The following is a 288,358-nucleotide window of genomic DNA, read 5'->3' on the forward strand; positions in this document are numbered from 1 at the left end:
TATTTGGTTCCCACAGATATACTTTTAGATACCCGGAACCCCTGCAGTACAATGAATTAATCGCACAAAATCAAGTTAATCATTATTGTACATGTGGTCCTATTAAATGTCACCAGCTTGGGCTTATAAATACAAATAACTTTTCTGTAATGCTTAATCTTATGTAACGATTTTATGTAAAGACCTGGTCAAATCTGAATTGCCATATTTATCCCAGTGCATTTGGGGGGCAGTCATTTCTGGTTACATACTGGTTTGACAAAATTATGTGTGCTTTAGCAATTCAGAATATCAAACCCCCCTACCTTTCTAGCAATGCCTACTGATCTTCTTTCTTATTTACTTGTGTCTGATTGCAGCAGAAAGCCAATTTCAAGCCTTGAGTACATCATGTAATATCTAAGCACTGAGATATTTTCTAATTAGAAATGTTGGGTATGATTAGTGATGGACAAATTTGGGGCGTTTCACTTTGCCGAAAAATTTGTGAATTTCCCGCAAAATGGCAAAAAATTAGCGAAATGCCGGGGTCCATTTTTTTTTACGCCGGCAAATTCTTGCAGGCGAATTTTCGAGGTGGTTTTGAAAATGTATTCGCCTGCGGCAAATCGGGGGAATTGACCGGGAATTTGCGCCAGGCGATTGAATTCGCCCATCACTAGGTATGATATATATTAGGCTCCATTTATAGAGGAACTAAAACCACAAAAAAGTAATGTAAACAGTTGTACCTTATTTATATGGCTGTTCAAGGCACAGAAACCCAACCAATGACAACAAAGATTGATGGGTGAAACCTTGTAGCCTTGAGCATCGAGCAATATTTTTTTATCAACCCTCTCTGTAACCTCAGGGCATGTGGTTATCTGGCATCTACTGTAGCTCAGTACACTCTGCCCTTTTTGTAACAACTCAATTTCAGGAGCTAGTTAAAAAAGGTAACTACTCTTGAGTGGCATATTTATCAAAATACAAGTTTATGAAAAAAAACTGATATTGGGGAAACTCTTACAAAAACGTGTGCAACTTTTTTTCCCAAATGCTAGTTTATGTAAGAAAAAATGCAACAAAATATTGCCACGCATTTTTTGCAGAATTAAAAAAAAAGTTGCATGCTAGCAGGGGCGCACCGCCAATGAGGCGAGTTGAGAAACTCGCCTCAGGCGGCACGCCGGAGAGGTTTCCAGGGGCGGCAAAAAGCCGCTCCTGGTACCTTTAAGAGCCGAATTTCCGGTTTTTAAACCGGAAATTCGGCTTTACTAATGCGAGAGAGCGCAATTGCGCTCTCCGCATTAGAGTTCCTGCCTCCCCTCCCGACTGGCAAACCGGGGAGGGGGGCGGCATTGCAGGAGCTGCCTCAGGCGGCGTTTTCCACAGAATCAGCGCTGCATGCTAGGAAGAATCTCAGTGTTCCCTTCATTTTCAATAAGGCTAAAAATCTTGAATGTTATAATAAACTTGGAAAATAAATCAAGATGTTAGGTAATCTTCCAATTGACTTGAAGATTCTTGCCAGCTTTTACTTGCAGTTTTTCTGGTGACTTTTCAAATTTCTGTGTTTCTGTGTTTTTCTTGAATCGAGAAAAAAAAACACATTGATTTTTGATAAATCAGTTCCTGAGTATTTAAAAGACCAATTTAGAGGTACCTGTTTTTACTCTCTCTGGTATATCTGCCCTTTGACTAAAGGGCAATATTTGCTAAGAAATTGTCAGATGTATTAGTTCTTTAACTTTTGAAGGACCGGTGTAGAATTTTTTTTTACTGTCTCATAATTCTTCTGTTATATCTACCCTATGAGTAAGGAACAATATAGTTTTAGTGCTTTATTTCCTTCTTTTTGAATCTGATTTAGATCTATGTAACATATCCCCATTCATAGATCTGTTATATTTGCCATAATGACAATGATACCACTATGCTTTCATTGAGGTTTGATTAGCAGTGGTTGAGAAGCAGTTAATGCACAGTTTTCAATACAATTTTTGCTGCAGATGCTCTAATTAATTTACTATATTTGCATATACATACGTAATTTAGTATATGTAAACAAGTTTTGGTTTGGTAGACATTTTTTGGTTTGGTAGACATTTTATCAGATGAATGTTTTGCTCTTTAACAAGAAAGTCTCCCATTCTACTACCCAGCACTTTTTCCCCTAGGAAAGTCATCAAGCTTTGTGTTTGCTTAATAACACCCATTTCATCCCAACTGAATCATTTGAAACATGTTCTGCATTTTTGTTAAATTAATCTGTCAGGAATATATTTTTAATTTAATATAAATGCAATTCAATAAAATATGGTACAAACTTTGCACAGTCTGTTACTGAGTCTTTCTGATAACTGGTGTTTTATGTTATACATATATGCAAATAATACAGCTAAAATAGACTATTAAATGACTTCATAGTAAGCAAAAAGAATAAAGAAAAGCTTCATCATTATCCAGACAAAGTCAAACAAATGTCGACAACAGACAGCCTTATAAAGAATCATCAAGGCTGGGGGTAAATTTAAAAAAACATAGAATATAAAGAATCTGAATTACAATTCAGTGAATGTTAAGGTCATAGTTCCCATAGTTTCTTCTTTGTACAGAAGGAGAGGGCACAGGTATCACTGATTACAATAATATCAGAGTGTTTCTAAAATAAGGCTGTTAAATTCAGCCCTTTTGGACATTATGCAGCTGTGGTTTTCAGTCTTTCTCTCTGATCAACATATAATACTGAAACTATATTTTGTTAATGAAAAACTTTATTCATTGCTAAGCTTGTTAATTCTAATTGAATAGGAGAACACATTTTAATTGGTACTGAGACTTAAGGAAATTGACCTCAGTGCAAGATCACTAGAGAATTTTCGTTAGGCACAAATGAATGCTAGCGCATCTTCGCTATGAAATGCTCGCACTGCCGAAGTATTGTTGCAGCAAATACATTACACTACACAAGCCCGGGAAACCTTAATAAAATAAAATAGAAGTGTTATATTGCCCTACACATGTGCCCACTGTATAGTTTATGTGCCATATGTAAGGAAATGTTGGGGGGAATCCGGGTAACCTAAAAAAAAATTATGTACGCACTTTTACAGGCTATCACCCTGAAAAAAGGAAAAGATGCCATCGTTTTTTGAAACGTTCAAGTAATTTCAAGTAAATCCTATCTACTCCAATGCACTTACCTGGTCTGAGTTGGTGAAGGCAAGTCTGGTGATAGAGGTAATGGTCAGTAAAATCAAAAACGTAGTGAATTTACGTAGTAACGCTCTTTCACCAGAGGGAAATTACAAAACAGTTGCAAATGTTAAAACTACTTTTTAAGTGTGTTTTTGTAATGTTTTTATTATTGAATTTTGAAATACTAAGTAATAATGTAAATATAGCAACACTATTGGAATTAGAGGATATGTATCTTTAAATGTATTCCTTTAAATATCCCTATCAGTGTTTTCATCTACCTCCCCCATATCACCTTCTAATTGACTTTCTAGGTTTTCAAAAATATCTCAAAATGCAAATGGGTGTTTATTCCAAATACCATCCTAACCAGTCTTTAGGGGCCCAGTCCTTGCTTCCACAGTTTGGAAACAATATCCCTAATATATATTTGTGCTGTATATATTCATTCTTCAAAATGCCATTGTCTTCAAGACAAAGTCCTCCAAATGTGCCATGCTAGATACAACTAATAGTCCACTACTGCAAAGGCTAAATTATTTTCTTTTAAACCAGATTGTAAAGGCTCATATAGTAACTGGTTGAATAAAAGCAAATATTCATACTTAAAATCCTACATCAATCTTGTCAAGGGAATCATATTCTATGCTATAAGCAACACCATACCTTTAATAACTAGTAGTAGCTAATCTGAGCAGTCCTGTGATCCACAGTGATTTATTATCGTTCAAATTTGAATTTTTGCCACCATTACATTTTCTGCACAAAAACCCAAAAATTCGCTTTATATTGCCAAAAATTCAAATGTTTGGTATTTATTAAGCACAAAAAACTCGAAAAACTTGAAAGTAAAACTTTGGTATTTGGAGTTGTCCTAGGGAAAAATCAATCAATTTTTCAAGATTTTCGAGTATTTCTGCAGTTCTGAACTGACAAATTCGAATTTTTCACGTTTTTTCACAATTAGTTTCAGTCAAGTTTTATATATTTGGATTTTTGAATAATTACACAAACATTCGAGCTCTTTAAAATGTGAGTTTATTCGAAGGAAAAAAAAACTCGAAAACCTCACAAATTAGATTTTTAGAAAAAAAACAGGTAATGTGGGGTTAGTATCCCAGGTAATAACCCACCAGCCTTTGGCAGATCCAGTGTTGAGGACATTCCATAATGATAACAACATAACTGAGATTATGAGGGGCTAGACACAGGTGTGTAAGTAGCAATCTTGAGGATTATTCTTTATTTGTGCCTAAACCTAGTGTACAAAACAGTTTTCATATTATCAAACCTCATAAATGAGGAAAGCAAAGTTAAAAACAAAGCAGTAAGATACCTAAAGAAGCTTTGTGTTCAAATAGATCCCTAATTGGGTTGTGTTTTAGAGCATGTCACTGCTAGGAATAAATAAAAAAACACAAGCAGAACCTGGAAAAGGTAGTAATTAGTTAAAACTCTGTGCTCCAGAAAGGGGAGGTGTTACCCAGACTAAGGTCCACCAGGGCAAATCTGTGTTCACAGGCTGGCTAGTCGCACACTGGCTAAATTACTAAATGTTTCCCAATGTTGATACTGCCTATGCTTTCCAATACTTCCTTCTATATATATATCCAACATCTACGGTCAACATTTTACAGGTTAATAGAATGAACTTTATCGTTGAGTACACTTATAGTTCACTGATTCTCCACCCCATCACTGTCTCAAATTAGCATTGTGGAAGCTATCACCATCAGCACATATGTACCTCATTTTCAGCTCTCTCTAATTTAGTACCCTGTACATTAAAGGGATACTGTCATTGGAAAACATGTTTTTTTTCAAAATGCATCAGTTAATAGTGCTGATCCAGCAGAATTCTGCACTGAAATACATTTTTCAAAAGAACAAACAGATTTTGTTATATTCAATTTTGAAATCTGACATGGGGCTATACATATTGTCAATTTCCCAGCTGCCTCCAGTCATGTGACTTGTGCTCTGATATCAAACCCCCCCCCAGCAGCTTAACAACAGAACAATGGGAAGGTAAAGAGATAGCAGCTCTCTAACAAGATAACAGCTCCCTGGAAGATGTAAGAACAGCACTAAATAGTAAAAGCCAAGTCCCACTGAGACTGATTCAGTTACATTAAGTAGGAGAAATAACAGCCTGCCAGAAAGTAATTCCATCCTAAAGTGCAGGCACAAGTCACATGAATGGGGCAGATGGGAAAATGACAAAATGTCTAGCCAGATGTCAATTGAATATAAAAAAAATCTGTTTGTTTTTTTGAGAAATGGATTTCAGTGCAGAAGTCTGCTGGAACAGCACTATTAACTGATGTGGTTTGTAAAAAACATGACAGTATCCCTTTAAGAACAGGGTGCATTTTAGGAAAAACCAAAGGCAAACAACACAACTTGAATTCACTGCAAGCTTTTAGTCTCAATTGTCCCTGTAAATCTCATACAGGCTGCAATAACAAGTACCTTAATATTAATTATCAATGTATTTACTGCCAAATGGTTAACCCAATTTAACAAAGGGACATTTACATATATATAACCTTGAAAAAATTAAATGTCATGTTTCTTTATCTGTTTGTACATGAAAGAGTATCTAAATGAACTAATGATTGCAATATAGGCAGTTAATTTGCTTAATGCTAAACAATTGGTGACAATACTACATTTACATTTGAATAGAATGTTCGGCTTAAGTGTTTATAACACTTAATAGCTGGCATGGGATGGGTGGCTGAAAATGAAAGGGTTAATTTTACGCTTACCTGTGGTAAAAAGGTTTTCTGCGTAGTCTCAGTTATGCCTGAAGGTCTCGAGTGGCAGCTGTGGAGAAAAGAAGTTGATTGGTCGAAGGAAGACACGTGAGCGCGACAAAAGGTGTATAAAAGCCGGTTTGCAGTAAACATGGTATATTATAAAAAAATTTGTTTATCAATAAATATTCTGCGGCCATTCTCCAACAAAGCAAGTTGTAAATTGTGTTATTGGGTTATGGGTTATTTTTCTTTAATACAGCTATACCAGTCCCATGATTTAAAGCTGACCATAAACGCAAATAAAAAGTCACATGAAAAATCGTTTCATATGATTTTTGGACTGTGTGTGGGATGGCCCTGACATTTTTCGTACCATGGTGATCGGTTGTTTAGGCAATCATACAGGTTAGAAGATTTCTGTTGACTACCAATAAATGTATTGCCTATCTATATCAATAGGTTCACAACTATTTGTCGAACATAACTTTCGTACGATCATCATCTATGTTATTTTACTACTGTATTTAATCTGAATGGTTAGTTGCAGGTCAGGAGATAGGGCTGTATGATCGTTTATATGATACAATACTAAAATCTGCACATCTATGGCCAGCTGAAGAGTCACATGAAGCAGAATGTCCGCAAATTTAAAATGAATTCCTAAGTGGATATGTATTGTTAAACTCCCACAGGATGATTTGCATAATTTATATGAGCCATTAGCCCAACATGAGTATTTTAATTTACCAATGTGGAACAGATTGTACATAGAGTACAACCTAACTGATTGGATAACTACTTCAATTTTTCTTCATTATTCCGAGCATGCCGGGACTCCTTTCTCTGCAGTGTATGCACATACAAAAGTCAGATATCACATCAATCATGTGAGGAAAATCACAATTATTTTCAGTGGCCAAGAAAACAAACTATAAGAATTGCAGCCATTCCATTATGTAGCCTAACGGGGATGATTTAGTATATATTTTTATGTGAAATATTTCTCATTAAATTTAAAATGGCTTATCCTATTGTTCCATTGATTTTCCAACCAGGCACGGGAAACATCTCAGTAGCACTGGTGGCCAGATGGAATTGAACTGAAGGTCGTGTTTGGGTCGTGATGAAGCTTCAGTTAGACAGCTCAGTCTTAAATGATAAGAGAAAAAGATTTACTTATAGCATTCCTGGAAATGAATCCTGTTCAGTTGTCTTTTACTGTCACATTCAGGCACCATGAGAAGAATGTGACATCGAATTCCTTTCCAAAATAAAACCCAGTGCACATTGAGATGCCATGAGAAATTTGAGTTTCATTTGTTCTCTGTCAGTTAGCATTAGTATTCATGCAAACTCTTTACATAAAACTATTATTGATTTCCTAAACTGAATTTAAGCCTATACAGCTGCCTTAAATGGTCTATGTTATGTTCTTATATGAAGTTGAAGCAAAGATTATGTTATTCCGCTTCTTGGATGATATGAAGGAGCTCTTGATTATACATGGCATAGGGGTCTATTTACTAACATTCAGTATAGCATGACATAAGTGAACAAAGCTATTGCACTGTGCTCATTATTCTCTATGTGAATATCTATGGAATTCAAGATACCATCTCCAAAGCCTGTTGTTGGCGTGCCAGTGCCTGGTCTGCTTTATAGCAAAAATGCAAACAAGCTGTACTGTACATTTAGAAATAAAAGCAGTTGCCATGGGTACAAAATTTGCTGTGGTCTTTGAGTGAATGGACAATATAAGGGTCACAGCAAATATTTGGTCCCACCCATAAATATAAGCCACACCTACCACTATTATAGGCCTCACCCACCAATGCTTTCTAGTTACAACCACTTTAATTCAAAAGCATATCCCTATTTCCATGTTTATTGAAAACACAACTTAGTCCAACAGCAATCAACAGGTCACAATGGCACTAACATGGCAACTTCATGTACAGTATAAATACCCCCAGAATTATTAGTACAATGGCAAAATGGCAATTCCATGTATAAATACCCTCAGAATTCATAGCACAATAGCAATTTAATTTATAAAATCCGAGAATTCATAGCACAATGGCCACTGTCAATTCCATGTATAAATACCTCCAGAATTTATAGCACAATGGCACAGTGGCAATTTCATGTATAAATAACCCCAGAACTCATTGCACCATTGACACAATAGCAATTTCATATATAAATACCACCAGAATTTATAGCACAATGGCACAATAGCAATTTCATGTATAAATACCTCCAGAACTCATAGTCAGTAACAAAGTAGTAAAGCAGCTATGCCTGCCAGACACAAACTTGGACACCGGCGTCAAAAACGGACGCTGGCGTCAAAAACGAGACGCCGTCGCTGTTTCGCAAATTTTTCCCCGTTTCAAGAATTTTGCAGGAAATTCGTGAATTTTTCGGCGAAGCGAAACGGCGCAAATTCACCCATCACTAGTTGCTGGCACTTCAAATGCAAAAGTCTCAGAAACCACTAACATGTCTTCATTAAGAAATCCAACTATGTTAGAACAAAAGAAATGTACTATTCACATAATTTTATACTTCCCACTATTTATTTTGTAGCAACATAAACTTAAATTAGCTTTGTGCACTGTTCATGAGTATTCTGATTTATTCTTTTCAGTTTTCATATTGAAAGTATTGTATGTCATATATATATATATATATATATATATATATATATATATATATATATATATATATATATATATATATATATATATATATATAGACGCACAGTTATGGAATCCATTACCCAGAGAGCAGGTAGCTCTAAATGATTATTATTATTATTATTTCTCTGTAATAATAAAACAGTACTTATTGGCAGCAAAACAATCCTTTTGGGTTTATTCAATCTTTAAATAATTTAGTAGTTGAAAGTTATTTGAAAGCCAAATTATGAAACAGGAAAACATGAAACCGTTCCGGAATTAATGGATTGTCCTTTATTGCTGGAGGGCATTGCAAAGAAATCACTGTAATAAAGTTTATAATCAAAGTGTGACTATAATGAATATGCTATGGTGTAGGTGTTTATATTAAAGCTCTGTCCACTTACCAGTTTCATTTTCATTGCAGTTGAATATTCACTTTTATACATGTCACAAGAGACGCTGGCCTATTCCAGTTCAGGTTTGTAATTGTCCAGGATTTCCACTTGCTTGTAGAGGACTGGCTGCACCCGACCATTTCTTTAACCTTTTAATGTTTTCATCTTGCAGCTTTTGCATTACAAAAAAATGGCTTGAGGTATCACATCAAGTACAGTTTACAGTGAGGGGTTAGTTTCAGATGCCAAGCATACAGAATTGCTGATGGTATGCTGTATTTTTTTTTTCTTTCTTGAGCTTTTTCAGCAATTCCACTTTCTAAAGTTTTTCTTCTGCAGAAAAGGTAACGAATATTAATATCTATTTAATTATGTAATAAAAAAATCAAGCAACTTAATATCATGAAGAAAAACAATTTATAAAAAAAAACTGTTGCTCTGCAGCGCAGATTCTTGGTTTGATTCCAGCCAGTAAACAATGTGCAAGGAGTTTGTATGCTCTCCCCTGGCTTGTGTGGTTTCCTTCAGGAATTCAACACTCCAGCAACAAACAGGTAGGTTAATTAGCTCCTGATAAAATTGGTCCTAGTGTGTGCGATGTGATAAGGACCTAAAATGGTAAACTCCTCTGGGCCCGGGACTGGTGGAAATCTTTGTAAAGGGTTGCAGAATATTTCAGCATGTTGTCAATAAAGAATGATAATAATAATATAGTTATTTATCTCCCCACAGGTGTTCCCAAACATAAACATCCAAACGGTAAGGGGCACAATTGTGACAACTGTGACACAATGGGTGTTCTAGGGGGTTGCAGATCGGTATGCACCAGAAAATCATTTACATTCATTTACATACATTTAAGAGATGGAAGAATGAAAATGATTTTCTGGTGCATACCGATCTGCAACCCCCTAGAACACCTAAACAAAGATTTTTGGGTAAGTCAGTAAGTAGTTGGAACTTTTCCATGCATTTCATGCCAAAATTGTAATGGAATCATAAAAGGAGACACAGTGCTGCACCCGACTCAGGGCAATAAAATTAGATTACAAGGTTACTTTTACATGTATGTCAAAAAATTTAATTTACTATCTAAAAATCTAGAAACTTTGTCCCCAAAGGGCTTAAATGAAAATTGGGGCCTGAACTGCTTTTTATAAATGTCTAATACTGCTTAGTAATACAGTAAGGCAGGTATAGCAAGACCCCCAATAAATACAGATTATACCGATCTCTGAAACACAGGTAGACTAATCCTAAAGGCCTCATTGTTCCAAATAAACAAGATAATCAGATAATTTAGCTGCTTAAAGAATTATTTATTGGGAAGTGTTCCTGAAGACATAAGAATTGGGGTAGGTACTTCATTTTATTTAGATTAATACAACCTATGAGTGATAACTGAAGTCTTTCCCAATGTGACAGTTTGTCAAATCTGTGATAATAGGGTCAATGTTGTTGTTTATCACATTCTACTTGTCCACCCTGGATAGGAGGGGGGAGGTAGTTCCTGGCTTCCTGACCACTAGCAAACAGGGTAGACTTTTGACAATTTATTGGAAGTCCAGAGTAGGATCCAAACTCTGTGATGGCATCCAATAGTCTCTGTAAGGCCACTCCTCGGTTATCTAGATATACAGGTATTGGACTTGTTATCCAGAATGCTCGGGACCTGGGGTTTTCCAGATAATGGATCTTTCACTAATTTGGATCTTCATAACTTAAGTCTACTTGAAAATCATGTAAACATTAAATAAACACAATAGTCTGGTTCTGCTTCCAGTAACATTGAATTATATCTTAGTTTGGATAAAGTACTAGGTACTGTTTTATTATTATAGAGAAAAAGGAAATAATTTTTAAAAAATTTGGATTATTTATATAAAAAGAAAGCAATCTGGCCAGGATAGTAACAAACATACAAAAAAGAAAAAAATTATCAATGCACATTCCCTGGTCCCCTGTAATTTAGTATCTAAGACAATGAATGTATTTTGCAAAACAGGGTTTTTTTAGTTACGAAATTATGATCATAAAATTGATAAGCCACCATAACATGTCAGAATAAATCCAATATGGTTGTCCTAACTATTTACCTCTTGTCAAGTTTTTTCTGTGTTGGCATCTCTCTGCAAATTAGTAAATCTTGGGATCAATGTCCAGACCAAGGCATCGGCTTAATCGGGCTTGCTCCTCCCCCATGCCCATAGCATTGTATAAGGGGAGAGGTTGCCAATACCAAAGCATTGATTTTTTTACAGGCTCCTTCATCCCCCACTTACAGCTTTTAAAAGAGAGTGATTGCCCAGACCAACATCAAAGTACCAACTAAAGTACCAATTAAGCTGGCCTTGATCCTCTCCCATGTGACTTCTAGGGACACTGATCATAGTAGCTTCTTATCCAGCCCAAAGTGAGAAGAGAGTTTGCTTCTGACTGTGCATGTGACCCAGAGACATAAGCATAGGTTTAACCCCAAGTAAAGACTAATGTAATTGTTAACTTCCAGCATGAATGTAGACAACAGAATAAATAGCTTCTTCACTTGTCGTCAAAGACTTGTCCTAGCATAAGAATGTTTACATAAAATTGTATTATCCCAGTACCCTGTCAACCTAGGATTTGGGCGATTTCTAATGGAATGCAACTGGTATTGTTGGTACACTCTAAATCATCTAGTTCACAGATTCCCAGAAGACAGTATTCATCCATTTTTATGTTGCTCTCAATGGCCTTAGAGCAGATGCTCATTTTTAAGTTTCTAGTTGGAGGCCCTTATCTCTGCGCTGTGCAACTTTTTACATGTATTTCTCATTCCGCTTGAGGGGTAGCTGGGTTATATTTAAATGATGACTTGACAGCCCATTTGCCTTGCAGCAATGGGGTCTGAGATTCGATTCTGTCTTGGGCACTATCTGCAAGGCGTAAGCACAGTAGGTATGACAGCAGGGTATGACACATGCAGAGTATGGCACATACACAGGCAGCATAGGTAAGTCATAATATGGCACACACAAGCAGAGTATGACATACACAGGCAGAGTAAAGCAGGATAGGAGACCAACAGGACCACTCCACTCTACTGTGCTGTGACACAATGCCAGTGCTGCTCCTACAATATGTATGAGGTTTGAACAGATCAACAATGTGGGCACTAACAATCTGAGGTGTGATCAATGCAGGGTTTTAGGTGTGTGAACAATACAGGTATACAGGTCTTTACATGTGTGAACAAAGCAGGCATTTACAGATGTGAACAATACAGGGTCCTAAAGGTGTGACCAATACATGGGATTACAAGTATGAACATTGCAGGGCTTTTGCAGCCTGAATCTGAGACGTGAACAATGCAGGGGACAGTTGTCACAGTGTGGTGGGCCACGCAGGAGGGGGCTACCAGTTCGACAGCACTGGTCTAATTGAAAAGGAAAATGATAACAATAGAAAAATAACTAGTTGATTGTAGTTATTTATAATCCCCTTTTCCGAGCGCTCTGTGTCACAAAACTGGTTAAATAAAATACATCTAGTATACAGTTAGACATGAAGAGATTACAGGAGCAGAACATATAATGCTCTGTTTTATAATGCCCTCCATAAGGTAGAAACATTAAATCCACAGATTGCTTGGTTATTCATTTATTTACTGATCTTTTCTCCTCCTGCCTAAAATATGTGCGCATTCCCGCAGTCAAGCTGTAATTGTACCTATTGACATTATAAATCACTTTCTTTAATACTGCGGTACAATGTGACAATGTGATTTCAGCAGTTCACTAAGCTGAAAGAAACATGATATTTCATGAACCTATTGCTCAGCATTATACTCTGACAATAGCACTGTAATTGCTTGCTTCCCTTCTGCACACCAGATGACCCCACTTCTGTATTCTAGAAGATAACCAAAGAGAGATAAAAGAGAAAGAATAAGAGAAAGGGAGGAGTGAGGATAAAGTAAAAAATAAATATAGATCAGTTTGAGGGTAAAACGCTTTAGTAAAAGAGGGATGAAACAGATAGCTAGTATGATTAATAGTTATATGTTTGGTGCATCTACATAATTGACCTTCATTTGGCAGTGTTGATTTTTCCCCTGTCCCTGATAGACTGAGACTACAGGCATCCTGGCCCCTTTGCCTCCTGTGGTGGCTTGCCGCTAACGCTCTCTGGGCGTTTTGGGGCTGGAGGGGGTCCAGGGGGGTCTGATGCAGAGAAGCCAAATTGTGCTCTCTGTGCTAGAAAATCAGAATTTCCAGGTTTAAAACCAGAAATTCTAGAAAAACTAATCAGGAGTTGAATAAACTCGCCTCTTTGAAACAGCGCCCCTGACAGAAATAATGTTAAAAAAAATGGAGATATAGTACAGAGGCAAGGTTAATTGGCTGTTTGCAGCTGACGCAGTAGAAGAACTGCACATACAGGTATGGGAACTATTATCCAGTATACAAAAGACCTGGGGGTCTGGATGAGGGATCTTTCCTAACCTAGATATCCATACATTTTGCTAAAAATCATGTAACCCTTCATCTACCAAGCACAAACTCTGTACGTACTGGTAGGCCAAGACTTACTCTGCCAATAACATACTATGCACGTTCCTCTGCAGATGAGCATTTCTCTCTACATTGGTGACTTCTGCCTCCTCCACAGAGAGTCAAGAGGTATGACAGCCCCCTGAGCAAAAAGGCCAGGGGGCTGTCACTGTCCTGTGTTGGTCCTGGGACTCTATTGTAGTGTGGCCAATCTCCAAGCAGCAGACGTGATTGGACTGTGCATCTGCTGCCCTGCTGGCTTCTTTCCCTCCCCCCAAGCACCGTCCACAGACTTCCTGCTGTGTAACACTCCAATGGACCTCCAGGACCCTCCAACTGTGACAGCATCCCTCCTGCTCCAAAAAAGGTAAATGGCCTCATTTACACACTTACATACTTTTACACACTTACACACACTTAGACAAACATTTTAGTGAAGATTGTTCTTTTATTTTTTATTTTGCTCACTTTTGCACACTTATTCAAATATATACACACACATACACACTTTTAGGAGGTTTTATGGCACATAATACACAGTCAGGGGCCTCCAATTGCAAAAAACTGATTTGGCAGGATTAGATTAGATTTGGGATCTATACATACCACATACTTTAGTATCTCAATGCATATCAAACTGTTCAGTAGACCTCTGGTGTTCTTATTTAAGGTGATTTGTCTTTGTATATAATACATTGTAAGAGAAATTCTGCAAACACAACTTTTTTAGGTGATTTTCAGAAATATCACAAAAACCACTATGTTTAGGAACGATTTGCAGTTTGATGGTTTGGTGTAGAAAGATGTATTTACCCATGTTGCTAAAATAACAGAAATTACTGAGCAAAGATAATTGGCTATATTCGAGTGTGGCACTACTTAAATTTCCATAATATAAAACAAAAAAAAAAAAACACTTCACCCACCCCAAAAGCCAGATAATTAGATATTAGTCAACCATGCCAACACATATGTATTAAAAACACATTAAGGCCCTATGGGGCATATTTATTAAGGGTCGAATTTAAAATTCAAATTATACATTTTTTTATGGTCAAAACTGTCAAATTCGACTAGGGAACTATCCAAACTTGACTTGAGTTTTTAAAAAAAATTCAAATTTGACTATTCGCGACCTAAAACCTGCCTCTCCAGTCAATGGGAGAGGTCCGGGGATCTGGTGATGTTTGTAGTCTTCCTGACTGTCATGTCTCCAGCATAAGCTGTCATCATGCTGTTACATTTCCTTACTCATCTTTGACGAACTCCCTCCGCTGGATGCTTGTTGTAATTCGTAAGTTCACTTTTTCAAGAGAAATGTGGTGAATTTTTACCTGGTGGAAACTCTCTGTGATAATTCACCATTATATTTCCCCATGGAATAATAGCAGGGAAAATTCAGCCTGCCCGATAGCCTGAAAATCACGAAGTAGACTTTAGTGAAAAGGGTAACAAATAGAAATGGTTGACGTAGCAGCACTTTAGAAAATTGAGTTTTTGACCTATACAAATAAAAAAATCTCCATAAAACTATACATATTTGGTATTGGCGTGTTCTGGAGACATGGGGCTTTTCACATCACTTGTAATTTTTATACATGAAATAAATTGATTCTACTATATCTGTTTATAGTATAGAAAATATTTTTTTTACGTTTGAAGCTTATAACTTAGTACAGAAGTGGAATTACACCAAAATTCTTGCATATTTTGAAAGCTTCGGTTGTTCTAAAAACAAAAACCAATAAATACATTTTCTGGAGAAATCTTTAGTCCCCTCCAGGAAAAGTCCCTAAAATTAAAGGACACAAAATGTTCAAAAACTGCCTGGTGATAAAAGTTTGCAAGTGACCAAATCAGCTGGCAATGAAAGGGTTAAGCATTAAATAAACCAATACGATTTTTTAGGTCCATTAAGGATTAATTACAGTATCGTATACTGTCTGTTAGATAGGGTCAGGTAATGATACAGTTTTATTATTATTGCAGAGTAAAAGGAAATCTTTTTTTTAAAAAAAAAATCAATTTATTTGGTTAAAATGGAGTCCTTGGGAGGTGGCATTCCTGTAATTCAGAGCTTTCTGGATAATAGGTTAATGGATAATGGATTCTACACCTGTATATGTATCTAGCACATCTACCAACACACTGTGCCCCCATGCATTGACCACCACTTTATATTACTACCCCCATGCCAGAAGTCTGATGAATACATGAAATCTCATCTATGGAACACAAGGGAATGACAATGTGCCATGATTGCACCAAAAATTAATTAACACACTGCTTATACTAATTAAAGAAGAATAAACTTTTATATAATGGCAAGAGATGTCTCAACTCCCTCTCTCATTGTATCACACATGACAGTAGAGCCATAGAATTAAGAGGTTAAAGTATGGAAAGTCATGAGAAACAGTAATCTAAGTCAGAGGTGAGAAGTGCACTGAGAAGGAAGGGGCTGAATTGAGAGTGAATGGAAAACAGCTGAATTCTGCAAGCATTAAAGCTTTCATTTCCAAAAGTGTCATCGCCCCAGCTAGGTGTGAAAAATAAATTTGCAAGCCAAACATTCATTTTTTATGGGGTAATACATAGATGGTGTGAGCAGAAGGACCGTATCATAAAATTCTATTGACCTTATATTAATCCGCTAGCACAGGAGTTGAGTGTTAATAGCTGGCGCTGTTTTTCCCTGTCAACGCTGAAAATTTCCTGACAACCTAGAAAAGAAAGAGAACCCTTTTTACATACCTCATTGCCTTGCATGAGCAATGATGAGTAAATTCATGTACGAAAATCATACCACATTGTTAGTGTTTACTGCACTGTGTATAATTATGCTCACCTGTCCCTTTTAAGAAAACATTGCAGTGATATTAGCTAGCATACCAACAGCTACAGAAATGGGCTAGCCTATTTATTCCTTTATGGTCAGCAAATCAGGGACCTTTCCAGTGCTCATCCCCCCAAACCATGTTTGAGACATTATTTATATGAAGGGGATGCCACTATTTAGCTTGTGCAATTGGCTATACACTTGGAACATAAGCTGTCCATAGCCTTTATACTTTAAAAGTAGGGGTATTTTATTCACAATATTAACACATATTTAAGACATAGTAAGTTAAAATCCATACTAACTGCCCCTGCCATTTACAAAATAAAGGTAAACCTTTGAAATAATGGTCAGTTTTCAGATGGTGATTTAGTCAGTTAAATATTTGAGAAGAAAGAAACAGATCTGTTATGGGTTTTATTATTTCAGCAAAGACATAACACGTTATCTGAGATTTCTGAAGTCTTTCCTTAAGAGAACAACTCCCAAACAGTTCTATTTCTTGTGTCACTTTCTCTTTCATTTTCTCCCATAGTACAATCAGAAAATTGACCAACAAGTTGTGTTGGTAGAAAATTCATTGTATTAGTTGAATGCATTTTTCTTCATATCTTGGAATATTCACAATATATATATATATATATATATATATATATATATATATATATATATATATATATATATATATATATATATATATATATATATATATATATATATATATATATAGATATATATATATAATGTAAACTGCAAAAGTTCTAAGAATAGCACTAAGATTTTTTTTCTTTTTATTTAAAATGTTTACATTTCCTTTAATGGGCCAGTTCATACAAGGGTGTAACAGAAAAGGAAGCAAGTTCTCTTTTGTAGGAGGCCTGGGGAGAAGACTGATGCTCTATTACAATGTAGAGATTGTTTCCAATGCAGAAAGAGCTATTTGCACTTACTGCAGATTCTAATCTGATCACGTTCTTGAAGGATTGCTTATGGTAGGTTTGTTTTTGTAAAGAGCTCATTTGAAACTAACTTTTGTGTTCTGCTCTGTACAACAAATTTTCCTTGATAAGTGAGCTCACTTGAATGGAACACAAAAAGTTTCAGATCAATGATCAAAAGAGGAGTTCCAGAGGCCATAATAAACTAGGGACCCCTGTACCTCCTACTTACATGAATGATTGGGCCTCAAAAAGTCTCCTTTACCAAGGGTCCTGACACAAATAAACATAGCCCTGACCCAAAATTATTATATCTCGTTATATTAAGTGGACTAATTAAAAATTCTAAAATGACTGTAAGTCCTTCAGGATGCCCATCTGAGAGTAGATTTCATTGAAAGAAATTATCCATCCCGGTTCTACATGGATTTTGAAAATTGGAATATTTTTTACCGGTGAATATGTTTTGATGCATTCCTTCACTATTTTGTATTTATTTTTTAATGCTGCTCCCAGTGTTCCACAATATTAATTTTACTGAAGAACAAGCAATTTGTCTTGGTCTCTGCATTAGGAACACATAAAATGAAATCTTCTAAATTACAATGGAAAGAACATAACAACAATTATTCAAACATTCATTAATGAAATTACAGCAATTAAATGCAAATGCATCCATTTATCTTAATTATTGTTGGAAAATGGCAGAGTCACTTTGTAGTGGCATCAAACACTGCCTTTACCAGTAATGTTCCTATAACCCTAAGGACTTGTAGATGAGCAGAATCACACTCCTTATTTATGTAGTGGCCAATAGTCACATTAAGCTCAGAAACTACTGGGTAAAAAACTGAATACTATATATCTCTTAAAAAAGAGGGGATGTAATTAAAATCACAAGTGTGCTTGCAATGTAAAATTATTTGCTGGTGAATATGACATCACTTGTTATTGTTAAGCAAAGGTTAGCATTAACAGCTGCTCTGGGGTTCCATTTTATATGTTGTCGCAAAAAAATGCTTTGCCTTTGCAAAATTTTATTAAATTCACTGCTCTCTAAAACTTAGAGAGGAAGTCACTGTGGTCTGAAATCGGTCAAAAAGGATGCAAACAATGAAAATATTGGTCCCTAGGACATTCATCCTAATGTTTTTAGCACTCAGTACATCCTAATAAAGAATTTCATCCTCCATCTTTATTGGCAATTGTTGAAGAAATGGAGTACTTGTGCAATAAACAGGATCGGACTGGGCTGGCAGGAAACCGGGAAAAGCCTGGTGGGCCCCCCGGTCTTGTGGCCCAGACCCGCTAATACCGCTGCTCACTGAACTTCCTTCCAGACCGTTTGCCACCAGGAGCAGGAAAAAAAGTAAGGTGCTGAGGGGCCGGAGAGGGGTTTCCGTGCACCTTAGGTGTCTTCTCTGCTAGGGCAGGGGGCCCCAAAGCAGCAGCCCTGGTGGGCCCTGGGACCCCCAGTCTGACCCTACCAATAAATAATGTATCTAAATATCCCTTGTATAAAAAAATGCAAGCTGTAGCAATAAAGACCTTAAAACAGTGACCCCAATTGAAAAGAGCTTTTCAATGATTAGGAACCATAAAATACCATAAATATACACACTGATGCCCCACAAAAAATGTAAGGCCCAGTGTTCATGAGATTTCATAAGATCAAACAGTCCATGCTTGTAATCAAGGAGCTCTATTACTACATCAATGGTAACCTGTTACTGGTTAAAGGAGAAGGAAAGCTATCAAAGCAGATTATTGCCAATAGATTACCATACCTGAGTAAACAGCTCTAGACACTGTCTGTGTTTGTTTATTATAACAGCTGCCATATTAGCTTGGTGTGACATCACTTCCTGCCTGAGTCTCTTCCTGCTCATTCATAGCTCTGGGCTCAGATTACAACAGGAAGTCTGATACAGAAGCCCATGTGTACACAATAAAAGGAAAGAAATGCTGTGTTTCTTTGACAGAGGAGAACAGCATTACTTTGAAGGTTTACTGGTGTATTTACTGTATGTAGACCTTTCTGATAAAACTTACTTAATTTTAGCCTTTCCTTCTCCTTTAAGGTTGTGCCTCCAAACATCAGTACACATGCATGTGGCCCTTCTATACTATTCAGGGCTCACAATGAGTCTCAAAATTGTAGAAACAACTTTTAAGTCTTCTATAGCATTCTAATTCAGTGTTATAAACATAATTTTCTAAATACCCAAGTTTGAAAACCTGCAAGTTTGGTTTATTGTGAGAACTGGATTTGAAACAACTTAGGGCAAATTTCAGAGATGTGATACTCATTGGGTATTTTATTAAAACAAAATGAAGGCTTTAAATATTGCAAAATATTGGTTATGGGCATTAACCAAATATACATTCATTCATTTTGGGAGAAAAATACTTTTGCAGCTCTTCTAATCTTTTTTTAAAGGAGAACTAAAAGTGAATGTGGCTATAAATTATATATTTCATATACTTTTATATTATATATTTTACATACTGAACTTTTTGCACCAGCTTGTCAATAGCAGCAATGATCCAAGACTTCAAACTTGTCACAGGGGGTCACCATTTTGGAAAGTGTCTGAGACACTCAGTGGGCACTGAGCAGCTGTTGAGAAGCTAAGTTTAGGGGTTCTTGCAAATTATCAAAATTGAAAATTAGGTTGGCCTGTAATATAAGCTGATACACTGGTTTCTGTGCTGCAGTAATTATCTGTATTAATTACTAGTCAGCCTTATATTGTGACATTTATATTCTATGTGTATTGGATATTTACAGTACAACACTTCCAGCCTACTTCTTTGGTTAAGCTTTAGTTCTCCTTTAAATGCACATGAATGCATATGGTGTAGGAACTGGTTGTGCCCTCTCATATGACAAACTCTGGATAACATACAGTAAATAAATAATTTTCACACATGCAAACTTGCTCTACATTATATTTGAATTCCTATTTGTCTGTAACAATTGTTCTTTCGTTTGAGCAGCTCTGTGTGCGCTTTGAAGGTGATCTGCAATGTTGAGGTGTTTTTCCAACTGTGCCACTGGAAATGCCCAGTCTGTAGGCATCACAAGACATAGCATGGCAGGGGGATGGCAACCTTTAACGAAGCAGAATAATGATAATAATCAATTATTTTACTTAACTACTAATAGTTCTACAATATGAAATGTGAGTAACAATTACATTTATCCAACATCTCCAAATTTCAGTGACAGTCCCCAAATTCGACTGTTTACCTGTTTTTATTGCCCTCCCCCACACACATACACTACAAGCATCAGAAAGAAAATGCTGGCAGTCTAGGGAAGAATGATTACAAATAGTTTAGAAAACCAATATAGGCATGCCCTTGTTAAAATATTAATATTTTACATCTGTGAATCTTAGTAGATGTTTGAGTTTTAGCTATAGCTGTTAAGGCATAGTCAATTATTCAACACTGAAGGTAATTTATGGATATAAAATGAAGCTTATATAGTTATAGATAATATTATGGGAACTACTCAAGAATAAATTTGCTCTCTGTAGTATCAATTTCCTTTCATTATTTCAAGTGAACCATCCTTCTAATGCATGGTGTGTGGCAGGAGTAGTCTGACTGCTGTGATACCTTGCATTTAAGTTAGCTTAATACAACAGAATGGCATGGAGTAGAGCATGCTGGGAGCTATAATCTAGCAACATTATGACTGGGCTTTTAAACAATAATGTTTGATAAGGCATTTCCTATGATCTTAGAGCTAATACTTTATGCAAAAAAAAGTCTCCATTTGAAATCCTGCCTGTATCTGGTCAGCTTCTGTGATCACAATTTCATTAAACACATATTTCTTATCACCACATTTCTAAACAGCCCTATCTCTATGCTTTTTGATTTTTGATTACAGAGTAATATTGGCAAACAAAAATCCCCTGTAGCCCTGGAAGGCAGGAGTCTTGATGGATAAACATTTTTCATTTGTAATTACATTTGAGTAATTTGAGCTGGTGAGTAAAATAGGAAAGATTTCTAGATGTTTTTATGTTACCTTTAAGCGCATCCTTGTGAAAATGGGGGCGTCATTTTCGAGGTGAAAAAATTTCACTTATCACTAGCTCCATTTCACTTTCTGTTGTTATAAACAATAGGCGGAACAAAAAAAAACCAGCAGGCCCTCTTGAATAAGCAAGAATTTATTGTCCAATAAATTATGTAATTTCAACAGATCCAAGTAATTGAGCTGAAGTCATGTTATGGATCTTTTTTCAGTCTAGGTAATACTCATCTCACTAGAAGGGCTTACAGTAAAACAAATCCACCAAAATGAATACTTACACAACAGATATAGTGGGGGTATAGTTTTCCTTTAAATAATTTAGCTCCCAAGTTGCCCTTATTGTTACCTTTTCAACTTTTTTTCTGGGCTTGTGTCATAGATTTTTCTTAAATTTGAATGTGTAGTTTAAAAATGATACTTCTTATTTCTAATAACATAGGCAAGAATGCAAATCTCATGTGATGTAGCCATTTTTCTTGTGGCGGGCCAGTTATGTTTACTTTATCTCATGATGTTAGTAAGTTCACATCTTGTATGACTTAAAATAAAAGCTACAGTATTTCGCAGATACTGAGGAGTTTAATATTTTAAAAAGAGTATCTGCCATTTAACTGGTACAGGTATAGGATCCCTTATCCGGAAACCCGATATCCAGAAAGCTCCGAATTACGGAATTGCTGTCTCCCATAGACTCCATTTTATCCAAATAATGCACATTTTTAAAAATGATTTCCTTTTTCTCTGTAATAATAAAACAGAAGTTTGTACTTGACCCTAACTAAGATATAATTAATTCTTATTGGAAGCAAAACTAGCCTATTGGGTTTATTTAATGTTTAAATGGATTTCTAGTAGATTTAAGGCATGAAGACCCAAATTACGCAAAGATCCAGGTCCTGAGCATTCTGGATAACAGGTCCCATACCTGTATATCTTTTTATGCATGATACAAAGCATAAAAAATTATTTTGTTACTACCATTTCAATACTGTGTTGGAGAAGATATCTTCATATTAGTAAAAAGTTATAATTCCAGAAGATCAAAATTAAAGGGAATTTTTATAAATACTATTTAATTATCTTATTTCCAGCATGATGTTGTAATCGATAGATGATTTTGAGATCTGGCAACCTTGAAGTGCCCTGCTAAAGCAGACTTTAATTTCTTACCTTCTCCTGGGAGATGACAACCTGCGAAACACATCAGCTGTATTTCTTTTCTTTGTGATACATTTAACAACTTCTGTCACATCTGAAAAGAAATAACAGGTTGATTTCATCAGTTGATTAGCCTGGGCTTGCAGTGTGGTGGGGCTGGGAACTCAAAAATATAAGACCAGACCATTCTTTGGCTGAGAAACACTGCATTTTGTCCTTTGTGAAAAAAAATGTCAGCAAAGAGCAAGGGCAACCATAAGAATACTTGCTCCTATGTCACATTTGTATGACAAATGTGGGCATTCTTAAGGCAATTGTTATACTTGCAGTTACTTTTTTTGTGGAAAACACAAAGCATATGACTGGTGTAGTCTAACTTAAGTCTGGCGTATACAACAATGTGTATAATTACTTGTAATATATGCAGTTAAAATGTGCTGATATATAAACTATTGATTCTTGCAGTTTTAATGATTATATACAGTTTATGCTAGTTGAACCTTGAGCTAAGATACTTTGGTGTGTTTGGGGCCAGAAATAACAATCTAATACTAGAAAAACATCTGATTTTTGTCTTACCTGGTACATGAACACTGCACTAACATCCTGTTACATTAACACTGTATAGCTACCAGACATGCTATATGACAAAAATTTATATGCAGACCCATTCACAGGGATGATAAAACACTCACTGCTCAGTTCCAAACTGTCTCTGTAAGCAAAGTCAGCACAAGAATTATTTCTCCAGATTCATGATATTTTTATGATAATTATGCTTAATTGCATATTACCTGAGCAAACCTGTTGTTAGGGCTCTTACTCACGCGCGTTTTTACCTGCGCTCCCCTGCGTTCCGTTTTTCGGCGTTCAGCCGCAGGGGAGTGCAGGAATAAACGCATTTCATTATTTCAAATGGGGCTGTACTCACACAGGCGCATGAAGGCGCGGAACGCAGGTTGAGACCCAACATGCTGCATTTTTCCTGTGTTCGGCGCCTACACGCGCCTGTGTGAGTACAGCCCCATTTGAAATAATGAAATGTGTCTATTCTTGCGCTCCCCTGCGACTGAACGCCGAAAAACGGAACGCAGGGGAGCGCAGGTAAAAACGCGCGTGAGTAAGAGCCCTTAGGGAGATTTGACTTCTTAGCAAACTCTTTGGTTTCACTAGCAAAAACAAAAAACTCTGACATTGTTCATAACAAGGAAACAATTTTCATACAGTTTCTTTTATCACAGTTTAAAATGCATCTTGTTGCAGAGTGAAACAAAATGAAATAAAATGAAATGAAAGGCTTTAAGTGAGACTGGGAAGGTCTTTTAGAAAACTGCAGTATGATGGGCATATAATATAAAAGCTCGACAAATGTTTGTAAACTCAGTAACTGGAATGGTTCTTTATGATATCCCACTGTTTACATACCAGATTTTTTTTTGGTGGAGACTGATTCTCTGTAGCCAGGCAGATAGTAATCCAGCTTCCAGTTAAATTCCCACCTGGATTTCTCATCCTGTGAATACAATTGAGATTTAGGATAATGATAATTATTGCTTGTTTAATTACAGGTTAAGAGTAAAGTAAAGCCAGTGTAAAGCTGTTTTAGTCCACTTCCACAAATGTTGCATAGCTACAGAACTATCTGCTCATCCCTTCCATTCTTATTCTGCAACACTGTGTGCTTCAACCGTCTTATAGAATCTTGGTTGGCTGCCTGGTAGCTTAGTAAATATCAAAACAATGACGTAGCATAGGAGAATTTCTAAATTTCTTACATCTTTTTCCACTCAGCCATATTAATAAAAGTTAAGTCCTTGGTAAGTAATCCCAAATATTTGCTCAGTGGAGTAGTCTAATACTCCTAGATATTTCTCCCTTTCTTTCTACCAGAACATGATTCAGATGGCAGAAGGAAAAAAAAGTCCAAGTTGTGTATAACAGTTACATACCAATAACAGTTTTGGACTTTCTTTGCCAAAAATCATGATCCAGAACTAGTGATGGGCGAATTTATTCGCCAGGCGCGAATTTGCGGCGAATTTGCGCGTTTCGCCACCAGCGAATAAATTCGCGAAACGCCCGCGAAAATTTGCGGCAAAAATTCGCCGGCGGCAAATTTTTTTTTGAAAAAATGGACGCCGGCGCCATTTCGCGAATTTTTCGCCGTTTCGCGAATTTTTCGCCATTTCGCGAATTTTGCGCGAAATTCGCTAATTTTTCGGCGAATCGAAACGGCGCAAATTCGCCCATCACTATCCAGAACAAGAAGGAGATCTATACCAGTAAAGTTCACAGAGAATAATATAATCCCGAGCAAAAGCTAGTATAATACTTGAATAACTCAGAATGTAGTAGGAAATATACTGAAGTTAATGAAGTTAATGAAGTTCTTTAGACTGAGTGTTCTAGCTAGACACACCATTGACAAATAATAATTAATGAGAAACACTGTTCACACAGGCAGGAAAGTTGCCATCAGACAGGCAGCAGTTCAGTAAGGATGAGACAAAGTCTGAGTTACAAACAGGAAGGATGAACAATTGGAGACCAAAAGTCTTTCATAAGATGTACACATTAACCAAGCAATTTCCAGAATGCTTTTAGCATAGAAATAGTCATCAGGAGGTAGTAAAAATTCGGAAAACTGTGATCAGATATTAACATTATCCCCTTTACCGAGAGTCCTCCTAATCTGCTATTTTAGCTTACGTTGATTCTTTAGATCAATTGGTCAGTCATGTGTTGGTTCCCACAATTTCTTTTCTGTACTAAAACTATATCTCTAATTTAGTATGTAAGCATTCCATGAATACAAGAGTCTAAAATGTAGCTCATTCTTGAATTTTTTTAGGAGGATGAATATATTACCCTAGGAGTTCTTCAAAAAAGTCTTTATTAGAGATATACAGTAACCACTTGATGTGCCCCAAGATTTATTGGAAGTTAAAGATGAATATCAATTATGTATATCAATAATTTAATTCTTTTAAATTTACTTTATTTTTTTTGGTGAAAACAAGCTGTCTAGATGTGTAATAAAAGAACTTACACAATGTTCATCAACAGTTTTGGATCAGATTTGGATTCAGTTTTGGGTACAAATGTAACCTAGATAGGAGACAACATTGTATTTTAAGGGGTTCAGTAAAATAATTGACAGAAGGTCATAGGGATCGATACTTTTTTCAAAGCTGGTTGTCTTATTGGGTGGGGATGGCTGAAGTTCTCATGCAGATATTCTTGCAAATATTGTAGTTTGGCTTCTAAAAAAAATCTCTGAATGGAAATCTGTTGGACAATTAAACTTCCTTTGTTGAGGCTAAAACATAAATTTAGCTTTTCACACAAATCAATTTTTTTATAAGGTTCTGCACAAAAGAACGATTCTTCTTGTTCTGTTTTCTTCAATTTTGGATGGGGAAGGCAATAGTACATGTAAGCCTATTAATAATCTGGTTTGATGAAGTTACCCAAAGTAGAGTCAGAATGACTAGCAATTAGTGATGGGTGAATCTGACTCATTTCACTTTACATAAAATTCACCGAAATGCTCCCATTACTGGGCCAGGTGGTGTCCAAATTTAAGCAATGGGCCTCACTTCCACTTACACTTCCACTTAAGGCAGAATAAGTTTGATAAAAATGACCATTCTCCCTAAGATCCTATATGTATTATCACACTCTCCTATAGCCATCCCTTCAAGTTATTTTCATGCTTTGGATAAGCTAATGGGACCTTTCATATGGGGAGCAGGACGACCCCGATTAAGACTTGGAATCCTAAAGAGATCAGCGTTGCATGGGGGTGCGGCTTTACCGGACTTTGAGCTTTACTTTTGAGCTACCCAACTTGCTCACATCAAACCTTGGATCACTGCGGACCCACGCTGCCTATCTGTAACTCTTTTGGAGTTGACCAGGAAACCAAGGATACCTACTATGCAAAGGTTGCTAAGGCACCAGACAGGCAGTGCTGCCTGCGAAGAACACCCCTTCATTCAACTAGGTCAGAAAATGTGGATATGCGCCCTATCTTTGTGCCTTACCCAAACGAAGCACCCTGACACCCCTATATGGAACAACCATCTACTCAAAGAGTTCCAAAACATAGAATCCGCAGGGCCATGGTCTAGCAAAGGAATAACAACCATTAAGCACATTATCTCTGATAATTCACTCAAGCCGTTTGTGGTACTTCAACAGGAGTTCGGAATTTCAGAATCTTCCTGGTTACTGTATGAGCAGGTCAAACATGCATTCCTTGCTGACCCCTTTAAGTTGGGTAAACCCCCCTTTTGTAGAATATTAGAGCTGCAAGATAACCAACACTTAATTTCCAATTTATATGATGTGCTGAGATTTTGTAAACATGATAGACTTAGTCCCAATCTACTTGCAATCTGGCAGAAAGATATTCCCACGTTAACAGCCGAGGAATGGCAGGATGCTCTAGAAGCCCCTAGATTTGTCTCGCCAAATGATGATCATAAAATGATTCAGAGATACATAATTCATAGAGCATACTTCACACCGGTGCGGCTGAACAGAATAAATCCACAACTTTCCCCAACTTGCACCCGCTGCAAGGTGAATACCAGCACTTTTATACACATGCTGTGGGAATGCCCCAACCTGAATCTTTATTGGCATGAGGTGTTCCGCACTATTTCAAATGCAGTTTCGGTGGAAATACGACCCACCCCAGAACTGGCTATACTTAACATAGGCGAAGGCTTCCAATTTAACAGGTATCAATTGACTACGATCAGGCAAAGTCTTTTCCAGGCCCGTAGACATATAACGATGAGATGGAAAAGTCCAGAGGCCCCGACTCACAAAAGTTGGTTGGAACAAATGAAGCTCTACATTGATAGGATGCAATATTTGTTCACTAGAAGAGCCTCCTCTGGAAAATTTGACTTAATATGGGGAAACTGGCCCTCTTCCTAGTAGTTTTGTAGACATATAATGGCTCTTTACCCTTTAAAGCCCCCCCTACAAGAGGTTACGTATCACAGACTCCCATTCTAGATGATTGATGATGGCCTATTTTGTTGTATCTGTTTCACAAGCTGTATGTATGATGATGTGAATATGACATGCGACGGATACCAGGCTAATTTGGTTTCGCAAACTGAATGTACTTTGCATAATGTTTAATACCACCATGAATACAATGCGGGTATGTTCAACTGTATGTCATGTTTTATCTTTACAATAAAGGTTATGATGTTAAAAAAAAAAAAATTCATCGAAATGCACTGGTCTATGGGCGACAACATTTTTTTGACATGTGACAAATTTCTTGACAAATTTCTGATGCGTGACAATTTTTTTTTTTACCCATTAGAGTCTATGGGCATCATTTTCACAGTAAACCTTGATGAAAAATTTTGCTCATCATTTCTGACAATTGATGGGATGCTGAGAACATTTCCATAGGCCTAAAATCTTTTCCTGAGGCAGGCAGTGAAGTTTATTCTAGAAAGTTCTCTACAATTAACCATGGCTTTGACTAGAAATATTCAACATTAACTTTTTATAATATTAACAAATTGTATATTAAGTAAAATATAATTAAGGCTGTGAGGCAAATTAAGAAGTTAGCAGAGAGACAACTTGATAAGTTTTTGAGCCTTTATAATTACCTCCTTTTATCTTCAAAGGGCAAAAAAATGATTAATGTCCTTTCTTGCCACAATAAGCCCTTACTAAGGGCCTTATAATAGCATCAGTCTGTGAGGTGTGAAGTTTTGGCCTGAACAGATGTTTTTAAAGGGGCTAGGCCTTAATTCTAACACACCACTTTTCATCATGAAATCAGTTTATAAAGACAAAAAGTAGCATCAGATATATGTAACCATGCAAAATCATCTCTAATCGGCTTCTGAGTCGATTGTTCTAGTTTGGGTGAGACATTGTGTACATTCAACTTTATATTTTTTTAAAGGCCTATCTTGTGTGCTTTAGCAGTCAGTTTTTGATTGGGGCCATCACATAATCACAAGCTATGCTGAGTGCTGGCACCCAGATAAAGGCTTTATCACTAAACAAGGAAATTATGAACCCCACTTGAACATTTCATCTGAAAATCATAGTGTATCATACACAGAGTATCTGGAAATGTAGACAACATTCTGCAGACAAAACTCCTCTCAGGCAATAGATAAGGGCAGCTGAAATATCTCCTAAAATACATGGCATTGGGCATTGAAGAGATCCTTGAAATGGTATAGACTTGTTCTTATATATGTTATACCAGGCCTTGTATCCATTTTTAAATTTGATTATTCTTTACAGTCCTGTAGTGTAGAACTCTTGGCAGAAAGCTTAGTCTAAGACATTGGTAATTAGGCAGAAACATGAAGAGCAATAGCAGTTCAGGACATAGTAGTCGCACAGTCCCTTTTCTTTTTCTCAGGCAGATATTAGAAAACCGATTATCAAACTGAGACCATAGTAAAATCCATTGTAAGTGTTTCCAAGAAAATTAACCAGTTAAGAGGATTTGTTTCATCTCCTAAATATATCACTCTCTCAAGATACCAGAGTGTGATTCACTTGGTGGCAATATGTGTATTACAGTAAAAGACTGTGCACAAATAACAGATCTAGCAGTTAACTTAGTTTTTCTGTTCCGTGAATACAGGTCCAGAAGGAAACAGTTATCATCATCATCCACGGAGATTAACAGTGGCCTGATTCCAGGAGAGTTCTTTTAACTGAGCACTGCAGATGCAGGAGAATTTAAATATGGAGTAGTTGAAACTGGAGCCTGGTTGTGCTATGAATTCTACTGAGTAAGTGGAGCCACACACACACTAGTGCAAAACATAAGAAGAGAAATGTGGTTGTTCAAGTGTATTAATGCATAGGAACCAGTCAGCAAACTACTACTGCGTGTAGTAGAAGGAGATTCCATCAAACATGCAGCAGCTCAGAAATGATGAGACAAAAGAGCTGATTTACTAAACAAAAGCAAACAGCAAAAAAGAAAGGAATTGGCCCAGTTTCTCATGTTTTTAGCCACACTGGAACTTCAAGAATCCAAAGGTAATTGCATCTCATGCACCAAAGTAGGAGCAACTGATGTAAAAGTTAGTCTCTTAAAGATCAGAGAAGATTTATTACACATATGGACACAATGGACACAATATTGTAAAATATATGGGCAAACCAATTTTTAGATATATTAATTACATTATAAACCATTTTCTTTAAATAACCAATCTAAAATATGTTTAAACAATCAGTGAATAAATACCAAAGTCTCCATGTGGTATAAAAGATCTTCTATGTCATTTTGTGTTTCTTGTTTGTTAGTTTCATCCAGTATAGGCTCTACTTTCTTGGGTGTATAACAGTGACATTTTACCTAAAATTAAAAAAAGATCACATTTAGCTAAAACAAAAAAATATGGCACCTTTATTCAGACAAAAAAAAAATGGGGTAAGGCATATGGGTGGGGGTTTAATTCAAAGCCAACTGTTCTCTTTTATTTAAAATGATGTTTCACTAATGCATTTTCAAAGGAAATGTATGGAACAATCTAAAAACTTTATAAATGACTTTTACATTTTATGTTCATACAATGACAAGCCCCCGCCCATTCACACACACAAACCACAGCAACAAAGAAACACTTTTCCATATCCACTTTAATTTAGAATTCAGCATAAAAATCATACATGATGAAACCATTTTTAACAGTAAACCAGACAGACATGTGCTATACAGTATAAGCCATAAACTATTTATACATAGAAAAATATTGTGCTCTTTTAGAATTAAAAGCAAAATAATATTGGAGATCTAATTTTCTAACAGTCTATTAGAGGGAATAGGTTGTTTCCAAGGTCACAAGAAGCTGGCACTACGATCTTAAATATGTTATTTTGCCACAAATCATGTTTTTAATACTTGTCCATGGAACAATCCCATTTGGCTTTTTTAAGTAGAAGAAAAAGATTTGCTCCAGGGCAAAGTCCTATTTAATATTGCATCAAGCATACAGTATCTGTTCATTTCAACATGATTAGGATGAATCATTAACAAATGCTAACACAAGAGCTGGTAAATTAAAATAAAATACGAGGTTACTGTTTTACATGGATACCCATTATATAAAGTGTTTGATTAAGGTGCACCAGTCAGCAAACGTTCATGTGCGGAGGGCATTTTGCTGGGGAAACCTCCTGAGCATAGAAATATATAGGAATACAGCTTGGTGTATTTTTTATAGAAATGCTTATTATGGGGTGTAAATAAACATATTTAAATATTTTTTTACTTTATCGTTCCACATGCTTTTCAATTGAAAGTAAATTTTATGTGGTGCACTTCTCTGATCTTATATTGGGTGTATAAGTCTGTAAAAAATTTAACAGTGTAACATTTTGTGGCACAAAACAGATACACTTTTAAAAATATTTTAATACTATTTGTATAGCAAAAAATATAAAAAGAGCTGGATTTTGCATTAGGCTGCATTCAGCGCCGGATTTAATTTCCGGCCACCCCTAGGCCGCGCAGTCCGACCAGGCGGCCGCGCGGTCCTAGCGCCCGCCTTCCCAGCGCGCCGGCGAAAAAACACCAGCGCAGCTGGTGTAGTTGAACGGGGACGCAAACGTCCCCATAATGCATCTGGGCGGCATGCGGCCCCTATTTTTTGCCGCCCTAGGCCCGGCCTATGCGGCCTTGCCGCAAATCCGGGCCTGAACATAATTTTAGCCATTTTTAACCTATTGCTTTATAACAGTTTATAATAAACAGGAGTTTACAATACTTTAACAAACATGGGTTACAAATGAAAAAAAAAAAAGATCGGAAGGCCTTACAATCATACCACAATAACCACAATTAGCCCAATGCAGCCAGCCCCGGATTTGCGGCAAGGCTGTACCGGCCTAGGCCAAGGGCGGCAAAAAATAGGGGCGCATTATGGGGACGTTCGCGTCCCCGTTCAACTACACCAGCTGCCTCTGCGTTTTTTCGCCGGCGCGCTGGGAAGGCGGGCGCTAGGACCGCGGGGCCGCCTGGTCGGACCATGCGGCCGCCTGGTTGGACCGTGCGGATTAGGGGTGGCCAGAAATGAAATCCGGCGCTGATTATGTTATAAAACAAAAAGAAGCTACAGTTTATATTTTCTTTGTTATTTCTTTACAATGTTAAAAAAAGTATTCATAATCCTATTTTATCACATCAGTCAAACAAAATGAACTTTAATTAGACTATATAAATTATTTTAATCTTGTTTCCTCCAGTCTGGGAATTCATAATTTTAGCAAGTAGGCAGGAGCCATTTTGTGGACAGTGTTATTAAGGCAAGTCTTGTATCATCTCAGAATCTTGTTTGTGCACCAGAATAGGGGACCCGATGTCCATCCCGATGCCCTGGCTACACAATTAAATGGTGAAGAGAACGGGGAATGTGGGGAGAGCAGCAATTTCTAGGAACTGCTGAATGTAAAGTGAAAGTAATTGTCTGCCCCGCCTCTATGCCCATGGCATAGAGGAGGGGCAGTCAATATTTGATTGACAGCTGAGATGTTTAAATGAGCTTACAACAGCTATGAATGCTTTAATAAAAAACAGAAATTGGATTTCATGTTTAATTTGGAAAGGACTTTTATTATACAGCTTTTTGTGTCTGGGTGACAGGTCCACTTTAAGATAGGAAGAACTGATTGTGTAAAATATACACTTTTTTTTTTTTTTTTTGCCGCAGTGAGCTTTATGACATTTACTTCATCTAAGGTTCAGCCCTTTGGCTCCACGAAATATTTTTAGTATTTTTTTGGTAAAGCAATGCAGTCATTCCACTTCCTATACCAACTGTATAACAAGTACTAAGAAGCACACACAAGCAACACGAAAGAAGCATTTGCATTCACCTTTTCAGCATTGTTTCCACTTACTTTTCATGCAAATAAAGCCCCCACCACTTTATTTCATCATTGACTTCAGCCTCTTCCTGTTCTCACTACTGTTTTAACATGTCTCCAATTCACTTACTAGTCACTGTACTATTATATTTAATTCTTATTACTGTATAATATCTCCGTAAGGCATTACATAATAACTGCACATGAGCCAAAACAGCTCATAATACGCAGTAATGTCCTTTGTAAAGATAATTGTAGAAGATTTCTTGCCTATTGCTTAATGTGTTATCTTGGGTTAGTTTGGCATTAGTATCCCTAATCGATCTGTTTCCTATTCTTGGTGCTTATAAAACTCAAGACAGCATTGTGACAGTGGTATGTCTCTGGTTCCACAATCCCTCAGTGGAATTAAGAGATATACTTTATTAACATCAGGCACTAAAAAGGAAAATTAATAACCTACATGGATACACAGTGGTTCAACCAGAAATGTGGCTGCATTAAGACGACGGCGGTAAAATGAAAACAAATAGCTGGTGTCACAGTCTGATTACTTGGCAGCCACTGTGGAAGCTCCAATTTGTCAAGCTACATTAGGAGCACAGTAGACTGGTGCAGCCAGACAATGCTATTTGCTTGCCCATTTCCAAAGCTTGATGAACAATTTAGGTGCTTTTAAAGCGTGCCCTCATTTCAGCTATACCAGAAGCATACTCATGTGGATTAAAGTTAGTGTCGCTTTGTAATGTATGTCCTGATATTTAATGTGTTTTTGGGTCATGTTGCCCTTTTTGGTAAATACAGATAAGTAGGCCTGTTATTCAGAATGTTCAGGACCTGGGGTTACCATAATTTGTATGTGTTAGGCTCTGCTGGGATTCGAGCCAGGGACCTTTGGGTTTCTGGCTCTGTGCCTTAACCTTTGGGCCAGGAGAGCAGGCGACAGAGTGGCTCACTATCTATTACCTGGCCTTTGCAGCCCTAGGTAAGCAGCAGCCTGATTGGTGGGTTGGGGTCAGCCCTGATTGGCTGCTGTCCTACATAAGGCCAGCCATCCTCACCTTCCTTGCCTGAGCATTGGCCTTCCTAAGCACTGTGGCATCCCCCTAGCTTTGTTCCTTGCCTTGTCCTGCCTTGACTTCCTTGCCTTGTCCTGCCTTGACCTTGCCTTGTCTGACATTGTTCCTGCTTCCAGTTCTATTCTGCCATATATCTTGTACCTTGCCTTGTATCTGTCCTTGTTCTGTCTGTCTGTTCTGTCTGAATTTTATCTGCCTTGTCCTCCTTCTCCAGTCTTCATGCTCTAGTCCTTGTTCCTGCTCCAGTCCTTGTTCCTACCCAATCTGCTCTGCAGAAACGTAAAATGTAAACGCAAAGCGGCGCGCGGACTGCCGGGGGGCCCTGAGGGAGTGCGGGCCCTGGCCCGCTTGCACCCCCTGCACCCCCGGTAGTTCCACCACTGCTGCTCTGGATCCTGGTCTACGTCCACTCCAACCTGTCCTATCCAGTCTTCTTCTGTTCCTGCTATGCCTGCTCTGTCCTGCTCCTGTTCCTACTATGCCTTCTTTGAAAATTGAGCACATTCAACAACGTATTTAGATATTAAACTGAGTTACATTTAGCACCCAAGACAAGGTTGGCAAGTTGATAAATGTTGTGTGTAATTTAACAATGTGGTTCTGGGAAAAGTTTTGTAAATCTTGGTGAAAGGATAAAAATGCTACCTTGTGATAACCATTCACAAGCAGGTTTTGCCAAGTATCATAAATATACTAAAATATATAAAATACAGGACTTGAATAGAAGAGTATGGTCAGATATCTTTGATTTATTCTGACAATCTGTGTAACACAGAAAGTTAGAAGTCAGGCAATAAAAATGGACATCATGCGCTCATATATCAACAATACTAGAAAAGACAAGGTTTAGGGGTTATTACTCACATGAGGCACAGGAGTTAGAAGTGTCCAGCTTTCCTCAGTTAAATTCGTCAGTGAAGCTTTGCTCTCTAACAGAGATAAACAGACCATATTACTATCCTAACATGGGATCAATTTTTTTTTATTCTAATTCTAGGATTAGAAAGATATCAAAAGCCTCAAATACCCTTTCCCATCTCCATCCTGAGCAGAGCAATATCAGAACACTTCTCTGTTTTCCTTCTGAAGGTATATCTCTTTGACTATCTTTTACTGTACAGTTACATGAACTGACCAATAGGCCATGCAGTGGTTATATAATACAGTACATTATATTGGCAGTTAATAAAAATGTAAATAGCTCTGAAACTGAAAAGTAAATAATTAATATAAACTGCAATAGTGCTTGTAAATGCAAAATGATCAATTTTCATATTTTTTACTTATCGATAAAGCAACTATTCTGATGGCCTTTATTATTTTTTATGAACTCATTTTAAGTTAAAGGAACAGTAACACCAAAAAAATGTTTTAAAGTAATAAAAATATCATGTAGTGTTGCCCTGCACCGGTAAAACTGGTCTGTTTGCTTCAGAAACACTACTATAGTTCATATAAACAAGCTGCTTGTGTAGCAATTAGTGATGGGTGAATTTATTTGCCAGGCGTGAATTTGCAGAGAATTCCCGCGATTCACCGCCAGTGAATAAATTTGCGAAACCGCTGCGAAAATTCGCCAGCGAAAAATTTTTGCCGTTTCGCGAAATTTGCGGATATTTCAGCGAAATGCCCCAAATTAGCCCATCACTAGTAGCAATGGCAGAAATTGAAAAAAGGCTATATGATACAGGTTAAATAGCGGATAACAGATAACACCATTATGTTCTACAGAGCTTATCTGCTATTAGATGTGTAACTTGAGCCTTATTAACCTTTAAATGGCTGCCCCCATTGTTACACAGCAGCTTATTTATATAAACAATAGTAGTGTTTCTGAAGCAAACACAGCAGTTTTACTAGTGCAGGGCAGCATTGCATTATGTTTTTATTACTTTCATTTTTTGATTTTACTGTTCCTTTAAACAACTCCTTTAGGCACAACCTAAGTTCATTGACTTTAAGTAGCATGGCAAGCATCCAAGCAGCAGTCAATAGTTCATAACTATCATTATTACTTTGCTTTGTCATCAATATAATAGGGATCTTCATGTTGTTTGTGTGGTGAGAAAGTATGAGAAAATATGGTGAGAAACAATTCAAAGAAACTTTCCAATAAACATTTGGATGCAGACTGTAATAAGTAACTCACTGTTGAGAAAAAAATAAGAACATTTGACATCTGCCTATTAAATAAATATTGAATAAACACTTCATAACCGATAATAGAATTCCAAACGTTCATGAAGAGAGAAATGCTTCAAATTATAATTCATGAGCAGGGTTGGCCCACGTGCCACTTATCTCATGACCCCTTTGAATACAGTTCCCAAATAAGTAATAGGTACTGCTAAACATTTTTTTAATGCATTCATAGTGCAGGCAAAGAAATACTACCAGTGACAAGTACAGATTGATTGAGTAATTAAATTGTAAATTAGCCAAATAGTTTGAGTTTCACAATCTGCAGTGTTTTCAGTGTCCATTGGGTTCCAATTATTTAAAGAAAATGATTGTTTAAACACTGGTTTCATTCTGCACTATTCCATCTTTCTTTTTGAAGAGAATGTCTTTAAGGAATGGTTCAACAAACAGTCAGTATTTTGTGCATTTTGATAAATGATCTCTATAGAATGACATGCTGACTTTTTGTTGATGAAATCCTAAGAGCAACACAAAATGGAGATATATCATCAGTGGCCCATTTCCAGAGTGAAAATCATGAGCTGCACCCAAGTGTGAGGAAATATTACTTCACAGAAAAGTACAAGATTCATTGAAGTATCACTAAGAGGAGGTGGTACAGGGAAAATAGTCATGAAAGGATAATGAATACAGAAGGCAGGCTAATAAAATCATTTAAAGAAGGATAAATGGCTTTCAAAATTGTCAGACACATAATCCCACTGGAAGGCGACATTATCATGTAGTCTTAAACACAGTCAGAGTACTTCACAAAATTGGATAATTATTCACATAAATCAGAGTAGATTTGTGATTTACTTAATCTTTCTGCCATGTGCTGATCAAAACTAATTTCTGAAAATGGGTCTTTTTTCACTAGGGATCTACAGTATATGTAACTATACTTCTTACAATCAGTATTGCTACTTATATTCTATTGTATAGTGTCTTTTCCTTTTCTGATAGTAATTGTTTCTATGTTGGTGACTTGTAGCACTAGTAAAACATTTGCAGTTCATCTGAATACATTTTTTTTGGTGATAAGAATAGGAAAATACCTGCTGCCATTTACAACCTTGGCTATACTGTGGACAACTATAGCTTCAACTATAGGTCATTTTGCAACTGAATTTTCTGAAATGCATGTTTTATCAGAACAAGGAAAGCCCAATTCACTTGGGGTACCAAGGTGTTGGACAGCCAAGAGTAAATAATGCTCAGTTTTTATGCCTGGGCCTTTTAGGACCAGTCCAGGGGAAAATACAGCACAGCATCGCCATTTTAATAGTCTGCCCAGGACAGACTTATACTTGCATATGCTTGGTAGATTAAAATGTAAAATAAATATACTCTACTGCATGTCATCTGAACAGAGAAAGATAAATTAGATGGCTACACTATGTTAGTTGTTTTTTTTCCCAGGCCAGAGCCCCAAGGAGAAAAGTTTGGGACCATAAATATTGTCTTTTAAGTAATATCTGTTTAACACTGCATTGTGATGTCTGATCTTTTTGGAAGCAGATTCCTTTGTTGTAATACAATTCATTATTATCTAGGGATTACATGTGAGAACCTTGCCTTATGCCCACAACCTCCCTGAGGGTCTCACTCTAAATAAGCCTTTTATGCTAGTGCTAATATCCCGTGGCATCATTTGGATCCTATAAACTCCACTTGGCACTTGGCTTTTAGAAAAGGTAATTTAAATGCATTTGCATAGTTTTATGGGGAATGAGCCAATTATGATCTTTTTGATCCATGATGGGCTCCCTATACCGCTTGCTTGCAACACTAGATTAGTGACATACTCTCTGCAGTAGACGTGGATGTCTACAAACAAGTTGCTTTTTGTAAAAATGTCCCAGTTGGAAAGTAATCTGAAGCATCTCTTGAACGTCTATTATAAATTTCAAGGTTTTATGAGCAACCAAAGCCAACTAACATTTAAGTACATTTGTTTATTTCCCCATCACTGAACGGAACAGAAAATAACACTCCTGGGGTATCAAATAAATTTTAATAATGTACAAAAAATTCTTGAAGTCTCCTCTCTTCGGCGTCGCTCCGAAGATGGCGGCTCCTATGGCCGCCATGTGGGTATCGGTGCCGGCACAATGACGACAGGGTGCCACGTCAGATGCTGCGCGCCGTGTCACGATGCCTGCGCCAAAGTGGCGCCAAATTTGTTAAAGTGCGCCCAGTTCAACAGATCCTTGCCCAAGTAAAGGTATCTATTGTAATTTAGTTCCTGGGTACATTTTGTGCTATTATAACTATTTCTTGGAACCTTGACCCCTGCCTGAACCTGTCTGTGTGAACCTACGCTGCCTGTCTTCTGAATTCCTGCCTGGACTTTGACCTTGAGATTGCCTTAACCCTTGCCTGTACCTTGTGCCTGAACTTTGACCCTAAGGGCTTCCTCCTTGGTCCTGACTCCCCCACTGGGAGCCGATAGGCCCCCTGACAAACAATGATGAAGGCTTCTCTTTTGTCTTTTCTCAAGGCCTGCCATAAAAGTACTGTTTAATTCTGACATTTGCTATCCCGAATAGCAGCAGCAAGATGAAAGTAGAAAAACACTGCTGGAGGACAGAATTTAACTTACTGCACTGCAGAGGTTGTGGCCTTGTTCCATTAAGGGCTCCAGTCTGCGGATGAAAGAAAAACATTTTACTCAGCATGGATAAAGGTAATTTCTTACATTATCTGGCACTTTTTGTAGAGTAACATAAAGGGTTATCTTTCTTGGGCAGATTTACCAAGATTATATAGTTCAAGGGAACCATTTAGAAGCATTTATAATAAGGCCATGAAGGGAGTTGCCAAGGTGTTTTAAGTAAGCTTCAGGATTTTTACAGTCCGGCTAGAATAACAGTGGCAAACAGATAAAGCAACCACTAAAAGCAACCTTGATGTAATGTCCTGGGGAACAAAGCACAGGTGACCAATATCCTACTCATTGAACAGGAAGTCTGCAAACAATGTGTAGAGCAAGATGATTGGCTGGATAGTTAAATTGTTTCATTCCAACATATATGACACTAACAGAAGTCATGTCAGAAATCCAGGTAAAGAGAATTATTTTTATGCTGTGCTTTTGTCTAAGGGTAGCGTAGCAGATGTCTAAATAAATACATAAAAATGAATAATATGAGATCTACAAAGTTTGCCTACACAACAACTTTTGACAAGGGGTTTAACCCAATGTGTAGCTAGACAATGTGAACATAATGTGGAAGACTTGATTATTACTGAAAGAGTATGCTTACGATATATAACTATATATTTTACTGGCACTGGAAGAATATGTTGGCACAGTAATAATACTGTCCATTCTCATTGTAAATGTATTCTTGGTAGGGATACAGATTAATCTAATATAGATTAGTGACATCATTAGATGTATAAATACAAAGTAGCTGTAAACTGAAAAGCATCCTATAACATTATTTGCATATCTATGTTACATTATAACTCTGATGAATTTCATACCAGCAGCACATTTTCTTTTATATACGTATATGTAGGCACTAGGGTCTACATATATAGGGTCTACTTAAAAGATATCCCGGATATCCTTTAAGTGTATCAAATCTATCTGGAAATGTCTTATGCACAATTATATGAGTCCATTAGTATAATAAGCCTCTAGCTCTTTCTCTTAGATCCTGTTTGTTAACAATGGTGTATATGTCTTTAGAGTCTAAGGAAGTCAGGCTTCAGTAGAAGATTAGAACCTACAATCTCTATGAAGAAGCGTAGTAGGGTATGGGGTAATACTTTTTTTTTTTAAAGGTTAATTTTTATTGAATTTTAACAACAGAAAAAATTAGAAGGAAGTAAAACTAGTTAGAAAGGAAAGAAAGAGGGGGAAAGTAGAGAAAAGAGGTACGGCTGAAAAAGTGACTATCATTGGTTGGTCGAGGTGGCTGGCGACTCAAGCCAAGGGTTCCAAATATTGTCAAATTTCTTCGGGCATCCGCGTGCTTGTACAGTTCCAGTTGCGAATTAATTAGTCCAATCCATCTAGTCAGAGTCGGTGGTGATGGGCCCATCCAGTGCAGGGCAACAACTTTTTTTGCGTAAAAGAAAAGCAACCTCATCAGGCATCTAGTGTTTACTCTAGGTAAAACGGAGTCAAGGAGACCCAGAAGACAAGTAGCAGGGTTAAGTATCTGGGGAAGATCCAGTTCGGCAGCCATGAAGTTCACAATTGCCCTCCAATATCTAAGTATCACTGGGCAATCCCACATTAAATGCATGAAATTAGCGACAGAAGCACCACATCTTGGACAGCTGGGTGAAGCTACTTTCCCCATCGTAAATAGTTTCTGAGGGGTGAGGTATGTTTGATGCATGATCTTAAACTGTATGAGCCTGTCTCTTACACTCACTAATGGGACATATAGGTTATCTATAATTTCTTCCCAATCATCTGGGTCGATATGAACCCCACTACTCTTCCACTTATACTTCACTCTGGGCCGGGGATCATATCTATTGGAAATTAAGTGCTTATATGCATTGGATAGGAGCTTGACCTTGGCGGGTTGAGATATCAATTTTTCTATCCTTGTGTACTGTAGGTGCAGAGGAGGGGTTGGGAATTGTGCTGAGCAAAGATGACTGATCTGGTTATATCGGAATTCGGATAGGTCAGGCAGAGAGAGGATCTGGCGAAATTTAGGCAGTGCGCGAAGAGTGACATCAGCATATACTTGAGACAGCCGCTTAAGACCAAATTTAGTCCATGTTCCCACCTCTGAGAATGTGGCTAAGTGTGGATAGTTACTATTACCCCATAAAGGTGAATCCAGAGATATAGTGGTATCAGCTTTAGTGATTTGCACAATTGCATCCCAGGCTCTCTTAGTGGCATCCATTACAGGCAATAAAGGGCCAAGATCCTTTCGAGTTCTATATAAAGCATTGTGCAGGCTTTCAACAGAAGTAAGATATAGTGCCTCTATTATGGATGCCGGGTTATCAGCGTCAAACACTTTCCAACCGGCAGCATGTGAGGCCTGGGAGGCAAAATAGTATAGCTCATAATTGGGAGAGGACAGTCCCATCTGATCTTGTGGAGCATTGAAAGTGGCTCTGGATAGTGTGGGCATTTTGTTCCCCCAAATAAATTCAGATTGCGTTCGGTCTATATCATGTAAGGCTTTCTTGGGTATGTGGCAGGGGGTATTACTCAGTATATAAGGAAATTTAGGAACATAAATAATTTTACATATATTAATTCTGATGGGGTAATACTTTAGTGGACCCACTAATACAGAAAAAAAGGCATTAGAATTACTAAACCCCAAAGAGAAGCCAGCACCTGTGATGTGGCACCACATTAACTCTGTGAGAACATACAGTATCCTATTACTACTTACACATTGAAGGGCAAAGAAAAGCAAATAGATACAAAGGTGAAAAGAGTTTCTCCATGAACTACAGTACTACCACACAGAATAAAATATATAGCCTTCAATTTATAGAACAGTAAAATACAGGCAGATTGAGGATTGTGGTAGCATCATCCTGTAGGAGTAGGCATTTTAGAAAAATAGAAGAAATAATAGAAAAACAAATTTCTAGGAGGGCCCACTTCATTCTGCTACAAAATTCAGCAGAACAATTGTACCAAACACAAGGCCACAGTAACACTAGTGGCTCAAGAGCAAGAAAGTGAATTTCCTCGAATGACACTGTCAATGCCCAAATCCAATTTGAAATACACAGAACTATTTCAAGAATAAAGTGTACAAGTGTCATCCAACTAATGTCATACAAATGTGTCAGGAAGAATGGATGAAAATAATTCTCAAACAATTCAGCAAAGCTGGTACATATGTACGCCAAAAGACTAAAATATGATTGATAATGTGTATGTATGTTATTTATTTGTGTTCAGGTTTCCTCTAAAATAAAACATTAAAGGACATGTCAACCAAAAAAATTTTGGTTTTTTTTGCCTAATAAAAGAAAACACAGTTATAAGCAACTTTCCAATATGAATCTTTTAAAAATGGTTAGTGCTTTTAAAGTTATTTGTACATGTAATTGCTATTGAAAGTTTGAAAGGTTGTTACTTTTTCAAAATTGTTGCAAAAGCCAGTCTCATCCAGCAATACAGGCTGTAGTGAATACTAGGCCAAATGTACCAGTAGTTTTATAACTCCCTCGCCATCCTATAGTCATTTCTCTGTGCCTAATGGGCCTACTTGTTATTAAATGATCACACCAGCGCTCACCACAAGAGCTTTATTAAATAATTCCTCTCTTGAGGTCTGTCTCTTCATGGATTTGTTCTGTTTAATAAAAACACCAGTATGTGGAAATTAGTACCCATGTAGTGTTCATAGACTGGTATGTAATATGAGAGGCTGCTGGCAGTAAAGCACTTGCTTAATTAGAATAGCTGGTTTCAGTTTTAACCAGTTCATCAGAAACAAAATCTAAATGTCTCATATAAGGGAAAAGGGGTCTGTGGAAAAACACCTATTAGAATATTTTGTTTGCTTAAAAAGCAATATTAATATTTCAGTTCTCTCTCTTTCGCTTACAGTATATATATATATATATATATATATATATATAGATAGATAGATAATTTTAGCATGATTTATGTTGAAGAAAAAATTCAGTACAGCCCTGCTTGATTGAGTCCATGGATGTTTTCTTGAATTAATGGAGACAACAATAACCACAGTTTGCCTGGACGCTGGGAAACTTCTATTCAAAGGGTTATGTGGCTGTGTACAGCTGAAAAATAGCAAAGTGCAGCAACAAAGTGGTACTGTGTTTAAAATTATAAGGTTGTATTTGTGCCCGAAACCATGTTACTTTGTATAATTTAGTGTACTTAGATTTTTTTTTTTTTATATCTCTTTTATTTTTCAAAAACAAATGCATTAACAAATGGTAAGCATATATATTTCCAATACAGAATTTTCAAAGGAAAAGAAACGTTAGTATAGGATAACATCGATAATGAATTGTTTTCACCAGTGCGATCTCTGTTACATTGGGTGACTGTCTATCTCTCACGATTGAACAAATATATTCCATGGTGCCCAAATTTGCGTATGTTTTTCCACTGTGTCTTGTGTAGTAAGATTTTAAGAAAACATGTTTACATGTAACAAAGACCTCATAGCCCATTCCACTATTAATCACAGCTAGCATCAGGCCTCTCCTTCATCCCATTAAAAAATATCAGGTTGAAGAGCTATCAAATGCATTTCTTTAGAAGTTGCCAATGTGGGGGCGGGGGGTAAAGGTTTTATCAGGCACTCAAGTGGTCAGGCTGGAATAGAGAAATTTCTGGAGTAAATACACCACTGTGGGCTTTACCTAGTGCTGGGAACCCTGCACCATCTGAATCAGCACCACTGGGTAATTGTGTATCATCTGTTCAATAAAGAGTTTCATTTGTTTTAAAGAATCACTGGTGTTCAAGTTATTGAAAGATATGTTTTGTGGTGGGATACAGTGTGGGTAATCCCATGTACAAAAACCTGTTACAACAAAACAAAACCATCTGAAAAAAATCTATAAATATCCAGTACTGTATGTGCCTTCAGCAGGGTCTGTGTTGGTTATGATTCTGTGTGTCACCGGGTTAAATTGTCTTAAGCCATTTCAAAGACATGTTAAGTCTGTAAAGCCATACTTTGCTCATAGGATGCTGTTCAATCACATACCCCTTAAGTGCAACAAGAGAACAAGGTGACTATGGCTTTCAGCTATAAGCAATATAATGTTAGCAAAAAGGGCCTGCACTCCAAATAAATAGATAGACCAAGTGGTATATAGTCATATATTTATATATTTAAAAAGAAATACTTGAATTCATGGATTCCCCTTGAGAAAGGCTAAAAGCCGAAACGTCGGGGTGATTCTCCTCTCAGGGCAGGTGTATCCGCTTTCTTTTTCATATTGGTGTTTGACCATATTTTAAGTGGTATGTATAATTGATTTTCTGTGATATCTTCTGGCATGTTTTTTGCCCTGTATTATGCATGTATTTCTTTTTAAATATATAAATATATGACTATTCAAATACCACTTGGTCTATCTATATATTTGGAGTGCAGGCCCTTTTCTTTGCTAACATTATTCTGTGTTTGGCCTTATATGGGGGCTTTTTTTTGGGCTTTATTTGCACCCATAAGTTAATAATATTGCAAATACTTTATATTAGAGTGCCCTCCATCTGAGAATATTTTCTTTCAGCTATAAGCAATATGACAGAATCTATGTGTGTATGCTACAAGACATTAGCATATAATTAAATCTTTCACAATAGATTCGAGGAATGGTGGTTATGACAACACAATAGACACTGATGGTAATCATGACAGTATATGTGCAGCAGGCTCTTAAAGGAATAGTAGGACCATAAGTGTGATTATTAAGGGCACAAAAACTTTCAAAGCAAGTATGCCCTTCTATGCAGTTTTGAACTGAATTTACAGTACCTGCTGTAATTTGGATTGCTAAAATCATTAAAACATTAAAACATTAAAACAACTATTTTAATACCAATATGGATTAATGCATGATGTACCTGGTACTATGTTATTATGACAGAGAAAAAAGGAAATGATTTTTAAAAAATGAAAATGATTTAGTTAAAATGAAGTTGGACTTCCCATACTTTAGAGCTTTTTGAAAATGGGTTTCTGGATAAGAGATCCTAAACCTGTACTCTGTACAAATGATCTAATACAGTATGTTATAATCCATTTGATTGCCTTGCAAAATGCCTGCATCCTTTTGTATACAGCAATGTGCTAATAAATGCATTAATAATAGTATTTCAATTTCAGGAATTGTGAGTGAAACCCTGAAACTGGAAGCAATGTATGGTACACTAAATAATTCTAGGGGTAATTGGGCTGAGTTTGCCATTTCCAATGTTTCCTTCAATGCTGAACTATATTAGAGGACAGTTTAGGCTTCCAATGCCGAGCAGTGTTCAGACTTATGTCTGTGTATGATAAATCACTCTCTGGTGGTTCTCCAGGCTCTCGGCCATTCTGGAACTTGGGAATTCAAGCAATGAATATTTCCACAACAGTTTCCAAGTGATCATAACATTTATGTGGGTTAACAGCGAGGGCAGTGGAGCTTAGGGAGAGGCAAATGTGCTTGTTGTCCTTGAGCATTACAGTGAAAGGCAAGTAGTCTATTATTACCTGATATATTTAACAGTACTGGCCTACTTAGGTTGCAAGAAGTAGTATGGAATCACTCATCTTTGGGATCATTTGTAATATCTCCCTGTCTGATGGTCTGTAGCTATATATAGTAACTATTTTCTTTAAACGAAAATATTTTGAACTCATGCGACTCTTTGATTGATATACTGTATAGAGCCATACTGAAGGCAGGAATAAATACAACTGGCCATACAACATAGCTTTGTTTTGAAATAGAGTTTTTTTATCAAATCTATCAGTGCATCAGTTGGGTATATTCCAAAACCTATGGAATTAATTGAATGTGGGAAAATACAAGTTCCAACTGTTTCCTTGTTTAAAAAAAAAAAGTTTGTACACAGTAACTCTTACTAATTTAATATTAAAATCTCAGCACATTTCCATAATTAGTAGCACCAAAATAAATCACCATTAAATCTCCATTCCAGCAACAGTATTAAATCTTGTACAAAGGAACATGATAAACTGATTTTACTTCTACCTGTGGAAAGTAATTGAATTATTGGAGGTGCTTTGAGTCTTAGAATTAAATGCTTTAACAATTTCAATAAAATAAAGTTATAAACTTAAAATGATGTTCTGTCCTTCTCCTTAATGCATTGATACTACAGGCACATGTACAATTTCAGTGGAAGTGCTTTTGTCAAAGTCCAAAACATCCTTAACAGTTTTCAGTGCAACCATAAATAAATGATTGTGACTGCATGCTATTGGCGCATGATCTAAACAATAGATATCAGATTGCAGTCTACAATGCTGAGTTAAAGTTGTTTTACAAAGACAGAGGTGCATGGAAGATTAATGATAAAAGTTTTACAATGAACTATAGGAAGTTACTCTGTACAGGGTTTTGCAAACTGTCATGTGCAGGGGGATCTGGGGGTTGCAATATGACTATGGTGCTTGCCATTTCTCTTCTCTAGTGGCAGGTATTAGATACCAGACTGGGGGTCTGGGGCCCCCAGGGTTGCTGCCTCAGTGACCCCTACACCCCTCTGACCACCCACACTGCCTCAGCTGCAACCCTCCACCCCTCCATCAGCTTCCCAGCATATACCTTGTTTTTTCTTCTTGAGGATGCAATCGGGGCCAGTAGGGGAGGTCAAGGAGCAGTGCCCAGGCTCTCAAATGAGGAGCCAGTCTTGGTCCACTGGTCCCAGGTATCCCTGGTGTCCTGCAGGCCCAGTCCGGCCCTGACTGCAAACAAGTCGTCGTCCATGCCAACAAATATTGGTCTACTACAAGATTAGCCGTGATAGCTTTTGGTCTACAACAGCCCACACACTCACATTGACACCATAATACCCTCACATAAACTATACATTCCAATATCTATACTAATTGTAAATTGTAGTATCACAATAACCTTGAATATTATGCTTGTCCAAGCAATCATCCAAGCCACTCTTAAAATAATTAACAGAATCAGCCATCACAACATCACCTGGCGGCCATCACTGTCCTCACTGTGAAGAACCACCTATGTTGCTTCAAATGAAAGTTCTGTTACTCTAGTCTGAAGGTGTGGCCTCTTTATGGGAAACAAAGGGCCCCTGCTATTTGTCTATAATGTCTTATGTACTTGTACAGTGTAATCACAAAATGTACAGTATTTTATATGATTACTGTAATAAAAAGTGCAAAATTATTGATCTATTTTGTGCCAGTATATCAGTTCAAATCAGACAGGAAAACCTGAACAAGATATTATCTGAGGGCATGATTTTTAAGGGCATGTATTCATAGAGTTCTTTTCTCCATGGCACTCAAAACACATTTTACTGTATAAACACAAGCCATTACAGTTGCACTACATATGGGCAACACCAATAAATAAACTGATTTTCCATGGTTTTCACCAGGATTCACACTACAGTCTCAATCATAGGATCCAGAATCCAGAACAGACAACAACTTCTAGTCTATAGCCCTGGCTCCAAGTAAAATACATTTCCTCAATGAGATTCCCAGAAGTTACTGTAAGAATATCGTAATTTTCTGAGGCAGCTTTAATATTATTTGCATTTCCCCATGCTCCATCTATAGCAACCCTTCGAATATATATTAGTTGTTGAATTCAACCCCCTGGATATACATATTCAACTGTCATATGTCTATAAAATGCCTCAGATAAGATGTTCCAGATTGGACTTGATCCCAAGGTAATATTATCCACATATATATTCCACATCCCTTACCAGTTGAGTTGGGTTGAGACACTGTAGTTTTGATAGTCTCATGGTGTCTTCAGGAAGCTGCCAACTGTCTATCTTCTGAAATCTCTGGTCAAGATGGCGAGCAATTTTCTCATCTGGGGTCACCATGAAGGGTCTCATATCATCAAGCTAGGTCCATCAAGAAAAGAATACGAAGGTCAGACAGGTGATATAAGGTTGGGCTATAGAAATAAAGTGTGGCCTTTATTTTTAATGGAATTTATTAATGCTACAATATTTTTGAGTGTTTTAAGTTAAAATTTTAAATTACAATATCGGTAAAGTGTTTGCACCTCATATTCCAAAAATGATATACTGAGCTATAGCATAAAAATGGGACTCTGGCCATGAAAATTACACCAATAATGATATATTGTAGTAGGGACTATTCAGGCTGTAGCTCACATAAAACTCTGTCTATTGCACTGTATCATAAATTGCTCTCTGATACAGATGACTTGAAGATAGATAAAACTGACCCAAGCCAATTGGCAAGGTACATGTATAGTCTGTTCACAGCGACATGTTTTAAAATGGGAATGAACAATCTTAGGGATAGATGACTGACCTTAAATCCTGGAGTTCTAGTTAAAAGAAAATTTTAGGCTTTCCTGGCTGGTTTATGAAATGTTCCTGCTTTCTGACTCAGAAATATCAGCTGAGGTGAAATTAAAACACAGATGTTTTACCAGTATTTTCCCATTTATATAACTCCCAAAACCCAGAGATCAGACAAATTAGATTTATTTGTGAAATGATCAACCACAGCTGAATAACCTTTAAAATTGCTGCAGATTTACCTGAAAAACTGTCCATTACCCGGTCACAGTAGTAGCATGAAATATAATTTTTCCTATTCCATTGCATGTATTTACAATTATAAATTTTCCTATATTTCATATATAATATTCTTGTTTAATGCAGGATGGCAAACATTGTATTGAAATATATAATGTATTACTCCAGTATTTAAAGAGATTCTATCATCTTTTAAAATGCTTCAGTTAATATTGCTGCTGCAGAAAAAAAAGTTCAAAAGAGCAAACATTTTTTATATATAATTTTGAAATCTGACATGGGGCTAGATATGTTGTTAGTTTCCCAGATACCCTCAGTCATGCGCTGATAAACTTTAGTCACTCTTTACTGCTGTGCTGTAAGTTAGAGTGATATCATCCCCTCCCTTCCTCCTAGCAGCCTATCAACCTATAATGTTTCAAAATGTTGAAATAAACATCAACCCTTTTTTGTAAAAAAACATACTCCTCAATGAGGAGATAATGCAAACAGGGCTGCTCAGAACCCATCCAGTCCTGACTCCCTAAAGCCTGTAGGCCTAAAAACCTAAAATACCGACTATTTAAAAGATCCCACCAGTATAAGATTCATTCTCTGTCCTAGACCTCTTCTGGTACAATTATCTTGACTGATGTAGGCCTTAACATTACCATAACCCTTACTGAAGACCATGTTATATTGTATGCATGTAAATAAAACAATAGCAGATGTATATGTATACAATAAAATGGAAAGCAGGTTCTCATGAAAGCTGAGGAAACCTTTTCCGATCATCTATTCAGGACTGGATTCAACCAGCAGATGTCCCTTGTGCAGAATAGTTTAAGGATCCCCATGGAATCATTTAGGGCCCATTTACTAACAATCATTTACATTTTTTCCATGAATCTCTAAAAATGTGTGGTTGTTCTATATTTCTTAAAAGCTCTAAAAAATTGAGATTTGTTAAGTTAAAAACCATGAAAACCTCTAATGCAAAAATTCGCCAAGTGAAAGTTGTCTACAAGAAATTTGCTAGGAATTGTCAGGCCTGGGTGCCAAGATTTTAGGGGCGACATGCCAACCAGCCTAAATCTAAGGATCAATGTGGATGCATACTTCTGTACGGCATTAAAATCACAAAAATGAGAATTTTGATAAATAAGCCTCCAAATTTTGTCAGACACCTGTGGATCACCCCTTCCTCACCCTGCACCACTGGTGCCACTCAAGTCTAAAGCTTGCTGGTGGGGAGCAGGCAAAGCCCTTAGTTGCCTAAGCAGATACAAATGTATTTTTATAGATTATATTTTCAATAATCATTGATATGCACTGCTGTGGGCTATATATCAAGCCTTGCATGTATTACTATAAATTGCCCTTTCTTTATTAAGTATTATTTCATTTATCACAAGAAAAGGTCATGCTATAGAACTGAGACTTCTTAACCAATGCTGATTAATACAATATGCAGGATTACTACTGTCCTTCACAAAACATCATTGCACAGAGTGTACAATCATCATATGGAGACAGACTGGTTGGTACTGCTCATGCATTCCTTTTTTTTTCTTGCATCATATCAATAGTAATTCATTAATACTGCCCATGTTAAATCATACCACACAATGCTATGACAAGGCAGTAACCAATGCTGTGCAATTAGGTAATTAGTAGTATATACTGTAGCAGCAGGTATAGATCACAAACAAATGCCATATCCCCTGTGAGATGTTAATAAAGTGCAATGTAAATACATGCCTTGTAAAAAGAAAGTCAGCTTAAAATGCTCACAAAGCTTACATTCGAAGGATCCTCATGCAACTTCAATCCAATATAAAAAATGGGAAGCAAAAACAAAAAAGCAAATGGACTTGCTACAGCAACTTAAAACCCAATACAAATCTGCTCCATTTAATAACACCCTTAGACGACTGATAGAGAAAGTGCAAACAGAAACAAATTGGCAATTAATAGAAAGGGAAATTCAGAAAATACAATGGATCAAACAGAGATACTTTCAAAAAGCCAGTAAGACTGATACAATGCTAACAAGACGTTTAAATAATAAATATTTGCAATCTCCCTTTAAAAGAGATAACGACACCAGAAATGAAACCTTTTTTTTACATTTATCATAATATTGTCTTTGCATGCTATTTATAATTTTGCCATAAAAAGTATTTACAGATGCTTTTACTGTACATTACCCATCTGATTCTGTTTTTAGGAATCAGTAACAATTGTTTTAATAATTGTAACAATTGTTTTCAAAATCAGCCCAATCAGTGAAAATGAAAAACGAACAACATGAGCTATAAGTAACTTTTGATGTACATTAATATTTTGAAGAATATTTTTTTAGTGTCAACACCACTTTATGCATATCAGAACTACAAAGGGCTCACTAACAGTAAATCCCACCCGAATAGTCATGCATGGGATCTCTAAATTTGACGCAGAAGCTCTCAGCACAAATTGCAGTTACACCAAAACCAGAGACAGAGATTGTAAACATTTTTTATCCATTTTCAGTCCTGAATATTGATGTGAAAGATCCTGGCAACAAGGTAAAAAAATTCCTTCATAATGTGGTGCATAAAGACCAAGAAGGGTTCATACTAGGCCAACAAGTAAAGGATAATATTTGTAGGGCACTTAACAATCAACATAGCAAAAATCTAAAATACTCTCTCCAGCTACTATCCATAGATCTGTAGAAAGCATTTGACTCTATAACCTGGAAATTCTGTTTGCTGTCCTTAACAAATATGGGTCCCCTCTCCCATTTCTGTATGATTCCCCGAAAGCGTGTGTCCATCATATGGGCTTCACGTGATCTACGTTCTCAATAGGCCGGGGGAAAAAGCAGGAGTGCCCCTTGTCCCCCTTGCTGATTGCCCTAGCCATAGAACCACTTGCTATAACTGTAAGGAGACATGAAAACATCTAAGGAGTTGGGCACCCAAAAGCCACCAGATTTTGCATATGAATATATGCTTTAATCACTTACGCTTCTGGTCTCTCATAAAAAAAGGACCCAGCAGAGGCCCCTTTAAATTAGCATGTGAGGGAACAAATTTATTTAAGGAAACTACTAATCCACATTTTCTCAGCAGCTAAACTAATGATCACAAAAGCATAGAAAACCCCTGCTCTAGATATACGGTTAGTTAAAGTCAGACTGTATAATGTTCTCATTTTGGAGAAAATCACTAGCAGGGAAACAGAAATAATACAATAAGGTCTGCAACGAGTGGATGACACAAAGAACATGCAAAATCATTAGCTCACTTAAGAGTATAATCACTCTTTATGTCTCCATGTATCTCGTACGTCTATCTCCACAATAAGATAGACGTACTAAAATAATATATTTTAATTTGACAGCATCCTAGAATATTTGGGGTTTATTTATTTTTTCTTTCTCTCATTCCCTTTTATAAGGATTACTTTCATTGTTATGATTACTGGTTATTGTTTCGACCTCAATGCAAATTTTTTTTATAAAACACAGGAACATATGGTAAACTCGAAAACGTATTGCTCATGCATGCTGGGAAATGCCGACCACATTTTCCTGTAATGTTCACTGTTGCAAAATTAAAAATAAAAATATATTTTAAAAAATGCCCCCCACCAGCGCTAGGACACTTCTGGTGCTAGCGCCCATGTTGGTCAGATGCATATGTTTAATGCACTTTTGATGTGACATAATGAGCAAGATGTGGTTTTCGCTCATTATGAGCATGCGTGTGCCCCAACATGGTGCTTGAACCAGGAGCTCCTTCTGGTGTGGGTAACCTAGACTAGCTGGGGGCATATAAATAAAACTAGCCTCTATTACCATTGGTTGGGGATTATATACTGTATGGTGGCAACAGGTGCCCTTTAAAGAAGCAGTGCTTCCTAAATAGCAAGTCAGCCCTGAATTAATGACATGACCTGACGTCACAATGCAGGGGGAATTTTCGGCAATTTAAGAGGAGCATACTAGACTGGGAAAATAGAAAAAATTAATACATTGCAAAAAATTTCAGTAATTTATATTTGTATATAATTGTATTTTAAGGGCCTATTTCTTCTTGATTTACAAATATTCTTTATAAATAACAGCATGGGATGCAGACTGCCTCTGGATTATTTTCCACTGGTGATATCCCTCCTAATCTGGAATAGTAGCATGTCTGCCCTATCAGAGAGTATACATTTTTGCTAGTTTTTCCAAGAAAGACAACATTATATACACTCCAGGTGTGTCAATAAATGGCTGGATAGTTTTGACAGATCTGACATTTTTCTGATGGATGTACCCAATCACTCCTGTCAGTTGACAGGGCTGTGGCTACTCTGGTGAAACAAGAGAATATTCTGTTTTAGCAGTGCTGACTGTCATAAAAGCTATTCCAAGCATGCCTTGTACCATTACTGGTTGGTTCTGTAAAACATATACAGGTATAGGATCTATCATCCAGAATACTTGGGACCTGGGTTTTTTTTGGATAATGGATCTCTCCATAATTTGGAACACCAGATCTTAAGTCTGTTAAAAATCATTCAAACATTTAATAACCCAGTAGGATTGTTTCACCTCCAATAAGGATTATTTATATTTTAGTTGGAATCAGGTACAAGATACTGTTTTATTACTACAGAGAAAAAGGAAATGATTTTCAGAAATGGGAATTGTTTAACTGAAATGGAATCTATAGGAGATGGCCCATTTTCTGGATAATGGGTTTCAGGATAACAGATGGAACCCATACCTGTACGCAGTTTCATTTTTCCACAGTATAAAATCATGAAATCATGATGATTTACCTACAAACACTCATTACCAGCAGGCCAGGATTTGTTGAAAGGCCACAAAGGCCCAGGCCTAGGGCAGCAAAAATGTAAGGGCAGCATGATGCCCAGTCGCATAGTAAGGGGCACTGGGCAGTGGCGTAACTAGTTGTTACTGGGCCCCATAGCAAATTAAATTTAGGGCCCCAAAATATTTATAAGTTGGCCTATTTTACCAAGATATATTAAAATTGCTAATTAATTAGGGTCTCACTGGGCCCCCTACACTCCTGGGCCCCCCTGCAATTCTCCTTCAAAATACTGCGCTGTCCGGGTCAAAACCAGACAGGTGGCAACCCTAGTATGGGGGCAATCACTGGCAAATTACTTCAGAATTAGAGGACATTGTTAAAGTTAAGACAAGGACAAAATTCATACTTTAGTAAATATGCCCCAATGTGTCACATTATCCATTCACCCTTTTGAAGCAAGGATCTAAACAAAGTTCAAGAAAAAGACTATGGTGGTACAGAAGTATCATATTCCACTTGTCTTCTTATAGCACATGTTCTGTACTTTTTTTTTTTGAAGGAAAGGGAATCAATATCAGATAACATTAAATCCAGCTACTATGAAAAAAATCTGTGTTAAAGTAGTATTTACCCAGAGGTTATAAATAATATAATAAGTTTATTTTGGTACAAAGCTGATGATGAAAATGTTTAGGTTCCACGGGTTTAACTAAGAATTTACCAAGCACCCTTCTGACATAACAGACATGGTTAGTTCCCAAAAACTGACCCGACATGTCATCAGTTAATCCACTCAATGTCAAACAAGCCAAATATAGGCACTGGCATAGAGGATTTATTAAGGAGAATTAGCCAGATATTTCTGTGGCAATGGAGTGAATGTTTGGATCCATATCCAGATTGACTGTATTGCTATTAGGAAATACCAGAATTAATAGGTGCAATTACATCTTCTCATATTATTGATTAATCACTATGTGTAATACAGCTCAACATTTAATGGGCAACAGAAGCTTGTTGCACCCAAAAAAATGTGATCAACTGTATCACTAAATCCAGTGAAAGTAAGCAGAGAGCAAAGGGAAATAGATACTTAACGGAAATAAATGGTATCACACCTGACTCAAGGGCAAATAGGGGGATATGTTAATTCTGACATGAATATACATTAGAATAAGGATTGCGCAAATGAAAGGTTAGCTCTCATTAAAAAGCACAAGGCCTGCATAATATTTTGAAGGCAAAAGAGGTTTTCTGTGATTAATGAAGTGAAGTATCAAGCAATCAATTAGATACAAATTAGTTTCTAATTTAATTCCAAATACTTTTAATGGCTGTTCTACATTTCAATTGTACAATGTGGATTGGTGCTTTGGGAATTACACTTTAAGGTAGTTCAATGTGTGAATTATTTAGAAAACCTGTTTGAACAATGGCTTTAGCAACAGACCATCTCACCTTGTATATGCCTCTTCTGGTTTTGTCAGTGCTTCCTACTCTTTCTTCTTTTATCGAAAATAAACTCCTTGGTTCACAGCTGGAAAGAAAGGGCAGCATCTTATATGTAATTGTTATAACATTTTATATTTTAATCTCAGACTTTGAACAATTTTACACGGAAGCCCCCAACTTGGAGCTAAATAGGTATAGTTGTGTGTCAGCTGTGTGTGCTTTGCCTTTTAAGAAAAGACAGCAACCTTTTTTAATATTGGAAACACGGTTTCTTTAAGCACTATCAGATGTAAAAATCGTCTTTTGTTGTCCAGGGTTTCTTTATGTGGACTTTCCCATATCAACAAGTGTTGTCTCTTCTCCTTTTAAGAGGAATATTTGTACACAATTAGCAAGAGTATGGCAACATAATAGGTTTTGTACAATACTTTATTTGTTCCCGCCATTACAAAATTATGGAGAAAATATACAAAGGCCTGTACACAACCTATAATGTTGACATACTCCTGTTAATTGTGTGGCATCTGATGAAAATACACCAAGGGGGTTATTTAATAAAACTCAACTTTTTCTCACTTTATTTAAAAAAAAAGAGTCAACCAAACGACCAAATCCTCTTAATATATACTAATACAACTTTTTGAAAAAAAAATTGGCGCGACAAGAAGTCATGACAAAATGAAGCATCAATGTGATTTGTGAGACTTTTTCAAATTGTTGCTCTGAAAACTTGAATGTATTGAATTAGCGAATAAAAACCAGTGCAAACAGCCGGAAACTCTTGAGAATTCTGAAGGTAAAAAACATCCAATTGGTAAATTGACCATCTGCCATGGACTTATACATGATTTCAACAGGTTTTAGCTGAAGTGTTTTCCGATTCGAAATTTTTAGCAGCTTCAGAGCATTTTTTCCTCCAGATATCTGTGTTTTTCCCCTTTAAAAAATGGACCAGAAAAATTTGAGGTTTAACAAATAGGCTGCCAATAGGTGACACTTTGCATGGCATGTAGGGGTATGCAGGATTATCTCCCCTGTTTGCAGCATCTGTCATTTAGTTGTTATGCTCTCATTTTCAATTTTTTAAAGTCATTTAGATCAATAAGATGGTGATCATTAACTGAACATCTCTACACACAGGAACTTACAGAGTAAGCAAATCCAGGAACTCATACAACTGAAGTCTTCCTTTTTCCACAAAATTCAATCGTTTTTTCTTCAAGTAATCTGATAACTTCTGTGGAGACATGACAAAGCCGCACATCTATAAGGGGAGATGAATATTGTTAGGTCAGACTTTGAGCACAGTTATAGGTATAGAATCTTTTATCTGGAGTCCTTGGGGCCTGAGGATAAGGATTTTATCCGTAATTTGGACCTCCATACCTTAGGACCTATAAGAACAAAAAAAAGAAAGTATTTTACAGGAATGACAATATAATGTATGGTTGCCCTGCACTGGTAAAACTGGTATGTTCTCTTAATAAACACAACTATAGTTTTTATGAACAAGCTGCTGTGTAACCATGGGGGCAGCCGTTTAAGCACAGGATACACAGTAGATAAATTCTCAAGAATCCCATTGTATACTACAGAGCTTATCTGTTGTCTACAATGTACCATGTGCCTTTTCTCCTTTTTTAGCATGGCTACACAGCAGCTTGTTTATATAAACATATAGCAGTTCTTTTGAAGCAAACACACCAAACTTAGCAGGGCAACACTACATTATATTTTCATTACTTTAACCTACTTTAATTTTTTGATGTTACTGTTCCTTTATGTCAATAAGTCTATTTTTGAAAGGGAATTTTTGCTATTTTAGCAAAATTCTAGTGCTGTTTCATAAAAATGTTTGGCATTTCTATCTATGACATTATAACATGTAATAGAATGGTAAATAACAAGATTCAGAATGAGTTCTTTATCAAGTATAAGAAAATGTAATCAAAAGAAATACCACTTTTTATTGTCTATTATTTGTTAAAAGGTATTGCTCAAGTAATATCCTTACAACACTCAGTTGATTTTATACCTATATACTTCAAGATCTATGATACAAGAAAGGAACTATTTGGGGTGTAGAGTTCTAGCATTTTATTGCACATTATTCTCCCTTAGATCCCCTTACTAGAGGCAGTTGTTAGTTACAACTGGACTTCTATATGAAAAGCTTAAGAAGTCCATTACTCACATTACTGGTGAAAGATAAAGCTAGACATTATTAGTAATGTTGCAGTTTTAGCATGGTATGGCTAGCAAATATAGTTAAGTAAGGATTTAACACTAAAAACTGAGTGTTGTAAAACCAACACTAATGTAAAATTCAAAGCTTTTTAATAAGGATTACATAACACTGTAATATAATGATTGTTTCCTTTTCTTGGAGATGCAGCATGTCTTGTCCCTGGGCCAAGGGATTAGTTTCATAGCATACGGTTTTACTGCCTATTGCACACAGAAAAAACAAACGATTTCCTGTGTAAGATGTGATCAGAGTATTACAGGCACCTGGCTAAATCTACACTCTATTTTTATGACTGTTACCAGCAAGACAATGTTTATATTGTAGAATTGGTTTAACCCTGTTGTGTACTTAAGGAGATGAGTGTGAAGCTCAAATCAAAGCTGATGTGCTGCAGGCGAGAGGGCTGCAGAAGAGAAAATAGTTCAGAGTGATCTCCTGAAGAGAAAAACATTGTATTGTGCAAGGAGTATACCTACAATTCATTGGAGAAAACCATCTAAAAACACAAGTATTAATTACAAGAGCTGGGAGATACATATTAACATTTCTTCTCCTAGGCTCATCTGAGACCCAGCTCTAGCAACTAGCAATAAATGCCGCTAGGCTAGAATGTATCTCCTGAGGAGTGAGACGAGGCAATACTCTTGAGGAGTCAGGACTTAAAGAGTACCTTAAAAAACCCAAGACTGGAATGACCAAAAGAAAAGAAGTTGATGGAGCTTATATACCAACAAATTCACAAAGTTTGACCAAAACTAAGATGTTGTTTGGCAAACCATGAACTTTTGGTAGTGCAGGTATGGGATCCATTATCCAGAAACCCATTATCCAGAAAGTTCCAAATTGTGGGAAGGCCATATCCCACAGAATGCATTTTATTTAAATAATTCACATTTTTAAACATAATTTCCCTTTTCCCTGTAATAAGAAGACAGACAACTAATATAATTAACTATAATTAATCCTTATTTTGAGCTTAAACAATCCTATTGACTTTATTTTATATTTAAATGAATATTTGTACACCTGGGGCAGATTTATCAAGGGTCGAATTCGAGGCTTAAAAAACCCTTGAATTAGACCCTCGAAGTAAAATCCTTCTAATTCGAAGGATTTTAGCGCAAAGGGTTTGATCGAACGATCAAATAAAAATCGCTTGATCAAATGATAAAATCCTTTGAATCGAACGATTCGAACGATTTTAAGCAATCGATCGAATGATTTAGAAAAAACTTAGAAAAGTGCTCTGGAAGATTTCCATAGGCTAACATTGCACTTCGGTAGCTTTAATGTATGAAGTCGAAGTTTTTTTTAAAGAGACAGTACTTCGATTATCGATTTTTACTTCGAATCATTCGATTAGATCGAATTCGATCGAATTTGACCAATTCAATGGTCGAATTACCCAAAAAAATACTTCGAAATTCGAATATTTTTGCATTCGAACTATTCAATCGAGCTTAGTAAATCTGCCCCCTAAAGTATGAAGATCCAAATTACAGAAAGATCCCATATTCAGAAATCCCCTGGACCCTAACATTCTGGATAACAGGTCCCATACCTGTATATGACCCCTTTATCACTAAAAAATGCCTTTGTGTGTTTTCATCTCTGACACATCCTGAGTCATGGGGCCTCTAGTTTTTATAAATATTTAATAAATGGAAAAATCCCAAGTTTGAATTATTGCCCTAAAGACACAAACAGGGAAATTCACAATGCAGAACTATATTCTTATTTTTTTAATAGTGACTATAGCAACCCTTACAGAAGAGATGAGCCTTCATTGTTTAATATTCTAAAATGACTTTTAGTTAAAAACCAGATTCATTTATCAAAATTCCTACAATTTCAGCTTTGCACAATGTATGTTTTTTTGTACTGAATATTTCTCTACTGTTACTGCATCCTCTCTGAAAGAAATCATTTTACTAACCCAGGGAACCCCTAGGGACAAACTTGGATTCAGATCATTTAGATAGCTATAGGCAATTAAATTCATTTTGACTTTGTCAGTATTTAGCATATGAAGCATAGCTGTTGGCCCAAAACAAAGCTTAGTGAACTATTGTGCTAGTCATAAAATAACCAATTCCTTACAACTGGTCCACAAGTAATTCAACTCAATATGGGCAGGTATGTAATAAAAATAATACAGGCACCAAATAATCAATTTAGTGCAGCAATGCAGAATTGTGCCAGCCACAAGCTAATCAAGCCAAGTGCCTAATTACATTTCCACTATGTGCCAACATGTCATCTGAGGCTCCTTTGCAGAGTAGAGTACAAGGGACACGTTTAGTGCACCTTGAAGGGATACAATTTGCAGGTCTTTGACGGTCTAAGTAAGAAATCTTGTTGTTTTTAGCCAAGCATTCCCTTTTTTTACACAAATCTGTGATATTTTATTCTTTTTTTGTATTCATAAATACTTTAAAAGTCATTTTATAGTTTCATTTATCCTTTCTGAATATGTTTTTTAAACTATTATGATAAAGCCTTTTAGGTATCCATAATACATTTAGATTTGTCATATGTAATTGGGAAACTGAAAAACAGTTTTTTTTTGCATATATCCAGTACTTAACGTGATTCATTATCCACTCTTCAGTTAGGATAATTTCAGTGTCCTCAAATGAAAATATATTTTGATATCTCTATATATAACAGTGTTAATATTATGTAGTGCCGTTCACAGTATTTTTCAAGTGTAATGAGTCCCTTGTTATTGGAAATTTTAAGAAAAATGTTATAGGCAGCAGGGAATCTCAGTCACACTCACAGCAGAATTATATTGAACACTCTTTTAAATCACTTTTTTTAAATCAAAGAATGGCATCACTCTGTCTTTCATTGCACCACACCTGTATTTCTTGCATGCAACACAACCACAGCTTTAAATTATACAAGGTTAAAATATGATACTAATGTTAATTGAACGGTAAAACCGGGGTGGTTTTGAAAAATCTAAAAACAAAAATCAACTTATAGGAATAAATGCACACAAAGAATAGAGGCATGGAATCTGCAGTATTATCTAAAAACTAGTGATGGGCGAATTTGGGGCGTTTCGCTTTGCCGAAACGGCGCCGACATCCATTTTTTTTTTACGCCGGCAGTTTTTGCAGCAGTTTCCCAAATCTATTCGCCGCGAATTCCCGCCTGGCGAATAAATTTGGCCCATCACTACTAAAAACAGATAATATTATACAGGAAGCCCCAAATTGTGGCAATTAGTGATGGGTGCATCTGTTTTCAATTCACCCATTTTGACGTGCGACAATTTTGACGAGCGTCAATTTTTTTGTTACATCGAATTTTCACGCCAGTTTTGCAAAAAAACATTCAGACTGCAAACTCCTTGAAAATTCACAGTGAATCCATCGCCCATCATTAATGGCAATGCTACCTCCCATAGTATCCTATTTAAAGAAAACAATTGAAAAAATTGGAATGTTACAATAGACGAGGTTAAAAAGTCTTATCCATTGATTTCAACTTTCCAGCTGACTAAATTGCTTTTCCTCTGAAAGCTATGATATTCTGTTTGAGGAAATCCGCATCTTCTGAAAACCTTAGATCCCCAGTACTCCTGAAAAAGATCTTGCATCCACCAAAAGTTAACCGTAAACAACAAAATGAAATGTTTTCAGGCGTCAAATCCGAAAAAAAATGTACAATTCTGATTCTTTTAGGATTTTATCAAGTCTCTTCCCGCACCAGATTTTTTTCGAGTACATTTATTGATAAATACAGTAAAAATGTGCACGTTAGTTTGGACAAAGTGGTTTTAAGAAATAGTAAGAAATATTCAGATTTTAGTAAATAACCACCTAAAAGTGAAGTAGAGCAATGGTGTGCAGTAGTGCTAGCCACTCAAGAGTTCTAAACTGCTGGTTAATGTGTCCGTTATGCTATTGTGGAAGAAAGAACATACCAGCTAAAATGAACATCTTCAGTCCACAATCTTTTTGTCATCAGTGGGATATACCATTAGCTGTAGTGTAATAATAATAATAATAATGCAACGCTGTATGATGTCCCTCAAACAATATACTGAGCCTCCCACAATTACGTACTTACTAAAAATTCACAAAATGGTGAATTCGAAGATTCACGAAAAGCAGTGACAATTTTTTTATGCGCCACTATTTCGTCCAAATGTATTTAAGTCAATGGGCGTCTGAAAAATTCTGACCCGTGACAATTTTTTTTTGTTTCTGCAAATTTTCCACCGACAAATTTTTACCACAGTGTTGTGAAAACATTCGCGGGCAGCAAAACACTGAAATTCACTGTGAATCCATGTCTGGTAAATAAATTCGCCCATCACTACACAACACATGCCGTGTGCTGAACACCCTTGGAGTCTCCAGTTTTCATACTAGCCTAGGGTAGCACACTCTGGGCTCTCAGTTTAAGCACTTGAACATAATAAAGCTATTTAAAACTACAAAAGGAGAACCAATGGCATATTCTCTTGAAATGCCACATTAAGCTAAAAGTTCATTCTAAAGTAAACTTTCCCTTGACCTTTCTTTTGACTCTCCTAGGCTCCATTTTTGTTTACGGTGCTAACACACTTTACCCTAGGAATAAAATATCTGTAATAAAAGTCTCCATGTGGAACCATTTCTACCTACTGTGAACATGCTTTAAGCTGTAGGAATACTTAATTTCTAGAGAACGTGCCTGGAATTTCTCCATGCAAACTGAGCCAAACCTCCATTTACTTACTCTAACCGGTAGATGCTTGCTAATGATTAATTGTATGTCTGTATCAGTGAAATGCAAACTGACCCAGTAACACTGCATTAAGGACTGACTTTGTAAAGGAGACAAGACAGCAGGACAAATTTGGAGGACATTTCTTATGTAAAATAGACAAAGTTTTCCTATTACTTTCAAATTGTCTGCAACCAGCATGTAATTGGCATTTAATAAATGAGCTATTAGTGGTTAATTCATTAGATGTTGGCTGTTACTAGAATGCAAACTAATATTTATTGCAATTTAATTAGCATGCCCTACCTAACATTAAATGCCTCTGGTTGCCATATAATTGGAATTGATGAAGTTGGTTAGGTCAATCTAATGGTGACAGTCTTGCTTGATTGCTAAATAACATACCCTCTCCAGCCTGCCTTGCTCTGACACATTTTTGCTAACCTGTATGTCTGTTTGAAGAATAAGACTAAAAAAAACAGACAGGGTTATATGTTTACTACGAAGTCCTGCTTACAAATGTTATGAATTAAAGGGAATGTAAAGGCAAAAAAATAAAATCCCATTTTTACTTTCTTTAATGAAAAAGGAATCTATTTTGAATACACTTTAATTTAAATAAGTGTACAGTTTTTATAAGAAACCTGACTGTATGCAGTGAAATTCCCCCTTCGTTTTACTTGCTTTGACTGCTGTGGACTCATACGGTCTCCCCACCACCTTACTTCCCAGAACTCCAGCAGCTTTGTCTGTTTCCCTGTAAAGCAGCAGGCGACTGTCTAGAGATTCGTATCCACAGACCCAGTGCAGTCTGCATAGTCTGATTATTAATCAGTCTTGCTGTATCAGCTTATATGGCAGAAATTATTTGACTTGTGCTGTTTTGATTCATGATGATCCCTAAGCTTAGCCTCCTAACAACAGCCCAGACCACACTGAGCATGTGCACGGTCTTGGTCTTGCAAAGATGTTTAACAAAGTTACAAGATAATGACTCCCTGCGGCCAACTTTGAAAACATAAATCATTTGTTTTATCAGATTTCTGGTGCAGTAAGTTCATGTTTATGTTTAGTATACAAAATAAAGCATTTCTAGCATTATTCTATATTAGACTTTAGATCCCATTTAACACTATTTAGCTTAAATATTGCTTTTGAGTACAGTACAACCTGTTTAGTTGTTACATTTACAGTCATGGGTATATGCTGCTTGCCATAGGGACAGGAGGTGGGTCGCCCACAAGCCTTGTCCTAAACACCCATCATAAATATAGTGCATTATTCATGAGGAAGAATCAGAGCTTTCTGCTATATTTGGGAGCTATACTATAAAATCAAATGCAACCATATATATAATCAAAAGGCATAAACTCAATTAGATAATTAAAAAAATACATTTAAGTAGATAAAACAAGTGATCACAGTTCTGCAGGTTCAGAACGGCCATGTTAACTGTGATTAGGAATACAGGTGAAGAGTCTTAAAAGGAAAAAAAGAGTTAAAAGAAAAGTGGATGCAAGGGGAGATTTCCTCTGCTGCAAGACCTCTACTGTAGGGAGTTCATTTCATTTATTTCGCAAGTCCAATCCATCACATCCCTCGTGGTGTCACCAAAGCCAGTCACTTTGTAATGAAGACCCAGCAGCTCTCCCATCTGTCTGTTAACTAATGTCTTTTGTAAAATATATGCCATCCTTAACCGAGGAGGGGCTAAGTTGCAGATTGCCTGCCACAGTGGCAAGGATTCCCTGTCGTGAGCATCTAAACAGTGGCGGCACATCCCAAGGACACCTTCAGACTGGGTGCGCTTGGTGATTTCTTGCTTTGCTAATGGGAACAGACAGTTAATTGATCATGGCAATACAGCTACAATGTAAATGGGTTTCTATGTCGCCCCCCCCACGGTGGGATAAAGTTGACTGTTTCCTTTCTTCATTTCCTGAGAGCTTGTTATGATTGTATGAAAGCCATTTAAAGGGAAGAATTAGCAATTTAACCACAAATAATATTTAGTGCTTGTTGGAATTTGTACTGTTCTTGTAGGTGGAAAAGCAGCAATAAAACCAGCCTATGCTAGCTCACATGAATGACTGCACATAATGTGTTGCTTCCTGTAGTTGCTCATTAACTACCATATATACTCGAGTATAAGCCGTCCCGAGTATAAGCCGAGGTACCTAATTTTACCTTCAAAAACTGGGAAAGCTTATTGACTCGACTATAAGCCTAGGGTGAGAAATGCAGCAGCTTCTGGTAAGTTTCAATCAAAAAATTGAGGGTTTCTGCTCCCATTGGAGATGCCGGCGACCATTCTTGGACGCCGGCGAATATTCTTGGAGACTATTCTTAGGCACTGGCGACTATTCTTAGACGCCGACTACTATTCTTAGGCGTGGGCGACTATTCTTAGATGCGGGCGACTATTCTTAGGCGCCGGCGACTGTTTTTGCGCTTGACCCGAATATAAGCCGAGGTAGAGTTTTTCAGCATATTTTGGGGGCTGAAAAACTCGGCTTGTACTCGAGTATATACGGTACATAAAATGCAACACAGTTGAAAATCCACATCGTTTTGGGGGAAGTAGCACTATCTTATCTAGTTGTATATGTGTCTTAGGGGCAAATGTATCAAGGGTCGAATATCGAGGGTTAATTAACCCTCAATATTCGACTGGGGAATGAAAATCCTTCGACTTCGAATATCGAAGTCGAAGGATTTTGCGCAAATAGCTTGATCGAACGATCGAAGGAATAATCGTTCGATCGAACGATTAAATCCTTCGAATCGGACGATTCGAAGGATTTTAATCCAACGATCGAAGGATTATCCTTCGACCAAAAAAAGATAGCCAAGCCTATGGCTAACATTGACTTCGGTAGCTTTTAGGTTGGCGAACTAGGGGGTCGAAGTTTTTTCTTAAAGAGACAGTACTTCGACTATCGAATGGACGAATAGTCGAACGATTTTTAGTTCGAATCCTTTGATTCCAAGTCGAAGTCGTAGTCGAAGGTCGAAGTAGCCCATTCGATGGTCGAAGTAGCCAAAAAAACACTTCGAATTTCGAAGTATTTTTTTTTCTATTCCTTCACGAACTTAATGAATGGGCCCCTAAGTGTTTAACCTTTCTTTTGTGGTAGGAAAGTGGAGATCCTTTTTGGATTAAGGACACAAGCGTAAGTATACAGTAAATTACTACTCACTTTCTTTTGTTAACTAGTGTCACAATGTTTATACATTCATGTGAATATACAGTTTAAGGGAACACTGCCAATAGCCACCACTTTATAGGTTCGCTTTATAAAGCATGTGTTGAAAAGATAATTAATGGAAACATCTGGTTGCTTGCACACGTTAAGTTACTAAACTGCGCCAAATTTTGCCCATGTCGCTACAGGAGTAGCAGTCAATAGTAGTGATGGGTGAAATTGTCCCAAAATTCGCAAAACGGGCGAAAAATTTATGAAACGCTGATTTTGATGCCGGCAGCAATTCGCCGGCACCAAAATGGGTGCTGTTGCCAAAGTTGACGCTGGTGCCCATTACAGTCAATGGCCATCCGTTAATCATCACAGGCATCTAAAAAACGTTTTGCGCCTGGCAAATAAATTCGCCCATCACTAGTCAATAGTGATATAACAATATGAAGTACCAGCTGGAATAGGGATTATTAAACTGAATTTAACCTTGGGGCAGATTTATGAGTGTAAAAATTAGAGCTCACCACAAGAAAACTTGCCCGCTTTCTATTTATTCCTATGGGATTTTAAGTGTGTTTTTCAATGGGTGAAATGTAGAGTTCACTATTTGATAAATATGCTTCTAAAAAATCCCATAGGAATGACTATAAGGTGGGTGGTGAACTCTGATTTTACACTTTGATAAATATGCCCCTACATGTCAGAGGTGAGAAAGGGTTTTGGGTTAGTTTCCCCAATGCCACCGACTCCCAGGGGTAAAACTCTGGAGGTACAAAACAAAGATCACAGGTTCTTAGAAGGCTCTGTCTGGCCTCCTAGGGGTCTGCATTGCACCCAACTATTTACAACACTGGTTGGAGCTATTGGTAAGAGTTACTTTATTGGGTAAAACTTTGCCCCTGTAGCTACAATACATTAGCCCCATAGTTTCCCACTTATTTAGTTTCTGTACAATGCATATAAATATACAGCATGAGTAAGACCCATTATATATTCAAGCAAGAAGAAGAATAATGTTAATTCCTCTCCTCCCTCACAAAGTATCAGATGGCATTATGCAAACTGTTACAGAAACCTGAACAGAATGAAGATTGGTTATTTGACAGATAAGGTATACATACTGTATGGTAAACAACCTATTAAAAATTGTAAGCCTATTAAGCACTGCAAAGGAATGTTATGGGAATAGCTAATTACTATGGGGTATAGCATCTGTCATTTGCAAATCAATAATAGACATATGGTTAGTACCGGACTCTGTTGCTCTTGTCAGTACTGGTGTTTCCTATATTCACTATATTCCTAGGGGAGGTGCAGATCTTTGCACTTCGTTTTGCAAAATTGCTTGCAAGGTACGAAAAAGCTGACAAGCAGCATACAATATTTGCAAGACCAAAGGGCCCAATCCAGGATCAATGCTGTTCAACTGCCCACTGGCCAATTAAAGTATAATCCAGACCAGATAGGTGCTAGATTTCATGAGTACTATAAACAGCTATATATTCTCACACCACAAATAGCTAGCTAACAAGAACAAACAACAAGTATAATGGACTTTCTTGAAGGCTTAGGGCTACCTAAATTTGCTAAGGAGGACGTGCAAATTCTAAATAAAGAAATTGATTCAGAAGAACTGACTTTCACCCTTCAAAAGCATGCCTAATGGCAAAACCCCAGGCCCAGATGGCCTCCCATATAAATACTACAAATTGTTTCAGCATATATTATCCCCGTACTTATTAAACTTGTTCAATCAGTACTTGCAAGGTTCACCAATCCCAACCACCTCTCTGATGTCTTATCTATCTTTATTATTAAAAGAGAATAAAGACCCTACCCAGTGCACAAACTACAGACCCATTGCACTTATAAACTCCAACTTAAAATAATTTTCCAAGATACTCGCAAATCGCCTGGCTCCGATATTACCAAAGCTTAAACATGGTGATCAGATGGGCTTCGTTCAAGGAAGACAAGTGTGAGATTACACTAGATGTGTTATTGATCTCATTGAAATAATAAACAAAGTACCCTGTCCTTAGTTTTAAGCTTAGATGCTGAGAAGGCTTTTGACAGGCTGAATTGGACTTATTTGTTCACCCTACTTGAACACTTGAATCTTACAGGCCCCTATTTGCTTGCCCTGTGAAATCTATACAGTGTCCCTATGACCTATTTAAAACTAATTTGGCAAGCCGATTACAGTTTCTATTGGAACACGCAAGTGCTGCCCCCCTATCACCCTTGTTATATGCTCTGAGTATTGAACCTCTGGCAGCAGCAATCAGAGCCCATCCAGACATATCAGGAGTCCAAGTACAGACAACTCAGCACAAGGTGGCTCTATTTACAGACAATATCTTACTCACCTTAACCAATCCTACAATTTCACTCCCAAATCTACATCAGATTTTATTTAACTATGGCAGGTTTTCGGGACACAAACTGAACTTGAACAAAACAGAAGCCCTACCTTTACATATACCTCAGAAGGCCTTAGATTCTCTGAAAGTGAATTTTAATTATAAATGGAAGACAGATTCATTCCCATACCTTGGAACTCAAATTCCAGCCAATAATACCCAAATATTAAATTTCAATTTTAAGCCTTTAATACAGAGAACTACCACACTTGCCCAATGGTCCAAAATCATGATCTCCTGGTTTGGGACAATTGCATCCCTGAAAATAAACATACTGCCAAAGTATATATACATATTCTCAACACTACCAGCTAAGGTGTTGAAAGATGTTCAAATGTTGTTTAATAATTTTATCTGGGACCACAGGAAACATAGAATCACTAAGTCAATAATTATGTCAGCAACTAGGCATGGCGGTCTGGGTGTACCTAGCATACAGAAATACTATGAAGCTACACAACTGAGACAGTTACTTGCATGGTCAAACTGTTCATCGCATTTCATTTGGGGCCAAATTGAAAATAGTGTAACCATAGACTTCCATCTCAACTCAGTAATCTGGTCTAATACTGGGACCAAATGAATCTTCACTTCCTTGCTACTAACAACACTAATCACATTGTCAATCTGGGAAAGGCTCAAACGTAAAAATAACTTGGCCTCAAAGTGGTCTAGAAATGCCATCTATCTTAGGAACCTGAGCTTCCCTCCGGGCATGGCCAACTCTTATTACACAAGATGGAGTGAGATTCATGCTCCTACTGTCAATGATATGTTGGACCCTCGTGCCCACACAGTGCTTCCGTTCCAAAAGCTAAAAGACAAGGCCCTGCATGTCAATCTAAGGCTCTATGAATACCTCCAGCTACGCCACCTTATACAGCCATTTGCAACATTTGCGAAATCTCACCCTCCAACAACATTTGAAATCCTAGCAAGAAAAGGTCTCCTACAAAAGGGCCTAATCTCAACCATCTATAATATACTTACCTCCCCTCTCAATAGCCCTCAGGGCAGACATAAGTATATGGACAAATGGAAGCTGTTCTCTCACACCCGCTATCTGAGGCAAACTGGTCTAAAATTTGGGAGAATGGCAGACGAATGAGCACATGTGTCAAGCAAAAGGAACACATATTTTTGGTACCACACTCTGGATAAAATTCACAGACTCTTTCCAGATTCGCCCTCGACCTGCTGGAGGCCCATATTTTTTGGGACTGCCAGATTATCCAGCCTCTATGGACAGAAATAACCAACTTTTTCAACTGGACCTTGCAACAATGTTATTGGTTAACAAGATACTCACAGCAACATAATTAGCTATTGCAAGCAAATGGAAAACTGCAATTGCACCTAGCCTAGTGGAAGTAATAAAAAGGGTAAATAGCAATAAGGTATTCGAATATGGCATTGCCACCCTATACAATAGACTGGAACAATATAAGGACGTATGGGACTTATGGAAGCTGCATTGTCCGGCTGTAGAATTATAGGTAGATAGGTACCACCCAGCCGCCATCCGCCTATTGGAGCCAAATGGCAACAAAAAGCGATTGTCTCACAGACTTAGACACCTGGTTGGCATAAGCATCCAATCTGTATGCATGTTAGTAACTTGCAATATTCCTGTTTATTTACTTTGTATTTGTATTACATTTTGCTTTTTTGATCCTTTTTATATTTATGTATAATTTAGCTCTCTCATTATATCGACTGCAGAAGGCTCACGACACAGCCACTTCTGCAACATTGATATTATGCACTGTTGTGTGTTCCATTTGCAATGCTAACTGCCTTATATGACCTCAAATAAAAAATAAAAGTTAACAGAAAAAAAAGTCGAAAAAAACATGTTATAGCTCATAATGGTTTATTGTACCCACTTAATGCAGATTTGTTCTGATTGTCATCATTTTAATTAGTCTTTTTGTGCTCTTGAGAGGGTGACACATAAGCCATCAGGTCAACTGATTATGTAATTTATGATTCAACTGGGAGACCATCTTCATCTTTCTGTGTGGGAGAACCAAACATGAAAAACCAGTTGATCATTTGCATATTTCCATTCTGCCAAATATTTAATTCAATGCATTAACCAAAATTAGCCATTGCTTGGTGAGTTTTAAATTCTTCTCTGTTGAGGATTCACTTGACATAGTCCTGTTTAGAGTTATAATAGTGTGCACAATTTTAAAGCACAAATGCATCATTTTACTTTTATCTACAGTAAACCATATTTGCTATTTTATACACAAATCTCTACAATGGAAAAAAAAGCAAATCATCTGGCATTTGTATTGGCATAGTAAATAATTAAATTAGAAAAACAGACAAAATTCACTATTATTTTTTCACCCATTAGCAAATGTGGCCGATGGCTTTGAATAGATGTCTGAAAGCTTCTAATTCCTTGATTAAACAATCTATTTAAACAGGAGCCAGTACAGAGCACAGCAGTAAACCGAAATCCTAGAGCAAGACTATATTAATGAAACATTTATAAAAGATCTCTCTTCTCTCGTTCTTTTGTTTATGTTCTCTCAAGTCCAATGCGCCTTATTTCAAACAGGCAATACTTATTTTGCAGTGTATTAAAAGCCTTTGTATTGTTCACACTCTTTCAAAAAGCTGGTAAATATGACAAGATTTGTGTCTGAGAATACTTTTCTTCAGAATCTAGAACATTATATTGATATATATAGGAACATATTTCCCAGCATACAGACCTGTAGTTCCTCACGTGGGTGGGCCAATTACAAAGAGGTGGGAAGTATCATATGTTTGTCCACAATACACCTTGCCATGCCTGAGTTTAGTAAGCTCAAATAGAAACTGATACTGACATGTAACATGACATAAAACATGCATTTGTCTAGATAAAATCCATTTTGAATGAGGGTTTTAATTTTAGCAGATCATTTTTAGACCCAAAAAGCCCATAATATGCCCTTTTTAACCCATGTAGAAAAGTTACAAACATATAATTATACTGCTGTTCAATCTGAAAAAGCTCTTCTTCTTCATGTGTCTGTGGGTCCCAATAGTCAAGCATGGGACTACATTAGTTATAGTGATGCTAACCAAATGGCACAATGTGTCTATTTAATGCTTATTAAATCAGCCACAAGATCTTTATCAATGTCAGCACTAGGATAAAGAACCTGACAGAACCTTTGTAAGTAACTATTGGACAGCAGATGGATGGGATTGCCACCTGCATTCCATAAGGTATTTCTGGTCACGTTACAGCAGGCATATTTTGCTATTTCTATTTATTACTGAATGGGTAAGGTAATGCAATATTGTGCATTTCCCAGTGGGTAGATTTTCAGCGTGTCATCTGTCTGCTAGACAGTTACCCCAGGACTCTTGCTCTCTACTATCAATATATGGAATAGCTCAGAATACAAGAAATTTCATTGAATCTGTGCCCTCTCCCTCTCTGATTCTCCTGCTAATAAAGTTACACAGAGACAAAACAGTCTATCTTCTAGGCATCTCTTGGCACCTTCAAAACAACCTACATAATGTAAATACCCAGTGGATGTATAATAAATGACTATTATCAGATGGGGCAATACAGCAATTTATGCTGCTTTAACCATGTCATTACAATTCATGCTTTGAGGCTTTCTGTTGAAGAAGAATGGTTAAGCAACATTATAAAAAAAAGAAAAACAAAAAAAAGGCTCTAAGTTTACCCAGGAGTAGTAACCCCATAGCAACCAATAAGAGGTTTGTTTTGTTCTGCCCAACTGCCTGACAGTCAGAGGAAAAGGGAGAAAAAGTATTTTGTTGTTAAAGGTTGTGCATTTGTTCTTCCTAATGCACCAAACAATGCAGATAAATATACACACCCCCTTAAGGTTAACAGTTAATGGCAATAATTATGAATATAATCAAGTACGGTTTTGGGTTTGCTGGCAACATGGTCTCAGGGTACGCCTCACAATGACGTTATGCTATGTTTAAAAAAAAGACAAAATTGGCTGCATGTCTCCAGGCATCGACAAGCAAAAAAAGTGTTTATCAAGTTTGTACTGATTTTCGGCGACTGCTTACAAATCTGGTGTAATTGTAAGCAGTCACATAAAAATGCTATGGGAAAATACATCAGTCGTTTAACATGGATTTTCCTAGAGTGACTTCCAGCAGAAATTACTTGACATTTGAATTTTACCTTCCGTTTATTTAACACAGCTCTTTTACACCATTTTTTTTAATGCCGTTTACACAGCATAATATTTAGGTCCCTACCAAACTTTCCTGAAGTTTACTGACTTTGTGGAAACTACTTCTACAGACATTTGCTATTCCTGTGGTATATTAACTAACAGTTTTTATACTTATTGTTGGATTATATTGCATTTGGAAGAATTTGTAATTCGTTTCTCTAAGCTGGGCTGGGGTATATTGTAACATTTACCCGGTCCTGGAATAAACGTTGTTGCTCTCTACATTTATCCTTCTGGAAACTCTTTGGGATATTTTTCGTAAACCAACAATTGCCCTAATGGTTCTTTCCCTGAAGTACATTTGAAAATGGGTAACTTTTTACACAAGCAAAGAAAAACTGGGTCTACCTAACTGCTGGCTTCCTGCCTTCAAGATGGGTGTTGGCTGCCATCCTAAAATGTGATGAATACCTCTTGTTTTAGTGCAGAGGCTGGCAGACCAGCCACCTGAAAGTAGATTAATTACTATTTTTAACAAGGTTTTGGAGGAAATTTTAATACAATACAAAAAGGCAATTTTTTAAGGACCATTCCATCTGTTTTTAGGTGTTTAATGCAACAATAAATACTTGTACTTCACACTAAATATGTCCAGCATACAGTGTTATAATACAGTGTATTAAAATATGCTTTTAAAGCATATTTTTGCTAAATTTTTATCATATGGATTCAGAGGTCTACCTGCTATGGTAACTTATTGACATCAAGGGTCAGTGCATTTTACAGTTAATTTAGCTTGGCTTCCTTTTATTTAGATTTTTTTGGCAATGGTGTGAATGAAAAACTTGGAAGATAAACAGGAGAAGGCCTAAATAGAAAGATAAGTAATACAAAGTAACAATAAACCGGCCTGAGTCAGTGCCTGCTTTTTAAAAGATGGAAAGAGGCAAAATTATATAAACTTTAAAAATGAAGACTATTGTAAAAAGTTGCTAAGAACAGGCCATTATATAATATACTATGCTAACTTAAAGGTTGGCGCAGCTCCAATGCCTCCCAACCTCCACACCCTCTACACAATGCCGGAGCCAAAGAGGGGGCCACATTGCTAATGCAGAGAATGCTATTGCACTCGCTGCACCAGCAGAGACAAATTTGGCTCTTAAAAATACAGAAGGTTGTTTTTTGCCACACCTGGTACCAAGTTGCTCGCTGCCACCCGAGCCAAGGTTCTCATCTTGCCTCATGGCAGGAGTCCTGCCCAGTTAAAACAATATTATTGATCAACTGCATTAACCAAAATATTACAAATATTAGAGAAAAGGCTTAAAAAATTGTTGCATGCTAGGATTATACCTACAGAATATGTTCCCCCAGATCTTTATGGCTAACTATCATTTTTAAAATGACCAAAAAAGAAAGCAGAATAAAATAGTTGTTCATGTTGTTTAGCAAGGGTTTTGTTTTCTAGAGGGCCTCAGATCTCTATTTGCTGCCTGAGCAAGTGATTACAATTATTTGCCAGATTACAGTATAAGATATGAAATGATTCCTACACCAATCACCCTTGGATTGCTAGTTTTCATAGCAACGCTCACTAGTAGGACTGAGGAGCACAAAAAATGTAAAAGGAGGTATTTTAATTAATTTCATTGTGAGTTTCCAGATACAGACAAGATTCCAATGTATAAAAAGAACAACCTTAAATTATTATTCATTTTACTATTCCATTGCCCATGCCCTAATTTATTCTTTATTTGCCCTTTTCTGCAGATACAGTATAATTCCAACTCACTCCAAGACAAAGCATGGTATCTGAAACCTTCTTACTTCTTTCTGACAACTGCATGCCTCTTTAATAAACCCAGCCTGCTTCAGGGCTGAATTGACTGGCAGTTGATTTTAATGAGCTTCAGAAGGATCACATATGTTCTCATGTTGGTATTTATGCAACACAACAGCTTTTTATTTATTTGTATATAATTTTTATAAGGTTTTATAAAATTAGTTTATATAGTACAGGATTGAAAATGTATTGCTGTGAAAAACATTTATAATATAGAAGCAACATTCAGGATAATGAGAAAGTGGTTATAATGCAGCTTATTTACAAGACGATACAAAGCAGCAGGCAAGTGGCCTCTAGGGAGGCTCAAGGGACAATGTAGATCAATGTGGAGAGAATTTATATAAGGGAAATAAAGACCACTGAAAGAATGAGAGATGCTAGTGAAGGAATTCAAATGATTTCATATACTAGATTGACTCCAGTTATTTAACCAGATATACTTTTCAAATTTCTGTTTTGACCTATGGATCGATTCTGTGCTAAAGCTATTGATATCTACAGCACAAATGGTGTAGGCATGGATTCAAATAAATTATTTATAATATGGAGATAGGACAGACTTTATTGAAAGCTCTGGCAAAAAGATCACCCATTTATTTTGGAGTGGGAAAAGGGCCAGATGTGCCAAGGTTTGTAACAGAATTTGTGTGTGATCATACATAGTTACTTAGTTAAATCGTGTTTAAAAAAAAAAAGACCAAAGTCCATCAAGTTCAACCCCCCCAAATGAAAACCCAGCATCCATACATACACACACTGACCCCTCCATGCACTCACATAAACTATATACTGGATACTGCATACACTAACTATAGATTTTTGTATCACAATAGCCTTGGATATTATGCTTGTCCAAGAAATCATCCAAGACATTCTTAAAGGCATTAACAGAATTGGCCATCACAACATCACCCGGCAGTACATTCCACAATCTCACTGTCCTCACTGTGAAGTACCACCTACACTGCCTCAAATGAAAGTTATTTTCCTCTAGTCTGAAGGGGTTGCTTCTGGTGTGGTGATTCTCTTTATGGGTAAAAAGGTCCCCTGCTATTTGTCTATAATGTCCTCTAATGTACTTGTAAAGTGTAATCATCTCCCCTCTCAAGCGTCTTTTTTCCAGAGAAAAAAAATCCCAACCTTGACAGTCTACCCTCATAATTTAAGTCTTCCATTCCTCTAACCAGTTTAGTTGCATGTCTCTGCACTCTCTCCAGCTCTTTTATATCCGTCTTAAGGACTGGAGTCCAAAACTGCACTGCATACTCCAGATGAGGCCTTACCAGGGACCTATAAAGAGGCATAATTATGTTTTCACCCCTTCATGCCCTTTTTTGTGCAAGACAGAACTTTATTTGCTTTAGTGGCCACAGAATGACACTTTCCAGAATTAGACAACTTGTTATCCACAAAAACCCCTAGATCCTTCTCAGTTAAGGAAACCCCCTACACACTGCCATTAAGTGTATAACTTACATTTATATTATCTTTGCCAAAGTGCATAACCTTGCATTTATCAACATTGAAGTTTGCTGCCCAGTTTTCCAATTTAGTCAAATCACTCTGCAAAATGGCAGCATCCTGCATGGAACCTATAGTTACACACAATTAAGTATCGTCAGCAAAAATAGAAACAGTACTTTCATTGCCCACCTCCAGGTCATTAATAAACAAGTTGAAAAGCAAAGGAACAAGTACAGAGCCCTGCAGTGCTCCACTAACAACAGTGGTCCTTGTACCTAATAAACATTTCAGCTGTCCCAGCTAACTTGAAAGTCTTAAAAGCACATCTTTTTTTACCAACCTCAACCCCAACACATTTATTAACCACAAGGGTTTTGATTTGCAATAATGTTCCTTGCTTACAAGGGGAATATACTGACATATATTTATTAAGCAGCATTTTAAAAACGTCCCATTTTTGTTCTGTGTTTAACCTTGTGAAAAGCATTTCCCACTTAATATGTTGCAGAAATGCCCTTATACTTTTAGTTTTCATGTCTAAAATTTTGTGTTTTAGTTGCTCCCTTATATAGTTGTTTCTGCAACATAATCTCAAAGGAGACCATGATTAATAAAAAGGACCAGGTTATCAATCAAAGTGCACAGTGCTCAAGACTCTGAAAAAAAGTTGAGGATACCAATCAGTTCTGTGACGACTATTAATGATTTCAATTGATAGACACCAATTCTTGAATCAATTAAGAACTGTCAAAATTACTTCAACTGACTTCTCAATTAATTATTCCGAAAGAAAAGGGTTCAATTAAAGAGTACCATTATTACATCAAATTATAGGAGAACATGTTATGATCGCTATTCCCAAAATGCTCACCCACATTAATGGTTGAGATAAATTTGGTATTATTAGTTATTACAAGATCCAAAAGAGACCAATTTATAGCTGGTTGCAGTTGCTATTACAAGTTAGTAGTGAGGAGCAGGTTCCCACAAAACTTATAGGATCCTTGGTTTTACCCACAGGATGGGTAGGATGGAGCCAAGAAAGAGCTTCCAAGATGCTTGTTGGGGTGGTTGGTGGGCAGAGCTCCTCCCCTATGGTGACATGGTAGCACCAACCCCCTCCCCTTTGGTGGATTATCTGCCCCTGTATCCAAGTTGGACTGCAGCCAAAAATTGAAAGAGGGCCTTGGCCTGGGTTGGGTGTGGGTTGGGAAGCAGCAGGTTCAGGTCAGGTTTGGGAGGAAAAATGTAAATTTTCTGTTACTCAAAGAGTTAAATAACTGTTGATTTTCCATTAATGTCTTATTTCTGAAACATCTCATACAGTTTAATGCTAATAAAGATAATGAATACATTTTCTAAAGCTTTACAATTAAACCTGACTGCACCTCAGCCACCTTGACAATGCAGCTAGGTATACGTCTGCCTAATTATCATATGAACTAAACAGGTTCCCTCCTTCTCCAGATGACAGAGATAAAGTATGAGAACAAGAGAAAACTCATAATAAAAGAAACCTAAACTACAGTGTAAAAATGGAAATCATTGTCTCCTCTTGACAATCAGAGATAAGCTCCACATACAAAAAGCCCATGGCAAAGCAAAGAACATTCATATAATTTACAATAAAAGAATATCTTAATTACAAAGAAAATAATTATGGCTTCCATTGGGGTGAATCAAGTTTTTTCCCATTGCAATTATTCTGACAGCCTTTTTGCCAAGTGGTAATTTAGTACAAATGCTAAATGACAGTTTGCGGCACTGTGTGAAATGGCCTTTATACGGCAAGCTTTATCCAGCTTGTATGTTCCACCTGCAAAGATCTTTGAGGTCTGGATAAAACAATTGTAGCATTTAAGTGCATGCTACCAACACCTGATATATTCATTTATACTCAGATAAAGGCAGATGTAGCAAATGAGAATGTTTTACTTAATACATTTTGAAAGCACTGTAGTAATGTAGCACTCTACAATTCTGTCCCATTGTTCTGTATTGCAGATGTCTGTATACAGCACTTCTTCAGAATCCTGTAATACAATTATTACCTCCTCTACCTGAACTTTGCTGAAATGGAGCCTACAATAAGAGACCTATAAATGTATCTTCCATTATACCTAGGAACAAATACAAAAGATCATTATTAAAACCTGCAGAACAACGAACCTCTTGAAGAGGAGTTTCTAAGTGTCACACACTCCCCTTCTTCTCTATGGCATAACGATCATCTGGCTCATTAACCTAATTCCTATCCCATGTTTTTATAGCGCATATTGCCTTTCTCTTGCAATTTTTGTCTATGGGCACTTGCTATATACAGGTGTCTTACATATTCATATAATTACTTTGAGAAGTTATAATACCTGCCAGACTTATGTAGGGATCCATAGGGTTAAGTTCCACTATGGTCTCAAAATCTTTTCTGGTTGGAAATACCCTGCTGTCACCAGCTAAGAGTTGGGCCTAAAATGTATATTGGAGGGGAATGTGAGTCTTTGGCCAGAAGGTGTTTAGCAATTTATTTAAAAAGCAGACCTGCCATGTGGTTAGTCTCTTTATCCTTCCACCACAAGAGGGGTTGGATGCAGCTGTAGAATGGAGAAGCCCCAAGGATGATGTGGATACCAGGACCCTTAGAATTGTGTGGGAGCATGACCTGAGAGATGTCTAAAGCTCAGAAGCAGCAGAGAGATGTAAAGGAGCTGCCTGGTGATGGATTTCTGAGAAAGAGGCCTTTGTGTGTTCAAATAGAGAGCTTGGGAGCTGGGCTGAGGACTTAAAGATTTCTGTGAGATGCTGCCTTGCGGAGTCTCTGCCTGAGGGAGGGTATTTCAAGACTCCAGCGTGTGTCCCCTGTGTGAGGACAGGTTTTGATCAATGGCCTGCTACGTGGGAGCAACTGCCGTGTCCAAAGGAAAGGTACCTTGGGGTAGGTAGCAGGAGTGGAGTATGGGACTGTGTCCTGGATAGAGACTGTACCAGGAGTTGGGAAGACCTCACGTGTACCCCAGGGCAGGGTTGATATTGACATTGCTATTAGAATTTGCCTTTTTCTACTTTTATTTATTTCTATATAAAATTTACATTGTGCACTTTTCCCCTCTAATTTGTGCCTGTATGTTAGCAACCCATCCACTTAGATTGTGTCTCTTACCACATAGTACTTTGTGTCCATATATAAGTGCTATGTACTGTTTATAATTATTGCATACTTTTATTTATATTGTATTTTTATGAATTGTATGGTGCTGTGGCTCCTTAACAGTACTTTACAAATAAAGTTATAAAAAAATACATACACATTTGCTTGCCACACTTCTGTCTTTTATTATTTGTTCTTAGTGGTGACACCTGTAGGAGGATGCACTGTGCATTAAAAAAAATCCATTATTTTTCACATAGCAAAGGGGATTCAGGTCCTGGTAAGAAAAATTTTTTAATAACATGAATAATGTAAATGAATGATTTAAATGGTTTTCTCTACAGACAAGAACAAACTGATACTTTTTCCTTCAGGGGATCTTTTAATCAACAAAATTGTTGTCATGATTGCTTTTTATGGAATGGAAAATATTCCAAGATCTGCATGACTGGTCATATCTATGCATACTGGATGGGATAACCTTCTTGGAATCGATCTAGTGAGACTTAAGTATCTTATTTTTTTAGTGGCTTTTAGATATGTTACAAAAAAATAGAAAATTGGCCCTTCCAGACAATGCAATTCACTCGTGAGCCCTCTGTAAATGTTTAAAGGATGGGGCTGACTAAATTAACCCACCCGACCAGCACATACAATTTGGCCTTGGATATGGTACATTTCTCTGGGGCTCAGATGGAAGCTGCCTGCACCACTAGTGACCTTTTGAAATTGCATTTGTTAGGAAATCAACAGTTTCTTGAAAGAAATCTGGATTTAAATTGGTAAACCTGTTTTTTTGCAGCACCAATTGTTTTTCCTGAATGGCCTTGTAAGTAAGCAGTTAATATATAACCTTTTTGTCCAGTAGTCTTTTTAACCCTTTCTAAATATTATAGACACATGGAACATGAAATATAGCAACAACAATTCCTCATAGGATAGTCATATACTGCATACTTTTCTGAATTAATCAACATTCTTTATTAAAGGGCATATAAAGGCAAAAACATAAAATCCAATTTTTACTTTCTTCAATGAAAAAGAAACCTATCTCCAATTTACTTTAATAAGAAAAATGTGTACCGTTTTTAAAACTGGATTTTATTTTTGCATTTACATCCCCTTTACTGTTTCCAACTCCAGCTGCAGGGACATGGAGCCAGATTTAAACAGATAAACTGGGATTCTAGTTGGAGGATTATTTTGATGCAGCCACTGGTTCTGGAGAGTTGGAGAAAGTTTGTATTAAACAATACAAAAACTATAAAATCCACATTAGATTACATGACAACACAGGACCCAGTGCAGTCTGCCTATTCAGATTATTAATCAGTCTTGCTGTATCAGCTTCTGGCATATATTATTTGACTTGTGATGTTTTTATAATTTATGATGATCCCTAAGCAGCCAAGACCATACTGAGCATGTGCCTTGCAAAAATATTTAACTAAGTTACAAGATGGTGACCCCCTGTGGCCAACTTTGAAAGCATAAATCATTTGTTTAATTAGGCTTGTGGTGCAGTAAGTTCATGTTTATGTTTAGTATACAAAATACAGCATTTCTAGCCTTTTAGACTTTAGTCTGTTTTAGACTTTACTTCCCCTTACCCCTATAACTGGAGGGATAACTGCGCCACTTCAGTGATTATTAAAGGTAATAAACACATTCATCCCACAACAGACAAGGCATGTTATGACTACACTGATGAACAGCACTTTCTAGTGTACTTTGATGGGCAAGGCTGAATGTAAAAATCAAGCTGCATCAATTATCCATTATCCATTATCCCCTAGTGTTCTGCCCACTGCCTGTTCAGGCATCAGTGCAAAAGGGAAAAAAAAGTCACCATAAGGAAAACTTGTAATTGACTTTAATGCATGGATTCATGGCAAAATTCTGCATTTGAACATCTGCAAATTTTTTTGTGAGAACGCAGAAAAAAAATTGCTGCCACAGAAAAGTCACTGAGACAAAATAGTCTTCACAACAAAAAATGCCCATTGACTTTAATGCTTTTGTTCATGCCCTGTAACCTTGAGAGAGGTCTCTGCTGAGACAGAAACGTTGGTTAAATAAATTACCACTTTTTTCGTTTTGGAAAGAGCTGTAAGTGCAGTTTCATATGATGTTTTATACAGCTAATCTATCTATTTATGTATCATCTATCTATCCTCTATCCATCCTCTATCTATCTATTAGTGATGGTCGTTTTTTGCGGGAAATTTGCAAAGTGAAACGGGACAAATTTGCCCATCACTATATCTATCTACCTATCCTTCCCTTGGGTTAATATCCACTGGTTTTGGTACCCAGGCATGGGGTCCAACTCCCAACAACTCCTGGTAGGCATGATATAATTAGACTCCTTATCTTCAGATGGGGCCCCTGCTTATGGTAGGAAGGGATTACCACTGGATATAAGCACACACAGTATTCACTCTTGTTCCAATAAACTTTGGGCGCCAGTGGTTCATACAAAACAGCTGAACATTTATTGAACTGATAGTACACCTCTCAATACTCAATCACATATTCAAGGTGTGTTCTCAGATGGTACACTTCATGAAGCAAGTAGTGGCAGCAGGTAATTTACACACAATTGTATTACTCATGGATACTGTCTGATCCATTGTTAGTCAGCTTTGTGAATTGAGCCACCTTTCCTGCCTTTGGTGCACAATCCCCATTGAAGGTGAATGTCACAGCTGGTTTTACACTCCAAGGATCTCTCTATCCCTGAGCTTAACCACTTGAGTCCCTGACCTGGTGGCCTTGTCACCGCAGGGTGCTAACCCTTCACTAAACTCCTCACTAACTTTCCTTACTGATCTGTCACTCCTATAGTGACCTATTACAGTTACTGACCTGATACTTGCTTCACCTATACTTAGGCCTACCTCCATCTCAGGCCCTAGCAGCAACACCCTACTTTCAATGGGTGCACTGGACAGAGAGAGAACGCATGGCAACATCCCTTTTTATAACCTCTGGGGAACTACTCCCCCTCCCCTATGGGAAAAAGGACCTATCCTAGCTGGCTAACACATTCACTGGGGCATAGAAAAATCTTTACCCTTTTCTATAGTGACATCTACTGGCAAGTCACTCAACTGCCAGCAGAATATTTTCACACCTTCCCTTGTGTAACTGAGGACCCAATTTAGGTGTCTTAATTTATGCCCAGGGGAAACAAAGGACCTAAAGTTAAGCAAAACCTTTACCCTCCTACACATAAAAACAGCTCACATGTAAAACTCTACTTTACGTAAATAAGCAATTTTCATAATAACATACTCTTCTAGTAGCATCCCACGATTCACAGTGCACAAAAACAAACCATACATGTTAGGTAATATGAGCCAATGAATGATAAAGTTGTGTCTTTTGCTTCCACATATCTTACTGTTACAGTTAGAGCTACAGTATTTCTAGTCAGCTGATTTCTGAGGGAGCACACAGAAATTCACAAGATGGAGGCTCAAGGTAAAAGATGTAAAAGGGCAATATTTACTTAATACTCCAGTTTGGTAATACAATGTAAACAATAAGCGAGCCCACTGAGCTTTTCTTTAAGTAGGAACTTGGACTGAATTGCAGTAGATGTGTTCTATTTGTATTTTGACAAGATCTTTTATATAGTTCTGTATAAAGGAATGCTTTCTAAACTAACAACCTTGTGTAATAAAAGGTACAGTATTTCCCCAGGTACGGTATACCAGAATAACCAGTAAGATTTTGTAATATTGTGTAATGCATTTTGTTTAAACTGACTGTTCAAGTTATTAATTAAAGTTGGTTTTTGGTAGCTTACCCATTACCCATTATATTGTATTATTTTACATAATGCCACTCTGGAAGGTAATAGAAATTGACATACAGATGCAGCCACTTTGGTTTGTCTGTTTGACACAGAATAACTAAACACAGATATCCCATTTATCTCATTTAACACAGAAAACTGTGACACAACATCCCATCTAATTAAAGCATTCACCATTGTGAACAATGGTGCTTTGGTATGCTAATGAAAAGGTTAAATGCATTAAATGAGTTAAGATAACTTTAGATAACACAGTTTCTTCAATTAACTCTGAGTCATGACGCATTTAACTCACAAATCCAAGTGGCTTCATCTGTAAGTTTTGACATGATTTGCAGGAACCATGGATGTAATCATAGACAATAATGTATACAGTGGCGGAACTACCGCCCCAGGGCCCACACCCCCTCTGGGCCAGCCGGTGGTTTGCGTGATTGCGAAATCCACTACAATCTCCACTTTCAGAGGGGGGTGGGGGACCCGGCTGCATAGCCTGCACCCGGACCCTGCACCGCTAAGTCCCGTTACTGAATGTATATGTGTATATGTTCACAATTAATGGGCAATAACTGCTTAGCTTAACGGAGCAAGAAGAATGAGTGCTAGAGTCCAGAACCATCTCTAAGTGGAAGCTGGAGTCTCATAACTTTACAAACACTGATAAAACACTGCAGACTAATTAAATAAAACAATATTCCAGCGTGCTATACTGAAAATATAGTTGCTTTCGCCTACAGCATAGATGAATAGAGATACAGCAGATACAGAAAAACACCGTAAAATACAGCAGTCAGCTAGGAAATGCATTTAGGTAAAACCACAATTCTTCATTCAGCATGAAAGTTTATTGCTCACGTGCACTTTACTCCTCTCAGACATATTGCCATAGTAAACACTATTTACAAGACATTTTTGTAGTAGTGACCTCATGAACAACATAGCCATCTCAAAGCTGCTACAAATTGTCACTGTGCCCATGAGTTGTGTTGTGCATACACAGTACAACAATTTTCATTTCAGCACTCTCTACTTATTATATGTGCATTACCATAGTAACCAGAACCGCTCGCCACCATATTATTTAGAGATTGCTGTGAAAATCTTTCAGTCTTTCTGCTGCTTTATGACTCAGGGAGGCTGACAATTTTACATGGTCGGCTTTTTTCCTGGAATTGTGTTTTTTTTTTAACTTGAGCATTAGCTTATATAAGAAGAAAACAAAACGTTGTTTGAGACAATTCCCACTTCAATATAAACTTGGCAACTTTTACTTTACTGATTTTTATCTCTCTCTTTTTCTTTGATAAATCAAGGTTTTGGAAAATATTTGCGTTCATGTTTTTCACATTTTTCTCAGATCATTTATAAAAATGATATTTATTTTATATTTTGATAAAGATAAATCGCCCCATACTGACTGCAAAATAAATAATGTATCCACACAATCTACACATCAAAAATGATTACAATATGAAGTGGAAGTTCTCAATAATCATATATAACAAATACAATTATAGTGAAGTATGCTTTACCAGCTTATATTTAATAATGAGGTACCTTCCCAGCTAATAAATAGCTATTAAACACATAAAAAGAAGTTTATATGCATAAATATATTTTGTTCATAAAATCTTACCAAAAATAAAGGATTATCAATTCATCAACTGACATCAAATGGCAATCAATACTTGCAAAAATTCCAGTCTTAGATTTTAGTGTTTATTAATGCTTGTGGCAGATATGATATTGTATGATAAGCTAGTTCCAAAGAGTTCACCCAACACCAGGATGAATTCATTTAAAGTTTGCTTAACATATTCAGAAGCCAAGAAACAACTACACAAGCTGAAAACCAAATTTAACAAAAACCCTACTTAGAAGACCACTGTGGACACCAATTATTTTTGTACAGCCATAGTCAATTTTATTGAAAGGGTTTAAGAGGAGACACACTGTTTAAAACAAATGTTTACAATTACTCAATATTACGAAAAGGTATTGCACATATGCTCTGTATATCGAAGGCCTGGCTTTGTGATTCATTCACTATAAAGTGGCAAAAACTTGTCATTAAATTGACTTTGGATTTGATTTGTCCACCCACTGGGATCATATAAAACAGCAGCAAATAAATCTTATGTCTGCAGTGGAATCCCTCCTGCCACAAACAACACTGGCTTCATAATAAAATGTGAAGGCAGTGGCTAAAAGCTAACATCCTGCTTTTGATCTGGGAACAAGAGAGACGGTTTTTCTTATCCCCACCAGATCAATACTAATCATGCAATATAACCAGAGCAGGGAGCTGTTAACAGCCAGGAAGTGTTGCTATATTCAATTCTATTTCTCCTTGATTGTGTTTTATGTCAATATACTCTGCTGGCACTAAGCAGTTCACTGAGGCTGATTAAGTCTGTACACAGCTTCTATAAGATATTAGCTTTGTTACTGATCCTAGCTTGTTTTCACATAGACCCTTAGCTTCCTAAACTCTGGAGGGTTTGTCGTACAAAAAACATGTTGAAGTTCTGCTAATATGCCTAATGAGCTACTCGCTTTTTCATTTTATTGCTTTTTTCCCTTCTTTTCTAAGCATTACCCTAGTATTTCTACCTTCATATATTGCTTATTAACAACAAGTAAAAGCCAATATGGCTCATTTAGTATGGCGGGATAAGGTAGAAAGTGAAAATAAAGAAGCAAAGAAAGCCGTTTTTTTGCACTTTGCATCCTACTCATATGAAATTTTTATACTATGGGGCAGCTTTATCAAAGGTAGAGGTGAATTTTCAAATTAAAAAAAAATTGAATTTCGAGCTATTTTTTGTTTAATTCAGCTAGGGAATAGTCCAAATTCGATTCGAATTTGAAAAAAATTTGAAAATTCTAATATCGAAATGTACTGTCTCTTTAAAAATTCAACTTCAACCTTTCGTCATCTAAAATCTGACGAATTTCTGTTTTAGCCTATGGGGCACTCTTTAGAAGACTGAGGCAGTAAGCCTTAGCTAGTAAGAGAAGATTTGTGCTTCAATATGGAGGATAATAGGTAGTAGCTCTCCCCTTGCTCTCTCTTGCCTGTAGTAAAGGGACTGCAGTACTCACAAGAGAAACAGGCCTGCTTCACATACACTGCAGTCGATCCAGACCACATGAGGTAAGGACAACCTAGAAGGTGAATACTTTCATCCCCCCTGCTATTCCTTCACTAGTGCCATTTGTGCTACATCTGCTACACATGTGTGCAGTAAGTATTCTCAGCCCTATGGCGCTTTAATTGAATAAAGCCTGCAAAGAACACCTGGTCTCCTTTATTTTACATTTTTGACAGTATACAAGTGTAGGTCTACAACACCTTTGCGTGAGTTTTCAACTAAGAAAACCCATCAAACTGAAAGAGGATGTAATGTATCCCTTGCTCTAAGTAGATACATATATACATACATATACCCCTCGTACAAGGTATAGGTATGAGATCCCTTATCCAGTATCAAGTTATCCAGAAAGTTCCGAATTGGGAATTTGGATCAGAAATTGGAAGGCCATTTTCAGTAAATAATTGTAATCTCTGGAAATTATTTAATTTCCCTTTGTACTAACAAACCAGTACAGTAGCTGGTATCTGATGGTGAAAGCTGCATGAATCCAGAAATCAGTTGGCAAAACAATCCTATTGCATTATTTAATGATTGAATAATTTCTGAAGACTTAGGGAAAGGTTGTTTAACCTTAAAACCTCAGGTCCCAAGTAATCTGGATTACAGACCGTAAACCTTTACAGGAAACCTCTGTACCTGCCTCGTTTGTATGGCAACCATCAAGTACAGGAATCCCTTAAACCCAACACCAGGATCTCTGCCTTTGAGATGCTATTGTCAGCTCAAACCTTCACACTTTGTTCAACTGCTCTTGCTAAAGGAACAGCTTCTTTATTACCTAACTTAATTTTAACTCATGTCCTGAGTGCATTTATAGTGGTATTATATACATTGTGCTCTGTACAAATAACCCTTATCCCGAATCCTACCTCTTGCAAAACAATAGGAAAATTGTCATTAACTCATAGAAGTGGTGAGCAGTAGTGTAAGTTACAAGTTAGAGGGGTTAATCCACAAACCCTATCACAAAAGCTAAATTATCCAATGAAGTTTCACCAGGTTTGGCATGATCAAAAATGCATGGATTTGAAGAAGGTCTTGCTTTCCTATATAGCCTGAAAATATGTACTTTTAATTCTGAATCTGAGGAGAGGACTGTAATATTTACATTATAGTTTAGCAAAAATGTCTCTAATCAGTTGCAGATGATTCACTGTTAGAATGGCAGGTGCCAGAACTTGCTATGACTGAAAAAGATTGATTGCATTATGAAAAAAGATGTGAGTCATCCGGTAGCAGAAGGGTGTCAGGTCTAGAACTGAGCTGACTGGCTAATCGTTTTTTGGGGGTTTTTTTTGGCACAAAGACCTGACTCCGATTTTTTGAGAGATGCTTTTCTTGATGATGGTGTAAATGTGATATGGAAACTTACTGTCTTGCTCAAGTCCATATAGATGATAAACCTGACATAGCATGTTCTGCAAAATATGTTTCTATGTGCCATTAAGATTACACAGTATACCTGCTAGCGTAATAAAAAAAAAGTAGGTTTTCCATTCAAAGGAACATCCTTCTTTTAAAGCTTATTAATGTTAAAATGAATTGGAGCTAATATTAATTGAATTACCACCAGTGACCCTTTCAGCTGCAACAGAACAGTGCCAAATGATCCCTCAGTTGCTTTACAGAAAATCTGGCTACTTAATTTGATCTGAGAAGACTATAGGAGAATGAGGGGGTGTTAATGGTTCATTCTCAACTTGAAGCAGGGTTCTTAGTGAGGTCCTTCAGTGGGTATACTTTCATGTAACTTGTTAATTAATGACTTAGGGAAGGGTATTGTAAGTAATTTATCAGTGTTTCCAGGAGCTTGACAAACTGGCAATCTGGGCGTCTAAGTGGCAGATGAGATTCAATGTTGATAAATGTAAGGTTATGCACCTGGGATATAAAATGCAAGCCATTTATGCTATTTACAAAATGGGACTGCTTTAGGAAAATCCATAATGGAGAAGGAACTTGAAGTCCTTGTAGATAATAAACTTTGATAATAAACTTAGATGGCAAGCAATACCAGTTAGCAGCTGCAAGGTTAAACAAGGCTTTGAGCGGTGTTAAAAGGGGCATAGATTCATGGGAGGACAGGGTCATTTTTTGACTTTACAGAGTACTGGTAAGTTTTGGTTTCCAAAGCTAAAATGGGATAATATTAAATTAGGTAGAGTCCAAAGAAGGGCAACTAAGCTGGTACAGGGTATGTATAGTCTCATTTAAGAAAAAAGACTGGCCAGGTTGGGGTTGTTTACACTGGAGATGAAGCATTCAAGGGAAATATTGGTGTCCATTCCAATTAGGATGTTCCATCTTAATATTCAATGTGAAGCTGTGGGATTTATGCAATGTGAATCGGTTGTACTGGCAGATACATTAGCTTGAAGAAGGAGTTGGGTTGCTTGATATTAAGTAAGAAAATACAGGGTTATTAAAAATAGCTCTCAGTATAAATTTGATCCAGGCACTGGTCTGACTGCCATATTGGACTCAGGGCAAAATGTTTCCACCCACTATGTCAAATTGAAGAGGATACAGAAGGTGTTTAGCCTTCATCTTGATCAATAGGGATGTAGCGAACGTCGGAAAAAAAGTTCGCGAACATATTCGCGAACTTGCGCAAAAATGCGAGCGGTTCGCGAACGGTTCGCGAACCCCATAGACTTCAATGGGAAGGCGAACTTTAACATCTAGAAAAGACATTTCTGGCCAGAAAAATGATTTTAAAGTTGTTTAAAGGGTGCAACGACCTGGACAGTGGCATGCCAGAGGGGGATCAAGGGCAAAAATGTATCTGAAAAATCTGCCTGTGTGTGCTTGGAAGAGATAGTGTAGGGGGAGAGCTGTTAGTGATTTCAGGGACAGATGATAGTAAGTTTGCTGGCTAGTAATCTGCTTGATACTGCTCTGTATTGGAGGGACAGAAGTCTGCAGGGATTTGAGGGACATTTTAGCTTAGGTAGCTTTGCTGGCTAGTAATCTACTGTTCTCTTTAAACAACTGCCATACGTTGACCTTGTAGGCATTGTTTGCCCAGTTTTTTTGGACGCAGCCACTGAAGCACAGTTGCCAGAAAAAATATGCCATATAAATGCTGAAAATAGTCATTTTTCGCCATACGTTGACCTTGTAGACATTGTTTGCCCAGTTTTTTTGGACGCAGCCACTGAAGCACAGTTGCCAGAAAAAATATGCCATATAAATGCTGAAAATAGTAATTTTTCGCCATACGTTGACCTTGTAGACATTGTTTGCCCAGTTTTTTTGGTTGCAGCCACTGAAGCACAGTTGCCAGAAAAAATATGTCACGTAAATGCTGAAAATAGTCATTTTTTGCCATATACGTTGAGTCAACGTATGGCAAAAAATGACTATTTTCAGCATTTATATGGCATATTTTTTCTGGCCTCTGTGCTTCAGTGGCTGTGGCCAAAAAAACTGGGCAAACAATGCCTACAAGGTCAACGTCGTTGACCTTGTAGGCATTGTTTGCCCAGTTTTTTTGGCCACAGCCACTGAAGCACAGAGGCCAGAAAAAATATGCCATATAAATGCTGAAAATAGTCATTTTTTTGGTCGCAGCCACTGAAGCACAGTTGCCAGAAAAATTATGCCATATAAATGCTGAAAATATAAATTTTTTTGGTTGCAGCCACTGAAGCACAGAGGCCAGAAAAATTATGCCATATAAATGCAGAAAATATGCATTTTTTTGGTCGCAGCCACTGAAGCACAGTTGACAGAAAAATTATGCCATATAAATGCTGAAAATATAAATTTTTTTGGTTGCAGCCACTGAAGCACAGAGGCCAGAAAAATTATGCCATATAAATGCAGAAAATATGCATTTTTTTGGTTGCAGCCACTGAAGCACAGAGGCCAGAAAAAATTAAACCAGTAGGGTTTGCACCCTAGTTTGTAACGGTGGCGGAGGGAGGAGGAGGACGCTAAAGGACAGCTGTGTGTGGAGTCATGAGGCTTGAAGAGAAGGACAGCTGCATAGAAGTCAGAACAAGTCTTCCGGCGTGCAGTAACCCTCCGAGATCCACCCCTCATTCATTTTAATAAAGGTCAGGTAATCGACACTTTTGTGACCTAGGCGAGTTCTCTTCTCAGTTACAATCCCTCCTGCTGCACTGAAGGTCCTTTCTGAGAGCACACTTGAGGCTGGGCAAGACAAGAGGTTCATGGCAAATTGTGACAGCTCTGGCCACAGATCAAGCCTGCGCACCCAGTAGTCCAGGGGTTCATCGCTCCTCAGAGTGTCGATATCTGCAGTTAATGCCAGGTAGTCCGCTACCTGCCGGTCGAGGCGTTCTTTGAGGGTGGATCCAGAAGGGTTGTGGCGCTGCCTTGGACAGAAAAACATTTGCATGTCTGACGTTACAGACTGGCCAAAGGGCTTTGTCCTTGCAGGTGTGCTCGTGGCAGGATTACTGGCACCTCTGCCCCTGGAATGTTGATGAGTTCCTGAAGTGACATCACCCTTAAAAGCATTGTACAACATGTTTTGCAGGCTGGTTTGTAAATGCCGCATCTTTTCGGACTTGTGGTATGTTGGTAACATTTCTGACACTTTATGCTTGTACCGAGGGTCTAGTAGCGTTGCGACCCAGTACAGGTCCTTCTCCTTAAGCCTCTTGATACGGGGGTCCTTCAACAGGCATGACAGCATGAAAGACCCCATTCTCACAAGGTTGGATGCAGAGCTATCCATCTCCGCTTCCTCATTATCAAGGACTGCATCATCCACGGTCTCCTCCCCCCAGCCACGTACAAGACCAGGGGTCCCCAAAAGGTCACCACTAGCCCCCTGGGAAGCCTGCTCCTGTTGGTCCTCCTCCTCCTCCTCCACAAAGCCACCTTCCTCCTCTGACTCCACTTCTGGCACCTCTCCCTGCGTTGCAGCAGGTGCCTGGGTTCGTTCTGGTGATTCCGACCAGAAATCGTGCGCTTCCAGCTCCTCGTCACGCTGGTCTACAGCCTCATCTGTCACTCGTCGCACGGCACGCTCCAGGAAGAAAGCGAAGGGTATTAGGTCGCTGATGGTGCCTTCGGTGCGACTGACCATATTTGTCACCTCTTCAAAAGGTCGCATGAGCCTGCAGGCATCGCGCATAAGCACCCAGTAACGGGGGAAAAAAATCCCCAGCTGTGCAGATCCAGTCCTACCACCCAGTTCAAAAAGGTACTCGTTGACGGCCCTTTGTTGTTGCAGCAGACGTTCCAACATAAGGAGCGTTGAATTCCAGCGAGTCTGGCTGTCAGAAATCAAACGCCTGACTGGCATGTTGTAGCGCTGCTGAATGTCAGCAAGGCGTGCCATGGCTGTGTAGGAACGTCTGAAATGGGCCGACACCTTTCTGGACTGGGTGAGAACGTCCTGGAATCCTGGGTACTTGGAGACAAAACGTTGGACTATTAAATTTAACACATGTGCCATGCAGGGCACATGTGTTAAATTGCCTAGTCTCAACGCTGCCAACAGATTGCTTCCATTGTCACACACCACTTTTCCGATCTGCAGTTGGTGTGGGGTCAGCCACCGATCGGCCTGTGACTGCAGAGATGACAGGAGTACAGATCCGGTATGGTTTTTGCTTTCCAGGCACGTCATCCCCAAGACAGCGTGACAACGGCGTACCTGGCACGTCGAATAGCCTAGGGGGAGCTGGGGGTGCACAGGTGTGGAGGAGGAGAAGGAGGACCCAGCAGCAGAGTAAGAAGAAGAAGAAGACGAGGTAGAGAGCGATGGAGGAGTAGAGGTGGTGGCAGAACCGCGTGCAATCCGTGGCGGTGACACCAACTCCACTGTTGTTGTTGAGCTACCCATTCCCTGCTTCCCAGCCATTACCAAGTTCACCCAGTGGGCAGTGTAGGTGACATACCTGCCCTGACCATGCTTGGAGGACCATGCGTCAGTAGTCATATGGACCTTTGGCCCAACACTAAGTGACAGAGATGCGGTAACTTGGCTCTGCACATGTTGGTACAGGTGTGGTATTCCCTTTTTAGAAAAAAAATTGCGGCTGGGTACCTTCCACTGCGGTGTCCCAATTGCTACAAATTTGCGGAAGGCCTCAGAGTCCACCAGCTGGTATGGTAAAAGCTGGTGGGCTAAGAGTGCAGACAAGCCAGCTGTCAGACGCCGGGCAAGGGGGTGACAGTCAGACATTGGCTTCTTACGCTCAAACATGGCCTTCACAGAAACTTGGCTGGTGGCAGATGACTGGGAATGGGAACAGGTGGTCAAGGTGGAAGGCGGAGTGGAGGGTGGTTCAGACGGGTCAAGGAGAGCAGAGGTAGAGCAGTAAGATGCTGGACCAGAAGGAGTGTGGCTTTTAGTTTGCCTGTTGCCTTTGAGGTGTTGCTCCCAAAGTGCTTTGTGCTTGCCGCTCATGTGCCTTCGCATAGAAGTTGTACCTATGTGGCTGTTGGGCTTACCAAGGCTCAGTTTCTGACTGCACTCATTGCAAATTACAATGCTTTTGTCAGAGGCACACACATTAAAAAAATCCCACACTGCTGACTTTTTGGAAGTGTGCGATCTGGCGGTAACAGTAGAAGTTGGCGGAGTTGGCGGTATTGGCGGCAATGGCGGGTGCGTTGGCCGGCTGAACACAGGTGCCGATACATGTTGTTGCCCTACTGATCCCTGCGGGCTGTCCTCCCTGCTTCTTCTAAGTCTTATTCTCCTACTGCCTCTCTGACTCTCCGTCTCTCCATCTGAACTACCCTCCTCTTGCTCTCTTCTACTAGGCACCCACAAAACATCAATCTCCTCATCATCATTCTCCTCAGATGCATCAATTTCTTCTGACACATCACAGAAGGAAGCAGCAGCGGGGACCTCCTCCTCATCACTCATTATGTCCATCTCTATCGTGTTCTCTGCCAGAATTAAATCTGGTGTAAGGTCTTCATCTCCTTCATCTTCTTCTGGCAATAATGGTTGCGCATTACTCAGTTCAAGAAACTCATTGGAAAATAACTCCTCTGACCCCAGTGAAGAAGGGGCACCGGTGGTGGAGGAAGTGTTACGTGGGGTGGCCATAGCAGTGGAGGATGAGGAGGATGTTGTGGTAAAGTTAGAAACGGTAGAGGATGGGGTGTGCTGTGTAAGCCAGTCAACTACCTCTTCAGCATTTTGGGAGTTCAGGGTCATTGGCTTTTTAAAACTGGGCAATTTGCTAGGGCCACAGGATTGCATAGCAGCACGGCCCCTAGCACGGCCTCTGCGTGGCGGCCTGCCTTTGCCTGGCATTATTTTTAAAAAAACAACAACAACAACAAAAACTCAGTTGGTTTTTCTGGAAACGATAATACACACAGCTAGATGGCGGGTTGAAGAAAACAGTGTGCAAATAATGCCTACAAGGCCAACGTATACACTACTACAGCGGTGGATACGGATTACGTAAAATATGTGAATGCTGCTTGAAAAAAGTGACTCCGGTGTTTTTTCTGGAGACGGTAATATTATGGATATTTAGACAGAATGGGAACAAGGTCACACAGCTCGATGGCGGGTTGAAGAAAACAGTGTGCAAATAATGCCTACAAGGCCAACGTATACACTACTACAGCGGTGGATACGGATTACGTAAAATATATTATGGCTGCTTGAAAAAAGTGACTCCGGTGTTTTTTCTGGAGACGGTAATATTATGGATATTTAGACAGAATGGGAACAAGGTCACACAGCTCGATGGCGGGTTGAAGAAAACAGTGTGCAAATAATGCCTACAAGGCCAACGTATACATTACTACAGCGGTGGATACGGATTACGTAAAATATATGAATGCTGCTTGAAAAAAGTGACTCCGGTGTTTTTTCTGGAGACGGTAATATTATGGATATTTAGACAGAATGGGAACAAGGTCACACAGCTCGATGGCGGGTTGAAGAAAACAGTGTGCAAATAATGCCTACAAGGCCAACGTATACACTACTACAGCGGTGGATACGGATTACGTAAAATATATTATGGCTGCTTGAAAAAAGTGACTCCGGTGTTTTTTCTGGAGACGGTAATATTATGGATATTTAGACAGAATGGGAACAAGGTCACACAGCTCGATGGCGGGTTGAAGAAAACAGTGTGCAAATAATGCCTACAAGGCCAACGTATACACTACTACAGCGGTGGATACGGATTACGTAAAATATATTATGGCTGCTTGAAAAAAGTGACTCCGGTGTTTTTTCTGGAGACGGTAATATTATGGATATTTAGACAGAATGGGAACAAGGTCACACAGCTCGATGGCGGGTTGAAGAAAACAGTGTGCAAATAATGCCTACAAGGCCAACGTATACACTACTACAGCGGTGGATACGGATTACGTAAAATATGTGAATGCTGCTTGAAAAAAGTGACTCCGGTGTTTTTTCTGGAGACGGTAATATTATGGATATTTAGACAGAATGGGAACAAGGTCACACAGCTCGATGGCGGGTTGAAGAAAACAGTGTGCAAATAATGCCTACAAGGCCAACGTATACACTACTACAGCGGTGGATACGGATTACGTAAAATATATGAATGCTGCTTGAAAAAAGTGACTCCGGTGTTTTTTCTGGAGACGGTAATATTATGGATATTTAGACAGAATGGGAACAAGGTCACACAGCTCGATGGCGGGTTGAAGAAAACAGTGTGCAAATAATGCCTACAGGGCAAATAATGCCTAAAAGGTCAACTTATACACTACTACAGCGGTAGTAAAATAAAAAAAAGTAAAATAAAAAAAAAATGAATATTAAAAAAAAAAAATTAAAGTTGGTGCTGCTGAACTACTAGGAGCAGCAGATTAGCACACCAGTCCCACTCCCCAACACTGCTAGACTAATAGCACTGGGCTCTTATAGTAGTAGTAGTAGTAGTAGTAGTAAAACAACAAAAAAATAAATAAAAGCAGTCCTTACAAGGACTACTGTTATTGCAGCAGTCAGCAGATGAGATCAGAAGCAGGACAGCTGCCCACTGCAGCTACATACAGAGCACTGCAGTAGAAGGTAGATTACTAGCCAGCAAAGCTACCTAAGCTAAAATGTCCTCAAACCCCTGCAGACTTCTGTCCCTCCAATAACAGAGCAGTATCAAAACGATTACTAGCCAGCAAACTTTCAACTGTCCCTGAAATCACTAACAGGCAGCAGCTCTCTCCCTACACTATCTCTTCAGCACACACAGGCAGAGTGAAAAAACGCTGCAGGGCTTCGGTTTTTATAGGGAAGGGGAGTGGTCCAGGGGAGAGCTTCCTGATTGGCTGCCATGTACCTGCTGGTCTGGGGTGAGAGGGCAAAAAAAGCGCCAACAATGGCGAACCCAAAATGGCGAACGTCGCGCGACGTTCGCGAACTTCCGGCGAGCGCGAACACCCGATGTTCGCGCGAACAAGTTCGCCGGCGAACAGTTCGCGACATCTCTATTGATCAATAAGCATTAAGGAAGGACATTAAAAGGCTGAACACAATGGATGGGAGTACTCCACTTTAAAAAATGTTAATACCTCAGGAATTAGGCTATAACAATACTATTGCTGAGCTTGGTAAACTGTAATATTAACAACAGTAGGTAACATCATTTAAATAAATATCACAGCATACATACATTATCTAATCAGCACAATGTCCCTGAAAATAGCAAGGAATATAGTTCGAAAGTATTCATGAATTTATGATAAACAAACGTGTTAGGAGCAAATGCAGCCTCAAACTCTGAGATGGAGTGTATTCCAAAAAACTCTGTTCGATGACATCCACACTGTTCCAAATATTTATTTATAGAGCTCCAGCAATTGACGCTGTGCTTTACAATGATATTACCAGTCAGGATGCACAGAAATAATAAACATACACTTACACAAGGGGAAGATTCATTAACAGTTGTGAATGTAATTTTGCAAAATCTCTGCAAATAAAACCCCTAATGGGCACAATTTTGCACCCCTTAGGACTCAACCTCTTGTGCCTGTATAAGTAGTATATGAGCCAAAAACTACCACATTCAACAACATATGCTGAAACACATAATTATCCTCGAGCAAGACTGCCTATTCCTCATAAAACAACTAACAGGAAGCCTAAAAACAGAATCACTGGGAGGTTGATGTGTGCAGAATATTAATTACATTGTTATGCATTCTGTAAGCTAAACAGAAGCTGAAACACCCACATGAAATTCTGCGAGTAGCAAAACTTGTAAACATGTCTTTCTTCAGCCCGATCACAGAAACCTACTACTGTTATTAGTCTGTCTCTGTTTTTTGCTTTGCAGTGAGCAGTAAGTTATCTTAAACATATGTCATGCCTTTCTAAACAACAATAAAATGTACATTATTTATCATTTTATGTTGCATTTAACGGTAAAAGAGATAAAGTGCTGAGCCCAATAAAAAGAGCACACAATTATCCTTTATATACAGTAGTATGCTATATTCCTCATGCAAAATCTAACAGCATAACATCAGAAAGCAGAATCACATTTTAAGACAGTCTACATAATATATCAATACATATCAATATAATACAGTTATGTCAACTGAAATTAAATGTCTCTTCTTTCTGTTTAGGACAGCAGTGCATTATCACTTACCCCTTTGAAAAACGAAGATATACTGTACTATCTTTATTATGAAGCTTTTCATTCACCCAGGTCATGGTATAGCTGGCATAAGTAATTCTAAAGCAACTGGACTTGCTGAGTAATCATTGAAGACATTTCACTACTCATCTGAGCAACTTCTTGTCCAGTTGCTCTAGAAGTACTCATACCAGATAAATAATTATTATTAGCAACTATTTATAAAGCACCAACATTATTCCATATTTTAAAAATGTTATTTTAATAGAATATTTTATTGATATCATCCTGTCTTCATTTCAGTGCGGGTCCTGGGCGCTTATAGAAGATCTAAATAATTAAAAAAGGTACTGACAGTCAGGGGCGTAACTACAGAGGAAGCAGACACTGTGGCTGCAGGGGGGGCCAGGAGGTATAGGGGGCCCAACGAGGCCCTAAATAATGTGCAATTTCAACATATATTGGTAAAAAAGGGACAGCCTCTGGTTATGTTGCAGGCCCTAAAATTTATTTACTGTGGGGCCCAGTAGCATCTAGTTCTGCCACTGCTGACAATGGAGAGTTCTGATCTAGATTTTTAATGCTTTACATGTTAGTTGTATGTAATTCAGGCAGAACCAAATGCTTGTGTGAAAAGATGGAATGCCTCCCACAAGTAATCCTCTTTGAAGTCTAGTTTAGAAGCTCAGTCAACACTACGATGGCTTAGGCCGAGGTAAACTTTAAATATCAGTTGTGACTGCTTAATTATATGTCCATTTTTATTTTGATAGTAGTCAAAAAATACAGCATATAATTTGTTTTACCATCAGAAAAAAAAGAAATCTATAGAAGAGGGTCTTCTATGGCCAAAATGCAATACAATATTTTAGTTATTTTTAAAAAAAGAATATTAATATCTAACATTATCGAACATTGGCTTAATACAGACACAACCTTTTCATTATCTTTCTATCTATCTATCTCTTATCATCTATCTATGTAGTCATGCCTCTGCAAATAGATGACTTTGTGCAAGGTCACAGAGTTGAGTGCAACCATTCCTGTAATTATTGCTCTAGTGTGTTTTAGATACCAGCAAAGCCTTGATAATACAGGTATGGGATCTGTTATCTGGAAAGCTCTGAAACATGCAAAGGCCATCTCCCATAGGGGCAAATTACTAACCAGCGACGGCTTCACTCACATCACAACACTTCGCCAGGCGTAGATTTGCCAGGACAACGCTAATTCACTAAAATCCGAAGTTGCGTCCAGGGTATCGAACGCTGGCGAAGTTTAGCTAGGGTTACTGAGGCAAGTGAAGCAAATTTGCACTAGCTTTGCCTAATTTCCTTACTGCGGGAAGTTAAAGTTGAATGGACGTATATGTTGCAGCAAATACATTACATTACACAAGCCCGGGAAATGTAGGGGGGAAGCCAGGTACCCCAGAAAAAATTGACGATCTTTTGCAGCCTATCACCCTGAAAAATGAAAAGTCGCCAGCATTTTTTGGGACTTTGAGGAAGTCCTATCTACTCTATTGCACTTAGCCTGGTCTGAGGTGGTGAAGGCAAGTCTGGCGCAAGAGGTAACGTTCAGTAAAATCTGCATCTTAATGAATTTGCGTAGTTACGTCCCTTCGCCAGAGCGCAACTTCGCCAGGCGTAAGGGAGAGAATTACCGCTAGAGTCTATCTCGTTCGCTAACGAAGTTACGCCTGTGCCCATTAGTAAATCGGTGAAGTAATGAAATGACGGCACGCTGGCGAATTTTCGCCAGCGTTAGTCACTTCGCCCTTTAGTAAATTTGCCCCCAATGACTCCATTTTATCCAACTGATAAAAAATGATTTCCTTTTTACTTGTCTTAATAAAACAGTAGCTTATACATGATCCAAACTAAGATGTAATTAATTATTACATTGGAAGCAAAACCAGCCTATTGGGTTTATTTAATGTTTACATGATTTTCTAGTAGACTCAAGGTATGAAGATCTTATTACTATTATTTCTGTTGTGTATTTATGAAGTGCCAATATGTTCCACGACAGATAGGTGTATACATTGGATTTACGGATTAGATTACAACCAATAACAGGTACGAGAAGTTATGGGGGCCTTGCTCAATGGAGCTTGTAATCTAAAAGAAAAAAGGGGTATGAGACACAAGGTGTGGAGTGAGAAAGATCAGGAGTCAGCAAAGTGAGAAATGTTACATTGAGCATTGAACTAAGCAGGTGGTAGTAGTATATAATGTATACGATGAATATATGAAATTCCAAAGAAAGTCTTGACTATGTGTATATGAAGAAGTAGTGAGTGAGGTGTCAAGTAGATCTGTAGAAGGTGCAATGAGCTAAGGTATATGAGTCTGGCAGCAGCATTAATTATAGAATGGAGAGGTGTCCATGTCTGGAGGGGAAGGTCACTTAACAGTGAGTTACAGTAGTTAATAAGTTATATGTTGAAAGAGTGACTGAGAATTGCAATGGTATCTTGGGTGATTAATGATCGTATTTTAAAAATGTCCCTTAGGTGAAAGTGGCATGATTTATTTATTTGTTTTGTAAAAAGATATTCATACATTTAAAGAAATAGGATATATTATTTAGAATGCATGGGACTTGGGAGTTTCCAGATAAGGGATCTTTCCATAATTTAGATCTTCCTGCCCTAAAGGAGTTGTTCACCTTCCAATACATTTTTCAGTTGAGTTGTTTTCAATAGTTCACCAGAAATAATAACTTTTTCCAATTACTTTCTATAAGTGACTGTTTTTCTAATAGTGAAGTTGTTAAATTTCATTTCTCACCTTCTTATGACTTTCTGAAGTATCTGAGGGGGGGGGGGTTGTCACGGACTCTTTAAAATGTTCCAAATTGAATATACATTTATATATTTGGCCCTATTTAGCAGAATCCCTGAGCTGCATTAAAGGCAGCTGTTAATTGTTACAATAGTACAATCGAATTGTAATCATTTAGAATCTGCTCGTGAATTACTGAGCTGCCAGAATGAAACACTAGAGACAGGAACATTAAACTTTCCAATCTCTAAGGTGAACAACCCATTCAAGTTTTCTGAAAGCCCTTTAAACATTAAATAAACCCAACAGGGTTGTTTTTGCCACCAGTATGATTCATGCAATTTAGTTGGGATCAAGTACAAGGTACTTATTACAATAAAAAAAGGAAATCATTAATACAATATTAATTTGCTTATAATTGAGCCTATGGAAGATGGCCTTCCCATAATTTGGAGCTTTCTGGATAGGGGGTTTCCAGATAAGGGATTCCATACCTGCATTATATATTTGAATCACTTCTCTACATCTTCTAGCAGATACTATGGTGACATCTGTAACAGTATGAAATAGTTGCATTCATGTGTACTCAAAATATTGTAGTGATGTAGTAAACACTGTATTAATATTACCCAGCTTTTAAAGAATGGAACCTTTTACTGACTATTAATTTCCAAAGCAATTTCAAGTGAACTCTAGATAGGAAACTTCAAGGCTTTCTGCTGCCGCTTTCTCTTGAAATGAATATTTTATTTCTCTAAAAAAAGCATTAAAAGAAAGCTGCAGGCCTGCTGTGATCATCGTTCTGCCTATGCGAGGGAAAGACAACTGTAGAAACAGTGTAATTGTTCTCTGCTTTGTTTGACGTATTAGAGATAGACCATGAATAACTGCTAAACTCTTTGACAGGTGTTTCAGGCACTATCACAGATCTAAGCAGACAGGGAAGGAGACTGGAAAATCAATAAGGATTTAATATTAATGCTTCCAAGCTCCTCATCGGATGCTTTATGCTATAAAATATAAAATGTATAGGAAACATTTGGGTGGAATGTACTCATATAGGTGCTTTGTAGAGGCTCTGTGTAAAATGTGTGTTGCATTTACTTACAACACAAGAGGCTCAACCAGTTTTTAAGACAATAATGGGAATTTATAAGTGTATGGAGACTAACACTACATCTCATGAACATGTTGGGGCATATTTATTACCCATTGAGGGTCAGGTCCAGGAGACTCAAGTCGACCTAAAGTAATAACTTGCCCTTTCTAACACTGAATCTCATAAACCAGACCCTTAACAGATAATACCCATGAAGTGTAGAAAACGGTTTTGTAAGTTTACAATTACAACAATACAGTACATATAAGTTGTATGGATATATTTGGAATTGGGTGAGTCACAACAGGGATCATTTACATCAGAGACAGTGTGCAAAGGGTGGAAAGTAAATATTTCATAGGTACAATGCAGGTACAAAGTACAAAAATGCTCTGGATCTGTGAATCTTACCAACTGGAATCTCTCATTGTGCTCAAAATACAATCTGTTACCATTGCTAAACATTTTCTAAGATAGCTTTTCAATACTAATTCATTTCTCTTGGACAAAAAGTCCATTGGGGTATCTTTTCTAGTTCACAGAAGATTTGTAACTGTATATTAAGAATAATAAAATGTCGGTTTGTTAGTTAAAGTGCTAGTTTCTGTGCACTATTTTATTTCCAATGCTATCTTGTCTTGTACATTTAATTACTTTAATTTTGTGTACCTGGGAATACTATACCCTGCAGTAGCTACAGCAGTACACAAAGATGTGGTGCTTCAATATGTTAAGCCACTGATCAATTGGTAGGATATATTGCAGTATATAATGCATGTGTGATAGATACTGTATGTCATTTGAGTTGTGTACTCTGTAAAATTACACACACAACAAAAAACTGCTTTCTGTTTATACATTTGTTCCAGATTTGCCTGCATGTAGAGAAATTATCCAGTCCTTCACTCCCATATGATCTGCGACATCTTTGACTGTTGTCTAGGTTTAAATATAGTAAATCATGAGCTTGTTTTTTACTTATAAACTAGTAGTGGCCTGCATCAATGGCTCCCAGTCAAAATGGCATGTTTATCAAAGTCAGATAAGCTGCGCTGGACTGGGATGCAATGGGCCTACAAGAGACAGGCCCAATCTTCAAATATTTTTTTTCTCTTCTCCTCAATATTTACATATTACCCTCTATCCTACTTGACAATTCTTGTGTTTGTTCTCTTAGAGAAATGGTTAATGCCCAATATAGACCAAATGGCTGGGTGAGCAGGAGGGCCCACTGCACTTGAGCCCACAGAGAGTTTTCCTGCTACCCTGGTGGATCAGTCTGACACTGGAGATAAGAGACTTCTACTCACGTCTCTCTAGTTATCTAAAAGTTAGTCAATAGATTACAGTATGCTGTTGGACTAGTTTTGGAGAATCATGTGGAGATTTTTCGCATTTATAGGAAAACCCTTTATAGACTGGCTGCTGCTACCCAACCATTGGCCAGTCTTGATCACTCTGTAATGGAAGTGTTGAAGAGCATGAATTTGGTTCACTGGTGCAGAAGTGTAGGAATTACATGCACTTTAAATGGTTTATATTCAATGGTTTGGGAATGAGGAATATCCTCAAAATACATATAATTAGCCTAAACCAGAATAGCTAAAACATGAAATCGACTTTAATTGTACTAGAGGAAACTAGTACCGTATATACTCGAGTATAAGCCGACCCGAGTATAAGCCGAGGTACCTAATTTTACCTACGAAAACTGGGAAAACTTATTGACTCTAGTATAAGCCTAGACACAACTACAGCCCTGTCTCCCAGCAGCGCACATTCTGCCAAAGCGACCCCCCCAGCGATCAACCGGACTTCTTTGCAAAGTTGATGGTGACAGAGAATTGCCAAACGGATTACTGTGTGCATTGTCCCACTGTCCCACTACCATGTGCAGAGGGTGCTGTTTGATATTGCTATCACTGTTAATCTTTAGTATAACCAACAGAGGGCGCTGTGTGATATTGCAGTCACTGTTATTCTTTCATATAACCAACAGAGGGCGCTGTGTGATATTGCAGTCACTGTTATTCTTTCATATAACCAACAGAGGGCGCTGTGTGATATTGCAGTCACTGTTATTCTTTCATATAACCAACAGAGGGTGCTGTGATATTGCAGTCACTGTTATTCTTTAATATAACCAACAGAGGGCGCTGTGTGATATTGCAGTCACTGTTATTCTTTCATACAACCAACAGATGGCGCTGTGTGATATTGCAGTCACTGTTATTCTTTCATACAACCAACAGATGGCGCTGTGTGATATTGCAGTCACTGTTATTCTTTCATACAACCAACAGATGGCGCTGTGTGATATTGCAGTCACTGTTATTCTTTCATACAACCAACAGATGGCGCTGTGTGATATTGCAGTCACTGTTAATCTTTCATATAACCAACAGAGGGCGCTGTGATATTGTAGTCACTGTTATTCTTTCATATAACCAACAGATGGCGCTGTGCGATATTGCAGTCACTGTTATTCTTTCATACAACCAACAGATGGCGCTGTGTGATATTGCAGTCACTGTTATTCTTTCATACAACCAACAGATGGCGCTGTGTGATATTGCAGTCACTGTTATTCTTTCATACAACCAACAGATGGCGCTGTGTGATATTGCAGTCACTGTTATTCTTTCATACAACCAACAGATGGCGCTGTGTGATATTGCAGTCACTGTTATTCTTTCATACAACCAACAGATGGCGCTGTGTGATATTGCAGTCACTGTTATTCTTTCATATAACCAACAGAGGGTGCACTGTTATTCTTTCATATAACCAACAAAGGGTATTGTGGGATATTGCAGTCTCTCCCCAAGTGTACTGTTGGTATAGGAATGATTAAAAGTGACTGCAATCTCAGCTACTCGGGTCGGGTACCGCTGACCCGAGTATAAGCTGAGGTAGACTTTTTCAGCACATTTTGGATGCTGAAAAACTCGGCTTATACACGGGTATATACCAGCTGGCACACATGTTTCATGGAGTTTAGTGCTCTTCTAGAATATAAATATTATCCCATCAAGAAGGCATTCTACAAGGATATCTACATATACTGCATATAGAGTCTGTAACTGTATTCCACTGATTTATTAAGAGAACAAGTACAGTAAGAACATCTTACCCAACCATTGTGCCTCTTACCTTTATAGCTTTCAGCAGTGTGTGTGGCTCTGCTCTTACCCCTCTCTGATCAACATTTTCATATGCAGTGAAGGCCACTTTCGCCTCTTGGATGTCAGCAAAGCTATCAAACAGAATGGAACCTTTAGAGATGGTGACTCTGCAGTAACTATAAAGCAATTTGTAATAACACATTTTACAGTCTCTGTGTTTGTATTAAATACCACAGTAAAGCGTGCCTCTGAAACTTATTTTTTAAGGACTTTTCATGTCCATTCTTGCAGCCACAGCAGGTTTAAGAGAGGTTTCCTTACAATGCTTATAATCAAGCATTAGAAGTTCCTTTCAAGCAGAGTGGTGCGGCACAGAAGTGCTGCTAAGTATTTATCCTGTTGTGCTGCAATAATTCTATCATGGACAAATTAACCTAGTAGGAAATTTACGATTTATGGTGACATTTGAATAATGCCTTTAAAGTTACTGTGACGTGAAGATCTTGTATGTTATTTCTTAAATGTTCAAAATAGGATAGCAGTTGGACTATATTCAAATAAGAACTAAATCTGTTCAAAGAAGTAGACTTGAAATCACAGGAGACAAGGAATACCTTCCAGCTTTCTGTATCAGCCCATAGATACAGAGCTCAATAACAGTGATGATTTTCCCAGTAGCTCCCCATACTCTGCTCAAGCACAGCACAAGCTTTGTCTTTCGAGCATTGAGCTCTAGATTTTACCCTTTAATTTGCCCAAAAGTGGGTAAGGGAGGACTGAGGGTCTGTACAGAGAATAGATTTGTCGTTATTTGAAAGTTTTTTTATTTTTAATTCTATTTCTGCTAGACATTTATACGGTTTCCCTCCACTTTATGACCAGGGCAAAGCCTGTTTAGTATGGACTGCCCAAACAATGCCTGCTTAGCAATGTCTTAACGAAATAATGTACTAAGCAGAAATGGGGTTACATCAGTCCCCATCTAGCGGACAGGATATTTCTTATCATATGCCAATGGTATAAAAGCTATTGCTGCAGGGCTTATAACCAAATGACTCTGAGGCATAATATTGGTTGCACTGATTTCTATGTAGCCATGTAATACACATTTGACAGCCCTGCAAAGATATAAAAACAGTTATTCATGCAGCATTTTCAGCGTTATCATAATTGGCCATTTGCACATTGCCATTTGCACATTCCCATTAAAAGAATGAGATTTAGCAAAAACAATTGTTGGACAGTAAACTGGTGCAGCAGAGATTCAGTCAACCTTTACTGAACTACCAGACATATGTTATGAGACTTTTTTGCCCTTATGCTTTATAGTGTGCAGATGATAGCATGTAGTAAGAAAAGGGAAAATTATATCATACTCATGGGATAGCCCCTCCCCAGTGCTCCCATCATCAGGAGGCTCCCCAAAGCTTTAAAAGCGCAACCCATCCCAAATATGGTGCCTAGCTTCTAAAACTACCGAAAAAGGTATGGGAAACTGATGACACGGTTTTCCAGAAAATGAAAATCAAGGAGGATGCCATTTTCCCTGAACACTCCATATCATACATGGGATATAACAAGTGAATATCCCCAAATGGGAGAGTTAAAGCATGGCTTTATGAAGGATAGGTCATATCAAACAAATTTGATTTGCGGCAGGAAGGGGATATTCTTCCACTGTATAGAGCACTGGTAAGGCCCCATCTAGAATATGCCGTACAGTTTTGGTCTCCATCACTCAAACAGGACATTATTGTATTAGAGAGGGTACGGAGTAGGGCAATTAAGCTGGTAAAAGGTATGGAAAATCTTAGCTATGAGGAAAAGCTGGAAAAGAGGCGCTTAAGAGGTGATAACCTCTGAAATGTATTTACATTCATTTTGGTTGTTGCCTTATGCAAGCCTGTTACACCAGTCTGAGAGCAACTAAATAGTAAAGAAAACTCTCTCTGGCTTCCAATTCCCAGCTAGCCAGTATCCCAATATAAACACTGGCTGAACAGAGTTATGTTAACACATGTTAAGACAGCATTTCCCTAGCTTCTAAGCTAGATGGATGAAAAAAAGAAGTAAATGTTAGTGTAGGGACCTAGAGGATCTACTATTCCCTATAGAGTTAATCCCCTACCTTTGTAGTTTCTTATAGCTTTTGTTATTGGGCACAAGCCCTTATGACATGTAAGTGTAACAGCTACATCTATTGGTCAAAGAGTGTAATGACACTTTCCTGCCACACTGCTATATAGTGTTGTGCAATAGGGGCCTCTTCCTCTTTGGCTCCTGGTGTCTGTGCTGCTAGGTGTTTCCCATTGAGCCTGGGATCACCAAGGCCCAGTAAAGCCATTCGCCCCAAAGGAAAATGTACCTTTGGTGCTTAAGTCAGGAACCAGGCAATCCCGTGAATGAGGTTAGCTATCATTAGGGCAGATCTGTAATAGACTCTCTAGGAGAGAGAGATAGTCAGCTTTGTGTAGTATGAGCAGTTGTGTGCTCCATCAATGATAATAGCAGGGAGTAGCTTCAAGGGAGTAGTTTATTGCTTATGTTATAGAATGACCAATTCTAAGCAACTTTTAAATTGTTTTTTTTTTATATATATAGTTTTTGAATTATTTGGTGTCTTCTTCTGACTCATTCCAGCTTTCAAATGGGGGTCAGTGACCTCATTTAAAAAAACCAAATGCTCTGTAAAGCTGGCCATAGACGCAAAGATCCGATCGTACGAATCGTGGATTCGTACGATTTTCGGACCATCTGTGGAGAGTCCCGACATTTTTATCCGTCGGAGATCGGTCGTTTGGTCGATCGGACAGGTTAGAAAATTTCTGTCGGCTGCCGATAATATCTCTGCGTGTATTGCCGATCGTACGATTTTCAGAGGGAGACTGTCACTAGTGTTGTCAGACATAAGTATCGTACGATTGCTTTCAGGGGCAGAACATTGGGTGATCTGTTCTATTTGATCGGAATGGTAAAGACTTTGATCTGAATGGTTAGTGGAGGGTCGGGAGATGGGAAAGTCCGATCATACGTTGATTCGTACGATCGGATCTTTGCGTCTATGGCCAGCTTTAGTCAACACGTATATTGTTATTGCTGCTTTTTATTACTCATCTTTCTGTTTAGGCCTCTCCTAGTCATATTCCAGTCTCTTTATTCAAAGCAATGCATAGTTGCTAGGGTAATTTGGGCCCTAGCAACCAGATTGCTGAAATTGCAAACCAGAGAGCTGTAGAATAAAAAGACAGATAACACAAAAAACACAAATAATAAAAAATGAAAAACAATTACACATTGTCTCAGAATATCATGTTCTACATCCCCTTTAAGGTTTTTTTTACTTCCTGGCATTTTTGAACTTTTACCCTTCAATTTAATAACTAAAGGAGTGTCACCCAAAGTATGGTTCTTTATTTTTACCTGAAAACTCTTCTTTCCAGCAGATCAAGGCATTTGGTGATTACTTTGGCATTACATAAACCACTCTTCATGTTGTAAGAGAAATGCAATATAGTTGTGAAATATCCCTTATCTAATAGCTGTCGCAGAGCCTAAAGAAAGGAAAGGTCCAGGGAATTAGTGCATTATTATTTTATAGGAACAGGCAGCAAGTAGAACCTGCTGAAAGATGAAGGGATGTGCAGTAAAACATTACATTTTTGCACCATGTCTAGCAAACCATAGGCACCAATTAGAACATATTTACTATTAATTCATTTAAAACATATGTTTTCTATGGTTTCTTACCCCTGTAGCAAACTTTGCACCATTTATGAAATTTGCACACAATGGGGAACATTTACTAAGCTCGAGTGAAGGATTCAAAGTAAAAAAACGTAGAATTTCAAGGTATTTTTTTTGGGTACTTTGACCATCGAATAGGCTACTACGACCTTCGACTACGACTTGAACGTTTTGAACTAAAAAATCGTTCAACTATTCGACCATTCGATAGTCGAAGTACTGTCTATTTAAAAAAAACTTCGACTACATTCTCCGGCAGTTTAAACCTACCGAGGTGCAATGTTAGCCTATGGGCACCTTCCCCATCAGTTTTCTAAGGTTTTTTTTGATCGAAGAAAAATCTTTCAATCGATTGATTAAAATCCTTAGAATCGTTCGATTAAAATCCTTCGAATCGTTCGATTTTTCCTTCGGTCCATCGATCGTAGGATTTGCGGTAAATCCTTAACCCTCGATGTTCGACCCTTAGTAAATGTGCCACAATGTGTGATTTTTTGTTTGGTCTCTTTTAGTAGTCACCTTTTGTCAATCTGAAAAGGAAATGGAAGCATTTCTATACAATGTATGCAGATGGAGCAAATTTAAATTAAGATTAAGCCACAATGTCCAAATGTCCTGCATAGAAATGCCATTTGTTAGAAACAATAATCTTCCATGCTGCAACTTACTGATTTAAATGCAAACTTAAAGCCTGATTCATCCACTAGCTGATTGGCATCCACTACCTTGATTGGCTTTCTAGTTCCAGTGGTTAGTGGGCTTGTTACCTATCCTCAGAAAGAGTTCGGTGTCGGACTGGCCCACTGGGATACTGGGCCTCTTACTTCTAACCATTTAGCTTATTTCATGGTCATTCCCTATTTCTTTATGGGGAAACACGCTCAATAATGGAAGAATATAGTAAGTAGATATAAAAGATGAGGAGAATAAAGAGGTTGAGTGAGGAGAGAAGGAATAATAGTTTGGAAAGTGGGCCTACAGTCTAAGGTTTTCTGGTGGGCCCCTGGCATCCCTGTCCAACACTGGAAGAGGTTCATTAAGTGGTGTACAAAAAGCAAAGTTATAAAACAACTAGGCACCTCAGGAGACACTTATTATATGCCAAGTGCCAAGTGCAAAAAACTGATAAAATCCACCATGTACCTTGAAAATTGCTGCAGTATTAATGGAGTGAACAGAGGACTTAGCTCTTAACATGTTTTGGAGCATTTGGGAATGCAGATACTGCAGCCCCTCTATGAATACCGTTGTGTAAGCACATAAATATAACCCCACAACCTCTTACCTGTTCCCTAACTTGCTCTGCATTCAGATGTAGTGATGACTGAATCTGTGCCGTTTCATTTTGGCCAAAAAATTTGCAAAACGGCGAAAAAATATGCAAAACCCTATAAAGTCAATGGGCGTCAAAATAATTTTGTTGTGCGCCAATTTTGACGCGAGTCACAATTTTCATACGCGCGACTCTTTTGTTCAAATGCATTAAAGTCAATGAGTTTTTTGTAGCGAATTCTTCCACAGCAAAAAACATTTACGAGCGGTGAAGTGCGGAAATTCACAGCAAATTCAGATGCACAAGTAGCCCTGTACTAACGTCTGCCCTATGGCAAGCAATAAGAACAGTATTTTTCATCCATCTGCTGCTGGCTCTACACACTGGATTTCTGCTCTGGCACTAAGTGCAGAACCCTGCTAAAACCTGGGTGAAAGTTCTTTTAGAATAATCAGTAAGGGCATGCTTTGGCACTTGTGGCTGAGCCTTCCATAAATTACCTTTCCTGTTTCCTGTGTAACTAGAACCATTATAACACTAAAGTTAAAATATGCCAGTTCATTGTTAATGAATTTAAATGTGACTGTTTGGTCTGTTGACTTTCTAACCAACATACACCCTACATCCATAGCAACAGACAAAATTATTGACATCACTGTTAACAGCCTGAGAATACCAATGCTAAGTCTGCTATTAGTATAAATTCAAAAGCCTAACTACAGGTGTCAAAGGGGGAACCTGGGACCAATGACCTAATGGAGCTTCAGGGTCTCAAATAATATTTATTCACCATGGAAATGTATTATTTTTTTTAAAAAAAAAGTGATTACACCAACAATTGCATCAGGGCTTAATTATCTGTATAAATATTTAATTTAAATGACAACATTGATCATTTGTTAGGGGAAAACAAGATTTACCTGGGAGCTTATTCTCTCTTTATGCAGGAATTCAGGTGGGACACAGCTATCCAGAGAACCATATGGAAACTACAACAAAAAATGAAAGTTAGTGACATAGTAAACATACTGGAGTGGTTACCAATTCACTGGCTTACATAATAGATAAACATAAAGGAGTCATAGATGTCTCTGCTTCTCATTACAGACAATTTCAAAAAGTCTGTACAGTCACAGAAATGTTATGCTGAGCATGTCCTAGACCTAGAGAATCAGCATTTGTTGCCAGATAAGAACCATCAATTTATCTAGTGCTTCTGTTTTTCTGTTTCTTAACAGCCGCAACCTGGGTATTTTGTATGGCATTTGCTATTCTCAAAGACATCTCGAGTTTTCAAAAGTAATAACATAAAACTATTCTCGCTTTTCACCTTCCCTGTATTTTATTTCCCTTTGGACCAATTACTTTTTTTGTAGAGGGAAAGTAATCCTAAAATACAGGAAGTGGTAGGATGTCGCTGGTAGTACTCCAAGATGATTGTACTTAATCTTCATTGTTTTGTGTTAGTGTTAGATTCTATTTTTATTTCTGTGTTTAACATTTTGTTCTGAAGCTCTCCAAATTGAATTTACTGACTGGTTTTTAAGGTTATCAATACCAGCAACAAAACAGTGATTTGAATGGTGGAAATAGGGTTTCCAGATGACTTGAAAATCCAGGAACATATTTCGAAATTTCAGCTAGAGAGGGTGCACTGATAGCAATTTAATTTAAACAGAATCAGTGTGGCCCTGCAGCATACATTTATTAGACATGTCCCTGAAATTCCAAGTCGTCTGGTAACCCTAGTAAAGGGAAGTTGAATAGGAGAGGGGATGAAATAAAAGAATGCATGACATACTGTAAATATAGCCTCACGTGCCAGCTAATTTGTGGTTTCTGGGAACAATAATCAGACTTTGATCTCAATTCCACATTGGTGACAAGCCACATTCATTGGCATGACCTCTTATTTTCAGAAGAGCAACTTGAATTTATTTTGAGGGTTTACATTTCTAAAGTTGGTAATGACCTCCAAAAGAGATGAAAATATCTTGTATCTACCAATCTGGTATTCTTCTGACTCTTCTGCTAAGGATCTGGTGTTTGGCTGAATCCAAAAATGATGGATTTGGTGCATCCCTAATTACTGGTAGTTGTTGGAATCATTGCTTGGAAAAATACATTCATTAAAGATATTGCCACTGCCTTCATCCTGCCTCCTGTCCAATTTCCAGTGACAAAGAGGAACCCTTGAACTACTGACTACTCCAGGGTTCCCACACTGGCCTACATCAGTTGACACTGTGAATTTGCTCCAAACTATTAGGCACACATGCAGTATTCATGGCAAACTCCAGAAGTGATGGCATCAGGACTCAATTGCATGGGGTACAATTGTCCCTCAATTGAATAAAAATTATTTAATTGAAGTATGGGAAAATGTGCATTTTTTTGTAAACAAAAAAAAAAATCCATAAGTAAATGACCCCTTTAAATTATTGGCTGACTAAAATGTAGTGAAAGCAGGCAAACTATTAGCACTTACACTTTTACTCTCCAGTTTGTAGCTGACTGTACTAGCTCTTTAGAAAAAGGACTGTAGGAAAATACAATGAATTTAGTTCATGTGTGCTCTCAAAAGTGGAAAAAGCTCTTAGTAGCCCTGGGTGCAAGCTGTACCCCCTGCCAGGGCAAACTTACATGAATCCAAAGAAAACAGCAGCACTCCGGTATTGCTGAAAAAGTGAAAAACTTTACTTAAACTGCCTTAGGCAACGTTTCGGGCTACACAGGCTTGACAAAGGGCCTTTGTAGCCCAAAACATTGCCTAAGGCACTTTTAGTAAAGTTCTTCACTTTTTCAACAATAACGGAGTGCTGATGTTTTCATTGGATTCTTGTAGGGAAATACAAATCACAGGTTTCTTCACAAAAATCAGAAGGAGAAGTATATCAATCAGAAAGCACACCCAGAGAAGCATGATTCAAGTATTTCCCAAATAAAAAGAGAAAGTAAGAGGAGTAATAAAAACACCAAACTGGTTGATATATTATTTAGCTAAATGCTATCTGGAGCCTAAAAGTTCAAGTTTGAAATCACCCATAAAAAACAAAATGTGCTATTGGCAAAGTTTTATTGGAGAGGAATTCCCTTGATTTGTCACCTTTTTATGGCTGCAGAATGAACTGACCTTTAACTAAAGCTATTCCAAAATGAACAGATTGTTGTGCGCGGTATTAAATTGGGGCCTGTAAATATGTAGAACTTTGATGGAAGCTGCAAAAACTTATGCTGTGTTATCATAATGGGTACTTACTGTATACCTACTGTTATTTTGTATGGCCAGCCAATCAGCTGTAGCCAAAATAGATAGCAGGGGGGCATTGCTGTAGCAACTTCATTATATCAGCAGTTTAAAAACTGTTAATACCAGGAAAATTAGAAATAAATGATCTACATAGATGCTTAGACGCACTAAGCCATATTATATTGATTAGTTTTGAGGGTTTACATCTGCTTTAGAGATTTATAAATATCGTTTTTCACAGAGTCGGACTGGGCCGGCGGGACACCGGGAAAAACCCTGGCCGGCCCAGACCTGCTCTTAACAGACGGTGTTCCTGACCTCCAAATCCCCCTCCCCACCCGCCCGATCGCATAAAGAATTGCGTGTAAAGCAGGTACGCGCTGGAGGAGGGGGGGATAGGAGGATTTGTAGCTGAGGAGGGGGCCCTTGGGGGTGCGGGGGGCTGATGTGGCGTAGCCCCAGTGGGCCCAGAACCCCCAGTCTCACCCTGGTTCTTCATCTATACCAGAATTTGATATTTCCATCAAGCAATAGAAGTGCTATAATAATAAACATTTAATAAGGAAACATTCCTTGGATGCTGTATAATGCAGTGCACCCAGCATAACAGTATTAAATGTTTGTGTTTTTGAATATCTTACATTTTTCTAACACTTAAGCTTGAAATAGTGGATGGTCTGGTTGATGGTTGCACAGAGCATATAAAAATAAATATTTAAAATAAAATAAAAATAATAATTGAAAAAGCATGATGGGCCCCTGAGCACTCTGGGCCCCTAGAATATAGTCTAGGGCAATGATCCCCAACCAGTAGCTCGTGATCAACATGTTGCTCTCCAACCCCTTGGATGTTGCTCCCAGTGCCTCAAAGCAGGTGCTTATTTTTGAATTCCAGGCTTGGAGGCAAGTTTTGGTTTCAAAAAACAGGTGCACTGCCAAACAGAGCCTCAATCTAGGTTTACAATCCAAATAGGGGCTACCAAATGGACAATCACAGCACATATTTTGGCACCCCAAGAACATTTCTCATTCTTGTGTTGCTCCCCAACTCCTTTTACTTCTGAATGTTGCTCACAGGTTCAAAAGGTTGGGGATCCCTGGTCTAGGGTAACCTATTCATTAGTCCACCCCTGATCATGTTACCCCATGAATATCTTATGAGATTTCCCTGATGTGGCAATATGGTGGCTCCAATTTATACTGTACTGTATGTCGGCAAAGTACAAATAAATTCATCCAGAGAAAGAATTTCCCCAATTAATTACAGTACTGTAGTATAAAGCTTTTCCTTTTTATTTTAGTCTGCTGCATTGCATTCTATTTACAATTCATGTTTCTGAGAGTGCACCTTTTTTGTTATATATTTGAGTTTTTAATATTTCTTTATGCACTATTCAATCGTCAGCTGCCTCGACTTGGAATCTTAATGCTATTTGTTTTGATCTGTATTTTGACAGTGGTATTTACTGCTTTTTCACGTTCAACATGCTGTAAATTGCATAGAATATTAAAGTGCTTTAACTCAAATGTTAATGAAACATCCAGTTCTTTGGAGAAAGAGAGACATCCCAGCTAAAATACAAACAACTCTAACTGCAGCGTACATTTAAAGTGGAAAAAGACACATGAGGGCACATATATGGGCAGGATGAATCAGAACTTTAGTGGCATCTAAAGTGATAAATTATCGTATTTTGGAAATATTCCTTAGGTGAAAGTCGGACGGACAGGGCAGAATCCAGAATAATCCCATTACTCTACTGTTACTGTATACTGAAAAATATTTATGATGATGACTATAATGATATTCAAGTGAACAAATCCAAGCAGAGAAACAGGTAGATAATATGTCAGGTTGGTACTCACACCAAGTGCAGTTGCCAGCATTCTGAAATGAGATAGAAAAGAGATTTACATGAATGATATTAATCACCTGCCCCATGAAGCGAAATACCTACATTCTTTGCTAGCTGAGAAATCCCCCTTTCTAAGGGTTTACTAAAGGTACATCGTTTCAGAAAGTTCTTGCAGCACTATTCATTTAATGTGATCTAATGCACACTAGCATGAATGCGTTGGGTATTTTCGTTACTTTGCAAATTCACTAACGGACGCTGGCGTAACTTGTTAGTGTTACTTCGCACCCTTACGCCTGGCGAATTTGCGCAACGGACGTAACTACGCAAATTCACTAATGCGCGCATTGTTCTGAACGCTACCTTTTACGCTAGACTTCCTTCGCCACCTCAGACCAGGCGAAGCGCAATAGAGTAGATAGGGATTGCTTCAAAAAAAGTTAATTTTTTCTAAGTCCCAAAAAACGCTGGTGTTTTTTCTTTATTATGGGTGATAGGCTGAAAACGATTGAAACATTTTTTGGGGCTCCCCTCCTTCCCCCCTACATTTCCTGACTCATGGCAACTTAACTATACAGTGGGCACATGTGTAGGGCAAAAAAAAAATTTTATTTGATGTTTTGAAGGTTTCCCAGGCATTTGTAGTGCTGCTACATATTCCTCCATTGAAATTTGAATTTGGCGCCGTATGCAAATTAACCATCGCTAGCGTAACTTCACTTTGCTTGGCGAATCAAAGCTAGCGCAACTTCGCAACCTTACGATACCCCTGAGCGCAACTACGAATCTTAGTGAATGTCCCACATAGCCTTTACCATAGTGCTCAGAGATTTTGCTGTCATTCTAGTTAATTATAAGCAGATATGGGTTATCCATCGGGTCTCACCTGAGCTCAGATATGCTGTAATGCCCTTCATGCTGTAGGTAATTGTTCTCTTCTCTCTGACCCATAGCTCTGATTCTGTACAGGCTTGCTTCCCCACACTACACGTTTACTATATACTCTCTGTAGTCATGTATATGGAAATGCTTCTTAGAATAGAGCAAGTGTGCTGTTGTGACTGGCTGTTTGTTGACTCTTCATCACCTTGGTGCTGCAGGGCAAGGCTGGGAGTTACTACTGCAACTTGTAGCTTGTATTGTGCTTGCCTGGGTTTACTCATCCACCAGCAGGTTACACAATAACATACAGCAGTCAAGTAGAGATTGTGCACTTTGCAGCACTCCCTCCACAACCCTACCAGAAACCTGACCATTTAAGCAAAAGTGATATTTTTAAAGAAAAGCATTTACACCCTCCACATATTTTCCCCAGTTTTCACAACTTCTGTATTTTATAGCATTTCATTTTTAGAATGTGAAGTTTTCCCAAATGTCACTGAATTGACATTTCTGTAGATCTTACATTTTACTGACACCACAAATAAGAGGGTTATTTATTAAAATCCAATTTTTTTGTGGTCAGAGTTTTAAAGGGCAAAACACAATTTTTTCAGAGAAAGAAAAACCTTGGATTTTTCTTGATTTATTAAACCCCGATGGTGCGGAGTCTGAATTAAAAAAGTACTCCACCTCAAATCTGCCGAGGTCATGTAGAAGTCAATGGCAGATGTTCTGTTTACAATTGGAAGATATCATAATCTGCGCTGGGTTTCGTACAATAATCAGAAGAACTTGTTGTTTTCGGGCAATAATTAAAAAAAAAATCGATTTTTATGTCAAATTCCAAAAAATTGTTCAATCCATCTTTTATTGAGTCTCTTCCCACACCAGATTTTTTTTTGAGAAAATGTATTGATATAAATGTTAAAGATGTGAACAGGAGTTTGGTCAAAGTGGTTTTAAGAAAATAGGGAGAAATTTTAGGATTTTAGTAAATAACTCCCTTATAGTAGTGATTGGCGAATTTAACCCGTTACGGTTCAACAAAAATTTGCCGCAGTTGAAAATTTGCTGAAATGCATTAAATTCTTTTTGCGGCAAATTTTTTTGACACGCAACTTTTTTTTAACCCATGACGCCATTCAAGTCTATGGGCATCATGTTAAAAACGCCAAACAAATTCGCTCATCCATAGTGCTGCATGCCTCTGTTTATAAACCTCTGTACCAAGCTAACGTTTTATAAAAGCATATATTGTGCTTGAAAATTGTGTAGAACAGTTAGGATTCTGCTGTATGCGCTAATTACCTATAAGAAAATAAAGGATGACTGAAAAGGGTGAAAGCATTGCCTACATTAGCTGGAGAAAACCCTGGGCCCTGGGCATGTAAGGGGTCATTTATGAAGCATAAGGCAGGTGCAAAAAGGGGTTCAAACTGCCATGTTTTCAGTCATTTCAGTGAGGCATAACACTTTGTACCACAGGTGCATGTCTTTGCAAATACCTGGGATTCTTTTCATGAATACAGAGCTGTTAGCATTAAGAGATACAAGTTTAGGAGCATCAGCAGGTGCAGAGTGGCAAGTAGCCTTAAGGCATTTGGCACGGACCGGGGCTGCTTTGCGCCCACCATCACAGCAGTATGAAGTACACAGAGCAGCAGGCCTGGATGCAAGTGCTCACAGCACCTTTGTAAATGTAAATGGCCCCCATGGCCTTGTTCTGCTTGTTCTGCTTGCCCCTCTTTAAGTTTATGAAACGCTAATACCGTTTGAAGCAGCAAACAAGGGTGATCGATCACCTCCTTTTGCTGCATCAAAAAGTATTCGCTTTTCATTTACAGGTATGGGACCTGTTATCCAGAATGCTCGGGACCTGGGGTTTTCCGGATAACAGATCTTTCTGTAATTTGGGTCTTCATGCCTTAAAGAGGACCTGTCACCTTGAGATATGAGTAATATATATCTTTCCCTCCTTAGTTAAACCCTATAGTCAACTGTTTTTGTTTATATCTAAAATGGATTAGAAAATATCCTACATGTAAAAAGTGTTTCATAGGTGCTGCCATCTTGAAACAGGACCCCTCTGTTTAGTGTGTGTGGGCTGTGCCAAACTGCCAAATCTCATGCATGCTTAACCCTTTCCCTGCCAGCTGTTTTGCCCTAGATGCGAATATCTACTGCCAAGCAGTTTTTACCAAGGGCCTTTCCTGGGGGGGGGTCTTTTAGTTTACCAAGGAAAGCAATATATTGTTTTTTTCAGGACAACCTGAACTTTCAAAATATGCAAGAATTTTGGTGTAATTCTACTTCTGTAAAAAAATATAGGCTTCTAAGTGTCTAATAAGATGGAAATAATCATGTTTATCTAGTTTTGTGGGGAGCAAAAATAGAAAAAAGTAAGTTCACCCCAGAAAAGCATATATTTTTTTGGAAACTACACATTACACATTACTGCGTTAATATCAAGGGGTTAATCAGTGCAGCATTAACAGCATTATATGACCTTTAATATGGTGCAGAGAGGGATTTTCTGAGAAACTTTGCAATTGTTTTTTTCATTTTTTTATTTGCAGTTTGAGTTTAGCTTTTTATTCAGCAGCTCTCCAGTTTGCAATTTTAGCAGTCTGGTTGCTAGTGTCCAAATTACCCTAGCAACTATGAATTGATTTGAATGAAAGATTATAATCTGAATCGCAAAGAGTCTGATTAAAAAAAAAGTACCAATAACATGTTTATCCTTACAAGGCAATGCTCTTTATATGGGTGCAGTGACCCCACATTTAAAAGCTGGAACTGGGGACTGTTCCTGCTGAATTGTGCTTAGTACAGGGAATACCTATATACCATAGTTTTATGGGATCTCTCTGTACAGACTATGAGCAAACTTAGGGACTGTTCCTGCTGAATTGTGCTTAGTACAGGGAATACCTATGCTGCCATAGTTTTATGGGATCTCTCTGTACAGGCTATGAGCAAACTTAGGGGACTGTTCCTGCTGAATTGTGCTTAGTACAGGGAATGGCCCAGTGTCCTGCTCTGATGTCTGCTATGTGCCACCAGGTTATACTGATAAACAGGAGAATTGTTTTTAACAGGTCTTTGGTATATGAAAATCATGAATGACACAATGAATTTTACTAGAGCTCTTACATGCATTTGCCTATTTATAGAATCAATTCAGAATGAAATGCAATTAATTGGTTGAAATAATTTATTGTATATGAATGTATATTGATTAAATTGATAGTTATGTGATTTATACATGAAATCCAGACCCCTCTTTTGCTCAAATTTTTGTGCAAAAAAAGCAGCCACAGTGTCATCTCAGTTCTGAGCTCAGCCACAGCTCCTTCATTCTATTAACAGCACTACTCTGCAGCAGAACAGCTTCAATCCCCTCTCTCTCCTACACCCCTCTGGAGCGCACTCTGACAGACAGAGAGAAAAGACAAGTTTTGGAGAATTGGAGCACAGACTGACTAGGTTTACCTAGTTATTAGGTTTACCATGTGGTCGTAGTGGGCGGCGGCACACTGCAGGCTGCAGCAGGCATTCTCTCCCTCTCTGTGTCTCCCCAGCCCCCACACAGTCCGACTCCAGCCAGCAAAGCCACGGGGGAGGAGGCGTACATGACATCCACACTCTGTCTCTCCCCACACACCCAGTCACTTAACTTTATTTGCACTTGATCCTTACAACAAGCAGCACAAAATGCTGTGACAAGCAGCACAAAAAAATGAGGATGGAAATCTGACGGAGTGCGGAGAGCTTGGCTGTTATTGTGAGAGGCAGATAATGTGAGGCAATAGGTGAACTTCCACTCACAACCCCCTGCCTCCTCCTGATCTCCGTCCCTCCCGGTCAGTGCCCCTAACCTCTTATGTGTGTGAATGGGCTCCCGATCGGACACAGTGCACAAGCAGAAAGAGTGAAGGGTCATGATGCCACACCCCCACACCACTGAGACGTTTGTGTTAAATATTCCTGCGTCCCCTCAATAACAGCAGGCAGCAGTGTCAGGGCGCCACAACCGATTGCCTTTTGGGAAGCAGCTGTCCGAGGTAAATCATTTGAAGCTGTGCTGGCGTTTTAATGTGTGCGGTGCAGCTGTGAGACGGAAGTCAGTGCTGCTTCTGAACGGAGTGGGGGGGGGGCTCACAGACACACGGAGAGAGGGAGAGAGAGAGACAGACATAAGGACGGACGCACCGGCATCTTCCTCTGTGTTTCACTTCCGGAACACACACCCCCCTGCTCCGGCGTGCACAGTCCAACCTTCACCAAATCTCACGAGATCTACATATTTTCCCGTGAGGCTATGCGCACCGACTTTCACAAAGTCGGATCTTGTGAAGTCGCGTGCGCATTGTTAAAAACCCTGCATTCATTTCATTATTACAAAAAAGAATCAATGTATGTAATACCATTAACTCTTTCCTTACAAAACCACTACAACTGAAAAACTGACAGGTTTCCTTTAAGTCTACTAGAAATTCATTTAAACATTAAATAAACCCAATAGGCTGGTTTTGCTTCCAATAAGGATTAATTATATCTTAGTTTGGATCAAGTACAAGCAACTGTTTCATTATTACAGAGAAAAAGGAAATCATTTTTAAAAATTTGGATTATTTGGATAAAATGGAGTGTATGGGAGACAGCCATTCCGTAATTCGGAGCTTTCTGGATATCGGGTTTCCGGATAAGGAATCCTATACCTGTATACTGGTTTCAGCACCTTGCCTGCCTTCATCTCCCAGCAGGTACGCCCAAACGGACCCAGCAGCGAAAAATAAAAATAAATATTGAAAGAAAACAGAAATAATAATTGAAAATAGCTAGACTGGCACCTAATCTCACTGGGTCCTTAGACTAAAGCCTAGGGGGCCTGTGCATCAATCCACCCCTGTCCATAGCATGTTGGATAACTGGCTAGAATTCCTGCATAGATAAGGTGTACTTTGCTGGATCTTCTTTGATTTTAATAGATTCTAATAGAGGGCAATGGTTTCTGGAGATTAAAGTAAATATGAAATTAAAAAGTAAGTTTATGGTGAGGTGAGATAAAGGAAGACAAAATCCCAAACATGTATATTACTGACCTATCTTTTGTGCTGATGAGATCCAACATATGCACATTTGGATTACGCGGCTCTGAATTCATGATGGCATGTGTGATACAGCATATAAAAGATATATATATGTCTCTGTCCACAATCACTAACCAGAGAAGAAATGCAGATATGGTCTGTATACAGCAAAAAGGAGTAATTTGAGCCTACAAAATAGTTAAAGTTATTAAAGTAAAATTTATTTCTGTGTGAATTTGCTCTTTAAAGTTTTTATACTGAGTCAAAACATTGACAAAAAGTTATAAAATCGACATGAAATAGTTGGGGATTTCTTTTTATAAATACTAGATAAATGGTGTGTTTTATTCAGGCAGGAGGTAAGTTCAAGCCATTTCATTTCAGATCTTAGCTTAGACAGATTAATATTTCTTCATAAAATTTCAAGTTAGTCTGTAACTCAAATATGTGGCCAATAAGAGAGCAGTTGCACTTGAAACCAAAGAGAAGTCTGCAGTCTGTTCGAACATTAAACCACCCAAGGACACAGTGAATTCTGAAGCTGAACAGATCCAAATAGGAAAGGGAAGGTTATTGAGACTTTATGGAAAGTATTTATTTGACATATTTTCTAGTTGGTATTTTATATGATGTTTCCTATCAGTCTGTAAGTTAGGAGGAATCATCCCTGTGACATGATTTCAGCTAGTTTTATACAATGCAAAACACTCAGGAATATCATGACTAATAATAGGGGGCAAGGTTGTTCAGTCCTATTCCACAAGTTATATATGTTATAATTAGATTTTAGATGAACGTCATAGGCTGGTTGTTGGAGTCAAACTACACTAGACATCACAGACAGATATATTTTAACTTACCATACATAACACCGTCTGGTCTGATTTCAAAACACAGGTGCTAAATTGCACAAATGCAGGTGCCAATTAGTGATGAGATGATGCGGCGAATTCCCTCGATTCGGCCGGTGGCGGAAAAAATTCACGAAACCGCCGCAAAGTTCGCCAGCGTGGAAAAAAATAGACGCTGACATCCGTTTTTTGGACGCTAGCGCATTTTCGCCAGCGAATTTGACGAGACGCTGGAGTCATTTCACAAATTTTTCACTTGTAGGAAGTGATAGCTTCGCAGTACTGTTACCCACACTATATCATAGGAAGCAGAGCAATTTTGGCTTTTTTCTCTCTTCGATTCTTGCCACCAGCCTCCAGTGTTGCTCTAGGGAACTTCCTACCTCTTTACTCTTCACCTACCTCTGGTTTGAGGTGCACACACAGTACCAAAGGCCAATGTTGTCCTTACTGCCTGCAATAGAATCAGGGTCCTGTTGTTGCTTGGGGCTTTTCCTGCACCCTGACTGAATGATAAGAAAACTAGAGAACAGGTAGAGGGTCGGAGGAGGGATTCTTAAGTGCCTCTCCCCTCCTATCCTTTATCAAAATCAGCGCTGGAACTAGAGCTAGGCAGAAGAGGCACAGGCAGCAGAGGTCTGCAACACTGTTTATTTGCGCTGTGCATGCTGCCTCAGTGGTCAGAAATGGCCCATTTCGTCATATTAACATATTAAAAAGAAAAAAATATTGTTTTCATAGACAAGGATTTTAAAGGGAACATATACCAGTGCTCAGCGTGCATATAAGCTTTAAAAGACACAGCTTTTCTTGTACGTCTCCGACCAGGTTAAACAAAGAGGGGCACTTATGATACACCTTCATGATATTAGTAGTGTAAAAACTGCTAATAACTTGAAAACTAAAAAAAACTGTAATGTGTACTGAAAGTGGAATTCTGCATGTAAGTGACAGGCATAATACCTTAAAGGAAATGTAAACCCTCCAAATTTGTGTATACAGGTGGTGCTGTTGTTTACATTAGCATTGCAAAAAATGCTAATATCTTGAAAAAATGTAAATTCAAATGTGCTTAGAAAAGCACTCCGAACAATTTTACATGAGTTTTTGGTAGGGTTTAAGGGGTAGATTTACTAAAGAGTAAAGTGACTAACACTTGCGAATTTTAGCCAGCATTGCCACCCGCAGGGACATCGCCAATTTACTAACTGGCGCCAATTCGCTAGCGAAACAGACGGTGGCTAGTGGTCATTCGCACTCTTCTCTCTGGCGAATGGATGCTACTCCACAAATTCATTAAAATGCAGATTTTACCTCTTTTGCCTTCGCCACCTCAGAACAGGTGAAGTGCTATAAAGCAGCTAGATCTTTCTCAATCTTCTATCACTTGTATCATATTCTGTGAGCCGAAAATGCATCAAAGATCGGAAATTAATTTTACAGTGGGCTCATGTGTAGGGCATTATATGAACTCACTTGCCTTTATTAAGATTCCCTGGACATGTGTAATATAAACCAGTAACTTAAACCATTTGCAGCAACATTTATAATAAAGGCCTCCATACAGCTTTAAATTACCCACCGTATGCAAATTGACCTGAGCGCAAGATAACTAGCGAATTTTTGCTAGGCAGAAATGAACGCTAGCGCATCTTTGCTTTGAAATGCTCGGACTGCCGAAGTAACGCTAGCGAAACATTACGAGCGTTTGGCACTTAGGACAAAACTATTAGTGAAATGGTGTAGTCTGCGCCTAACGAAGTGTTGCAATGGGTGCAAAACGGATGCTGGCGAAAATTCTCCAGTTAGTGAATCTGCCCCCATGTCTCTTTTAAGTGTAGCCACTACTTTAGACATGATTAGGCAGAATTTAAAATTCATCAGGTCTGAAATCTGAAGCTCATATCACATTGGGTTCTGCCTTTATTTCTCTGTTGTGGTATTAACACTGACACACCAACACCCACATGAAGAAGTAACAGCGACTACTGCTATGTTTTATGATCCAGGACTCCAGATTCACAGGCAAGCATGACAAATGAGGCTAGCCTCACAGTTTGGGAAACACTGCAACACTAAGGGGCAAATTCATCAAGGGTTAATTAACCCTCGATATTCGACTGGGAATGAAAATCCTTCGACTTCGAATATCGAAGTCGAAGGATTTTGCGCAAATAGTTTGATCGTACGATCGAAGGAATAATCGTTCGATCGAACGATTAAATCCTTCGAATTGAACGATTCGATGGATTTTAATCCAACGATCGAAGGATTATCCTTCGACCAAAAAAACTTAGCCAAGCCTATGGGGAATATTGGGTTCTGTAGCTTTTAGGTGGCGAACTAGGTGGTCGAAGTTTTTTCTTACAGAGACAGTACTTCGACTATCGAATGGTCGAATAGTCGAAAGATTTTTAGTTCGAATCCTTCGATTCGAAGTCGAAGTCGTAGTTCGAAGTAGCCCATTCGATGGTCGAAGTAGCCAAAAAAACACTTAGAAATTCGAAGTATTTTTTCTTCTATTCCTTCACTCGAAGTTAATGAATTGGCCCCTAAAACACTGCATCTTCCCCTGGAACTATGATCTCTCCCAGATGTACGGGAAAAGTGCAGTAAGAAACACCTGTATAGCTTATACCAGACTGTGTTTTTGAGACATTTTATAAATAATAATTTATCCCAGCCAAATGAAAGTGTTTCCAAACATTGTCTATATAATAAATGGCCCTTGCACCCTGGAAGCATTTCACGTTGCACCTTGTTTTACGCATTTCTTTCTACCATAGTTACTTTGGTAATTCATCGTCTGTGGGAATCATTACCTTATTCATCATTCTGACTATTTTCACTACACGCATTATTCATCTCTGTCCTGATCTAAGTGATTATTTTATATCCTAAGTGATAACGTGAAGCTTATTTCATCCATTTTCGGTGTGCACTCACTTATACATGTTTCACAGCCTCTTTTTCTTTAATGCACAGTCACGGATGTATATTGTTGGGTCGGCTAGTTCTGTAGTTCTGCTCCTGTACTGATACAGCATTGTAAGCTTGAGATTGGGAAGTCACAAAAACAAAAACTAAATCACTCCTGGGTTCGTCAACAAAATCCTTACAATAAAGATCCTTCTTTTACTCATTGTAAAAAGGTTTACTGTGTACATTTTTGTACTATTTTAAAATAAAATACTGTCCTTTTCAGGAGAATCTGTGTATATTGTTTCTGTTCATTGTAAAGGGGGGATTTTAACATTTTATGAGGAAGACAAGCTGGCATAGAAGTTATAATCTTTCATGAGCACTTATGCATGATTCTCTAAAGTCCTGATTCTTGTCTCCAACTCTCCTCCAACACCTTTCCGGAGTACTTGGGAACATACACCACTTGGGTGGCTTTGAACTACCCCAAAAAGGATATAAAAGTCATGAAATGCCATACTATCAGTAAACTGTACATGTTGATAGAACATTCCCAACATAACTGGGGACACTATTTGCTTCAAGAAGAAGACCAAAACTTAAAATCGGGAGAAACTAGAGCAGGACTGTCAAACTGGAAGCAAGGTCAGATAAGGATCTCCAACTGACATTTATAACTTCAGCAAGCCATTGGCTCCTATGCATGATATTATTTTAACAAAAGACATCCCTTGAATGTGTGATATGAGATAAGTGGACTACTACATGAAAAAGTTGGACAACACAAAAGCAGAAAACTGGAAATATAAAATTTTAGCACAATTCTCTACTTGCCGTAGAGCTTTCAGATTAGTGAGGGTCTATTATTTGCAGCTGATGATTTGCATCTCTGCAGTGAAAATCTTAGAGGACACGGGACACGAATGAAGCCATGCCACTGAATAATCTTTTCCACCATTATGAATGAAATGACTCAAAGTGAAATGCATTAATATTCACATATTACAATGCTGTAGCATAAGGTCATTTGGAAGTTGTTTATGTTTGCAGTCTTGTTTGTAAACGTTTTTGTGGTTCATTATTAACAAAGGATTTTGTTTTTTTGTTTTTTAATAAGAGACTCATGAGCAGGTGTATGTGTTGACCTTTCAAAACTGTATTTAAAACAGTTTTGGTTTCATATACATTAACGACAAAATTATTAGTAGCAGTTTATAAAACATATTTATTCTAAACAAGAATACTTAGAAGAACCACCTTTGGCTCTACATATAGGTTTGAGATTTTTTTTTAAGTCTCTATAGCTTTGCTCACTCAATCCATTTATTTTTGCCTATTCTTTTAGACAAAATTGTGATAGGTCTGTCAGTTTGAATGGTACAGGTAGAGGACCTGTTATACAGATCATTTGAAATCTGTGGTTTTCCAGATAAGGGATCTTTTTGAAATTTGGATCACCATACCTTATGTCTGCTAAAAATAGTTTTAAACATTTTACATGATATAAACTTGATCGGATTGTTGTATCAATAATATAGATTCGTGCAGCTGTGTTCCCATCAAGGAAAATGTACTCTTTTATTATTACAGACAAAAAGGAAATCATTTTTAAAAGATTTGAATTATTTGATTAAAATTGAGTTTATGGGAGATGGCCTTCTGCAATTTGGAGCTTTCTGGATAAAGGGTTTCTGCGTAAAAAAACTGTAATATTTATGCCATGCCACATGCACTGTGGTCTGTGCCTTCTGGGCCATTCTTACAAAGCTACCACTTACATAACAACCTTCAAACCCTTTAGCTGTGATATTCATGAAGAAAAACTTAAAAGGAGCAACATCAGCAACAACAGCAGCAACATCACTGAGATCCAATGACTTACAAAGTAGAACAGAATATTATTTCTAGAAGCAAAAATGGTGGTACATGAAGTGTTAAACATTCCATTTCTCTCTCCCCACATTTGCTCCGCATTTTGCTCTTCCTGTAAATTGAAAAGGTGATATTATAACTAGATGCAGATGGGAAAATGTTCCCTCAGTATATTAATGTGGACTAAAGGCAATTGCCTAATCAGGTCTGTCAGAATCTATTCATATGAGCAGTTAGCAATCTATTAGGAGCCAACAGGGTTCTGCAGACCTTCACATAGAAAAAGTAATTACTTTGACTTCATAAAGAACAGATTCTTTGTGGCATTATGTATTTACATCAACTTTATTGTCACTTCAATATACAATGTGTGTACTCGCATACTTACCTACAAGAAAGCTACTAAAATTAATCTAACACTTGATTAAAAAGAGGGATAAAAAATAAAATGGATGTTTCCATACTGGTATGTTTCCTGAGTTAAACATTTACATTTATATGTATAGGTGCAGATTTACTTACCTTCAACCGTTGTCGGGCAACTGATTAATATTAAAATAAGTGTGTATCTGTCAAAAACGGGCTTGTTTTTTTAAACGTTTTTCAGCAGCAAGCCGGAGAAATCGATTGGTGTAAAACAAAATGTGATGAGGAACTCACTTGATGTTTCATCAGTCAGTTGCCTGTCCATGGAGGGTCAAAGGTAAGTAAACCTGCCCCTCACAGTTAGGCAGGATATTTCTTCTATAGAACAACTAGTACTTGTGTCACAGACTCAACTTCTTTCTCCTAATTTCCCAAAGTTAAAAAAACGCAGGCAACTTTTCCTTTTTTTAAGCGGGATTGCCTGCAAAAGTCCTAACAAACTTTTTTTGGGTAAACCGTTTTTCCAGACATTTCATAACATATGGAACATTCATTTTACAGTGGGCTAATGTGTAGGGCATTACATTAACTCTCTTGTCTTTATTAAGGTTCCCTGGACATTTGTAATAAAAAGTGGTAACGTCAAGCATTTGCACCAACATCCTATTTAATGAAGTTGAAGTGTCTCTGCATCCAGTCCCTGTGTCCGTGGGATTGCGCTACTGCTGCGCATGTGCCCCACGGACCGTCTCTGGCGAATGTTTGACTACATATGTTCTAACGCCCATTAATTTAACGGACTTAATGTCTAGTTTATAATAAAGAAGTCCATACAACTTTAAATTACCCGCCCTATGCAAATTGACTTAATAGCAAGATCACTAGCGAATATTCACTAGGCACAAACGAATGCTAGTGCATCTTCACTATGAAATGCTCGCACTGCCGAAATAATGCTTGCGAAAAGTCGCCAGTGTTCGGTGCCCAGGACGAAACTTCGCAAATTAGTGAATTGGCATAGTCGTAGCGCATTTGCGCCTGGCGAAGTGGTGCATGGTGAGCGAAGCTGATGCTGGTGAAAATTTGTCGTCAAGCACTAAAAAGCAATAAAGAATAGACAAAATAGAGGTTGGAAAGGATGGGAAGTAAGTACATTTGATCTGAAGAGCAAGAGCTCTGAGTGCAAGGACTACTGGGAAAAAGTTAAGTATTCCACAGACACAGCAACGATGGGAGGAGGTGAAGAGCTTAGAAAATCAATCTCTCTAGCAAAACAGATGAAAATGTAAATTGTAAGGATAATTAGTTCAATTATCTAACATCTGGTACAGCACACAAACACAGAACAGCCAGGAGAGGGTGGAAGGGAAGCTGGAAGATGCATAAGGAAATGTGTGTTTGAAATACATTGGATTTTTTGTAAAGGACAGAGCTAGTCTTCATAAGAGAAAGTCTTCATAGGCTTAACTTTGTATGTTAGGATTTCCTATTCCTATTAGGAATTCTTTTATTATTACAGCTTATTGATCCTAGACAAAGTATATGCTATAAAAAGACTCCTCTATCTATTCTGTTGAATTGCCTCTCAAATTGAATCCCATCTTTGAGTTTTCCCTTAATAAACGTTTCTCTCACTGAATTGAATCTGTCCCAATGTCAGAAGCCAACATCGTGGGGCTGAGTTATTAATACTTGAGCTTCAGGGCTTGAGCTGAAAACCACGTGTCAAGTTGTGTATGGTTTCTGCATACGAATACCTCAACTTTCTGCAGCATGCCAATTTTTTTTCCCCAAGCAGGTTTTTTTTTTAAATTAAACATTCAGTACCTAAAACCTGCTGATCACTGCAACAAAAAAAATTGTGCGTTGAAAAATTGTTGCGCATAAAAATAATTTTTATGCCCATTGACTTTAATGCATTTTGACAAAAAAGTTTTGCGTGTAAAAATTGTCGCACGTCAAAATTATTTTGACGACCATTGACTTTTTTTTTCACCATTTCGCTTCAATGAAAGCTACAATTGGCTGTGCACAGATTTATCCTTTGGTGTATCAATACAGTTGATTTTAAGGGTTTAAAGGATGTATCATACTGAAATGGACAGAATTTAAAATAAACATTGAGAAGAAATGTAATAATAATAAAAATAATTGTATCAGCATTGCCAAAATGTAAGTTATGCATTGCAGAATTTTACTGTCATTTGCATAAAATGTTTACCTTTCTTTCCATTAATTACCAATGACCAGTTGAATGTCATACATGCATTACAAATACATGACTCCAGTTTACTCTACCAGAGGACATTACTATACCTACAACTTTATATAACATTATATAGATAATAATACTCAACTCAATTTTAGAATATTTGTGTGTATGGGGCCACTGAAGTTTCCAGGAAAGAGTTAGGGTGCAGCGCATCGCCCAAGAATTCTGAGACTGCCCAAAGAGAGATGAGGCACTTAAGAAGATGTTAAATGGCAATTCGATTCCAATGAAAAGCATGTCTACAACTTTGTATTAGGGTATGGGACTGCTATGCTAGCAACCCTGCTTAATAAGTTACAGAACCTGGTTTTAGTAGAATTCTGGACTCTACCGAAGCAACTCTACTTATATGTGCATTAATACCCTGCATCCCAACCCAAGTAACTATACCTGGGATAGAGAGCATATGGGCCACACAAATGAAACCTGGAAGGTAAGTCCTAAAAGGAAGCAGTAACGTGGACTGTTGTAATGGCATTAAGCACAGCAACCTTTGCCCAGTGTTGGACTGGGACACCAGGGGCCCACCCAAAAACCTTAGACCAGGGGCCCACTCTCAGTACTAATAGTCTTCATCTCCTCAATCAACCTCTATTCTCCTAGTCTTTTTTCTTTATACTATGATCAATTATTCCATCTATTTAGCCTCTTTGTTCTCATAGAAATAGGGAATGACCATGAAATAGGCCAAATGTTAAGCAGCATGAGGGCCCACTGTCACCTGGGCCCACCGGGACTTTTCCTGGTATCCCAGTGGGCCAGTCCGACACTGCCTTTGCCTAACACACAATTTTAAATATTGTGAATTAAAATAAATAAGAAATATAATAAAACGTCAATATTATACATACTATTCTGGTAGAAAGTGCACAGGTTAATAAGCCATTGCTGGTACAAGGAAGAGCATAAGTCCATCTTGTTACATGCAATCAGAAATGCCATTAGGCTTTCTTTTTAGAGAGGGATTTATAGGTGAATTCATGAAATTCAAGTGGAGCTGTTTGTTGTGCTGAACCAATATGTAGTTTAGTTAAACTGCAGATGTCCTACTGTTTCCCTTCATGTTGACTTTTTCTCTGGTTATGCACCTCATTTTAATTACTGTTTTCATTGGTTTTCACTGTCTGTAGTAGGTTGGGAGTCCCCTACGTGTACAGATGGTCACTTTCATTTTTCTCAAAGCTGGTTCATGTGTACTGTAGAAATGTAAAACTTTGCAAGATTTTAACAAACTGTTATGTAGAGCACAATGAAGCTGCTCTATACAATGCCATGCAGCGGCGAATACTCTATAAAGAATTTGTTTAGAATGTTTCAGCCTGCACTGACCCCATATGAATCATGAGTGACAGAGCAAAGCTGTAGCAAGATTGGTTTGCTACAGGTCAGTAGGGACAAGGGAAGATTTAATTGTATATACAATGACCGTCCATCATATATTATATCTGTGCTGCAGGTGTTTTCTTTTCATTCCTTTACAGGGATCTCTCCTGACCATTAGTGGAAAAGTAGTTGTGTTTCCATGGGCTGCCAACCTAAATACAGATCATAAAGAAAGATATGAATACAGGGGTATGACTAGAGGGACTGCATTCCCTGCATCTGTAGTTGCCCCATAGCTTTATATCTTTCTAATCCTCATCTTCAGTGGGGTTTGAGCTGCTGTAGGTGAACAATATCCAGAGAGTGCCTCAAAATATGTTGGCTCACAAATAAGCTTTCATCTGTCAAACAGAATCCTTAACATGAACAAGTAAAGAGTATTTTTTAGATGAGTAATGCTTTAAAGATAGAAACATCACATTTTTAACAGTGCCCATGATATTATGTGTGCATTATTACATGCATAAACACAAAGATATTTATTGATGCCAATTTGAATTTATGAGGACATCGTCCCCTGTTGGTATTTGTAAAGTGGCTGATAGAACACATTATCAGAATAAGTTTGATATAAATGTGATTTTTACACAAATCTGGTCAGTCTCATTAAGAACATCATATTCCACGTGTTTGTCTGGCACGAGGGCAAAACAGAGAAGCATTTGTACAGTGAACACCTCTTTATTCTCTCCTGGTCCCTGAGTAGAAGCCATTGCTGTTTACTTGACAGGCAGAACATGACCAGCAGGAGAGTTTGCATTAGATGGATGAACTCCGTGAAAAAGAAAATTGTCCCACTTACAGAACATAATGAATAGAAAAGTGATATGGTGGAAGCAATTAATCCTAATCACTTAGAAGACAATGCAATTCAATTACCGCTTCTTTGAGGAGTTAAAATCCTCCAATTAATGGTAATAGGATTTTTTTTTCTCTCATGATGGCAGATAGCACGGCACGCATTCAGGCTTCAATGTGGTGATAAGAGAAAATACAATCCTGTGCTTTACTGTCCGTCTCACCGGAATTTGCTGTGTAAATTGAGCTCTGCTGATTTCTAAACTGCTTTATAGGGATACTGTCATGGGAAAAAAAAAATTTTTCAAAATGAATCAGTTAATAGTGCTGCTCCAGCAGAATTCTGCACTGAAATCCATTTCTCAAAAGAGCAAACAGATTTTTTTATATTCAATTTTGAAATCTGACATGGGGCTAGACATATTGTCAATTTCCCAGCTGCCTTGAGTCATGTGACTCTGATAAACTTCAATCACTCTTTACTGCTGCACTGCAAGTTGGAGTGATATCACACCCTCCCTTTCCCCCCCAGCAGCCAAACAAAAGAACAATGGGAAGGTAACCAGATAACAGCTCCCTAACACAAGATAACAGCTGCCTGGTAGATCTAAGAACAACACTCAATAGTAAAAACCCATGTCCCACTGAGACACATTCAGTAACATTGAGAAGGAAAAACAGCAGCCTGCCAGAAAGCATTTCTCTCCTGAAGTGCAGGCACAAGTCACATGACCAGGGGCAGCTGGGAAATTGACAAAATGTCTAGCCCCATGTCAGATTTCAAAATTTAATATACAAAAATCTGTTTGCTCTTTGGAGAAATGGATTTCAGTGCAGAATTCTGCTGGAGTAGCACTATTAACTGATGCGTTTTGAAAAAAACATGTTTTCCCATGACAGTATCCCTTTAAGAATAAGAGGCCATAAGGAAAAACATGATTTCTGGCACATGCATGCACAAATGTTCAAAAGTATTAGTATAAAAAAATGTATGAAAGTATAAAAGTAGTGATGGGTGAATCTGTCCCATTCTGCTTCACTAGAAGCATTTGCATTGGGCAGTCAATGGGTGTTTTTTTGCACAACTTTTTTCCCCAATACATTGGAGTCTATGGATGTTTTTTCATGGTGAAACCTGCCAACAAAATGTTGCCCACCCATAAGTATAAGTATTTGTAGTTAAATAACTACAAATATAGAAAAGTATGTTTAATAGAATCGTATATACACCTAATTGGGGTTGTTGTGACACTTCTCTATTGGATGCTGTATATAAATATGTTTTCCATTAGATAAGGCTTTGTATGATTTGATGCTTTATGTACACATGTTTTTCACTGGGTAAAGCTTTTATTGGTCATAACTCCTATAAAAGTCTGTGAGACGATTAGCCTATGAGTAAGTGCCCATTTGGCATGAAACGCGTTAGACTATACATGTCCTAATAAACAGATGGATCTTTCTGTAATTTGGATCTTCATACCTTAAGTCTACTAGAAAATTATTTAAACATTAAATAAACTCAATAGGCTGGTTTTGCTTCCATTAAGGATGAATTATATCTTAGTTTGAATCAAATACAATGTACTGTTTTATTATTACAGAGAAAAAGTAAGTAGTAAGTAAAAATATATTTTTTAACATTTAGATTATTTGGATAAAATGGATTCTATGGAAGATGGCCTTGCCAGATGCACCCAGTCATGTGACTTGTGCTCTGATAAACTTCAGTCACTCTTTACTGCTACAATGCAACGTGGAATGATATCACCCCCATCCTTCTCCCCCCAGCAGCCCACTAGCAACCTAAAAGCAATCAAAAGAACAATGGGCAGCTAACCAGATAGCAGCTACCTTGACACCTCTGCTGAAAGATTTCTTTGCATTGCTAAAACAAAAAAAAAAAGCTTTTTCCTGCTTGGGCATTATTCTCATGTCTACCACTAAGTACACTTGGGTTGTTTTGAAATACAATGCAAAGGGGAGAAACAATAGCTGTCTCAAAGCAGTTCCACCCTGAAGTGCTGGCTCCTTCTCAAAGCTGAGAATCAGGCACAATGCACTGAAATGGCTGCCTCCACACCAATATTACAGCTAAAAAATACATTTATTGGTTCAAGAATAGCATTTTAAATGGTAGAATGAATTATTTGCAATGTAAACAGTGTAATTTAGAAATAAAAAGTAAACCATAAACATCATGACAGTATCTCTTTAATTTATAGTTTCAGGAATATCTAGGGCAACAACTACAGATTCATTCCAACTCAGGCTGGGCTTTTAGGTGTATCTAGGACAGCAAATGGTTATTCTGCCCAATTCTCATTTTAACAGGCCATCGAACAACTGCTTCAAGCCTCCACTGGGGGGCCAGCCACACAGTTGGGAACAACCATCATAGAGAACAACAGTGACAGTACCACATATGTTTAAGTATCAAAATGTATACTTGGTAAAGGGAAACTATCATGAAAATTAAAATGTAAGTTAAATTTTGTCATACTGAAATAAGAAATTTCCTAAATACAATCAATTAAAAATGATGTACAGTTTCTGAAATAATCAAGTTTATGTTCACTATTCCTCTATCAGTATCTGTTTCTCTTTATTCTCTCTTCATGCAGCAGTTGGGTGTCAGATATTCATTGACAGTTAGATCCAATATAACTTAGAGGGAGGGGGGCTCCTTTTGCCTAGAAGATGTATTCAAGCTTACTCAAATAACTTATTCCAGTACAAACAAAATCTAACAAAATATCTGCCTCTATTCTGAGGATTTTTTTATATTTTTACTAGTAATTTTAAATGACTGATACGCCAACATTTTCCTATATCTGCACTCATTACATGAGCAAAGAAGGGGCTCTGACTTGTTGTCATTTCTTTGTTTTCTTGTTTCTGTTAGCTTATTAATGTTATAAAGTTAAAGTTTGGAGATACCGAGGGTACGACGTTAGCTTATTAATGACTCAGCTTGCAGAATCGTTTTGAGTAGCCTTTAAAATTGTCCATCCATTGTAACAAAGCTGACAGTTTAATAAGATTCACAAAGTTTGAAAAGAAACCTCACATTGAGTTTTACAGAAGTTTGTTAGGTTTCAGTTGCCCTGTTTTTTTATTAACATTTTAAAGATCTTTTTGAAAAATATCTACAACTTGATTTCCAAAAAATTTGAGATCTTGTTTTTCTCAAATCACAGAAAAAAAAATCATTCTCAAATTTTAACAAATCAGCTCCTATAGCATTCCCCAATGAAGAGGAAATATTTGGTCATCCACTGTTGAATATAAAAGTCATCAAAGACACCAGAAATGTTTTTAACTAAAAACATACATTTCTTTCTGTTCTCTTGTATGCTTATAACAAATCATTCACTGCAATAGTTTTCAGCAATGTACAGGAACTACAGCTGTGGGTATGGAAGGAGGATGATGTCTAGTGGGTGTTGCCTGGGTAAGCTGAAATAATTGTTTTGTCCAGCAAACTTGTGTCCGGGTAATTTATGTAAATAGTTTTAAGCAGATAATTGTTGGTGTGTGGCAGTATTAGGGAAAGAACACTATTGACTAGGGTTACTGCAATAATAAAAGCTCTGTTGCATGTACTAGCAAGGATGTGACAATGAGAGTTCTGTTGTATATATTTAAGGATGTTGGGCTTGTACTTTTTGCCTGCCCTGTGATTTATTTCCTAGTTAACAGCTAAACATAGTCCTGAGTCATACAAGATAATGCAGAGATTACTTTTTATTTAGACAGTAATACGTTTTTCTTTTGGTAAATATCGGATATCTTTACTGATGGACTATTGGCAAAATACTATTATACCATATTTAGTTATTCAAACAAATGCTATCATCAGAACAAATAGGATTTATTTCTGCCTCAGAGCAATGTGCAGCTTTCAGTATTTAAACAATATAATGGGTCGTGAATAAGCAACAGTTTCTGGGTGCATTTCACAGCAGCAGCCAAGCTGTGTCCATTGCCTTTCCATAACAGTATCAATCATGTCACACATTTCAAAAGGTTTGTGCTATCTCTTTATTACAGATAATAAATCCCTACAAAATAATGAAAAGATCAATTATTTCTGTTATCTATAAAAAGATCCCATTGTTTATACTACTGTATAAGGGGTAGCTCACCTTTGAATTAAAGTTTAGTAATTAATATCATGTAGATGATATTCTAAAACAATCTCAATTTGGTCCTCATTTTTTATTTTTCTGGATTTTGAATTATTACGTTTTTTGTTAAGGAACTTTCTAACCTGGTTGCTAGGGACCAATGTATCCTAACAAACAGGCAGTGGTTTGAATTACAGTTTATCAGAGCACAAGTCACATGACTGGGTGCACCTGGGCAATGGACAACATGTCTAGCTCCATGCCAGACTTCAAAATTAAATATAAAAAAATCTGCTGGAAGACCAGAGAGCCCGAATAGAAAGGCAAACAGTAACAATAAAACTGTAACCACACAGAGCAATTTTTTTTTCCATTGCTAGGGACAGTAAGAACATTTATTTAAATTGCAAGGTGGTAAAAGGCAGAAGAAGGTGACAAATAATTGAAAAAACTGTAAATAATAAACAAGGGAGACCAACTAAAGAGTTGGTAATAATAGGACATCCTACAACATATTATGCAAGGCCATGTAAAACTGAACTACCCCTTTAATGTTCTTTGACTCTTTGATTCTAGATATTACATCAGAATCTGACCAATATCTGACTATTCAGAAAATTCCATTGTTATATATATATCTGGAATTCTTGACCAATGGTCAGGACAGAAAAATGGGTCATGGCTCTTTGGGGTGATTCTCTAAGAGTAATAATTGCTATAGTAGATTAAAGTCTTTATACAGTAACTAATTTGTTGGTTGGCAGCCTTATTGTGTTTTAAGGAAAGGGGACAAATTCTCATTTGAATCAAACTCGGCAGGATAATCGAGGGGTCTTGTACACTGTCCTGAGCCTTCAACTAAGGCACTCCTGTGGATACAGACCCCACAGAGATGCATGGGGTCAATAAACTTCAAAATAGCACTGCAAAGGATCACAGGTAGGAAAGTAATCACTAATGTGTAAGAGCCATTGGGTATCGCTCACATTTTAAGCATTTGCTCTTGCCTTTAAGCATTTGTTACTTACGGTATATTATAAGGCTTACATATGCAAAGTTAGTACCCCTTTAACAATAAAATTTGCAACAATACTTTGTGTGCTACAGTGGAACACCCTCCCCTTTTGACAGGGTTGATATACCTATTGCAGAGTTTCCCCTTCTGTAATTTCTGTTCACCATGCAAGAAAATAATCTCAAGCCTTAACACAATTATTTACCCTTTTTTTTAAGACAGGATGCTGCAGTGTATTAATATTTATTTTAAATGTACTTAATAATATCTCTTATAATCCCCAAACTTTTTACCAGTAACCCACATCCAGGTGGCAAAACCTATTTGCAGATGATCTGCACGCCTTGTACAATTTGCTAAACAAAGTGGCTTTGTGTACGAGTGCAGGAAACGATCTGGCGATGCGCACAGGCAAGTGGCGAGTAGCAGAAAAAACAAAACTGAAACATAGAACAAGTGATGTGAGTCAATGGCATCCCATTAGCAGAGCAGTAATGTGGGATGTAATTAGGGAGCTTAATCTGGCTGATTGTGTTAGAGCCTGGCACCTGCAGCTGTGGGTATCTGGCACAGCCTGTCGAGCGGTAGCACATAGGGGTATAATTACTGAACATTATCTTTATTCAGAGTTGGATTGTCCTTGGTATAATATCAGCTTTCATTATCAGAGAGGACTACTGTGCAGTTCAAGGGCTTACAGCAGCTGCATAGAGAAGGGAACAAGGATCCTGTCCTTTTTAATTTGGTTGGATTTGGGAAAATATGCCTGATAATGTAGTGATAAATGCTAATACTGTATATGTAGATATTTAATTAAAACTTCTTATTGCACTGTTTACTTTGCAGAGCATGGTGCACTGATATGCCTGCTCCTTAGAGCTTGCAATCTATACGTGAGCTCTAAATCAGTCAATCATGTTTTTTTCTGTACAATAGCTAGCAGGAGAGGATAGAGAAATACAGATATATTGATAATTGTGACATAACTTAGCACATGCACATGTTCTGAATGTCACACAGACATTTGAGGGATATGACAAGGTCAGTAAAGCTGCTTGTAAAAGGATGAGACTTAAAGGAATTGTTCAGTAGAAAAATAAAAACTATGTAAATAGATAGTCTGTGCAAAAAAAATGTTTTCAATATAGTTAGTTAAACATGTAATGCATAAAGGCTGGAGAGACTGAATGTCTCACATAATAGCCAGAACACTACTAACCTTTTCAGCTCTCTTGGTTTCCATTGATTGGTTACCAGGCAGTAACCAATCAGAGACTTGAGGGGGGGCACATGGGTCATAACTGTTGCTTTTGAATCTGACCTGCATGCTAAGGATCAATTGCAAACTGGAATCCAGGATTCAGTTCGGGATTCTGCCTCTTTCAGCAGGATTTGAATTTGGCCCGAATCCTTGTGCCTGGCCGAACTGAATCCAAATCCTAATTTGCATATGCACATTGAGGGCAGGGCGGGAAATCACATGAATTTTCATCACAAAACAAGGAAGTAAAAAAAAAAAGGTTTCCACTTTTTCCTTTCATGACCCTAGTTTGCCTATGCAAATTAGGATTCAGATTAGGTTGGGTATTAGGCCAAATCTTCCATGAAGGATTTGGTGATTCAGCCAAATCCAAAATAGAAGATTCGGTGCATCCTTAGTTAAGTAAAGTACTGGGTGCATTGTAAAATAAATAACAAATTGCTATGGGTTACGGCACTGGAACAGTAATGAAAGTAAGGAAATGTAGATATGTCATGAAAAGAAACTCTGTGTGTATGCATGCGTCAATGCATTGTTTTATATTTTGTTCATCTCTTTTGAATCTAAGCTGATTATAATGATTATAAAGCTGCTATTTCTAAGCATGATTGCATGGATGATAAAGTGAAACGCTCTCCATAAGGCTTTCTTGACACAGGACGTAGAACACCGTGGGTTGCCATGAGTTTTAGAGTGATTTAGCATGACCCCTTAAATACAGTCAATTTGCAATTAAAACACGACAATCAGTTTAATATGAAAATTCAATACTGTAGTTAAAAGGCAATGCTGTGAAACTTGGTTCAAAAAGCCAGCTCCAGAGATTAAAAATGGGTCCCATATACTGTAAAAGGATTACGAAATATTGCTGTATAGTCACAGAGTTCATTATATAAAAGATATAAGTATGAGTAAGTATAAGAATAAGGCATTTTGCAATGCCAAGAGTTGCCCAACACTGAACTTAATTATGTTCTTAATTACGAACTACAAAATCCAAGGTATGGAAGTTAACACTGTTTACTGCTTAAAGGGGCAATATGAACCCTTGCTTAACACAGGTTTAATAAATACAGCTTATGCTTAGTATACTTTTTATATCTAGTGGTTAAAGAAAGAAATATCTGTGGTCTATGGCTTTGTTTGTCTAAAACAACGCAAAACAGCAACACTGAAAGAACATTAAATTTCTAACTAAATGGTTCTTCAGAGCAACTTCGGGAGGAATAGAATGAAGTTCATCAGTTTACCTTTCCTGGTCAATCTCCTGTGTAACAATCTCCTCCTTACCTGTAAATATGAGACACAGGCTGCAGTGAGGGAACAAGGGACAGACATGATTAAAAAGGGCTCATCATCCTCTCCTGATTACAAGGAGAGAAAGGGGGTGGCAGTTGGGTATTTTTATACAGCACATATTTTTATGTTAAATATTGGTTTATACTGCACCCTTAAACTTGGTGACAGTATTCTTGTTTTGATCAGTAAGGCAAAAATTTGGCACTTTATGAGTACCATGCTTCCTGTTCTAGTAGTGCCAAATCAATAACCCGGTTTGGGAGTCTTGGAGCTGTTGCAGAACTTCACATAGTATGCTTCCCAACAGTAAAAATTAAAGGTTATTTTTTTGGCATAAACTTTACTGGTAAAATATGTATGCATTCAAGTCAAGAGCTAAATTGTTCAGAAAATACTTGAAACCATTCATGGAATTCATGGAAACAAAGTACATAAGATACGAGGAGATGAAATTGAATTTGCATTTATGGTTCTACATAGGTAATATAATATTACAGTCCATTAAACTGACAGGAGTATAATGTGTTGCTTTGCTCACACTGAATGTCCCCTGCCTCCTATTCACAAAGACAGAATAAATGTATGTATAAAATTAATATTTAGGCTAAAATCTGTAAAAATTATTTCACTGTACTGCACATCTAGATGGTTCAAAAAAACTATTTAAATTGTAGTTATGGGATATATCATAACATCCATATGTGAATAATCTAATTTTGATGAGCCTCATTGCATTATTTATTGCTAATTTAAATTTCTTTTATTTAAAACCCTTGGTGGATTCATTGATGACTTTTTTGCATCCTGTATGTGGCATAAAATGTGATTCCTTGCAATGCACATCACAGTCATGAATGTTTGCATAGATTATTTTAGTTTTAGTTTTTGGAAAGTGTTCAATAAACAGTGCTGGTTATTCTAGTTTTATTATAATTACAATTAATTTGCATCACACTGCTACACATTTCTGTTATATCCTGCTTGAAGAAAGTAGGTTCAGGCAGCTGAACCGCAGAACAGTGGGTGAATAACAAAATAGCTGAATTATTTTTTGAATCTCCAGATTAAAGTAAACAGTGGACAGTTGGAGGATTCCTGAGCCATCTTTTCTCTGCCATTGGGGGGGGGCTGTTTTAATAGTCTATGGGGATTTTGTGGCTCCAAACTGTCTAAAAATGGAAGAGGCTCTTTGTATCCAGATCCCCTGAGTACTTCATTGCTTCTGCAAAGAGTTTAACCACCTATACAACATGAATATACAATCATTGTTGCGGCAGGAGAACAAGGCAGTAGGGATGGGCGAATTTGACCCATTTAGTTTCGCCAAAAAATCGCCTCCGACGCCCATTGAAGTCTATTAACGTCAAAAAAAGTTTGTCACGCAACAAAATTTTTTGACGCGCGTCTTTTTTTTTGTCGCACGACGCCATACAAGTCTATGGCCGTCATTTCCTGGCAAAAAATTCACCCATCCCTACAAGGCAGTGCATGCTTTGCATTAATATGGAAATCATGCTATGAGCAACAAACAGAAGTATGACTTCAAGTTAGTCATGGTGGAGTACTTTTTATTGAATAAATGTTCTGTTACTAGTGATTGACAGTTCTAAGCTAATTCTTTCTTTTCAAAGCTGCCACTTTGGGATAACAATAATTTGTATTTTAAAAAGAATGCAATAACAGGAAAATTATAGTTAAAATGCACCTCTATAAAAATATATGTATAGTTTATCATGAATAAATATGTTGTTTGTAAAGATTAAAGGTTTGTTTTATTAACATTGTAACTCATCATCAAAATGTTGACACCTGGGCCCCACACAAATACCAAAAACGATCTCTCTCTCACCTTTTTCTCTATCTCTAGTGTTTGTGGCTGCCTTACCTGAAAGAAGGGTGATTCCACAATCTGCTGCAGTCCTCCTCATCAGATAATTATCACGTACATACTTGGTGTTGTTATTTGGGAGGTTAATCACCATGTCAATGTTGCCTTCTTTGATCAACCTGTGTAAATGACAACAGCATGAATGCATCAATGAATGAGCTTTTCAGCAGTGGGGTCTGGAAATAAAAACTTTCCAATGCCCTATAAATACTTGTATATTACAATATTATTTTGCTTTAACAAATTTCTATGCCATATAATCTCTTCACTTTAATATGATGAAGACACATTCTTAAAGTTAAATTTACCAATATTACCAATAGACACAAGAACCCCTTTCCTCCTACTAGAGCAATTCTTATTTAAGCAGAACATCAGAGCAGCCCACTTTCTTTCTCATATGAGAACATCCTTGACTAGTGCTGGCCAGAATGGTTGAAAATTGACCAGCCGGCGGTACCTGTATCCCTTAAACTGGAATAGTAACATCAAAAAATGAAAGTGTTTTAAAGTAATACAAATATAATGCAGTGTTGCCAGGCACTGTGTTTGCTTTAGAAACACTACTATTGTTTATATAAATAAGCTGCTGTGTAGCCATGGGGGCAGCCATTCAAAGGAGAAAATGCTCAGTTTACACAGCAAATAAGCTCTGTCTGTCTAATGGTGTTATCTGTTATCCATTAGTTATCCTGTGCCATATAGCCGTTTTTCAATTTCTGCCATTGCTCCCCAGCAGCTTGTTTATATGAACTATAGTAGTGTTTCTGAAGCAAACACATGAGTTTTACCAGTGCAAGAAAACCGTACATTATATTTTTATTACTTTAAAACACTAATTTTTTGGTGCTATAGTTCCTTTAAGATATACATGTACTGTTAATATGAATTAATTATGTTACAACAGTGCCACCGGCTGGTCAATTTTCAACCATTCTGACCACCACTAGTCAAGGATGTTGTCAAGAGAAACAAAGAGGGCTGCTCTGATGTTCTGCAGAAGAACATCAGAGCAGCCTCTGTTGTAACAAAATTCAATCATATTAACAGTATGTTTCCCTAAAAATGTTAGAATGATGACCATAAGTTACAGTAGTACTGCTCCATTACATAAAGCACTGTATGCTAACCCCAATACATAATAAATGGCACAAAGTTTGCCCAGGTGCAGTAACCTAATAAGATATATGATTTTAACCAGAGACTAGTAAACTGTACCTGCTGATTAGCTGGTATAGGTGACTACACCTTTAGCAAACTTTGTGCCTTTCGCTAATTTACACTACTTTACATAATCCCATAATTAGAATATATGTAGTGAGATTGTTGAGAACGGAGTCCATGATAAGGATGGAAGAGAACAAGATCAGAGGCAATGAGCATTGATTTTTCTGATAGATAAGAACACTTACTTGTAGATTGAAAGACAACTGCTACTCTTCTCTTCTTGGGTTGGCCAAGCAACATGTGTGGCTGGTACATCATCTGCAATGGCTTCTGTGGCATACAGCTGTATGGGCAAAATGAAAACAAAAATCCACTCAGGTCGAGTTTACTATAATAGTGGCAACAGGTCCTATAATCAATGTATGAATAATGAAATTCAAAAATACTCTTTGTAAAATGTAAAATCATTTATGGGTTCATTACACAAAAAGTAACTGAAAATCTTCATTTGGATGATGGTATTCTAATGTAATCCAGATTACAGCGCTCTAGGTTGGTGTTGGTGGAGGAATGGGTGGTAGATCAAACAGGCTCTTCGCTACTAGAGAACCAGTCAGTGCTATTTTTTTACTGCTTTTAGATTCCACACTTTCTACCATAAAGAAAGGATACTCTGTCAAATTATATGACCACCATAGGACAGACTGGGAGACAACTACCGGGAGACAAATAGATTTTATTTCAAACAAATTCAACTCCACAGCAGTGCCTAAGCAAGTAGTACAGGTATAAGAAAGTCTGTACTTTATACTCTATACTTAATGAATTATTTGAAAAGTAGATTTTGTACCTTAAATCCCTCTTCTTTGAGGTGCCAAGGATGTGGGGATGCAATGAGCGCTATTAAACAAAAAAAAACAATAATTATAATAATAATAACTATCATTGATACACTGCAACTGTTAAACGATTTATATGATTCATTTATGTTTTCATTTGGTTACAGAAGTAATTGTTTTGTTCCATTCCTAACGTCCATCTTTATGTTCTCATGGTCTGTTATAGTCTGTTGGACAATGAGTATTTAAAACTGAAAAGAATAATAGATTTCTCTTGCCTACTGAGGCATACGTCACACTTTTGTTGTGATGTGAAATTTAACACACCTATCCTGGATTCCAATAAGTATTCCCTTCTGAGGCAACTTGAAACCAGTTGAAATCATGGCCTTAACGAAAGCAGAGTATATATTCTCACCAAAGCAGGCCACCTTAAAGAGATCAACAAACAAAAGTTAAGTCATCCATCTCCACTTGCATGAAAATATAGTGATGCATTTAAAAATCCATCTTCTTAATACCTGTAGCCATAAGTTACAAAACATTTTAGTATTTTCAGATTTGGTTTCTGGTTGGTACTGAAAAATAACTTGAACTTTAGGTTGCAATACAACTTGCAGCACCTATAATTTGAGTCATTTTTAACATTGTGGTTTTAATAAGCATGTGCCCACTGCAAAATAATAGCAGGACACGTTGCTTGGGTACAATGACCTCTGTAGCTGTGCCTGTAACTCATTTGTTGCAGAAAATGTGAAAGTACATTGTGTAGCTGTCTCCCAGGGTTGCAAAACCAATAAAAATGGATGTTTCTCTGAATAAAGCCAATGTCCCAAGGTCAGTAAATTTACAGATTTAGAGCAGGCATATTTTTATAAATGTCCTCAGCTTCATGGAATGCAGTATTTTCCCTTTATATACAATGTTGGGGGAGATGCTTTAATAACAGGAACATATTTTTTTCGAAAAGGATGGCTGTTTCACTTCTTGGGAATAAATCCTCTTAGCAAGATAGTGACGCATGGCTGTAAATAAATGTATTTTAGAAAAGGCATTGATGAGGTTCAACTCTGGTAGAATCATGGTCTAGAAAAGAAACTATCAATCTGTGGATCTCCAGCTGTTTGCAGTAAAAGATGGCTATGGTATTTTTTTTGTGAAGATCAAATTTCCTCTATGAAGTTTCAATGCAAAAAAGCCATAACTGTATTAATATATATATATATATATATATATATATATATATATATATATATATATATATATATATATATATATATATATATATATATAAAGTCCAAACTCTGGTGCACACATAACAAACGCTTCTGCCTAGGTGCTGGTTATGGTAAATCATAGATAGAGCAAAAAAAAAAACCGCACTCACAGGACTTTTAAAGGTGCAAAATCAAAAAATGATATTTATTTCAATGTTTCGGCTATTCACTTAAGCCGTCATCAGGAAGTGAAAAAACACACAAACAAACACTGCCATTTAAAGAGCCCCACTGGTGCCAAAACCTGCTGTATGACGTCACAGGTGGGTGTGTATGATGACTCAGAACACAAATGCAGTGTCAAACCCCACAGTGTTGCATTATTTCATGTGTACATAATAATAACAGTGATATAGAGAGGTATCGAGCATCATTAATAGTATCCCCAGCGTATAATATAGTGTTGTGCCAAAATGTCCTGTGATGCTCCCCCACATCAGTATACGAATCATTATCACCAATGCTTGATCAGTCCTGTGTCTCCGTTTGTATACGGAGCACTCCCGTATCATATATATATTTTATTTATTTTTTATTATTATTTTTTTTATAATTTTATTTTTTTCCCAAAAAGAACCAGCAACACCGGGATATTTACAAAAAAAATTATATTTAGTGAAGCATGTTTTAGCCAACGTAACATATACAATATAATATAATATACAGCTAATACAATATAATGAGATGACCTGCACTCCATTTTATCATGAACAAATTGTGTTATATTTAATGCATATCCAACGCTTCGGCCCTCTTGAGGGCCTTTCTCTTGAGAAAGCGATAATTGTTCTGAAGGTACCCACACTTTTCCTCCAACATTCAAAAGGTGGGTGCTCCTTCATAAAATCCCAATGAGGGACAATAGTTGGGTACACGAGTGATGCTTTAATAAAATCGGGAACTCAGCGTTTAGTGTGCGATGACTGTGCTGTATCTTCCGCTCCTCACGCCACGTGTACACACGGCCTTCCTGGTAATCTCTTGCGTCGCGTTCGAACTTTGACCTCTTTCTTTCAGTGATCGCCTCTCGCAGCTTGGATAGCGCTTCCTCCTGCGCTTTGAAAGCCTGTTCCGCTTGTGATTTTCCTTTCTCCTGTAGTAGTTCTTCACGGGTGTTGTTAACAGCTACTCTGATACTTTGTAGCTTATCGGTTAGTGTTTCCACAGTTAGTAGCATTAAGTCCTGGCTACATTTGTTGCAGATTTCCTGCCAGCGTTGCTGTAAATGTTGATCTTCAGTGCAGAGATTAGGTTTGATATCCAGTCTTAATCCACGGGGTATTCTCTTAGATTTAATATACTCTGCTAGAGAGCTGGCATGTAAGCTGGTGTGCAGTTCTTTACGCTGTAAATTAAACAGTTCTTTGGTGATATCCCTTGTAGGTGGTGGTTTAGCAGACATAAAGTCCACAATGTCTATTTTACTTAATATCCTTCCGACATCTTCCTCATCGTATGCAAACGTAGTTGCTGTTGATGGAAACGTTTCTTCAGTCATCCTACAAAGACGACCCACTACTACTTAGTCTGGCGGAATATAATCAAAGTCTGTAAGGATGACTAAGTGTAGTACCTTCAAGGCTGTTAATCCTGGTGGGCACCCCCGCCACAGGTGTGTCGAATCAAAGTTGCAAATGGTTCACACAGGAAGTCAGCCGACACGCAGAGCTTGCTGCAAAGTGCTTTTATTCACAACATGTTTCGGGCTAAGTAGCCCTTTATCAAGTGTTATAGACAGGCATACAGAGTGTATACATTTATAGTGTGGCAAGGAAGTGAGGTCATCGCCTAGATAGGCGGGTTAGTTTTCACAATTAACTTAAGTGTTCATCAAGTGCAGGTGTAGAGAATACATGTATGTATATTCACAACAGCATACATACTAATTTATGCATAGTTTCAATGTCCATAGTTGATTTATGCATAGTTTCAATGTCCATAATAGTGTTACAAAATAATTCAAAAGTCCATCGTATCTCTGAAAAAAGCCTAAAAAGGCAAAAATACCTTGGAACTGCCCTCTAATTAAATTAAATTATTAATTAAATGTTGTCTATTTACTGAAATGCCCCTGCGGGATGGGATACGTAGGACAGACTGGGAGACCGATAAAAACAAGGATCAAAGAACATAGAGGCAGCATACGGAACTTTAAAAAGGGAACATCGACAGATACTACAGTCTCAAGGCACTTTAATCTAGCAAATCATAATCTCACCCAGTTAAAATGGACAGTGCTAGAAATAATGCAACCACTACAAAGAGGAGGTGATATACAGAAATTCAGACTACAGCGAGAAGCTTTCTGGATAAAAAAATTAGACACAATGCAACCCAAAGGGTTAAATGATAGCTGGAGCATAAAATGTTTTCTTGGATAAAAATTGTTTTCCATAATAGGTATGACTAATACTCTATTCTCTTCCTCTACAGATAATGATATTGTTGGGTATCCAATATATACAAGCAAGAAATAGTGAATTATACGTAAAATCCAGATATAGGATTAAGGGTAAGACTAAGGTTTTCTTACTTTATCAAGTTTCAGTGGTAGGCCCTAATTAGAGGGCAGTTCCAAGGTATTTTTGCCTTTTTAGGCTTTTTTCAGAGATACGATGGACTTTTGAATTATTTTGTAACACTATTATGGACATTGAAACTATGCATAAATCAACTATGGACATTGAAACTATGCATAAATTAGTATGTATGCTGTTGTGAATATACATACATGTATTCTCTACACCTGCACTTGATGAACACTTAAGTTAATTGTGAAAACTAACCCGCCTATCTAGGCGATGACCTCACTTCCTTGCCACACTATAAATGTATACACTCTGTATGCCTGTCTATAACACTTGATAAAGGGCTACTTAGCCCGAAACATGTTGTGAATAAAAGCACTTTGCAGCAAGCTCTGCGTGTCGGCTGACTTCCTGTGTGAACCATTTGCAACTTTGATTCGACACACCTGTGGCGGGGGTGCCCACCAGGATTAACAGCCTTGAAGGTACTACACTTAGTCATCCTTACAGACTTTGATTATATTCCGCCAGACTAAGTAGTAGTGGGTCGTCTTTGTAGGATGACTGAAGAAACGTTTCCATCAACAGCAACTACGTTTGCATACGATGAGGAAGATGTCGGAAGGATATTAAGTAAAATAGACATTGTGGACTTTATGTCTGCTAAACCACCACCTACAAGGGATATCACCAAAGAACTGTTTAATTTACAGCGTAAAGAACTGCACACCAGTTTACATGCCAGCTCTCTAGCAGAGTATATTAAATCTAAGAGAATACCCCGTGGATTAAGACTGGATATCAAACCTAATCTCTGCACTGAAGATCAACATTTACAGCAACGCTGGCAGGAAATCTGCAACAAATGTAGCCAGGACTTAATGCTACTAACTGTGGAAACACTAACCGATAAGCTACAAAGTATCAGAGTAGCTGTTAACAACACCCGTGAAGAACTACTACAGGAGAAAGGAAAATCACAAGCGGAACAGGCTTTCAAAGCGCAGGAGGAAGCGCTATCCAAGCTGCGAGAGGCGATCACTGAAAGAAAGAGGTCAAAGTTCGAACGCGACGCAAGAGATTACCAGGAAGGCCGTGTGTACACGTGGCGTGAGGAGCGGAAGATACAGCACAGTCATCGCACACTAAACGCTGAGTTCCCGACGCAGCCAGATCCTACCCAAGCACCAGGAGGGGAGTACAGACGTTACAGAGACCGGCCTAGAAGGTTCTATAGTCGCTCACAGAATCGCACATACAGACCTCGCACATACAGCCCGTCTAGCAGTGAGGATTTCTCAAGCTCCACATCACAGTCAGTGCCTTTTTTAGGAACAGCAGCCGCTTCCCAACCGACTACAAGCGACGCAAGGACAGGACTCGTCAGGGATCAATACCCGAAGAGAGACCGCAAGAAGACGAGGTAAATAACCTTGTAGTTAACCTCTCCTCTTACACGATTAGCCCGGCTGAATTGACTGTCCTAAATAAGGGGTTGGGTTTTGTACCGATTTATGATTCTGAATTTGCATACTGGGATATTTCCTTTCAGAAATTCTTAAGGGATATTAAACTGAAAACTCATTTTGCATCAGTCACAGATAGTAGGGATCTTTCTACATCTGATAAAATGTGTCGGTTTAAAAATAAAAGTACCTTTGTTCCAGATAACAATAATGAGTCATTGCAAGCCTTTGAGAAAATAGTCACACACGAAGTTAAACAACTGTGGGACAAACATACTGATGATTCAAAGAAAACAAATCTTACGTTTAAAGAAAAACTGGCACTGCGAAATCTCAGGTCCAATGACTCAATTGTTATAAGGAAAGCCGATAAAGGAGGGGGAATTGTTGTTATGGATAAAAATAAATATATGGCAGAGGCAATTTCACAGCTGACTACCCCAGGGCACTATGAAAAAATTAGTGGGGACCCTTTAAAAATGATCATGAAAGAAATTGAATTAGTGGTAGTACAAGCACAAGAAAATGGGGTCATACCTAACCATGTAAAAGAATTTCTAATTAGAGATCATCCCCGCACCCCAGTACTCTACCTGCTCCCAAAAATCCACAAATCCCTCTCCAACCCCCCAGGGAGGCCAATTGTATCGGGAATCGGGTCAGTGTTGGAACCATTGGCAAAGTTTGTAGATAGTTTTCTACAACCATGTGTTATGGATATTAATACATGTCTTAAAGACACCACAGATCTATTACGCAGACTAGGGGAAATAAAGGAACTTAAATCGAATGTAATACTATGCAGTATTGACATCCAAAGTCTGTATACCTCCATCCCCCAAGATGAAGGAATTCGCTATGTAGAGGATGCCCTACTGGACACAAATCTTCCACACCAATTAATATATTTTTTGGTGGACTGTCTCAATATTGTCTTGAAAAAAAACTATTTCCGATTTGCAGGTGAATTCTACTGGCAGAAGCAGGGGACATCACTCGGTGCGGCGGTCGCTCCTTCATTCGCCAATATTTTCGTCCACAGATTAGAAAAACAACTATTTCTAATTGAACCATATATCCAACACCTGGTTGGATATTATAGGTTTGTGGATCATATATTGGTGATATGGGACGGACCGCTATCTGGGTTTGAGGATATGGTGCGAACTGCAAACCAAGCCCACCCTACGATTAAATTTACCACAGAAATAGGGGCACATAAAATTAATTTTTTGGATGTCACCATAACAATTGAGAATGGTCAAATAAACACAAACCTGTACCGGAAAAGCACTGACAAAAATAATATTTTGCATGCCTCTAGCTATCACACACCCAATATAATTAGGGCCATTCCGAAAGGCCAATTTATTAGAGCACGGAGAATCTCCACACGAGAGGTAGACTACACAGTGGCATCTAATACCCTAAAAGAGCGATTCATTAAAAGAGGGTACAAACCAAAATTGATTGAGACATGTGCCAAAGAGGTTCAAAGGATGCCCAGAGAAAATTTACTTACCTACAAGACTAAAAACGAACAGAGGTGTCTCCCTTTTGTGAGCCAATACAATGAAAACAGCAAAGGGATTGAACGTATAGTACATAGATATTGGCCTATACTATTACAAGACAAAAGCCTTAGAAATGTCCTTATAAAACCTCCACTGTTTAGTTATACTAAAGGGAAAAGCCTGCGGGACATCCTGTGTCAGCCAGAGGTCAACCCTGTTAAAAAAGGTGCACAAAGGTTCCTGGGTAAACCACAAAAAGGTACATTTGCATGCCTTAACTGCATCTGCTGCTCTTCTATAATTAAAGGGGAAGTATTACATCACCCCACACAGGGTACCCCAATAAAAGTTAGACACTTCGCCACATGTGATACAAGTAATGTTGTCTATTTACTGAAATGCCCCTGCGGGATGGGATACGTAGGACAGACTGGGAGACCGATAAAAACAAGGATCAAAGAACATAGAGGCAGCATACGGAACTTTAAAAAGGGAACATCGACAGATACTACAGTCTCAAGGCACTTTAATCTAGCAAATCATAATCTCACCCAGTTAAAATGGACAGTGCTAGAAATAATGCAACCACTACAAAGAGGAGGTGATATACAGAAATTCAGACTACAGCGAGAAGCTTTCTGGATAAAAAAAAAAAAAAAAAAAAAAAAAAAAATTAGACACAATGCAACCCAAAGGGTTAAATGATAGCTGGAGCATAAAATGTTTTCTTGGATAAAAATTGTTTTCCATAATAGGTATGACTAATACTCTATTCTCTTCCTCTACAGATAATGATATTGTTGGGTATCCAATATATACAAGCAAGAAATAGTGAATTATACGTAAAATCCAGATATAGGATTAAGGGTAAGACTAAGGTTTTCTTACTTTATCAAGTTTCAGTGGTAGGCCCTAATTAGAGGGCAGTTCCAAGGTATTTTTGCCTTTTTAGGCTTTTTTCAGAGATACGATGGACTTTTGAATTATTTTGTAACACTATTATGGACATTGAAACTATGCATAAATCAACTATGGACATTGAAACTATGCATAAATTAGTATGTATGCTGTTGTGAATATACATACATGTATTCTCTACACCTGCACTTGATGAACACTTAAGTTAATTGTGAAAACTAACCCGCCTATCTAGGCGATGACCTCACTTCCTTGCCACACTATAAATGTATACACTCTGTATGCCTGTCTATAACACTTGATAAAGGGCTACTTAGCCCGAAACATGTTGTGAATAAAAGCACTTTGCAGCAAGCTCTGCGTGTCGGCTGACTTCCTGTGTGAACCATTTGCAACTTTGTTCTAGGGGGACACTGCCATGTAACATGTTGGGCATGCTTTGACTGGTATGGAAATTGGGTAAAGAAGAGCTATAGTAGGGATAGGTCTGAAATAAAGCATGGGGTGGCTGGTATGTTAGGTGAATCATTGGTTAATTAGGCACCTTGTCCCAATACTGCAAGTTTTATCACACAAAAAATGAGAAGAACCTTGAAGAAAAGACGTGCACATTTTATGGTATCTTCTAAAATGAAAAAAAGGCAAGACAATTCAAATTGCCAAGTTCTTACCAGTACATCATTTCCTCTTATAAAGAACTGCACATTGTATGGTCCAGATATAATGAATGCATCTGCAATTCTCTTGGTAGCAATTTTCACCTGAAAATTAGAGAAAAGGACATTAAAGTTACAGTGTCACTTTCCAAAACTGGTTTATGATACTGTATCCTAGCATTTTGCTATATGCATTATGCTTTAAAGGGATCTCCACCCAAAAACTATTGTTGTGAATATGTAATCCTTAGCACTTTTCCAATACACATTGATTAAAAATGTTCAATCGATTTAATGTTATTTGTAATTGTAATTATTATTATTAAATGTCATATCTGTCTGGCTGAGTATAGTATTGGCACTACTTGTTCTGACTCCCAAAACAAAGCAGCAGAAGCCAGCTGATTAACTGATCAGGAGGAGAGCTGAGTTTCAAGAGTCAGAACCAAGAATACGTGCAGAGAACAAAAAGGGATAAATAATTACATTTACAAACCTATTGAAAACATTTTATGAATATGTATTGAAATGATGCTTAGAATTACATTTTTACTTATTTTTAAAAAATAGTTTTGTTCAGATATCTCCTTTGCAGATCAAGCCCTTTAATGGAGTTGTCCATTGAAAAGTAGTTTTAAGACACAATCACTATGTTAGATAACAGGAAGATGACTGACATATCATTGGGATGATTCTCAGTGGATAATTATCTTGTATCAGTAATTAAGTTTGATGTAGCTCATTTGGATAGCTAAGGAGTACAAATATGAGAGATATAGAGAATACATACATCCCCTTTAATTGTTATTTCAACAATTATCCATTCCCAAAATATTCCAAGTATATAAAACGGAAGCATCGTCTCATTGTTACACAAATAGACACCCATTATGTGCAACATTATAAGCTTTAATTCTCTATTAGAAACATTCCATCCCAGTTATGTGCAAAATAGATTAATAGCAATAAATAGAAACTATTCTTTTAGCACAAATTCATAAAACATCTGGCAATCAGAAACAGACATCATAAAAAATAAAGACAGCCCATCGGAGGTCCCATTCACTTAGTCTGTCGGCAGTTTATATCGGCTCGTGTATGGCCAACTTAACAAAGGCAGCAAGTACTTTTCTTTGACTACTAGTTATTCTATCAGCAACTGTCAGCTGGTGTCCAAACTAAACTCAGAAATACTTTAAACCCTTTTCTAAGTTACTGTATATATATATATATATATATATATATATATATATATATATATATATATGCAAAATATCCCAAATAAATGCTATGTCCAAAATGCTCAAAACAAGGTTCAGTTCAAAAGGAATGTCAATATGACAATTACAATTAACACTGTTGGTTCTCTTCACTCCGCTGTATATTGTGAGATTAGCTGACAAGTGTCAAACAACAAAAAGTCAGGGGTAAAGTACAGATCAGCTGCTTTTCTTCTTAATGAGCATTTAGCTGCTAATTTGTACTTCATATAATTAACTTTTTATGACTCCTGTTATTGTCCTGTTTAACAAGTACTGTACAAATTGCCTATTGCTGTCAGAATGTAATGAGAAAATAGATACACTTTTGGAGCTGTAATTCTAGAAACAAGACTGCCTGAACTTTTAGAAGTTATATGCAGGTACTGTATTACTTTAAGTGATCTTACAAATGGGTTTTTTTTTTTGGTAGTATGTTCCATAGGTGAGGTCCAAGGTGAGGAGTGATGCTGTGATAATCAGAATTCATGGTGTATAACCCATTTATTGACCTTTCAAGTGTGACAAGTAGCAACTGGTTGAGGATAGAAGTGTGTGGAGAAATAGCACTCTCTCCCTTTGTCAAGGCTTGCCCTGCATTACACAGATACTGTATGTATTTCCATATTTGTTGGCTCAATCAATTATATGACTTCATTAGTTGTCTGAATGTGGTTCCTTGCCTTCTCCTGACCTAAATCATACCTTTTCTAGTGCCCCTTGGCTAATGGTCTGTGTGGGAATCATGAGAGTAGCATCCCCAGAGTGAATACCAGCATCTTCTACATGTTCTGAAACAGCGTGGAATGTGACCTAAAGAAACACAATACGAATACACATTAGCAAAAAGGAAACACCACTTTCACAAAATTTAGAAAACTGGCAAGATTTGCATGTACAAGATGTGTCTGTATAGGTATACTGTATGAGAAGGTGTCAGACTAAGGCTTCCTTCACTCGGTTTGCAGTACTGTTTGTACTTTTCATTTTTCATTAACAACACGGTTTCGATAGTTTCAAATGTGTGTTCCAGAGGAGGCATAGTTGCTAGTGGGGGATAGGGCAGTGATGATGTACATGTTGAGATGCCACTCAATGTTACTTTCTGTCGTGCATGCTCCAGATAAGCTTTTCTTTCTCAAAAGCCAACTTTCAATTTGTAATAATGCAAACATCTTGTAGAACAGCCTAAAGTGACCAGATACTTGTACTGTATGATTATACAAAAAGAAGATATAGTATACTGTGACACTTTGGAATACAGTTATGGAACTTGTTATCCACAATGCTCGGAGCCTGGGGTTTTCTAGAAAATTGATCTTACTGTAAATCGGATATTCATGCCTTAAGTCTACTAGTAAATCATGTAATACATCAAATTAACCCGATAGACTGGTTTTGCTTCCAAAAAGGATTCATTATATCTTCACTTGGATCAAGTACAAGGTAATGTTTTAATATTACAAAGAAAAAGGAAACATTTTTTTTAAAATTTGGATTATTTAGATAAAATTTAGTCTATTGGAGACAGCCTTTCTGTAATTCTGAACTTTCTGAATAGCTGGTTTTGGGATAAAGGATCCTATACCTATAGTAGTTTTCAAGCTATGAATTGAAACCACGACTGGGTGTAGACACAGAGGTAACCTGGTTCCACAGGGCAAAGACCCAGAAAATAATCACAGCTGCATCCCTTTCACTTAAATAGAAACAGTACTCATAAGAGCATATTTAGATTAAAAACTATACTACAGAACCAGTGTTGTTATGCATTCAAGTGAAAGGCAGTAGTGGCGGTTTTAGACACATTTTTAGATGTCCTTGCTATCCTCAGTGATCATAGCCATGATAGATTAGCTCTTATTATAAGGGTCATACAGTAAGTCTCAGTGGGAAGCAAAGTAAAAAGTCATCTGGCAAGAAAGGGAGGCTCATCGCCATTAAATTGAGAAGAATGAGGAATTCTCGCATTGGAATGCATGTAAAGCATTTACCTTTTTTTTTTTTGCCTTGCTCTTGATGAATTTGGAAAGCCAAACTCGACTGGCAAACTTTACAGCCCCTTTTACTCTATGAATACAATATATTAATATCCCTCCTTAGCAACTGCATCCATCTCCTACTTCTCTACTTGTATGAATTTGGTGATCACAACAGGGGCCTATTAAAAAAACAAAACTGTGAACTACAAGCCTTATATTTATATCACTGAGACTCTAAGGGACAGATTTATTAAGGGTCGTATTGAAAATTCAATTAGAATTTTCTTATTTTTTAACTAGTGATTTATCCAAAATCAATATAAATTTTTTAAAGAATTAAAATAAAATTTTCGAGAGTTTTAAAAAAATTCTGCTAATGCCAATACAAGAAGAGATGGTGTGAAAACATAGTTATTCAGGCAGAACACCATGAAAATGTGCCCAGCACTGCATCCCCATTGCGTCTTGTTTACAGTTATTTAACCCACATCTTTGACCTGTTACAGAATTATGCACAGGGCTTATAATTATTGACTGGTAAAGATTATGTCCAGGACTACTCATTGATTTGGGATAGGGGGAATATCTGACATATGTCTTTTAGAACACAGTCCAAGTCATTCTGCCAATGGTGATCTACAACAAGTAGTAGGGGATGCAAAAAGTTATCAACATTCAGTCATTTGTGCTACATTTGTCACTTTCAAAAAAGGAAAATGCTGATCATTTCAACCTCCCTTGTTTTTAAAGAACCGATCTTTCCCCTCCTGTTTTAAAAACCAAAATTCTGCTTTTTCAACCATAAATGTGTCTGGATCCTGGGAAAAACAAACTATCCAGTTCAAAATAGTACAGCTGATACACTCCAACTTTGCTAACAAGAATGTATAATATAATATACAGTATTATGCTCTTGGGGTAATTGTCTACAATAATCTATTGTGTATTAAGCAAACACAGATATATATTCTTATATTTTAAACCTAGAATAATTTTCTAGCAGATGGCAACACAAAAAGCATCTTTGTCATAAATGCATAAATTGATGTGAAAGGTGGATTATGTTTGGATTATATTAAACCAAATTAATGTGGTTATTTTATACTGTTTTTGGATTATATAGTGCTATAAAATCTTTAGATATTATATTTGAGACAAGGTGGGGACAACTTTGCCTATGCTTTTATTCTCTTTAATTAATTAGCATGTAACTTGCCAGTCACAGATTAAAAAGGATGCTTTAATACATTTCTTTATTAAAACAATTCTCAATAGAAAATCCATTAAAGTTTGTGCATATATTTTACATCAAATGGATTCACACACTATTTAGTCGTTTGAATTCATATAATTGTAGCGCTATAGTAAATTGAGTTCACCTTACTCTACTATAGGCTTCACTCCTAGTACATATGCTCCGGATGAGACCTTAAAACCTTAGGGAGTGAGCCTTCGCAGCGAGGTGGAAGCAGGGGTAGTGCAACTGTAACTGTAATCAGGGTGCAAAGAATTGGGCGCCAGTGGTTCTTATAACTTAACCAAATAACAGATTTATTGAGCACAGTATACAATCCTCAGTGGAGTATACATAAATGAGAACATTTGCAGTTTCATACAGTACATTGAATAGGCAGTACCCACAACACCTTTGGTCAGTATGATTCTCCTCCGAGATAGGAACAATACATGAAGCTTTGAGGAGGTACACCCAGCTTTCAGCCTTTTCCCTAAGTGGAACCTGAGGGGAATCTATGTACCCTAGGTCTGTACACTTAGTCCCTACTTCTGGGCAATGAGTACCCTGGGATCTTAATCCCACTACAATCCTCGTAAGAGCCTCAAAATGCTCAGCTAAATAATCTGACTGACTATCACTCCTAGAGTGATCTATATATGGGTGAGTAGCCTATTCTTACTAGACCTGACCTGTCTGGGTTCCACTCGAGCTCTGCCTCCTGCACAGGCTAGAGCCAGCACAAGATGGACCCTGAAAGTATGGCTTCAGAGCCTTTTATACTCTAGTACAGTGCCATCTGCTGGTTACTGTGAGAAATAGCAAGAGTCAACAGTACCCCTCCCAACTGTATTTTAGGACCCAATTAGGTGTCCATAACATGGAGGGACTGCCTGACAATAACCTTAGGGGTGGATATTTCACACATCCCTACATCATATATGTGCTTTCTTTGCTCATATTACAATTATTTATTTTTTTATTCAGTATAAATTTCTATATTTAAGATCACAATTGTTCATGATATATTTGTGCTGCTCTCTGCCTCAGTTTATATATTTTCATTCACATAGCCTCCTGTACTGGCACTAAAATTGGTAAGTGCTTCAGTATAGCAATTGTTATATGAGTTTCTCATATTCTGCTAATACATGTGAAACCTCCGGCCAGTTGTCTGTGATGTAACAGTGACAAGGCGTTCCGAGTCCTTTTAACTTTAAACTTTAAAACCAAAAACTTTTATACCTCAGTCGATTGGATTTCAAAGTAGTGGAGGGGGTGGGGAGGTTACAAACCTCAACCAGTGCTCAGCTCTCTGCTTATCTATCTGTTACTAAAGCTCACAAGAGCCCGTGGATTTGTGGTTTTTAGGCTTATTTAGTTTTTTTTTGAGTTTAGGACTAGAGTAAAATTTGAGACCACAGTCCCGGGTACTCTGCCTTCTTTGACTTTGTGGTGTCCCAGGGATAGAAACAAATTAGGTAGTAGATTTGGGACAACTCCACCTCCTTCTTTTTCCATTTCTAACTTATTTCTGAACCTGAGCAAATGTGTGTTTTTTAATAATTATCCTATTTATTGCGGTCTCTAATTAATTAATTTTTTAATCTTAATCTATTTAAGCACTTTTGAGCACCTTCAATATTATGAATTTTGGTTAAATCTGGATCAAATTATTATTATCCATTAACTGTTAAGCACTTGCACCTTAATTCAAAGTGATTGGGAAGGGGGAGATTACTAACCCCCAAAAATAGATACACTGTTGTGAAATAGAACTGGTTACAATTAAGAATATATATATCAACGTTTTTTGTTACTTTTATATAGAACTGAATGAATAGTATTACCAATATTTAATTAATTTATAATCAATTTTAATTGATTTAACAATAGCACAAGCACTTTAGTATCTATATTTAAGTTATTAGCTAACTTGCACATACTAGTGACTAAATTAAATTAGGAAGGTTTAAATCACTTGAGACTGCTGAGCGAGTTTTGAAGCTAGTGGGGTACTTTTTCTTCAATTTTTAAAGTAACAGTGACAAGATCATTAATTGAAGATAGCATTTACCTGGGAAACACGTGTGGCTTCAGCTACAGAGTTCTTCAATTCATCCTCTCTATGCATGACATTGCTGAACCACTGGGAATCAAAAACGGGAGTCAGTTTTTCTGTCTGTAGATAACTCACAGATCACAGGGAGGAGCTTTATTGAAGATTGCATTATGGGTCTGAATCTTGAATTTGTGTGCAACTTCCATAGCACACACATCCAAGATTACCTTATATGAAAAAAAAACTGCAGAGAGATACAAGCATACAAGCAGGGTTGTAACTACAGAGGAAGCAAATCTTGAGGCTGCAGGGGGCCGTGGAGGTACAGGGGCCCCATGAGGCCTTAATTCATATACAGTTTCAATTTTTAAAGGAGAGTGTCAAACGGAATAAATCATGGGATGTATAAACATAGTCCTGCATATTACTGGGATAATTCACTTCTAAGTTGACTTTTAGGGGCCCATTTACTTAGCTGAAATGTAGGAATAGAATAAGAAAAACTTCGTATTTCAAATGATTCGACCTTCGACTACAACTTCGATTCGAACGATTCAAACTAAAAATCGTTCGAATATTCGACCATTCGATAGTATGGTCTCTTTAAAAAAAACTTCGACCCCCTAGTTCGCCACCTAAAACCTACCGAAGTGCTATGTTAGCCTATGGGGAAGGTCCCCATAGGCTTTGTAACAATTTTTAGGTCGAAGAAAAATCGTTCGATCAATAGATTAAAATCCTTCGAATCGAACGGTCGTACTATTTGCGGTAAATCCTTCGACTTCGAAATTCGAAGTCGAAGGATTTACATTCGGCAGTCGAATATTGAGGGTTAATTAACCCTCGATATTTGACCCTATGTAAATCTGCCCCTTAGTATGTCATAGAATAGCCTATTTTAGCAACTTTTCAACTGGTCTTCATTTTTTAGATTTTCTGAATTATTTGCCTTCTTCTGCCTGTCTTTAGCTCTCAAATGAGAGGGGGGTTCATTGACTCCAGCAGCTGTAGAACTATTTCTAGTTATGCTAAAACTTTATTGTTACTTATCTTTTCCAGTCCTCAACCATATTCCAGTCTCTTAAATAAGCTACTGCCTGGCTGCTAGGCAAATTGGACCCTAATAACCAGATGGTGAAATTCTAAACTGGAGAGCTTCTGAGCAAAATAACTCAAAAACCAAAAAATTAAGGCCATTTGCAAATTGTCTCAGAATATCACTGTCTACATGATACTAAAATTTTATTTAAAGGTGAACCACCCCTTTAAGTTACCATTAGTCTCTGTGAGTGTTCCAACTGCAGCTATAACATCACAATATCATAGAGTTTATTGCAGAAGAGCCCGTTTCTCTCAGTCATGCTTTATTTATAACATACATAAGCTATAATTAACTATTGTGAATATTATCTCCACACATATTTAAATGTATTTGCTATCTTCTCCAATTTCTATATATGTTACTCATATAGGTCATTTGAAGCCGACTTTAAATATTGAATTTTTTCCACGTTATTTAGGGAAATAATTTTATCTGCATTAATTTTTTTCCTCCGACTGTCAAAGAAAGTTACAGAGCGTACCTATTATCACATGCTATTTGAAAAGGTGTAATTTTATATTCTTAACAAGCAGAAAACACAGTGGGTGTCTGTTACTCGTTAAAAAGCTCATATAAAACTGCTTATTTAATAGGATAGGATCATTGTAGCATTCATACACAGAGCATCATTTGGTATCATCAGTTCTGCAATGCCACAGAGTGTCCCAGAGTAGCTAAAATAGCAGAACATGCAGGGAGTTGTCTGAAACAGGAATAACAACGAGAATTGCTTATCCCTCTATTTGACATATTCGTAAGGAAAATGTTTATTCTAAGTACTCGATTGCTCAATTAGGACTGGCTAAGGGTTTTATTTATACATATCTGATACATTATATTATGACTTTATAACATCTTGCTGGGAAATGGCTATATTAAATATTTATCTAGTATAGGAGAGTGTAGTATGGAAATCTTGTGCTACCCTTCACTTCAATAAACAATTATTGATTGATACAGTCCTCTCCTGATTGGCTTGCATTATGACTTAGTTTATCTGATCATTTGGCCTGGTGCCAAATTATCAGATCAGCCTGATTTAGCTTTAAACGTGGGTGGTCAAGATACGTTCATGTCAAGGAAGAACTAAATGAACCTTTAACACTAAATATAAAATGTAACAAAAACATCATAATTAAAAGATTTATATCCTAATGGTGTAAATTAGGATTTCAATAGTTCTGGGCTAGAAGAGCACATCACAGTGGTGACTGAGCTTGCCAGCAGTATTTTGATTAAGCAAAAAAGTTCTCCGCACTGCCTATTCACTGTAAATGCATCAAATCCTCTTCTCGGTTACCACTATCCCAGCATCAATTAGTCAATTAATATGGTAAGAGGAGAGCACTCCAAAGTAGCAAAATGCTGTGATTTCTTAAAGACTGCTACACAACATGTTTCGGGTATTACATACCCTTTTTCAGTGAGTTTTGCATGGGCTGGATTATGGACAAATGAGTTGGTGGGATGCCAACCTAAAGACTTGCAGCAATCAGGAAAATAATGAGTCAATGAATACAAATCGTGAATCTGAAAACAAGACATTAAAGATAAAACTTTAAGTGAAATTTGTATCAGTTTAGCAAGTAAATGTCAGGTCCTTGGGGCCCAATTAGCTGAGAAGTCCGGACCAAGGAGGAAGCACTTGGTGCAAATTTCAAAACATGCTAGCCAAAGGGTTAAGACAGGATTGTGGTCAAGATTCAGGCAAATGTTCAAGGGCAGGCAGCAAACAATCAATCGTGTAGCAAAAGACATTTTCTTCGGCACACCACTTACTTTCTTTCCATAGGGTGCATTCAACTCCTCAGGCTACTTCCAAGCCAATTTTTCATACAAGAATTCCCATAGGGAGGAAGCACACCAGACACTTGGCTTTGCCTTTTAGAACATTTATTCCAGCAGAGTTGGCACAAGCTTTCGGGGTCAAACCCTTCCTCAGGTGCAATAAAATATTTTATTGGTCTGGTGTTCTTCCTCCCTATGGGAATTATTGTATGAGCAAACAATCGTGGTCAGTCACAAGGCAGAAAATCAAAAGTCCAGGAAACAGCAAATAAATTATATAACACCCAGGAACGCCAAGAAGTGCAACCTATATTCGGGCATTGAACCCTTGACTTGTTGTTCCTTTTTTTTTTGTGCCGTTTTCTAAGCGAACATTGGTGTGTGGCCCTGGGAGCTCCTGACAATAACAATCACATGCTTTACTCACAAATGTTTTCTCCTTGCTTCCTATATTTCTGCAGTCACTGGTATATTTTGGGCTGCATCCTAATTATTTCTTTTATTTCTTTCCAAGGAATAGGGAAAGTAGTAAAGAGTTTAATATTTTATCTCTGGGGTGTGTAGCAAAGTGAGGTGCTACAGGCTGACCAGCTGGGTTTGATTAGCCTTAGGTGGCTAATCAGTACTCCTTAGGGTAGGACTTCATGGTGCAAGCGTGGACCCGACACATCGCAATGCAACTAAACGCATGCAATGTGTCAGATGTTTTACAGAAAACGGAAGAGAAGGAGAAATCGCAGGAAACAACTTCATTCATCCGACTGTCGGATGAAAACGCACCGCGTCCTACCCTTAAAACCCAGGCTGCTCAGTCTCTCAGTAGCACTAGCTGGGAGAGAGACACAGAGAGAGTCTGGGAACATGACACTAAGGATCCTATGAGCCGGTGCACACACAGTCACGTGCGTGGAAGGTCTGTAACTCTGCTGTTTTTTTTGTTATTGATCTAAGACTGCTGTCAAAAGCTGTTTTTGTTGTTTGGAATGAAAAACTGCCTTTATTTTGTACGTTGCTACTGGCTGAAATAAAAGCCACCTTTTCTTCAAGAGACTTTTGCTGTCCTGACCCTTAATCTGTGGGAACCTGTCATAGCCAATAATGGCAGACAATGTAGCCAGGTATGTGCAAGGAAATGTCATTAATCAATTTTTATTTTTACCTGCTGACCTTTTATGTCATTAAAGTGATTAGAAACATATATGACAGATTATTGAAAGCCATAAATATACATGGGCAAGGAAAATACTTTTAAGTATTTAGTGATAACCAGTAACCACATTGGTGCTAGGCTTAAGGGAGTCAGAGCTGGTTCTTTAATTGTGGTAAGGAGACGTGCAGAAAATGTAAAGTTTGGTGATATCCTTTATTCGCTAACTGAATAGGTAGCAATTGCAAGCTTTCAGAGCACACAAGCCCCTTCATCAGGCAAAATACAAATGAAGACTTAAGGATACTTAAAACTAGTAAATTGCTCAGGAGCCAGGACCTGATTCATGTATTTGTTCAGACCCCTGAAATAAATACCTATGCACCCAATGCTTGCATGCAATAGAAGGCTGAGATGTAAAGCCTGGGCCAAGGAGATGCCACAGAATGGATCACTGTCCCAGTTATATCTACTGGGATCTCATACTATGCAATAAAGAATGGCTGGGATTTTCTGAAAAATAATAATAAAGTTTCCCAACATCATATAGAACAAGAATGTTTATTACTGCAGATTTATTGACCCATGCTCAGTTTTTGGTTGCTGTGCAATAAGGGGATCAGACAGTGGTTTCATTACAGAAACCCTGGTTTGTAGCTAAACTCAATACATTTTTTAACTGAAATGCCTAAGAAGCTCTAAAGCAGCAGGCAGAAAAATAAAGTCAAAAGTACCTATATGATATGGGCCACAGCCAAGAACCATCATTCCTTGATCATCAAACTTTATATCGTGCTCCTGAATGGAAAATAGGAAAGGCATCAGCGATACTGAAGAAAAGCATAAAAGACTGTGGAGAAAGCTTCTTGATATATTTTGTAAGAATGAAATTTGCAGTTAAACTTTATTATTTCATTATCTATGTGAATGTTCAAAGCGAAATTGTCACAGTTACCGAGCAGCTTGACAATTAATCTCAATATTAGTGGAAGGAGGCAGATTGAATTTTTATTTTCCAAGACAAGAAAAATGAAGCACATAATCTGTAAACTGCATTGTTCGAAAGCCACATACCAGCATTCTTAGCCGCCTGCATGAGATCACTGGAGGCTTACAGACTAGTGTAATGGCCTTCTTCACCTGAACTGAGAATTAAAACAAACTATTCATATGCTTCAGATGGGACTAATCTAAGCAACTTTATACATGAGCTTGCAATTTTGGATGCAATTCAAAATGCATCCTTTTTTCCACAATTTCAGTGTAATCCAGGGCACCTGTTGGCAAAAAAACATTTTTTTAATTGCCACCCGCACCAGGAGCGGCCATGTTGGGTCAAGTGCATGCACATAATAAGAGAATGCTTCAACTTGCTCATCATGCGCGTGACATCATAAACATATATGCATGCACTATGCATGACATGGCCACTCACATAGGGAGCTCCCTCCTGGTGCGAGTGTACTTGCACTGATGGGGGCAATTTTTCTTAAAAAAAAAAAAAAAATACTGTTACTCCCAACCAGAGTGTGGGTTCTATTAGCCCGTACCTTTGGTTGGGGATAATATATTTGGCCAACAAGTGTCCTTTAATGGTGGCAGAATGCTCAGAGTCCTCCTGCTTCAGAAGACATTTATCTTTTTGTTTTGACCATCTCTTATGGACCCCAGGACTATTAGGAGGCATGGGGGAGAGGTGTTCAGCAAGGACCAGAAGTAGAGATGGTTTGTGGATTGACCATATGTGTCGGAGGAAATTACAGATCTTGCAAACATAGGGAAGGAAAATAGAGAGAAAAGTAATTACCAGTTGCCATATGATGACATTGCAGACCTCACCTATAATTATACCATTCCTAAAATATGACTAATAATAATAAGGAGCAATATCCATAGATAAAGCAGAGTACCTGTTGTATGTGGGGTAGATTGAAATTGCAGGGTACTCAGCAGCCAAAGTGTCAATCTGTAGAAAAGGCAAAATAGAAACAAAAGATGAGGAAATGAGAGAAACTAACACAATAATTAGACTCCCCACACCTCTAGAGCTTTGGAGCACCCCAGGCCTTCAACTTAACCAAATACCATATGGATCAAGGCAAAGTGGACTTCCATATGTGGGTGAAGTTCATGAGATCTGGGTTGCTGTGACTGGCTGTTGTTACTACAACTTACAACATATATTGTACAGTCAGCAAAACACTTGACTATGAGGACCTAACACTAAAATACAATATGTGTGTTATAGTGTGAGTGTGTCACACAGAACCCCCCAGAGGCTAAGGCACATAGTCCAAAAATCAATTAAAGGCTTCACTGATAAAATGTGAAAATGTCTTTTTGCTTTCAATAAACGCCATGTTATGAAATGGACAGGAAAATCATACATCTGAAATTGCCACATTACTGACAAAAGAAATTGTGGAGTGCCCAGTTAGGGACACTTCTCAACAATACATTAAATTTGCCTTAACTGCTTATCATTAGTTCACTCTACTTACGAAGGGCAACAGGGGTAGCACATTTTTGAAGAGGGTGTCATTTATTAATGGGAGTTCATTGTGTTTGGCCAATGAGGTTTGGTAACCAACCGACAGAGTTCATATATTGCTGGATAGAGTATTTTATTTCCCTTTATATGGGATTAGGTGGTAATGAGTGGATTCTGGATGTTCCCTGTAGTAGCTTGCAGCTTAAGCACATATACATAGTATTATTAATGATACATACATATTATGTCTGCATTCTGATATCAGCTTTATTTTAAGATATACAGACTTCATTTTTGTTGTAGCTCACCATAGACCTGGCACTTGCCACAAAACTCTCTACTCTGTTCTCCAACATTTTGGAGCTATTGGGCAGGTTGCAAGACTCACTTCTGCTTTACCCTCATATGCTACAAGTAGGACTCAAATCCTCTTTTCTATTAGAAGCCTATAAGCTGAGGAGCAGAAGAATCCAGTGATGTACCTATTATTTTTGCAGATGACTATAAATATGAAAAGGAATCATTTTCCTTGCAAGGCCATTGCCAGAATGCGACAGAAGTATAACAATTAAGATTGTGCCTAAGGAGTGTATGCCCTAATACATATTCTTTTTTTCCTTGTTTATCAGTTTTATCAGTAATGAGGGTCTCCAGCAGAAGAATGGCAAAGCAATAATTGGCAAATCAAGGTATTCTACTAGCTCATGGCAAACGACAGGATGAAGCCTACAAACGTAACTGTGCTTTAGCAGTGCATACCAAGTAACTTCATTAAAACAGCGATGCTTCCTATGAATGCAAAATGACTTTGGTAATGATGGGGCACTTAAAGTAAAGTATTAGCCCATAAAACAATGTTAGCAACTCGGGAGATAGCTGCAAGGCTAGTTTTTTAACACCAGATGCTGCATGTTTAAACCAGGTCAGCTCCTGATGTTTCCTGATTACAGGTTTTTATATACTGTTTAATTGCCACTTCAGCAGAACGCTAGAGATTCAATGGTAACTTGAGAAGAACAGAGCAGAAATTGCTTTTGTGGGTAAAACAAGAAATGATGAAAATGGAAAATGAAATTGCTTGATAAAGAGCAGGGTTAAGTTGTAGGATGGCTATTGAAAATCAAGAACGAGAGATGGATTATCTCCTTAACCAATCAAAATGTTCTATATATCTTCTTGTGGTGCACAATAATTGACTGGTACCTCTCCAAAAGTATTCTAGGAAATCAGAAATTCTTTCTTATTTCATAAAATTCCTCTTTTTAGGATTTAAACAAATGTTGAATAATCCTTATAATCCACTTTAATTTAAAAAATGGATGTATAGAATAAAAGTTATTTGGTGTCATGGGCTGGTAAGACATATCAGTTAACCTACAGTATGTATGTATGTGCATGATCAGTGATCACTGTTTGAACCTGGAAACCCAGTACAAGAAAATCTGGCTTAAAAGTATCTTGAAATGCAAAGACCTAGTTTTTTTTTAGGAAAGACTTTCTAGTACCTGGGCTCTGTTATGTGTAAAGATGAAGAAGAGAAGGGTGAGTTGCAGGAATTCAAATAAATAATTGAAGCAGCCTCTGTCATGAGTCAGAACAACAATATTTTTGTTCCCGTTTCATTGGAGAGTAAGGTTGGTCCCACCATTTTTAGAAAGACCTAAGAAAAAGGCCAAACTTCCTAATACATTTCCAGTTCTGCCAACCATTTGCAATAAAGTATGACCTTGCCTCCCAGCTCTTGTTTTATGCTGCAAGACCTACTGTACATACTAGTTCTGTAAAGGATAGGGCTGAAATTCCTTGCTATTATCCATGCTTCTTATTCCGGTATCATATATAAGCTATATATCCCATATGGCTATTGTTTTGTTATCATAAAATCATCTTATTTGTGCCTATACTCTTCGGGGCAGATTTATCAAGGTCGAATTGAAAAATCAAATTTTTAAACTTGAATTCCGAGATAATTTTAGTGTTCTTTGACTAGGGAATAGTCCAAATTTTAATTGTACAAACGTATATGAATGAAATGACAATAAACTCACTCTCTTGACTCCTGACTTCGAAAAAAATCGAATATCGAAATTTATCATATACTATTCGCCATCTAAAACCTGCTGTTATAGCAATTTAGAACCACTTTGGAGTGATGGAGTCATTTGGTGGACTTTGAAAAATCAAAGTTTTTTTGGTAAAAACTTTGGATTGAATTCGATCGAATATGATCCTAATACGATTTGAATGATCAAATACAGCCTAGTCATATAGCTATATATTAAGCTGTTTATTTCCTTTGTGGATTCCGAATATCTGGTGAGTTCAGCAATCTGGCAAAGATTGCCCTCAGACAGTGAGGTCTCACGGGGAAATCAGACACTATCACAGCAATTGGAGACAGAATAGATGTAGTTATTAGATTACCAGTTATTAGTTTACCAGTGCACAGATTAACCCCCAGGTTATCTGTAGGCATAAACAATCACATCAAGAGAGTGAAGGGATATATTGTTTATACAGAGCTCAGTATCTCTAATTAAACTAACTCAGCTAATTACAGCATAAGTTTATATTTTGTGTTATATGAGATATCCACTTTCACAACATTTATTTATAGCTACTGTGTTTGGTTTCCCCTCCTTTGCTGGATTTCTTAATGCAGTCTTTTCAAAATAAAGGGCAAGAAACCTGTAGCTTTTAGATTGAACCCATTACTACTGTGACAGAGCCATACAGCGGAAGAGAATTTCTGCTTCTAGAAGGTGGCAAAACCAAATTACAGGAGCTTCTATCCATTACTAAAGAACAATATAAAATAAGCCAGAGGCTAGAGGAAATTACGCACATAAACAAACTGTAAATTCTAGTTTGACATTCTTGTTCAGCCTCAGCTCTCAATTTTGGGCCTCACTCAATCCTAAGCATTTCCCAATGTTTCAGTCAGAAAATCCAATCTGCTTGGCTCTTCTTAGTGTCTCTTCTGGGACAGATTCTCTAATAGGGAATATACTGTAAATATAGATCAAATGCCTTCAAAATATAATACTAATCTATAATTAGCCTTGATAATGAATTGCTTCATGTGCAAATGCCAAGTAAAGGGTGGCTGTGTAGGAAAACTCAGGATCTTCCATGGTTGAAGTTTTAGTCCAACAATAGCTGTCTAAAATCAGTGATTTGATATTAACATAATGAAGATCCATAGCTTTTTGCCACCTCATGGTTTTCACCCCATTGCTCTTTGAAAGAATCTCCACATGCTATATTTAATAATAGATAATAAAAGACAGATGAATAAAACTCATTTTAATAATATATTTTCATCTGTCAGAAGGGGAACTTTGGGAATAAGGCGATGCACTAGAAATATGGCCAAAGCATTTCGATCATTTCTGTGGCTTCAGCCAACTGCCTTAGCGCTCCTTTGATCACTTGCGTCTGCCAAAAATTCCGACCAACATGGAAGGTGACAGGCCAAGGGGCCATGGTGGAACAGAAACATCCAGTTCTTTCTGACTTTCACAACACGTACTGTAGAGTAGAGTTTCATGACCAGCATTAAATGCTCAGAGCCTTGACTAATCTATTATACATCTTATGAAGAAACCAGTTTCCCTGCAGAATTTCTACAAGCTTTGAATTGCAGGAAACAGAGTGCTGAGTTATTACGGTGATGCTTAGGATGGACTATACAGATTTATTAAAGGCTGTTTCCTGGGTCTCTGAGTTGCATAAGACATTTCAAAGCTAAGTTTGGTAAACAGAACCGTTCAGATCAGAGTCTAGTACAACAAAGCCTTTTGTTTCAGGAGACTGAGGAAAAACTTGTGTGTAAGGGACCTGCACTCCCACTATTCCCTGTGATATGTCATTTAACCTGCATGACTAAGAAGATAACATCAGCCATAAGCCACATTGTTTTTTCCTTAAATGATTTAATTGTATTACAGCATATTTTATCCATATGTGATATAGAATTACAATATACTTACAGTGTCATACAACAGTAACACGCTAGGATCAGTCAGTGATGTCCAGTATGAAATTACTGTTTAACTCATTGAGATATAGGTACTGAAATCTGCCCACAAGTGTTAATATAGCAGATGCTTAAGTATCCATGGAAACCTTTCATTAAAGTAAAAAAAAAAGACTTTTAGGAAACTTCACAGCCCTTGTCAATCGTCAAAGACTGGCATAGGAATCTCTTGACTTCCCCAGCTCTGGGAAGCATCGAGGACAACAAACAAATAAGTCTAAAGATTGGCAGCAAATCCACTAATTAACATACAGGTCAGATGGGTACGTGTTTAACTATAATTCCTAAAACCTTTGTTTTATTTGTCTGGAATTAACTGCCAGTCATACAGTCCCTGCACTACCAGGCCAGTGTTATCAATTGAGTACAGAATGTAAAACAATTCAGTCTCAGAGCATTGTCATTGTAACCATGCTCACTGATTAAGCTTTCAGCAACATTTTCAATTAAAAAGGAGAGAGAGAAAAGAAAATTAACCATATTTCTCACATTAAAAAAGTAATGGCTTAAGCATAAATTACTTACAGTATACCTATGGAGTACTGCAGAATGGATTAAAGCAGAGTTACTAGATGTACCCTTTCCAAAAATAAAATATGCAGTAAAAAAACATATTCATTATATGCTTAACAGGTGCCGTTTCCTAAAGTGTCAGACATGACAGGCGGATGCAGAAAACTAGATAAGACACTAGATTTCTTTTATGAGTATATATTTAATCTTTCCCAGATGCTTGAATCTTTAGCACCCTCTTGTGGTCATGAGAAAGGCAAAGCAGAGAGAAATAGTTGTATTTAAACACCCCATTTCTTAGGCCATACGCTGTAAACTACGTAAAGTAAAGGGATACACATAAGCTGCTGAACGTAATATACAATCTGACACACAGACTGAATGACCAACGTTCCCTGAGCTATAATGAAGACACCAAAATGTAATATGCTGACATATTTATGATTGAATAAATGTCTTTTTATGCAGGGGTGGTTGCATTATTTCTTCTGAAAGTATATTACTGGGCTTTGGGGAAGCCAGTTGGTTTTCTACTAATAGTCTCAACATTTCTATTTTTTAAACTTCGTACCAGACTATTAAAGGGGAATTATTTTACTGATGCAGGACATGTCTGTTGATGCTTCTCTGAGAAGGAAGAGAAGGAAAAAGACAGGAGGCTCATTAAATTGAGCTTTTATTTCTACCCGGCCCTCAGCAGGTTATAGGTTACTCAGGTTACATTCTTGATATTAGCAGTGTAAGTGTATCACCTGCCCAGCTTCTATTTAGCATGCAGCAAGTAGCATTTAAAATGTCAATGTAACAAATCTAGTTAGTGCCAAATCATCATCATTTGTTTTTATAGAGCCAATATTATAGCAAACAGGGGACTTATAATAATATAACAAACGGGTATCAAAACAATGCAGCTATGGTATGCAACTAGCTTGCTTCCAAATACAAGGGCATGCATTCTACTAATATTAAGCTGTTTTAAATAAGTACAGCAGACCTGGTGGGGAAAGAACTGCTTATTAGAGCAAACGGGATTTACCTGTCTTTATTTGCTGTATTCCGCTGGCCTACTTTTTGTATATTACACTTAGGAGGGATGACATAGAGCAGGAGGTGAGAAGAGAACTCACCTGCACCTGCCGGCTGAATGACACACCAGTTAGGGGATGGCTGGGAGGCAAGAGTCTATTGTTAATTAGGCATGTCTATAAGTACAGTTTGTCTGTAAAAGCAGTGAATAACTGCCCCAATCTTTCAGCAATTAGTAATAGTAAAACTAACGCTCAAAGTCTTCCATGGAGTAGCTGACACATCTCTGAATCTAGCCTTATCCTGTAACAGCCCTCCTAATTCTGTCAAAATAACAGTTTTTTTTTACATTTAGTAATACTTAAAGTAGTTTCCTGGAAAAGCAGATGTAGGAACAGGTGGCTGAGGTTTTGTAATAAGGACGGTGGACAAATTCCTCTTCAAAGATTTACTGCAACAGCGCAATTAATTCACTTAACTTCATCAGTTGTTGTCAGACTGCAAGATTAATATTGGCCACACTCGGAAAGAAGAAAGATAAGCAGACTTTTCTAGACATTCAGTTGCCAGGCCAAGCTCTCAGGATATCATTTTGATAAGATTCGTTGCACTTAAATGCAATCATACAACAAATATCCTTGAGCCAAAGCCCTGATTTTTTGCTCAGTAACTCTGCTTGTCTAATAAAAACTTTGCATATAATATTTTTTTAACATCTGTTTATAAAGTCGATGTCTAGCTTTGTAATTCCCTGTGAAAATATGGAGATTTTTTCATCTCTCTTTCCAATGGTAAAACAAGTTTAAATTCATTGTAAAAAGTACCCTGGAGCTGGATCAAGCTTAAATGCTCAAGGTCACAAACATGCACAGTGAGAAGGGTAGCATTCAAATTAGGTTGTTGTTGCTGGTTGCCGTATCATTTCTGTTTTTGAGTGTATTGTAAAGTGTTCCCGAGCATTCCCTATGAATACAGAAGCTAGGCACATGCACAGTACTGAAATTGCTGTGCTACATATAAGTGTTTTCTGGGTGGTGCAGTCGTGCCAGGGACACCAGAACAAGATTAAGGAACAGCACTCCACAAGTGATACCCTCGGGGGGTTCTTAAGAACTTTGCACCCACCCCCAGCATTCTAAACACCAATTGATGTGGGTAAGGAGGATCACCTACTCAAATTTGTAGCAAAAGGTTATAATGCTAGTGAATTATACAAGATGCGTGATGAAGTGGGTTTACAACGGGAAAATCTCTTCCAGAGACAAACACAATAACTATACAGCAGCAGGTTCCCTTTATTTCCATATATAACACAAATGTAAAATATATAAATAAAACAATATTGAAATACTGGTGCATTCTCAAAGGAGATGTGAAGTTTGGTAAATTGTTTACCTTACATAGACAAATACAAGAGGTCCTATGCACTCAACCCATTATCAATATATTAAGGACATTGAAGCATATTATGCCTTAAGCTGCCATAAATGACTTACCCTTTAAACAAAACAGGGATTGTTTGTCCTACGTCAAAGTCATCCCCGGTGTGACCAGTCCTACACTCAGCTTGCATCTGATTCATTAAGAATTCTATTGCTTCATTTTACATTTTATAAAGGGACTCCGCTTTACCCGCAACTTACTTGCTGCTTTCAAAGTAAACCTCCCAAACTTGGTTGCCCTTTTATTGGCCACCATGTTGTAGATCCCACCCTTTCAGCTATAGTCAGGTGATCCCACTGGTGGCAAATGAAAGGGCAACCAAGTTTAATGTTTTTAAAAGTTAGTGGTGAGCAAAACTTTTCCTTGTTTGTTATAATTGTTTACCTTACCCCCAATTTTCCATACAAGAGGATTCGGCAGAATACCGAACCAAATCCTAATTTTCATATGCAAATTAGGGGTGGTAAGGGGAAAACATTTTTTACTTCCTTGTTTTGTGACAAAAAGGTCACGTGATTTCCCTCCCTGCCCCTAATTTGCATATGCAAATTAGGATTCAGATTCGGTTCGGCCAGGTAGTAGGATTCGGCCGAATCCGAATCCTGCTGAAAAAGGCCGGATCCTGGCCGAATCCCGAACCGAATCCTGGATTCGGTGCATCCCTAGTCTTAATACATACAAGTCTGCTAATAGGAATTATAAACCTCCCTCTCTAGAGTCCCAAAAGAAATTGACCCACAAAAAAAAAGGGAAACTCTTTTATATAGAAACTTCTTTGACGAAGGGCATAGGATATCCCAGCTCAGGTGCAGATTCTTGAGACAGTAGGCCATAATTTTAAATTAAAATTGGTACAATGTGAGAGTTACTGTATCTGGTTTTTGCAGACACAGATACCTCAAGGAGTGAATAAGGAATTCAGCCTAACATGCAAGGCTGTTCTGCGTTCTGTGGAAATAGCCTTGACAGTAACTTAAATTCACAATTTTAAAAAGTGTTGTGCAAATATTTTCTCCGCCACAAAAGTTGTGGCGTAATTCAAATGGAGAGTGTGTACATAAATATATGCAATTCATGTTTTTTGCCATATTTAAAAAGCTCTTATGGACATTCACAGTGTGAAAAAAAATCAAAATTCTGTTTGCAAACCCTTATCCGGCTTTATATATAAAACCACGCGCAGGGCAAATATATTCACTGTGTGCAACAATCTGCCCTTCTCAACATTTATAAATGAGTCCCTGAGACTTCTGTTATTCACCCCTTACTTTATCACTCTTTCCTCATTCCCTCTTCATTTTCCATCCAAAAGTCACTGCAAATTACCAAGGTGTCTCATGGTTTCTAAAGTCTGGCAAAACACTTCAGTCTTATGCTGTCTTAATGAAACAGAAAAGTGCAGGAATACAATGTTCAGCCAAAAAGAAAAACAGTGGAAAAATTACCTCCTGGTAGATCTTAATGTCTTTTCCATGTTCAACATGCCCTGGATTTTTTACAGAAACCCTTTATCAATAGAGGTAAGCGTATGGATCTCATCAATAAGGATTCCAGCCTCCAGACCCTAAAACAAACCAGAACATTGCAGCCACCAACTAAAACATTAGATTGAGTAGAAAATGTTGTTATACTTATTTATATATGTTTCAGTTAATTAAACCTGTTGTTACCTTTGTCATACTGTAGACACAAGTCCTGGTAGGTTCAGTCATTTCCTTTCTGAGATTCAAATCTGCAGCCCATGACTTGTTCATTGGCAGGTTTTAAGTGAATCCATTCACATACACAAGGGGGGGAATTCACAAAAGTGTCGGTAAAAAAAGTAACCCAGAAGTGGCGGTCGACAAATTTGTAAAATGTCGTATCTACGGCAAATTCACAAAGGCAGATGTTACCGTCTCTGAATGTCTTGTAAGTCCGACAATTTTCTAAAATGTCGTATATCTTTTCATCGTACAAACGACATTTACCAAGACTTTTTAAACGACAATTTGTCTGACATTTTCATTTTGGAGAGCCTAAAGTGTCTGAAAAATTGTCGGTAAAAAAAACTGAGTTTACGAGTAATTCATAAAAATGGCGGGAAAAGTGGCGCCGAAAAAGGCACGCCCACTTTTACCGACACAAATTCAAAAGTGTCGCACATGTCGGAAAATTGGCGGAGAAATGCTCTGTGAATTTGTCGGCTGTTGCTACGACACTTTCTACGACATTTTAAAGACATTTTTTCGTTCCCAACACTTTTGTGAATTCCCCCCATAGTCTTTCTGGAAACTCTCCTCAAAGTGCGACCTATTGCCATGACCTTGTGAAAACATAATCATATTGGGAGATACAATTTTTATGACATCACCCTGTGTGATTTTTTTTTCTTTTCTGGAGGTTTTTCTGTTTGCTCACTTCACCAAAACTCTTTATGGAACTACCAATGACTGCTGAAGTCCCATGAAAACGGTCAAGATCCCACCAGGGATTTTGGTCTCCATGTAATCCAGACTAGGCAAAAAGCAGGCCATAGTCTTCCCTGACACAACATTCTTGATCTCAGGAAGTGGAATGAACAGATCAATTTTGACAGCAATAAAGGTTAAGGGGTACCTATCAGAAAGATATGTTGGGTTACCCTGTTTGACCAACTGCAGACTGAACTGCCCTGTGCAGTTTTTATGGGTAGTGATGGGCGAATTTCTCCAGTTTCACAGAAAAATTATCGGATTTCCCGCAAAATTTGCAAAACTGCAAAATTATTGACGCCGGCGACAATTCCAACGCCGGTGACAATTCTAATGCTGGTGAAAGTCAATGGGCGCCTGGAATTGTCGCTGGCGTCAGAATTGTCTTCAGCGTCAAATATATTTTGACGCCAGCGAATTTTCGCCAACAAATATTCGCAACAATTTCACGAATTTATTCGCCTGCTGTGAAACGCAGAAATTCCCCGCAAGTTTGTACCTGAAATTTGAAACTGAACTGAAATTTGCAAAAATAAACTGAGAAGTCATAGAATTAATGGAAACCAAAAGAAAAGGTTTGCATATGCAAATTAGGGGTGGGAAGGGAAAACATTTTTGTGAAAAAAAGTCACTCGTTTTCCCTCCCCGTCCCTGCATATGCAAATTAGTATTCGGATTCGGTTCGGCCAGGCTGAAGGCTTCTGCCGAATCCGAATCCTGCTGAAAAAGGCCAAATCCTGCCCGATTATTATGCCTGAACATTCAACAATGGCAATATTCATGAAAAAAGTGTTTATATTAAGTTTTATATGTCGATGTTCATGAAAAGATTACCTGTGTGAACACCCATTGCATCCATATTCTCCATGTTACAGACTGTGACACAATTATCTGCTGCATATCTAATCACTTCATATTCGATTCCCTTCCAGCCCACAACAAACCACTCAACTAGGATCTGGTTGATCATTGCTAGAGCCTTGAAAAATGGAAAGACAGAGAAGGGTTAGGATTTTAGGATGCAGGGTGATGTGTGACTTGTAGCACACTGCTACTGATTTATATAGTTAAAGCAATGCATTTTCTGATCTGGCTGATATGGTAACCCAGCATACTATTCTTACCTTGCCCCATTGTTCTGAAAGTGAGTGAGTCCTCATGTCTTGTTTTCTTTTTTTTATTGGTGCCACCCTGATTTTTCACAGATTTGATTATTTTAAATCTAGTTGCAGAACTTCATAAAATGCAAAACTTCATAAAAAAAAGGTACAGTGACTTGATGAATTGTTGGGTAATTGTTGACAGTTTGCTATGGATTACTGCACCAAGACACATACACCCATTTCAATAAGGCCAAACACAGCAATTTGTTTAACAATCTATTTATTTATGTACTTAGATGCACATACAGTATTTCTCCATTAAACCTCACACCTCCCTTTTTGCTGCATCTCTTATCTGCATTGAAACTCTGTCCTCTTTTCCTCCTACATCCTACATCCTACATTCTCTACACTTTTATAATTTATTTAAATTAATAAACTTTTTACATATAGTTATTTTTCTTCTTAATCCTTTTTCTGCTTTCCTTTCTGCTTTCTAATTTACCTTGCTCTTTTTTTCACTTAAGTCTACCTTTCCATTAAGCATTTGCAGTCAGTACCAAAGCATTCTATCCATTAAGTCGGTACACAGAGTACTCAAGATGTACTGTAGCTTCAACATATTTGAAAGGAACACTTGGCAGCTAATTTCCGCAACCTTGAAGGGCCCACTCATGTATTACCTTGGTTCCCAGGTCTATGAGTGTCTCTTTATCTGGACAAAGTCCTGACCCCAAACCACCCAGAGCGTACACAGAACGAATCATGACAGGGTAGCCAATCTTATCAGCCACATCCACAACATCTTTTATCCGCAGAAAACTAAAAAATTATTTCAAAACCATAACTGTTTCCAATTAGATTGCTTAGTCATACATTATTTTAGATGTGTGCTACATAATACATTTTTCTATTCTGATCTTTTTCACAGGGATGTAAACTTTCCTTAAACCCCATTTCTTTCCAAAGAAGACTCCCAAACGAAATTATAGGTTCAAGATAACTCCCTACTAATCTAAAATCCATCATGTTAATATGTAATATAGTGAAAATACTGGGCACGGAATTAAGTAAAGAAGTGCACATATTAAAAAAACCAAGCACGTTTGTACCGGTAGTAGAAGCACCCTGTATAACAACATTTGAGAATGTAATTAGAAATGAAGTATCAAATATCTGGGATCAGCCACATAAAATACAGATGGGGAAAAATAAAAACAATTTAACGTACAAGGAGAAACAAGCATTACAGGCCCTACAAAACAACAGAAAAATTATAATAAAACCGGCAGATAAAGGGGGAGCTGTTGTTGTAATGGATAGGAGCAAATACATGGAGGAGGCATACAGGCAATTAGGAGATAGCAGCCATTACGAAAAAATAAATAAAGATCCTGTCTTTGAAATAAAAAAACAAATAGATACACTTTACTTATTACCGAAGATACACAAATCTTTAATAGATCCTCCTGGGCGTCCTATAATTTCTGCTATTGGCTCCATACTTGAACCCCTCTCAAAATTCGTAGATAAGTTCCTCCAACCAATTGTATCAAAGATCCCCACTTGTCTTAAAGACACAACAGATCTGTTACTTAAATTACATGATGTTACCCTACCACAAACAGACGTCCTCTTATGTAGTATAGACATACAAAGCCTATATACTTCAATACCCCAAGAGGAAGGGATACGATATATAGAGGAGGCATTATTGGAAACAAACCTGTCACATCACTTAATCTTTTTTCTGATTGATTGTTTAACAATAGTCTTACAAAAAAACTACTTCCGATTTGAAGGAGAGTACTTTTGGCAACGCCAAGGGACCTCAATGGGGGCAGCGGTCACTCCCTCATTCGCCAATGTCTTTGTAAACTATATAGAGGATGCTATATTCTTGAAAGGACAACATTGTCAAAATATTATCCACTATTGGCGATTTGTGGATGATATTTTGTTATTGTGGGGAGGGACGAAAAATGAATTCCAAGAAATGATAGACCAGGCTAATCAAAAACACAAAACTATAAAATTTACCAGTGAGACCTCCACTACAGCAATTCACTTCTTAGACGTGAATATCTCGATAGAGGATAAACAAATAAAAACCTCCATGTTCTCTAAACCCACAGACCGAAACACACTGCTAACATCAGATAGTTTCCATAATCCCAACATTATAAAAGCCATCCCTAAAGTCAATACATAAGAGCTTTACGTATATCTTCGGATACAGACTCCTTCCAAGGCTCTGTCAATATGCTTACCAAAAAATTCCTGAATAGGGGATATAGGAGAAACAAACTAATACCCACTATTCAAGAAGTAATGCAATTAGACCGACAAAAATTATTGAAATCCGAAAACAAAACAAAAAACCAAAATAGGATACCATTTGTTTCAAAATTCGGAAAACAAAGTAAGGCCATAGAAAAAACTATAAAAAAGTATTGGCCAATTCTCCAACAGGATACAAAGTATGGGCATCTCTTCCGTATACCTCCCATGTTTTGCTATACAAGAGGGCGCACACTTAAAGACACGCTATGCCCCTCAGATAGTCAGGAGAAAAAGGAGTATCGTTTCATGGGTAAACCCAAAAAAGGCACGTTTCCTTGTTTGAATTGCATATGCTGTGCCTCTATTGTAAAGGGAAACACATTGAGCCATCCAACTAAGGGTACACAGATTAAACTGAGACACTATACCACCTGTGAATCTAAATTTGTGGTGTACTGTCTAAAATGTCCCTGTGGATTAGCATATATCGGTCAAACAATACGAGCAGTCAAAGACCGAATCAAAGAACACAGGGGAAACATCAGAAACTTTAAAATGGGAACAGCTACAGATACATCTGTTTCCAGACACTTCCATGCAGGAGGCCACAATGTTAGCCAACTGAAATGGCTGGTTCTGGAGCAGATAAAAATGCCTAATAGGGGAGGTGATATGAGAAAAATACTGGCCCAAAAAGAAGCATTTGGATCAGAAAAATGAATACAATGGCCCCAATAGGCATGAATGACCATTGGAGCATCATACCATTTTTAGGATGATAACGTACCTGTTTTCCTCCACAGATATTGAAGACAACCCAATCTAGAGTAGAACATTATCATAGCTTTCACTTTATAGAAGCCAACTAAGGGTAAGATACGAATTATTAAACCCAATAATGAAGTAAATTTAAAACATAAATGTGGGCAGACTTTGCTTTTTCAAGTTGTTTTTTTAGGTAGGCTCATAACTGAGCAGTTCCTTATGTATATTGAGAAAATTTATGTACATAACTGTTTTTTTAAAAAAACTTTTAGTGTAAACTATTTTTGATATTCTTGATCTATTTATGATATTTAGACACGATGCCGTATATATGGAGATGGACACGTTCACAGATGGACACTGAATGGAGACACATGGATTTACCATTTTAAAAAAACTTTTTAAACTTTCTAAAAAATTTTTTTTTCCTATTTAGGACCTAAGGGTTAACTACCTGGGGATTTGTTGATTGGTGGGCGGGCCAACTATCACATGTGGTGTATAAGTATGTTCATTTCACACCAGTTTGTACACACTTGAAAAAGGACCAATAGGTCCGAAACATGTCGTGTGGTGACATAATAAACAGCCTAATTGCAGTTAACCTGCTGTCGTGAATGATTCCCATACTTCACAATACATTGACAATACTGTATTGTAATCAAGAATCCAAAAGGTGGAACACTGCTTTTATGTGTTCAGAGCTTGGAGAAAGTTGATAATGCATAACCAAAGACAAGGAGCTGGGTATACACTGATAAGGCAGGAATCTCATTGGTGGATCCTATTGCAGTGTTCATTAAGAATGCATCCATGATGCTTCATGACTATATTTTTTAGTGTTCATTAACATATTATTTGTATATAGCTCTCTTAATGTTTAATAGCTCAAAGGGCGTTAGGTGGGCAAAAAAGGCAAATGTTGGTTTCCTTAAAGCAGGAACATTTCCTGATCGTTCACCCCTGTGATATCAAGCTATAGAAGCGATCAGATATGCATCATGAAACACTTCCTGCTTTAGAGAAACAAGCACCAGCAGGTCATGAACTACTTAGCAAACAACTGGCACTTCCTAACGTGTGCACCCCAGAGACATGTTTGCAAGGCCTGGTGGAGGATCGAGTACCTCTGAATAAAGCTAAATCACTTATGTGGACAACCCTGTACTAAAAAACAGGTTATAATGAAATGGATGAGTACACACTCCCCAACACTCACTCAATGGGTAAACTTAATTAACAAAGTGCTTCCCTCTATCAAGCTCACGTACTTGGCCCAATGGTGCCCAGACAAGTTTGATAGGATATGGGGTCCATGGCTCGATGGATAATGTGTCTACCGTGGTAGGGAGGGAAGATGACACCTACAGTATATTACCACATGCTTGTAAACTGTTTTATAAACCTGACTAACTGTGTATCCACCTTGATACAATCATATGAAAAAGTTTGGGAACCCCTCTCGGCCTGCATAATAGTTTACTCCACTTTCAACAAAAAAAAAAGTGTTATGTCTTTCATTTCCCAGTAACATCTGAGTACTGGGGTGTTTTCTGAACAAACATATTTAGTGAAGCAGTATTCAGTTGTATGAAATTAAATCAAATGTGAAAAACTGGCTGTGCAAAAATTATTTTCTTGTAATTTTGTTAATTTAAATGCATGTAACTGCTCAATATTGATTACTGTCAACACCCAATTGTGTTAATTGCTCGTTAAGCCTTGAACTTCATAGGCAGGTGTGTCCAATCATGAGAAAAAGTATTTAAGGTGGCCAATTGCAAGTTGTGTTTCTGTTTGACTCTTCTTTAAAGAGTGACAGCATGGGATCCTCAAAGCAACTCTCAAAAGATCTGAAAACAAAGATTGTTCAGTATTATGGTTTAGGGGAAGGCTACAAAAAGCTATCTCAGAGGTTTAAACTGTCTGTTTCCACTGTAAGGAATGGAATCAAGAAATGGAAGGCCACAGGCACAGTTGCTGTAACACCCAGGTCTGGCAGGCCAAGAAAAATACAGGAACAGCATATGTGGAGGATTATGAGAATGGTTACAGACAACCCAAAGATCAACTCCAAAGACCTGCAAGAACATCTTGCTGCAGATGGTGTATCTGTACATCGTTCTACAATTCAGAGCTATTTGCACAAAGAAAATCAGCAGGGTGATGAGAAAAAAGCCCTTTCTGCACTCACGCCACAAACAGAGTCGCTTGTTTTGCTGTATGCAAAAGCTCATTAAGACAAGCCACAGTCATTTTGGAACAAAGTGCTTTGGACTGATAAGACAAAAATTTAGTTATTTGGGAAGAACACCTCATTCCAAGAAAAACACCTGCTACCTACTGTTAAACTTGGTGGAGGTTCCATCATGTTGTGGGGCTGTGTGGCCAGTTCAGGGACTGGGGTCCTTATTAAAGTTGAGGGTCAGCTATATTCCAGCTTGGAGAAGTCATAATTCCAGGGAACTAGGTTGACCTCTGCTCCTCTGGGCAAAAGAAAGGGAGTTGAAAAATAAAAACATATTGAAATAGTTTCAAAATATCTATATCCTTGCAACACCGAACCTATATTATATAGCAAGACTTAGCACCCAGAAGAAAGTTACTGTATACCTTTACTACTAAGGGGATATCCTACACTATACTTAAAGTCAACCCTCTTAGCCTTAGGTATAGTCTGGAGTTCGATATTTGTAAATCCAATAGGTATTAGAATGTTTATTTTCTTTATTACTTTCAAGTGTTATCCATCTGAAGGTAAAATTTTGAAAAATCATATGTACGTGCAATGACACCATACCAAACTGTCTTGTATGCAAAATCCTAATATTTATATTTTTGCGCTTGCGCTTCAGCCATGCCTAAAGCTCAAAGTCAATTGGACAGGTTAGAAGATTTCTGTTGGCTAATAATATCTCTGCATGTATTGCCTATCTGAAAATATCAATGGGAGACCGTCACTAGAATTTGTCAGACACAACTTCGGTATGACTGCTGTCACGACCAGAACATCATCTGATTTGTTCTTTTACTACATTATTTAATTTGAATGGTTAGTAGTAGGTCAGAAGACTGCAACGGACAATCATTCGTTGGATACAAGGCTAAAATCTGCACATCTATGGCCAGCTTTAGTCAAGTTACGGCACATATTTTTCTATGCTTACTGTTTGTGGAAGAACATAAAAAAACTGTGCAGAATTCCCCCTTCCCAAACATTTTTGTAAGACTATTTAAAAGAGAGAACATAATGTGGATCATTGATCCCATGGAGCAGATTTCATGTATGTGTTCACCAACTGGACTGTGAGTTGATCCAGATAAGTTCATAGTGGAAAAATTGCCCAAAATGCTCATCAGATTTTAGAAGTTTTTTTTTAATTGAAATAAAACAACATCCCGTATATACAGCACCCTGGTCTATAGTTCAATTCACTGCAATACTGAGGTAAGCTTACCCTGTACCCAAAGGCAGAAATATTATGATATAGCCAGAATATATTATATCAAAGGGCTGATTTTATAGTACAAATTAAGAAAAACAATTTCTTTCTGCGCAAATATTGTCACCTAATTGTATTGTTTTGAGCCCAACCTTAATGAATGAGGCAGAAGCAGTTGGTAAAAAATCAATTTTTGGATCTTGCTGAAATTAAATTTGCCTCATGCTGGTTTATATTAAGTGCCTGTTTGTCAGTAAAGCAGACAGATTACTGTGTTTAATAATTGCTGCTATTGCTAAATTTCATTATTGTCAGTTTTTATTTTACTGTGTAAGTTTTTAAGACTTTTGTAAGACACTATTAAATATAAATATTCCTCCGTTTGTCATTGGCGCCTGACTTGTAATTGTGTTCAATCTTTATTATGCTCCTAACAAGAACTGCTTGTATCCAGTGTCAGACTCGCTTCCAGGATACCAGGAAAACTCCAAGGGGCCCTTCTGCTCCTAACCAGTGTTCCCCAGTGTAACTCCCAGTGGGTCCCAGTGGGACCTTCTGTTTCTGGCCTTTATGAACAGTCCCTTTTTATGTACAGGAACAAAAAGGCTAAATGCAGTATAGTATCTAAAGAAAAGACTAGAAGACTATGTGGGTTTGTGGTTTAAGGTTTTCTGGTGATCCCCCTGGCATCCCAGTTTGCTCTTATCTCTTCCAAACCCTGATCTTATAAATCTTAGGTTAAGAAAAAACATTGGGGCTCATTTATTAACGCAGCGCAGCGCTAAAAAGAGCGCAGTGGCCAGACATTTGCCCAGCGCATGCGAGTATTTAATAATGTAGCGCACGATACCTTAACAGTGCGATTTGTGCGCTAATGTAGACACAAGACAGGTGCGACGTGTGAAACTGCGTATCAGCTGTCGCAGTGCTTATAATAAATTGTGCGCACAGGAAGATACCGCAAAGGTAAGGATTAGTTGTGCTCATGTATGAATGCGCTGCTTTAATTAGTTGCGTCACATATTGCGCATATTGCGTTCACTTAGACGCATCTGCATTTGTTTCTGTGCTAATATTTGTTTGGTTGCAAAGGTGTTTAGCCTACCTGATACCCTTAAAGGAACCTTGGTCAATATAAACATGTTGGGTGGAAGGCGTGGTTAATATGCACTTTACAAGGGTTGTTCATCTTGAATATACTAGCGCAGCTGGGCAGGAATGCGCATTTTGAAGAGCGTTACTATTACGCCACGAAGAGGCAGGCGTAAAAATTGTGGTGCTGTTGCCCGGGTGCAGTTTTGCACATATACAGACGCAAATCTGCGACGGCCGCAGTGCAAGCGCATTGTAGCCACGCCCACAGCCACGCCCCTAACAACCACGGCATCGTTTGCGACATAAATGCCCAATCTTTTGCGCAATGCGCATAAACAAAACCATCGCAAAAGCTCTGTGTTATGCGCAATATCACGCAAATATATTAGCGATCACGCTTGTGATGGCGCAGACAACCTTTTGCGTCCACTTATGCGCTGCGCTGCTTTAATAAATGAGCCCCATTGTACCTTGACATTTTCCTGATCTTAGAACAAAAACGCTTTTATAACCCTGTAGCAACTCTCTGCACAGGCTATGGCAGGGGGTTGTTCAAGTCAATTCCTTTCCCTTTTATGTAACCAACTCTTTTTAACTGGCCACTACCCAGTGACATCCAACCACTCCCTTGTCCCTGCCAGGTAATTATAAAAGGATTATTACATAATAGGAGGGTGATACAAAAGACTTTGGAAAGCAAGGCTGCAGCTTGTTCCATCATAGATTAGCAAGACAATATATTTTATATAGAGAGCATGATAGGGTAAAAGAAATTAATTTAATAATATAAACCTAGAAAAATAAAATAAAAGATAAAACACATATATTTGTTATATAATAAGAACTTATTTATTTTGCAGATACCTATTCATTAGAGAGATACATAGAACCATTTTTATTCTTCCTTTATTCTTCCTTTTCCCTAATGATCGACAGGCAGCACAATTTGCGCCCATTTAACCTGTTTAGATTTCTCCTCATATCTAATTCTAGAAAGAATTACCATATTGCCTTGCCAAAGGTTAGAAGGAAAATAGTAATGTGACACTGCATTTGGGTCACAAATTACCCTTAATGGATCATGTTGGGAGTCTCAATTTTGTAAGCAACTTGGCTTTCTAGGTGACATTGAAATACATCGAAAAAGGTCTACATATGCCACACTTTATTACCTGCTGGGTGTCAGAGACTTATCCTTTAAATTTCTAGAGCATATACAGGCCAGTGGTGTGCATCAGAGTTAAAGAAAAACGAAATCCATGGATGAGTTCTCACCAAGGCATGCCATTCTTCTGAACAATCCATAATTCTTGCAAGACCTGCTTGAAATTATTTATATTTTTTCAAACCTTTAAATGCACACCTCAGGATTAACTCACTACTGGCCTGCATGGGGTGCACATATCTTGCATTTCTTGATAACCTCATACTCCTGCGGTTTTTTAGGCAAGAAAAGTTAAAAAAAAAAAAAACAGACCTAGGCAAGATATGATCCAGCCTCATGAATGCAAAATGGCCCTTTCAACAGGCAATGGATGATTGAATGTTTGATGTAAACTTTTTTTATATTTTCTTTTCTAGGATGAAAATATGCCATGGGCTGAACTCAAGCCCATTTAGAATGCTTCAGCCTTGTGCTGAATGTAACAGAAATAGAACTTGACTTACTTTAGTTGATACTTCAGTAATTAAATTCCTTTTGCCTGGGTCTAGGGATGGGCGAAATTTTTCGCCTCGATTCGCCAAAAAATGACTTTTTTTGACGCCCATAGACTATAATGGGTATCTGCGACAATTTGCCGGCGGCGAGTTTTTGTCGAAACGAAACGGGTCAAATTCGCCCACAGCTCAAAAGGTTGTCCCTCAAAAACAATTTTACCCAGTACAGTTCCCTGAAAATAAAATATTTTTTACTTTTTTGTTCATCAATCAAACCAAATAATAGATATGAGACAATTGAGTACAGATAGTCTGCTTACCCACCCGTATACTAGAAGAGTATGCTACAGCATGCTCAAGGAAGTAGTATTCCCAACCAAATACTATAAGCATTGCAAATACTTCAAGCAATACTAGAATTCAATAGAACCCAGTATGCCCTGGGTAACTGTGTACACCCCCACTACACCTCTGCTAACCCATTCTCTGGTGCCCACAGGACAGCTATTGACTGGGGTAAGATTTAATATCATAGTAGGGGCACTGTGAATTAAGGAATTAATCAGAACACACTTTTATCAATTTAAAGTCTCACTAAATATAAAATGTAGTCATTTTGTGTGCCTGATGTTCCAGTTAGATGCTAAAAGTTATTTTAGGGAAGCTAACTGACAGCGTATCATTTTCAGGCTGGCAGCAACACAATGTAGAATGTATTGTTCGTGTTTTAAGCATATTCAAGCACAACCGCTTCTTTGTACAATTAATGGCAGGTATGGCCAAAAAAATGAGAGAACAGAAAAATTAAAGAAATACTTAAAGACATACAACTTCCAGCACGGGGGGGGGCACTTTCCAAACCTCTGACCTATGCTGTAAGGAAACCTGCACTAAGAAAGGAGAGAGCAACTAGCAGCTGCTTTAAACAACTCCATTACTATACAGGCAGATGAAAAAAAAATATGGCTAAAAAAAATAAAACCAGAAAAATAAACAAAGTTTCTAACTTAATTGGCTTTTGGCAGAGAGCCTAGAACAGCCACAGCAGGAGAAAAGATACTTTTATAATATTTTCTAGATGAGCAAACAAGTAATTGTAACAATATAAAGTAACAGGTCCCTTGGGAAAAGTTAGACTCGCAGCTTAAAGGGCAATTCACCTTCATTAGCAAAACTGTACTGACTGAAAAAAAACCACAGAGATATATTCAAACTTTCATAACCTGCCAAATTTTGTAAAATGAACATGATAATTAGGGGGTGTGGCCATAAAATGGGTGTGGTCAAAAAAATATTGCTGCTGGAATTCATGGGAAACCACTGCATTATGGGTAAAAAAATGAGGGGTCATTTATTATGACCGTGCATATCTAAATGACCCGCCAGTTAGGGGACAGCTAAGTTAAGTCTCTAGATCCTTCCGTTAATGAAAACAGAGATCTGTGGCAATTCAGAACAGGGCATGGTGGTTTGCACCCCGTCCTACAGTTTGAAAATTACCCCTATGTGTTTTGTGTGCATTTTTGCATAAAACATTGAACTTGCATTTGTAAACGAGACCTGTACAGAATATTTATATATGTTTTAGATGCAGTACTAGATCATGGCCACCAGGTGGGAGAAAAGCTTAATGGTATATGTTGTTTCTGTATGCTGAATGCACAAATTATTGTTTCCCAGTAAATAACTTGTTCTGTAGTGTATATGTGTATATAAGGGTACTCAGAGAATTATATTCAGACAAACCAATACAGAAGTTTTAATAAGGGTAGTTCTCTGATGGGCAAGTAATGCCACTATTAAACACATATGTTTAACTAAACAGTTTATAGTGTACCATTCTTGAAAAATAGCTGAAAATGATCTGAAATACAGGGGACTATTTATTGGGTGAACAATCATGCCCTTATTTTGGGTTGTAAAGTTACTTTTGCCCACAGGCATTAAAGACTTATCTCTTTAATTCCTCTGTAAATGTGTGTGCCCATGCTTGGTGCCTTCTGCACAGGGCCGACATCAGAAATTTGGGTCCCTGTACAAGTTATTTATATGGTCCCCCCACGAATACTAGCAGTAGTAACAACTAGCAGGTAGAGAGGTTTTGCTGGGACAAAAGGTTGACCTTGTTGGATGTTTTTCTTTCAAACACAGCTACTATGAAATATTGTAGATAGTGAAAACAATTAATGTGCTAAAAAGTCAGTAAATTTATTGGGGTCAGTAGAATTGTTTTAATCATTGGTGGAGTCAGTGGAGTTTGCCTCTGCCTGCCCCTGAAAAGCAAGTTTCTCTGCAGTTTGATTGCTTGATTCATGAGTTATTTAAGCTTCTACTTAACTTACATAAGTTTCTAGGCAATTTAACCTTATACATAACTTATGCAAATTACACTTTTTCACATAAAGATTTCTCCGAGCCTAGGACAAAAGTACCCCCTTTCCCTTCCCTGATGGTAGCCCTGTTTCTGCATACTGTGGAGTCTAGAAAGGTGGCCTCCCTCTCTGCGGTACACTGGTATTGACCATCAGATACATGATGCCCAATACACAAAGCTTTCCTGTAGATGCAGGAGGGCCCATCTACAAAAAAAAATGCTAAACTGTGTAAATGCAGCTGCCAATAGCAACCAAACAATTAGTTTTGGTCAGTCTACAAAACATTATATAATAAAACTAATTTATCTAATCAGTTGTTATTGATAACTGCACAGGTCTCATTTAGCACTTTTGTTCGTATATCAGCTCCATGATGTTTTGCTTTTGCACAGACTTGTATACAGCCAGCCATCAGGAGGGAGCAGATATAACATGTTCGGAGGCCCTGTAACTGCCAGGATAATAAAACATTTTTAATATGGTTCAATAAGTACACATTACAACTGTACTGCACTGTTTCTTCTGCTAGTTCTGCATATATGCTTGGGAAATTAGGGGATCAATATAGTCAAAAGGGGGTAGTGATATCACTGGGTGGGGACTCGGAGTATCAGCATCTGGGCCTAGCAGGCCAAGAGAAGCTGGGTGACGTGTGATCCAATGGTTACATGAGTGGGCCACTTTCCATTCAGCACTTCCTAGATGTCACTGCTCTCCACACATTCCCCCGTTCTCTTCACCATTTAATTGTACCATGGGGATGGACATTGGGTCCCCCATTCTGGTGCTCAAACAAGATTCTGAGCTGATGCAAGACTTGCCTTAATAACAGTGTCCACAAAGTTCATTTTGCTTGACTAATGTGATAAAATAGGATTTTGAATAATTTTTTTGTGTGACGGGTCCCCTTTAAAGGAAAGGAGTACAGCCCCTTCAAAATAATTAACTGCAGGTCCCCTGTTAATTGTTACTTCTAAAAAAAGAAATGTGATGCTATTTTTGCATACCACATTAAAGAGCAAATTTCAACACTTCCTACTGAAGTCAAAGGGAAAAAACATGCACTAATTTGCAGAGTTTTGACCAAAGCTATTAAGAAGCTATGATCAAAATACTGTAACAACTGTAAAAGTGAACTTCAGCTCCCATATAATGTAGGACCTGCAGTTCAATTAGGGAATAGTCACAATCATAACTCTAAATCAACACGGAAGATGAACTACAACTCCTTCTTGGAAATCTTAGCATAGTAATTGACTATGTGCACCAAAACCATAAGATGTAATACAGATTTTATTTATACACCACTCATGTTAAAATACCATATCCCATAAAAACAAAGCACAGTATTTGGAGGGGCCCCTCTGGTTAATACATATAACATATGCCCGCATATGGCCAGTTCATAAGACCTGGGAAAATTGCCATATCATTGTTTTTATAGCTACAGCTAGTATTGTGAAGTTATGAATTGGTGTTGGGTACCATTTTGCTTAAAGGGGCGGTTCAACTTTAAATTAACGTTTACTATGATATAGAATGGGAAATTCTAAGCAACATTTCAATTGGTCTTCATTATTTATTTTTTTATAGTTTTTGAATGATTTGCCTTTTTCTTCTGACTTTTTCCAGCTTTCAAATGGGCGTCACTGACCCTATCGAAAAATAAATGCTCTGTAAGGCTACAAATGTATTGTTATTGCTTTTTATTACTCATCCTTCTATTCAGACCCTCCCCTATTCATAGTCTGGTCTTTTATTTAAATCAATACATGGTTGCTAAGGTAATTTGGACCCTAGCATCCAGACTGCTGAAATTGCAAACGGAAGAGTTGCTGAATAAAAAGCTAAATAACTCAAAACCACAAATAATAAAAAACAAAAATCCAGTTGCAAATAGTCTCAGAATATCTCTCTCTACATCATTAACAAAAAGTTAATTTATAGGTGAACAACCCCCTTAAAATCATTATATGCCTTTAATGGAGAGTTCCGAGGAGTACTGCCAAAACTGTCAATCTGTATAGCACATGATTAAGTAGAAGTCTCCTTTATGGTCTATCCAAGCCCCAAATCAACAAAAATATCACAATTTGGTGTTACTTAGCTGAATTCCATCCAGTTAAATCTGCCGCAAAGCCAGATAGGTCCCCTTTTAACATATCCCAAACATTGTAACACCAGGCTCAGTCTATAGCCATGCTCCTTCAAACACCTTTTGTCATTCCTGTGCTAGCCATTGAAGAACATGTGCCATAGCCAGAGGGGTGTTAGGGCCTGCTGCAGGCAAGGTAGCAAATTCAATACCACCCACCCCTGTGCTTACTATGAACACTTTGAGAAAGTTAGATCACAGATGCAGGAAGCGCAATTGTATTGTCTGCACCAATATACCTGAAAATATAGAAATTCAGTTCTTAAAGTTACTGATATAACTTTGTGTGGCACCTGCTAATTAAAAGGCCAATTAATATTTGCACCCAAGGCAACATTATTGGTTCCCATCATGGCTGCCCTCAAACACTGATTCACCACCATGAGGTAGAAAGTAGAATTCTAAGACAACCTGCTGTTTTTTTATTATTTATGCTTTTTAATATATTTCAATTTCTGTTCTGCAACACACAGGCTTGGAACTTTAAATGCCCTTGATAAAGGATTCTCTGTAGAACAATTTATATATGGAGAGATAGGTTTATGGTCCACCATGGTGGAAAAAAACACAGACACAAGGCCGGAATGGAGCCCGATGTCCTGCATCATTTTATGTCACTTAATGCTCTAGTACTTGAGTCTGGGGCTTTCATAAAGGACCACTGTATTAAGGTTCAGATGCATGACATCCTTTTGATTTTTTTGCCAAACTCAGATTCAAAACAGAAACGCAGAATTCCACACAAATGTGCATTTTATCTATAAAAAAAGCTTGAACTAAAATGGTTCAGAATATGTTTAAAAACCTAGAGGATAAAAATATACTGTGAACTAGGAAAAAAAGATTCTGTGCTTTTTTTTTTTACGCTGTGGCTTTTGAAGGATGAAGGAGTTATTAATGTGTATGAGACCTTAGAGGTAGAGTCTGGTAACCATATTCTGTGCATGCTGCACATCAGCACATAAAAAAGAAATAGCGGTGCCAGAATAAGATTTCAATATAGATGCAATGAATATATTGATGTAACTAAGTTTATAAGGCACAGGCACACATAAACCAGCTTAGTTGAGCATCTGAAGAGCAAATGCCTTATTGTGGGAACTATGCACTGAACTAATAGCAGCTACTACAAATCAGCAGAACCTAATTATATCTCAACTGATCTACATTATATCACACAATTCATCCCTAATGTGATGACTGGGTCAATGGACTCCAGGCATTCCATTAACCAGTATAGTTTAGGCTAAGACATCTGAGTTTAGGACAAATACTCCTGTTTCACTAAAGTTGTTGGATGAAAATACTCAGTTATGAAAATAATATAGGACCTATACTACTGTCTTTTTTACTGTTGTTTTCCTTGAACAAATCAGTAAAAAGTAAGAAAATCAAAAATGCTAAAGACTAAAGGTAGCAACATGACCTTGGCACAACAATGGTATTGTATTATTCTTTCCAACTGCATTTGTATAATACTGTATATTATTTGGCCTTTACTACTACTCCACTTATTTCACTCTCATGACACATAATAGATGCCTGCGCCCATCTACCAATTCACCTTGCCCTAGACTACAACTGAAATGGCTTTATAATATAGGCAATATTTAGTGATTCCCAATTGAGTGGATCAAACCAATATGTTAAGATGAAAACAGCTAAAAGCATAACCTACTGTTAAGAAACAGCTTTACGATATCTGGCCCAGAAAGTTGGCACCTAAATTTTGTTGTTCTGAAAACTCTCCAGTGATTTAAAGAGCATTCACTTTCACAGACAGTTTTAGACATAGTTACAGTATAAAAGAACACAATGTCCAGCCAATGCATCCAGTCAATGAAACTGGTAGTTAGGCATTACTCATGGCATCTCAATACAAAAGCTTTTGAATTATTTTAAAGAGAAAATCCAATTATTTAAAGGAAATATTTTACTTCTATTAAATATCTAGTCAATTACAAGAGTCTAAAATAATTGGTAGAAACACCCAGCTGCTGTGCTTGCAGCTTATCAAAAACTAAACTTGCCACAATTGAGAATTATTTGGGATTTACAGACAAATCCTGCGTAAATTATCTAATTAGCACTGACAAGGATTTTAAGATGATGGCCTGTAAAAAAGAATGCATCATTTTATTCTATAAATTCATAAATTCTTGGGGGGGGGGAGAAAATCTGAAAACTGGATTGCACATTGTAGGAGGTGATATTTAGGCTTTGTACTATTGTACTATGTTGCACACCTGATTAGTTTTACATAAATAAAATCATTATATATTATAAATATATGATAAATATTAGAGGGAAACATACACAAAGCAAATGCTATAGCAGCAATCAATGTCTTTTAGAGTTCTTGATAAATGGCGCACTATAATGAGAAGCATTGATTATAAAGTACCTTAACGCTCATGAACCGAATGCCACCTTTGGAAAAGCTCCATTGGCAATAGGCAAGTGCACTGAAGGATTTGGCTGCCTTAAATACTGTCAAAATTCTGGTCACCCTGAGGACTTTCAAGAGCCCTTCTGCTCTTCCTGTTTAGCATTGGTTAAAAAAGTGTGTCCCTCAGACTGGCTGGTTTGAAAAAGGCCACATTCTGGCCACCTTTAACTCTTATATGAATATATCGGGCCAATGAACCAAGCAAAAGCAGACTCCACCTAACTTTTGTACATTTTATTTGCATTGCATTGTGGGTTAAGTAGTTGCCTGTAAGCTGTGGAGAGGTTTACAATTTGTAACATCAGTGTTTAGTCTCTCCTTCCCCTGCCAGGATTTCAAATGATGCAGAAAGAGAAGAATTGTTAAACAGCTGGATTGCAGCATAGAAAATGGCATTTATTCAGGCAACTGTGATGAGTATATATGGGGTTTCTGTGTTATGTGGGCCTCTTTATCAAATTTTGGTCTGGAAGCCGGAGTTCCCCCTTCAGTACTACAGAGCCACCTGCTGGCAACACAGGATAATAAGCAAAAAGAAGCACATATGAACAATAGCATAAAGTGAAGCAGGAGGCCCTCGGGCATGACGTCACAAGAAGGAAGTGAGGTCTAAAGGAATGAAAGAGTCGGGGGGACGGAGGAGCAATTCTGTTGCCTATAAGAATAATGGAAGAATGCAGAGGCATGACATCACCTGGAGGAGGATTAGTTGGGATTATGGGCCGAAGGTGAGAGAGGTTGAGTGACTTGGGTTGTTGGGTGGCTCGACATCCTGGCTGGCTGCATGGAAGTAGTGGAGTCCGGCGAGCAGGCTTGAGACCAGGGTTTAAAACATGCTGTACTCTGCTTCGTTCTCTGTAGCGCTGCTGGGGATGTTGATTCATCCCTGAATCTCTTTGGATGACCAGCTGTCCTTCTAGGTTCTCCATCGCGCAGTCAGTACCTGAAAGTACAAAAAACAAAATGTTATTTGCCTAACCTTGCCCTGACTGCACCTTTTACCCCCTCTAACCACACACTTTCACACCTGTTCCCCCCGGCTATTGGAGGGAGGGGGCATGCCTTGCCATACACTTAGCCCCCCACTCCCCAGGCAGTGCTGGCACCAGGCCCGAGAACAATAGGCCTCATATGCCTTTGTCTGATTCACTGTGGCCTCTTTGGTGCCTAAGTTTTCCATGAACTTCTGCCTACCCCTTAAACTACCATTGCCATATGATATACCTCTTTGAGCAAAACAGACTGAAACATTAGTTTTGGAAGATTTGAAAGGCTCTCAAGAGTATCCATGAAGGAGGAGCCAGGATCCCCTGCCCTGGTTATCCAGCTACCCTTCTGATTAAAAATAGTACTGCGTTCTCTTGCACCCTTACGTCTCCCAACTGCAACCCTGCTGATTTCTTGCTTTCTGATGGGGGTACCAGCTCTCCTATCCTAAATGCCTGTGGTATACTTGTCATGTTTTTATGGCCAATGAATTCCTTAGGAGCTGCAGTTTCCTTGGGTCCCCAACTGCCACAGTTGTACTGGGAATGGTTCTCCTTGTTTCTGTGCGTGCGGAGCAGCAGAGAAAAAGTGTGTAAAGTCAAATCTTGACAATGCATCAGCAAGTATATTTTTTACTCCCCGGATATGTGTGGCTTGAAAATTGCTACTGTTCTCTAGACATCTCAATACTAGCCTTCTTAGCAAAGTAATGACTGTACCAGATGATGCTGCTAAATTATTGATTGCATGAACTACCCTCATGTTATCTGTCCAAAAAAAAAACTACTTCCTTATTCCTCAGCTCCTTACCCCACAACTCCACTAATGCTATTATAGGAAACGGTTCTTTGTCAGCCCCTTGCTCTGCCATTCTGTTAACCATTTCTGCTTGCACCATCTACCCTGAAAATAGGATCCAAACCCTTTACTACCTGCTGCGTCTGTAAATAGCCTTAATTCCTGTTTGGCTATTTTGCACTGGCTGTGACCATATCCTGACCAGATTTAATTGCGAAAAAAATGTATCCCAAACTTGTAAATCCTCCCTAACTTCTTTAGTTAACCTTTTTTGCTTTTGCCAACAAGCCCTCCTTTCTTCCATAAAATATTCTCCCCATGGGTATTACCTTAAAGGCAAAGTCAAGTGTGCCCAAAATTTATTGAAGCTTCTTCACTGTTACTTTCTCCCAGCCCCCCACCGAGTTAACCAGATTCCTAGTTTTCACAACCTTCTCAACTGGCAATTTGCAAACATCCAACCTGGAGTCGATTTCTGTAACTGGAATAGTCAATTTTGTACAAGGCTCTACTGTTTTCTCTTTAGCTATGGGGTACTCCCATATTCCCTAGCAGTGCCTTTAGTTCATTCAGCAATTTCTTGCAGACTGTTTATCCACTTGAACCCACTACTAAAAATTCATCCAGGTAATGGGCTATCCCTTTGCCCTGACTTTATATACCAATGTATATATGAACTGAAACACTCAAAGAAGGCACATGAAACTGCACAACCCATTGGAAGGCATCTGTCCACAAAATAATCTCCTTGGAAAAAACAACCGTTGTATTTAAAACTTCTGGGTTTAAAGGGAGGAGCCGGAAAGCCGACTCTATGTCCAGTTTTGCCATTTTGGCATTTAACCCTTTGGCTTTTACTACATCCAGGGCTTGGTCAAATGACAGATACTGTACCAAACATTGTTCTTTATCAATACCATCATAAACCAAACTTCCTTTTGTATATGATAAATCCTGTAATAGCCTGAATTTACCTGTATCTTTCTTAGGTACCACACCTAATGGGGATATGACCAAACCTTCTATGGGGGGTTCTTTAAAAGACCCTATCATCCTCCCCAGTTTTACCTCTTTCATAATTTTTCCCTTTATTATTATCTGGGTTTTCATAAGCTGATTTTTTATTATTTATTATTTTATTATTTTTTTATTATTATTCTTTGCTTCCTTTACAACTTTCTGAACTGGTATCCTAAAACCTTCTGTAAAACTTTCCTCCAAACATTTTGCTATAACTTTGTTGGGAAACATATTTACCAGGGTATCAATCTTAATTGGGGTTGGGGCCCTTCCCATCGTTGTTCTGAAAGGAATTACATGCAGCTACAACCTCCTTCTTCTTTACTCAGTCAATTGCAGGATGCTTACCACCACAGCAAGAACAAACATGCCTGAACCTACAACTTGCCCCTTTAACACAACTCTTCTCATTAAGACCCCAACACTCATTTCTGCTGTTAAAATGGTTGGCCTGTCTGTTGCTTGCTGGCCTATCACTCCTATCGCTGCCCACCCATTCCATCCAGACCTCCATGTCTTTCTGCCCAAAACTCAAAGAATTGTTGTCCTCCAGCTTTTCTCTAAACTCTCTCATAATTAACCCATGCATTGCTACTGTATGTGGTAAAAGTATTATAAACAGTATACATGTGCTTTACCAAATTAACACAATGCTCTGGGTGCTAAGTCATAAAGCAGGTCATATAAATCATGAACCCTTTTATCTGTAAGCGTATTTTGACAATTCAAATATATCTACATATTTTCCTGCCAGTATATCACTTTTTTTGTTAAATGCTTGCTATTATCAATATCTGACCTTGACCTTGCATCTCAGCTGCTGACTCTTCTCTCTGCTTCTGCTGTGACTGGCTATGATGCCATTGTTACCATGTTGATCAGGTAATCCCATTTTCACCTGACGAACCGGCTCCTTTGTGCTCTGTCTGCACTCTGTCCACACCTGATGCTGCTGATGTAGTTCTGCAGTCTCTGTTCACACTTGGCCTGTGCTGTTGATGCCATTACTCCGTTTGTCTTGCCTTCTCCTTTCTTCTTGCTGTCTTCCATCCTTGATCCCCTTGTGAGAATGCTCCATCAGATGCCAAGCCTTTTCTGCAGTTCAAATCTTGTCCTTATGTCTCAATTCTCTGTTGCTGGCTGCACCTGCAATTAGACAAGCATACTGGGGGGCTGTCAACCCTTTCCTGCCTAGCTCCCTCTGGTGACCTGCTCCTGCCCCTGGGGAGCCTGGCTCTGCTATGGGGCCTGCTAAAGTGGTTGCTGGCGGCCCTATGCTGCCTGGGGGATACGGTCAAGCTGCGTGGTCTGGGGCTTCTGGAGTAGCTACGTGTCTGGGAGCAGTCATGTGTACAGTGCATACTGCTGGTACTACAGGGGTGCTGGCGCTAGCCCTGTAGTAGCCTGGGGGTGGGCTTTCCCTTGCTGATCCCCTTCTGCGTCCCCTGTAGCCAGGTCCCCTGTCTCTGGGCCTCTTATACTACCTGTACTGATGCCCGCGGGGGGCGCTCTCGTGATCCCACTGTGCTGCCAAATGATTCAGAGCGGTGCCTGGAGTAATTCCTTCTGTCCGAGTGCCTCCTAATCTTGCCGCCATGCCTCCTTTCCCTTTGTTCCGGGCTGTAGCTGGACCGGCAAGCAGGGGAGCCCCTTCCTCCAGTAAAGCTTCAAGAAGCTTTGTGGCGGCGTCCTCTCCGGTCGATGTCAAGGCCGCCATCTTGGATCCCGCAAGAGTTTGGCCATTCCAAAATGACGTCTGGATCCGGATCATTCTCTCCGGTCCTTCTGCATGCGGCTGCCTTTGCAACAAGGAACGCTAAGCTGGGGTTATGGATCTGCTGGCCCGAGGGTGGGAGAGGTCGGTTGACTGGGTTGGTGGGTGGCTTGACATCCTGGCTGGCTGCATGGGGGTGCTGGAAGTATCGGGGTTCGGCGAGCAGACTTGAGACCAGGGCTTGGAACATGCTGCACTCTGCTTTGTCTTCTGTAGCGCTGCTAGGGATGTTGATTCTTAACCCCCCCTAACCCCACCCCTTCACACTTGCCCCCCTGGCCAGGAGAGGGAGGGGGCATGCCTTGCCATACACTCAGCCTCTCCCTCCTCAAGCAGTGCTGACCCCAGGCCCGAGAACAATAGGCCTTATATGACTCTGTCTGATTCACTGCAGCATCTTTGGGAATGAAAGAATCGGGCAGACGGAGTAGCAATTCTGTTGCCCATAAGAATGATGGAAGAAGGCTGAGGCATGACATCAACTGGAGGAGGATTATTTAAGATAATGGGACCTGGCATGAAAAAGTAAGTGGAAATAGCATACTTGACAGTGTAGGGAGGAGACCTTTCAGTACAAAGTAAGAGGAGATTGAATAATTGTGTACAGCAAAGAGAAAAGTGTGATAAGCATTTCTTAGCAATGCAAAGACTTTAGATTTTTTTTTGAGTCCTAATTTGAACACCGTAGTTCACATGCAATCACGTGGTGGGCTGTCATCGCGAGCTCCGGCTGCAGGATTGTATATTGACTTTCTGTTATATGTGCACAGAGAAGACGCCTCATTGACTGTGAGTTACGATGGGTTTCAGCGAGGCTCTCCACTGTGCAGCGTTTTATGGAGTTATCTGTGTTTGAGCTGCCGGGCTGACTCACGGCCTGCAGATGTAATGGTCTGGTCCGGGCTGCTGTTGTGGTACTTGCAAAGCGACGCGTGTGTCACAGTAATTGCCTCTGCATGGAAAGTGACAGCTGGCATGGGCAGTATATGTGGCTCTGGGAATAACATAAAATCAGAAAAAGTTGTTGTGCAACCAAACCTTGCCTTTTATGATTGGTTTTACACCTTTCCACAGGTTGTGCCAAAGGTTTACCTGGATTTTCTATTGAGCATTTGTTTCCCAGCCCAATATTCAGTAATATAAGCGATCAGTGCACGCAAGATATTAGGTATTCTCAAATATTTTATTCATTTGTAGTTTTTTTTCTTCAGTGTGTAAATTGGCCTACTTTTGAAATGGCTTGTGGCTGCCTTTTAGCTAGTTTTGTCAGTCGCTGGTTTTAAAACTAGATCTGGCAACCCTAAGGTGGGGTAATGTCTTCCGTGACCGAATGAAGTATTGTAAAATGTTTAAAGTGCTGAAGTGTTTCAGACATGGATGAATCCAGCGACATAGCCGCAGCCTACGGAAAGCATTTAAGGTCATCATTAGGTGAGCACACACTCCTGCATGCGGTCTCCTAAAGAAGAAGTATGCAGACTCTTCTCTTATTATACTCACTTATCTGAAGAAATTGCAGTCACACCTCTGTGCTGCCCACATTTGCTGTTGCAATCTCCTCCCTTGTCGCTCATTCCGCAGCCAGCCCTCCTTGGTCCTCAGACCTGCCTCCTCGGTCCTCATTCCTCACTCATCAGCCCTTATTACAAAACCCTATCTCCTCAGCCCTCCCTCCTCAGCTATCAGCCTGGCTTAAGAGCTGAGGTCTGAGCACGGAGGGCAAAGGGCTTTTGTAATGAGGCCTGAAAAGGGAGGGCTGAGGCATGAGCGATGAGGGAGGAGATTGCAACAGCAAATGTGGGCAGCACAGAGGTGTGACTGCAGTTTCTTTGTATAAGTGAGTATAATAAGAGACAAGTCTGTATACTTCTTCTTTGGGAGAGCGCATGCAGGAGCGTGTGTTCTCCTGATGATGTCCTAAAATACATTTTGTACGCAGCCTCCAGGGGGGTGTATGTAACAGGTGTATGGAGGTGCACCAAATCTTGCTCTTGTTACTGCAGACTGGTATAACAGGGACCAGGGCAAGGAGGGTCTAACTCCCAGCAGCTCCTGGTAAGCACTAATATTAGTAGACTCTGTCTCTTCAGATCGGCCCTCACTCAGTGGTGTAACTACCAGGGGAACAAGGGGTGCAATTGCACCAGGGCCCCCCTCGGGGCCCACCGGAGATCACGCTGCAGTGTGGCGATATGGAAACTGCAAGTCTAGAAGGGTGGGGGCCTGGGTGCACATCCTGAGCCCAGGCCTGCGAGGGATTAATTCCATTACTGCACATTCTTATAGGCTGGAGGAAGGGGTACCACTCTGGTATAGGCACACAGCATTCAGTCTTTCTTTCTCAACTTTGTGTGTCAGTGCTTCTTAAATACAGTATAACAGATTTATTGAACAGATGCACAAATTACAGGATGCCAATCCCTTCTTATAGGTGGGTGTGCTCTCAGATGGTATTACACAATAAAGGCTCACGTGGCAGTAGGTCAGCAATATTCAAAGTACTCACAATTTATCCTTCATCACATCACAGACTCTCTCTTGGATAGTATGGCCTACCACTTGGTCATCAACTCTTTATCACTAGGTGAAGCCCGCAGTGGTGTTTTACTCCAGGATCTACCTAATCCTGAACCTAACCACTCGGGTCCCTATAATGGCAGCAGAGGTACTGAAGGGAACTAACCCCAATTACTCTCCTTGTTGGAGCCTTAGCTGTTCACTAACTTTCCTGATCTTATCTGTCACTCCTAAATTGACCACTCTGACTGGACACTTGCTTCTCCTACTGAGGCCTACCTCCACCTCGAGGCCTACCTCCATCTCGAGCCCTACCAGCAACACCCCAGTGGGCATACTAGAAAGAGGCAGAACACATGAGGGCTTCCCTTTTTATAACCTCTGGGGAAGTACTCCCCCTCCCATCTGTTAAAAAAGGACCCAGCCTCACTGGCTAACACAATCCCTGTGGAATTAAGGACCTAAAGGTTAGCAAAAGCTTTACCCTCCTATATATACATTAGTATATAGAATAGCAATGGTAGTTAGAAACAATTGTAGTAGGAAGAATGGATGAGGGATATGTATGGATACATGGTTGGGAAAATGGGAATAGAGTTGTATAGGAATGGCACAAGCTTGTTGAAAAAAAAAACACGAGGGCCAAGAGTCCCCGAATCCTTGGTGAAAAATTGTATTGAACCTCGCCAGCTTTTACTTGCCGAGTTTTTCTGGTGACTTTTTGTGGTTTTGTTCTATGTTCCAAAGAATATTATCGAGTATATTTGTACTATTGATAAATTGTCCCCTTATTGTTTTCAAGATTTAAAATGTGTAGGTATAATGCCTCTTTATATAGGTTGAAGGAGAAAAGGGAACCTGAAGGATGGGTGGGATGTATATAAGCTTACTAGCACTGCTAGAATTGGTATTCACCCCACATTATAATACTGTATATGTATCATTTTACAACCCAATCTATAACAACACTGAATTAGAAAAACCTGATTATTATTTTGGCTATTACCACTACCATGTTAACATGCTATATGCATAACCATTGGTTTGCCACAATCATTCTGGATCAATTTTAGCTTGTTGGGTGTGAGTTTATAGCTACAAGCCCTATAATCAAGGCTGAGGCTTCTAGGATCTGTCCTCATGCCCCGACGGGACCAGATTCATTTACTGATGGATTCTCCAGGTTACAAATGATGGGTTAACAATAAAATTGCCATGTATTATACTTCATTATTTACGTTGCTCTTGAGAAATTCTGAATAGCAGTGGAGGGCACATTATACAAAGTCTGAAGTGGGGGAAATTAAAAGTAACGCCTTTTTTTAAGTTACATGGAGTTGAATTCCAACAAATGTGTTATTTTAAGATTCAGTTATTTGACTCTTGAAATGACGTCTGCACTGTTATTATTCTTCATTTCATGTTTTATATTTTATAAAGAATATTTACCGTACCACTCCTTGCTCACCACTCTTTGCCATCATTGCATTTTTACCTCCGTAATCCTTTTAGTTGAAGTGAGCGGGATAGGACATAAATAATTAGAATAGTTTATTTAGGGCAAAATACAAGGGAAAGCAGGTTTCAGCTATTCAATTTTTTTCTTTTGACTTCCATTCTGAGCAGCTGATATATTGGGAGCTTTGTTGACTGTGGGGAGCTCAGCTGTAGGCATAATAAATGCTAGTAAATGCTTAATTAGCATTAGTTTATGCTTGACATTCATATATTACGTTATTTAGCAATCTTTCCTTAGTGCTTCTCTACAGAGAGAGAGATGAAAGCATATATCTTCTATTGATTTGATTTGCTAGCACCATTCAAACTTTGTAAAACTTTCTGTCCTTTATAAATATCTTGATATTATTGCACCTCTCTCTCATAGGACTGTGATCCATCATGGAGCAGAGATCTTTCCAAAACCCCTATTCTGATTACAACCAGCAGGCCTCAACAGCCTTCAACTCCACAGGTCAAGTAAGTGGTACAACCAATTAATTGTGTATTACAGTTTTGCTGTCACTGAGTTATGCATCTATATTAGTATAGCGCTAAATAATCAGATGCTCATGGGGGGGAACCAGAAATCTAGAGTGGTCAGTACAACTGTGATCAAATTGCAATTTAGTCCAGACAGACTGCTGTGCAGCCCGTTAAATATTTAAATACAGACAGTAGCATATTTTCTTTATCCTTTCTAGCTGACTTATGAGTTTGTTCATTGTCTGAACAATAAAGTCAAGGAGCTACTACAGGCTATGGAAAAGGGACTCAAATCAGCCGACCCTGGAAACTGCACCGTGTACACAGGCTGGGCAGGTAGTGTATTCCTGGGAGAGAATATCACACACAACCCTATGTGGGGATGCGTATATTGGGGAGATGAAATCTAAGATTGAAAAGCACTTAGTTCCTAGAGCATTAATTTTGCAGCACACATTTCCATAGCTACGAATTATACTTCCAGCAATTAAATTATGAATGACACATGCACTTATGAGTTTTATCTGTAGAGTTCTGCATTGCTGGTGTAACACAGAATAATTACATATCCAACCTAACAGCAATGAAGGATGTACATTTAAATCAACTCTGAAAAGCTGTGTGTTTTTTGCCCTTTAAAATGGAATAAGAAATATTTTAATAAGATAAATATATTTTTCTTTGCTCCATAAAGCAAAGCTAACCAACGTAACTGAACTGTCAGTTACTTAGTCATTCTAGCAGCTCTCTAGCTACTCATTGTGTGTTTCAGGCATTGCTCTGTTGTATTTGCATTTGTCTGATGTATATGGGGATTCATCCCTTCTGCAAAAGGCCCATGAGTACATCAGCAAGAGCCTGCGTTGCCTGACAAGACGTCATGTCACTTTTCTGTGTGGAGATGCTGGACCTTATGCAGTCGGAGCAGCTGTGTTTCAGAAGCTTGGGCATACAAAGGAAGCAGAAGATTGTGTCAAAAGGTACCTGCAACATCTGAAATTGTATGCTCATGTCACCACTAGTTTCCTGGCATAGAGTTATCCCAGGTTGTTGGGGCGGGGGGGGGGGGATTAGTTGTTTTTCAAGCTAGCTACAAGCCTGAAAAAAAGAACTAAAAGTGCGTATTAGTTTAGTTGTTCTTGTATCATATTAAACAACATATGTCTGAATCCGGTTGTTTTCTCAGTAGCCGTTTAAAGGAAATGTAGCTGTTTTAAAAACTGTTAAATAGCATTGAAACACAAAGCACACTATGGGAACCACTGCCTTAATGACTGTAATCCGTTACCTTTGAGAGTGTGGAATGGTCCTGGGTTTAAATGCTGCATACATACCATTTCAGCATGGATGCCATTGATATTATTGGTTGGTCTGAAGCTATATGATTGGAATGGAAATATGTACCATGAGAGCTATGGCCATGGGGCATATTCAAAAGAATGCGAACAAGCAATTCACAACAATAAATTAGACGAGAACCCAAAAACTTTATTTACTTATTTATCCTCGGCCTTCAGAACCAAGCATAGCATGGTTTCTGCACATACATAAATGCACACAAGCATAAAGTTCTTGGAAGACAGTCTGAGCAATTTTTCTCTTATTTTTTCTTAAAAGTTTACATTTCCTTTAAGTAAAAATACCCTCTTACTTTGTTTCAGTTATTGTGCGGTTGTATACCTTTGTGCATGTTACCTTTTCTGCAGTCAGTGTTACACCCACTCTTGGCACACGTACCAGAATAAAATAAAGTTCAGTGAAGAATGTAAATTTAATTATATCCCATACTGTTTCCTGTGAGATTATGCTACAACAGTGCTATTGCCAAACGCTACCCATTCATGTTCTCCCACTCTCTGCCTAAAAGTGGCCAAGTGTGGGCTGACCTATATAATACTCTGACCATGGAGCCCGCTGGCAGAACGGATGATCATCATACAAGTGATTATACATGTGTGTGGTCAATTTTTGTGAAGAGGAACTGCTACACTTATTTACTTCTTTTTAGGTGGAAATTTGCCATACATGACAGATGGTCAGGCAGTATAATCAGAATTTGCCTAATTTCCCAACCAAGTATGGGTATCTATGGCCAACTGTAGCCATTTAAATGCCATGTCATCAGACTTACAACATCCTAGATCTCTGCAGCCTCCTTCAGCTACATCCTTCTGTGGTAAGGCCAGACTCTGGACTTCCAGATGAACTTCTCTATGGGCGTATGGGATACTTGTACTCCCTGCTTTTTGTCAACAAACAGTTTGGAGAGGAGAAGATCCATTCTAGCTACATCCAACAGGTACAGTCCATATTGTCTGTGAATGTATCATAAAGCTTCTAGCATTTTCAAGAATGGTATAATTAACTGAAAAAATAATTATTACAGTATTTTGCTGTACTGTATTAAAGAAATAAAAGTGAAAGGATCAATACAGGGTAATTGATACTAGCACAGTGAATGGAGGGTATCAGGTGAGAACACTGTACAACACACCAGTTGTCCTGGACCTCTCCTAAATATGCAAATACAAAACAAGTATACCTAGTCATGGCAGTTGGTCTAAATCATTAAGTACTTTGGGCCAGGAGAAAGATTCATGGGTCTTCAGTTGCTGCATGAATATTGCCATATGTTGTTTCTCCAGGTGTGTAGCATTGTGCTGGAGTCCGGGGAGAAACTGGCAGGGAGAAGGAACCTAAAATCCCAGAGCCCTTTGATGTACGAGTGGTACAGAGAGTACTATGTGGGACCTGCCCATGGTTTAGCAGGAATATACTACTTTCTATTGCAGGTGAGCAAACTGCCCTAGAAAGCATCAGGGGGGATGTGTGGGCGTGTCTTAATATGTTTGTGTATATGTTTTAGTAGGAGCATATGAGCTTGAAATCATTAAAATTACAATGGAAAGCTACTTAGTGGACAGAAGTGTGAAAAAAAGTTGGATTTTGACGGGTGCAAAGGTTGTGTTGGTTAATAACGATGCACCAGAATATGGCTAAATCTAGGTCAGTATCATTTGTTTCTAGTTGAACTAAAGAAGCCACTTGGATGAGTGGTGAATCATTTTCGAGAAAACTTAAGGTCACTAGAGTTACTAGATCCTTTACATCATGCCCTGTATGAATGAAAATCTTCATAGACAATTTGTATCCATGTTTCTCCTCAGCCTGAGTGTAATGTCAGTTATGAGAAGCTACAGAACATTGTCCGGCCCAGTGTGGAATATGTCAGCCGTCTCAAGTTCCCATCTGGCAACTATCCTCCTTGCATTGGTGACCGTCGGGACCTGCTTGTACACTGGTGTCATGGGGCTCCTGGTGTCATTTACATGCTTATTCAGGCCTACAAGGTACAAGGATAAGTTTTTAATTTGTTGTGAAAACTGCAAAAAGAAAAAGATATAGAAACACCACTTAATTGTAGATAGTGTTGTTTCTTCCATGGGCCAAAATGAAAAATTCTCTACAATAGTGAATCATCTGCATCAGGTCTGATGCCTCAGGTTGCAGCAGACCAAGAAGAAACACTTATTGCAAACACTTGTTTTGCTAGCTGCAGTCAATTTAAGGGAGAACTGCAGCAAACCCAAGAATGCCTCCTATTCAGAAGAAAAGGAAACATACTGTTATTGTCTTGTTGCTTAAAATATTGGTAGTTCACATTTTTGTCATGAAATTGCCTGCCAAAGGCTAATTATTATAACAATTAAATTATAATTAATCATATTACAATGGAAAGCTACATAGCATGACATTACCTAACAGTGATCCCCAACCAGTAGCTCGTGAGCAACATGTTGCTCTCCAACTCCTTGGATGTTGCTCCCAGTGGCTTCAAAGCAGGAGCTTATTTTCGAATTCCAGGCTTGGAGACAAGTTTTGGTTGTATAAAAACCAGGTGTACTGCCTTACAAAGCCTCAGTGTAGGTTGCCAATCCTTATAGAGGCTACCAAATGGCCAATCACTGCACTTATTTGGCACCCCAAGAACATTTTTCATGCTTGTGTTGCTCTCCAACTCCTTTTACTTCTGAATGTTGCTCACGGGTTCAAAAGGTTGAGGATCCCTGACCTATTATAATGACTTTGTTCCCCAGTACCTTTGTTCCAGCTGCTTAGTAGTAGTCAAAATGCCTAGTGCATTATAGCCCTTGAAAGTAATATAAAGCCTTTAAAATAAATTGTGATAGTGATAAACTCCATGTTCATTCTGATACAGCAGTATCTGGAAGATGCTCTGTAATGTGCTGAGGTCGCTTGGCAGTATGGTTTGCTAAAGAAAGGATATGGATTGTGCCATGGAGCAGCAGGGAACGCATACAGCTTCCTAGCACTATACAACCTGACCAAAGATGTCAAGTTCCTCCACAGAGCCTGCAAGGTACCTTTCTGCTGGATATTATTGCCATTTAACATTATTTGTATGGATGTATACATCAGAGTAACTAGTATGGTTAATAGGACGTTTTTTAAGGTGACGTTAACCCTGCTCATACATTGGGTATATTGTCTATTTATTCCTCCAGAAGATTAACCAATGTGGTGGCAGAGGATACAAAGAATGCTTTGGTCTGTGTACAGCTAGTTTCATTATTATAAATTATACCCTTATTTTCAAATACAGATTTTATTTTTTCTACTGTATATATTGCTTTGTTTAATAATGAGTGACAAAAGTCCTGCATGTTACCTTTATGTATTGTTTGTACTGTAATAACGTAATTTAAATTGGCAACTTGTGGCTGTCCAGAAAAGCAAAACTGATTTCAAATTGCTTTACCAATACATTTACATGCAAACTGCATTGCACAGCATTGCAATAGTGTTCACAAGCCAACAAAATAATAAAAAATGTGCCATGTATTTGTTCCTGTCAAATAAGCTGAATGTGTATTTTTGCTGTGGCAGTTTGCAGAGTGGTGCATGGATTATGGGATGCATGGTTGCAGAACTGCAGACACACCTTATTCACTTTTTGAAGGTAAAGTAAATCTTATCAATGGTGCTTAGTGACTAGGGGGCAGATGTATCAAGGGTCGAATTTCGAGGGGTTAAGTCCCTCGAAATTTCGACTGGGGAATAGAATCGAATAGGCAATTCGGGCGAATTTACGCGCCGGCGAATAGTCAAATGGGCGAATAGTCGCATGATCGAATATTCGATCGAATGATCGATCAAATGCCTTTTTATTCAATCAAAAACTTAGAAACAAGCCTATGGGACTTTCCCACAGGCTTTATAAAGCAATTCGGTAGGTTTTAGGTGGCGAAGTAGGCAGTCAAAGTATTTTTAAAAGAGACAGTACTTCGACTAACGAATGGGCGAATAGTCGCATCGTTTTTGCGCTCAATCTATTCGAATCATTCTACTCAGGCGAATTTACGCCAATTCGATAGTCGAGGAGCACAAAAAACTACTCGAAATTCGAGCTTTTTTCCTTCTATTCCTTCACTCGAACTTAGTGAATGGGCCCCTTAGTGTCATCTTATCACATGGCTCACTGACACATGTGTAGAATCAGCATTAATCTCTTTGTTCCATGACTTGTACTGTGCTGTGCTCTTATATTGCCATGGAACTTATGTGACTCTTCTAATAGTCTTGTTCTTTACAACAGGGAGTACATTATATTCTCATTCTCTTGCAATCTCTCTCTCTCCAGAATTTACTCCAGATTTCAATTACAAAATCATGAGGGTGCTTTCCCGTTAAGTTAAGAATTTAATGCATAGACACACCATGTTGTTTAAGTGAGAAATTATTATTTAATATAATATCTTTTTCATGGTATTATTCTATTTCCGAAGCAGATATAATTTTGGACCTGAAAAATGACATGATTGTGCTTAGTAACTCTTTAATATGTATTTACTCTTTTTTCCCCATTTTTTCCTTTTGTAGGAATGGCTGGAACTATCTATTTCCTTTCTGATTTACTGGAGCCCACAAAAGCGAAATTCCCATCATTTGAAATGTAAAAATGTTATTCAGTCGTATTTCCTTAACTCCATGCAGTGTCCCCAAACATTGCCTGGGGTGAGGTGTGCAGGCAGCTGAGTGTGGTAATGATGATTCTCAGTGATTCTTGAATTAGTTCAGGATTTCTGTATTTAGTGACAGCAACCAGCTTTGTACATAGCTGTATAACAATGCCTTGTGCATTTATGTGCTGCCAAGGGATGTCCAACTTATGACCCTCCCTGCTTTTTGTGTTTTATTCCATTATCCTGACACCTAAAATATACTTCATGCTGTAGCTCAAGAACAGGACATGCTTCAGGTAGAAATGGTGTTTTCTATACAGAGGGACACATGCTTTGGAATTTGTTTGCTGTATAAAAAAAATAATTACAGATCAAGCGTCTAAGAGCAAATTGCAGGCAAAGGGTGTGGTCCTTTAGCTAATAACTGAAGTTGTTCATGTCATAACTAGACTGACTGAAATGCATATACAGATAATTTTAGGTTTGGATTTTGTGGCTTCATTAAGCAGCATTTACTGAGCTATGCAGCAGTATTCTGCCTTTTGATAAAAGGATGTTAGTAGGTTTGAATGCACTACTTTAATTCCTCTGTAACTCAACATTTGCTGTTTAGATGTCATTCTCAGTCTCAGAAAGAAAAACTGGACAACAGCATCCCTGAGGCCACACACCCCAACTTGGATGGCTGTATTTGAATTCAAGGCATTGGTTTATTACCCAAAAGAGGTAAAGACTGTGGTTTAGCACACCACAACACATCCCTAAGACTTAGGGGACTTTGTACATATTGAATAAAAATTGGAAACCGTATTCTAGTGATTTCAGTTTTTTTACTACTTACTATTTTTTAAATGGTTTAAGAGTTTGAATATGTAAAATGGGGTTCCTTAGGAAATTATACATATAAAATGTTTTAGATACCCTATCATGTATAAGATGAAAAATATCCTTACCATGATAAAAAAAAAAAAGTCAAGCTTTATCCACCCTCCATTTCCAGGCTAAGGGCAGGTATTTACCATAAATGATTGGCTTGCTGCAAGTGCTATGCTCAATCTCAGCAATTTGCACTCCCAGGATCTCTGCACTGCACCCCTCTAATCTTTCAGGTTCAGGGCACCCATCATGTTACTTTTGTTGTGACGATGGGCCACTTGTGTGCAGCAGTAGAATTCAAAGAGCTGTCCCTTGGGTGAAGGGTCTGTCTGCACATCTGGCTTCAGAATTATACATTAGAGTTGGTCGTAGATCTAAATATCAAAGTAATATAACAGTAGTTTATTATATTAATAGAGAACATCATTAACTGTTATATATTTATTTGTGCTGTTGAGAATACACCATCCAGGCCAGTTATATGATCAGTGGAACCAGGTAGCTTGTTGAAATGCAAGTGGCAATTGCAATAATCCCTGAAATGATGGGTTGAATGGTTACCAATAGGACATACAAAAACACATTTTAAAAAATGCATTTTAAATATAAGATGGATTGCACCAAGAGCATTAGCTCTGCTGATTCTATGAAATTGAATTATCAATTGAGGCTTGTTCCAAATAATAGTAGTGTTCAATATAATAGCTTGTTCCAAATAATAGCAGTGTGGAGTTCAGTTATTCATTCTGTGAAAAAAAACAGGCCCTTATTTAAGGAAGGAAGGCAGCAAATGTTGCGCATGTTTTTTATAGTAAATTTCTTTCTTAAAATGAAGCCCCCGCAAAGTCCCATTGTTGAAAAAAAGACTTGCTGAAGTGGTTTCAATTTGCCAAAAAACACATTGACTGGTCTAAAGCAAAATGGTCAACATTTTGTGGACTGATGAAAGCAAGATTGTTCTTTTTGGGTCTAGGGGCCGCAGACAGTTTGTCAGACAACACTCATACACTGAATTCAAGCCACAGTACAGTGTGAAGACAGCGAAGCATGGTGGCACAAGCATCATGATATGGGGATGTTTCTCATACTATGGTGTTGGGCCTATTTACCTCATACCAGAGATCATGGATCAGTTTCAATACATCAAAATACTTGAAGAGGTCATGTTGTCTTATGCCAAAGAGGAAATGCCCTTGAAATGGGTGTTTCAACAAGACAACGACCCCAAACACACCAGTAAATGAGCAACATCTTTGTTCTAGACCAACAAGATTGACATTATGGAGTGGCCAACCCAATCCCTGGACCATAATCCAATAGAAAACTTGTGGGTGACATCAAAAATGCTGTTTCTGAGGCAAAACCAAGAAATGCAGAAGAATTGTGGAATGTAACAGGTGCCAGAAGTTGGTGGACTCCATGTAACACAGATGTGCAGCAGTTCTCAGAAACACTGTTATACAACTAAATATTAGTTCAGTGATTCAAAGGAAAGCAACATCTTGAAGCATTTTTCAGTTCATACAGTGAATGTTTGAGTTTGTAAAGAAGAATGCAGACACTGCTATTTTTTGGAACAGCCTAATATTCCCTTTTCTTCACTTTTAAAGGATAACACAAATTTTATCAATGTTCCTTTGTGTTTTGATTTAGAATAGAATGTGCAGTGTTTCCAATGCAATTGACTGTATGGAAATAAAAGCTATTGCTAGCAAGGATTTTAATCTTTATTCACTTTTTTAAACACACTGCTATTATTCTGAACACAAATATATATATATATATATATATATATATATATATATATATATATGTATATATATATTGCAACATATGAGTAAATATGTTAATGGGAAATTATTTTTTATATGTGGATTTAAGGACTATGGGGCATACATAGCCCTTGTCTCTAAGATCCATTACAAATGTATGCAGGCACATGTTAAACTGCTTTATAATAAAGTTGGAATGCATGAAGATATGCTATTTACCAGCAGAGGGCAGCAAAAACAAACCAGTGTACTGTACTGAAGAAGAATGCTAATTGTTAAAGCAGCTTCACAGCAGCTGGTACTGTCAAACTAACACGTGTTCCAGTATTGAAGAACTGTCTGGAACATTTGCCTGTACAGACCTGTTTAAAAATGGATTAAAAAGCAGAGAATACTGCTGCTGTTCTCTACAACTTATAACCAACTTCCATAATTGAATCTATTGACAATATTTACCTTTATCCTGGTGGGACTTCAAATTATCCTAGATATTATATATTTTTGCAGTATATGGATGCAGGGCTTTTTCAAGATAATTAATACTATTGTGATCACTATACAAGGCTAGCTATGGCAGCTATTTGTTACTTGTCAGTGCACACTAAGGCAATGATGTGAAATTAACTGTTTGTGATTACATTTGCCCTTTGTGTAAACTAACAGACCAATACCATGCCCATCACTGTACACACAACACAAAGTAGAAAATCAGCCTTTTCTCTGCCAGCTTTTTCATTTTCAGAATAAGCTGACCCTTAAAAGGGTTGTTCACCTTTACATTCACTTTGTGTGATATAGAGAGTAATTTGCAATTGGTCTTCATTTTCTATTATTTGTGTTTTTTAAGTTATTTCGCTTTTCATTCAGTATTTCTCCAGCTTGCAATTTCTCCAAATTACCCTAGTGATCATACGCTGATTTCAGTAAGAGACTGGAATATGAATAGGAGAAGTCTGAATAGATAGATGAGTGATAAAAAGTAGGTATAACGATAAATGTGTAGCCTTACAGAGTATTTCTTGTTTGGATGGGGTCAGTGACCCCCATTTAAAAGCTGGAAAGAGTCAGAAGAAGAAGAAGAAGAAGGCAAATCAACTGGCAGTTAGGCATATTAAAAAAAAAAAGGTTGAACTTGATGGACGTATGTCTTTTTTCAACCTTACTTATTATGTTACTATATTTAAAAACTATAAGAAAGAAAAAAATGAATGAGCCATTCTTTAACATACTAAAAGTTAACTTAAAGGTGAACCATCCTTTTAAGCACAGACGTGTCTGTATATGTTTGGCCCTTTAAGATGAAAGGGGATTAATATGTGACTTACAGTACATGGCAGGGATGCCATCCTTAAACCAGTTAAGAAATAGACACAATCCTGACTCTTCCTTCCATGGTGTTCTTCACAAAGGTGAGACAGAGAAAACTGGAGCAAGAAAGATTAGTGGAGAGAAAGAACATCATGTTCACATGTAAAATGTAAAAAATCTGAAACGAGTTAAAGGGGTGGTTCACCTTTGAGTTATTTTTATGTGTGTTGTAGAATGGCTGGTTCTTTGCAATTTTTCAACTGATCTTTTTTTTATATTTTTTGAATTATTTGCCATTTTCTTGTGTCTCCAACTTTCAAATGGAGTCACTAATCCCATCTAAAAAATAAATGCTTTGTAAGGCTACAACTGTATTGTTATTGTTGCTTTTTATTACTCATCTATCTATCCAGGCCTCTCCTATTCATCTTCCCGGTCTCTTATTCAAATCAATGTATGGTTGCTAGGGGAATTTGGAGAGCTGCTGAATAAAAAGCTAAAAATCACAAATAATAAGAAATAAAACCCAATTGAAAATTGGTTCAAAATATTGCTCTCTACATCATACTAAAAGTTAATTTAAAGGTGAACAACCCCTTTAAAGCACTGCCTGGTTGCTTTGAGAGATTGCACTCTAGTAACCGCTTCAATTCCAAACTGGACAGCTGCAGAACAGCTAAATAATTCAAACACCACAAATAAAAAATCAAGATCAATTTTTTTTTTTTTTCAAATTGTCATACAATAGCACGCTACACCATACTAAAAGTCAAAGGTGAACAACCCCTTTATTACATTTGGGAATTTAGTGTAGATGAACTTGTATTGTAAAGAAACATTTTAGTCAGCTATAGCTATAGGTTCTGGTTTATATTACTTTTGTCAATCTTTCCTCCGCCAAGTAAGTAGAGTTCTCTCTCCCATGCTCAGAAGTCGGTGTCCTTAAGAACTCTCTTTATTTAGTCCCATCATAACGTGACATGCTGAGACAATAACACAAGTATTGAATTAAACATGCATGGAAGGAATCTAAATCAATGACTATTTATGGAGGCTACATGGAAATAATTGCTGCTTCAATACAGGCCAGTTTCTCAATTTTTTAGCTCTGCTGTCTGTGTCAATCAAACTTGTAAAATTCCACTACAGACTTATAAATGCCTGTCAGTCTATAATCTTACCTTGCCCAAATGTATTGTCTTACTATCATTGGTAAGCTTGCAGACTAGTATTCATAGCTAGTATCCTCCAAAATTTAGCTACATAGTTACTAGAAGTTTGCTCTGAAGTCATAACCCATAGCAACCAATCAGCAGTTAGCTGTAATCACTGAATTGAAATAAGATGTAGGGTACCCACTGTATTTAAACATGAGCTTGTCAAATGTAACCCTTTTTTTGAATTCCACCACCAGCAATTACGTCCTGTACAAATATAACTTGTTCTCAAACATTCTTTGCAAGTTATGGGTACATCTGTGTGCAGTCACGCCACTCAATGTTACTTTAAGCCCATTAACTTTGAAAATAAGAAAATTTTCATAAATATACAGTATACTGACTACATATCAATTAGTGTCTGAATGGTTTGCAGAGTCTATTGCCTCTTTTGCCTCTATGAGATACCACTGGAAACCCGTCTTGAAGAACTACAAAGGGGAGATTTGGAGTTAACGCTTATTCGCTTATTCGCTTATTCGCTTATTTAATATTCTTGGAGAAATTGGTAAATCATTGATGCATCAATGTTTTTTTTTTATTCCTGTAGCCTACATGGGTCCCTAACTAAATGATGGAAGTCAACTAAAATGTCCAAACACCACCGATTTAGACAAACTACAATCCCCAATACACAAAGAGGACCCTTTTGGCAATAGTATGTTATATTTCATTATCCAAGCTGGCCATGTTAACCCTAGGCCAAAGCACTACCATTTATATTGCATGCTGCTTGCTAAGCAGGCTAAATGAGAGCAGTGGCCACATTGAATTGATCCTTTTATTAATCCAACCAACTGATGGAAGTGCAGCCTGGCATTTCTGTTGAACTATTACACACATCAAATCAGGTCATTGTCCCAGCAAATGTAGAAGAAATCATGTAAAACTGGTCAAGTCCATGAAATGAGTTTTATATGGAGGCACATCTGTGCATTGTGCCCAACTAGTTAGACCTGGAGTCATATGAACATATGAATAGCTTGACACAAGGCAATATTAACTCTTTCCAAATCAAAAACTGATCCCTCTATTGCAAGCAATTCCTCTGTATATTGTTCGGTACATTCAACTGCATTTCATACATTGAAATCAAATGCAGCCGGTTCTCTAGTGAATGAGTTAACTTCCATCTGCTCTGAGCTAACATTTAGAAGGGGTGGGAGCCAAATGAATGGCATTGAAGAATCCTTGTCTGCAGGAGGCTCTGATTGGTTGTCTCTTGCCGTTGTGCAGTCAATGGGTTTTGTCGCAGTCTTTGCAGTGCCACAGGGGCTGTGATGGCCAGCAGAAATTTAATATGGGATTTGGTCATCTAGATCAAAGATGGTTTGGAGCTGGGCCCATAAATAACTCTAGGGATGCTTCTGGAGCATTGACAATGTAGATCATATCCCCGGCAAGTAAGGACTGGATGACTGCATCGTTTTTGTTTTAGGAGTTACAGGGCTACCCCCTAACATCCCTGATTTGTTTGCTCTGCAGAACCATACAGCCTCAGATATCTGAATATAATCATTTGGCTTCCTGAGCTGTGGATTAAGCTATTTAAACATTTAAAATCACAACATTGTTTAGCTAAATTACATACTTTCTGGAAAAGTACTTTGTGTATAACACTTTCATATTTATTAAATATAACAAGCAAAGGTTATTAGCAACTAATATATCAGTTGCAAAAAGAATCAGACGTACCGTATATGATTCATTAGATTGAGAGGAAATCATAACAGTGCCCTTCTAATCTGCAGGGATCATTTCTCAACCCTTCTGACAGCATCAATGAAACCCTCCCACACCTTATTCCAGGATGAAGAAAGGGATTCTGGGTTAAGAGGCATGTACTTGCACCCCTTAACTCTTTATTTTTAGAGTCCCAACATCACTCACCCTACCCCTTCCTTGGAATTCCTTGTCACAATATGTAGCAACCATACCTGCAATTAAACCCTTCAACCTTTCTATGTGTGATTGTGAATCAGAGAAGAGGTTCCAGAGAAGGGATATTACAGGATAGTTTGGCCTGACCCATAATGGAGGCACAACAAATTATAGTGAAGCTGCTCTCCCATATAGCAGAGATACAGGACTCCTGTAGCACCAAACTGCAGAAATCAGTGCAGGATTTCCTTTAGAAGGAGAATACCAGTTGATAATGCAAAAGCTGGGGATGGGGCTATGAGGTGCATATTAGTTACATCACAGGCAGGATTAAAACCCAATTAGGGGTGGGGCTATGACACAAGGGGGCGGGGCTGTGACTCAGTGGCCAGCACAGACCAAAAATTATCTGGAATCAAGTTTAATGCCGCCCCTAAAATTACGCCACCTTAGGCCCGGACCTTTGTGGCCTTTCCAGAAATCCGGGCCTGAATACACTAGTTTCACCAGTGCAGCGGAAATCTGCCTTTCAGGGTAATTACATTATATTATTAGCATGTATTTATATAGCGCCAACATATTGCGTAGCACTGTAAAGTAAATGTGATTATACAACTACATCACATGAATTACATATATAGAATATATGGAGTAACAAACATCACAATCAATACTGGTACAAAGAGGTGAGGAAGGCCCTATGCATAGGCATACAGTCTAAAGGGAAGGGAATAATACACAAGGTGTGGGAGTGGGCAAGATCGAAGTAAGTGGGTGAGAAATGTGGTGTTGTATGTGGTGTTGCGTTTGGTAGTTAAGCAGAGTGAGGGTAGGCTTCTCGAAAGAAGTGCGTTTTCAGAGATTTTTTGAAAGCAGAAAGGTTGGGAGAAAGTCGCACAGACCGTGGGAGAGCGTTCCAGAGGAGGGGTGCAGCCCTTCCAAAGTCTTGAATTTTCATTACTTTAAAATACTTTCATTTTTTTGGTGTTACTGTTCCTTTAAGGAGGTAATGGGTGGGACTAAGTAGGAGCAGGGATTGGGGCAGATTAGAGACAAACTCGAGGCAAATTAACTGGGAATTACAAATCTACTGGAAAATACATTGTCAGTGCATTTATAATACTGGCCCTGGCTGCTCTTTTAGGCACATGAAATATCAGCCAGTTGGTAACCCTAAATTGCACTCACCAGCACTCTATAAGATTATAATATTAGAGGGAATGCAGCCTAACCTAGAACATAGAGAATTCAGACATTACTATAAAAAACTTCAAAAATGATTGTTCTGCCTGTGAAATGTATCGTTCCATTGCCCCAGGGTCACACTAAGGGGCAGATTTATCAAAGGTCGAAGTGAAGGTTCGAAGTAAAAAACTTCGAATTTTGAAGTAATTTTTGGGTACTTCGACCACTGAATAGTCCACCTTCGATTCGAAGTTGAAAAAAACTTCGAAATTCGAATATCGAAATTTATCATGTACTGTCTCTTTTAAACTTTGACATCGACCATTCGCCACCTGAAAGCTGCCAAAGTGCTGTTTTAGCCTATGGGGAAACTCCTAGAACCTGTATGGAGGTAATTGGGGGAGTTTGGGAGATCGACGGTCAAAGTTAAAAAAACTTTGAATCGAAGTAGATCGAAGGCGCTATTACTTCGATCGTACGATTCGAAGTAGGCCAAATACAGACCACTTCGACCCCCAAATAACTTCGACCTCAATTTGGTTGGTCTTTTTGAATTCGAGTTTCAACGTTTTTTCAATTTGAAACGCAACCCTTGATAAATCTGCCCTTAAGGGTAATGGCAGGTATAATGGATCGAGACCACGACTCCACTTCTTGATATGGCTGTATCTGGATACATTACACTGGGTCGGGCGCAGACACATGCAGTGGATTTTGGTGCTAAAATGCAAACTCTTGCATTTTGGTGCCAAAATCCATCATATGTGTCTGCACCCAGGCCGTTGTAAGATATCCTGGCACAGACACATCAAGAAGCATAGGATGGATTCTTGGTCTGCATTTCTCTACTTTCATCACTATAAGATGATCAGCTTCAGTGGACAATACTTTAAAAGAAAACTATACCCCCAAAATGAATACTTAAGCAACAGAACAGAACAGAATTCTACCAAACTGGTATATACAGTATATATATGTAAGTAAATCTTGCCCTTTTACATCTCTTGCCTTGAGCCACCATTTTGCGATGGTCTGTGTGCTGCCTCAGAGATCACCTGACCAGAAATACTGCAGCTTTAACTGTAACAGGAAGAAGTGTTGAAGCAAAAGACACAACTCTGTCTGTTAATTGGCTCATGTGACCTAACATGTATGGTTTGCTTGTGTGCACAGTGAATCCTACGATCCCAGGGGGTGGCCTTATTTTTTAAAATGGCAATTTTCTATTAAGGATTACCCAATGGTACATATTACTAAAAAGTATATTATAATGAAAATGGTTTATTTACATGAAGCAGGGTTTTACATATGAGCTGTTTTACTCAATATCTTTTTATAGAGACCTACATTGTTCGGGGGGGTATAGTTTTCCTTTAAGGAGAAGCAAAAGCATGTTATTCTTGGGGGTGCCAAAAGTTAGAGATTTCTGAATATTAAAACAAGATAAAATCTGTCTAGAAATCAAGATATCTGATTATGATTAAAGGTTGTAACTTATGTCTTAAGTTCACTAAATTTGTCATGTCAGCTCTATGCTATATAAAGGTGAGCCATTGAAGAGTTAAATATAGCAGTATGGTAAATGACTGAACTGCTAGGCTAAATAGCATTACAAAGCTTCTAGATTAATTAATCTGTTCACTCATTTTGTACTTTGTTCCAACTTGTTCTTTTTTGAGAAGTCATCTTGAAACAAACTATACTGTTCTAACCTTAGTGAAAACTGTCCTGTCTGCCATACATTCAGAGGCATCCATGTATGGAAAACTCCAATTATAGTTCATACATGTGTTTTGCCAAAAGTGACTCCACACAGCCTGATGGCTACAGATTCTCATCAAGTCTCATATTGTCATACAGGGAAGTCTGTTGTTCACTTTGGATTGTATACCATTCACATTAACATGAGAGCAATGAAAATGACTTAATTTTGAAAAACTAGTTAAGCTAATTGTAGATGAAGCTCACAGACAGGAATTTTGAAATAAATTACAACAGTATATAGGAGAATAGGGAGTAAGAATTATGTGTGTTTTCACAAATGATGTTAAAGGAGAAGGAAAATCGTTTAGCACTTGGGGGTGCCAAATGTTAGGCACCCCCAAGTGATTGTATTGACTTACCTGAAACCCTGGGCTGGTGCTCCTATCAGCAGAAAACTGCACCGGCCCGGGGTTATACCACTGAGCATCACGGAGCGATCCTCTTCTGGCTTCTTCTTTCTTTGCGCGGCTGCACATGCGCATTAGAGTGAAAAGCCGAACTTTAACTAAAAATCGGCTATTCCGTTCACCTGCGCATGTGTTTTCCCCAGGAAATTTGAAGAAAGAAGAAGTCAGAAGAGGATGGCTCCATAGTGCTCACTGGTATAACCCTGGGTCGGTTCAGTTTTCTGCTGATAGGAGCACTGGGGTTTCAAGTAAGTAAATATATTCACTTGGGGATGCCCAACATTTGGAACCCCCAAGTGCTAAATTACTTTCCTTCTCCTTTAACTAAATAGAAATTATATTTTTAAGCTACGGAAAAAATACTGTTTTGGGAATCTACTTATTCAAAAGTACTTGCATCAAAGAGGCACAAGTCAACCATAGGGCAGATTGTAAACAAAGGGGGTCCATGGCCAGGCCCAGATTTGTAGCAAGGCCACAAATGCCGGCAAAATAGTAGGGGTGGAATGCTGCCCAGCCACTTTCTGAAGAACACTAAGAACATCCCAGTGCTTGGGCTTGGGGAGTGTCACCAGAGTTAGTGGCTGTAGCTTCTGCTATGATATATACAGAAACGTGGGTAATGGCATAGTGAGGAGTGAAATTTTTGCCAGGTTTCACCCATAAAAGACGCCCAAAGACTCCAATGGGTGAAAAAAATTGCAGTGTATCCAAAACAATTGCACGTGTCAAACAAAAAATTGTCTTCCATAGACTTCAATGCATGTGCCGAATTTTTCGCCGTTTCGTGAATTTTGGGTGAAGCAAAACAGGTCAGATTTTCCCATCGCTAGTAGAGTTTTTTTTGTTTGTTTGCAGAACAGTTAGTAAGTTAGGCACCAATGTACTGTACATAACTTGTATCAGTGCAGGTGCATGCTTTTTGTACAGTTGGGGGGATGCAGGTAAAGAGACAACAGAAAGCAGTAGGTGGATACAAGGGGGTGTGCTGGCCAAGTGGCAACAGTGGGGAATTGTCAGCAGCCAGTGTATTACTGGGGTGTTCGGGGTAATGGCAAACAGCATGTTTGAGAAGTATGTAGTAATAAAATATAAGTTGTGGAATCACAAAAATAAAGCATTTATTTTTCAAAATCTAGCTAATAAGTAAACTATAATTTGCTAAAAGGAGATTACAAAGAATGTACATCCAAAACTGCACAAACTGTTTGTTCTGCACAGCTGGAAAATAAAAACAAAGACCTGACTGCTATTGGCAACTGCCAATTTGCACCTATACAGTATTTGTGAATAGGTCTCAGTAAGTAAGTGATTATTTTTGCAGTAAATTAGACAGTAATCCAGGTTAGAAGCATTGTGAGTTTTGGAATAATGATTTTGGAGCTGCTGAACATTCCACTGAAATTGCTAATGACAGTTAAGAATGTGAGAATCTTTCCACTGTCTGTGATGTACGGTCAGCAAAATTAGAGGGGCCAGCATTACAAGTGGAAGTGAGACAACATTATTTTTTGCCTTAGATGCAAACAAAAGGGGGGATTTGTTAGGATACAAAGCAGTAATAATTCAAGATAACCATTTTATTTCAAACTTAGGCCATCAGACCTTTTCAATGGTATGTTATTCTACCCCAGCTATGGTTTAACTCCCAACATGTTATGTATTAGTGCCATAAATAGCTTAGAGAAACAGCATAGCAAACACTAAATGTGTGCTCCTTATTCAGAAGGAACAGGCACAAGTGAGTTATGGGTAGGACTCAAAAAAAGCACAACTGCACAGCCAGAAAATGCGGAAATGCTCATAGCACTATCCAGTGTTTTAAAAACAGTGGGACATCTATTGTCTGTTGGCTTATCTGCTGCCAGATAGTATGCAATTCATCACTGTTTGTACCCCTAAACCATTCACAGAGGATTGTTTAACCCCTAGCTTGCTGACAACATACAGGTAGAGCCTACTATGTCCTTTATAAAACCCATAGATGTTAGTGTTACAGTGCTAAAGAGATGCAAAAAGTTACAACGCAGTTGCATTCAGGGAGCTTCATGCACCAAGTGCTGAGATGTGGATTCACTCCCTAAAGCTCCCAATAGATGCAAAGATTTCTATTGCTGAATGACGATTTTAGCGAAGTCCGACCAATCCTTCGAAATTATCGTGCGGTTAGTGGGATTCGAACGGTCGAACATCTTACGATTTTTTGGCCGACATCTATCAGGAAATTGATCGGCCAGGTTAAAAAATCTTTGTCGGTCCCAGTGCAATGTATCTAGGTCTGCAGGGCCAAGCAGGCAGCTCCCCTTTGTTTTCCTAGCAAATTGGTCTTTTTAGTTGATGGTCAATTCGTACGGTCATACGATCATTCCGAGATAATCGTGGTCTCACGATGATGATCGGATCTCAACATCTCAACATCTAAGACCAGCTTAAGTTAGGGGACATGATAGGGGAGGCCTATATGCTAATGAGGGTGGTATTGGGGGCTTAGCTTAAGGTAAAGTCAGAAGTTGCAGGACTCACCACTACGTGCTGGTGCAATCCCTTGTTTGGTATCTTCGGTCATACAGAGGGTACTGCAGTCATGGGCCCTGTAGCAGAGGGAGGCACTGAGATGCAAAAACGTGATTCAAAAGACACAGGATTTTGTTACATTGCACAGAGTTATGGCCATATGGTACCTGCACAAAATAACCCTATTGCCAGCACAAATTTCATTTATTTGATGTATGGCTTGCATTTGTTAGCATGGCAACAGGACCCATAGATCAAGGTTGCCAATTGTAGAACATTATCCTGTACTTGAGCCTTAGGCTAAATATGGTGAGTGTACTGTACTTTTTGTATTATTTAGTATAGGGTCCATATAGTGGCTAAATTAATTTTTAATAAACGTTACAGGTAAGGGCCTGGATAAACAGAAGCACATTTTTTCCTTTCTTTAAAATTCAAAGCAGCCAATGAAACCTGCTTTTCGGCAAAAAAAAAAACAAAACAGGCAAATGTATTGTCAATTGTCGCTTATCAATGGATAAAGTTCCTACTTAGTATTTTCTGGAGTTATGCATTGTATGCTGACAGCGCTTGGTATGTGGGCTGCTTGGCAGCTGATCAAACCTTGAAAACTTAAAACATCTTTTCAAACAAGACAGGGCGATGAATGATTGCCCACAATTATAAAACGCTTAAAGGAAAAATATACTTCTAGTTTAATATTTACTTTAAACACAGGAAGCAAACACAAGTATATCCAAGCTCTTATTTTTTAGATATAAATGTATCTATAGCAGCTGCAGTATTAAATTCCACAGCATAATTTTACATCTCCACAGACACCAACAATAACAAGGAACCTTGTGGCCATAAATAGGTGGATCTGCCGCAATTTTGTTACTTTGAAGAAGCAACTTGGCAGCTCCTACACTTAGGGGCCGATTCACTATGGGTCGAATATCGAGGGTTAATTAAAACTCGATATTCGACTAGGAATTAAAATACTTTGACTTCGAATATCGAAGTCGAAGGATTTAGCGCAGATAGTTCGATCGAACGATCGAAGGATAATTCCTTCGATCGAACAATAAAATCCTTTGAATCGAACGATTCGAAGGATTTTAATCCAACGATCGAAGGAATATCCATCGATCAAAAAAAGTTAGCCTTCCCCATAGGCTAACATTGACTTCGGTAGCTTTTAGATGGCGAACTAGGGGGTCGAAGTTTTTTTTAAAGAGACAGTACTTCGACTATCGAATGGTCGAATAGTCGAACGATTTTTACTTCGAATAGTTCTTTTCGAAGTCGTAGTCGAAGGTCGAAGTAGCCCATTCGATGGTCCAAGTAGCCCAAAAAAACTTCGAAATTCGAAGTTTTTTACCTTCGAATCCTTCACTCGAAGTTAGTGAATCGGCCCCTTACTGTATTTATAACATTGGCTGCCATCAGAGAGGTAAGGCGGGGGTCCATTTTTGGCCCGAGGTTGAGGCCCAGCCATGTAGCAGTTAATGGGTGGCACTGGTGGAAATATTCCCCAACAGCACAGTTTAGCTTTAGAAGTGGTATTGCCTTGTGGGTGTAAGGTACAAAATGGTGGTATTTATCACAGATCGTGGGAATTATCTAGAGTCTTATTGCCTGTTGGCTGCATGGCAGCATTGGAAGTGATTTTGCATGGCAGCTCCAGGATAGAATTGAAAGCAGCATTGGCAGAATGATCTGTAAGGTAGTACTAAAAGCTGTGTCCTTAGCCATCATGATTGTAGTGCTGGAAGCAGTATTCACTGGCAGCTACAAGAAGCACTGGAAGTGCTACCCCAGAGCCTACAGGGTAGTTGGCAATGTGTGGGCTTCCTAGGAGTGCCAAAGTTGATATAGCAGTATGTACAACATAAAATGTACTGCCCACAACATTATAAAAACACAGGTTTTATTTAGTTTTGTAACTAGAGCTCATTATTTTATGCTTAGACACTCATTATAAATACACAATAGGTTTGCCTGTGACTTAGAGTGCACATGTGTGTATGTGTGTGGGGGTGGAGGGCAGGTTCAACAGTAATATTAGTGTGACACAACTTTATCATACTACTTGTGAACATAACTGATCTTTTTTGGCTCAGGGCCATCATAAGGACCTACATCCATATACATTGCCCGACCCATTTAGCAAATAAGGAGTTAACTGAGTCCTGAACTGACCGTCCCTGAAGAGATCCCCAGTTGGAGCTGAGACTTATGTTGGAGAAGAATGCCTGGCATTCTCCTAGCTGCCTGGAGACACATTTCCCTACGACTGAATTAGAACTCCTTGAGCGGATGAGCCTAAGGTACTAAGCAATATGTGAGCTATTATGAGCCTCACCAGTTGTTCCACCTCTCTCCCACTCTCAGCCTCTAAATGGACAAACCAACAGGCCAAGGACTATAAAGCACCAGGCAGTCAGTAAAACTCTGTGATTCTTCTTATTCTATTTCCCATAATTATTGCTGGAAGCAAAAATCACACTCATTGTTTGTGGTGTGGTAATTTCTTAAAAACTGTTCACATAGCAATGGGTGGACCTGTGTAAGTAGTTAATTATAAGTGTACATACATATTTCTCTGTTTCTCCAACGTACTGTACACTGCTGTTATGACTTGCATGCACACACAGCTTAGAGACAACATGGACTGGCTGCGCAATTGAATTTCAGGGAAACGTTGTGCAGTGCTGCAGTGGCAAATATGCATCAGGGAAACACAAATATATGTTACAGTATGTTCTTATACAAGAATAAAGGCAGGGCTGCCATCAGGGGGGACAGGTTGGACAAGTGTCCCGGGAAGGGGGGCCCGGAAGTGCTGCACTTTTGAAAGAGCCGAGCCCCCCTTGAGAGTGCCAAAGCTTTGTAGCCATTTTTGAAGTCCCGAACAGCCGAAATGAGGAAGTGCCGAAAAGCCAAACAGCTGAAGTCCTGAAACGCCAAAAAGACCCAAAGTCACGAAAGGAGGCAATGTTGAAATCCTGAAGCCATGAGTTCAATTCTACAGAACACCAATTTGTGTTTTTTATTTTTTTTTAATCCCCTGGCCACCAATGTATTATTTTAATATTTTATAGGCCCCTGCCACCAATGGTTTTTTTTTAAATATTTCTTGGGGCCCCAATTTTTTTATAACTTAAAAGGGGGGCCCTAGCCGCTAAGGTTTTTTTTCAAAAAAATTATGGGGCCCCAATTTCTTTTAACTTGTAAGGGGGGCCCTAGAACCAATGCTTTTTAAAAATATATTCTTTGGGGCCCCAATTTAACTTGTGTGTGGGGGGGTTACTTTTTTAGTGCTGATGTCTGTGTGGCTTTTAACTGTAATGTGGAGTGGGCGGGATCTGGGGTGGGGTGGGGTTTTGGCTCCAGGGTGAGCAGAGCCCAGGGGTCCCCAAAAATGTTGTTGTACGGGGCCCCATGATTTCTATTGCTGGTCCTGTATATAGGGCATTGGTATGCACTTTTGGGAGACTGAAGCTGTACACTATACCAATCAAATGTGATATCTGGCACACTGGCAGTGATGGATTTACTGCATTGAGAGAACAAGGGAAGAACTGTGCATAACCAGTGCAGCCAATATGAATGATGAGATCTGTATACCCAGTCAGATGACCCCTGCTTCATATGCATAATGGCTACATGCACATATTAATGAACTATAAAGGAATAAAAATAATAAAAATAAAATGTATTTTCATGCAGACTGGCAACCTAACGAGAAACATAGTTACATGCTTACTATCTCCCAGGCAGAACAATTAGCTAAGGGGCCAGTTTATTAACATTCACATTTTTTCGTTTTCCGAATCACACTGTTTAGCCCTAAAAATTGTGTATTAGAATAATTACTTGAAATCACAAAAAAAATATTATTTACATTTCTTATTTATTAAGTGTAAAAACCACAAAAAGCTCTAATACAAAACTTTTCCATCTAAAAGCTGACAAGGTCATATAGAAGTCAATGGGTGCAGTCCTTTTCCAGTTGTAAAATCTTTCTTTGCTTTTGTTTGTTTACTTTTTTTTGTAATCTTACGAAAATGAAGATTTTGTATTCATCCTGCATTTTTATCAGTTCGTGTTTTTTATATTCACATATTTCAATAAATAAGTAGACATTCATGTTTGTTTAAAATGTGAGATTTAAACAAGGCGAAGTACCGAATATTCTATTACTTACATCATATTCTGTGAGCCGAAAATGCTTCAAAGTCCAAAAAACACTGCCGTCTTTTCCTTTTTTCAGCCTGATTGCTTGCAAAAGACCTAACTTAAACTTTTTTGGGGTAACCGGTACTCCCCATACATTTGCAAACATATGGAACATTAATTTTACACTGGGCACATGTGTAGGGCATTAAAATAACTCTATTGTCTTTATTAAGGTTCCCTGGACATGTGTTTTAAAAAGTGTAATATGTAAGTATATGCACCAACATTTAACATTTAGAATTTCTAATGCTAACAGACTGCTGAAGCTCAAATATGGCAGCCACCTCGTAGAGGAACATGGGGGATCAGATGTGTAATGTAAAGGTTCTGTGTGTAGATGTATAAGCATTTGTGAATACTTTTATGGCAAAATTATAGATCACATGCAAAGACAATGTTATGATAGATGTAAAAAAAAGGTTTAATTTCTGGTGTCAGTATCTCTTTAAGAGTCTCTCGTGACTTAATACATACAGTACTAGCCTCAGTGCTAGTGGTTACAGGGTAAAAGACTGGAGTGATGAAACTACACTTCTTGGATGCCTTCGGTTCCAGCGTGAAACTGGATATTGCCTTGGCCCATTGGGTGTCACATAACAGGCACACCCTGGGCAATAAAATACACATGTTCCTAGGTTAACTAGCCTATCAATATGCTGATTACAAATTCATCTGGCTACAGAAATCACGAGCAAAATCACAGGTCTTATATTACTGCATGAAATAACAAACTAGCTGCTTGGAGAGGGACATTTATAGCTCTTCCATATAGAAACAGAAAATTTGCACAAAAACAACATTCAAATAATAGGCATTGTTTATTACAAGATCATTTCATGATAAATTATAACGTTTACATTTTATTTAGCCTATCCTCTCTGCCATTATTCCCAAAGCATCATACATATTAGCAGGGAGCATCAAAACTGGGCCCAACAGCTTATACTTACAGAATATGTACACTGCATTATGTGAATTCTCTAGTAATGCAGAATAGGATTTTAGAATACCAGTTCACCTTGTGTGCAACCATAGCTAATTACATTTAATTTCATCACCTGAAAAATGGAATTAAATGGATGCCATGCACACCATAAAAGCACTTTACATTCCTTTCCAATAATGTATAAGAAGACATCCAATAACAGAAGCCAGCTAAATAACAGGCCTGGAGAAGAACTGCTGAAGAGATCTGCCTTAGTAGAATCATTTTATGCTTTTAGTCTAGGCCTCTAGTGATGGGCAAATAAATTCGCCAGACACTAATTTGTGACTAATTTCCGCATTTAGCCGCAAGCAAATTAATTTGTAAAACAGCGTCGACAATTCGTCACCAAAAAATTGTTGCACGTCAAAATTGGAACACGCATAAACATTGTTGCCTATCAAAATTATTCGGACGCCCATTGACTTCAATACGTTTCGCAATTTTTTAGTGAATTTGTAGTAAATTCGCAAATTTTTTTGGGAAGCGAAATGGCACAGATTCGTCCACCACTATAGCCCTCTAGATTTCTACATCTTTCTACATCTAAAACATGTGTACTTTTCTTTAGCAAGGCCTAACCCTCTCTATACCAACTGAAGAAGTAGAGTATCCCACCACAAACCTAAATTATCTTTGATATGATCTCAAATGCCATAAATGACCTATAAATTATACTTGTGAAAAATGACTAATGTTATTAGTTATGTGCTAATATCACAACTTTACACAGTCAAAGGAATAATATATGTTCTACTTTGAATATGAATATGAATTTGATGACCTTAGTATTTGTTGACCTTCACATACATCAATACACACCAGTTTGGCACAGATCATAGAACTGACTTAACCCAGATGGATCTTGGGAAGGTGCCTGCTGCTTTGCTTCATTTGTGACCTGTGATATCCTTATATTACACAGTGGGGGATACATTATTTCCCTCATTGAAAATGTATCCAAAGGTTTAATGTAGTGCTTTAACCTGAGCATTTGATAAGGGATTATCTACATCCTTGTCTTTTCCCACCTGTCAAAACGTGGTGATTATATGTCTTGCAACTGAATTACTGCTAGCAATGGAACATCCTATTTATAGCATATACACATCTTCAAGCATTTCACAAAACAAAAAAAAGCTGCTTGTGGCAACAGACAAGCCTATGTATGTTCACATCCCATGGAGCCATTTGCTTCATAAGCATCACCTTTGAAAGATTGGTCTTGTTATACAGTCAATAAGCACTTTGCCGCACCTGATCCCATTCTAGGTGCTTTCAAAATTCAAATATTCAAACATTTTAAGCTTTCTGAAAATCTCTTCTCACTCTTTTAAGTGGCAGCTTCATTCAAACTTACACCGGACTCCTTCTACTCACACTGAAGGCCATACTCTTGTTCTTTTATTCTTGTTTCGCTCACTATTATACTATTCAGTCTAATTTCCTTTCTGATCACATTATCTAGTGTTATCTTGTCATCACCTTACAATATCACACATGTATAGGTATAACATATATAGTAGACCCACTACAATTTTAAGCATGAAAAACTCAGTCTGAACAGCTTCCCTCTATAATGATAATCTCTCATCAGCTCTTGTTTTTTCCACTATTCTATATTAACTTGCTACCTTACAAGATGCTACTGATCAGCCAAACACCATTCAAGGAAGCCATAATATAATCTTGACTTTCTTTTCTTAAAATATACTGTGTATTTAAAAATCCAATCCTTTATACTCCCTATACTCTTTTTTTACCTTTGCCTCTCATTACCTCACTCCATTCACTATTCCAAGATTTGGCAACCATTTGTCGCTGAAAATGGTTGCCAAACACCCCCCTTACCATTGAATCTATAAATCCCTAAAGACCATAGGGGTGACAAGTGCATAAAACAGGCACAGGCAGACTTTTGGAGTGTAAAGACCTGTGCCCTAGTGATTTCACATAAACGATGAGCCTAAGGGCAATGACATATGAGGAGACTAGTTGCCCGCTACAAATACCTTGTTCTGCAAGCGATTAATCTCCTCCAAATGCTTTCCCACAAGTGATAAAGTGAATTGACGGTGGTAAAACATATGCAGTGCCTCAAATAATCTCCTCATGTGTCATTTTGCTATCACACAACTAGGGAACTGAGACCCACTGTGCCCATGACCCTTTGAACTGAACTCAAATCCACTGGTGATGCCACAGAAGGGGACGGCCTGCCACTGACACCAAATGGGAGGACTTGCCAGAAGTTCATACAATAATTAGCGTAAAACCAAGATGATTCTATAAATGTAGTTTTAAAAAACACACCATCCACAGTGTGATAATACTTCCAGAACAAGTTGTACAAATGAAGCAGAAAATGGCAGTCTGCATTTCATCTTTTATTAGTGCTTATCACGACATGGTGTTGTGTTGACCTGCACTGGTAAAATGTGGGTGTTTGGTTCAGAAACTCTACTATAGTTTATATAAACAAGCTGCTGTGTAGCCATGGGGCAGCCAACAGTCTGCAAGTGCCCACCCCTTTGTAATGCACAGTAATATCCTTGTGCATGTCAAAATCTTTCAAAATGTCAAAAAAAAGTCCAAAATTAAACCTGGAGGTGTCAGAAAGTAACATGCATGGGCTCAATGTAGAAGGTCTGGTAATACTAAAAGCAGAACCCACCACCTGCGCCAATTTTTTGACTCAAAACTATCCAACCGATGGGTTAACGCACAAGTCCTGAGGATATCAGATATACCTGCACCTCAATACTGTGCCTGCCCATAAGTACAACTCTGCAGCACTGTATTTGTAAAAGGCAGGTTGTGGGAGGTACACTGAGTGCAGTGGAGTCTTTTACTTTGGATTTCATGAGGACGTAAATTCCTGTTCTGGAGCAATTGCACATTTGAGGCAAACATACTATAAAGAATAACTAATTTGAGAAGATGTAGCAAAGGTTAAATTGGTACTCTTAACATTGTAAGCATTTGCAAATAGCGATCTCGTATCCTACTACAGTGAAACCTCAATTTTATATACCCTGCTCTTACTTTTTCCCTCATTTTACACCATTCTATTTTTGTGGACCCACCAATATATAATGTATAATACACTTCCCTGATTTTACATATTTTTTCTCTGGTTCCCTGAAAAACATAAACTATATTCAACCCATTCTATAGCAAGTGGGTACAAAATATATTTTCATAAAACTCCGTTACCAGAAATGTATAAAAGTCAGAGGAATATTCTCTTTTGGGCAACTTCTTTGGAACTTAAGTTGCTCTAGTTCAAAACAATCTTTATGACCTTGTTAAAGGACTGCACCACTGCAAATCACATTGAAGGTAACACACAGCTTGTCCTTAGAAAAAAGGGGTTTGGATGGATCATGGTATAACTGGACACAAAATCTCCTATTTTCTACTGACATCTAACAAGCACTTACAAAATATAACTAAGCAATTGTTTTTTTTTTTCTCTATAATTTCCTATAGGGAATATATTTTATGACACATCTGCTATGTTAATATCAATTTTCCAAAAATTCGAGGAGAAACGGGGACTAATGGGTCGCATAAAGGGGAATTCCAGATACTTTGGTCATTTAACATACAGCAAAATGTTAATATCAAGTAATCCAAATCCTTTGACTACATGTAGATACAAACTTAAATTCTTTATTGACTGTAATCAATAAATCATAATAATAATAATAAAAATAATAAATAAAAAATATAATACAAAATATAATAAAAAATAAATAATAAAAATAATAATGTTCATCACTTCTCTGATGAGTAATTATGGTATGCTCGTGCATAAGTCTTAAAGAGGTTGTTTACCTTTAAACTGTTAGTATGACGTAGAGAGTGATAGTCTGAGATAATTTGCAATTGGTTTTCATTTTTTATTATTTGTAGTTTTTGAGTTATTTCGCTTTTTATTCAGCAGCTCCCCAGTTCGCAGTTTCAGCTATTTGGGTGCTAGGGTCCCAAATACCCTAGCAACATGCATTGATTTGAAAAAGAGGCTGGAATATAAAGATGAGGAATAAAAAGTAACAATAAAAATACATTTGCAGCCTTACAGAGCATTTGTTTTTTAGATGGGGCCAGTGACCCCCATTTGAAAGCTGGAAAGAGTCAGAAGAAGAAGGCAAATCATTCAAAAACTATAACAAATAAATAATGAAGACTAATTGAAAGGTTTTTTAGAATTAGCCATTCTGTAACATAATAAATGTTAACTTAAAGGTGAACCACCCCTTTAATACCGTTATTTTCACTGATAAACAGATATCAGGGCAAGTTGCTTTAGGGAATTAATTTGCATTCAACACCTTTTTTTATTAAATATTCCGTAAAAACCTAGAGGCATTGCTTTCTTATTTACATTATGTTTATTATTTGGAGCTGCCATAGTGTTCCTTATCAAACCAGTCATCCACAAACCTCAGAAAAGGTCGGAAAAGGTCGAAATGCTTGCTTGGATTTATTCTGCTATTACATTTGCAGAAATATAATTCATAATTCTTAATGGCTGAGTATACTAGGTACAGGTGTGGGGCATTTGCAAGTGTATCCAAAGCTAAGATAATGAAAAATGAAGGGTGGGAGTAATTCACAATGGAAAATCTAAGCTTATCTGACCATAAACTTAATTTTCTGTGGTTTATAAGCTGTCTGGCAGTGGTGGGGCTCTAGCGGCTGTGTGCAGTAGAGAACACAAACACAATTTGTTACACTTTTCGTGCATATCTTCTGCTAGGAGATTTTGGAGCGGAAGTATAATATAGGCATTCACTGGAAGGATTGAAATCCTAACTCTCAAGGTCACTCCATACACAAGAAATCTGAAATTGCCACGTGCCATTGAGCAAACATGTGGTTGTGCTGTGAGTATCATTTAGAGAGACGCTTGGTAGACCTTCTTCCATACTGTTTGTTCCTCAGATGTCAAGGAACACTGTGACCACTGTTATCAATGGGTCCTGCTTTGTTAGTCACAGGCTATCACCATGCATTGTTGTATTTATATATACTTTGAGCAAAGGTGTTTTCCCTTAGATACACACATATTACATTTTCCCCTAATTGTATAGTAGTTGTCTATAGGTATTCCCCCGCCCTTGCCTTGATTTCTGTAACCCTTCACCTGTCCAGTGACATATTTGACTCTTTTCTGCTTGCTTTCACAAATAAAACTAAATATATACCTTCCCAACAACTAAACAACTATCACCCCCATTATTCCCAAGTGGCATCTTCCTGCAGGGCCTCTGCTTAGAAGAATGAATGTCCCTGGTATATATTTAAACACTGAGGCAAATACTGCCCCTCTCCCTCCCATTGCTCTGAAGCTAAAATAAAACCTTGTAAGGAGCAGTAGAGTTAAATGCGAAGAAGCAGCGAACATGGGGTGGGGGAAGGTCGAAGTGAACATGCCAGCTGCTAGTGGGGCTATCATTTCTTCAGCTGCTGCCATTATTTTCAGAAACACGTCCAGGTTGTCATGTCACACCGGCAAGGAGAGCTACAGACTCCAATGCCTCTAGCAGTGGATTAGATTGAGAATTAGACAGCATATTAGACAGTAAATGCTTGGCCCGGATAGTTCCCTTAGTCACTGCAATCTTTCAGAACTTAACCTTAAATGAGTTTCCTTAAATGAGAAGGATCTAGGGGTCTTTGTAGATAACACGTTGTCTAATTCTGGGCAGTGTCATTCTGTGGCTACTAAAGCAAATAAAGTTCTGTCTTGCATAAAAAAGGGCATTAACTCAAGGGATGAAAACATAATTATGCCTCTTTATAGGTCCCTGGTAAGGCCTCATCTGGAGTATGCAGTGCAGTTTTGGACTCCAGTCCTTAAGAGGGATATAAATGAGCTGGAGAGAGTGCAGAGATGTGCAACTAAATTGGTTAGAGGGACGGAAGACTTAAATTATGAGGGTAGACTGTCAAGGTTGGGGTTGTTTTCTCTGGAAAAAAGGCGCTTGCGAGGGGACATGATTACACTTTACAAGTACATTAGAGGACATTATAGACAAATAGCAGGGGACCTTTTTACCCATAAAGTGGATCACCGTACCAGAGGCCACCCCTTTAGACTAGAAGAAAAGAACTTTCATTTGAAGCAACGTAGGGGGTTCTTCACAGTCAGGACAGTGAGGTTGTGGAATGCACTGCCGTGTGATGTTGTGATGGCTGATTCAGTTAATGCCTTTAAGAATGGCTTGGATGATTTTTTGGACAGACATAATATCAAAGGCTCTTGTGATACTAAGCTCTATAGTTAGTATAGGTATGGGTATATAGAATTTAATTAAAAGTAGGGAGGGGTGTGTGTATGGATACTGGGTTTTCATTTGGAGGGGTTGAACTTGATGGACTTTGTCTTTTTTCAACCCAATTTAACTATGTAACTATGTAACTATGTAACTATGTAACTATGTAACTATGTAACTATGTAACCTCTATTAGATGTATGTGACAGGCAAAGATAATAAGATGGCAGATTCACGTATGTCCTATGTTTGGCAAAGTAGAAATACACTGCTAATAAATTAAGACCACTTATATACCTACTTAAGTGGAACTTTCATTCACGTTCCCCTGAGCACAATGCAGAGAGAAGACATTGGTATTAGCATTGTTACCCATTGTTATGTATTTATATTATTAGCCTAGATCAGGGGTAGGCAACCTGCGGCTCTGGAGCCTCATGCGGCTCTTCATCCTGCTTGCTGCGGCTCGGTCTTGCGGCTTTACTTGTCACGTCGTCTATACAGCCCTCGCACTTGCTGGCGCTTCTTTAGTGTGCGACTGCGGTAGCTAACTGTTAGCTTACATCGGTCGCACACTCAGGAAGCCGCCAGCAAGTGCCTGGGCTGTATAGACGTCCCAGGAGTGACAGGCAAGACTGAGCCGCAGCAAGATGATTCATCATGGTCCTTATCTCGGTCACACACTCAAAACAAGAAAGGGAAATTCAGCATGGAGCTTCAGAAACAGAAGTCACATTAAACAGATGGGAACAGTAGCATTTAATAGGGCTATTCAGTTTTATTTATTTCAAAGTAAGCCTACACATACACACTGCACTTTTATTTGTTGTATCCTGTTATTGTAACAGTTAAAATGAAAAAAAAGGTTAAAACTTTTAAACGTTTATAAGCTGTGTTATGTTTTGCGGCTCCAGACTTTTTCTCTTTAGTGGAAGAGGGGGCAAAATGGCTCTTTTGAGTAAAGGTTGCTGACCCCTGGCCTTGATTAAGCCTTTATTTTATTAGCATTAAGGTATATATACATATAATGAATGTAATGTTAAATCATTTATACCAGTCCCTGCTCCAGTGAAGCTCACAGTCTTTTTTCCTACCACAGGCCCACAAACACATAAAATAAGAAACCCAGAGAAAATGGAGTGAACACACAAACACATTGGAGATACAGTAGTATCTCATTAATACTAAACATTAATTAAGTCATTTTTTGCCCTCTTGTACTGTGCTCCACAAAGAATAGAGTACAAGGACTGTCTGCATTTGCCAGTTTTGTATTAAGGAGGGGTGAGTTGGAAGTGGCACATTGGCATTCAATATATAACTCCCTGCATCAGCAAAGGCTGGAACAAGGGGTAGGCAGGAAAGGAATAGGCCTAGAGTGCAACTGTCGGTTATGCATACTCTTTTGCCTGTATTCCCCTAGTTTTGTCCTGTTTGCAAGTTTGGAGTTCAGTGGGGAAGGGTGGTGGTCCAAGTGCCAAGGGGACTGTAATCAATAAATCTTTCATGTTAGGAAACAGCATTTTATACAAAAAAGGCTTGTTTGTTTTGTTGTGGCTTTCATTCACATTTATTGTATTCAAATGTTTTTTTTATCATTTTTTTTATCTGGAGTTGCTAATTTTTCATATTCATTGCAACACTTCATACTGAGAGATATTTTCAGTGGCAAAACAAGAACTTACTGGGTTCTATTTCAAAATCATATTGTCTCTTTTTTCAAAACCCAAACCAAAGGACCTACCACAGATTTAGAACCCTCCCCCAATACATTGCAACTAAATCTGCATGTTATACTCTAATAAGGTAAAATATATATATAGTAGACAAGCATTAAAAAAAAAGATGATCTCCATGGTGGTTCCATAGGTTTCTTCTTTACACCACCACCAGTAAGATGATGTCCAGTTTTGGGCATAGCTATGCATGTGCTACATTAGCAACTGATAACTAGAATATTTATAAAAGGAAACTCAAACATGTCATCATGCACATTCAGCAACTTATAGTCCTGGAATCTTATAGAGCACCACATTGTAGTGATGCTATGAAGGATCCTTCAGGGTGTCATTTACAAATGCCCTAAAGGGTGCAAAAATCACACCACTTAGTTCTCATACACTGATCACTGTGGCATATCTTCATATCCAAAATTGTAACAGACAGCACAATTCAGGAATATATTTAAAAAGCATTTATTTGTTACTTCATGGCTTTATAGACTGGACAGATACTAGCATATGTCCAGACTATAAAGCCATAGTAACAAATAAAGGCTTTTTAAATATATTCCTGAATGGTGCTGTCTGCTACAATTTTGGATTTCTAAAGTCGGTTGAAGTGGACACCTGGTTGATTCAGAAAAGAACAAAATTGGTGAGTGCTGGCTGACTGTTTGTTCATATCTTCATATCTGCAAACTGCAATCTAGAATAGATGAAGGAAGCCTCGTTCTTACCATTTGCAGGCAGAAGTAATACTTCAGAATGATGCTCAACTTAGGGGGCGGCTTACTTGCTCCTCCCCAGTCTGATTCTTTTGAATAAAAAGTCCTTTGTTACATACGCTGAAAAAATTTAGGAGGTATAACCTCCTTTATCAAGTGTTCTTAAAGGAGGTTATACCTCCGAAACGTTGTGTTGGAGATCGAAATAAAAGCACTAAGGATTTAGCACATTTGCTACTTGTGTGTGCCATCCAATTTTTTCAGCGTATGTAACAAGGGAACCAAGTAAAGCAGCAAGGTTTCTGGATAGAGCACCGCCATAATATAGCCATAGCCCTTTGAACTATTGGAAATTATTGAATGAAAAGTCCTGAATTTAATGTGATTTGACAGTCTAAATATTTCTGTACAATGTTATAAAGATCTCTGCAGCACCTTGCATATTGACCATTCTGCTTTTATGCATTAATGACAAAAGTGCTTAATTACAGGCAACAGTTCTGTTAGTGAGAAAACTCCCCAGAAACTCCCGGATGTCTGGGAATGACTTATGATACATACACCAGGGCTACTGCATGGTTACCAAAAATCTAAAAACATAGAAACAAGATGGGGACCGTATTTGTTGCACAGCAGAAAAAACTGCCTGGCTCCTGTGTATTGCTCACTGTAACTACCAGGCAGGCCAACTGGTTGCACTTCAACAAGGCCAAAACAATAGGGATTACTGTATGTCTGGGAATCCATAGGGAATGATGAGAATGTTATATACATGCTGCAAATCAGATGTGACAAAAAGAATGTGGATAAGGTACAGAATGCATCTTTGGGAAACTGCAGTCCTGTAAGTCATTCCTACTTGAATAGAGACCTATCTATAAATAAAGGGAAAGGGTGCTAGTATATTGCTTAACTGGCATATGGTCATTCATAAAGTCATGACTTGCTCTCATTTCCCTGTGCTGACTACTTAAAAATGTTGGCAATATGCCAGCCACTCCTCCTTTCTCTCTTGACTTAACCCTTTCTTTTCTTAAAGCAACATTTTGGGGTGCAATGCAAATTTTATATATTGGAAGCAATGCCCTTAGAAAAAAAGTTATCCATAAAAGTACATTTGCACTGCAGTTTACTCCAATTTTTATGTGTGGGTGTGCGGTGCTTTGTTAAATATACTTGGTGGAATTTTCTGTAAAATTAAACTTTTGTTATATTTTTAAGCTGTTGAAGAGAAGCCATGTTTTTGCCCCTAGGAGTAACCAAAAGAGTTTCAAGGTCAACAGGTGTAGATGTAAATGTACAATGTTGTAAAACAGCAAGTCTATTTTATGTGAGTCATGTTATAGAAATAAGATGGATGATGGAAATTGTGTTTTGCTGAGGCCCACAAGGAGATCCTATGATTCTCTGGCAGGCCAGTCGGACTCTGCTTGCACCATACAACAAATTCAAACAATTGTATTTCCTGTTCTCTGCATAAGAGAATGTAGTAAAACTATTTATTTACCAGTCTAGATATCTGTCTACCAGTCTGCACATGTATTGTGAAAATGTCTAATTTCATTAATTTATAGGGAAGGGTTATGGTTTGTTTATACAAGACCATTTAAACATTTAAACAAACCTTTTTACAAAGGTGGGAGGGGGATGGATTTCTGGGAAAAACAAAACAATCTCCCAGTAGTGCTCTATAATATCAAGAATCAGTAATGCTGAATATGTTCCCAGTGGCTAAAATATGTCACATACACATCCCTTGACAACCTCCGGCACTAAGATCTTATTTATTACGATATCACATTTTGTAGTATCATGTAAGACTCAGTAGATCACAAGAGGCAGAAGAAAGAAAGCAGGTGCCCTGAAGGAAAATAAATTATTTTATTATGCACTGAAGTGTGATAATCCTTCATTAGAATTTCTTTCAGTGCTCACATAGATGAGACTTGTTATTCAGGCACTGCAAAATATTCTCCATCTGACTTCAAGTATCTCCATTGACTGCAGCCTGAAGTGCTAATTCCTCAGATATCCAGGGATAAACAGAGGGAAAAGCATTGTGTCCACTGAAAGGTCAAACTACAGTCCAAGATTTTATCAAAAGAGGTACAAAAGTAATGTGATGCGGCAAGCAGCAGGCAGAACAGGCAGAAGTAGAGCATCTGCTTAAGACTTATTGGGGGAACATTCAATGGGGTGAACCCTGATATCACTTTTTGGTGAAGGTCATTAAAACAAAAGGCATCAATGCACCATGGACAGTATGTTACAATATGTACAAATGAGTCCCTGAAAGATCTTTGCTTGCATCAGATGGCACTTATATTTTTGTATTCACATAAAGGTGAAGTATAACCTACAAAAAATTATAGTGAATTGATTTATAAGTCCCATGACTTATAAAGTCTACATTTTTGGTTTTGTGTTACTATGTTCAGTGACTTGCACCCAGGCACCTAATGGATTTTTTTGTAGTGAGGAACGATGCATTTTTGGATAGAATATATATATATATATATATATATATATATATATATATATATATATATATATATATATATATATATATATAATCCACGAAGTAGCCAGCACTCACGAATAAAAGTTAAAGTTGCCTGGGTGCAGTATCAAAAATGTAATACGTAACTAGCACAGAGGATCCGCACTCTCAGGTCTTATATAAATATAAATTTATTTTTGTATGCAAGACTAACGTTTCGGCCTCCTCCGAGGCCTTTCTCAAAGTGTCTGGTGGTGGAAAAAACACACTTAAATACAGGTATTGGCGGGAAACTAGACAAATTGGAACTGACGTGGTAATAGCGTCACAGAAACGTAACTAGATTTAAATATCACTCATTACATACAAACAAACATAAAAATTGCAAAGTACATGTATAACTAAAGGTTATAAATCTACTAATTTAAAACAATCTATCCCTTATACAGAGAAAAACATGATGTTATGTAACAATGTTGCAAATCGTTAGTAATATTGTATCTACATAGTCATGCTGCATGTCATTACTTTGTTACTAAAACATCTTAAAATTGAGTAAGAATAGTGGGTCTAAACGGAGAGTCATTCCTTCTTTATGCTAAATACTTTGTCGATTATTAAAAATATTTATTAAAACTGCCACTCTGAAGACGGGGTACTGAATCTTTTAATTGTTCACCTCATTTTATTAACTAATTGGAGCCCAGCCCCTACGAATTAGAAAAACAGTGCTGGCTAAACCCATATGAATTAGCCCTATGAGACCCATAGCACCATCTAGCTGTCATGCTTAAATATTAGGTGTAGTTATTTCAACCGGGGATTGTGTGACCCGACAATTATATATATATACCCGGAACCGTCACCAACAAAATGTATATGGATCTAGACTATATGAGACTCGCTATCAAGGAAACTATCATTCTACCAATCTTCAGTGTCAACATTACATCCCAGCGTCCTCCGTGTGTAATGTGTCATAGTAAATGTGAATCAAATAAACAATATTAATTATAGAGCTAAACATTATTTAAGCAGCAAAAATGCCATGATTAAAAATTAAAATGTGTAGAAGTTAGGTGAGCATACCCCCGCATGCTTTGTTTTGGTGCGGGGGCCTGTGATGGATACGTTTACCTGACAAGTTCACCAAACCCCGTATATAGACACTATTACCCGAAGTAGGTAAAGTTGGACAGTAAATTAAGCCATCCTAGATGAAGAGACTTTGCGAAAGGAACTTTCATTTGGATCTGAAACAGACTGTGATGTATATTTTTTTAATTTTTCTTTTCCCACATTTTTTTCTTTCACTTTTTCACTTTTTTATTTTTTATGTATATATTTTTATGCATTTATTCTTCTCTATGTAAATGTTATACACTCACCCAGTCCTTAGTATTGTGTTCTTTTTTAGCCTTTAGTTTTCATGCGGGGGTATGCTCACCTAACTTCTACACATTTTAATTTTTAATCATGGCATTTTTGCTGCTTAAATAATGTTTAGCTCTATAATTAATATTGTTTATTTGATTCACATTTACTATGACACATTACACACGGAGGACGCTGGGATGTAATGTTGACACTGAAGATTGGTAGAATGATAGTTTCCTTGATAGCGAGTCTCATATAGTCTAGATCCATATACATTTTGTTGGTGACGGTTCCGGGTATATATATATAATTGTCGGGTCACACAATCCCCGGTTGAAATAACTACACCTAATATTTAAGCATGACAGCTAGATGGTGCTATGGGTCTCATAGGGCTAATTCATATGGGTTTAGCCAGCACTGTTTTTCTAATTCGTAGGGGCTGGGCTCCAATTAGTTAATAAAATGAGGTGAACAATTAAAAGATTCAGTACCCCGTCTTCAGAGTGGCAGTTTTAATAAATATTTTTAATAATCGACAAAGTATTTAGCATAAAGAAGGAATGACTCTCCGTTTAGACCCACTATTCTTACTCAATTTTAAGATGTTTTAGTAACAAAGTAATGACATGCAGCATGACTATGTAGATACAATATTACTAACGATTTGCAACATTGTTACATAACATCATGTTTTTCTCTGTATAAGGGATAGATTGTTTTAAATTAGTAGATTTATAATCTTTAGTTATACATGTACTTTGCAATTTTTATGTTTGTTTGTATGTAATGAGTGATATTTAAATCTAGTTACGTTTCTGTGACGCTATTACCACGTCAGTTCCAATTTGTCTAGTTTCCCGCCAATACCTGTATTTAAGTGTGTTTTTTCCACCACCTGACACTTTGAGAAAGGCCTCGGAGGAGGCCGAAACGTTAGTCTTGCATACAAAAATAAATTTATATTTATATAAGACCTGAGAGTGCGGATCCTCTGTGCTAGTTATATATATATATATATATATTTAATACATAACAGAATGAAAGCACTCACAGAAAAAAATCAGATTGAAGCAGATAAAACGCTTTACTGTGTGGACATCAACGTGTTTCGATCCTGTAGGGACCATCGTCAGTATGTCCTGTCATCGGTCCCTAAATCTACGGTTAGCACCCAGCCCATGCTAAAGGAGAGGTGAGTGCTGGTAACAAGCTCTATTTATATATATCTGGTATGGTGCACACAGAAAACTGGTTGTGTTAACGCATGGGTGCCGATCAATATTTGCATTTTATATCCCACATAACAAACCACAGTCTCAGGTCTTTCATTGCCAAAAAAATTGATTTATTCAATGTTTCGGCTCGACATCATGAGCCATCTTTAGGAAGTGAGTACTGTGTATGCAATCAAGACTATTTAAATGATCAAACACGCCCCAAAACTCACATGACGTTGAAAGTGGGCGTCACCCCATGCTCTCCTCCTCCCCTCCTGTACGCGCACGCATGCGCAAGCGCACAAACAGTACGCAGGACTGAAGAGGAGAGGAGCGCACTCAGCTGGACTAGGGGAAGGAAGCGGAGAAAGGTTCATGCCTGGCACCCTCCAAGCTTTGCGCCCTAGGAACGTGCCTACTCTGCCTACCCCTAGTTCCGGCCCTGCCTTCAGGGCTAGGGTTTCTAGCTTAAAAATCCACATTGACTTCTTCCTCAGTAGGTCTCTATTACCACCGCTCCATATATGGTCAATTAGTATATATAATTGGGGCAATGTGTGTTACATCTTAGCCAATGCTTGGCCAACGGTTGATCTGCTTTACCTGTAGCCAAGGCCAATCGAATTACACATCTAAGTGGTAGATGCCTTGCCCACATAATACAAGCCACAGAGGCATCAAGCCATATAAACTACATGGTCACTGGTACACGTTAGTCTGTGTTTAATCAAATATTTCTGGCCTGTTCTGCAACATTCCACTACACGTGAGGCAATTTGTACATTTAAAACATCCATTTTTCAGTGGCCTAACCAACCACGTGTGTCTACCCTTGGGCTCTGCTAACACATCCTTAACTACCAAGAGGTCGCTCCAATTCTGTTCCCTCCTATATGCTAACAGGGGTCTCTTTTTGTCCAAGAAGGTAAGGTGAGTATCCGAATTGATAATTTCCGACCTATTTATTAATGAATTTTTAATGGGTATGCTCGCAGTAATCGAATCGGTCGTAAAAATTAAATCTGGTTGTGAGCATTCTTTCCCATCCACTTGTAATAGCTCTTCCTGTGAAGTTATTTGGCTCTAATTGTTGTTCCTCAATTAAATCTGAGGAGTAGCCTCTGTTAGCAAACTGTTCAGCCAACTCAGAGTTGCAGTTCCAATGTGGTGCGATCAGTATTGTTCCTGATGACTCTCAGGAACTGTGAGTACAGAACCCCTCGGGACATGTTTGGGGGGTGGTGGGAGTTGGAATGTATCAGACTATTCCTGTCTGTAGGTTTTTTGTAAAGTCTAGTGCCCACTCGCTCCCCTTGCTTATAGTCAAATCTAAATAGTGCACTGACTGTCCGTCATAAGTCATGGTCAATTTGATCGGAAAAAGTTTATTTAGGGCCTCATCACCAAAAGAAATAAGTTCATCTACTGTGCCATTCCAAAGCAGTAATAGATCATCAATATATCATTTATAGAACTGAATCTTGTTCCCTCCCATTGGTAGCAAACATTTAGTTTCATATTGTTCCATGAAAATATTGGCAAAGGAGGGAGCAATTAGATCCCATAGTGGTCCCTGCCACTTGTAAATAAAAGGTATCTTGGAACATAAAGTAATTATGTGACAAAATCATGTCTAGCAAGATGACCAAAAATTCTACTGTGGGTAAACCATGGTGGTGTTTCTGCAATGTGGCCTTGCATGCTGCTATTCCTAGATCATAGGGAATGACTTGTGTAAAGACTTAAACATCCATAGTTACCAACACATAATCTGGTGGGACCCTCACCTCCTGAAGCATAATCAGTAGGTGCTTTGTATCTTGCACATACGAGCCCATACATCGAACCACAAGTTGCAAATAATGATCTAAATACTTGGCCACAGGTTGGAAAAAAAACCCCATTGCTGAGATGATGGGACATCCTGCTGGGACTGTTAGAGACTTATGTATTTTTGGTATTGTATAAATGAAGGGTATCTTTGGGAAATCAGTCCTAAGGTATTGCCCAGTAGTATCATTGATGTCTTAATATCTGACAGTTGCTCTAGGATCTCTGCCTCATAGTAACGTTTGTCAAGTATAACTATAGCTCTCCCCTTTTCATCTTGCCTCATTATTATGTCTTTATTGGCTTTCAAAGTTTTTATCGCTTCTCTTTCACTTCTAGACAAATTAGGATGACTTTTACACAGATTTTGGTGTATTTTCATTAGGGATGCACCGAATCCACTATTTGGGATTCGGACGAATCTCCGAATCCTTGGTGAAAGATTCGGCCGAATACCTAACCGAATCCGAATCCTAATTTGCATATGCAAATTAGGGCCAGGAAAGGAAAAAGTGGAAAAAAATCTTCTTTTGTGATGCAAAGGCATGTCATTTCCCTAGGATTCGGATACGGTTCGGCCAGGCACAAGGATTTGGCCGAATCCTGCTGAAAAAGGCCGAATCCTGAACCGAATCCCTAATTTTCATAGAATCCTTAGACAGTAGGCGAGTAAAAGTGGAAATTGCCTGGGCAGTATTACAGGGATCAAAAGTGCTTTTACTGGTAAAAATTGCTTTTTACTCACTTCCTGAAGATGGCTCACGATGTAGAGCTGAAACGTTGAATAAATTAATTTTTTTGGCAATGAAAGAATGAAAGACCTGAGAGTGCGGCTTGTTGTGAGATATATATATATATATATATATATATATATATATATATATATATATATATATATATATATATATATTTGTAGGGTATGTATATCTACAGGCTTGTAACCTTTCCATGAACAGTAATGATGCATCCAGGAGCGTGTAGTCTGCATTTGGGGAAACCTTCTTGGTATCCTAATGTTTTGGTTTCAAAATAACCTTGCACTCCCATGCACCTAACCGTGAGAGAAAGAAGGACTGAGTTGTAGAAGTGGCATTGCCATCTTGCTGACATACCACAAAAGCACTTAGGGGAGGAGCAGGGTTATTCTGGGTTCCCACCATCCCCCCCTTGCACGATATTGATGCACGAGTGTGTGATTTAACTATAGAGAGTTTCCAATTTAATTGTGTGAAACACATACACAATTGCTCCTTTATTCCATTGCACCCTGCTTTTAAAATGCCACAGGCCATATAATCCAAGGCCAAGATGAGACACATCTGTTTATATATATATATATATATATATATATATATATATCTATCTATCTATCTATATATATATATATATATATATATATATTTTTTTTTTTTTTTTTTTTTTTAATACGTCATATACCTAAACTTAAATCCCCTACAGTAATTGCCCTCTCCCCAGAAATGCATTGTTTCTTGATTTTGTCTTGGATTTCTAATTAACGTGCTTGAGCCAGATAAAGATAAATAAATGCAATCAATCAAATGACATTTTTATTTAACCATGTAATTGCCTGCTCCAGCAATAACACCAGTTATGGAGCAAAACATACTTTTAGGAAGGACTGAAACAAGGCGTTGGCACGAGGATGCCAAAGGTGTTTTCTAAATATAAAACCTTTCCCAGCACAGTTTTACAAGGACATGAATTATGGCAGTGATTGCTGTGCACATTTTAGAGGGAAACAGCTGGAGTCTGCAGCCCTATTTAAGTGTCCGATTTTATCCCAAAGTCACCAGAAAATAATCCATCTCTTTGGGAAGGAGCTGAGCGAGGAGCTTTTCATTCACAGACAGGGAGAGATGATGAGAGTGACTGGGTTTGGCATGAACTTCTTTACACGTACAGTGGCAGCACAAGGCAGGACAAACACACACGAGGGCACACTGCATGTCACGCACCGCTGCACCAGGCACTTACTAATGGATGTGCCATTCTCTTCTTGTAACAGAGCACTCCAGTGTATTGCATGGAGATATTTTATTGGCCAATTGGCAGCATATAATTGGCAACAGTGCACAATGCACTAATACTGGTGCAGGATAATGCTATAAAGAAATACAGGTATGAAATCGATGGAATCGATGGAATGCTTGGGACCTGGAGTTATCTGGCAAAGGGGTTGATTAGAGCTTAATGTCTTACTAAAAAGACATTGTTACAGAAAAAGAGGAAATTGGTTGAAATTAAAAATGTTTTTCTTAAATAGAACTTCTTGGAAAATGATATTTCTGTATTTTGGAGAATTGTGGCTAACTGATTGCAGGATAATAGTTCCCATACCTGTATATCATTCTGTTATTTTACACTGGAAAACATCCATTCAAGTCATTCTAGCTACACTCAAACATACACTAAGGTCACACACACACATACATGGAAATATATACTTTGTACATACTAATATATATATATATATATATTTATGTATAAATTAGCCTAGATCCTACACCTAGGGTTCAACCTTTCTTCAATACTTGCTTTGTGGCTTTACACTCATCTCGTAGGATAAGCAATATGAAATAAATAGAGTGATAGCTCCTTTTCGATATGTAATTAATATACAAAAGCAGCAGCAGCAGCAACAGCAGGAGGCGTCCGATAGGATGGGGCCGGTGCGTACAGTACATTCTCTATGAAACAGGAGGAGGTGACAAGGACAACTTGCCATATACGTCTGCCTTTATTTTTAAACTTTCTGCTGCCTCTCTCTCTGCTTGATCAACAGTTTCTGCAAATGAGAAAGAAGAGATTTGGGGGAGGGGGAAGAAGATTCTAGAATGACGGAGGATTGGGAGGGGGGGTTCATATAACTCTGGTGCTACATACCAAACCTTTAGGTCAAAAATTCCTGAATGAAATCAAATCTATTGGGAGGCTTTATGAACATTTAAATGGTTAGTTGCTGGGAATGAGGGGAGGTGGTGAGGGAGGAGGGAGTTGAAGGAGGGGAAATTCACGATTAATGGCCAAGGAAGATCTAAAATTCCAGTAGGGGGAAAAAGGGAGCAGAATGTTCCCACCTGTAACAAAATGTCAACAACTGCTTTCCAGGCTTCTTTATCATGTGTGTTTGTCCTTTGCACTTATCCTAAATACCCGTGGAGGTTAAAAAAAATAGGTCCCATCAGTTAATGTTGCTCTGACCCTCATATTCCATTTATAGACTTAGCCCTCATGACATCCTCCTTGCCTGGGGAACTGTCCAATCCAGCGGCATGAGTGGAGATTGTGTTATGTACTGAGTGAAATATAAATATGGCCTTATAGTGAAAAACACATTGGATCCCACTTCTAGGCTCTGGGCTGAAGATCATCCTGGTCTCACCTCCTACCTCAAGAAACACTTGGGCTGCTTTCTTTTTGGATTCCTTTTTTATTTCTACCCCTTGTTAAACTAAAACCAGCACAATGGCACCCAAGAAGGATGTGAAGAAACCTGAGGCTAAACCTGCTGCTGCCGCAGCACCAGCACCAGCCCCAGAACCAGAAAAGCCCAAAGCACCTGCATTTGATCTGTCCAGTGTCAAGGTAACAGGGTCTGCAAAGAGATGTGCTGTGTGCGGTTACTGGAGAGTCAGGGACATGGAGCTTGGGGCTTTCTCAAACTCAAAGAGGCAAATCTATGGGCAGTTTATGTAGCCTTGCACAGACATGGGACTGGGGAGATTCTTAACTAGACTCAGGCAAAATTTTTGCAAAAGAGTAGCCAATAGCTGCCCAGCATTGTCAAACTTCTGCTGTTAAACAATGGGGCTGATGCAAAGGGATTTAATGTAGTAACAATTTAAAGAATTATTTTAACAGGGTCTATACTCTTGTGGAAGCGATACCCAGACACATTTCAGCATATAATGTTCTTCTCTTGTATAAACATGCTGCTTAGCTTATCTAAGCCTGATAAAGATTACATTTGTTTTGGGGTGCACACAATAAGCAGGAGTTTTGGGGTGAAATTGCTCCCATTAGCAGGTTAACAGAGTTTTTGAGTGCTCACAGTAATGAATGTAAAATTAGAGTTTTGGGGGTGTTCCCACTAAGCAAAATAGTTTTCAGGTGCTCCGATTAAGCAGGGCAAGATTAGAGTTTTTGGGTGCTCCCAGTTAGCAGGGTAACAGAGTTTTGGGGTGCTCACAGTAACAGGGCAACAGTAGGGTAACTTCACAGTCCTGGGGTGCTACCAGTAAACATTAGAGCAATTATTTAGTTAGTGCCCCATTTAAGAAAACAATGGCTATTTGTTCTATATGCAAAATATTTTATTTATTATAATTACTGTTGAATCTCTGGGAGATTTTAGAAATTCATTTTACTTACCCCTTCCACAACATCTACAGGTACTGTTAGAGCCCATTGCTGAAGGTTAAATGGAAAGCTGTGGCATTATGTACAGTGTGTGAGCCCTAAGACATGAGTTAGAAAGTGCACGGGCATTGTTAGCCCATTTATTCCAGTGACTGCACACAACATATCCTTACTGCAAGTGTTTGCTGGAATTGGTGCATTCTGTGTGGTTTGACAGCTTGTTCTTTCTACTGCTTGTAAAATGTTAAGTGTGTGGGGTGGAGAATAACAGGTGGCAAGATTGTTCCTCTAACCCTCCCAAAATAACCCAACCTCCTTGACAGGCTGATTGGTGTTTAAATGAGGATCCCCCTGCATCCGATGGGAAATTTCCTAAAAAGGAATATTAAAGGCAGGTCTCATATCTGCCTAGTACATCCCTAAGCATTATGGCCAACAGCTGCTGTAGCCATGAATTTTGGGAGAGCAGAAAGATGCAAACAGCTAGTAGATTACAACTAATGTGTTATAATCGGGATGCTGGATGCACAAAGCATCATTAGAAGGCCCTGCTAGATACAGTGTCCCAATGAGTGCATTTTTCTTTTGCTTCAATTGCTTCCTATGTGCTGGGATTGATTTACAGTTTTGTGGCAAAAAAAGTGTTTTGTTCACAAAATAAGTATTCTCTTCATTTAAATATGGGATGAAACTGCAATATATTGCTTGTCATTTTAAACAGACAGCAGTAGAGCAGCACTATATGTGTTTTAAAACACTAGATGGAACAGCTGTAATGCCTCCGCAGAGGCAGGTTAATGTGATTTAATTAATGTGATTTATTTAATGAAGTATGCTCATTCCTGTATAGTGTACTCTCTAAGAATGCTCATACTTTACTGTCTGTTTACTAATGATACATCTGCTAATGATGCTGCCAAACTAGAAGTCACAGTCATTCATTAAGCAGGTCCCAAGGATTCTGGATAATAGATCCTATACCTCTACTGGACCTCACTGCTATTTGTTTTTAGCACTTTTTAACACTGAGGAAATTATAAGCACAAATGTATTGATATTGTTCATTAGTCGGGACTCTTTGGCCAACACCTTAATACATATTTAATTAACAGTTTATAAAGTTATTTCAGAACTTAAAAATGAATTAGGAAAATAAATAGCATGGCAATTTCAATAGGAACACTTTAGGCACTATTTATTCTTTTAGGGCTCTTAAAGATGAGCGTTTTTAGCTGTGTTTTTAGCTGCGCTCCCCTGCTTTCTGGGTTCATGCGTTGAGCCGCAGGGGAGCGCAGGAGTAAACGCACTGAATTCTTTTCAATGGGGCATGAAACCGGAAGGCAGGGGAGCGCAGCTAGAAACACCCTTCTGTAAGAGCCCTTAGAGGAACATAAGTCATCTATTGCCATCTGCTGGTCATGTCAAGTAGTGTATGTAAGAGTATGTCCCAACTATTAAACCTAATGTGTCAGGTTAGCATACCCTCTTATTTAATGGTGACATCCATTTTAAACTGCATAGTGGAGAGTGACACATTCCACATTCAGCCATTATGGACATTTTATACAACACACACAACCCCTGAGACTCCCAGCAGCTGCCGGCTCTCCTAAGCTGTATAATCAGTGGCGTTGCCATTTCCTTTCTGGAAAACTATAATACACCATGTTGAAGGGCTAATTAATAATTCATTTAGTTGCATACCACATTCTTATACATGAAACAATACAGACACATTGTAATATATCTCAGCCCTGCTGCCTGCTGTGCATATCTATTATAGCTAATATCCAACTTTGAAGTTATGATTTGGCAAGGCAAACTGCCAGCTTTGACATCAGATGAAACACATCCTCTAAAGTTTTTTAACTTCTGTTGTGTTAAAAGCAGGGGGACAAGACATCCTCTTTAACTGCAGACACTTTTAAAATGATTTGGATTCATTCTGCTGCTTTTGCTTAAAGAATTCCAGGGGGGGGGGGTCCCAGCAGCATATTTTAAGGGCTCTGCACCTTCCAACACATATTTTTTTTAAAAAAAATCTGTGCCAAAATCTGTGCATCCCATATATAAGATATATATATATATATATATATCATAAGCAGCCCTCTTTAATAAAAGAGCTAAGGCTTTACTAGTAAGTAGGCCAGAAATAATATGCCTTATAATTTTTGAGTTTCTGTACTAACAAAGACCACCACAGCCCCTTAGTAGTGAAGATCTGTACCTGTAACAAATCTCTTCAGTAGATCCATATTTTATTTTCTGCTGATTCACAGCACATGCTCTAGGATGTTGTCAGTTCCTTGAGCTAAGGGACCAACTCACAACCATAGTCATAATAAAAGTCTAGTTAAACCTACTCTTACACTAGTTTCCAAACACTCACTTGGTTAAATCAAGGCTGACAAATTATTCCATTCACTACCACATGCCATAAAAAGGAGTAAAGAGTAGTACCCATAAAAATGTCTTAGGAAGCAGTATCCTGCCCCAGGCCTCCAGTTGGACAGCACTAGTCTAAGCAAGTAAACTTGCCAATACAATAAACGAATGCAGAGACATGGAGCACAGAGTGATTATTTGTGTAACAACCTCTGTCACTCCAGCTGCTGTGAAATGACAATTCCCGAAACCCCATTCTCCTTCCTATATCAGCTGAGCTGGTGAAGGATGCTGGGAGTTGTAGTTCTGGAACAGCTGAAGTGCAGAAGTTGGAATGGAATGTGACAGATGGCAGCAGTGTGTACATGGCATGACAGAGAGGCAGAATAAAGGTTACATTTACATTTGGTTTTGTGAAGTTGTTGCAGCCACATAGTTAGACTTGCTTTGTGTATGCCAAGAGATAAAAGGGCTTGAGAAAGGGATTACTCTGGCTGACACGATAAACCGCCTGGCACGTATCTTCCCTAGAAAGGGGTTTGTTCTGTCTGATATCCACCATAGTGTTGAGAACATCTATGCAGTTTAACTGCCCCCCTTGCACATTCCTGTCTATCCATATTAAAGAACAGATACACAGCGACTTGCCAACATTAGACACTTTTAATATACACCTAATGATGCACAGATTTTGTTCATCCTGGACTTTTTAAATAATAATGCTTCCTCTTTAGGGCTTTAGCACACGGGCAGATTCAGGGAGATTTAGTTACATGGCGACTAATCGCCTCTTCTTCTGGGCGACAATCTCCCCGAACTGCCTTTCCCCTCACTTCCGCCTGCTAAAATAAAAAATCGCCCGAGTCAATGCACTCGCGGCGCTTCGATTTCCGAAGTTGCCTCACAAGGAAACTTCTGGCGACTTCGGAAATTGAAGCGCCGCATGTATGCATAGACAAATATACATTCTACACAACATATGTGTAGTTCTACATCACAGCACACACCTTCTTTTTTTCAACCAGGCTATTGCAGATGAAAAAGCTGAGGACGGTACCCGATGTTTATGGGCCCTGGGTAAATTCCCTTTATCGACATTTATTTAAAAAAAGACCTGATTGTGGTTCTTGAGAGTCATATTTCAGGACACCCTATATTAGGATTACCAAGATCAATTGAAAATTAAGAAACATGTCTAATAAATGCATGTTGGAAGGCTGGTTGCATATAAATGGAATTGCTATCAGTGTAGCCCTTCTAGCTAAGTTTGTCCCTGGATTTTCAAGTGAACTGGTAAACCTACTTTATACACACAAATGTTATGTTTACCCGCCATATCAATAAGCCTGCTATAGCTACACAGCACATACTGATGGCAATAGATGGTCCTGCAGCAAATTTTCTTGCTAGTCCAGTTTTATTTCTAGTCTTACAATAACCTTTAGACCCACCCACCAAAACCCACCTCTTGAAATACCAGTCATTAATAATATCTTTATTTTTATCATGATACTAACTGCTTACAATGTAATGTTGACAGCATAATGAATATTATATGAGAACTGCATGTTGTACACTATGGGGTAATAGTATATTCCAGAACAGTTGTTGCTAAACTTTAATTCCCAGCATCCCTCTTGAGCTTAGTTAGCAGAGGGCACACTGGGAATTAGAGTTGTGCAGCAGCTGGGGGTGGGTACATTAGGTTGTTGATCCCAGGACAAGCGTTTTGCCTACATGTGACATTATTTTTGGCTTTTGTTTTTGTGCATGATTTTGGGTTCAGCATGTGATATACCTTTGTGTTCCTAACTTGTTCACTTTCCAGGAGACTTGTCGGTGATGGAAGGCGGCACGGTTGGTAATAAGAGAGAATTCAACCTGTTGATTGTATGGTTCAATGCACTGACAGAATCTGTACCACAATTAGCACATATGCACTCTATTGCTTGTATTGCTTGCCCCAGGTGCACGGTAAATAGTTCAGGTATTTCACAAAAAAAGGCCAGCAACACTGAGATATTTTGTGCATCAAAATTGAAGGTGTATTCACATTTGCATAAATAGTCGGCGTGACGTTTCAGTCCACGCAGGACCGAAACGGCGGATATTTGCATTGCTTATTATTAGTAGTATGAGACCCCATTTTTAATTGAAGCAAACACATAACAAAATAATATGATAAGATATCAGCACATGCCATTGCACAGCCATTTCACCCTTTCAATTGCAGGAAAAGTGTGATTCAGTCACTCCCTGTGCATATGCTGTTAAAGAAAGCTCATGTCATTTTTACCTTAAATGAGCAGAAATGAGGACTATCTATAGACAAATCTGTGTCTGACAGCAGAGTGTGAGCAGTCTATATATAAATGTGACATCTGTTTAACCCTTGCTTCTTGGGGGGTGGCACCAACACACTTGTCCAGTGACCCAGCACTCCTGGTGGCCTCACAAATCATTTTACTTAAAGCAGAAGTGATTTAATAAATAAATGCTTGCACTCGTTCATGTCATTAATATATGCTTTTTAGTGCAAGCTTTAATTGGATAAAAGTGTATATACCCCATAACCACACACCCCTCCTTCAAGTGATAGTCCCCATCTCCATTCACCAAATCCTTTAATAATCCACTAAATTTTTGGCATGTAAGCTTCCACTATGGGCACTAGATTGCACCTCTCTCTCCTGCTTCTAATTCTTTAGGTTGGCCTTCAAACTGTGGTTACTTATGTAATAATGGATGTATTTTTAGCTCAGGTTGCATACACATCACATGCGTTATACTATAATAATAACATTTGTGTCTAGACTGCTCATTCTATTATGTTAATACAATGGTGTTGGAATAGATATCAATTCATTAGATGGGGGGGTTGTAAAGACCCTCCTTTAACCAAGTTTAGCTTCCAACCTACCCTGCCCTAGGAGAATTTTGTCAAAAGTATTCTAAATGCAAAATGTCATGTAAGTGTAGTAAATGCGCTAAATCCTACCAGCACCACACTTTCAGATTCATACAGATGACAAACACATCCCAAAGGCAAATCCAATTCAGAGCTATTTATATTGACAGAGGTAATGGTTATTATAAGTATTAGCTTCATATGAATTATCATCGCCACAGACAGAAATCGCTTGCTTTAGATCTGCAGAGCTTATGCGGAATGACAATTGTTCCCAGGGGTGTAACTACAGAGGAAGCAGACCCTGCAGCTGCAGGGGGGCCCAGGAGGTATAGGGGCCCTATGAGGCCATAATTCATGTACAATATCAGTATATAACTTCTAGACATTTTGGGCACCTGAAAAATAATTTGCTTTGGGGCTCAGTAATATCTAGATACGCCACTGATTGTTCCATTAGATAAGGAAAAGTGGGGATAGAATTCTACAGAGCAGTATAAAGACAATCAGCTCCAACAGTGTTCTTCAGCCATAAATGATAGGGGGTGGATAGCAAAAAAATATCACCGAACTACAACCCCCTCCACCCCACCAAACATTGTATTAAGCAGCTGGAGGGAGATGTCGGTAGGTAATAAAACGAAAGCAAATAGGGCAAGAATTAGTCAAACAACGCCTGGAAAAAATCGCAGTTTCTAACTAAATGTAGAGGTCAGGTCAAAGTCTTTAGAATGTACAGCAGCAGGGGGTAATTCTGTTGCTAAACTATCAGTAGATGCTATTTAATGCTGGATTGGTTTGAGCGGGGTCTATCTAGGTGATACCGCACATTTGGCAGATCCAGGAAAAGTCTAAACATCCCTCTCTGGAGAAAATGTGCTGATGATGGTGAAAGCCATGAAAGCGAGTCAAGCACCGGCCGAGCTAATAATAGCTCTCCAAACTGGTGTAAGTGGAACAGGATCCCTCCTTTCCCTTTGCCCTAAGAAAGCTAAAAACTGTCCAGGGGGCGGTTCCAGCTGCCCATCTGACATCCGATCCGCACAGACGTGTCACTGCCCCTGGTTAAATAAGAGGAGCTGGGCCAGAGCTGAAGGACCACACTCTTCTGCCCTCGGTCGGACATCCCTCAGCTCCCTGCTCGTCTCCCCAAGTCAAGATCAACATGGTGGGTGCAACTGCTTTCCTCTAGCATCCCAAGCTCTGGGCACTGGGGCCCTTATCTATACAGCTTTAGCCTATGGGCCACAGAGCTTTTTCCAAGTGCTAAAGGGAGAAGAGTTTCCTATGTCTAATACTGATTTTTATCTCTGATTTGCTCATTTAATGATTGCATTTGTTAATAATAGCCCATACCAATAGAGAGGAGACTTGTGTATGAAGATGGATAATGATGTTTTATGTTTTCACAAATTGAAACTTGTGTATAGGCCTGAGTAACCTCTGCTATAATAGGACTGTATATTGCTCAACAAAACTTAAGAATAAGCTCACTTTATAGAAAATGACATGTTCTGACTTATTGTTTAATATAAAGTCTGTTGTATACATATTCCAGAATATATGCCTTCATATGGATGCATGTATATAATATATATAAAAATATTTGTGAATGCAATCAAGACCTATTGATCTTGGTGCTTTTCTGTACCTTTAAATCACTGTTTTTAACCTCAAGTTCACATCAGTTGTTGAACTACAACTTCAGATATACTTTAAATGTATGCTGAAGATTGCTGGGAGCTGTAGTCCAGCAACATCTGAGAATTTTGGAGTACGAAACAGAGCTATAAATAGAAGCTCTCATTCTATATAGTAATCTCTTCCTGAGGCACAGATCATATAAGCTCATTGTTTCTGATCAGCAGAATGAGGAAGTGTAGCGCTTAGATACTTGGTATTAGTATAGGCTACAGGTTACTCCGCGCAGCTCGCAGGACTCATACCTCACACAGGTTATCATTACAAATCAATGTTTACATTCTGTCAGTGCATTGGCAACTATACTAGTTCTGTCTTTTTTCTCTCTCCCTTGCAGTCTTTCTCCGCTGATGAAGTTGCTGGTAAGTGAACTGTTCCTTTAAGTTGGAGCTGCAGCAAAGCCTTTAAACTCACTATGGTTTTTCCATCTATTGATTTTCCTTGGTCTTTCCAAAAGCCACTTGGAAGATCTCAGTGTCAATCCAAAGAATCAAACTCAACAGGACACAGGTCCTGCCTTTATTACCAGCACAGTCTGGGTTCCAGCTGCCTGCCAGTCCTGTTTGCATGAGTTTCAGATTTGGACTTCGGAATGCTGGCAAACTAAACATAACAACAGGCCATAGTAAATCATATTTTTCTTTGTGGCTGATTTTCTTTGACAGATCGAGTTTTCCCAGGATCAGCAGGATGGTAAGTTGTGAGGGAGGCAGTCTGGGAGCTCTTTAAATAGGAAGCTGTATATAATGAACACTGATACCAGGGATCTATTATGTGGCAGAATTGTGTGCCAATTGTAAATTTATTCAGCTACTTATTATGTAATATATGGCATTTTATTTACAGTAAGTGCTTTACTCTGCACTCCCCTGGGTGCTCTGCTCTTCGACTATATAGAATAACCCAGGAATGACTTATTACATTAATATGTTGTTAAATACTATTCCTGCCTTTTTTTCTCTTTTGCTGTAATTTATGGACTTCGTCCCTGATGAAGACCACTTATGTGGTTGAAACGCGTTGGGCCGCTATTGGGCCAAAGCTAATATGTAAATGTGTTTTTTTGTGCAATCCTTATACTTTATATTTGATCTATGTTCAAGGAGGCTATATTTGGGTGGTCTCCATGGGATGAGCACCCCACAATTAACATAGGGTGTGCGCCTTCTAAATTGTATATTTTTGTTAAATACTATTCGACTGAACCTAATATATACTTTTACATGCAAGCAGGGGAAGATATTTCAATCGCACGCTTCACATCCTACTGGGTCTTACACCAAAGCCCACTCACAGTATCTTAGGATGAGATGGGTACAATAGAAATGGATTCACCCAGCATGCTGGAAAACTGTATATGCAATGTTATATATCCCAAGTTTTGCCAAACAGGTGAAACTTTTCATAAAGGAACAAGAGTTCTGCTATGTTTTCATGAATCCATGCTATTTTACTGAGACCTTAGTTTCTTCTGAACTTCAACTCACAGCATCCCCTACCAGCTTGGACTGTTGTACTCTGCTCTCACGACAGCTCCAGGGCCCAAAATATAATATACTACATTAACTGAATAAGTTCCATTTGCTGGAACTACCTGGGTCCCTGGAGCTGTAGGTGTGTAAGCACAAGATAAGTGTCAGCGACAGGCTGGAATATTTAGCTCCCTTTGAAAATGAAACTGCCAGATTCCCCACCTTGTCTGTCACTTTGTATTTGTGAAGGCAGATGCTATAGGGAAGAGGCCAGTGCTGACAGGTGTGTATCCCAGGCATGGCAATTATCATACTGGGCAGCAGCAAACGGGTTATAGTCCTGCTTCTCTGCTGGATCTCTGCTGCAGGCTATCCTGTTACAGGAGGCCTGACCCTTCTCTAACATTAGAAGCTTTTACAGGGCTTGTAAAACCATCTCTGGCTATATTTGGACACCCATCACTGCTACTCTTAAAATAACCCAGTTTCAAATATCCCAAATGAAGATAAGCCATGCAGCACACAAAATTCTCTTTCTTCCTTAGAAGAAGAAGAATAACTCTTATAGAACCGAAAGTATTGTATAGATTGCCTTACTTGGAGCTAGGATTTGTCTTTTATTTGAATAAATATTTTAATTATGGATAGAGAATATGCATATTCACCTGTTTTCAAAAGAACAGATAATCCAATTGTTGCCCCAAACAGGCAAAGTTCCACTTATCTAATGTCTGGTCTTTTTGTCCCCTTTTCTACAGACTTCAAAGAGGCTTTCACACTCTTTGACAGGACAGGAGACAGCAAAATCGCCCTCAATCAGGTTGCTGATGTGATGAGAGCTCTGGGACAGAACCCCACAAATGCTGAGGTCAAGAAGATCCTGGGCAATCCCAGTGCTGAGGGTGAGAAGAGGGGCTTGGATACTTGGGTCTATAAAAGTTATTCAAATCCTAATAAATGTTATAATTTTAGAAATAAGCTGAATAGAGGTTGTTGGACCATATATTGTCAGAAATATTATCGATAATGTATAAAAGTATGGGATCTGTTATCCAGAAAGGTCAGAATAAAGGAAAGGCCGTCTCCCATAGACACCATTGTAGAATTGTCATTGGCAAATATTATAGTGTAGCAGCTGCTCCATACTGGGAGCTTTTGTCTCTATAAGTGTTCAAAGATAATTCCAAGACAGCCCCAACTGCCTTAATTGTAGAATAGGTTCCTCATTGTTTGCTCTTGTTTTCTATAGTGTTGTCTAACCTTATGTGTGTCTTTTTTTCGTTCCTGTAGAGATGAACGCCAAGAGGATTGAGTTTGAACAGTTCTTGCCCATGTTGCAGGCCACTGCCAACAACAAGGACCAGGGCTCCTTTGAAGACTTCGTTGAGGGTCTCCGCGTCTTTGACAAGGAAGGCAATGGCACTGTTATGGGTGCTGAGCTTCGTCACGTACTGGCCACTCTGGGTAAGGACTCTGGTTCTGCTTGACAGTGCATCTTCCAAGGTCCTTCAAAAAAACAATAACTAATATAATGCATTTACTTTAACCAAACAGGTGAGAAGATGAAGGAGGAGGAAGTAGAATCTCTTCTGGCTGGTCAGGAAGACTCCAACGGCTGTATCAACTATGAAGGTAGCTGTTCATTTCCTGCAACTTTAGAAAGAAAGGGGGAGCCTTATACCTAGTGTTCCTGTTCCCATAGAATTAATCCCTAAGGTACTACTCATGCTGAGCCCACCGACTCTTTGATTTGCCTTAATGGGGATTTTTAACAGGATTATGGCTAATATTTCATGTATGATGAATATCTTTGTTGTTATTAAGAGCTACCAGTATTGCAGAACTAATGACATATTTGCCATGCCCAATTTGTTCCATGCTATACAACAGGCATCTGCAGCCTTCAGCTCTCCAGTAGCTTCAAGCTGAGTATGTTGGGAATTCACAAAAGTTGAGTTTGAAGTCTAGAATGTTACAGCGTAGCTTTACAACAGAAGCAGAATTATTACTTTTGTTATGGTCTGAGTTGCTCATTGAATGTATGTTTTATAAATTGTCCATCCTACTTTTATCCATAGCCTTTGTGAAACACATCATGTCCGTCTAAGTGGATTTCTCAAGGTACGTGTCTTTCTTCAATGCTTTCAGTGAACAAAGCTCCTAGGGTTATTTCTACACAGAGCAGCTCAATAATTTAGCATTAAGTAATTATTAATGTGTTTTCAAAGTGGCTGCATAATGAATGTGTGTATATCTATATGAGAATTGGTAGTTTTGTATTAAGTGAAACCACATAAGCCATTGTTAATAAGATTGAGACTTTAAGTTAGTTTGTTCTCTAGTGATAGAGCATCATGGGTATGTATAATGTTTGGGGTGTTTGCTTATAAGCTGTAACAATCTAACTACATAGGCTACTTGTCTTTAACTTTTAAATTATAGCTAGTGAATAAAGAAAGCCAGAAAATGAAAGACCTAGACTTACATTTAAGACTTAAAAAGTATTTATGCAGTTTTCCTTTGGATGATTAAACTGAGAAGCCAGCTATAATGAAAATCATTAAAACTTGCTGCAGTTTTTGCCCCCCCCCCAGGTTCCACTGCCTCATGCACTAAATATACTTCTTCCCATTTCATCTAGCACCTGCTTTCCTAAATGACTGTGTCTTCTCCAAGTGACATTGATTTCTTCTCTCCTTCCTTCCCTAGAACTGTCAGCAGAATGTCTCAGAACACCGGAGGCATCAGAACTGTACAAAGACCAGCAACTGGTTACAACCAACTATATGGAACTGTACAATACACCCACCACTTCTTTTTTTTTTTAATTTTTCATCACTGGAATTTTGACAATTACTTTCAAGAACCCTGTCAATATTTAAATAAACGGATCTAACAGGACGATTCAACCTCCCCAACAAAGTTGGTGTTGAAATCTTCTAGGCAGATCTGTGTACCATACCATGGAGCACTGTAAAAAAACACATGTCAATAAACGCCTTTGCTAATTTGGTGGCTACAAAGTCTTTTTATTTAACCTGCCAAAGGCTTCGGGCCAGTTTCTCAAGATCACTGCAATTCTACACTACCATAGGTTCCAGTAACTGGCCCTTCTGATAGTGGAGTGGTTAATTTATTTCTGTACTCAGAGTAATAAAGTTTTATTAAAAGAAGCTTTGTATGTTTTCATTTAGTTCTCAGCACAACAAATATAAAGGAGTGGCTAATATGAGGTGGTCCTAAATATTGGTTTAAAAATCATTGGGACTCCTCCCATTGACTTATATGCAAACTCGACAGGTCTGAGATGCCAGATTTTTGGATTCTGACTTTTCCATAGTCAGGGTTTAATAAATTCTGAAAAATTCTGAAAAATTAGTGATTTTTTAAAATTCAGATTTTATTAAAGAAAATCACAAATTTTTCGTGATTTTTTGCAATCAGAGTTTAATAAATAACCCCCTTAGGGTTATGTAATAAAAGGCACTACGTTTGCCCAGGATCAGTTACCCATAGCAGCCAATAAGACGGCAGTATCTACTGGTCACCTTTTTAAAAGCAAACATCTTATTGGTTGCCATGGGTTACTGCTCCTAGGCAAACTTAGTGCCTTTTATTACATATGGGGGTAAGTATATAGCTGCTCTGGTGTTCTTAGCATACAGCCCCAAGAACCATGCACAAAATCCTCAGAACAGTAACATGGGTTTAATGTTCAGCAATTCTTATCCAACCATTTTCTTATTTTCTCATTATTCTTATTACACCAGACTGGTCAAATATAACACTTAATAGGTTACTATGGATTGTGCTACTGCATTAATCCTTAAACTTGAGTCCTGACAGACCTCCTAGCAGTGGAACACACCCATTTTTCTAGAACGTGCAGATGTAGAAATATTTGCACCTTTTCTCTGTAAGATTAAACAGTTGCTTGTATTAGCTAGTGCCAAGCTGAATGATCCACATTGATGTCAAAACAATTGGGTTTGTTGAATGTGTAAATGTAGCAGATTTAAGGCATGGCGATTCAAATTACAGAAAGATCCCTTATCCAGAAAACCTCAGGTCCTAAGCATTCTGGATAATAGATCCCACAGTTGTACTATATCGGTGAAATATAAGTGCTATTTCTAGTTTGGGCAGAAATTGAAATCTTGTTAAGTCATTTACACCACCCCACCTCCAGGCATTAAATATAATGTGGCAGACCCGATGCTGTTTTGCAATTACATGATGAATTAAGTCTGCATTACTTTCCTGGCATTCTCTATTTAGGGGGAAATGAAACACACAGAAACTGTTTCTTCAAATTAGCCCTAATATGTCTTTTTATGCAATATGGAGAGTCATGTTGCAACATTTCCAAAGCAAAATGGCACCTATGCATGAGAAGGTCGAAACCATCAAATAATTAATACTATATTATATTATTTCTAACGAGTGGAGATTTAGTATCAAATAGTACATTATATATATTTTATTCCTCACAATTTAATCTTCTTGCTTGGCATGGAATGGTCAACTTTAAAGCTTCAGCTGTCAGGCAGTGAGATTGGCTTTGGCTAAACGGTTATATGTGTAATACTGTACTAAAATATTTTGTTTAGAGATGTTTACACCATTTTTTCTTTCTTCCTTATAGGGTGGTTCACCTTAGCTTTTATTATGTTATAAAATGGCAAATTCTATGCAACTTTGTCAAATTGTTTTCATTATTCTGTTTTTTAACTAGCTTTTTTAATTATTTGACTTTTTCTTTTGAATTCCAGCTTTCACTGACCCCATCTAAAAACAAATGCTCCGTAAGGTTAAAAATTAATTGTTATTGCTACTTTTTATTATTCATCTTTCTGTTCAAGCCCTCTCCTATTCATATCAGTCTTTTAATCAGTGAATGGTTGCTAGAGTAACTTGGACCCTAGCAAGCAGATTGCAAACTGGAGAGCTGCTTAATAAGAAGCTAAACAACTCAAAAAACATAAATAATATAAAATAAAAATCATCTGTAAATTGTCTAAGAATATCACTCTCTACATCATACTAAATGTTAACCCCTTTAAATATAATCAATTAAATACAATGCACAATTGCATAGTGATTTCAGCAACATGGAGAGAGGGAGAGAGATACAGTAAGTGTCAATTATTTGGGCACCATCCAAAAAAACAAATCCTGAAGAGGAAGAATCCCACCTGCCCACACAATCAGCTGTTCCCCATTCCTCAGTGATACAGGATGACAACTGACAAAATTACATTAGCAGATGGAACTATTCGATGTGTTTTAACCTCTGCCACTCTAGTTAATCCATTAATGTTTCCCATGAGAGTAATGATCAGAACACCATAAAGTCTCTTACTGGGATTACACATGTTGAGCTTGTACAATACTTTACATAGATACATAGATACACAATATCATGATTATTATTTTCTCTTAAAGAGGTAAAGATGCTGCACTACTCGAAATGAGGTTCCTCTAGTAGAAATGCAAAATGTAATGTAATACAGAGGAATTCTGTTTGGAAAGAAGGAAGTTACACTGCTGCTTTGCAAAGTGCTTTGAAGACCTCACCTTCATTCCCACACAGAGTAACAGCAACAACTGCTAGGGGCAAATTTACTAAAGGGCGAAGTGACTAACGCGGGCGAAAATGACATGGGCAATGTCATTTACAGTAAATTTGTAATCCTCAGTGGTTTTGCACTGTCCTGACCCAATTCCCTCCCAATGTAACTCACTGCTCTCTCTGTAACCACTGAGAGTTCTCTGTGCCTACTCATCCTATCTGGCCTGTCTACATCTCAGTGTTACCCTTTCTGCACCATAGCTCCTCAACTACTAGTCCTACCCCTTAAATCATTGCCCAGCCCCTTTCCCACAAAGGCCGGTATTGCCACTGGCAAAAGGTGGCAACCCTACATTAGCCTTAGTTCCACTAACCACCACTCTGTTCCGTCAACAGTCATGCCACACCCCATGTGGCATTAGCCTTATATTTTCACATGCATTATTATTGCTTTATTTTAATGCAAAGATAATGCAATCAACTTGGTTATATTGCAGATGCTTCCCTAGGCATGGATACAGGCTTATCATAGTATCCTGCAGGCAAGTGTCTGCTTCCTGCTAACTACTGTGAAAAATTAATAATAGAGGAACTTATTCAATGAGTTTTTGTTAAAGCACCTTTAGTAACAATTACACATATAAATACATATACTTCAAGCCAGCTCAAACATTCCATTGAAATGGAATATCAGATGCACAGATTAAAAAGTATAATCCTGGCAGCTTTCCATGGTTATAGTGCTAATATCCTTAGGCAGCAACAACAGCTGCGCTTGGGGACAGAGGCATCATTAACACTTACTACAAAGTAGCAGCTGTTTTGCCTTATTTAAATCCTGCTGAAGTTCAGATCAGTCTCAGAATTCAGTGTTGAGATTTGAAACTGTAACCTGTACGTGTAAAATTAGAGAAAGCAAAATGCTACCACTAATTAGCACACACCTGCCCAATAGGTGGCCCTTCTGTACTCAGCTGTGGACCCCATGCTGGTTGCACAAAAAGCTATGTTGCTTTAACTTTTTCTCTTTACTATTGTATGTTTTATATATATGTAGCTGCACCGATGGGAGTGTTAAGATGTTTTTCTTTTGATACCCTATGGGGTAAATTCAGAACCATGGAGCCATTGTGAAATTGCAATCACAATGGAGGAATGTGTTTGCAAAATCATCAGTCACAATTGACTTAGCTGCAAGTTCAGAATGTTTTTTACATGGGCTAAATCACAAGTGACATTAACAGGGTGGTTCACCTTTAAGTTAACTTTTAGAATGTTAAAGAATAGACAGTTCTAAACAACTTTTACCTATTTTTTTTTTATAGTTTTTGAATTATTTGCTTTTCAGATGGGGGGTGTCACTGACACGAGAAGCCAAAACACTTTTGCTCTGTGAGGCTACAATTTAAATGTTACGCTTACTTTGTATTACTTATCTTTCTATCCAGGCCCTCTTCTCTTCATATTCCACTCTCTTATTCAAATCAATACATGGTTGCTAGGGCACTTTGGACCTTAGCAACCAGATAGCTGCTAAAATACTAAAGTGGAGAGCTGCTGAATAAAAAAACAGAATTTCTCAAAAAACACAAATAATAATAAAAGTAAAATCCTTATTGATATAACTCATGTCACTCAATGTCCTCTATGCCTGTTAGTAAATTGGTGATATCCCAGCAGATTGGATTTCTGGGGAATTTTCGCTAGCGATGGCCACTTCACCCTAGTAAATTTGCATCAATGTGTCAAAAAATGCCCTGTGAGCCATGAGCCTAAAACATTAAAAAGATGTAACTGTGGAATGTTGGAGGCTATAAGTGTCAGTGGCAATTTCAGCAAGCTGTAATTGAACAACATGATTGACTAATATAATGTATATGTGTAATGGGTGATTTGGATGAAAAAGCTTATGGGTTAGCATAGGGGTAAAATGTTAGTGACCTATAAAAAACTATTATAGTTGAGGCCACTGGCACACACAGTCACACACTGTTTCCTGTTCCTTTCACATGGCAGTGGGCACACAAAGGGTTAATCCCTCCTGCCGTGAGAAAGGCACAGGAAGTGACGAATAAAAGGACTTCCCCCAGCTCTGGTGCCCATTCTTTTTCTTCCTGTCATGCAATACCCCCACAATGTACCAGCAGAGCCGCTCTCCTCTGTTTGAAGCTCCTCTGGCCGAGATACAGGTTCTCATGTGAGCCGCAGGAGAAGCCGGCGGGCTTATGGCCATCCGTTGCCTGCAGCGCTGTAAGTCGCAATGCCGATCTTCAGACGGCGCATGCGCAATAAGACGCTGATGCGCCCTATGACGTCACACCTAACCCGGAAGCACTACTGCGCATGTGCGCACTTCCTGGTAAGATTTAAAGGGACGGGAGGCGTGGTATAGACAAACATTTCAACCATTTTATGCTGTTTTTTGTCTGGCGTCTTACTGCTGTTAAAAAGAAGCAGAGTGCTTGAAGTAGTGCATTGCTGGTCCCAGGTGTAAGTAGTTACCTGTGGATATGGATTAAATCACGCTGGGAGCTCAGGTTTGGTAAAATGACTAACCTGTGGTGTACATATCTCTTGCAGGCTGTCTGTAATGAGTCACAGGCGTTCACACTCAGGCTCAAGGGGGTAAGCATTATCCAAGGAGAGAGCTTTTGGGACAAACTTTTCAAAAAGTAAGTAACTTTACTCCTTTTTATTTATAGGAGCCCATCACAGGAAAATCAGCCAGAAAGATGTAAAAGTTCCAGACGGGAGTGTATAGCATGTGGTGAAGCAGCCATGCTGGATAAAAGGCTGTGCAAAAAATGCCTAATGGAGGCTAGCAATCCTCCCATGGAACAACTGAATAACATGATGGACTGGATGCAATCCACCTTCAAGCAATCCATGGCTACTATGGTAGATGAAGTCACGGGTAAAGTAATGCATAATCTGAGTAAACAAGGATGCATTCCTGCTGCCAGTGCAGGGACGACAGCCGGATCATCTAGAACAGTACAAGAAAGAGACTCTATTTCCTCTGAAGGGGAAATATCAGAAACAGATACAGATGAAGCAGAGGAATCAGCTTTCAATATTGATTTTATTGAACCTCTAATAAGACACATGAGAATCACACTAGACTTAGATGAAGAAGAACAGCTACCCAAACAAGATAAAATGTTCAGATCTAGAGAAAAGAAAACACAGGTGTTTCCGGTCCATGATGTGATTGCTAGCATGATAAATGCCGAATGGGAAACCCCTGACAGAAAAATGGGGGAATCTAAGAGGTTTAACAGAATGTTTCCTTGTTCAGAAAAAGATGTGAAATCATGGAATGCTGTGCCCAAAGTAGATGCGGCAATCACCAGAGTGGCTAGACGAACAACACTGCCAGTAGATGAGGGTGTTTCCCTCAAAGATGCCATGGAAAGAAGGCAAGATGCCATTCTAAAGAAGCTGTACCTTGCAGGAGGAAAGGCTTGTAAAACAACGGTAGCAACCACATCACTCACCAGAGCCAACAGCATTTGGATATCTGAGGTTGAGAAAGCGGTTAAAGAAGGAGCAGATCAAGATAAAATTCTGGATATAATTCAAGACATTAAAACAGCAAACAATTTTGCTTCTGAAGCCTCCCTTGAGGGAGCAAGGGTGGCAGCCAGATCCATGGGCCTTGCAGTTGCAGCCAGACGAGCACTGTGGTTGCGTCATTGGCACGCGGACTCTCAGTCCAAGCATAACCTCTGCTCCCTGCCATTTAAAGAAGAATTGCTTTTTGGGGAACGTTTAGATCAAATAATCTCGAAGGCGTCAGCGGGAAAATCGTCTTTTTTTCCGCAAGATCGTAAGGATAGAAGGAATTTCAGAAATCAGAAACCATCATTCCGGGATACCAAACAATACAAACCAGGAAAGCCCTTTGTCCATCAGCCCTGGAGATCCAGGTTTCGTAACCAAGACAAAAGAGATCAGAAACCTGAGAAGAAAACAGCATGAAGGTGCGCAAGCCCCTCTGGCCCAAGTAGGTGGCAGATTAAGGGCGTTTGGGACAGATTCCTGGGTCATCAATACGATTGTGGAAGGTTATGCATTGGAACTGATGAATATACCCCAAAGAAAATTTGTGTCATCAGACAGACAGAGATCAGACCAAGACAGAGAATGTCTCCAATCTGTCATCATGGATCTCTTGGACAAGGGGGTCATAGAGGAAGTTCCAAAAGAAGTAATTTTTCAGGAATATATTCCGATTTATTCCTCAGACAGAAACACAACGGTTTGATTCGAGTAATACTCAACTTGAAAAGTCTCAATCAAAATCTCCATGTAAGAACATTCAAAATGGAATCCATCAGAACAATTACGATGCATATCTGCCATGGAGATTGGATGGCAAAGATCGACCTGATGGACGCCTACCTTCATATTCCCATATGGGAACCACACAGGAAATTTCTGCATTTCTTCATTTTGGGGAAACATTTTCAATACAAGACAGTCCCTTTCGGGTTGGCGACAGGTCCCAGGGTATTCACAAAGATCTTGGCACCTCTTTTAGCACACCTTCGTATGAAAGGAATTCAGATCTTTGCTTATCTAGACGATCTGTTCATAAAAGCTTCTTCATGCCAGTTGCTGACCGAGCACTTAAGGATTGTGGTAACCACTCTACAGAGTTGGGGCTGGTTAATAAATTGGGAAAAGTCACTTCCGACCCCAACTCAGGAAATATTGTTCTTAGGAACAACAATCAACACACAAGAAGGCCATCTGAGACTCCCCCTAGAAAAAATACCAGATATTCAATATCAAGTACAGCAGATTTGCGCAAAACACAAAGTTTCAGTGAAATTCTGCCAGCAAGTCCTCGGGAAACTGAGCTCTACAATAGACTCGGTCAAATGGGGAAGGATACATACGAGAACACTACAGATGGAATTCCTAACACAATGGAGCAAGGGCCATCCAGAGTCGAACCAGACCATTTCTTTATCAGAGAAAACTATACTCTGAAGAAGAGAACTTGAAAAACCAATATCTTTCATGCCAAAGATCATGGAGACAGTCACAACGGATGCCAGCAGAATAGGCTGGGGAGCACATTGCAGGAAACAAACGTACCAAGGAATTTGGTCCAAGGAAGACAGCAGAAAGAGCTCCAACTGGAGAGAATTGAAAGCAGTCCTACTAAGCCTGATAAGATTCCACGAAATAGTCAGAGGAAAAGAAGTCCAGATAAAGTCAGACAATCTTACCGTGGTCAATTACATAAACAAGCAAGGGGGCACCAAATCAAAAACCTTATTGACCACGACCATAGCTATTTTTTCGTGGGCGGAAGAGAACCTAATAGGTCTGTCGGCCTGTTACATACCGGGAGTCCAGAACTACCTAGCAGATCAGCTCAGCAGGAAATTCCCGACAGTGGGAGAATGGGAACTCAGTCAAGAAATTTTCAATCTGATCAACAACAAGTGGGGTCCCTTCTCCATAGACCTGATGGCAACATCTCAGAACAAGAAGATCGCAACATTTTGTTCTTGGGGAAAGAACAGTCAAACGATATTTTGGGATGCCTTTTCCTTCCCATGGAAATTTCAAATGGCTTACATCTTTCCACCTCTAGCTGTGATTCCGAAAGTCCTCAAGAAAATCAGGACAGACAAGGCAAATGTGGTCATTGTGACACCTTGGTGGCCCAGAAGAGCTTGGTTTCCGACACTGATGGAGCTCAAACAGGAGGAGACATTCCACCTTCCAATAGTTCCAACTATTCTCCACCAGGGAATGGTGTTACATCCGAACCCAGGCCGTTGGGCCTTAGCAGCCTGGAAACTGAAAGGCTAAAGCTTAATCGGTTGGGATTATCAGACTCCACAGTATCTACCATCTTAGCTTCAAAGAAAAAATCGACACACGTAAAGTACGCCAGAACTTGGGAGGTCTTTATTGATTGGTGCAAAGCAAGAGGTCATGACCCTCTCAGAATATCTGAAGTCACCATCATAGAATTTCTACAAGCAGGCGTAGAACGCAATTTAAGTATTTCTACGCTTAAAGGACAGGTGACAGCGATTTCAGCACACACTGACTTTCACTGGGCTTCGGGTATCCTATTGAAAAGATTTTTTCAGGGATTGAAAAAACTTTGCCCTATCATCAGATCAGAAGTTCCACCTTGGGACCTATCGTTGGTCTTAAAAGCTTTAATGGAACACCCTTTTGAACCATTAGAGGAAGCATCTTTAAAAAATCTGTGCCTCAAAACAGTATTCTTGTTAGCCATCACATCTGCCAGAAGGGTAGGAGAATTGCAGGCATTATCAATTAAACCGTCTAAGCTATCCTTCTTTCCAGACAAGGTGGTACTCAGAACGGAAGATAGATTCATACCCAAAGTACCATCTAGATTTCATCAGCAACAGGAACTGATCTTACCTGCATTCTATCTGGAACCACAAAATCAACAAGAAGAAAAGCTTCACTCCTTGGATGTAGTCAGATGCTTACGGATTTACCTTAAGAAAGTGGCAACTTTCAGAAAAACAGATTACCTTTTGGTGACCATTGGAAGTAATAATTCAGGAAACAGAGCTGCTAAAAGCACGATTGCAAGATGGTTGAAGCAGTGCATCGTAACAGCATATTCATTACAGTCAGCACCTGAACCAGCACCTAAAGCACACTCCATCAGAGGGATGGCAGCTTCCTGGGCACTCAGAGCCCAGGTATCAGCAGAAGAAATCTGCAGAGCGGCCACTTGGTCATCTTTTTGCACTTTTTCCAAACATTACAAGTTTGATACATATTCTAAGGATCTAGCCTGTTTTGGGCATTCAATTTTGGAGGCGGCTACTGCTGAATAAATGTATAATTGCAGTACTTGGTCTATGTTTGTTTTGTCCCTCCCTAAATGCTTAGCTTGTTGAGTCCCCATGTGAAAGGAACAGGAAAACTGAAAATCATATCATACTTACCGAGATTTTCATTTCCTGGACTGGAACATGGCAGTGGGCAGGGGCTTCCCTCCCAGGGGTATTATAATCAGTCAGAAAGAATGGGCGCCAGAGCTGGGGGAAGTCCTTTTATTCGTCACTTCCTGTGCCTTTCTCACGGCAGGAGGGATTAACCCTTTGTGTGCCCACTGCCATGTTCCAGTCCAGGAAATGAAAATCTCTGTAAGTATGATATGATTTTCAGTTGTTTTCTCCAGAGGCAACACCACACCAGCAGAGGAGATAATGTTGATTTGCTGCCTTCCACTCCATGTTTCACATGCAATGACAAGCTTTGCATCTGCCTGTCGGTTTATACATGATTTCAGAATGAAAACTCATAGCTATGAATTTTTGCACAGAAAGCAGCAGTTCACCCTTTTTTCTGCCAGCATTTTTACACCAGTGAAGAAAACACCATGGGGCGGGTTTACTAAAGGGCGAAGTGACTAACGCTAGCGTTACCACTTTCAGTGACTTCGCCGATTTACTAACGGGAGCAGGTGTCACTTCTCTAGCGAAACAGATAGACTCTAGTGTTGATTCACACTCACTATCGCCAGGCGAATTTTCGCTCTGGCGAATGGACGTTACTCCGCAAATTCATTAAGGATTTTACTGAACGTTACCTCTTTCGCCAGACTTGCCTTCGCTAGCTCAGACCAGGTGAAGTGCATTGGAGTACATAGAACATCCTCAATCTTCTGTTACTTACATCATATTTTTTGAGTGCAAAAACTTCTAAGTTCAAAAAACGCTGGTGACTTTTCCTTTTTTCAGGGTGATAGGCTGCAGAAGTCTTAAACATTTTTTTTGTGTAACCAGTTTCCCCCATACATTTTATAGCATATGGGAACATTATTTTACAGTGGGCTTATGTGTAGGGTATTATAACAACTCTATTGACTTTATTAAGGTTCCCTTGGCATATGTAGTAATCAGTGTAAATGTAATGTATTAGATGCACCATGTAACAGAAAGAGGTGCGTTCAACTTTAAATTTCCCACCAGATGCAAATTAGCCTGAGCGGAAGACCTCTAATGAAGTTGCACTAGGCAGAATTGAACACTAGCGCATCTTCGCTTTGATTTGCTCGCACTGCCGAAGTAACACTAGCGAAAATTTGCCAGCCGGGAAACTTCGCAACTTAGTAAATTTGAGTTGTCTGAGCGAATTTTCGTCGGGCAAAGAGTTATGACGGCTGCGAAGCCGTCACTGGGGAATTTTCGCCGCTTAGTAAATTTACTCCTACAGTATGTGTGCTACTAACCTAGAAATCACTCAAACACACAGGGGAAGCGCAGATATTCGCACAGTGAATATATTTGTCCTGCGCATAGTTATATTTATAAAGCAGCACACAGACCATCAGGAAATGGGGGATCAAGGCAAGACCAATATTATATAATATTATTATATTATAATATACTGATATAAATATATCAGTTTGGTAAGATTCTTTAATATGTCACTTAATATGATATAAACTATCTGTTGCTTAAGTGTTCATTTTGGGTGTAAAGTTTTCCTTTAATTAAAGGAGGCCACTGTACAGGTAACGACACTCCTGCCAGTGTATCCTACATGATCAGTGTCCTTTGTTGATAACCAGAGTCACAGTCTGAACTGTAAGCTGTCTCCCTGCAAGCAGCTGTACAACAATAAAAGTTTTTTGAGTTCATCACATTTATTGCGGGCCTACTTCTTGCAGTAAAGACCTTGCACATAAAAATTTTGGTGACAGGTGCTCATAAGCCATGTGTGGCCTTGTTACATATACACAACTTGCCTCTATGCCAGGAATTCAAAAACTAGCAATGGCTTTGAGGCCACTGGGAGCAAAATCCAATGGGTTGGTGAGAAACATGTTGCTCGCGAGACTGGTTGGGGATCACTGGCCTACAGGGTATTCCATGAAAATTAAAATTACTTTTCTTGTGGGTCAAGTATTTCCATTAACAGAAAGTGCTGGGAGGGACCTTAATCTCTTGCTCTCACACTAACAAGAAGCAGGAAATGCAATACAAATCATTTGTTTCCTTTAACATATTACAAATAGATTTTCATGAAAATTTGACATTAAAGGGGTGGTTCATTTTTACATTCATTTTTAGTATATTTTAGAATGGTTAATTCTAAACAACTTTTCAATTGACCTTGATTTTTTTTTTATAATTTTTTAATTATATCCCTTCTTCTTCTTCTGACTCTTTCCAGCTTTCTAAAAAAAAAAAAATGTGTAAGTGTACAAATGTATTGCTATTGGTACTTTTTATTATTCATCTTTATATTCAATTCTCTCCTATTCATATGCCAGTCTCTTGTTCAAAGCAGGGCATGGTTGCTAGGGTAATTTGGACTGTTTGCTTAAATTGCAAACATGAGAGCTGCTGAATAAAAAGCTAAAAAACTCAAAAACCACAAATAATAAAAAAAAATTAAATGTGAACAACTGTTTTTTAGTAGAAGTAGTTAAACCAGAATTGATAGCTTGAAGTGAGAATAAATGCAGTATCATTAGCCAAAGGGAATACTTATTGATAGTAAGTTACAATACTCCTTGTTAGACCTTAAAATCTTATCTCAATAAATGATACATTCTTAACACAGACAGGGCAATTAGTGTTTGCTACTGTATAGAGTAGTTGTTATATGATGTCTTGTTTTCAATTTCTTTTTAAACATTGTTGCAATTATATGGTGTAATGCTTGAATGTAGATTAGATTATTGGTCACCTGTGTTTGATGATGATTATTCGTCATTGTCACAGCTATGATATATATATATATATATATATATATATATATATATATATATATATATATATATATATATATATATATATATATATATCTATAATTACCAGATAATACTAATCAATGCTTAGGGCACATGGACAAGTATCACATGAGACCTTCATCACCAGTGTTCCCTTATGACACTTGATCCCTACTGGCCCCTGTGCTTCAACACATCCGTTTTTTTAATAACTATATTACAACCCAACTCGTAGCTGGTATTGTCTACCAGTTAAAAGTAGTAAAACTTTATTCTCAGAAGCCCCTTTTTCATTGGTCATTCGAAACTGCTGAAAAACTCTGCCTTTCCTTTTGGAGGTTCATGGAAAAACTGCAGAGTTCCAGATCCTTCTGTATCACTAGAAGGAGTCTCTGAGGGACCCTGAGAGTAGTCATTTGGGTGACAGGTCTGTTTACAAGAAGGCAACACAGTTCTTGGTGCGGTGCCAAAGCTACAACTTGAACATCTAAAACAGAAAACAGAAGCACACAATAATTACATCTGCTGGATTTCGCAGCAGAATTGATGTCCAGCTGTAACTCTTAATCTGCTCACAACATTACCCCAAAGCTGCCAGAAGAAATAAAAACATAAAGTAAAACTGCAGATTGTGATAAAAAGCTTAGGTGCTGAAGGTCCTTCAGTGCACAGAGGAATGCAAGCTGCTCTTTCGCCCCCTACTGCTAAGGAGAATTTTGCAAGTAAAATTATAGCTGAAGATTTTTAAAAATCCAACGGGGAGTAAGTCTTACCTATTATAGCATTTTTGGGAAGAATTAGTGGTTTTGGATGAATAGATGAATGCCACACTTGTTTACTACAGATTTTATGTGATTGCTTGGTTTATGTTGGTGTGAAGGATCTCTTATGTCACTGTTCTTCACATTTAAAAATATAACCTTTTGAGCATACTGCTAAAGTTGGAAATTGAGTTCATCAAACCTGTTCCTCTTTGACCACTTGCCGGGCCTTTTCTTTCAGCTCATATATTTTGTGACGGGAAAAGTAAGCTTCATCTGATGGATCTTCCAGCTGCAATTATATAACATTATTAGCCTAAAATCACATGGACTGAGCTATGGGCTCTACATAAGCAGTTTTTCAGTTTGGTGGATCACAAAATCACACAACTCATTTCTAAATGCATAGCATTTAGCACTTCAATAGCAAAAAGTCTGCATTTCCACAAATCTTATGCAAATTCCAGTTTGAAATGGATAGGTGATGTCACACCAAACAGTGCTTTCAATAAGTATTATCAGTTCTATTTTAGTTTGAACAGTATTTGTTTCTAGAAGACTTGTATCACTGGGCAAGTCCACATCAGGTTCTGTGGAGGTATGTTAGATCATTTTTACACTGTCCTAGCTGCATTTTTCTTATGATAGTCTTAATGGTTTGTGTTTGTAGGTTTATTCTATTGCCAGTAGGTGTCACCATTGTGTAAATGTAATAATTTCATATTTCTGTTTAAGCTTCAGTGTACACTATCCACTTGTAAGACACTTTTAGATTTATTTTAAGGAAAAAAATGAAAGATAACCTCTAATCAGAATTACAATGTGCAGCTGAGAAAAGCAAGGTTAACAAGTTCCATCTTACCATATGATTAGCAGGTTCTAGCACCATCTCCTTCCAGCTGTACACAAAAGGAATGAAGTTGATATTTAGATATACTAAAGCTTTGACGGAATGACATAAGTATTATAGATATATAACAGATAAGCCACAATGAATGGTTTTATTAAATTACAAATCTCTCATTATAAAGATAATGTGTTCAACAGAATAAAATGTTGCACACGTTTTCACTTCTTAAAGGGATACTGTTACCAGGAAAACTTTTTCACAGTTTAAAACTAATAAAATAATAAGACATTCCATTCTGTAATAATTCTGTATTTAAAAAGTGGAGAGGTCGTGGTTATTAGTTGTCTATCATTCTTTCTTAACCACGTTCTATCTACTAGGTCCCAACACTCTCTCCTTGTTTGGGATGATAAGTAGGGATGCACCAAAGCCACTATTTTGGATTCAGCCGAACCCCCGAATCCTTTGTGAAAGATCCGGCCGAATACCGAACCGAAATCGAACCCTAATTTGCGTATGCAAATTAGGAGTGGGAAGGGGAAAAATGTTTTTCCATGTTTTGTGACAAAAAGTCACGTGATTTCCCTCCCCACCCCTAATTTGCATATGCAAATTAGGCTTCAGATTTAGTTCGGCTGGGCAGAAGGATTCGGCCGAATCCAAATCCTGATGAAAAAGGCCGAATCCTGGCCAAATCCCTAACCAAATCCTGGATTCGGTGCATCCTTAATGATAAGGAATACTGAGTAGTACCACTATGCTGAGTGTATTGCCAAATGCAATGACTAACACTGGAATGACTTTTTACCTAAATAAAATTTGAAGTTAATAAAATGTGGAGAGATGGTGCTCTTTACTTTAGTTTCCCTCACTTTTTTAAGCTACTTATTAGCACTGGGTGTACCATTATTGATGCAAGACTAGTAGTAGATATCTAGAAGCTGGATAAATACACTTCTACCAGAAATCAGAAAAAAATTGAAAAAAATGTTACATTCATATCACTTGAGAAATGTTACAGCTTGTTTTTTTTTGCATAATTTCTGTATCACCCCCAAGGTAGACCAATAGTGTCAAGTATTGGCTCGATTAATGAGGGTCTTTCCATTTGGATTGACCGTTGTCTCCAGCCTGTAGTGACCAATTTAAAATCATACCTAAAGGATACTGGTCACCTATTATCCAAACTGAAAGATATATCTTGGTCAAGCAATTACATCTGGGTCACTATGGACGTTCAATCGATATATTTCTGTATCCCTCATTCGAAGAGTCTGGAGGCCATTGACTATATGTTATCCAACTTGGGACTTTATACACGAGACTGTGTTTTTTTCATAATATCGGCTTTAGAATTTCTTTTGACCGATAATTATTTTCATTTTGATGGGTCATTTTATCTCCAGAGACGTCATGGGAGCTGCATTCGCACCATCCTATGCCAATTTATACATGGGTTTGTGGGAGCGCAGCCACGTCTTTGGGGATATGAATCTTTGGGGATATGAATCCTTGTAGCGACTGTATCGTTTGGTACTGTCGCTACATAGACAATCTTATATTCATTTTGTCGGGATAGTCTCAAAAATGACAAACTTTTTTGGAATACCTAAATACCAACTCCAGACAATATTGAATTTTTGGATACTACATTGATGGGTATATTGTCCACTGGCAAAATTGAAACTAAAATATATACCAAACCTACGACTGGCAACACTATTTTAAGAGCAGACAGTTGCCACCCCAGACATACCAAAATGAGTATCCCTTTCAGTCAGTTCCTTCGCTTCAGACGTAATTGCTCCACAATAGAAACCTATGACCAGTAGTCCATTATGCTTAAACAAAAATTAACTGACAGGGGTTATCCGGTGGACATTGTCGAATCAGCCTACCTCAGGGCACGTTCCAGAGATAGAAAGAGTCTTTTTTCAAATGGTAACAGAAATATAAAAAAATTACCACTTGATGGTAACAGAAACAAAGATGGCAGCACTCCAATTTATTTCAGTACAGAATTTAGTACAGAGTACAATGACATATGTAGAATAATCAAAAAACATCTTTCAGTACTTTATAATGACCCGATTCTTAAGGATATTTTGCCTAAGAGTTCTGTAAAGTTTGTATCACGTAGATCCCCTACTCTAGGCAGAAAACTATCCCCCAGTTTGGTATCCAGTCCAGTTTCTCCATCTTCGGATAGGTGGCTGAGTAATAAGGGAACATACTTATGTGGAAGACATCCCTGCAAAAAATGTAATGTGATTATGATCAGTTCAGAATTCAGGTCTAATAGTACAGGTAAAGTTTATAAAAAGCAGAACTACAATAATCTTTTTATTTTTCCTTATTTCCTTATCTTTGTGAAGGGGCGAACAGTTTGCCCTACATCTATCTATTTCTATTTTTCCTTATTTTTTTATTTTTATCTTTTCTGTAATTTTTTTATATTTTAAATTGCTCATCTGGGATGTATGTTATGTGATAGATCTGTTCTGCATGAATATATTGGCTGTAATTCCTATATTCAACCAATAGAGATCACTACAGATCTTGTATATAAATGCTGTTACCCCCCCCCCCCCCGGCACTACTATGCTTATGATTAAGGGCGCAAGGGCGTCAAGCAACGTCTGTTACGTGCCGATTTTTACCAATGGATGAATAAAGTTTTGTAGTTTTATATTACTCCAGTGTGCGAAACCACTTTCCTTTTCATCTTTAATATCTGTATTTGTCTTATTTCTTTATGCTACATCAGCCATGCTCAGTATGCTTAATAGGCCCTCCACTATTTGTGTATTCCTAAATAAAATGTAATTCTAGGCATCTTTAGAATATACATTATTATATTATAACAATGATTTAAAGTTTTTATTTTTAAATGTAATTGCCACTGAAAGCAATATCATTTGTTAACATGATCTGAACTCCTCTGAATTAAAAGTTTCAAGTCAGATTGTAGGGGATCAGAGAAATCCTTCTCCTGTTTTTCGAGCCGCACCGTGGAGTTCCTCCCTTAAAGGTGAGCCACCCCTTACTGATCATGTAAATCAGAAGTCACTCTAGAGTTCTGTGAGTGTGACCTTTAGGACAATGACCCAAGAGAATGCTGGGAACACTCTGCAGGCTTGGTGGCCAAATTTCCCAAGTGTAGCCCCCTCCATTGATTAAAACAGTACTTGCTTGTACATTGTCAGAGCACTGGCAGTTATCACTCAGTAAGACAGCAGCGAGCATTCCCCAGGCAATAGTCGCCTGACTTGTAACTGCACGGCAGGGCCCAGGTAATTACCATTACGGTCAGCGGATGGGCAAATGTAAGTGTTTTTCATGCAGGTAGCACAACACTGACAACCCGTGTGCCCTGCCCTTATTGGAGATAAATATCTGGAGAGATTTCTGGAGATGTTGCCCATGGCAACCAATCAGCAATTAGATTTAAACAGCAACCTATAAGTCAGAAACCAAAGCAAAGACCTGATTGGTTGCTATGGGCAACATCTCCAGAAATCTCTTCAGATATTTATCTCCAATGTTAGTAAACATGCCCCATATCTGCGATGCTTAACGATATGCTCAAGAACAGAACTGAGAATATAACACTCTATATGGATTTATATGAGTTGCCCTGCCCATAAACAGGAATATATCACGTTATTTTTATAATGAATAACGTATGATTGGCAGAGAGCAGTGCCACTAATGGATTAGGCTGATCCCGCCCCTCCCCAGCCTCGTTGTCACTTTCTCCAGGCAGGCAAAATGGGGCAAAGTTTAACTGAGCGAGTGAGTGGGATAAACACAACAAGCAAGAGGAGTGTCAGTGCGAGGTTACCCTACCCGGTCATACACACAAGCTCTGTAACCCAGCAGCAAGCCCGTCTGTATGTACACCATTATCTTATAATTGAAACATACTGGCACTATAGCGGCCCCTGTGGGCAGCACGACAGGAACGATTCAGGTGTATACAGGATGCAGACACAAACATGCTGGGATAACAGCTGGCTGCCTGATTGTTTTGTACCTGGAGCGCCCTCTAGTGGCATTCTACATACATATTTACATAGTTAAATTGGGTTGAAAAAAGACAAAGTCCATCAAGTTCAACCCCTCCAAATGAAAACCCAGCATCCATACACACACCCCTCCCTACTTTTAATTAAAATTCTATATACCCATACCTTTACTAACTATAGAGTTTAGTATCACAATAGCCTTTGATATTATGTCTGTCCAAAAAATCATCCAAGCCATTCTTAAAGGCATTAACTGAATCAGCCATCACAACATCACCCGGCAGTGCATTCCACAACCTCACTGTCCTGACTGTGAAGAACCCTCTACGTTGCTTCAAATGAAAGTTCTTTTCTTCTAGTCTAAAGGGGTGGCCTCTGGTACGGTGATCCACTTTATGGGTAAAAAGGTCCCCTGCTATTTGTCTATAAAGTCCTCTAATGTACTTGTAAAGTGTAATCATGTCCCCTCGCAAGCGCCTTTTTTCCAGAGAAAACAACCCCAACCTTGACAGTCTACCCTCATAATTTAAGTCTTCCGTCCCTCTAACCAATTTAGTTGCACTTAGTCTCTGCACTCTCTCCAGCTCATTTATATCCCTCTTAAGGACTGGAGTCCAAAACTGCACTGCATACTCCAGATGAGGCCTTACCAGGGACCTATAAAGAGGCATAATTATGTTTTCATCCCTTGAGTTAATGCCATTTTTTATGCAAGACAGAACTTTATTTGCTTTAGTAGCCACAGAATGACACTGCCCAGAATTAGACAACGTGTTATCTACAAAGACCCCTAGATCCTTTTCATTTAAGGAAACTCCCAACACATTGCCATTTAGTGTATAACTTGCATTTATATTATTTTTGCCAAAGTGCATAACCTTGCATTTATCAACATTGAACCTCATTTTCCAGTTTGCTGCCCAGTTTTCCAGTTTAGACAGATCACTTTGCAAAGTGGCAGCATCCTGCATGGAACCTATAGTTCTGCATAGTAATTTAGTAAGTTAGGTAAAGGAAGAGTAACACCAAAAAATTAAGTAATTAAAATCTAATATATTGTTTCCCAGCACTGGTAAAACTGGTGTGTTTGCTTAATTGTACTTGTACTTTATTCACTATATATATATATATATATATATATATATATATATATATATATATATATATATTATGTGACAAGCTGGCAGCTTGTACACGTAACTTTTAGGGGGATTAGTCAATGGCGAGCAGGCAGCATAGGAAAAAGGAGCAGAAAGACAGGGACACACAGCTTCTTCAAGGAAAACAGAGATTTATTTTCCCAACTTTAACACACACCGTCAATAATGCACAGACACAGGGGTGACCATTTTCAGGATACAAAACATAAATCATAAAAATAAAACCTAGCCCACTGGGCACTACCTTCACACTTTGAAGCAGTCCCTGACTAGACTGGGCCCCTTGTGGACGACCAGCACAACAAATAGTTTGGCTCACCCCTGTACTCACAGGACTCCTTCCTGTAGTGGTTATTCAGCCTCCTGGCTTCCTCACTCTCTTCACAGTACTCTCTGTGAGAGTCACGGGCTCCCTCTGCTTCTTGCAGTAACAGGCAGCACTCCCAGCTCCTCTGGGAGTTCCTCACACAGCCAGGTCTCCTACCTGCTGTGCCCTGTTGAGAGACAAACTCTCCCATTCTAATTAACCTTAAATAGTCTTTCCACAGGACAGCTTTCCTGTGGAAGTTGAACTCCAGTCTCTGGACTGGCTCTATGGAATGGAGTCCCTGGCTACTGAAATCTTTAAACAGAGCACTGATTCTCTGTTTAATAACTCCCTTCCTGGAGCATATCTCAATACCTGGGGAGAAATTAAAGGCTAGAGTGATCTTTTTCCACCTTTTCCTAGTCACTCTACCACAATATATATATATTTCCCTGAAGAAAGTTCCTGTGTGGAACTGAAACGTCGGATTGAATAAACCTGCTCACGTTTTTGACATTATATCCTTGTCTTCAAATCCTTGGAGTGCTGTCCCACCCTGCACCTGTATATATATATATATATATATATATATATATATATATATATATATATATACATATATATATACACATATATATATATATATATATATATATATATATATATATATATATGCACTCTAAAGGCTTTAAAGTATATATATATAAGTATAATAAATGCTATTGCATATGTACCCAAAACAGGGGTTATTTTGTTACAAAGTTATGATCATAAAATTGATAAGCCACCATACCACGTCAAGGTAAACCCCGAATGGCGGTCCCTAACTTGTTTTATTTATTTTTTTGTGCATTCTAGCATTACCTGTAATCAGTCCATTGAACGCTGTTTTTTCACTGAGGGCTAAATCCTCCCCAGCCAGCAATCAGGCTTTTAAAGGAGAGATATTCCCAAAACAAACGCCCAATTTTAAAAGCATAGGATCACCATAGGATCACCACCTTGACGTGGTATGGTGGCTTATCAATTTTATGATCATAACTTTGTAACAAAATAACCCCTGTTTTGGGTACATATGCAATAGCATTTATTATACTTATATATATACTTTAAAGCCTTTAGAGTGCTCCCACAACCCCCCTGTTTTGATATTGTATATTTAGCCAGGAGCTGTGGCATAGCTTCAGTGGTTGTAGCAACCCATACCCCCCCTTTAAACTAGTGGTGATCCTATGCTTTTAAAATTGGGCGTTTGTTTTGGGAATATCTCTCCTTTAAAAGCCTGATTGCTGGCTGGGGAGGATTTAGCCCTCAGTGAAAAAACAGCGTTCAATGGACATTGATTACAGGTAATGCTAAAATGCACATAAAATATAAAACAAGTTAGGGACCGCCATTCGGGGTTTACCTTGACGTGGTATGGTGGCTTATCAATTTTATGATCATAACTTTGTAACAAAATAACCCCTGTTTTGGGTACATATGCAATAGCATTTATTATACTTATATATATACTTTAAAGCCTTTAGAGTGCTCCCACAACCCCCCTGTTTTGATATTGTATATATATATATATATATATATATATATATATATATATATATATATATATATATATATATATATATATATATATATATATATATACATATATACACAGTATATAAATATATATTTATAATATATATAGCGAATAAAGTATATAAATATATATTTATAATATATATAGTGAATAAAAGTAAAGTAAATAAAAGGTTTTACATTTGTGATACATTGAACTGATTTTACACCAACTCATTTAGACATCTTACCATGTAATTTATAATAAAGATATTTTATAGCAGACATTTGACAGTCTGCTGCCCATCAATGATAAGTACATTGAGCTAAATTAAAGTCTGACTGTTGAAGATCAAGGAGTATTACCACATTTGGGCAAAATACATTCAGGAATAGGCATCTCTCAGTGCTCCATTGCACAAATAGTGACTCACTTACTACAGGCATGTCATTTGCTGCTACAACTTGGACACCCATATTGCTAAGGGCAGTGCTATGATAGCACCTCCTGGAAGAAGTCTGTCTAGTCACATTTAGAGCAGCAAGGCAGTGTGCATAGATACATTCTTGGCTACTAGGTTAATATGTAATAGCTGTACAGCTCCCTCAATCTGCATATGTATTCAGTGTTTGTTTAGGGGCAGATTTATCAAAATACAAGTTTGTGGGAAAAAATTACAACAAAACTTGCTCGATTTTTTTCTCTCGAATAGTAACTTAAGAAAATGTCCAAGTTATGTTATGGCACAATGTAAGAAAAGACGTTAGGCACTCCTATGCCCATATAAATAAAACTGTGACTGCCATGTTAAATCGCTGAAATTAGTGCCATATTGCTGTTATCCTGGATATCGTTTTTTTGAGATGACAGGGCAATGAAGTACTGGATGTTACAAATAAAGCAACGTAAGCAGTATGATTGTATGGCAACTATTTGTGCATTGATGGTGCCTCTTTCCTCTTACCTGTCTCGCCTTATTGGTATAAGAGGAGCAACTATTACTTTATAACTAAATAACAGCTGAGGGAATGTTGAGAAGTGAGGGAGAAGGAGCAGGCAGCGTTAAACAGCACAAGAACGTAATGCACAGGCTCGTAGACTGAGACAGGGGCCAGACAGCTCAGGCTGTTGAATTATAACCTATAAAACCTCTACACCACCACAGTTATTTATTTTCATAGGCTGAAAAAAAAAAAAAACATTTGCCTATAGAGCTCACACTTTTATGTATTTTTGAAACCTGCCTTACGGGCGCTTGACCCAGAGGAAGGGAAAAAAACCACCCCCATCCATAACCTCTCAAATTGACTCCAGTAATTTAAAAACCATTGTTGCACTACAGCACCGACTTCTCCAGTGCTAGGGTGCTTTATTTCAACAACAACTATACAATGGTTTAGAAAAGACTGCATAAAACATGTGGTGTCAGCAACCTGCCACATTCATACAGATAACTCCAGTTTCCTGCACCCTGTAATGCTGCCAAAGGATTCTGAACAGCTTATTCCTAGAAACATCAAGTTGAAAATCTGTATTCCACTTAGGGGCGGATTCACTATGGGTCGAATATCGAGGGTTAATTAACCCTCGTTATTCAACTAGGAATTAAAATCCTTCGACTTCGAATATCGAAGTCGAAGGATTTAGCGCAGAAAATTCGATCGGATTATTCCTTCGATCAAACGATAAAATCCTTCCAATCGAACGATTCGAAGGATTTTAATCAAGCCTATGGGGACCTTCCCCATAGGCTAACATTGACTTCGGTAGCTTTTATCTGCCGAACTAGGGGGTCGAATTTTTTTTTAAAGAGACAGTACTTCGACTATCGAATGGTCGAATAGTCGAACGATTTTTAGTTCGAATAGTTCGATTCGAAGTCGTAGTCAAAGGTCGAAGTAGCCCATTCGATGGTCGAAGTAGCCCAAAAAAACCTTCGAAATTCGAAGTTTTTTTACTTCGAATCCTTCACTCGAAGTTAGTGAATCAGCCCCTTAGTGTTAGTGATTAGCGCTATTACTTGTTTTGGACCCCAACATATGGCCTTCCATGCAAGTAGCGCACCAGATGTTTACTATTTGCCTATTTGCAATTAGTTAAAATTGCCACTTAATTTTCCACTGATTAGAATAGACCGGTATTAACAGTATTATAAGTTGTACATGTAAGCTTTCCGATTCCATTGATCAATTAGAACATTACAATGTTTGCAAATAAGAGCAGGCAAGTACCAGATATCAGAAAATAACAGCCTGTACCAGATGGATTTGATCATCACTTTAATCTTACATTAAAAATCAATATTTAGGAGTTATTTCAAGTAAAACATTATCTGAAGGTGCAAATACAAAAGTCATGTTTAGATGTTCTATTTTTTTGCGCTTTACAATGTGAGTAGAGTAATTTACACGCAGGTGACTAGGAGATCAGGGTTTTCAGATAAACAGAAATGTATTAAAGGGTAAGTAAAGTGCCATCATTTCACAGGGCTTTGTTCTTTGCTAAGGGAGATGCAGTTGGCACACAGGCCTTACAAAGGTTGGAGAGGACTGTCATCTTCCTGTCTGATCCTTGAAGTTCAACCGGACAGTAGTTGTAGAGGTTTAATATGAAAGTATACCACGCAAGCACCACTCCCCATGTGCCAGGTTAAACCAGATGAGCTGCTGAATTCTCACCTGTCCCATTCAGTTGGACTTGGGCCTGCTGTTTTTTTTTTAGGAATCCAGAGTTGTAGTCTCATTACAGAGCGATAATTTAGACATGTGCAGCATAGAGATTACATTAGATTTAGCTGTAGGGGTTATTAGCAGCCAACTGGACATGTTTGGATAGGCGAATATTGTCTCATATGTCTCAATTCTGCAGCACATTTATTCTGCCTATTTCCTAAGTTAGTTCTGGAGTTTGCAGGCTGAGTGGGTTTAGGCTTTTTTTCTGCTTTACTCATCATCTTAATACTGTATGATATTAAAAAAAAAAAAAAAAACCTGGAAAAAATATCAAGACAAATTCCACCTGCCGTGGAAAACCAGGAGGCAGCAGGCAGACCAGTGTTTACAACTGTTGTGTAAAAGATGCATATTGAAGGGTTCTTGCGCTGTATAGTATCAGTTCCCACAACACCCACTTCTTGGCTGCTGCTCCGAACCATGGACATTTACACCTCGGTTGTGGGCCGCGTGTGTGGGGTTTTGGGCATCGGATTTCGGCATTTTCTTTGCTGAAAGAGATAAGAGATAAATATAATGTTAAACATGTCCATTAATTTACATTGAAAGCATGCAAATGCATTAGAAGCCAGTTGATTAATAGATTTGGAAATTAATGCTTTGATTTGCCTATAAAGCGGTCTCCTCACAGCTTGGGATATTTTGATCCTCCTCTATGCCAGTGGCCTAGGGGCTGTTCCCCTGTGCTGGGTTAAAGTGATACTGACACTAAAAAAATACTTTTTAAAATATGAATGTGAATGTACATTAAAAGTTACCTATAGGTCATGCTGTTTTTTGCGGAGAGGTTTGTTTTTGAAAGTAATTGTTAGTTGAAGTTCCTAAAGCGGACTGTTTTGCCAACCTACAGCCTGTTCAAAAATATGCAACTCCTGCAAGACAGGTCAGCACAGTGCAGGGACAGGACAATACAGTGCACACTCAGCAGATGTAATATGTTAAGTAAATAATGCTAAACATCAGACATGATGGGTGTATCATTGTGACATGACAGTAGCAAGAACATGACAAAGAACATGACAAAGTGCAGATGTGCTCATAGGGAAGAACTGTATCCAATGGCTATTCATCCATACAATGGCGTACAGTGGCTGTGTAATGTTGTGGTATATAGTAAGGTCAGATGGAGTGTGCATGTGAGAGAGAGACTGTCCGGTCCCTGAGTATTCAGGAGCCTTATGCCTTGGGGGAAGAAACTGTTACACAGTCTGGTAGTGAGGGCCCTAATGCTTTGGAGAGAGTCAGATTGGTAATATAAAATCATTGGTCAAATACTTTATGGAAAAATTATAAGCATGCAAAGTCAATTTTATGGTAGATGTAAAAAAGGTAACATTTTTGGTGTTAGTATCTCTTTAAAAGATCTTCCTACATCCACTGCTATGGTCAGTAACCTTCTGACTAAGTCTAATTTTCTGTGAGAGGCTTACGTCAGTCCCATTGACATATGCTCCAGTCTGAAGGGTGAACTTTTCAAATTCATTATTTATTTTTTAGAGTTTTTTTTAATTATTTGCCCTCTTCTTCCGACTCTTTCCAGCTTTCTAATAGGGGGTCCCTGATCCCATCTAAAAAAATGCTCTGTAAGGCCAAATTGGCTGTTTGGACCCTCTCCTATTTATATTGCAGTCTCTTATTCAAATCAAATGATCATTTGGACCCTAGCAACCAGATTACTGAAATTACAAACTGGAGAGCTGTTGAATAAAAAGCTAAATAATTCAAAAACCACAATTAGTACAAAATGAAAACCAAATTGTCACAGAATATCACTCTCAACATACTTAAAGTTGACAAAAATGTGAGCAACCCATTTAAGCTGATAAATGACTCATCAGGAATCTCTTTGATGAGAGATGAAAACAAATATCAGATATAAGGGCTGATTATTTTGTATTACTCCAACAAGATATTTCACCAATTTCATAATCTCTTTTCACCTTAAATGATACATTTTCTGTACAGCGTAATAGAGTTTCAAACTGACTGAATTGACTTATTGAACTAGAGCATAAAAACACTGGATGATGAGTAATAGAGGTTGAGAAGGTGGACTAGAAAATGAAAGGCAGTTTACAAATAGGGGTGAATGTTTAGTAGAGGCACAAATCGAATTCATGTGAGTTTTTTTAAAACTCCCAAAAACTCGAAATTCGACCCAACAAAATGTATTAATAAAATTAAATTTTCTCAGCTCAGACGAATTGAATCAACCCGAAAACTTGAATTGAAAAAAAATTTGAATGTGAGGAAGGCTGCAAATTGATCCCTGGACCTCTCCCATTGACTTATACTGCAATTTGGCAGGTTTAAGGTGGTGAAAAGTCGAATTTGAGTTCTTAAAGGGCCAGAGTAAGATAAATTTTGAACCCTTTGAATTAAAACTCAAATCGGGTTTGGATAATTCACAATTTGAATTTGAGAGTTTTGACCAGAAAATATTTCAAAAACTTGAATTTTCACTTTGACCCTTAATATATCTGCCCCGTAATGATATGTCAATGTCAGCAAGTGTTTGTGGCTAACAATGGATTCTAATATATTCATATTCGGGTATTTTCAGCCAAGCCATGTGATTAGTGGTCTGTGTGTGGGCCCAGCCATAAGTGATTTGGCCCATCAAAGTTTGGCGTTATGGCAAATATGGTGATGTGCTGAAGCAGGAAATAAACAGAAGGATACAACCACCAGAATGTGCACAAGATCATCAGCTGACCCAAAACTGCTCCTCTGTTGAGTCAATGACAGATTGACCATGGACTGATCAGGAGGATTAGTGGAATTCAGCCATTCCATAGGAGTCTCCTATAAGCACTGCCGATGCTATACATACCTATTGCTAAAAACAACTCATTTACATTCATGGCGGTTTTGGCAGATGTTTCCATGAATAAGAGTCCAGTGTCTTCTGCATAAGTTTGAGCTTCCTGTGTGAGGAAAAAAAAAAACAACTCATCTCATACAATGTTACTGCAGGGTATCCATGTTTGAAAAATAGAGAAAAAGCCAGTATGTATAATATTATTTTGTATTACTATAGCGATCAGTTATACCTTAAAAATATGGCCTTCCTGTATTCTTAATCATCATTGTTCATTTTGTCTATGTTTATCAAACAAATTATAGAATATATGTAATTGCTTCAGTCTGTTTTATTTTTGGTCATTTTAAGAAAAAATGAAAATTTTACTGGCTCACCTTATCATTTTTAGCTGCCATACAATGACCAGTAGAGGCACACCATTAGCACACTGCTAAACCATCATTGCAAGAATGAGACCCTCAGGAAGCAGATTTTAAGATCCCACTGGATCGGTGGCATATCTACGTTATCAGCAGACTGCTGGGGCCCTGTAAGTGCATGCATCCGGTGCTGTTGGGTCCATGGTAACGTGTGAGGCTGGGGTTCTTAGGTTATTTTAAATTGTTTTGCAGGGGATCTTGGAAAGTCAAGGTATACCACTGCACTCGCTCATGGTCTGCCCCATGAAATCTGACTGCAATCAGTAGGTCTTAAAAGTGAGAGGGGCTGCAGCTTCCTCCAGATTCTACTAAAATGTGATTGTTATGACCTTAGGTTATTGGTGTAAAGTCAGTGCAAACATATAAAACAGAAATGCTGGCCAAAAGCATGGGCACTAATAAAACTGCCTAAGTTTCCATTCTCCATACAGACACAGTCTTCCTAATCACTTCCCATACTCCTCCTATTGTGTTATGACACTTTCTAGATGTGTGATTTGAGAAAGGTATGTCATCAGAGGGAAGGTTCAACCAGTTAGAAACAAGCAAACACTAAAATAGTCATGAATAGTTGCTTCCACCAAAGAAGCCTATATGTCCTGCAAAAGGGCAGGTACCAGAAAAAGGGTTGCCATAAGGCTATGGGTGGTAAACTTTTAACTGAACTTTTAGCATGATAAAGGAAGTGATATTACAAGGCAATTTGCAAATCTTTTTTGTGAAATATTTATATTTTTTCTTGTACAACAATCAGCTTAATTGTCCTAGCAAACAGGAGGCATGCAATTAGGAAATCAGGATGGAAGATAAATAATTGAGGCCCGAATAAAATATAAAATTCAGGATAAAACCGAAGTATCAAAGTCATTCTGTCCTTTAGCTGCCAGAGTCAGTTCAATTAAAAAGATAGCATATTCAGTTGCAAGCCAGAAAGAGCAAAATTGGAAGCACAAGTGAAAACTATACAGAATAATAGAATGAAACACTAGTTAGAGCAGGGCTATCAATTTAATTCAATTTAAAGTGGACCTGTCATCCAGACACAAAAATCTGTATAATAAAAGTCCTTTTCAAATTAAACATGAAATCCAATTTCTATTTTTTATTAAAGCATTCATAGCTGTTGTAAGCTCATTTAAAAATCTCAGCTGTCAATCAAATATTGTCTGCCCCTCCTCTATGCCCGTGGCATAGAAGCGGGGCAGACAATTACTTTCACTTTCCATTCAGCACTTCCTAGATGTCACTGCTCTCCACACATTCCCTGTTCTCTTTACCGTTTAATTGTGTAGCCAGGGCAAGGAAAGGGACATCAGGTCCCCCATTCTGGTGCACAAACAAGATTCTGAGATGATGCAAGGCTTGCCTTAATAAAACTGTCCAAAAAATGGCTGCTTCCTGCTTGCTATAATTATGAATTCCCAGACTGAAGGAAACAAGATTCAAATAATTTATATAGTGTAATTAAAGTTCATTTTGCTTGACTAATGTGATAAAATAGGATTTGGAATGTTTTTCTTTTTTGGGTGACGGGTCCCCTTTAAGATGAATTTGGTAATCCATATCAGAAACTGAAACAATAGAATAATAAATACACACACACTAGGTCACAGGCAGGTACAGTGCCCCACTTCAGTTTGTGTATATAGGCTTCTGGGCCCTATGTTCGCCCATGTTACTGCTTAGCCTCCATTTTGCATGCATTCCCAAAGGTTATTGTTATTAAAATGTAAAATACCAGCATAAAAACAGGTTTTACCTACATTAGTTCTCTTTTTAAAAGAAATGGGAAAGTGGGCTTGTTATAGATAACCAGAAATAAATTGTGCATTCATATTCAAAAGCCAGGATATTGTCTGAAACAAGTTAAGTGGCAACATCATAGAAGTGTCATTTCCTAACTTTACAGCTTGGGAGTCTTACCTCATACTCCACCATCCGTTTCTCTGCCAAATCGGATTTATTTCCAGCCAAAGCAATAACGATATTTGGGCTAGCCTGTCTCTGTAACTCCTTCACCCAAGCCTTCGCCCTGTCAAATGTCTCCTGTAGGGGTTAAAAGTATATTATGCTTCAGTAATGTGAGTTAATATTTACACCACACAACCAAGACTGCGATTTATAATAACTGAGTAAGCCTTTTTATTGTAAATCATATGAGGTGTGTTCGAATATTACCTCATTGTTGCTATATGGCAGAGTGGAAGTTACAGGGAATATGTCACTCAAACATAAAAAGCATTTTTGTAATTAAAACATCAATACCTGTTGTAAATCGATTTTAAAATATTAGTTGTCAATCATATATTGCCTTCCCACCAGGCACGGACTGGCAATCTGTGGATTCTGCCAAATGCCAGAGGGGCATTTACATGTTTACATGCAAAACTCAAGCAAGGGAGACTGAGAAGCAGTCTTTCTATAGGGACAGTAAGAAAAATAACTATATTGTGTCTTTTAGTTTTCTCTGACTCAGGCTGCAACTGTGTTATGGTGTTAGGTGATAGTTGTAATTCAACCACAGTTGAATATAATTAAAATAATCAGGTCCCACAGGCCCCATGTTCTGTCACCACTAATGAGAGCTCTGCTTGTAGGCCTCAACAATGTATTTCTTGCCGTCTATAACTCAGCTATCTGATTGTGTATTTATTATTAACATGTATTTATATAGCACCAACATATTGCGTAGCACTGTAAAGTAAATGTGATTATACAACTAAATCACATGAATTATATACATAGAACATATGGAGTTACATACATCACAATCAATACAGGTACAAAAGGCGAGGAAAGCCCTATGCAAAAGAGCATACACTCTAAAGGGAAGGGAGTAATACACAAGGTGTGGGAGTGGGCAAGGTCGAATTAAGTGGGTGAGAAATGTGGTACTGTATGTGGTGTTGCATTTGGTAGTTAAGTAGAATGAGGGTAAGTTTCTCGAAAGTAGTGCGTTTTAAGAGATTTCTTGAAAGCAGAAAGGTTGGGAGAAAGTCGGACAGACCGTGGGACAGCGTTCCAGAGGAGGGGTGCAGCCCTTGCAAAGTCTTGAATGCAACCATGTGAGGAGGTAATGAGAGAAGAGTTGAGTAGCAGGTCAGTAGAGGATCGTAGTAAGCGGTTGGGTGAGTATATAGAGATGAGTTCAGAGATGTAGGGTGGGGCAGAGTTATGAAGTGCTTTGAATGTCAGGGTCATTAATTAGAATTTTATTCTGAAAGGTAGCGGAAGCCAGTGCAGGGATTGACAGAATGGTGTGGCAGAGGAGGAGCGGTTGCTGAGGTGTATGAGCCTCGCAGCAGTGTTCATTATGGACTGGAGAAGTGACAGTCTCTGGAGGGGAAGGCCAATTAAAAGAAAGTTACAGTAGTCTAGACGTGATATGACAAGAGAGTGAATAAGAATTTTGGCAGCATCTTGGGTGATAAATGATCGTATTTTGGATATATTCCTTAGGTGGAAGTGACATGATTTAATAAGTGACTGGATATGAGGAGTGAATGACAGGGCAGAATCTAGGATAACCCCAAGTCACCGGATAGTGGAATTGTTAGCTATGATGGATACTTCCGGGATGTTACTGGTGTTAGTTGGAGGAAAGAGAACCATTTCAGTTTTAGAGAGTCTTAATTTAAGGTAGCGTTGCGATATCCAGGTAGAGATAGTGGACAGGCAGGAGGAGACGCGAGTTAGGAGTTCTGAGTTGAGATCAGGAGATGAGAGACAGATCTGAGTATCATCAGCATAGAGGTGGTAGTTGAAACCATGCGAGTTGATTAATTTGAGGAGGGAGGAAGTATAGAAGGAGAATAGTAATGGTCCCAGGACAGAGCCTTGAGGAACCCCAACAGAAAGAGGTAGGGGAGAAGATGTTACTCAGTTGTAGGAGACACTGAAGGAACGCTTGGTGATGTAAGAGAACTAGGACAGGGCTGTGTCAGGAAGGCCAAGCGAGGAGGAGAGAGAGGGTGATCTACAGTGTCAAATGCAGCTGAGAGATCAAGCAGTATTAGTAGTGAGAAATGATTGTTGGCTTTAGAGGTTAAAAGGTCATTAGTTAGTCGAGTCAGGGCAGTTTCAGTGGAGTGTTGTGGCTTAAAACCAGATTGTAGGGGGTCCAGCAGGTTATTGTCAAAGAGGAATGAGGTTAATCGGTTGTAGACTAGGCACTCAAGTAGTTTAGAGATGAAAGGTAGCAGAGAGAAAGGTCGGAGGTTGTCAGGATTGGAGGGATCAAGAGAGGGTTTTTTCAGAATGGGGGTGACAAGAGCATGTTTTAGTTGAGAAGGAAACAGTCCAGATGTAGGGGGTCCAGCAGGTTATTGTCAGAGAGGAATGAGGTTAGTCGGTTGTAGACTAGGCACTCAAGTAGTTTAGAGATGAAAGGTAGCAGAGAGAAAGGTCGGAGGTTGTCAGGATTGGAGGGATCAAGAGAGGGTTTTTTCAGAATGGGGGTGACAAGAGCATGTTTTAGTTGAGAAGGAAACAGTCCAGATGTAGGGGGTCCAGCAGGTTATTGTCAGAGAGGAATGAGGTTAGTCGGTTGTAGACTAGGCGCTCAAGTAGTTTAGAGATGAAAGGTAGCAGAGAGAAAGGTCGGAGGTTGTCAGGATTGGAGGGATCAAGAGAGGGTTTTTTCAGAATGGGGGTGACAAGAGAATGTTTTAGTTGAGAAGGAAACAGTCCAGATGTAGGGGGTCCAGCAGGTTATTGTCAGAGAGGAATGAGGTTAGTCGGTTGTAGACTAGGCGCTCAAGTAGTTTAGAGATGAAAGGTAGCAGAGAGATAGGTCGGTGGATGTCAAGATTGGAGGGATCAAGAGAGGGTTTTTTCAGAATGGGGGTGACAAGAGCATGTTTTAGTTGAGAAGGAAACAGTCCAGTTGAGGGGGTCCAGCAGGTTATTGTCAGAGAGGAATGAGTAGTTTAGAAATGAAAGGTAGCAGAGAGATAGTTAGTGAAAGAAGTTTAGAGACAGAAGGGTTGTTAATGTTGTTAACGGGTATATTAAAGTCACCTAATACGATGGATGAGATGTTAGATAAAAGAAAGTAAGGAAGCCAGGCAGCAAAGTTGTCCAGAAATTGTGCAGTTGGTCCTGGTGGTCGATATATGACAGCAATGCAGAGTGAAACAGGAGAAAAGAGCCTAATGCAGTGAGCCTCAAATGAGGAGAATGATAGGGAGGGAACAGGTGGAACAACTTTAAAAGTACAGTGGGGAGAGAGAAGCAAACCTACCCCACCTCCAGGTCTGTTACCAGGCCTGGGAGTATGAGTAAGGTGTAGGCCCCCATAGGACAGGGCAGCAGGTGAGGCAGTGTCAGTAGGAGAAACCTGGTTTCAGTAAGTGTGCGAGTAGTTTAAAGGAATTTGCAATGAAATGGTCGTGTATAGCGGTGATTTTGTTGAAAACAGATGTGGCATTTCAGAGAGCACAGGAAAGATTAACTGGGTTTTTGGGTATAGGAGTAAGAGTTCTGTACTGTTGGAACTTGCACCGAAGAGAAGAAGCTTGTGGCCGTGATATAACTGGGATGGGGTAAGGGCCAGGGTTTGGGGAAATGTCCCCAGCTGCCAGCAATAGAAAGGAAAGATAGACTAAGTGAGAGCTGGATTTGTAAGTTCTTAGTTTGTATGAAAAAAAGAGGAGTTTCGGGGAATAGCTAAACAGAGTACTTTATAAACTTCATGTGTGGAGAGGGAAGGAGAGGAGAGTTGAGAGGCTGAGATTTGTATAGAACTGGGATTTGATGGGGGAGGTAGTGAAAAATGTTGTATGAAGCATGAGAGTGAAAGGAGGAGAAATACAGGATAAAGTGTTTGGAGTAAGAAGTTACAAACTGGAAGGTACAAACAGTAGTCTACCCATTAATTTACTGCATGCCTAAAATAGACTGTAATAAGCTCACATGAATTATTGAAAACTGGCTTGAATTATGCAGGATTGCACAAAGCAAAGAAAACAAATATAGGCCAGAGATGAGTCCTGCTGTTTATAAAGAATGATGCACATCGACATGCGGCACCTATAAGAAACATATTCAGTACCAAATGTTACAGGAACTTGACAGTTCATTTTAATTTGGGTGGCTGGGGATGCTCCCCCAACCCACCCTCAGTAATATCTGGCCTTCTTTACCCTCTGGGAGGGGACACCACAATCCATCAAAATGCTACTGCAGAGATACCTGGAATGCACACAAAAAGGCCAGGACGAGGTGGTATTGTTGGTGAGTTTGGGGCTAAATAATAATGCTGAGGAGTGGTTCTTTCTTTGTTAACCAATGTTTAACATTGCCAATGAAATGCCTTTGTAATTTGTCCAAATTGTGACTAAGGCTTTCAAAGAATTTAGGCAAAAACAATTGAATTCTCTCACCAATAATCAATACCAGAAAAAAATCAGCAAATACCGCGTGTCTATACAACTTATGGATTACTATCCTGACATACCAAACAATTAATTGCTTCACCAACAACATATTGCAGTTGGATCTAGGATATTACTACTGATATTGAACACCGGTCAATACTGGTTACAGGCCCGGACTGGCAATCTGTGGACTCTGGCAAATGCCAGAGGGGCTGCTATAAGGTGCCATAGAAAGTCAGTATTTAGTGGGCTGGTGGGGGCAGTTTGGGCCTCTGAGTGGGCTAATTGGGCCTCTGTGTACCTGAAATGGCAGGGCCTATTTTTTTAATTCTCAATCCAGACCTGACTGGTTACTTCATCAAGACACATCTTCTGACAAAGCTTGTGTCCAAAGATGAACAGAAGGCAAAGGCAGGCAGTTGAGGTTTCAGCCTTATTGCCCAATCATTGATGCATAAATGGGCACAACACTTGACACTTTGGACAGAATGTCCTATGATCCCATTGATTGGCCTATCTATTGATGTCTCTTAATTGGTATGTGTTGCGGCTTATTCAGATACTGAATAAGCACTGCACTGCGTATCTTGCACTGCGTATCTTGACAGCATATATAAATAATATGATGATGATACTGAAAGGGACTGCAGTTCCCTATTACTTCTATTTAGATAGTGTGAGCAGATCTGTTAGTTGGCCATCCATATGGGGTTTTGCTGTCTTAAAGGAGAACTAAACCCTAAAAATGAATATGGCTAAAAAATGACATTTGTTGTATACTGAACTGATTGAACCAGCCTAAAGCTTATGTTTCTCAAAAGCAGCAATGATCCAGGATTTCAAACTTGTCACAGAGGGTAACCATATTGAAAAGTGTCTGCAGCATTCACATGCTCAGTGGGCTCTGAGCAGCTGTTGAGAAGATAAGCTTAGGGGTTGCCACAAATAATCAAGGTTTGTCTGCAATATAAGCTGACGCTACAGGGCTGATTATTACATTTTGATGCGGACTATGTTGGTTTTTGAGCCGACACATACCAATAATTACAATGATGTGCTAATCAGCATAATATTGTGACAATTATATTCTATGTATTCAGTATATTGTGTGTCGGTCCCTAAGCTGAGTAACTGATAGCAGCACAGAGCATGTGCAGTGAATCAGCAGAAAAGAAGATAGGAAGCTACTTGGGCATCTTTGGAGGTACAGATCTTCTCTGCTAAAGGGTTGCCTTGGGTTGGTACAGAACCCCAAAACAAAAAATGTACAACATTTCTAGCCGACTTTTTAAGTTATGCTTTAGTTCTCCTTTAAGCCACACCAGTCTTTGACTTTTCTCTACAGCTGAAAGCAAACGTTTTGGCACCACTTTCCAAATTATATACAGTATATGTATAATCTAGACAAGCCAGATACCTAAATATTAAATTATTTGGTTATAATCACCAAAGGTTGTTCAGAGAAAAAATATCATCATCTAATGCTCATCTAATACTGACTTACTATTGTGTGTAAACTGCACATGCCACAATTACTATTGTCTTTTTGTCTGTGATATAATATGTAACTGTGCAAAACATTTTTTAACACACTGATTCCTGCTGTAGCGGTTTCCTACTTTTCACTTAAATATGTAATTTGGCCAGGGGCATCCAAACTTCTGCATTTAACTGTGCTGTATGTGTAATAAAGTAGATGAGTTTCTACAATATAACCCAGGCTATTGTTCTCTGATCTGGTTGCTTTGAGGCCCATACTCTGCAGTGCAAATAAAGACAATTGTATCATCCATGAAGACTGTAAAACTAGATTGATTCATATGTAGATACATCAAAGCTATCAATGTAAAAATATAATCAATGATTTCTGTAGCTGCATTATAACTGCAGGAAGATATAAAAGCATTAAGAGATAAATGATCTCACCGGTTTTGTGATATCAAACA

The 288,358-nt window shown here is 38.3% G+C and overlaps 4 protein-coding genes and 1 non-coding gene across 20 annotated transcripts in view; 2 read left to right on the plus strand and 3 right to left on the minus strand.

Moving 5' to 3' along the window:
• Positions 1–20,157: 20,157 nt before the first annotated feature.
• Positions 20,158–113,549, minus strand: LOC108703040. The gene is made up of 14 exons (XM_018238957.2): positions 112,986–113,549; positions 112,110–112,131; positions 107,914–107,982; positions 105,397–105,527; positions 102,005–102,107; positions 55,322–55,437; positions 54,180–54,258; positions 47,110–47,256; positions 38,296–38,338; positions 34,374–34,438; positions 29,810–29,920; positions 23,971–24,058; positions 22,558–22,639; positions 20,158–20,447 (listed from the first exon to the last, which is right to left on the minus strand). Exons 1-14 carry the CDS (start codon positions 113,048–113,050, stop codon positions 20,297–20,299), a joined length of 1,272 nt encoding a protein of 423 aa, XP_018094446.1. The 5' UTR covers positions 113,051–113,549; the 3' UTR covers positions 20,158–20,296.
• A 24,678-nt stretch (positions 113,550–138,227) lies between these two features.
• Positions 138,228–172,041, minus strand: LOC108702283 (carbamoyl-phosphate synthase [ammonia], mitochondrial-like). 3 transcript variants are annotated; one of them, XM_041577902.1, is made up of 11 exons: positions 171,870–172,041; positions 170,028–170,146; positions 160,981–161,036; positions 159,805–159,868; positions 155,049–155,120; positions 150,461–150,568; positions 148,512–148,601; positions 140,465–140,568; positions 140,149–140,198; positions 139,544–139,641; positions 138,228–138,250 (listed from the first exon to the last, which is right to left on the minus strand). In XM_041577902.1, the coding sequence occupies exons 5-9, from the start codon at positions 155,103–155,105 to the stop codon at positions 140,150–140,152; spliced, it is 408 nt and encodes a 135-aa protein (XP_041433836.1). In that variant the 5' UTR covers positions 155,106–155,120; positions 159,805–159,868; positions 160,981–161,036; positions 170,028–170,146; positions 171,870–172,041; the 3' UTR covers positions 138,228–138,250; positions 139,544–139,641; position 140,149. The 3 variants fall into 3 exon arrangements, with proteins under 3 accessions (XP_041433836.1, XP_041433838.1, XP_041433837.1); XM_041577904.1 differs by lacking the exons at positions 170,028–170,146; positions 171,870–172,041 and having other exon boundaries at positions 160,981–161,109; XM_041577903.1 differs by lacking the exons at positions 160,981–161,036; positions 170,028–170,146; positions 171,870–172,041 and adding an exon at positions 160,621–160,853.
• A 21,293-nt stretch (positions 172,042–193,334) lies between these two features.
• lancl1.S lies at positions 193,335–204,235 on the plus strand. 11 transcript variants are annotated; one of them, XR_005964486.1, is made up of 11 exons: positions 193,506–193,730; positions 197,344–197,430; positions 197,660–197,777; positions 198,214–198,421; positions 199,593–199,740; positions 200,087–200,233; positions 200,609–200,791; positions 201,661–201,822; positions 202,350–202,422; positions 203,343–203,415; positions 204,052–204,235. It is a non-coding gene; the product is annotated as a LanC like 1 S homeolog (transcript). The 11 variants fall into 11 exon arrangements; XR_005964490.1 differs by lacking the exon at positions 193,506–193,730 and adding an exon at positions 193,335–193,466 and having other exon boundaries at positions 197,344–197,435; positions 203,343–204,235; XR_005964484.1 differs by having other exon boundaries at positions 203,343–204,235.
• Positions 204,236–240,594: 36,359 nt separating this feature from the next.
• Positions 240,595–253,234, plus strand: myl1.S (myosin light chain 1 S homeolog). 2 transcript variants are annotated; one of them, NM_001085989.1, is given in 7 exon segments: positions 240,595–240,821; positions 249,255–249,282; positions 250,820–250,963; positions 251,352–251,525; positions 251,616–251,693; positions 252,140–252,182; positions 252,771–253,072. In NM_001085989.1, coding segments are annotated over 6 exon segments (573 nt in total). In that variant the 5' UTR covers positions 240,595–240,701; the 3' UTR covers positions 252,169–252,182; positions 252,771–253,072.
• Positions 253,235–276,322: 23,088 nt separating this feature from the next.
• rab5d.S (RAB5D, member RAS oncogene family S homeolog) overlaps positions 276,323–288,358 on the minus strand; it is a 16,716-nt gene continuing 4,680 nt past the window's right edge. For 2 of the 3 annotated variants that reach the window (XM_018237186.2, XM_018237185.2), the window contains exons 3-6: positions 288,339–288,358; positions 281,959–282,081; positions 279,626–279,719; positions 276,323–277,283 (exon numbers count right to left, since the gene is read on the minus strand). The exon at positions 288,339–288,358 is cut by the window's right edge and continues 132 nt beyond it. In XM_018237186.2, the coding sequence (XP_018092675.1) occupies positions 277,171–277,283; positions 279,626–279,719; positions 281,959–282,081; positions 288,339–288,358 (350 nt within the window). In that variant the 3' untranslated portion in view covers positions 276,323–277,170. 3 annotated transcript variants of the gene reach the window in all.

This window comes from Xenopus laevis, chromosome 9_10S (genome assembly GCF_017654675.1).
Source record: "Xenopus laevis strain J_2021 chromosome 9_10S, Xenopus_laevis_v10.1, whole genome shotgun sequence".
Lineage (NCBI taxonomy): Eukaryota > Metazoa > Chordata > Amphibia > Anura > Pipidae > Xenopus > Xenopus laevis.

Excerpts from the sequence above, each read along its gene's own strand:
- LOC108702283 (XM_041577902.1), bottom strand. The coding sequence starts at position 155,105 with ATGCATAGAGAGGATGAATTGAAGAACTCTGTAGCTGAAGCCACACGT. Across the intron at positions 148,602-150,460 it reads GCCAAGGGGCACTAGAAAAG|GTGAAAATTGCTACCAAGAG; the intron begins GTATGATTTAGG and ends TCTAATTTTCAG. Across the intron at positions 140,569-148,511 it reads TAAGAGGAAATGATGTACTG|GTGGCCTGCTTTGGTGAGAA; the intron begins GTAAGAACTTGG and ends GATCTCTTTAAG.
- LOC108703040 (XM_018238957.2), bottom strand. The coding sequence starts at position 113,050 with ATGGGTCAGAGAGAAGAGAACAATTACCTACAGCATGAAGGGCATTAC. Across the intron at positions 54,259-55,321 it reads TTCCTGGATTTGCTTACTCT|CTGTGAACCAAGGAGTTTAT; the intron begins GTAAGTTCCTGT and ends CTTTCTTTCCAG. Across the intron at positions 29,921-34,373 it reads TTCTAACTCCTGTGCCTCAT|GTAAAATGTCACTGTTATAC; the intron begins GTGAGTAATAAC and ends TTTTAATTTTAG.
- myl1.S (XM_018237174.2), top strand. Across the intron at positions 248,952-250,819 it reads CTCCGCTGATGAAGTTGCTG|ACTTCAAAGAGGCTTTCACA; the intron begins GTAAGTGAACTG and ends CCTTTTCTACAG. Across the intron at positions 251,526-251,615 it reads TCACGTACTGGCCACTCTGG|GTGAGAAGATGAAGGAGGAG; the intron begins GTAAGGACTCTG and ends TTAACCAAACAG.